Source organism: Drosophila subpulchrella, chromosome 3L (genome assembly GCF_014743375.2).
Source record: "Drosophila subpulchrella strain 33 F10 #4 breed RU33 chromosome 3L, RU_Dsub_v1.1 Primary Assembly, whole genome shotgun sequence".
Classification (NCBI taxonomy): domain Eukaryota; kingdom Metazoa; phylum Arthropoda; class Insecta; order Diptera; family Drosophilidae; genus Drosophila; species Drosophila subpulchrella.
The window spans coordinates 6,305,467-6,585,600 of record NC_050612.1 but is presented as its reverse complement, the minus strand read 5'-3'; the positions used below and the strand labels follow the sequence as shown (position 1 = coordinate 6,585,600).

Below are 280,134 nucleotides of genomic sequence, written 5' to 3'. Positions count from 1 at the left end.
ACTGCCCAGAGCAGAAACGCAGTGGAATCGGAACACGAACTAGATAAATAACTTCGGTTTGATGAAAAAATCTAAAATTACAATTCCCTCAATAATTAATTGAAAAATACATAATCATGATCCTTCAGAAAATCAGTAACCATCAATATAATGTTCGAAAGCGGCAGAGAAACGTACTTTGTTGGAGGAGGTACATTTTTAGTTTAGTAACTGAAGAATATGAATAAAAAATTTAAAATTTTTGTGCAACATTTATTTTAATTTAATTGTGTTTAAGTCTAAGCATTTGCAATAATATAATTGTTCATAGATCTACATTAATATATTCGCAAGCCGGCGTATTTTTGCATTCAAGATACGGTCGCACTATTAATTTTGTATTAAATTTTGTAAGACTTTAACAAGTCTCTGTTTTTGTTCTATATTTTAATTTTTACAAACTGAACAAAAGAGTATGCCACCCCCAAGACCGAAGGGGATAGGATTTAATACAGGAGCTACCCAACCTAGATCGAATTCAAATACGCCGATGTCTGAAAGGCAGCAGATACGCCTTATTCAAATGACAGCCACCACCTCTTCGACAGGTAAATATACAAAAAGTGAAGAGGAAAACAATGTTTTCCATGTTTGCTTCGTTGGGTGTACGGATTAGTTAGAATTATTTGCATGGAATAGTTTCTTTTGGTCCCCAAATCGCAATTCATGCCGTGGGAACTTAGCTTCCTACATATCTACATACAGAAATGGTACTACACCTTCTACATATGTACACAAATGTATCTGATTCTCTACGCACGTAAAACAGGAATAAAGTAAGGTACAAGTATCCGAAAAACTGGTTTTGACTTTTTGTCACTCAATTCCCTGCTAAGAAATACTTTTTTCAATATTTAAATTTGTAATACATTTCCAAAAACCAGAAAACATTTTTTTTATAAAATCAAACAAAAATACAAAGGATACAAGCAATAATTTTTTTTTGATCCCATCCTACCATCCCACATATTATTGCAAACTAAATCACACAGCCGTCAAATGTATTGTATAAGACTCTCGCTCTTGCAGATTCATCCCGCACCAATTTAAAGAAGAATGATTGCAAGAAAGGAGACACAGAGATTGAGGAGAGCTGCCTGAACGAGAAGCAAGAGGTCCTGGACACCAAAGACAAGTCTTCGGCGGAGGAGAGCAGCAACGATGGTAAAAACAGCGATTCGAATCATCAGGGTACTTCGGCGGCCAAGCGTTGTTACTCAGACATAGAGGAGGATTACGAGGAATCTGGCGAGGACGTGAAGAAAAAGAAGCGCAAGGACTCGGAGCATGGCAAGGACCTGAAGGGGGCCTCCCTTAAACTCTCCTCCAGGGTGGAAAAGGGCTCCAAGCTAGCGGCGACGAAGGGATCCCCATCAGGAAACAAAAGCAGTGCCTCTTGCAGTGCGGACAAGGAGCAGGCGGAGACTAGTAAGAATGTGGACATCGAGAACGAAACTGAGTGCAGCGATGATTACAAGAGTAACGACAGCCTGTACAACGGAGGACTCAAGGTGCCGCCACTGAAGATTGTGATTCCGCAACAGAACTGCTCCATTGACACCGAGGGCAATGTGCTGAGGACCGGCAAGGTGACAGCCTCCCGCAATGCGGCCCTGCCCTATGTGGTTAGCTCCAACAGCGATTCCATCGACACCGTTCTGACCAATCAATCTATTAGTCCGCACGAGAGTCCCCAGAAGAGCAACAGCATTTGCTCCACGGTCCTGGACGACAAGAACATAAAGCTCTTTAATGACGAAAAGAATCTAAGGGTCCTGCGCAGCTCTCATCGCACAGGAGTGACCAGTGTTGAGCGCAGTTCCAATAACTCCTCCCCGCAAATGCAGAGCAGCTCCCCATCGCCGGCGTCATCCAATCATGCCAACGATCCTGCGGATGTGAAGCTACCCTATGGCAACATGACTTCTAGTCCGATCCCGCAAGGCCACCAGTTTGACCAGGAGACAATCACCAATGTTCCAAGCCCCTCGACGTCATCAACTTCCTCGTCCAAGGAAATAAATCCCTCGAACGTGGACCTCCATCCGCGAAAGCGGAAGATACGGCCGAAGAACACCGACGATAGTTCGAAGAACTCGAATGCCGCAGATTCTGGAGTGAATTCCGAAGAGTCTCACCCGCATGACCATCCGTTCACCAATGGCTTCCAGATGTTCTTGAGCATCCGTCGTCAGATCGAGAAGAAGTGGAAGAGCTTGTATCCGGTGAAGCCAAGACCTCCGCAGGGATACAACGACTATCTTCTGACGAAGAAAACGTACTTATTAAGTCGCAATGCGGATACTTCGACTCCGGATATTCCTTGCACTGTGCCGCAGGCCATGGAAAGTATTTATCAGGACCAGGAGAAGGCTAGACAAAACTTGATCCAAGCGCACACCGTGGAACGGGAAAAACTGTGCATGAACGTTGAGCAGGAGATAATACGGGTCCACTCGAAGGCTGCTAGGAGCATATCTGGCCAACCGGCTCCCTATTCCGTTTGTACATACCTAAAGGACGACGAGGTCTACAACATGATCACTCCAGAGCAGGACGAAAAGGAAAAGAGTGCTCGCTGCCGATTCAATGGGCGTTTGCTACTCAGCTGGTTGCAAGATGTCGACGATAAGTGGGAGAAAATCAAGGTTTGTTTACCTTCTTAGTACATTTCCTTTGCGATTATTTATTCATATTGCTCTTTCAGGAATCCATGGTGTTGCGGCATAAAAACGAGGCCGAAAGTCTGCAAGCCGTTCAGATCATGGATTGGAAATTATTTGCGAAACGAAATAGGCTCTGCGACAATCCGATTGATGTTAATATGGAACACGTTCCGATCGTTTCAGTTGCAGAAGATTTTGACACATTGCCGACATAACTGACAAATTGAAAACAATAAATTGTTACAAAATTAAAAACACAGCAATGTGTTTTCCTAAAAGTTTTGTAAATTAGATATACTTTCGAAACTGTTTTATTTAGCTTACATTTTACGTGAAAAACTGAATTGATTTAGCCCTTAACGTGCATTTAAGTTGTCCACAATAATTCTCGCATATGTAACCATGTCCTGTAAATAAAGTAGGTATGAAATTTGATATACAGCAATAGATATATTAAAATCTTACTTCACAATTTTCGGACTGTTTGTTTTTGGAAATGATTTGTTGGAGAGTAGACAGTATTTCCTCGCGTTTGTCGGTAGAAAGTTTTAAGTCTGATTCCAGCGAAAGTGATGATAGTGCGAAAAGAGTGGTTTCTATTTTGATATCAAAGTCCTCAACGGGTTTAAGGTTGTCCACTAGCACCGGAAATACGTCTTCTTTAAGAAAATCATCTGTAAAATAAAGGTTAAGACTTCACGTAAATTGAAGAGTTTAAAAGCGATTCCCAAATACCTTTGACAGATTGGTCGGCTGAGCTTAAGGATGCAATAAGGAACGCAGCTTTTACGTAGACGTTTACATTTGCAATTTTTAAGCAGGTTATCAAAGCACTGATACCCTGTATTCGCTTAAACTCAAGGTATCCAGGCTCAAAGTTTCGTATCAGCGTTGATATCGCATACAAAGAACATCGTACTATGTTTTGATCGGCATCGCTCAAATTCTTTAGAAGAACAGGCAGGAATTTATCGTTTACGAGGGCGTTCTGGCAAAACACATTGTTTTGCGCCACCTCGGCAACCGTGTTCAGGGCCGCGGATCGTATTTCGTTATCCACACCAGTTGTTATATAGCGAAGTAAAGTTGCTGTTCCGCCCAGCTTCACCAGGGATATGGCATTATCGATGTCGTCGATGTGGCTCCTTATGACGTCTAGGCTTTCGATCTGGTCGTCTGTGCTGGCCTGAGGACTGTCCAATATGAACAAAGCTTCTTTCATAACCGCCACAGCATCCACTGTCATGGCACTTAGGGCATTGGCTAAAAATTGAGTTCTCTGAAAAAATATAAGTGTTTTATAGTCACAAGATAGAATAGAGCAAAAGCTAGGATAGACTCAAACTGATCTTTGCTTTATTATAGGGTAGAAACTGAAATTTTAAAAGGTTTGGCTGTAAGGATAAGAAATTTTGACAGATGCTATAATTGGGAAATGTATTTCCAACAACATATATTTATATAAATATGAAAATGTATAATATGACATGCTTATTTTTTCAATTATTTCGGTCCCCATTTAATCGAAGAATACCCAAAAATAAGAATAGAATTCCAGCTGAGAGGAGCACATGGCTATTGGCCAAAGATGTTCTAGATTATTCGACTGATTCAGTGCTTAAGTTCCGATTATTGATTTTTAAACAAATTGCTATTATTCAGGGTGTATTTAAAATAAAGTTGAACAACTATTTCTAATTCAAGTTAGAAATGTTTACAAACCTCAACATCTGCTGTTTCGTCCAACTTTGGAATCTCCGCATTTGGATTTGGATCGTGGTGTTGCACCGTATACTTCAGCACATTCTAGGGAAAGGAGTTATATAAATGGTTTTTCTCATGAAAATGTATCCAACTAAAATACCTGCAAACTTAAAGCTCCTCTGGGTACGTTGGGATCGGCCATTTCAAAAAATAAACAGATTGCCTCGGAAACGCAAAATAATTTTTGTTTTTGACATTAATTAGTGATGGTATTGTAGGCTTATCGCACATGACCGATAAAAAAATTGTCAATCAGAAAACAGAAACAAATATTTTTGAACTAACAAATTACACAAACCCAATTTGATATAAATTAGTATTAAATCCTTATTTTGAAATATCATATATTATATATTATATATCAAATTCTCAAAAATTTAACCACCTGTTTTCTCAGACCCTATCTATTTTCCCAACCTGTTCCAGTTCCACGTTCCGCTTGGTTTCGCCAATATTTGTGCGGTGCAGATAGTCCCCAATCATATGTTTATAGTTTTGGTCCCGAGGAAAGAAGTTAAAAACAAATATTTAATAGGATTAGCGTCCTCGGCAAATAAACAAGCATGTTACGGGACCTCATAACGTGGGTGTTGAATACGTATCTTGGAAAGTACCTGGAGAACTTGAATTCGGCGCAGTTGTCAGTGGCCCTGCTATCGGGTAATGTGATATAATTGTTTATCTTTATTCCGCATCGAATATACCATATCTTTTTCGATGCAGGCGAGGTTGAGCTCGAGAACATACCCATTCGCAAAGATGCCCTCCGTTCGTTCAATTTGCCGGTCGAAGTCACCGCAGGCAGCATACGCAAAATCAAACTGCAGGTCCCCGTCCGCCAGTTTAGGACCTCACCCTGGTGCATCTCCATCGAGGGCCTGTTCTGCATCATTTGTCCAAAGAACCTGGACAACTGGGACTACGAGAAGGAGAAGGTGCAAGATCTGGAGTACAAGCTGGCCGTCCTGGACGCCGCAGAAGCAGGATGGCGGTCCGAGAAGGGCAAGCAAATGGAGTCCTACTACTTCTCGTCCTACAACAATTGGCTCAAGTACGGCACCAACATGGCCACCAACATCATTGACAACATCGAGCTCAAGATATCCGATGTCCACTTTCGCTTCGAGGACATCGTGGACACCGGCAAGAGCAAGATATGCACGGGCATCAAGATCGGATCCCTGACCGCCCAGAGCTGCGACTGTGATTGGACCAATGGGTCGTACAAGATGACCAACAGCGAAATGAACTATAAGCTGGTAGAGCTCAAAGAGCTCTCGGTCTACTGGGATCTGCTGCACGAGGACATCAAATGTCAGTCGTACTCCAACCAGGAGATCCTCGAGAAATTGCACTCGACCTGCGAGTTGAGGCCCCACAACTTCATCATCAAGCCCATTTGCGCAACGGCCAGGTGGAAGCGCGACAAGTGCCTACAGGTGATACGTACCAAAGACAAGCCCAGGGTCTCCTGCGAACTCCTGGTTCCCGAGGTGGTCATAGACATATCGAAGGTGAGTTGCGGAGCCAATATTTTAAAAGGGAGGAAGGAGGGAAGTCTAAAGATCATGGCAAATATGTTTTCAGTTTAGACACTTAAAATGCCTTTCCCCTTTACCGAAAAAAAATGTCTACTTGGTAATAAAATAATATGGTAAACTTTCGTTATCGAGTTCTACAAAATGTGGTACTTCCCACCTAACCAAGCCTTAAAATGAACGTAAAAATATGTCAGTTAGATAAACATTTAAGTAACTTTCCCATCCCCATAAATTTATTGTATTATTTGCTTATATTTATAAACCATCCTTGGTTTTGTAATTTCCAGGTCCAGCGGCTTCAAATGCTAGATAAGCTCTCAGACATCCGACAAGTTAAAAAAGTTCGTCAATACAGGTTAAAGCGGCCCAATTGCAGCGTGGAAAGCAATCCAAGCTTATGGTGGAAATATGCTACCGTTTGTCATGGTTTTGACTTTAAAAAGAATGAAGAAAAGTGGTTGGTTCTTAAGGAAAACCTTCGTTACATGCTTCTCTATAAAACGATTATTCTGAATCCAAATGAAAATCTGTCCATCGAAGAAAAAGAGTTCAAAGCTTACATTGAAAGCGACAGAAATATCTCGGATTTAACCATTATGAGAAGGATATGTTTTGAAAAAGTGTTCACAAAAGGGTTTTCCTTTGAATCACACAGCGAACAAGGAAAGAATATGCTCTTTCATTGGTTTCCAAACTGGATGGGCTGGTACGCCAACAGTCCCAGTACCCCTAATAACGAACAAGATGAGTCGTTGAAACATTTGGAAGACGATATTCTAGTTGCCTTGGAAAACTCACTTCAGAACTCTTCGGACTTAAAAAGCGATGCTGTTTTTGGGCACTTTTCAATAAAGCTAATCAAAGGATTGGTAATCCTTCAGACCGAAGATAAATTAAATGATGGCCGAAGGAAATCAATGGAAATGCAATTAAATAACTTTTCTGCCTACCTCCAGTTAAGCCCACAGTTAACTTCTTACACTGTGGGCATATCATTACAAGAAGTATATTTAATAGATAAAACCAGTAGTGAAACAATGCACAATTATTTAATCAAGCCGCAAACAGGGAACATAGCCACACCAAACCAAGTAGTTAAGAATGCGCTTCAGGAGGATACCCTGTTCCAATTACAATACGAAAATTGTAATCACTTACGATTTCAGCTGAATATAAAATCAAAAGGATTAGATCTTATCTATAATGAGGATGCAATTCAGTGGCTCTTGGATTTCTTGGCTGATGCAAATTCCAATAAATACTCACCGCCCGATAGAGTCGAGAAGAAAACAGACTTTATGAAAAACTGGAATGAAATGTTTAGCGGCAATGAGGTGAGTAAATCTTTCTGAAGTAAAATTTCAATGTGCTGATATTCTTCTTTTAGGTAAACCGGAAGATTTGGATGTTCGAAATCGAAATTTTCGCCCCTCGTATAATTTTCTTGGAAAATTACAAAGTCAGTAATTCGCTAATGGTCTTGCTGGACTTCGGAAAACTGGAAATGCGAAAAATGGAGGTTAAGAGAGTCATACCTGTGATAGAATCGGCTGTAACGGAAAATACAAGCGATGATGATGAAACCTATTTGACACCATGCTCGACACCACCTGCATCAGAAAAAAGTGGTTCTGAATCTCCCACCCTTCTTGAAAATTCGAAAATGGAAAGTTTTCTAAACAAAAATGTTCAGTTGGAGTACGTTCTGCATAATAAGATTTACGATAAATACTTGATAAATTTCACCAACCTTCAAGTTCTGGTTTGCAAATACGAAGAAAGGTGGCAAGCTTGCTTAAAAACATCCTCGAACTTCCATTTGATTGATAAATTTAACATAAACCTTACTCTTGAGCAGAGAAATATATTCACTGTCGATCCTGAATATCCTTCGTTTATGCTCTTCGGCACCTGTCCAACAATATTAATCCATGGGAACGAAGAACTCATAAATAATTGTTGTAACATTATGAAACCCATCATAAAAGCATCGAAGGAAATGGAAGATATTTACAGAGGAGGCAACACGATTTACGCCAGCGAACGAATTAAAAACTTGGCGGAAGACGATAGAAGTCGAGTCGTCATTGAGTTTGTAATGGATCAACTGGTGATAGAAATGCAGTCGACAGAAAGAAGTATTGCCGAGCTGCAAATTATCGGGGCACGAGCTGGTTTAGTAAAAGAATCGAGCGAGACAAATATTTCGATGTCGGTTCACGGATTGCTCTTAGTAGATGCCATTCAGTCTTTCGGTCCTGATTTTGAACTATTAGTAGCTAGCCACCGACATGTCGGGTATGTACCTCCTTTATAGTCCTAAGCCAACGCTTTTTAGATTGCTTTTCATTTTGTTGCTTAGCTTAGTAATTTTTTTAATATCCGGTTGAATAATTTGTTCTCTGCGCATGATTGCCTGTGCATTGTATATTTTCATATTAAGTGTAAAATAGTCAAACCAATTTTCAAAAACATTTATGCGTTTTATAGAATGGATAGTTTATCTGGCAGCCTTAAACATAGCGCAATTGTTTCTCCGACTTCGCCTGGATCTCCAAATTTTTTCGATAGAGCTACTAGTCCGCACATGATTACAAAAGCAGTTCAAAATATTAAGATGGGTATGTACGAATTGAGAAAAGGATCCTTTCTTTATTTATAATGCGAGCTAACTGCATATTAACAATTTAAATTGTGCTGATAAACAATTTTCATAACTAATATCTATCTAACATTAAGCAAGTTATTATTAATTTATTTGTTAATCCATTTTTTAGGAGATAGATCAACAGAATTATGCGAGGATGAGGATTCACAGGCGCTAATATCGGTTGACATTAAAATTGTTCCGCCCAATGATAGCAATTCAAAGCAACTTCACACCACTAACATCACGTTTAACAGTTTGGATATAATTGGTATTTACATGTTTTGGTTTTTTCATCATCATAAAATTTATTTTTCAACCTTTTTAATCAGCTAATCAGGATACTATTCTTGAAATTCTTAACTTCGCAAAAAGGACTCTTTTGGCACAAAATATATTTCAAAATGAAAGCACAGAGCCAACAAAAGAATCGACTGAAATACCAATAGAATTGGATGACCAAGTCGATCGTAAAAACCATAACGAAATATTCTTTGATTTTTTCCGGTTGAATATTTTACTTTTATATACCATCAAAAGAGACAAATTTAATGTTGGTCGAAAAGTTGGAACTGTCACGTTGACGGAAGCGAAAATCAATGCATCTTTTCAATCGGATCTGTCTGTTTTCGGATCTCTTGGCGGAATACAAGTTATCGACATTACTTCTGAGGCCTTTTGCCATCCCAGGATTCTTTCAGTGGGCCGTGATCAAATTTTGAGAGCTTCCGACACAAATAAACAAACCGTTCTTAGTCAGCTTTCCAATGAAATATACTCAAATAATTACAATGAAGAAAAGAGCGACGAAAGTGATGCAATTAGCTTTCAAAGCCATTGGAGTGACAAAACAACTTGCACTTTCCAAATGCGCATGGCTTCCGCTTCATATACTCATTGTCCCAGGTTTTTGCGGGATGTGAACGCATGCATTACGTATTTCAAAAGGAGCTTGCGGTATGTTGGATATCATATCCTATCCCATATATTATACAACTTCCTGATATTTGTAGAGAATTTGCCACCTCCATTGGTAATAAAGCTACGGATATGGCTAAGGAGTTTGTGCAGCAGATTAGGGCTGTCGAGCAAATCGGTCCAGTTCATCCGCAGCGAAATCACCAGGACAATTGGTAAGCCTATACATTTTTGAAGTTTAAACAATTCAACAACTAACTTTTGTATTTTCAGGCTTGATATCATAATTAGTAGCCCAATAATTATTCTGCCTATTTCCAACGCGAGTACCAATGTACTGATCGCAAACTTGGGAAAAATAAGTTGCTCAAATGCAGTTAAATGTGATTCAGATGATTTCAACGAGTCGTATACAATTGAAATCAAAAATACATACGTTTACTCATTGAATATTGATGAACGGGAGTACAGTTTTAATGTTCATCCTGCTAAAAATAAGGATGCAATTCCCATACTGCACGACACAGCGATTACTTTACATCTTTATGCTGGATATGGTGAAGATAGTGGTCAAGAAAAACAACTAAACAGTCTATCAGTAAGTATGAAATATGCTAGGTATAACTATTTATTTTTAAACTCCTTGAAACTCGCAGGTGAAAGGAAGTATGGTTGAAGCCCTGAAAGTATCCCTAAACCGAAAACAGTACGAGTTACTTTTGGAGTGCATTCGGTACGCCACTAATTTCTCAAATGGAGCTTTTAATGACTCGGAAGATCTTGATCAACACAGAGATAGTGAACCAACTTTGAGTATTGATGATGAACCCATTATAAGCACTATTATTCAGTTTTCAGTGTCTGTATTTCAAATTAACCTGCAGAATGAATACCACAACGACTTGATTAATTTGACATTTAAAGACTTTAATGTAAAACATATTGCTAAGGGTTATGACAAAGATATGGAAGTCGTGTTAAAGTCTGTGCTAATGGAGGACTTAAAGTCGGACCTAACATCGCCGTTTAGAAATATGGTGACTTCGGTTGATCTTGAAAAAACTGTTAAGAAAAATGAAATGTCATCATCTTCGTGTCCCGACTTACCAAGCTACTGCAATTCCCTGAAAAGTAGATCCAATTCCGTCCCTTCGTGTTTCTTCAACTATATGCAGGTCAAAGTTTTCAGCGGAGACAAGAAGTTCACTTCTTGTAACAAAAGTGAACTGGGTAGAAAAAAAGAAAGTCAAACCTTAGTTACTTACAAATCACATACAGGAAGATCTGCTCAGAAGGGTAAACTTGAACAATCCAGTTCAATTCAATTTAATTGCTTGAACTTGGCCATTTGCGTGGAACGCTGGTATACCATTTTTGACTTTTTTGGCCTTGTTTCGGTTGACAGCTTCAATGAAAAGTACACAGAAGAGAAGAAACTTGTGGAAAAACGTAAGTAGCCATTTGTAAACTATCCTCATTAATGCTAATATTACTTGTTTCAGATATTGACCAATTTTGCAGTAAACTGAAGGTGTCAATAAGAAGTTTCAACTTTACTTTGATTCGGAATGAGTCTCTTTTATCTAGGGTAAATGTGTCGAATGCTGTTTTCGTGATTCTTCAGGACCCCTTTTCCAAAATTGTTGAAGGCTGCCTGGGATCCGTGTCTGTATATGATCTTACAAAGTATGGAAACATTTATAAGCAAAAGTTTCTTACAAGTGGGACAGAAGCCTTAAACTTTGTATATAAAAAGTAAGTTTAAAAGAACAATGTTAGCTATTTTTATTTAAATAATATATATTTTCAGAAAACTGGTCGATTTGGAGGCATTAAAGACCTTGGACACCGACTCAACGCTGCGAATAAACATGTCTGCAGTGCACTATATTCACACCAAGCGCTTTTCCACTGAGTTACATGTTTTTGTTAAAGATCTGCTCCAGTTGCAAACGGTAATATTCGAGAATCTTTGCGTGTTTCTTGTTTAATTTTATATTGTTTTATATTTTTACAGCCTGTTATAAGAAAGCTACAGAAACAAAGTCATGGAAATGAACAGAATATGCGTCCATCGAAAATGAAGCTAGTGATTCAAGCGGATTCTCCAGTTATTGTACTTCCGTCTTCCTATAACAGAAACGAAGTGATAATCGCTTACCTTGGCAAGTTTACCTTGAAAAATAGTTTCCACTTTGCCAGTGACGATAATATAATAAGCAAAATGAGTGCAGAGCCGAGTAAAAGCGAAATCCTGGATGTAATGCGAATTGACCTGGTAAATATAAACTTATTCTCCGGCGAAAGGAGCTCAATGAAAGCAAAACTTGATCAGGAAAAGGATCGAATTATAATCGCTGATATGAACTTCCTAAGATTAGGTCAGCCATTCTTTAACGAGTCGTGTTTCCTTCACCTGCAACTAGAGCGAAATCTTTCGGCAGATGTAAACCGTGTCTGTCCAGACATCAGTGTTCAAGGGACATTCTCCAAATTGAATGGAATGATTAATATTCAACAGTACAAGTTAATTCGAAGTTTTTTGAACAACAATATTGGGGAACAAACAGATGACATCTACATAAATTACCATAATAACAGCTGCACATCCATTGAGAGGCTATCGACAATTAACCTATTGCCAAAAAATGAAGTGTCAAAAACTGTATCGATTCTAATTTCGATTAGAATATTACTAGAAGACGTGTCGCTACTCCTTGCTTTAAACACTTCGCATAGCGCTGTGATAGAACCCTTGGCGTGCATCCACTTTGTAAAGTCCACTCTGGAAATCGACTTGTTCAGCGACGGTTCACAAGACATCGATTTGATATCAAGCAATATTCTCATCGTTGATGAAAGGAATGAAACCGATAAGAGCAATGAAAACGTGTTCAAGAACATATTGGAACCATCGAAAAAGGAAGTGCGTATCGAGAATTCCGTGCAGGTTGAAATCCATTGCAGGAAGAAAGCGAATCTAAGCAAATACACTATAATGCTCAATAACATGAGGGTGTTTGCCCTTCTCAGTTTTCTGGACCAATTAAAATCATACTTGCAAGAGGACTCACCGGCACCCGTTGTAAATACCGTGACAAGTCAGATTCCACAAAAGCCTCAGATTGACAACAGCATTTCCACGGAATACGTTGTAAATATCACAGATTCAGAGATCATATTTGCAGAGGAATGCAGTCGGCTAGACTCGAACGCAATAATTTTGAAGAGTACAACTGTCATTTGTTATAAGCCGAATAGTAATATTGTGCCCATATCCTTGGACATTAACCATTTGGAAATATTTTCCTGTACCCTAGACGCCGAAGAAGAAAGCGCTTTGTCCATAATCGATCCGTTCACTTTGATTATAGAACTGCGGAGTAACTGCTTGAACATTCTTATTCAGAAACACTTAAATATTCGGCTATCCTATGTGGACGTTAAGTTATTTTCCAGAATGGCTCGACTGTTGCCCGCACAAACATCGCGTTCGAAAAATGTTATATCAAAGGCTGACTCGGATCTGGAAAAGGTGGCTCCCCTCGTAGCAATGGGTTTCGAGCTTTCCGACTGTCTATATGCCATGCAAGTAAACAATTGGAAAATCAACGATGCAGCCCTTTGGCTATCTCATCAGAAACAGAACTCCTACCGAAATCCCGCACTGGAAATGAAAACCGCTGTGGTAGACGCTAGTCTCATATCCGTGTTTATAATTGACGATTGTATGGATGCCGATGTGCCGCTGCTGGAAGTTTCCCTCTCGAAGTTTCTGCTGAACTTCACTTTCAAAACCCAGGATCCCAATCCCAAGGAGACCAACATTCGTCACTATAGCCTGGGTAATATAGACACCGAAGCTTCCGTGAACTATTACAATCGTCGTCTCAGCGGCTGGGAACCGGTGGCGGAGACGTGGGAGTCCAACTTAAAGTGGAAGTACACCAAGGGTCACTTGGACAGTAAAAAAAGATTTGAGATTGGGGTATCTAGCAAGCAGATGCTCAAGTTAAATGTTACCTCCACATTCATAGAGCTTTTCAACATGGTTCTGAAGAACTGGACAAACGACTTCAATGACAATGGAGCCAAGAACTTTAGGCAGCGCTCTCCGTTTATTCCGTTTGCCCTGCAGAATCTCAGCGGAACACCTCTTCTTTTTAAACCGATTTATGCTCCCCTTGGGGATTTAACATGTTCCGATTTACACCAGTTTGAACTGATCAAGAACTGGTATTCTGTGCAGCCCAACGAAACCAAAACATTTGATTTCACCCAAAAGAGTAAACTGAGACACGTACACTCACACCAACTGAATTTACACCAGATTTTTGTGCAAATCCATGGATGGACACTAATTGGACCAATATCGGTGGACAAAGTTGGGGTGTTCTTCCGAACCACTAAGTTAGATTCGCAGTTCTTAACAAAAAGCAGGATAGTCTTCGATATCTCATTGATTGGATCTGCCCAGAAGCTGATAAAAGTGAAGTCCTCCCTGGGGGTGATTAACAAGATGGATCGGAACGTGTTCCTGAAGATGTCTTTAAAGAGCACTCATAGTGATGGACTCACCGCGATTAGTGTAATAAAACCCAACGACGAATTAACTTTACCACTGAAGTTCATCGAAGCATCGTTGCATGTGGCACATAATACAAGTGAAAGCGAGGCTTACGAGGACACTGGCTTTAGTAATGAGGAAATTTTGTGGAAAGAATGCGGCAAGGATGACACTCGACAGCTCCTCGTTGGCTATGACAATACCAAGAGTAAACTGTACACACTAGTAAACATAAGCAGGGAAATCTACCACTCTAAGGAACAAAATTTGCCGGGCCACAAGATAACTTTGTTGCCACCTTTGAAGATAAACAACATGCTCTGCTGCGACCTGATGTTCAAGATCCATGAGCAAGCCACCGGAAGAATAAATTCATCGGAGAGTGCAAATATTTACAACGTTAACATATGCCAGCCCCTGAACTTGAGCATCACTCTGGACAACTTTCAACTCTCCGGTCAACTTAAGATTCCCGTAAGCCACAAGGGTGTTATAGAGCCGAAATTGAAGTTGTTTGATATCAAGAAGAGGGAGTTGCACCTGCGCGTGTCTATACAATCGATCCAAGGCAAGGGCATGGAACTCTATATCAGTGCTCCTGTTTGGATAATCAACAAGACGGGCCTGCCCCTGATTTGTAAACAAGAAGGAACCAATAATACAGCGGCAGGACAGTTTGAGGAGCACGAGACTGCGCGGCAAGTGGCCCCCCTAATGTTTTCGTTTTCAGATCAGGAGGGATCACCAGCCCTAGTCCTACGATTGGGTAGTGCTTTTGGCTCTAACAATTTAGTAAGTTAACTAGATCTAGGAATTATTTATCACTTAACTTTTATTATCTATCTTTCAGTGGTGCAAAAGCTTTAGCACGCATAAGGATTTAGCTGACCGGGAACTGCGAGCCGAAAATACCAGGGGAAGCTATGCGATTGGCATTAGCGTTAGAAGGGGAAGAGGATTGTATGCTTGTACGACCTTCGTAACTCTGTCACCTAGATTCCATTTGCACAATCGGAGTGGCTACAAACTGGAGTTCATGCAACTGTGCGATATTGTTAACTATGTGAGTTGTAATGCTAACATTTAAATTAAATATCCGTTACATACAAGTTTTTATTGTTATTTCAGGACCGCCCCGATCCGCGTAAAATTATTTCAGCGCCTATAGATTGCAATTTCGCCTTCCATTGGCCCAACTGGGACCAAGAGCAGATTATTTGCGTGCGAATTCCGGAGATAGAGTGTTGCTGTTGGTCGAAGGGAATTCCCATAAATGATGTGCAGAGCTTGTATATCAATGTGCGAAACGAGTGGGGAGAAATGTTTTTCCTTCGACTGGAGATCATCTCAAAAGATGCCACTTTCATACTTTTATTTACGGACGCTCGCACCTTACCACCACCGATTCGAATTGACAATTGTTCGGAAGTCGTCATCAATTTCTCACAGCTGCGATCCAAGCCCGTTTGGATTACGCCAGTTAGACCACAGTCCTCCCTGTCTTACGTGATGGATGATCCCTTGGGAGCGCAGACTTTGCTGATGGAGGCGCCTGGCGGGAACATGATAGAGTTTCCAATCAACAACAAACACAATGTTAAGAAAACATTGACATACACCAACTTTATTTACATTGCATTTCATGGCACTTTCGAGCGATCAAATGAGGAGGAAAACGTACACAGACATTTGGTTTTGGGCGTACGTGGTAAGAAGGTTGTGATAGTGGAAAAGAACTCGGGAGATCGCTCCCAACTGTGGCTGATGAACTCAAATGGTCAGTTGGAACATGAAGGATCCACTCCACCCATTCAAACGAACGATGCGAATGCAGTGCGACTTGTTCTGGATTTGGAAAAAGCTCCGAATCCCATGGAGTTTACCAGTTTGGTAGTTCGAACACCCAATAAGCAAAGGGCTACCACGCAGACTTGGAGATTCGAAAATGGCCGACTAATGTGTCATGCCAATATGTGCGTTCAGGTAAGTGATCTTTTCACCATTTCTTTTTTAATTATTTATTAATAAATTCTACATTTAAGTCGCGTTTTGGAGAGAGTGGCTTGAAGCCCGACTATGAAGCAGTTGTGGGGCGAACTGAAAACAAGTCGCAGTCGAGTAAGAAATACATACCGATTGGACAGCATATTGTGGCACAGAAATTAAGGCCTGGATCGGGTCAACTGGAGCTTTCAACAAGAATGGATGGACCCATTTCCACGATCGAAATATGTGATATTAAAATTAAACAAAATTCAGTATTCCTTACACCCGATTTATTATGGATGCATGCTTCTCTGAACAATAGGCAAATTACGGATAACGGAAAAGTAGCATTCGTCCATGAGTATCTGGTAAGTAATACTAAGAAATAACTTGAATATAACAAAATTTAAATTTTTAACAACTTACTTTCAGATTAATATAGAGCTCGTTAAAGGAATCGGTATTTCATTCATAGCTCGAAAGCCTTGCGAGGAAATTATGTTTATAAGCCTTGACCACATCCATTGTGATATAGTGCAAAGTGGGTTGGAGAATTCTTTAGATCTGAACATCTCGTATATACAAATCGATAATCAGTTGTTGGATGCGGCGAGTCCGATAGCGTTACATACGCAAACTTCGAATGACCAGGACCCAACGAAAAATGCAGTCGTGCTAAAGTTTAAAATGCTACCTTGCCCCAACAAGAACGCGATCATATTTAAGTACTTAACGCTGGACCTGAAGCCCCTAACTGCGAATCTGGAGGAGAAGCTTATTCTAAAAGTGGCCTCATTTCTGGGATATGGCAAAATCAACCGACAGAACTTAAGTGTGCAATACCAATTTGAAAACTCTGAGGATAAGCCCATTCTGCAGGATATGAAGAGATTCTATTTTGAGAATTTAAGCATTGGCGCAACACAGGTATGTTTAATAAAAGGGTATCTTTTGATCTTATAATGATGAAATTTCTCAATAAAGGTTCGACTCTCAGCATTCACTTCATCCAAGCTGCCGGTGGAACTGCACGAAACGAAAAAGGCACTTGGACTCACTTTAATCAAATTCGAAGATGCCTGCATTGAGCTAGACAGGTACTCCGATAGATTGCACTTCGAGACGATGGATGTTTACCTGAAGGAAATGAAAAAGCACTACATAAACCAAGTGAAATGGCATGCGGCTGCCATTTTGGGCAGTGTCGATTTCCTTGGAAATCCACTGGGCTTTGCCAACGATCTTTCTGAAGGAGTTTCCGGTCTGATTTTTGAGGGCTCCGTCAAGAGTCTGGTGAAAAATGTTACGCATGGCATATCAAACTCGACGGCAAAGCTAACGGAAACGCTGTCCGACAGTCTGGGGAAAGTTGTGCTGGATGACCACGACAATGAGACGAGACAACGAATCTTGGAACTCCAAACCAATACATCCGGAGGGCACCTTGCAGCGGGTCTGAAAGGTCTCGGCTTCGGGTTGCTGGGCGGAGTAACGAGTATAGTTAGACATACTTACGATGGTGCCCAAGCGGATGGCGTGCCTGGCTTCCTAAGTGGACTGGGCAAGGGATTGGTGGGCACAGTGACAAAACCAATCATTGGAGTGTTGGACCTGGCTTCGGAAACTGCAAGTGCGGTCAGAGAAACCAGCCGGGATAGTCACAGAAACGCTCCAGACAGGAAAAGGCTTCCCAGATGTGTGACTGGTGCTCCGGGCGGTCTTCTACCTTTGTACTCCAATCGTCAAAGCAAAGGACAACAATATCTTTACCTTATCAATCAAAAAAACTTTTCGGAAAAGATCATTTCATACGAAGCGAATCTTTGGAACGATAAAGAGGCTAGATTGCGCCTGCTGGTTTCTACCGAATACGTACGAATATTTTCATTGAGCGACGGCATCCCAACTATTATGTTTGATTGTCATGTAAGTGAGATACTATCGTGCCATCCTGTGGTGACGAATGTGGGCACGACGCCATCGACGAGTAGTAGGGCGTCAGCGAGCCACTACATTGAGATATCCACAAATCGTCCGAAAGTTACCAGGCCGAGGATACGCTGTCGATCTGAGGAAGTTGCAGAGGCTGCATCAAGATGCGTAAGTGAAACTTCCCCAAGATACATATAAGCATATTACTTTATTTACTTTTACAAATTTTGAAATGATTATCACATATATTTCATACTTGTTTCTTTTAGATAAACTACGCTAAAAGTGTCTTTGATGAACGTGAACATGCCGTTTTATAAAATGCAATAAGCCGGTTCGTGATAATAAACCTAAACCTTTTGACAACAAGTTTTACATTTTATTTTCTTTGGCAATAGATGCTATTTTATTTTCCAATTAGTAAGCAAAATAAACACTTTAGAATTTGTAAACCCATATTTTATGAATGCTAGGTAAATGGGCATTTCGAAAAAACTGGTTAAATAAATACCGAAGATCCAAAAGTGATCAAAATGGAATCATTAACCGAATAATATTACGGATGCATTTTCGGATGAAATGACCGTAGTTTACATATATTATTTGTCATGTCGTGCACTAATAAAAAAATAATGTTTGTAAAGTTAGTAAGGTTTAAAAATATGTTAATTAATAATCCGCGTTTTTGTAATGCTCTTTCCTAAACGCCGAGAGTTTTAGTCGCTGCATTTGAAGAGCTTGTTCGGTTTCGAGTACTTTAACATGGATTTCCATTTCCATCGTTTTAATTTGTGATGGCGTTAGTTTGGAAAGTTCTATTTCACTTTGCTGTTCCAGTTGAGAGTTGCAATCCTTAACGGTGGCCACGAGAGTTCCTGTAGCCTGTGTTACACTTCGCGAGGCCTTCGTTAAGTCGGATAACTTTTGACTATTACGTTCCGCCTTGACTTTGCTCGCTATAACCATTTGGGTTGTGCAGGCCGCGATTTCTTGGGCGGCCACTATTAGTTCAAAGTTTTTACCAGACTCACTTTCAATGGCTTTGTTCGCAGCCTCCACCAGATAATTGGCTGCCTTCGCCACCATTTTCGAAGCGGATATCAAGCCATCCGACCACTGACTATTTCGCCTATAGAACTCATTGGCACTGGCATTACCTGAAATATTAAAAAACAGTTTGTAAACTTCTGCGGATACTAGTATATTATTTTGTAACTACCTTTTTGGGATGCCACAATTTCGTGTTGCAGAAGACGTGATTTTTGGATTAAAGCCTTGACACATTCCATCAGTGTTGTACATGCGTCCACAATTTTTCCGTTCACCTCCAGATTGGTTTTGTTGTCCTTCTCTCGAGCCTTAGCGAGTAAATGTGTTATCTTTGAGGCTGCATCATCAATGGCAGCATCCATTACGCGAAGCTCTATCTCGAGAAGCTTGTCCAAATCAATCTTTTGCTCAAAGGAGGCCTTTATTTTCTCAATTAACTTTCGAACATCCTTTAGCTTTGTTTCTATATCAGATATGATATGTAGCCTTTCCTGATCTTTTGTTTCATTGTTTAACCAATATTGAAACAATTGACAGACATCTGTACATATCAAGGATGTTTTCGTGAAAATCTCTAAGGATAAACAATAAACATTTTTTTAAACCGATAAATTTTTATGAGATGGTTTTTAAACTTACCCTGACCCGTCTCAATTGCTGTGGTTGTTTTGTAGATAACATCACACTGATCGTATAACTTTATAAATACGTAGCCCAAATACATAACATCCTTCATTCCTTCTGTTGAAGCTGTATAGCTTGCAGCGGATGAGGTATTAAACTTATTTAACAGAATATCCATTTCACTTATTATGCTTGGAACCGCATCCAATGGTTGTTGTTCCGAACCGCTTAACTTTGAGTTGCAGATCTCTTTCACAGTTTTGATTACCAATTTTCGGAGTTCGCTTAAATCGGTGCTACAGGATCGATACGAACTTGTAACGGATTCAATTTGTTGTGTTGCTTGGGATAGTTTGTCCTCAACAATGGTGAGTTTGCCTTGCAAATCATCATTACGTTGACTAACTAAAATGTTGTCCTGCCTTAGTTGATTTACAACTTCCTGGGATTGCTGTTGATCAAACAATGTTACTACCTTTTTATAAAAATTGTTTTTTATTTACTTACCTGCAGTGCAGACTCCTTTTGCTCCAAGTTAGTTATTTTTTCTTGCAATTGAGCATTTATTACATCGCTGTTGTTTTTGTGCTCCAGATTCAATTTCTCGATTTTAGTTAAAAGCAATGCCTTTTCCGCTTCAAAGGCTTTTAGATTGTTTTCAATTTCAGTGGTCTTCAAGCTAATTTGGTTTTCGGCGGTGGTGAGCTTAATCTTTGTTTCATTAAAATCTTTATCTCTCTGCTCTAAGTTACTTATCGTTTGTTGCAGTTGAGCGTTTTGAGCATCAATACTGCTTTTACTTTCGACATTTTGTAGCTCAATCTTGGTCAAAAGCGCTGCCTTTTCCGCTTCAAAAGCTTTTGAAATATTTTCTATTTCTAGGCTCTTTGCATTTATTTGGCTTTCGGCGTTGGATAGTTTTTCCTTGGTGTCATTAAGAGTGGCATTAAGTTCCTCGATTTTTAAACAATTTAGCCGCAAGTTTTCAGAGGTGGAATTAATATCTAGTTCTTGAATCTCCTTTTGTTTAACCACATCATCGAACTTCTCCCTTATTTCGTTTTTGGTCACTTCGAGTTGAAATAATTTCTCCTTGTGCTCTTCTATTTGTTTTTGCAGAGATAAGTTAACTTTCTCTTTTTCCTCAACGTTTCCTTTAATTTTGGAAATTTCGTTGGTAAGTTCTTTTGTTTCCAACAAAAGCTGTGAATTTACTTGTTTCTCTTTATTTAGGGATTTATTGCAATCACTTTGCTGAAAATAATGGCTTTGTAAAAAGTAAACTGAAAATATTGTCATTACTCATACCTCTCTTAATAACTGAATGTGCTCATCCCGAATTTTCGTGTAAAGTGCTTTGAGTTTATTGAATTTTTCCGAGGATAGCTTGTGCTTTTCCTCTTCCTCCATAGCTTTTTCTAAAAAAAAGGTATTTTTATTTGGCAACCTTCTATATTGAAAAGTAACTTACGTAGGAGGATTGGGTTCTGGTTAAGCTGCATCTCAAGATCATCGTTTTGCATCCGGAAGGTAGCACACATTTCTCTCGCCAAAACCAGATCATTTGATAGGACAGTATTGGTTTGTTGCAACTCCTGAACGTCGTGTCTGTAACTTTGTTGCAGTTCATCAAAGTTCTTTTGCAAAGCAACTAATTTAAACGAAAGTTCCTCAATGCCAGCCTCTTTTTCACTTATGATACCCTCCAGCATGCTTAACTGCTGTTGGGCTTGACTAAAAGCTTCCGATTCGTGATTGTTGGTATCCACAAGATCCTCGACAACCGGATCGGGCTCCTGCGGAACGTGGACAACGGGCGGTACATAGCTGGTGAAATCGTTTTGGGATTTAAAGTTGGGACTTGAGTCCGGCAATTCCGGGACTGTTATTAAGTCCTTAAAATACTGAAGCGGTCGTACGTTGTTGTAGAAACTCTTCAACTTTAGAAAGAGGCCATGAAAACGATCTCTGTGACCGGAGACAACATCGTATGGTACTCCATCGTGAAGTTTAAACATTAATCGAACGCTTAAATCGTACAGAGCATTTGAATCCTGGATAAGGCAAACTATAGGAGCTAATCTACATTGCCCTTGCGGTGTCATCGACGACATTCTGTATTTTTCCATGGAAGAAAATATTGTTAACTGCAGCGCAATGATATCCTCCAAGTAGTCGAAAATTTCCACGCATAGTTGAAAGCTGAAATCATACATTTTTAGTACAATATTGTCGAAATTGTATAATTTTAAAGCCTAGCTTACCAGTAATTTAAATCCCTATCGACTGCAATGAAAAGTTCCGTAAACGAAATGTTCAGGGTTCCGGGGAACATTCGATTTTTGTCGTGGAAATTTAACTTTGTGGCCAGCAGCTTGCTGTACGCCTGTATACAGCATCCAATGTCATCTTGGAGGAGCCCCCACATTTTCCCCACTTCCAGGATCATCTTCTTGTGGCTCTGCGAGTGCCTTATGGAACTTTCGTGGGCCTCTCTCAAGACTTTGTGCAGCAGATGCGAAAACTTCCAGGCGGTAAATCTGTTCTGCATCAAAGGCTGCCGGGATATAATCATCCAGAATGTTTTGGCCTCCTTGGCCTTGTGGATCATAATAATAATGGAGCGGGCATGTTTGGTTTTGAGTGGCGCTTCCAGGCCATTTAAAGCTTTAGATACGCTGATGTTCTGGAATGGAAAGTCGAAATATTAAAACAATATTTGCATTCAACAAAGTGTTATCACCATTTATTAAGACTTGTAGGAGTTATCTAGAGAAACATGTGTGGAACTTCATTCAATTCAATGAATTTCTGACTCAGATGATATGAAGGGTTTTGGCGGCCGATAGCTGAACTATTTTTTATTGGAATTTCAGCCGTCAGTAGTGATTCACTGATCGGCAGTATGATTCGGTCTTAGAGGGGCTATCAAACAACATTGGGAATTTGGTGGCAAACATTTTATAGCTTGAACGAACAATGAAACACTTGATTATACAGAACTCTTCTTGCTGATAAATATGAGAGCCATATGTTTTATACGAAAAAACTTCTTTAATCTTAGATATGCATTCTAAAGATTATAAAAACACCTTATCTTGCTGAAATTTAACTCGGTAATCACAAAGTTTGAGGCTCCTTTGTTTGCAGTTTGAAAGACCGACAAAAGTTGATGTAGTTCACACAGTATTCACATTCATTGCAGTTTCTAGTTTTCTGGGTCACCGCCATCCGCAGAGGAGAAACTTCGAATTAGCATGTATGGTCTCTATGATGTTGCAAATCGAGCGAAAACACAGTGATATTTGGAGCTCCTCTACACAATCTAGTTCAAGGCTGACTTCTGGCTTAGAGTGAAATGTTTATGCAAATTCAAAGGCGTCTGAAGGTGTGTCTAAACATTTGCAAGTATCCGCTCATTTACACTATGACAACACCCGCATTCCAAAGTATGCACTTGTACACATATAAACTTGTACAGATCTTCGTGGCGGTAGAAGTGGGGATCCTCGGGTTTACGTACCAATTGGTAGAACTCCTTCTCGGCGTGAGTTGCCATTGTTTACTGACGATTCTCGGCGGACTTGCTGAACAAATTCGAATCATTCGCACCGCGATATGTGTGCATTAGAGCAGCGAAGACATTGGGATCGGGAGTTATCTTATCTTATCAACAATGTTGCCCATTGTTTTCGTATTGGCCACATTCATATTCATTCGGAACTGCGTGTGCGTGTATTCACAAGTCCACAAGTGTAAGTTAAAATTAGTCATATAAACAAATGTTGTTTTCGTGATATATAGAGATGACAACGGGGAAACCGATATACGGGCTTTGCACTATCGATGTTTTTATCCCAACGTAGAACTTTCACATCACTACTCGGGCGCCAAATACAATATTGTTATAATATAAATAATAATAATACATATACTATAGTGTAATATTATTAATATTATTAATTCAAAATAATAAATATGAACCTTCTGTTGGTAATAGTTTGAAACTCTCGAAAATAAAATTGAACTTAGTAACCTACACAAAAAAAATGTATACAAGTACCCAGTCGGGAATGACTGCATTCCAGGACCCGTTCTTTAATTATGAAATGTTCTTCATTAGTGAATTGTGAAAATAAATAAAAAAAAAAATTTCAACTGTTGTTATTTTTATAAATAACAATCTTTATTAATATTTGTATAATAGTTTTATAATTTTCATAATATTGAAAAAGCATAATAATAATATTTTATAATAATATCAATTCAGAATAATATTAATAATAAGAATACAAATCTTCCTTCAGAATAATAATAACAATATAAATAATAATAATATTAGTAGTAATAATTATAACAAAAACAAGGAAGAACGCTATAGTCGAGTACCTCGACTATCAGATACCCGTTACTAAGCTAAAGCGAGATTGAAAGGCGCCACCTTCCCGCGATCTCAATATATGGTTATGTGGGCGGTAGACTGATTTAAGCGTTATGGGCGTTAGAGTGAGCGTGGCAAACTTTTGTTTGGGTCAACCGATAGGTATTGACGAGACTAATACATTTCAGTTCAAATTTATCTAGCATGAAAATTGTGGGCGCCACAGGTTTGGGCGGCTTGTGGGCGTTAGAGTGGGCGTGGCATATTCGCGTAACAAACTTGCGCTGCGTACTAGGATACGGAATCTAAATCTGAAATCCCCATTCTATATCTTTGATAGTTTCCGAGGTATCCGCATTCATATTTACGTTTTTTTGAAGTTTGTGGGCGGTTTGTGGGCGTTAAAGTGGGCGTGGCAAACTTTTTATTGGGTCAATCGATAGGTACTGATGAGAACAACACATTTCAGTTAACATTTTTATTCTGCTGAAACAAATCTGCATGCAGAATACCAATAGCCTAGCTCTTATAGTTTCCAAGATCTCAGCGTTCATCCGGACAGACGGACAGACGGACATGGCTAGATCGACTCGGCTAGTGATCCTGACCAAGAATATAAATACTTAATGGGGTCGGAAAAGCTTCCTCCTGCCTGTTACATACTTTCCGACGAATATAGTATACATTTTTACTCTACGAGTAACGGGTATAATAATAAATACAAAATAAAGCACAAAGCTTGTTTGATTTGTCTTCTGAAGATTATCTCCGTGCGCAGATACAATGTCGTTTGTAGAAGGGCGGATATATGTCTCGCGGAAAATTGTATAAGTTAAATTGACCAACACGGATAGTAACAAAACTGTAAGAAAATGGAACTATTTAACATTTTGAAGTGTATTTTATTTTGGCTTTGTTTACTACTTACTAAAACCACCTAAAAAGAATGGTTGAACACAAATATAAATGTACTACTACATATTCATTTTAAATTGATTGGAAAAACTATTCGTTTATTTTAATTTAGTAATCAAATTTGGTATTCCGATTGGTCGTAGTCATCCAGTTTTACACTTTGGTGCGGGCGGAACAACGAAGGGTGACTTTGAAGCTCAGATGGGTATTGGTTCTGCGCCGGAATAAAGGGACGATTGATGTCTGGAGCGGATCCCATAACCAGCTGCTGTTGAAATTGATTGCTATATGGGCAAGCTGTGTGTCTGAAAAAAGGCTGCTGTTGTGCCTGAAGAAATTCGGGTATCAAAGGCGGCGGCTGAAAGTTTGAATCCATTCGCGTTATATTATATTTATTAACGGTCTGATCATAGAATCCCTCCGGAAGGATTCGTATGTTTTCTTTCAAAGTTTGGGAATAGTAGCCAGAATTTTGAAGCCCATTGGAACTTACAGCAGGATTATGTACAGGCTCCTGAAAATGATGGTATATACTATTAGTTGGCTGATAGGGGTTCCTTGGATGGTGATGCTGCTGAAATGGAGAATTCATCACGGGGGCTGAGGCTGGAGATTTAATAATACTCCACTGATCCCGTGGATCTATTAGATAATTTTCATCAAAAGTAGTCCTATATTGTGGGGCACTCATAGATGTTTGTGGTTGTATAGAATGCTCTGTTGGCTTTGAAACTATAAATCCTTGGTGCAGATTCGGAGGAACCCCCGTATATTGCTGAGGACGGAAGTTGCAAGGAGGTCGTCCGCAGGCTTGCAATAAATTTTCCCTGTTGCAGGGCGTTCTTGTCTCGATAAGAACGGTGTTTTCAAAGCCCGTAACCTGGCTTCTGATCCTCGCACTTTGAGATTCTCGAAGTTTTCGTGGTTGCATTAGAGTCACCGTTTGCAGAGTTTCCACATCAGTCGATCTCACCGTACCATTTGAGCGATCAATGGATTTGTTTACACTAGGTGCATCCAAGGGAATTACTACATTCGGAGTTCGATCTGGCTCAGTCCAAGTTAAGCCGGGGGTACTTGATTGGGCAACGCCAGTACTACGTAAACTTTGGAGACTATCTTGGTTATTCCGGTCACTTCTATACCCATTTGGGCTATAAGACTGATTTTTTCTTAATTGTTTATTCTTATGTTCGAATAGTAATTGTTGGCTGTCTTCAAGATGCCGGCTATTCAAAGCACATCTAATCGATTTAGAGTGACAGGGAGAATCATTTGAGTCATTTTTCAGACCTGTAAGTCTAGTGTAAGATGGATTTCCTGGGGTCTTAGGTCTACCCCTACTTTCTACAGATGCATTAGATTGGGATGGAGGTGAATGGCGAGATGAAGAAGCAGAACTATCCCAAAAGGTCTTGCGCTGACACATGCGGGACTCTGGATAACTTAATTGTTTTATATTCTGAATATTATTATTTCGATGTGTCCCAGTGCTTGTGGGTTTTTGTCTACTATATTTTGTTTTAACAGAAGAAGAAGTTGTAGGATAATTATCTTCCGACCGGCTAAAAGAAGTATTCGAGTTTCTTTCCCTAGGAGTTTTAATTTTTTTCCCATATACTAAATTTTGAGGAGGAACGCGACTTGTTTTTGGTGCCACTTGAAATTGTTTGGGTTTAGGCTTAGTAAAGTTCCCCCCTTGATCTCTCCTGAAAAAAGAATTATTGATAAATGTACTCAAAATTAATAGGCCATATTTTACCATTCGTTCGGTCGGGAAAGATTAAAAAGCTCCCTCTCATTTATACGATAAGGAACGGGCACTAAGGGTGTGTTATCTCTAGAAATAAAGATATTTATATTATATGTCTTTATTTATTTATCGTTCCTACCTTTCTTGTTCTTGAGGTGAAATTTCAAAGTCAATTGGACACTGATTGTTTCTGGGAATAATGGTAATATCCTGAACTTGATTAAGAAGCCGTTCTTGCTCCCTGAGCTGCTTTAAAATGTCGGCATTGATACTATAATCCGGAGTTTTACACGGACAACACCCTGTATTTAAAGTTTCCTTGTCATCCATTACCAGAACACATTCATTCGATTCGCTTTCGCAAGTTTCATCCTGAAGCACAAGTACGTTTTCAGGATATGTGGTGTATTCTTTGCAATTTTCCTTTCTCGATATAAACGTTGCGTATTGTGGCGTCTGATTCCTGTGGGAGCATTGAAGTATCCAACATTCAGGAGCTGATTGTGAGCGCTGCTTGTAATACAATTCGCTATTTTCATTACGACATTGATAAGGAATATGGTTTAATTGATGTTTAAACTCGCTTTCTGAGGTCTCAGGCACAATCCCCTCAGAATACTCGTGCATCTCACAGTAAGATCTATACTCTCTGTTGTTTGAATAGTTTCCTAAGGTACTTATTTCATCCGAGTTCCTAGTGATATTACTCCAACCTTCCTTAATGTCATTCATTCCCTGGTCAACACTGAATGATTCTGTCAACTTTTCCTGCTCAGTCTCGAGTTTTTTTGAATTCTTGCTCATGTCTGCAAAGTTCGTTTTATTTCTTCGATATGGATTATCAACTCTCTGTTCTTCGTGTGTATGTTCTCTTTCCTGTCGGGAAGTTCCTGCCTCAGAAGATAATTGCTCTGAATTTGTACTGATATTACTTCCGCATTTATCACAGTTATCATAGTCTACTTCTATCTTACATATTGTATCATTTTTACAAGTTTGAGTAAAATAAGTCGAGTCTTCGGGAACAGTTTCGCCGCCGGAACTCATACGATTACTTCTTTGTTTATTTTTTTTATTTCTGCTTGGTTTTCTATGCGAAATTTGTTTCTTTGATTTAGCACCTTCTAAGGATTTATCTGATTTCGAACTATACTCATGAGCATTTGAATTTATAATTTTAGGAGTCCTATGAGATTCTTTTGATGATGAAATGGACTCGTTGCTGCTAATATTTGAGAGCCCTTTTTGAGAGGAGTTTTCTGAGACTTGAAGGTTGGTTAAAGATTCTGGATAATTCTCCCCATCACTGGGATTATTTGGTTGAGTCTTGGGTTGAGGCTTACTTTTTTCGCTGCTTAAAGGTCTATCATGGACGTGGTATTGAGGATATTCCTCTTTAGGCAAGCTGTTTTCTTTTAATTTATTATCTTGCAATATTTGTTTAGGCTGTTCCGGTACGCGTTTCAAACTAGTCATCTTACCATCTGTACCGACATGTAATATTGGGTGTTGAGGATGGCTTGAACTAGGATTGATATCCTGATTATTATTTTCTGGCAACTCATTTCCTTGGATAGTATTGATAGGTTTTGATTTGATATCAACGTCGTCCTCTTTAAATGTAGTTGTAGGATGTATATGGCTTTCATTTCCTTGTTGTTGCTGTTGAGGTTTCCTAGGATTTTGCCTCGACTTATGAGATCTGTTCAGGCAGTGACACTGGCACACTGAGCAGGGAATCACTATTCTTGTACATTTATGAAGAACATGTGAGAGCCTACAAACACAAATGGCTGACTTTGAAACTGGTTCGTGAGCATAATTTAAATCCTTTTCTTTCTCAGCAATCCTTGGCTCCTCTGAATCTGTAACCTCCCGACTTAAATTAGAAATTGTTTTCTTTTTCTTGTGTGATTTTTTTGGAGATTTTAAGGAAGCTGTTGAAGGTGCAGAGTCCGACTTTGTCTGAGTTGTAGGTAAATTTTTATGAATATCTTTTTTCGCAACCTCAGGTTTTGGTTGCGCCAATATGTTTAAGGAAGTCGTCGGTGAAATTTTCTGGATACTTTCGGGCTTAGACATTTGCAGATTCTCATTTTTATCAATTTGCTCTTGAGGAGTGCCTATTGAAGCAGAGTTATTTATCTTTTCCATATCAGTTTTATTTGTATGCTTCTCAATACTTTTAACACTTGTAGACTTCTCTGCAAAGCAGCGATAAATGCTTTTCTCTTGGTTTTCAGCAGATTTGTCAGCTAGTTGGTTTCTGATTTGTTCCAGGCAGCATAAAACAGGATCGGATTCTTCTCCAATAGTTTGAGTGGATATCTCACACGGACAGTGCTTTCTCCCTCGTCTACAGCATTTCTTCTTTGAGAATTTGATTGCCTTGGAGCACGATGTATCCGATTCTGGATCTGGTGAAGGTAGAGCAGGACACATTGTGAATTGAAACGGACATTCCGTTTTTCTATCTTTTTGAAACTTTCTGGTCGGGACAAGGGCTTTAAATATCTGAAAATTCCTATTGCCTGAATATGACTGGGGACCAAACAGATTTTTCATACTAATAGGAAACGGAATATTTACACGAAATGGTACATTGCATTCGAACCTATGGGATTCAAAGAGCTTCGTTAAAACAAAAGTTGAACCAGTTAAGCATACTCACCAAATACCATCATCATCAGGGCATTGCTCAACATTTCCAGCTGTTGACCTTGCAATACTCTTTTTAACTATTACTTTTTTACGTTTCGGCTTGGCCTTTACAAGAGCTCTCTGATCTGTCTCCAATTCTGGTATCAGCTTGGGACCTTTTTTGTTCTTTTTGTTTAGGTCTGAAGGTCTTCTAAAACTTTGAGATACCATTTTTGGATATAGCTTCATCGTTGAGCATGCAGAGGAATTTGAGTTAACGGCAGACATCAGTTCTTCTACCTTAGTTGTAAATTTATATGTTAAAAGAATCTTAAGAACTTGGGTTTACGGAAAAATACCTTTTTTCTTTGGCTTCCTTGGCTTGTCAAAGAGTTACTAAGAGAACAAATCCCTTTATACGCCTTTTTACCTTTAAGCCCTACATGATTATTTGATTTTGGTTTATTCCATTTTAACATTACCTGTTCGAGGAGTAACTTTTCCAGGTACAGGGTTTACTTTTGCTAAGGCTTGGCATTTTTGATCCTTCATTTCCATCGATGAATCCCCAAATCGCTCCATGGTTGTATCCCTCTTACAAAAGCACGAATTCAATTTGTGGTGACAGCATAAATAGTTATGTCTCTGAGAACCGCCGTACATTTGATTAAAATTACAAATTCCTTGATTAAAGCAAAGGCATGAGGAATGGCTTCTCCTCTGACTATATCTTTAATATAAAAATCTGTAATTTGAACTAAATGGGGCAAGTGAGTCTCAGCTTCCTGGTGCCTAAAAGTTGGAAAAACTTTGAATTTATATGTATAGGAAATTCCGAATCTCTACCAGCTGACAAAAAACTCAAGTTCTAACCTTTAAAATCGAAACTTTATTTGAGGCGAGTTTTTGCCTTCATCGATTGCCCTCAATTTTAAACGGAAGAATTGCACAATTATGTGTGTACATCTGGAGACCTCTATTCGTAAGGTATCTTAACTTGATGGGACATTCATATTGACTGATCAAGGTAAGTTGCGCTACAAATGTTGCAGTGTCCAAACGAAACCTTCAGCGTGGCCAACATCGCGGCATCATGAATCGCATTTGGGCATATCGTTGGCAACAACAACTGGGACAGAATTGTGGGGCACAGGAACACTTATTGGATTGGGACGGTTGACCAGATCTCATGGGTTGTTGCTGCTGCTGTTGCTGGCAGGATAATCGCTGCTGCTGCTGCTGCTTCTGCTGACAAGGAGGAGGTTTCTGTGGCGGGAAGGGCGGAGCTCTATATTGCTGTTGGATCTGCGGACAAGGAACCATTTGCTGTTGGATCTGCTGACAAGGAACCATTTGCTGGGGCATAAAAGACGCTGGCTGTTGCTGCTGACAGGGAAATTGCTGAGGATCTGGCTCGAAGTATGTATTTGGATTTGGCATCGGCATCGGCACTGGCACAGGATACAGGCCAAACTGCATGGGATCCGGTGAGTTTTGAGAAGCTGAATGCTCGGACCATATCGCATTTGACTTGGTGGATCCCGAGACTTGGCAGGGAAAGGATGGCTGCTGGTCTGCGGACTGCATGGAAAACTCCTGACAGCTAACGCGATCCTCTTCACCACCGTTCTGCCCCATTTCATCGGGGATAGCAACGCCTGCATCCTGATCCTCGGTAAAGGAACCTAGGAACTGGGTTTCTGGCGCCCAACCAGGAGCATCGGAGGCATTCTGGGTGAGCACATGCATCTGCCTCACTCTGGTGGCTCCACAGGCGCTATTCAGCTGGAGCTGCACTTGGGCAATCTGCGCCTGGGCCTCCAGCATCTGTTTCTTCAGCTCCTCGGCCAGCATTTCGGTGAGGCAATAGTTGTTCTCCTCTATGGGTTGCTGTTGTGCCACTGGTTGTTGCTGCATCTGTGGCTGCATCTGCATTGTTGGTTGCACTTGTTCTGAAGGATTGCTTTGCTGAGTTGGTTGTTGCAATTGCGGAAGAATTGCTTGCACTGACTGCTTCTGAGTGTAAACAAACGAATTGCTGGATTGATTTTGATCCGGGCACTTGAGACAACTTCTTTGTTTCGCCGGGGCATTGGGACAGAGTGAATTTCGGCCACAATTCCTTTGTTGTTGCTGAAAGCAGGGTTGCTGTTGTGGAAAGCTGGGTTGTTGCTGCTGCAAGCTAGGTTGTTGCTGCTGAATATTTGTTTGTTGCTGATGGAAATTTGGTTGTTGCTGCTGAAAGCAGGGCTGTTGCTGCTGAAAACATGGCTGTTGTTGCTGAAAACATGGTTGCTGCTGCTGAAAGCAAGGTTGCTGCTGCTGAAAGCAAGTTTGTTGCTGCTGAAAGCAAGGTTGTTGCTGCTGAAAGCAGGGTTGCTGCTGCTGAAAGCAAGGTTGCTGCTGCTGAAAGCAAGGTTGTTGCTGCTGGAAGCAATTTGGTTGCCGCCTTACCGAAGATCCAAAGCAATTTGCATGCCTGTTTTGTTGTGGACAACCATTGCACTTATTGCACCTCGGAATCGCCGGCATATTATCCTCCTCACAGTCGATGCTCAGAAAGTGAGCCTCGGTCACCTCGCAGGCGGTGACAATTTCCGCCTCGCCCATAACTTGCTGCTCCTCATCGCAGATAGTAACGATATTTCCGCAATTGGGGACTGCGGACTTGAACCACTGATACGAGCCAGGTCGATGACGCGTGGGATATTCCCCCCGAAAGCAGGGAATTATCTTTGAGTTGGCCGCACACTCTGGTTGCTGTTGATCCGGTTCCTTGGCGGCCTGATCCTCTTCTATTTTTGAGTTTGAGACTTCTTGACTACTCTTATTTAAGTTGTCCAGGCTATTCCGCTGTGAATTCTCCTGGGTTTCGGGTTTACTATTCACCTGGGTTTCCGGTTTGGAATCCTCCAGGGTTTCTGGCTTTGCATTCCCCCCGCTTTCATCCTCTGCTTCCTTGACATCTTGGTGCATACTAGATACCTTGGATGGTATCTTTTCGAACTCCTCTTCTCGGGATCTGGCGGTCGCTGCTCCCGTCACCAACTCTGGTATCCTGTCGAACTCCTCTTCTCTGGTCTTGGCCTTGAATGATGGCGACTCACTGCGGCGCTTAACAGCGGCCATTACTGACTGCTGTCCACTTCTTCCCAAGCCAACGACCCTTGGAAGGGGTCGGTCCCCTTCTAGCACTTGCTTAACCGGCATTCCCGCCTGCAATCTAAGCGGTGCCCTGGTCCTGATCGGTGGTTCTGACTCCGGAGTACCTAAAGATCTGCAGGCACTAACTTGCCGGCGACGACGTTGAGTGGGTGGGCAGGATGACCGTGATCGCGCGGGCTCCGCCCCAGAAGGTAAACTCTGAACCAGGGTTCGCAGCAGGTGCTGTCCGATTCGGTTAGTCGTTTGCTCCGGTGTTAAGTCGAATTTGGGTGTCGTAGTCCTCCTCGGGGGGCTGGCATGACGCCAATAGGGACTGGGCCTGGTGGGCCGAACCTCGCCGTTGGTCATTTTATCGCTCTCTTAAATCATGCGAGAATTTCAAGTCAATTATACAATACTTCCGTTTAAACTTGCTTTCTGGCGTGACATAGAATTTTGTAATGTCACTTTTTGAAAGTTTAAAACCAAAAACAGCGATATTGGAATAGATGTCCAAAGTTTTCCCACTAAAACCAAAGAAATTCTTAAGGAATGTTTTTTAAAGTTTTCTTTTTGGCTTGTTCCTACATTATAGCTTTTGGCACCTTCTTAAAAGCATTGCTTAACCAATTCTGATCTTGAAAAACGTGTAACAAAATAGTCTTATTGTAAGACATCAAAAATAAGTGAAGCTACTTTTTTATAATTTTGACTATAAATGTTGCTTTGTGAATTCCACGTAATTGGCCATGAGTGAATGTGGAATTTTGAACGGGAGGAGGAGATTAAGGCCACACTTGTACGTACAAAATGTGCGATCCATGTCGATGTTTAAGGAGGTGCATCAGCTGCCATGGCGGGTAACTGTAATATAATGGTTCCTATCTTTATCGACTAACTCTTTTATCTTCAGATGCTGTCCCATACCTAGTTGCTGTGCGCGACCTTGTCCTATTAATACGCGGAATTGTCGCGTGGTGTTTCCCGGGGAGTATCAAAAGTTCTCGGACATGGTGCCACCCAGTTTTCTTCAGAAACAGCCAAAGCCACCGAAAAGAAAGAAACGTTCAAAGAGTTGCACACCATGTGTAGAGCGATGTAAGGAGCCGTGTGCGGATATTTGTAAGGAAACGAGTGAAGATTGTGAAAAAGAAAAGGATGGAAATGAACAGCAAAATCCTGAAGAATTCGGGCAAGGTAATGATGCAGGATATGGATATGGAGCTCCTGCTGTAGGATTTCAGGGAGTTCCAGGGGCTGGCTTTGGTTTTCAGCCGGGACAACCCACTATTATACCGTGTTATGGAACCTACGGTCCGGCAGGAAATGCCATGATTTTTGGAATTCCGCCACCCACTCAATATGGAAACTTTGGAGTTCCCGGTCCCATGGTTTTACCAGTAGCTCAGTCATCTGCAGTGGGTCAGGGAGATGCTCGTCGTCCACGAGGTCCTCCGGCGGCAGGTCTACCCACACAATATTCATCAAAGTTTAATCCCTGTACGGGAGAAGTTTACCAATGTGGAAGTCAACAAATGTCAGCTGGAAGACCAACAGAAATGGTACAAGGTCCCTCCTATAACCAGTTCTGTGAGGGTATCGGCACGAATTTAGGACCAAACAATGGGTATAATTCATTTAATGGGCCGCTATCAATAGATCAAAGGCAAGCCATGCCAAACAATGTTTTTGCCGGAGTTCCGCCAGTTTATGGCCAGCAAAGTCAGGCCATTAATTTTGGACCCAACAATCAGAGCTATAATTATAATGTCGGACAGAGAAGTCTAGATTCCCGACAAGTACCCCAATCTCAGCCATCAACGGGACAGGTGCGTCAAGGTGGTGCCAGGTCAAAGTCCGTTGGTCCACCATCCGAATTTAGAGGAGCCCAAGCCCTTAATCAGCAGCATCCAGGAATTCACTTTGGACCTAACAACCTAAATAATGCTCATAGTCAGGGGAAGACGACAATTGATTTAAGATCAACCGGGCAAGCTAAGTCATCTGTGGTTCATAATGATAACAGGTCAAAGTCCCAAAGACAACGAAGCGAGTCTAGGGGTCGTACATCCGATAAACCATCCGAGTTCAGGGGAACTAAGGCTCCTAGTAATGGCGGAGGAAGATGTTTGGATCCTAGATCCGTTCCAAGATCTATGCCAAGTGGTGGTAAATTGCGTCAAGGTGATACTCGAACGCACGACTCAAGAAAAAGAAATAAATCGATGGAAGCCCCTTTCAATAGACAACCCCAATCGAATATTGTTTATACCCAAAATAGTGTGGGCATGGGTATCGACCCATCAAATCAGTATTATCCTTACAACGATTGTGCTCCATTAAATGCTACGTTTGTGCACCAGCTAAACTTATCCAACGAACAGCCACGCCAAGACAATGAAAGAGCAACTTTCGCGAAAACAAGAAATATGTCTAAAGAAAGACCGGAGAAAAGTAAAAATTCGACGAAATGTCAGTCAAGTAAGAAAGAATCCCAAGGACCGTCTACTGAGCAACCCATTAAATGTTACTGCACGCGGTTCGATTCCCACAATCAATATTATCCGTACTACATCTCCGAAGAATCAGAATGCCCACCTCCTGAGAACGCGAGGCCGGCAAAAGAGAAGGCCCAGAAGGACTGCTCGGAGCTTCTCAGCCGGTGAGTTTAATGTCAGAGTTCGTGAGCTGACATGCTCTAGAATTAGACTTACACACAGTCCACTATTCCTCAAACTTCTTTCTTGCTACACGAAATACTAAACAATGCTGTAATGTCTTCCTTTTACATTGCAGCATCACCGAGTCCTGTCCTCCGTGTGATCTTCAAAAGTGGTGTCAACTCCTGATGCCTAAGGCCAAGCGCAAAAATCAGGTGAAACCGGCTGCCAAAAAGAAGAAAAAATCGAATGGGGCGTCGAAGTCGAAGTCGAAGGTCATAGCCAACATGAGTAAGCAGGTCTCGAAAGAGATGATCGGCGGTGTGTCGTACGCTCAAACGCCAATCAACGCCGAGGAACCCGCAACTTCGGCAGGAGATGCAGCACCAGGATCTGAAGAGGCTAACTGCCCGGGCGGTTGCAAAAGTCCTTGTCCGACCGCTCCGCCGAAACCAGAAATGAAGAACTGCGGCTGCTCTGCCAACCTGCCTGTGTGAGTTACATGTTACAACTTATATAATCTATAAATCTAAACATCAAACTCAATTAAGGATTTTATTATCATTAATCTTTAATGTAACGATGTGATTCCATTCCAATGCCAAGAGTAAAAGTGGTTATGTTGAAAATACCGTCGTATCGTTTCGTATTACTAGTATCGTATCGTGTAAAATCGTATGACTAGTACGTTGCATTGCTATAAAAATTATATAAATCAAAATATAATTTAATCTCATAATCTTTACATTCTTTGGTAACAGTTCGCAGACTTATTTAATTCATGACTCAATCTGAAGCTAACTTTCAACTCTTAGTGTAGTAAACATTAGTTCCTCTTGCTCTGAAGAATACGCGGTTACTTTCTTAAAGAATTGCTTGATGGTAAAATCGCATATATTGATTCCACTTTCTTAAGAACTAGTCTCATTTTTAATGGTTGAAACCAACAAGGATGTTATTAAAGACAATAAACCAATATGATGGAACCTCTCTCAATCCCTACGATTTTACGATATCAGTTTTGACAGGCATTGTCATCTCCGAGTATATTTTTACATACCCGTGCTGGTCTCTAATATGTTCCCCATTTTTCTGCAGAGAAACCGAATCCCAGCCAGCTCCTTGTGACCCTTATCCCGTAACCCCCGGCTGCACCGGCCGCTGTAACCCGTGTCCTTGGTCCTGGTACTACAATCCCTGCAACGGCTGCTATTACTACTGTGCGAACTGCTGCAATGGCTGTTGTAATTGCTGCAATTGTTGCTGCAGTCCGTGTGGTCGCTGTGGCGGCAACGCCCCTCCTCCGCTGGAGAAGATCCCTCCAAAACCGAAGCCAAAGGAAAGGCCGGACAAAACGACCAGCAGCAGGAGAAACTCCGCCGGAGCTTGTGTGAATTTCGACAGTATATTGAGCGATCCGGGCTTCTGTGGCCTTCCCCCTCCACCTGGTGTCCCAATGCAGTCGGTTTCAACTCTGCCAGGATACCGTCCAACTGCTCCGCCCCATTTCAGCTCCCCCTACAGCGTACGGTGGGAGGCGGGCGCAGTGGACATAAATCGGTCCAATCAGCGGGATAACCGAAGTACTTCAAACATCACCTGCATGCGCCACGGATAAATACCATCATGTCTAAATTTTACGTTGAATATTTTACATTTTAATAATAATAAAAGAGGCGAGTGCCTCGACTAACACAGAGATCCCTCTTTTTATCGAATGACTAACGCTATACGATTTACGATTTTCCTTATTACTTTTTATTAGTTCAAGTTGGTATTTCTTTTTATACACTCTTTTATGTGTTTCCTTCTTTTGTATACCACATACATATATAGATTTTTTCGAAAGTTTTGTGGGCTTCGGTTGTAGAAAAACTTAAAAAGTTTCTTTAAAATATAAAGTTCTTGTCATAAAATTAAATACCTCTTTAAAGTTGTTTTAGAAAAGACCTAACTAAAAACTATGAACATAGCACATTGTAAACATGTTTGTGTAGTGCAGCCATAAATATTGTATGGTATGTTTGTAATATAATAATAGGGGAATATTAGATTGTTAAATAAGAAAGTAGGCTTTAAAACTACGGGGGAAATTCTAGCACATGATATATGGATCTGGGTTCTGCCGCTGCTTCCCTTAAACATAGAATTAAACTGAGTTTGGCTTGCATATTGCCCTTTACGTTATGTAATGTGGTTTGCTTGGTTAGCTTTCGTGTTGTACATATATATGTAAACATATATATATTTATAATATTATGGTTATCTTACGACTATATGGACTTTTATCTGCCCTTATTCATGTTGCATCTGCACTCGATATAAGCTTTAACAATTATGGTTGCCGCGCGGGCCGAAAATAATATAAAAAACAAAAACTACATATATCAGCATAGCTCAAACTATTTACATTGGACAGTTTTGGGGGACTGAGAACTCCAGAAATAATGTGTGGGTGGTCTTTAAATTATTTGTCGGTATGTCTATGTATGGATAGTGTAGTTTTTGTTTCAATCACATGTTTGCACTCCCAACGAAAACGGTGAATAACTTAAGGAAATGTTGTTGATGTTGTGAAGATTGCCGGTGCTAAATGGTTGGAATAAAGCTCTTTCTGCCCAAATAGTTAGGCATTCTCATCGGTCACGTAGATGTAGCCATGCTGCTGCAATATGCTCAAACGCTTCTCAACGGCATCGCGATCTGTTGGATTATAAAGGGATACATTAATAAGTTATATATTACTGCGTTTAGTTATTCGGACTTACATTTGTTCAGCAGCATTTTGTCCTGCGGATGATTGCACTTTTGCACCAACGAATGCAGCAGAATGTGTGCGGTGTTGTAACGCTCGAAGCAATTCTTGGTGTTCTTCAGAAGCTCATCCAAAGCAGCCGCCTGGCACTATTGGTATAGTTATATTAATTAATAAGATGAAGTTAGAAAAGAGTAATGAATTCCTTACCATATCAAGAGCGTAATCGTAGAGAATCTTGTCCGCCGTTATGTTAAATGCATTCGCCTTCTGCAACAGACCGCTGCCATTAAGGCGCTTCGACTCGAAGAGCATGCTCCTGTACTTGGCGTTCATGGTGAGCAAAGCTAGGGGAAGCAACAGACATTATAGACTTCCATGCTCTGGTTGAGGAGCTCTTCCACTCACCATTCTTCACATTGGACGACGGCTTCAGCTGGCCGTTGCGCAGCTGCTGCGAGGCCAGATTCATGCCGGACGAGAGGAGCTGCAGCCCTCGGACGAGCAGCACCAGGCGCTCCGCCCGTTTGCAATGTTCCGGGGCGTGCGGCGGTATCTGCTGGGCATCCGCCGCCGCCGCTGCTGCCGCCGACTGACTGCCGGCCACCATGAGCGTGGAGAGCGGTGCACACCGCGAGTCGGCCACCTCCTGAATGCAATCGGTGAGAGCCAGCACAAAGTTCAGCTTGGACAGGGTCTCGTTGTGCTCGCGATCCATCAGCGTTTCCTCCGAGAGCTCGGGGGCCTGGAATGCATGTGGTTCGCCACCACCGCCGGCTCCTGTGTCCAGCAGACTATGCAGCCCGCCAGTGGCCCCCAGTTCGGGCAGCGTGAAAGCTCGCGGTCCCAGCATATGATGCTGGTTATTGTTCTCCGATCCACTGCCCGCCGAGCCAATCGAACCCAGTGATCCCGGTGCCACAAGCATGGTAGGACTGCCCAATGTGGGCAGTTTGGTGAGCGCTGCGGACGGCAGAACTGGGGAGCTGTTGCCACTCCGGCGCAAAGGCGACTGCGAATGCCCCGGCGACACCTGCCAGGTGCTCGGAGCATGCGGCGGCGGTGTCTCCGACAGCGATCCTCCCGAGGCGGAGCGCATCCGCGTGGGCGGCGTTCCAATGGCAAACTGCACCGCCGGCGGCGAGATCGAGTTAATGTCACTGCTCACACTGCTCTTGCGCTGATCCGGTCGCGGTTGCTTCACGCTAATGGGCTGGGATCGGGGTATTTGCTGGCCGCCCAGAGTGGCCACCGTCAATGGCCCGGAGCCCTGTCTGGCCGGGGAGCTGGCCGGGTTGTTGGCCACCTGGCGACGGGCCGGAGCAGGCACTGGCTTAGGCTCTGAGATGGGCAGACTGCTGGGGCGTGGCGGACTGGATTGATTTTGTTGCGTCTGTGGACGCTGGCCACCGGAAGCGGGCTGGGCCTGAACTTGGGCCTGGGCCAGACCCTGGCGCTGGTCCTCCGGAAGGTTCTTGGGCACCAGCACAAAGTCATCGGAGTCCTCGTGGGAGCTGCACGATCCGGTGTTGTTCTCGCTGTCGCACAGCACGCCCACGTTAGTGATGGTGGCACATATGGCCGGATTTGCCACTACAGACACTAGAAAATAAAAGATAATTAGCATTGCTTTTTGAAACAAATTGTAAAACTATTAAATTGAGTTTTCTAGTTTTATATAAAATAATTAATTATTTTGTTCGCTTGAGGATATAAGATAAATTAGAGAAAACCATATTACATGTTAGTATTTGTATGTTAGATTTATATATTCACAAAGAATAACGTTTCAATGTCGAGGTATTCATACGTATATTCCAAATTATATCACTAACCTTTAAAATTCACACAATTTGGCACACTTTTACATAAAATTAAACCACTTTAACTTATTTTTAAATTAACACAAATATGTAAAATATAGCTCGAATGCTAATTCCTATATTTTTCCAAATAATTATCAGTCTTTCTCAGATTTATTGAGGTATTCTTGAACTGTGGCCGTTTATGATGTTAAAAAACACTGATTAATGATAAAAAATTTATTTAAAAATAAAAGTGCATTACAAATAAAAAAGATTTTGTGAAAACTTTCAATAAAAATAATCTTGATTTTGGATGAATTAAAAATCAATCTTATGACAATTGAAAAATAAATATATAAGATCTTGTGACCATACAAATTGTCTAACTTTCTTAATTATGAAAATAAAAACCGTGCCGATTTTGGGGCACTTTGCAGGACACCTACCCGTGTTCTCCTCCTCCTGGGCCTCCTGCTCCTCGCGCTCCTTCTGCTGCTGCTCGGCCAGCTTGACCAGCTGCAGTTCCTGCTCCAGCTGCTGCTGCAGGGGGCTCTTGGCCTTGGCAGGCGGGGTCCCGCCCAGCGGTGGCATGTCAACTGCAAGAACACCACTCTTAGAGACTCGCCGCCGCAGGTTGGCTGCTAGGCTTGGCTCACCTGGCGACGCGGCCGCCTTCTTGCCCAGAAGGAAGGGGTGCACAAAGAAGCTCTCGTACGAGATGCGGTCCTTGGCGTTGCGGCGCAACAGGCACAGCAGCAGATCCCTCAAGTCTGGCGACACGCCACTTGGAATTCTAAAAAAATGGTTTTAATATCCTCTATTGATGGTGGGGACTGTAAGGGATCTTACTTTGGTGCCAGGTTGGCATTCTGCTCGTAGTAGAACTTCAGTTCGTTGGGCGTTTGTGCATAGAATGGCGCCTTGCCAGTCAAACACTGGTAGACAATCGTTCCCAGCGACCAGAGATCCGCCTTCGAGTCGTACTGCAGCGACATGATCACCTCAGGAGCCTGTGGAAATTCAATGTATATATTATTATCTCTTCTGGTAGCATAGGGGTATTATATCTATACCATATACATGGGTGAGCCACACAAAGTGGCTGCCATGGCGCCCTCGTTCAGAAAACGCGCAAACCCAAAATCGGCTGTAACAAAGAAGAGTTTAAAGTAATTATTACTTGTTATTAGGTACTTCGAGTAAAGAAAGTTCATAGCCACAAATTAATTTAATTGGTAATAACAAGTTTCTTACAAAAACAAAAAAAGTGACAAGTAGTAAAAGCTTTTTATGAAGCAAAATCTGGTTTTGCACAAGGAAATTTTCAGTTAGCTTAAATCTTAATGGGTTTCTATGTACTTCGGATTAAAATTTCTACGGGTATTTTCTGTTGATATGTAACTCACCAATTTTCAGGGTTATTTTCGATGGAGCTGGCAATGTCTTGCCATAATTGTGCGATAGCAAAATGTTTTGTGGCTTGAGATCACGATGCACAATTCCTTTGGTATAAAGTGCCTTCATAGCACCAGCTGAAATTAGGAGGATATTAAAGTTAATTAGTTGGCAATTACATTATAGATGTTTTTATCAACATTAAATGGATTGATTTGGTTATAATTTACAAATGTTAGTTGGGGATAAGTTTATATCCGGAAAACACTTCAATCTCACCTAGTTGCACGAGGAAGAGTCTTACGGTATCCTCGCTCAGCGTCCCCTTAACACTCAGATAATCCGCTAAGTCGCCTCCATTGCAGTACTGTAAAGAGAAAGTGACATAGAGAAGAGTGAGTGGGGCTACAGAAGTGGAAAATCTAGTTAAGAGAGCTGCTTCCCCGAGCACGAGTCAAGAGATCAGCCCGCACATAAATCTTTTGGGACCCCAAGACCTCAAAGCAATGTGCGACCCATGCAAATGAATTAGGTCCAATCAGTGCGAAAATGCAAGAGCCCCGAGATTCAGTCAGTCGGTCTTCCATCTGTCTTCGCCATTCAGATGAGCTGCTTTTGTCACAGAAAACAACAAGGTCAAAGCGAATATGATTTATGACAATTTTCTGAATCAAGAACTGGAATTAGGGAAATGTTCATCAGCCAGATGCTTTTTCTTTTGTCGGTTATCTAACAAAAGTTCAGTTCCGGTTCGTTTCGGCAAAATATAAAAAAAATCGAGATAGGAAAAAAGTTCCGATGAATATTTAGAAATATACTCATATATTACAATTAATACATCGAAATATCCAATAAAAAGTGATTCATAGGCTTAGGTCTGCGCATTAAAAAAAGCCATTCGTAATCAAAGGGCAGAACATTATTGTAATTATACCCGTTACTCGTAGAGTAAAAGGGTATACTAGATTCGTCGGAAAGTATGTAACAGGCAGAAGGAAGCGTTTCCGACCCCATAAAGTATATATATTCTTGATCAGGATCACTAGCCGAGTCGATCTAGCCATGTCCGTCTGTCCGTCTGTCTGTCCGTCCGGATGAACGCTGAGATCTCGGAAACTATAAGAGCTAGGCTATTGAGATTTGGCGAAAAGATTCCTGAGCTTCTTACGCAGCGCAAGTTTGTTTCAGTAGAGTGCCACGCCCACTCTAACGCCCACAAACCGCCCAAAACTGTGGCTCCTACAGTTTTCATGCTAGAATAAAAATTTTAACTGAAATGTCTTGTTCTCATCAACACCTATCGATTGACCAAAAAAAAAGTTTGCCACGCCCACTTGAACGCCCACAAACCGCCCACAAACTTCAAAAAATCGTAAATATGAACGCGGATATCTTGGAAAATATCAAAGATTGAGAAATGGGATTTCAGATTTAGATTCCTTAGGCTTAGGCGCAGCGCAATTTTGTCACGCGAATATGCCACGCCCACTCTAACGCCCACAAACCGCCCAAGCCTGTGGCGCCCACAATATTCATGCTAGATAAAAAATTTTAACTGAAATGTATTGGTCTTGTCAATACCTATCGATTGATCCAAAAAAAACTTTGCCACGCCCACTCTAACGCCCACAACGCTTAAATCTGTCTACCGCCGGTAGGTGGCGCATTTCAACCTCGCTTTGCTGCATATCTCCATTTTTCTTTGGTCCTTTTAGCTGAGTAACGGGTATCTTGTAGTCGAGGTACTCGACTATAGCGTTCTTCATTGTTTTTATAATGCGAATCCAAAGAACTCAAAGCCCTCTTTTGGTTCCGATAAAGAAATCAGTCGAGTTTAAAGTTTGGATTTCTTTTCACTTTGGGCCATCATTTTCCAAAGAATTCGCGATACTACTTTCAGCGTATGTAAGATCCGAAATATTGATTCAATTATTTTCTAAAAATTTAAAATACCTTGAATACCGTGAGAACCCCAAATGATTCTAAAAACGTCGGATTTATTTCATAAGAAATTTTATAAATCTTATAAAAGGTTTTCAGTTAAAAAATGAATTCTACAAGCAACCCCCGTTAAAATGTAAATAAAGAGAGCCCCAGTCTCTCCGAAATGCCGTTGTTTTGGATTGAGCAAGTTGCCAAAAAGGATTTGCTATTTTTGACCTTGGAGGCGCCAATCAAAGACATGACTATAGAGCTCCATACAAAAGCACTTCTAAAACCCACCGAGCAGTGTGTGCAGCGAACATTTTATGGATTTTTTGTTTTCCATGAGAAACTATATGGACCACTTACAGTTTAATGAGCAAACAAAGCCAGCAATGGCAGCGACAACAACAAAATTAGGCAATTAAACAGCCAAATTGAAATGACAAAAGATTTCACTCCACTCGCTTTTTGAAAAGCGAAAAAATTCCGAGTAGAGGAGCGGAGAGAAAAGAACATTAAACAAGTCATTGACATGTAAAGTGACATCAGGCAATGGCAAACACACATAAATATAAAAGTAAAAGTCCAAAAGAAATGGGGAAACACTCGCTACAGGGAGGGTTTTTTGTGTTCTGGGGCTTTTAACATTTAAAATATATGCAGAGCCAGACTGAATTTTAAAATTAATTTTATTTCCCGGCAACAAGTGCGCATGAGTCAGCGAATTATTGGAAAATGCACTTGCGTTATTTAAAAACAATTGGGGTTCTCTGTTTTTAAGGCAGTGATTATGAAGAGAGCTTTGAAGAGAAGACTCTCTTCAGACCCCCGATTGTATCTCTCATTTGAATGAGCTCGCTGCTTCTGCGGTTCCATTCGTACCTCATTTTCAAATCGACGCTCGACCGAATCACATGTTACCGCGCAGCAAAAGTCCACAAAAAAAAAGTTAGCTAAAATACTGGGTGAAATATAACGCAAAGTTACAATCAAAACAGAACTGCCAAGTTTAAACCCCAAATTCTTCCACAATAAAAAAAAATAAAAAAGCGACGCGAGTCATTCCGAGTAAACGCAATGGACTAAAGGTCAACACAGTCTAGGCGATAAAAACAACGATCCTATACATTGTTCCCAGTAATCACAACACAAAGAGCCTAGAAACGGAATTAAAACAACAGTTTAACTTATTACCCAAGTGAATCAAGTGGTTCGCATTCAAAATTCAAACAAACTTATCACTCAAATCACGTATTTAACTCAATCGAAGTGATTCAGCCTCAGCGTTTCACTTTTCCAGCAAATTATGTAAATAAACTGCGGAGGAACACTATCTGTTATATCAAAAGACAGCCCCGACTTGCAAGTCAAAGCAAAGTTCATTATGATTGACATTAGGTTTAATCTGACAAGTGCGAAATGAATTTTATTATACAAAGCGGTTTGTGTTTAATGGGTTTCTTGTTCTGATTTTAATTAATATGTGTACATATAATATATTCCAAATAAAAGTGATGCGATCAACAATATGCATGGCCTGATTGAAAGGGCCTAGTTTCAACCATGCATAACTTTCTGTTCTAATCAATATTACTAATATACAATCTATGTTTGCCCTTAAAATTAAATTTTAAATTTTATATTTGTTTTACTAAAATGTATTAAGCTCTCACTGAAAGCTAAGATTTCGAATATACGAGTATACTTCTTTTTATTACAAAAAAACAAATGACTTATTTTAAAATAAAGAAATTATGTTATAATAACTGATTAAAGACAAACTCTTATTAGATCTTATTAGAACGCGAGAGATGAGAGAATCAAATATAAAATATTAATAACTGATAAGATAACCACAGCACATCAAAACATTAAACTAAACATGGTATGATTAAAAAAGAGAGATAGAGGGAAGAGAGATAATATTCTCTTTTCGAGCTCACACACACACCTGTTTAGTGGTGCCTTCGGATTTACTGGCGAGTTTTTTGCTCATTTGAGAATCGACAGCGAGTGGAAAAGTTGGTGCGAGCGGAGTGAAAAGCTTGCAAAAAGAATTATTTTATTCAGGAAAAAGTAGACCGGCAAATGCAAATCAAACAAATACTCACACAAATAATTTCGAAACCAAAACAGAACAACGTTAAAAGTGCAAAGTGAAAAGCAAGGCAAAAATAAGCGCCTGAAAAATTAATAAAATCTATTTTCAGCTTGCTAATTTCCCTAACAACTTTGGCAAATACACAGAAAATGTAATGAAATCCCATAGATAAACACAAATTTCAACAACAAGCCTTGAAAACGCAGTGAAAACAAAAGCTAAACAAGTAATATTAAACAAATAACAAATAATAATGCACGTGTATTACAAGTTTGGATTACTCCTGATATTTTTGCTGAGCGTAAGGTAAAATCCAACTGCAACTCTAACTCCAATAAATATTTAAAGATCTCGCGACGCATTAAACAAACAATTTGAAATTCTTATAGGACCGGAAACGTAATACATTTATTTATACTATATGTACCCATAAAAACCCTTGCTAAAAACGAAAGAAGAAAGACAGGGGCAAAGTTTCCGTTGAGCAACATTCGTAATGATTAATTCACTCGAATCGAAATAACGACAGGTGAACCTGAACAACGGGACTTTGACCCTCCTCAACTGAGATATCAATGCCGAATGGAATACTCACGCACGGGGTTATAAAAAAAATAGCAACTTTTATTGATAGACCACGGCAACAGCTCTTAATTGCCGCTGATTATATATTATGTGCGCGAATTTACACTCTACCTAATCATATCGCATAATCTGATAAAAATAATAACAATGCCCGGTTGCCCGATAATTTATACCGTTCTACCTTATCAAATTTGTTTGGTCAGCGGTTTGAATTTCTCAAGGAATATCGATCAATAGAAATAGCGATGCCATAGAAATTTACAACTGTCTAGGCTATCCTTATTTTCATGGTAAAATCAATTTATGACTCAGATTTTCTTTTGCCATTTATAACTGTGTTTGTCTTTGTATTCTTATAAAAACCTTTGAAGACCATTTTTGCAGTGCACTTAATACCATTTCCCTATTGATTTTTGGGCCTTTCCTAGCCTTTTCAGCCACTTCAAAACAAATGTCAAAGTAGAGTGCTTTTGAGTGCGTCGCTTCCGATTTTAGCCATTCGTTCAAGTAGTCAGGGGAATTATTTCGACTAGGTCGTCGTGCTTAGTTACAGTTTAGAGATCTTTCGCAACGCACATTAACTTGAGTGAGCTGAGGCTTGAAGGCTACGTTCGGTTACGTTCGATAAAAATATCTTTATTATCCGGTAGGAATATACCAATAAATGCAATTGTTATCAGCACTTCAAGGAACCGCACACTTGGAACACCAGTTTTGCTTCAAGCTAGTCGTTTACTCTATCAAATTAGGCACTTTTATGGGCTGTCGAGGGTCTTCAACAATCATTGAAACTTCACTCAAAAGTCACGCAATTGAAGAGAATGCTAAATGGCAGTTTTAAGACTCACTTGAGCTACTCTACCCACCAATTCCCACCTTTTCTCACACACCCACTAGAACTGAAGTCGCCTAAAGCAGGATAACGAACGATTTAGAATCAGGCGAGCCAAGTTAAGAGGGGTTAAAAATCACGGCAAAAAACAAAACAGAAAAAGTGAGAGTAAACGAAATCGCAAACGAAAACCAGTCAAGTTGTCTCTTTTGCCATGAAGTAAACTGGTTTTTTCTGTGTTTTTGTACTGAGGTATTTACAGTAAGTTTCGGGAAGGTAAGACCAGGAATAACCATGTTTATAAGAAGCAACAAGAAAGTTTAGAAGTAATATCTTTCAAATAATATTCTGTTATTTGATTTAAATTTTAATTAAATATTTAAAAAGTTATTTTTGATTTTATATTAAATACATAGCTATTTGATTTATTGCACTTCAATTAACTATATCCCTTAATAGTACACTATCTACGTATATCCCCTGATGAATTTATTAGTCACTCTTGTCTAAATTAAATTGTATAAATCTAAGGGCTATTATTTTGTCGGCAGCTGTATAGAGAAAAACGTATATGTCTGCTCTCAAACATGTAGGTATATTCATTCATGCTCTTCGGCGGAGCAAACATAAACAAAAGCGTATAATGATAGTGGGGAAAACGAACGTTTCTGTGTGGCTATGGCGTGTCTATAAGAAAATAGGTCAAGAGCGTTTTCAGGACAAATTAGCGAGGTGTGTTCGCCTTCAAGACGTGAATGATGTAAGCACCTTTTGCCTAGAACCAGCAGTCTAAAGCCAAATATTGACAATTTTGGCCTTTTGGTAAGACCACTTTACAAATTTGTCAAGTAATTGCTCTATCAAAAATGCGAATCAATTTGCAATGTAATTGCCCTGCGTTTTTCTTCTTAAGTAATGGGAATAGATTTGAAATTCAATGCTTTAAGTCTTTAAACGTCGAGAAATATTCCAGAATTGGATATTGTTTGTCTACTGCGGTTTTTAACAAGCATTCATTAAACTTAAATTAATTTTTCAGCATTAGCCACACAAATGCCGCTCCAGCGGGCAGTGAGGAGTCAAATCGGTCGCTCAGTGCCCCCGAGGACTTTGATTATAATGACGACGATGATTACAGTGATGTAACGACAGGCGAGGAAGCGCCCGAGACAGCAGAAAATAGACTGATGCCACTATCATCCTCCACATCGACCACCACCACATTTCGACCAATATTTAGTGAGTTAGATTAAACAGCATAAAGGGAGAAAAGCTAAGAGTTACTTCACAGATATACCAAGACGCAGCAACCATGTCCTGGAGCCCAGTTGCCCGCGCAACTGCCTCTGCCTGGAGGACTTCAAGTACGTCCAGTGTGCGAATGCGCATTTGACCCATGTGCCCCTGGACATGCCCAAAACGGCGGCCATCATCGATCTGAGCCACAATGTGATTGCCGAACTGAGGCCCGAGGATTTCGCGAATCTGTCCAGAGCGGTGGACATCAACCTGAATCACAACCTGATCAGCCACATAGACAAGGAGGTAGGTGATTCAAGAACACACAAAAACCTCTACAAAAATGGTTGCAATTATGGGTATTGAACAAATGTATTTACAACTCTTGGACCTGGTTTGTAGAGAGTTTTAAATGTTATAAGTGTAAATTCTTGTTAATATTTATTTTTAGTTTTATAAATAGTGCTTTCGATTCCTTTAAAGTCATATGGTTTATCTTTAAGACCACTAAAAATTTGTTTTCGTATTAAAACAAGTAAATTTCAGTTTTTTCTTAGTCTACTAACCAGAATAAGGTTCTCTGCAATTCACTTCAGCCACTATTTTCCCCAAAATTTAATGAGATTATTTGCAATTATAGGTCTTTCAAGGATCGGAGCGCTTGCAACGCCTTCGGCTGGCCAACAACCGTCTCACCAAAATCGATCCCGACACATTTTCGGCGGCCAGGGAGCTGACCCTTCTCGACCTGAGCAACAATTCCATAGTCCAGCGGCTGGATGGCTCCTTTCTGAATCAGCCCGACCTGGTGGAGTTCAACTGCGTCAACTGCAGTTGGACGGAGCTACCGGAGCAGACGTTCCAGAACATGAGCAGCCTGCAGGTGCTCCGCTTGAACAAGAACGACTTCAAACAGGTGAGATTCGGGCGCCAAAAAGTGCGATAACACTGCTATCGTTTTGGAGCAATCGCTCTATCGATAGTTGGCGCAGCCTCAAAAACAGCTGTGTTTGCCCCCACACAACCACATATATAGTTGTCCCGCTCTCGCTTTTTCATTCCGACAGCAAATCAATACGAAAGCTTTCTCGCCGCTAACAAAAATAATTAAACTGAAGCTGCCGGAGCTGGAGCAGCAGAACATCGAGGAGCTGTGCGGCCTGCTGTCCTCCATAGACACGATCAGCTTCCTCAACTTTGACATAAGCTGCTACGAGTTCGTACTGGGCACCCCCTTCAACGGCAGTCTCATCTATCCCACGGAACCGCCGACCAAGGGGATTCCGGGGCTTCCCATCGTAGCCACCAGCACTCCGAAGCCAGCTACTTCCACGCCCGCACCGCCCAGAAGTGGTGAGAAGTCTTTATGACAACAGATCCCATAATATAATACAATCTTGCTAACGTGGTGCCCCTTTTCCCTACATCTGTAGCCAATCGCAATCGGGGAAAGATGGAAAACAGCACGGAGTTGGTCAAAGCCGGGATCCTCACTGCCGCCACCAACACAAGTGGAGTGAGTGTGGAATCGCCTGCCGAGAGCAAGACCAACCAGGTGGAGATCTCCCCGGAGGCCATCAACACCCTGCTCATCTGTGAGTACTACTCCGCTTAGGATTCAAGTTATATGTGTACCTCAAACCGCCATTTGTCACTTTCAAAACAAGTTTAAGAGTCGGAAGAAGTATCCATGGTCTTGCTGTAATTTTAACTGGTTTGACTATGAGCTCCACTATAAATGAGTATCTTATAGAAACTCTAAAGTTAGAAAGATGTGTCTTTGTAAATCTACAAACTTAACTTTTAATTTTATAACTAGTTTTTCAAATGCAAAGCCATTTCCCACGATAAGAAATGGCTATAGAGAATATTATCTTAAACAAATGGTCGCTTGAGTTACAATTGCTTGACTCTGATATATACCCTACTAATTTGTCTAATATTTCCCATAGGCATCATGGCTTTGGCTGTGATTGGCATCGTCATCGGCCTCATTTGCCGCAAGGATATTGGCGGCATCAAAACCAAATGCTGCCGCACTAGCAAACCAGAACCAAAGGATCAGGTCCATCCCACTGAGGAGATACCATTGAATAAGCTAGCCTAAGGAAACCTTCCAAAAACCAAAACAAGCAGAGAAGAAAAGTGAATCCTATCCTCCAGTTTCGAGAACAAATTCCATTTGCCGGCATTTTTGATAGATTATAAATAGGTATACGTCGTGTATGTATATGGCTAATTAGTTAACTACTTTGACTCGGTTTCCAGCCGTCGTCACACCTAATTATAGTTTCTCCTACATTGCTTGCCCGCACAACTGCTACAACGAAACGAACTCCCCGATTCCATTGTTAGACTCTAATTGTTAGACGGGGTAGGATAAGTCGCCTAGTCGCTTAGCGTTCTTTTCATCAGGGGAACTCGGTAAATGGGATCCCATTCAAACTCCTGGCACTGCTCTAGTTTTAGATCCAAAATAAATTTCCATCGCACACTTAAATTAATGTAACCCCTAGATACTTTAGATACTCTAGCTATAGACTTTTGCCAAAATACAATAAAAGTAATTATTGTAAATAGTAAAGTAAAATGAAAATTATAATTATTAATAAAAATTAATGGTACGTATGTGAGTATTTGGGTAGGTAAGTAAATAAGCGTGGGCATGTTTATATTGCTTTTTGGAAGCAAACTCATAAAAAACTGCCTGAAACATAACACCAGGTAACCTTGGTTGTTATCCCACCCTCTTCCTATAGCATGCCTAAGCTCAGACAACAAAATTAAGCACCAAATAAACACATCGTAAAATATTGGCAAGATACATAAACAAATCGGACGAACCAGAAGCAGCCAGAACGGTGGGAAAGCGGGATGGCATAGCACGTGGCCACAGAACCAATAAATACTCATCAACAACACGAAAACGAACTGATTACAGACCGGGGAGCGGACTCCTCTCTGTCTCTCTGTGGCAAACACATTAGAATACAAAGCAAACAAGGCGAATGGGGCCAAAGTCAGCCGATCGAATGTGTACCAACTACTACAATAGACAGCAGATGAAACGAAACACTCCCTTCCTATCGCGTTTCTACCCCCATCAGCTATATTCTGCTCCACCTATGTATGTATGTTCTACGATGACATGCAATCGTGTGGCCACAACAATGGGGCGTTGGAAGGCAAATAAAAAACAAAACAAAAAGCGAGAGATTCGGGGTTTGATTAAAACTATTTTGGAAGCACCCTTCCCCCTGATTTTAACAGACAAAATATTAGATACATTATTAACAAAAAATGGAACTTAAAAGTGTACTACAAATATTTCTTTAGTTATAGAGTTAATTATAATATTACATTTAAAGTCTGTTTTGATACAAATATACAAAATTCAGAACATCTTTTAATTTTTTCATAAGTAAAGTCGCTAGAAACCTTATCACTATAGATATTATTATTTAGGAGTATCTTTCAAGTTATCATTCCCCTGCACGGAATATTCATTTAATAACCCACCTAATTCCCATTTGCAAGGGTATTCATAAGAAAACAACCCTATCCAATCTTATCAGTGAAAATGCCAGCCAAAAGGAAGCTAATTCTCGTGCCACGCGCATTTGACCTAATTTTAAGATAATAGACTGTATATAAACACTGAACGCTAAAAGCCTGCAAACACCTGTAACCCAAATTGAGTTGAACAAACTTGAAGTTAAAAAGCAATGTATATAGGTATCCAATGCTCTCTTGTATTGTAAATTAACCAAATGCGTATTACCGAAAAAGAGAAAAGGCAACAAAACAAAAAATATATAAGAATAGATAGGAACAAGAAAAAAAGGTATTGTATCTAATGTTAGGAATATAATCAAAAATAGATTGATTGTTAGCAGATTAGGCCTTGCTAACTATAGGTATAAAGTTACAAATTTCTATTATTTTATTTTTATTTTAGAAACTATAATTCTTCTTTTAGGAACTGTAAAATTTGTAGCACGTTCCCTGAGCTGTCAGTTAAAGTGTAAGCATTTCAGTGGAGGCATTAGTGAGTAGCAGCCATTCGGCGCAAATCGCTTTTACCATTCTATTCTTACTTTATTTTTGTTTACAAATTCATTTCGCAACTTCCGCAATTAATGGCGTAGCATTTTGGTCAAGAGAAGGAGGTCTAAAGTGGGTGGAGGCGGGAATTTATTGGGAGGGGGAATGACGTGGAACTGGCCGACGTGCACTTCGCTTTGCACCTCCCATACGATATCATCTGAATGAACTGACTCACACACGTTTTAGACATAAAAGCATTAAATATTTCTCGCTTCGCTATGTGGCTACTTTAATGTGGTTTAATGGCGAACTCACCTCCATGACCAGGCTGACGCAATCCTGGGACTCCTTGCAGTCCAGCAGAGCCACCACATTCTCATGGTGCAGCTCGGTGAGCTCCTTCAGGATCTTGATCTCCTTGCCGAGCAGATTCTGGGTCTTCAGCTGTCCCTTCTTCGTGATGCACTTGATGGCCACCGGCATGTGTTTCTGCAAAAGAGGAAGGAACCATTTCATTAATATTTAATCAGGGGTTACTCACTTCAAAGTCATCGAACGGCTAACCCAATTACAAACCAAAGTCAGCGGAATGACTCAATTTATTCGCATGGGAATTTAATTGACACAAAACTGGCAAAACAAAATACTGTATGTATTACCATTTCCCAATTTAAATTTGTTTTGAAATCGACCACAAAGGAATGTGGAAAAATGTGTGAATAATATAAACAAATTAATTACCAAAACATTAAAACGTTTTATCGGTCATTTGCTTTTGAGTCTCTTATATTGAACTGGATATACAATTTTGACTATTTGAATTTTTATAAGTTATTAATTCTTTACTGTTAAATCAATAACCTTTGGCAACAAAGGGTGGTAGAAAACTAAGTTTTCTATTACATCTCTTGTAAAATATTTAAAGGTTTTGAGAAAAGTCATTTATCTCTCCCTGGGTAAATAGAACTTAGCTAGCAATTATGAGAATCGCATAGAAAGGTGGTCTATATAATTATGAAAAATTATGTATTCAATTTTTTATATGTAATTAAATGACCAAATCAATAATCAACAAGACAAAAAGCTATTGTCGATGGCCTCAACTATTAGATACCCGTTACTCAGCCAAAGGGATTGCGAGAGGGATGGAGGTATTGCTAGACGCTAGGGGCGCTATAGGCTAGGTGGCGTTTTAGTGAAAAATGCCGATTTAATGCATGTGGTGTGCAATCTCGATTGAATTTGCTAATTATTGATTATTTTTTGGCTATAACTTTTTAATAAATGGTCCGATTTTAATAATTTTTGGCATGCAGATGATTTTTGATAATAAGAATAAAATCTTATTTAAATTTGTAAGTTATGGCCGTTAGATTGGGCGTGGCAATCTTATGAATCAAACTTACGGTGCGCAGGAAGCCCAAGAATCTGCCTGCTTAATCCCATAGTTATCTTATAGTTTCCGAGATCTTAGCGTTAATACGGACGGACAGACAGACGGACAGGTGGACATGGCTAGATCGACTAGGCTAGTGATCCTGATCAAGAATATATGTATGTGCTGTATAGAGTCAGAAACGTTTTATTCTACCTAATATATACTTTCCGACGAATCTAATATACCCTTTAACTCTACGAGTAACGAGTATATAAATAGTTTATAAAAACGATGTATTATATCGACCCCAATGAAAATGATAAATATTTTTCCTTTTGGGTTTTTGAACTCTGCCTTTGTGGGTAGCACTGATTCCCCATGGAGTGAGCCTCCTTTTATCTAAACCCGATAATCTTTGCATACAGCTGCTGCCACAATTTGCCTTCCAAATGTTTACATTCTCCTTGAGCAAATGTCTTTGGCTTGCTTCAATTAGCACGCAGCGAAACAGGGAAATGCGAAAAATGCAAATCCCCCGTTTGAGAAACGTGGGCCCCAGCACGTCGGAGGGTCTCGCTCGGTCAAATGTTATTATTAGATACGCAAAAACGCATTCAACCGGCGGGCAGACAAAAGGAGCAGGGGCAGGTCCATAATTGCGGTGAATAAGATTGTTTACTCGAGCGCTCGAGTGACGAACTTGGCCGGGACTTGCAGTTAACAGCTAACGGACGGGGCTGGGTTGAGTTAACCGGTTGAAACGCCCCACTGATAAGGCCGACATCGTTAACTGCGCCTCCTGATACCCCGGTTCCCGACACCCCCTGGATGTGGTCACCTTATTTGCCATTAACTTAGCAGGTGACAATGACTCTTTGTCTGTGTTTGCTCTTTCCGCCGTCTGCCCCTGGCTAAAACTCAAAACAAAAGACGAAAGTGTAAATTTAAACAAGTTTGCCTACTACAAGGGAGCACACCTCGGATAGTGGATGGTCTGGTAGGAAGATATCGACGTGGGTTTACCCTATCTACATCATTATTCTTACCCAGCTGCTTTTAATATATTATACATTATCTCTGCCCATTCTCTTCCGACACACCCAGTGTGTTTTTTTATATTAATGATCGATTTATTAACAAGTTTAACATACAATTTTAAACTCAGTTAGGTTTAGGATAACTTTGGTAAGAGCAGATGATCCTGTTGGATTCCAAACTATCTAAGTTTATTTATTGTGATGTTTAGTTAGTTGGTATACCCTCCCAACACACAACTACTGGGTGTAGATAAAACTAGGCATTCCATAGGTTTCCCCTTAGTATATCGAATCACCTCACCCGGCGTTCACGCGTTGTTTGAATGAAAATGATAATCGATATGCTGCCTCCACGCGCACATAATCTTCTGCTGTGCATTCGCAGATGTATTTTTATAACATTTGCATTTTTATTTATTCCTCTTGGGTAAACTGCAGTGAATCAAGCAATTCCTACAGCTTCTGACCGATAACAGAGCCCCTGCACTTTTGTTTGTTTGCGGCAATCTTGAAGAGAGTTCAACTGCATCTGTTGCCAAGCATCTGGCCATGTTTAATGGGGTTTGACCTGTGACTTTCGCAAGATTACAGAAGGCAATTGGACCAGGTCAGTGAGAAACGATTAAGTTATAAGCAAATTAAACAATAGGATGTTTGGTTAGTGTATGAAGATATTTATTGGAGAATTCTTAGCTTGAATTAAAGATCATATTGATCCCCAAAACACCCCCTTCCTTTCCTGACAAAGCATGACAATTTAAATATACCTTTTTTTTTTTGTAATTGTTTAAAATCCAATAAGCCTGAATGAAATCCAAATACATTCCAATTATATTTGGCTCATTACGTCACTGCATTTCATTCTGTTTACCTTCTAGCTTAAGATAATAGAAACTCCCGAGATTAGATTACCCATAAAAACAATTGCGGACATGGGGCTGAGGAAACCAAGCAGTTCTTGACCCAATCACCTCAATCATCCAAGTGCAGGCGAAAACTGTGTCAAAAGCGAATGGGAAAGTTGCCCCACACAGCTGGTCTGGGGAAAATGGGAAATTGGAGACGAGACCTCCGATCCCAGGGATCTCTGCAAGTCTTCGAAGTCTTCAAGCCACGGGGTGCAGTATTAGGCAGCAGCATTTCGTCAAAACCTCACCCAAAAAAGAAAAGGTTCAACGAACTGGGAGGCTCGATAAGGCAAGGCAAATTGGATGTTTTGCTGGGGGTTTTAGGTGCATTGGCCCCTCAACTAACTACAAGAAAACATTTCTTTTGGCCAAAAATAGCTAGCAAAAAAGATAATAATTGCGCAGAAAATGCGAGAAAGAGTGAAAAGAGCCAGCGATAAATGCGAGTGAAAAAAGTGCAGCACATCATCGTAGGCCAGGCCAAAGTATCTGATGGATACAAACAACTCCAACTGGTTTGGCGGGTGAAAATGTATCTGCTCACTGCCGCAAACTTTGCAAACAAATCGCGGAAATTCTCGAATGTTTCTGCGACGCAAAACTTTTATTTCATTAGCGCATAATTCATGCCCGATCGGATCACCAGTCAGCCGGCTAATTTATATAGAATACTACCGATCTGGAGCTGAACAAGACAAACTAGTTTGCGTGAGAAACGCCTGGGCTAATATCATATGCTGGAAGATGTTTGGCGGCGTTTACTAAATAATTTAAGCGTTAATTTCGATTTGTTTTGGTCTGCACGTGTTTAGCCTGTTGCTCCCACCATCACAAATTGGAAAGGTGATTTCGATTTAATAGAGTGAGTTTCTTTTCATCAAACTTCCGTATACTAAGTTGTGTATAATTCTGAGTTAGATTCATAAGCTATAAAGCTTGGAACAACATTTTTCAAACGAATGTTAACTGAATTTTATAATTCACTTCTTATCATGGCAAAAATGTACAAAAATGTACAAAAAATTTACATGTTTTTCCCTAGACATATATATAGCATTGATAATCATTTTTATAAGGGGCTTGTCGAGAAGCTGCATTATAAAATACTCAAAATCCCTATAACTATAGGGTTTTAAAATCTAAACGATTAGAGACACCCCTATCTGGCCTTATAGACTTTGTCAAGACGCATTTTCACAGACAAATGCAACAAAATCAAATGCAAATTGCCATTGCATTTTCACTATGGACAAACAAAACATATGAATATGCACATTGCGCAATGTTAGGAGGGTAAAGGGGTTCTGAAAATACAATAAACATTGCACGCTTAGAACGTAATTTTTGCATGATTCCGCCGCCGCCAGCTTATACAATTGGCGATAAAACGGAGCGTTCGTTCGGTGAATTATGAAAATGGAAACACGTGTCGTCTGGATTTCCACATGCCAGCGTATCCGCCAGATACAGATTGATGGGTTCATTCATGGCAAAGGGGAAAACTACCAGACGCTACTCAGTACCGCAGCTGTTTGTGGTTTATTTTTGGATTCAGATTGAGATTCAGATCCTGGGAGGAGGATTTCCTTTCTCATCTGCAAGTTCAAGTATCTTTCGGGTGTGTATCTTTCGTCGCTGCACATGCTCGACTATTTTTAGCCAGTGTTCTGAGCACGTGCAGGCGAAAGATACTCTTTTGGAGACACAAATGCCAGGCACTCCGCGCCGCCTTGTCCTTCGAGCTGCTTAAGTAACCCAAGTGATTACGGCGACGTTAAGTCATGGAAAGAAATCGAAAACTGCCGGACCACGAAACCAGTTACTTGAAATGGCCATAAAAGGAAAGACGCGGGAAGTCAACTGAGCTGAACTCACATTCCAACTGTCTGTGAAGTGCGCTCAAGTGGATGGAAACACTTAAAAGACATATCTAATGTTTTAAGGTTTTTTTAATGATTTTAATATGTATCGTAGACATAAACATTATGAAAAAACAGTGACTATAAAGATTTGTTACTTGACAAATTTATTGCTCTTATTTTGCAAAAATATTAAAGGTGTTAGCCATTTCAGCAAAAATAACACTAATTAAAATATCAGTCATATAGAAAAGGATACAATTGATATTTCAGATTTTAGCCAAGTTCCAAATATTTAAATTTTAAACGAAACTCATCAAAAATGAAAAATATGAACATCTAAAAAATTTCAAAAAGGCGATAAAAAGTATTTATTTTAAATAAACATAACAAGGAAAAAACAGAAGATACGCAGAAAAAACCCATGCAAGATACCATGAATAGATACATTTTTAAATATTTGTTTTTTAAGACGTCACAACAAATAAAGCAATTCATCGAATGACACATACCTAACATTTGTCGGAGAAAATACAATTATTTATAGATCACTTTGGTGTTTCAATTAAATGATTAACGATCAGTAACAAGAAAGAAGGGGAAAAAACAGAAATGAAATCCACAGATCTTTAGTAATAGGGCGAATGAGAGGCCATTAACGACAAATCCAAATTGACAGAAAGAGAGGGTCTTACATCATAAGAAAGAGACGAGACGAATGTCTGGTTTACGTGTGAACCTATTTTTCCATTGTCATTGCAACTGCTATTTGTAGTTGTTGTTGTCACACTGCAATTGCAATTAATAATGTGATTTCATTTACCGACGAGACGAACTTGAGCAATTTAGAAAAACAAAGCACAAAACTCAACTGCGTTGATAAGAGCGTTTTTCCCTGCCTGGTTGCAGCAACAAAAACAAGATCGGCTAACAATAAAAATAATAATAAAAAAGAAACCCACTGAATGATATGTATGAGATAAAATTGGTCGGCATAATCATATGGCCCCAAGGTATTATATATTGTGTTGGATCAGAGTGGATCACCCATATGGTTTGTAGGTGCGTGTTTTAAATGGATACAGAAATCAGCTGATGCAATAACTGGCAGCTGTTTCGAACAACTTTTCGCATCGAGCTTTTCACTCTGCGTGTTTTCTGTTGTTTTGATTTTTTTGCTTTGAGTACTGAAAGAAAATAAACAAAAAATCGTCATTCACATTAATGACCAACAGTTTAGGATGTTTTTTAGCTCTAACTATTCCTATTTATACCAGTTTGTAGTTTTTATTGATAAAAGTTGCTTGACCTGCAGCATTTATTTGCCTAACTGGTTAAGCTAGTGACAACTAAAAGGCCTATTATGGCGTTTAAATTTGCATGCTTTATGGGAAAATTAAATTTTGTATTTTCAAATGTTCGCAAATGTTTTACTGATTATTTGCATATAAAGAGTTAAAGGTTTCCAAGTTGCCATTAAAGCGTGCACTTACAAGTAACAGGCAATTAAAAAGCAGTGACGATTTAAAAATGGGAATGTATAGTTTTTGTAAAAACCTTTGGATTTGTTTACTTTGTAATCCCATTGGAATTTCTCTGCCCTTTTGCGGCCCAAAAACGCGCCATTATTTGTATTATTTCTACAATGACCCTGAAGTAGTTCAACACACTTCTAGTGCGCACTTTTGTGTATCTATCATACGCAGTGGTGTTCAAGTATTTCATTTGTATCCCCAGAAGAAATCGCACGTGCGTGTGGTTCCCAAATTTTGCTAGAAGCTACGAGGGGTTTCGGGAGGCAGCAATAGAGAAAATAAACAAAAGTAAAACGCAAATTTTTAAGACAACAAAAAGTGGAGCCACGCCTGAGCCCTCAACAAAAGGGCTGTGATTTCGCTTAGCAATTTGATTGGGTTCGGTACAGTGGGTCAATAATCGTATAATTTGCTGAATCATAAACTTATTAAATTTAAACAAGGAATTTCTTTCTACAATTTAAACTTAACAAGAAGAATAAATAATTATAAACAATAGTATACCTATTATTTTGTATTATTTCATTTCATTCTCGAAACACAAAGCGTTTGAAGAAATCAATGTTTTATAATAACTAGCTCAACATTTTTTGGATAGAGTTATAAAGTTCGGAGCTAAAATACTGATAAAATCTTATTATTTAGTTTCGATGTTTTTCAGATGATTTTTCTACCTGAATGATTTGTACATAGGTCATTCTAGCTCTAGATTGTTCTACAATGTAAAACAATATACAAAAATCTAATGAAAATTAGAAAAATATATGTTTAAGTGACATTTATACCTGTATGAATTGTTGGTCTGGTACAATATTTTTAAAACTGGGTTTTAGATGCATGCACTCTAGAATTTAAATGAGTATCTACATTAATTATTTTTTTCATAATAGTTTTTAATAAAGTAAGCGAGTTTTAAAAATTTTGCAATGGTCTTGCGCACTTTTTGAAAATATTTAACCCCTTTCTTGGGACTTTTTAAACCTTTTTTAGTTTTTTCATATAAGCACTATTTAGAATTTGTGGCTGCACTGTGATCAGCTGATTTTCGTTTTATTTGCGACAATTGCCGAGGGGCTTTTGGCTCTTGGCGATTTCTGCGTGTTTGCCTTTGACAATGGCGCATTGTTAATAACTTTGGGGCTTGTGATTGTATTATTTACAAATGCGGCCCCGCATTAAAACGAAAACAATAACAACGCGTCCGTTGGTGGGGAAAACAGGTTAATAACATGACGGAATCGCTGTTTAGGGTTGTAAATATGCGACTTGTGTGTGCCGAGGAGCACTCTGCTTCTTACCTTGCGGTGACGTCCTTTGTAGACGACGGCAAAGGCGCCGTGGCCCAGCATATCCTTGGAGCTATATTCATATTCCCCGACAATATTCATCGCATGCGAGAAAGGAGGAGGATGCGACGCCTGGAAGTGGTGCTCTCTCCTTCGCCCGCTCTCTCTCTTACACCCCCTCGCTCACGCACACACACACACTTGCTCTCTTCCTCCTCTCCACTCCTCTTCTTTTCTCTGCTTTGCTTTGCTTCCAATTGCAATTGTGGAAAATGGAAAATCAATTTCTTTCCCTTCAGCCAGCCAACAAAAGTGATTTTCTGGCCCTCGACGATCTCCGGGATTTTCACGTAACACCTCCGTTGGCTTCCCCGTCGACCTGGCCAGTTGACAATTATCGGGCACCACTCTAATTTCACTTGTAATTAAACTGTTCTTTTCCGTGTGTGATTGTGTCGGTTTTTTCAGTGTGGTATTGCTTTTAATTTGCGGCCCCACACTCGCATACACACACGCGACAGCAGGATGGATGGCACACACTCTCTCTCTCACACACACACACACGGACGATCCGCACAATTTCCTTTTGGTTTTTGGAAAATTTCTTGGTCCCAGCGAAAAACTTTGCAAAAGTAAATTTTCCAACTACTTCGATTTGCGACTGTTCAAGACGAATTTCCAATACGAATGAGTTTGAAAACAAAACCAACAAAACGTAAGTGTCAGCAAAACGTAAGTCAACGTAAGTGTCAGTAAAAAAGGGAGATAGCCTCAGCGTAAGTGTCAGTAAAAAAGCGAGATGCAAGATCTGGAAAAAGGCGAAATGCGAAACACAACTAAAAGTGGGGTTGCTGAGTGTGGCTGCAGGTGTATTGCGGAAAAATACTGTGGGGCCCATTAAATACTCAAAAAATACTATCACATAAATATAACAGTGTTTCAAATTTGTATAGTGTTGTTAGAAAACTTTTTCCTTTCTCAGAGAATATTCAATGTACAAAAAAATAAGAGGGGGAATTAACAAGTTTTTAGAAGCTATATTTCAAAACAAGGTCATATGGCTGAATTTGTGCACTTATGTATTGACGTGTATTATTTTATCATTTAAATACATATTATCAAAAATTAAAAAGTAAAAAAAAAAATTAACTAGCAAACATATCTAGAAATCTGACCGAACTACAAGATCCCTTTTTTTTTTTTTGTGCTAATATTTATTTAAGCGTTGATCAGCCAACCTAATGGCTATAAAACGCATGGAAATAACAAAGGAAAAATAACTTGAAACATAACAGAAATAAGCAGTGTTTGCAATTACTACTCCGTAGCAGCGATATGAATACAAATACTGCTATGCTATTGCTATCGCTCCCTTTTTGACGAGAGCCGTAGCAGAGCCATAGCAGGACAACGAGAAAGTATGTATGTGCTCTGCTCTGGTAGCAGTTTTGTCGCTTGAGAAACTGTAGCAATAGTAGTAGTAGAAAATAAAGTTCTGTGCTCTGTGTAGCAGTAATGGTAGCAAAAAATTGGTAGCGAGACGAGAGCAGAGCACATGCTTTTTTTTTCATGTTCTGAACCTTTCTTATGCAAGTAACAACAAGTAACAGAAAATCGGTGCATAAGAAAGGTGCAGAAAATAAAAAAAACAAACACAAGCGAGAATCGTAGCACATGAAAAAATAGCATGTGCTCTGCTCTCGTCTCGCTACCAATTTTTTGCTCGTGCCCAGAGATCGCCAGGGTGCCGACGCTTCAGTCTTCTTCTCGTTAGTTGGGTTTGCCAGGGTTGCTGCTAGATGGTTGATGTGGGCACGGTTTTGCACTCTTTGGACCCTCATGACATTTGTATGCGATAAGTGAATGAAGGAACCACTATCGACCTGTACAGCAACATCTTGTTGCTAAGGCTGAGCTCACTTGTACCATTAAGCATACAATTTAGTTTCCGCAGTTTAGCGCGACATGTTGCTGTAATCTTAGTTACATATGTGCTGCCTCCACGTAAGACGTTTGTCCAAAATCAAGCCCAAGTACTGAACCTGGGCTGATTGCGGTGTGACAGTGTCCTGGAATATCACTCTGGGGAGAATTTTACTTCTAAGAGAGAAGTTGCAGATATTCCATCGATTCGTCCATTCGCCATACAAATCCAAAAAGTTTTGTGTGATTTGAATTGCTTCAATTCGACACGTGGAGTTGGCAATAAAGGCTGTGTCATCAGCATATGTAGCCAAACAAGATACCTCTCATAAAAATACCAATTGGTTGACCAAAGATGAGAAATATTTGAACCGCGAATTTTTTGGAAGAGGACAGAGCATTACACTGAGAAATCATTACAATTGACTTTCCTGTTTTGACCAAAGGAGCAAAGGTTTCTCCTCTTTTAAGGAATTCGCTGACTATTTGTGCTTAATACTGGGGCAAAAATGCCTAGCCAATCTTCAGAAAGCTATCAATTAAAAAACAATGTCAAATACAATTTTGCTTAGTAACATTTTGGAATTCGATTTCTTACTAACATATATTTTCAGTAGCATTATTATCTAATGATATATTTTTCAGTATCACTACTTTTGTTCTTTGCCAATAAAATTTGTGTTTATTAACATTAACTTTTTCAATTAATTAGTTGCAACTCTGGTATAAATACACAAATAAGATAATTTTAAATTAAATTGGTTTTGTGGGACCCTGTTTCGTGATGTTTTTAACAGATCTGCTGTTTTTGCAGCAAAACGCTTAAAATTGCAACAGCTGGTGCAGTGGGTATTAGCAGACCAAAAATACTTTTAGTATTTTCTTCACCCAGCTAAATACTGAATATTTTTAAAACAACTATCGATAAGTCTTAAGCGATAGTCGGGAATATTTAACCACCAACTATTGGTACTACTACTTTGAGTGAAAAGAAGAGCAGAAAAACAAGGAAAATTCGTTCAAGCGCGTTGCAAATTTAATCCGTTATTCGGCGGGCTTAAAAGGGCTTCTAATCAGAACAAAAGGCAAGTTCCTCCCAAAAACAGCAAAAAGCCGCCTTTCTCTGCATGTTTTCGTGTGCGTGCGTGTGCAGCAAATCTGTGGATACATAGCCACAGTGATAAGAAGAGAAAGAGAGGGAGAGGAGGCAAAAGCATGTAAAACGTGGAAGTGGAATCTGATTCCAAAATTTTTGTGCCTTGCAGGAATCGCAGACCGAAGCTGGAACAATGAGTGCGTCGAGTGAAGGCGGCGCGGCGGGCGGGCCGGTGGGCGGTGGAGGTACAGCTACAGCGCCATCAGGTAAGTTCGCCAATATCCAAGTGGAATATCTTTATTTATATACCTACGTGTGTATATACGTATTAGCATTGTGCCCGTGTATGCGTGTGTATACATAACATTTGTGCACCTCTCTTTTGCTCTCCCGTACGTGCACTGTTTGTTTCCTATTCCTCTTTGTGCCTCACCTTCGCAGCAAAAGCTGTTCTCTCTCTGTGCCACTGTGTGTGTATGTGTTTGTTTTGTTGTGGCAGGGTTGCCAACAGCCCTGAAATTGTCCTTGTTTTGAAGCTCAAATTAGTTAGTTTCTTAAAAATTTGACAGAGAACAAAGATATATTTGTTTAATTTTGAGATAATCAATGGAACAATAAAATCAATAAATTTAATATTAAATAATTTTTTAAATCAAATTTGTTTTTTATATTTTCTACACTTACGTATATTTCTTGTCGGCATGTTCAACTAAAAGTATTTTTCTAACAGTGGCGGATCTAGGGGGGGGGCGAAAGGGGCAAGCGCCCCGGGCGCCAAATCTAAGAGGCGCTAAATCGAGTCCGACTGGACCTTTTTTTCTACCAGTCTTTGGCAAATCTTTTAGAGAGCATGTCTCCCCAAACTTGATTATAATATTTTTAACACTATTAACACTAACTTTGTAGCGTTTTGCCAAATTTCGGTACGAAACACCGTTTTCTGTACAGTAATTGTGCACAATTTTTTGGCGAACATGCTCTTCTTCAAACATATAAGCTTTTAATAATTAATAACCTATTTACACTTTAAATACTCCTAATGTTATTCGTACAGCAAATAGGGAGGGGGCGGAATTTTTCGCTTTGCCCCGGGCGCCAGCAACCCTAGATCCGCCACTGGTTTCTAACTCATATTTTCATTCGTTTCCTTTAAAACCTTTTCTTGTTAAAAATGCGGACGACAGAACTGTCCATAATTTTGAATTTGATTAAATTCCAAAATATTTTGTTTTAAGTAACGGACACAATTTTGTAAACTTTTTAAACAAATATTTCAATCTGTAAAAAATTTAAAAGAAATTAAATTAGATTAATATATTGATGATTAACAAGGTCTTGACAAGGTTGATAAATGTTTTTCCAAATTAAAAAGCTTTCATACAAAAAAAAAGAAAACAATAGTGTTGCTCCCTAACTTCACCTGTCCGTCCATTGTTCGTGTTCCATGTGGACCTTTTAACGAAATCTCACGAAGCCACACACTGCCACCCGCACAGCCCCCCTGAAAACCATTAAGATACGCACCCAACAACTGCATCCCCATGCACTGCCATCGTTGTCATTGCTGCCGTCTATATATCCACCATCATCATCATTGGCAGCCACTGGATCGTTAACCGCATCCGCATCCGGCTCCACATCTGCATCCGCATCCCTGGTATCGCACTCACATCCGCCCCTGCAGCTGCGCGGCGTCATAAACAAGTACTCATTGCCATCCCATTTGCCATCCTCTGCAGCGCACCCGGCGGTGGCCGCCAAGATCACCCACGTGAAATCCGACGGCGGCGGCGGGATATCGATTTCGGGCACCCCGATCCTCAGCGGAGGCACAATCAAAGTGGCAGCGGCCAATCCAGTTCAGCAAACCTCCCTGGGAGGCACGCCGATTGCTCTGAATGCAGGACAAGCGACCACGGCGGCCTCCATACGGGCCATTGGAGCCGGTGGCCAGTCCACGCAAGTCCGTGTGGTGATGCCCATGATTAAGCAGCTGGAGAATGTCACGGCCACGGGAAGAACTCAGATTACGGCCATACCAGCTGCTCCGGCCAGGAGTGTGGCAAATGCCTCTATCACGGTCACCAGGCCCGTGACCCAGGCTACTTACCTGCCGCGAGCCAGTGTGACGGCCACTCAGATGGGTGGCGTTGGAGTTGGAGTTGGCCAGCGGCTCGTGACGCCCCTGAGGGCCACATCCTCGGCCACTGTGACGCCCACTGCCCCCACGGTTCTCAGTTCAACCGGTGGATTTGTTCGCGGAGCAACTGCATCGGTGAGCAGGAGTGGAGTGGCGCTCTCGTCGCAACCACCTTCGGCGGTGATCTCGTCCAGCAATAGTGCTGCCTGGATGCAGAGTTCCACGGGACAGGTGCAACTGATACGTGCCATTCATCAGCCGCGCCAGAGGATTATAACGACATCCGCGGGGGTATCCAATGCCAGTGTGGTGACCACTACTCCAGTGCAGGCGCCAACAGGTGAGTCGTTATTTAGTAATCGCCTTGTATCAATCCTCTAATCGTGATCCTTTCTAGCCTTATCCGTTTCGGCTGGCCAGCCCTTGACGCCACAGCAGGCCGGTGGTCCAGGCGGAGGAGGTCCTCAGGCTTATGTGGCCACTGTCTTGCCCCAGAGGCAGCACCAGGCCACCCTAGTTTACTCCTCCAACGTATCTACGCCCAATGTGAGTCAGAATCCGGGCCAGCAATTTAATCCTCGCTTCGCTGTGGCCACGCCCACAGGTGGTGTGACAACCACGACTCCTGGAGGAACCACAGTAACACCTCGACATGTGCGATCCACCCCACTGGGAAAGATTTTCCCCGGAGCCAAGCTGAACACCACGAGCATAAGTATCCGGGCTCCAAGCATCCCGCAGCTGAATACCAGCGTTACAGCTTCACCAACGGCCGTCAGTGTTTCTGGGGGAGCGACAGTGGCGCCCGGGCGGGGTCCCGGGGCCGGAGGAACTGCCCTGACGGCCACTAATTTGCCCACCACTCGGATCATCCAGCTGCAGCAGCCTGCGACGGGAACCGCTCAGCAGATTATCGGATCCGGTGCCCGTTTGGCCGGGAATGTGATGCTGCAACCCTTCTTGATGAGCACCACCGCGGCGGCTAAGATGGGTAAGTTGTATCCAGTGTGGAGAAGGTGGAAATAAAGGGGCAAGCTCCAAAGGAAGTGAGGGAAATCTCAGGTTAAAAACGATAGAAAGCTGCATTCAAAAAGCATATTTTTATTTTCGGAAGAGAGCATTAGGCCCTTTTGTACATTGTACAATGTATCTACTTAAATGTACATATAACATAAACAAAGAAAAATGACAATAAACAAGTAACTTAGGGTATTCCCCAAACCTCGAGACTGTTGAATTGCTGAAAACCAGAGTTGTCACCTTATTTCTTTAAAAAGCCACGACAACTCTGTAACTTTTTAACATCTCCAGTAAATATGAATGATATAAGTTTTTACTTAAAAAAAAAATGGACAACTGGCTACAGCTGTTTGAAAATTCAACAGGAACAGTTTAGGGTTGTTGATCTTTCAACACTTGAGCAAATTAATAGTTTAGGGAATATCCAGACTGTTCTAGACAATTAGTTGTGTAACACTAAATAGTTTACAGCATGTACATTGTACATACTGTATACAGGGTTCTGCCATGTTAATTTGACATCTAGAAAGCTGTGAACTAAATGTCATTTTGAAGAAAGTAAATGACTTTCAATTTCCGTGCCCTATTGGCTAGTCAACTTCGTGCGCATCATACGATTCGTTAGATGCATTAAGGAGGATTAACAGACCCCAACGAGACGGTTTTCGGATGTAAAAAGGAAATGAGATCGAGTTCCAAAGAGCAGCATCGATCCAACATCCATAGTTTTCCCAAGAATCGAAAGAACGCGAGGATTCTCAACCGACCAAGTATCAGTGTGTGGATTAATTAACTTATTTTTTAAGAAACGAGCATCTTGAGGATTCGATAACCCCCGAAACAATGGCAAAGCGAGAATGCGGAAATCAACCAAATAGTCCTATGTGGCTAAACCAAGCGAATTACAGCTTGCTGGCCCTCGAGGGACAGTTCATCGAGCGTGAGCGTTACCTAAGTCTTATCCGTAATGAATGCGACATGCCAAATCCACATTCGCTGCAACCTACTCGACCTGAAGCCCGGGCAAATGGAAACCCTTCGACAAGTTCTTATCCACAGGAAAGAGTGAAGGACATTATTCTGGCTCTTGAGCGACTTCTCATTTTTAACCGATATCCATCTGGCAACAAGCCAGTAGCAAGGCCTATTGCAACAAAGAAGTCCCTGGATCGACCGAAAAGCAAATCACTACCTTATGTTGTCCAATGTGCCCGACAACGTCGCTTCAACAGCTGCGCATTTTTGAAGGATGGCTATGTCGAGCAGTTCAGAAAGCAAGCTTTGCAAAAGAGCAAGAAGTTTAAAATATTTGTGGCACAAGCACTTTCCGAAGCTAAAAGAACCGAGGATGAACGCCGTGCCTTCGAACAGGATATGCGCAAGAATAAGTTGAAGAACTGCGGACTAATCCCTGAGTCCAATATTACCATCGAGGATGAGTCGAAAAATAAAGAAAGGTTCGCTCTGCAGACCAATAAGACACTAAATCGCCCCGAGCCCATCATCATCAGTGAGGATTTCGCTCAGCCTACCAAACACATCGTCATCAGCGATGACGAATCAGAAGAAGAGGAGACCGCTATCGAGTCTTTCATTATCAGCGAGGACGAATCAGATGAAAACGAAAACGAGGACTTCGCCCAGCCGACCCAAGAACCCCTTAATCGTCCCGACCTCATCAGCGAGGATAAGTTTGAAGAAATTGAGGAGTTTCCGCAGCTGACCAAGGAGCATATGAATCGTTTAAAAGAATTAGAAGGAAGCCATCCCGAGGAATTCGTTGTTAGTAAGTTCAAACTGGATGTCAACATCAGCGACATTAAAATCCTAGTTGGAGGCAGATGGCTCAACGACGTAGTAATCAACTTCTACATGAACTTGTTGACCGATCGCTCGGAGAAGCGATCAGGCCAGCTGCCCAGTGTCTACTCCATGAACACTTTCTTTATGCCACGTCTGCTGCAGAGTGGATTCGAGGGCGTTAAACGCTGGACACGAAAGGTTGATATCCTCAGCAAGGACATCATTCTGATTCCTGTCCACTGCAAAGGCGTTCACTGGACCATGACAATAATCGATATGCGTAAAAAGTCGATCCTTTACTATGACTCGAAGGGGGGAGCCAACCAGAATTTGCTGGATACACTGGAAAAATACCTGCGAGAGGAATCGTTGGATAAGCGCAATCAGTCTTTCGACACCAGCAATTTTCGCATCGAAAAAGCGCGAAACGTACCGCAGCAGAAAAACAACTCCGACTGCGGCGTTTTCAGCTGTATGTTTGCTGAGTACATTACTCGAAATGCTCCAATCACCTTTTCGCAGGACAAAATGGTCTATTTTCGCAAAAAGATGGCCTTGGAGATCATGGACGGCGAGCTGTGGAAATAGGCGTTCTGCTTCGTTTTGTTAAGACGAAGACATCTTTAATGTAACAGAGAAACTTTATTTTTAGTACAGCCTTAGCCAGCATTATTAGTAGCTATAAGTCACATCTTCTTTGATGTTGTAAATGTATTCAAAATCGAAGGGTTTTCTATCGATTTTCCTAACGGGTATATAGCTTGCTCCTTTGTTTGGAAACTTGTATTACCTTATCAATAAAGATATACCTCTTATAAACTTTATATTTCCATAAAACCTTCTTCAGGCATTCGACCACCGGTTACCATGACCGCCAAAGTACAACCATCGTTAACTATAACGCAGCTCAATCCTATTGGCAAATTGTCAGCCGCCGGAGGAACCACAGGGCCCACGATGACGCCGCAGGGTGTGGCCAGCATTCAGGCGGTACCAGTGCCGAATGTCTCGGCCAGTGTGGTCAACCCGAGTTCGGTGGCAGGGGCCACTTCGGCGGCCGGAGGAGCCACTGTGCTGCCATTGACGATCAGCGGTAGGGGAGCTGGTGTGGGACCAGGGGGCAATATCCTCACGGGAACTCTGACGCCCATCAAAAATGCCAGCGGCATTACCCTGGGCAAGATGATGATGACTCCGGCCACGTCTGCGCCTGGAACAGATGGATCCGGCACTAGCGGGGCAACAGTGACTGGCTTCCAACGCGCCTGGAATCCAGTGGTTGCTTCGCCGAGCCAGTTGATGAAGGTTAGCTTTAACTACAATATATGAATTTGAGCTTATTAAATTGCATTTCCTTCATAGATCGATGATAAGGGAAGTGCTGCTACGATTTACTACGAATCCATGCCGGCCTCCGCCTCCACGGGCGTTCTATCATTGACCACGACCACGGTGACGCAGAGCACCCAAGCACAAGCACAATTGGTTAGCAGCGCCGGCGGTAGCAGCTTGTCAGTGTCTTCGCTGCCCTTCGCCAGCCATGCGCCCACGGGAGCAGGATCGGCCGGAGCCGGATCACAGGCTACTTTCACTGTTTTGCCATCAGGAGCTGGGGGAACGGCTACCAGGACTATTGGCCACCAGCAATTGATAATTCCAGCAGGACCAAACAGTGCACCGCCGCAGCACATGGTCATTCCGTTGCATACCTCCGTAAAGGTGACAACGGGGGCGGGCAATCCTCAACAGGCAGCAGGAAGTGGAACTCTGGTGCCCAATTTCATGCGGAAGCGGGATTCAGACGGTTCTCCTATCAGAGCGGCCAAGAATTTGGGCCCTACTCTACTCTCAATGGCGAGCAATACTAGTGGACCAAATATGCCGCCAGCTCCGGGCACGACTTTCAATATTCAGCCAGTGTCCGTGGCGGTGCCTCCATCAGTTAGCTCCGCGCTAACTGTGGAAGCGTTGGCCAAGAAGGAACGGGAGCGGGTCGCCCATGGAGTAGCAAGTAACGTGACTAGTGTGCCAAACACGGTGGGCACCGTATCCTCAACGAGAAATTCTAGAGCGGATTCGCCAGCTTCTTCGGATGGCTCAACGACAGTGTCGGCGAATTCCTCACCTGGTGTAGATCAGCAATTGCAGGACAGAATTGGGGATCCGCCAACAACTGGAGGCGCAAGTGGACGCGATAACTCCACGCACTTTAATCCTATCAATGAGGTGGGTACAAAAATAGTTGCCCTTAAGAGAAAGCCTAATAAATGTTTGATCTTTTAAAGTTGTACTCTTCGCACCAATCGATGCAGCAGAGCCTTGGCCACTCGTCCCTTGGATCTCGGAGTGGGAGCAGTGCCTTTGTGGACGTCCAAGCACCGACTCCGCAGCAACAGCAACCTCAGCAGCAGGCACCTCATTTGGTGGGCTCAACGCAAATGCAACAGCAGGCGGGAACGCGTATGAATGGAACTGGCAACAGCTCGAGCTCCAGCTACGACTGCTCCTCCAGGAAGAAGCCACGCCGATCAACGTGGGTTATTCAAACTAAATTAGTCTGAGCAATCAAATAACCGATTATTGTATCTATTCCCCAGAAATGACAGCCAGCACTCCACCCAGAGTCAGGCATCTTTGTCGCTGCCTCCCCCCAGTGCAGAACCAACGCCGCCGGCTGGCGCATCCTACATGCAGAAACACAACAATGGAGGTCTACTGGTGGCGGCGGCGGCACCGGGAGCTGTTCCTAATAGCACAGCAGGCGACGCCAACCATCGCAACAGTGCACCCGCTGTGACGGGCAACAAGGAGAACGCCAATCCGGTGGACTTCGTCATCCGTCGTCCACGCAATTGTGCGCTGCTTAATGTAAGCTAAATGGAAAATATATTGTTTATTACTTTACTGATATTTCCAACGATTCACAGACATATAAACCCACGCATAAGTTGGCCAACAACCACTTCCATCGGTATACGGATGTTAAGCCAAGGGAGGAGCGAAAGGCCACGGTTATTGATCTAGCTAATCAGCCAAATGTCCAGGGCAAAATTAATGGATGGAAAATCTACCACTTGCGCTCACAAATGGAGGACTTGGTAAGAAATTTGGATGTAAATATCGATAGCACTTTTAATGAACTATTCTGATGTAGAATGAATCCGAGGTTGTCAGCCTGGGAAGGCTTGAGACCATGCTGCAGGATCTGGAGAAGGACAAGGAGAAGCACAGCGAAATGGAGCGAGTCACCGAGTTGCTAAAGGTGCGTTTTTATTTGACATTAGCTCGAGTTATCATTTAACTATCACACCATTTTGCAGGGCAACATTCAGCGCAGCAAGATAATTACCGATGGCATCAACGAGGCGCAGAACCAGTTGATGAAGATCTTCGAGCACAAGCCTCACGTTTCGGACATAATCACCCGATGTGCCTCGAAGCGAAATTTTAAGAAGCGCGAAAAGATCTAAAATCGTTTGACAGAAGGAAGCCCAGCGAAGTGTATTATAAATTGCCTAATTTAAAGCAGCAGATTAGACTTAAGTTAATTACCTTAAACGCAATCGATTTGTAGGTCGTACAGTTACAAAGATAACCAGCAATATTTTTTCAATTTCTTAAGAAAGAAACGAAAATACAAGACACTCGAGTTGTATTAAGTATAAAATTGTTTATTATTTGAACGGATGTCCTGGATTCTGAGGATTGTGTGCTTAGAGATATTACTTTACTTTGGACAACAAATAATATGTGTTGCTCGATTACATGGGTGGCGGTGGTGGGACTCCATTAAACATGGGATGCATTGCCGGACGAGGAGGTCCCGGCATGGGGAATCCGCCGGGTGGGCCACCCAGTGCCCGATGAAGACTCGGCGGCGGCGGTGGCATGATCTTGGGCTCGAACTTGAAGGCGAACTGCAGGAAGAACTGCTTTGTGTCCCGGTTCCAGTGCGTCCAAAACTTGCCCTCGCTCTTCTCCACTTCTCGGGAGGGAACCTTGAATCCGATCGTCTCATATGGCTCGGAGGCGAAGAGCAGGTACTGCCACTTGCGGTCTGGCGGCTCGATCTTCTGCTCGTAGGCGGACATAAACCGGTGGCGCGGAACGATGTTCTCCGTGATTTCCGGATAGTCGATCTGGAAGAGCAGCGACTGCTGGCCATTGGTGGGTTCCCGCTGCTTGGTCACCCGGTAGCCGGGTCGTCCGATCTTGACGAACTTCTTGGGTTCCACGCGGGGCTTCTCGGGCGCAAGCAGCGATGAGGGTGCCTCCTTGGCCTCTTTGGCAGCTCTCCTGGCCAGATTCTCCTGGTGCTTCTTGCCCTGCGTGTGGGCCAAGTAGCTGCCCTCGTTGTTGTGCAGCGTCAGGCACAATTTGCACTCGTAGGAGCCCAGGTGGTTCTTCATGAAGTAAGGATCCTTGTTCAGATCGATCGTCTCCAGGGCCAGTTGACGCAGCCGCTCCTTGCGGTCGCGGTTCGTCTCCGACCAGGAGGCCACGCCTCCGCTGCCGGTCTTGCCGCCGGCGCGGTTCTGGAAATCCATTATTGGTGCTTTATTTTATATTCAATCAGTGAGAAACGAAAACTTTTTCGCGCTGGGAAAGTAAAACCTTCCGGAAATTTTTCGTTGGTGGTGGTGTTTTACAGAATAGGGTTGTCAACGTAACTTTACTAGTGGTGGGAGTTTCTTTGACCCAATCGATAGTTTGTGGGAGGATTTCGGAATATTACAACTTGAGAATCTTGAAATTTTTAATTTAATATAACACTTTTTTGCTATTGAGTATAACTATAAGCTGTGAAACTGTTTACTTGTTTTTGCGTCCCTGCATAATGTTAATAAATTATTGTGAATAAATCAAGTTTTAAAAAACATCGATGATTCCCTGCCAAGCAACGATGTAACCGATGTTTTGAGAACATCGATATAATCGTGGTTTTAAAAACCGATGTTTTGGAAACATCGATATAATCGTTGTTGATATCGATGTTTCTTCACCTCTATGCACATGCTTGATTCTTTTTATAATTTAAAAAAGTGAAAAATGTCCAGACAAGGGTCTGAAATAATGAAATAATAGTGTTGGTGAGGAGATTTACTCCAGGAAAACGAGATTTAATTGCTTTTAAAATCCTGGCTACTGCCGGATAACGGAAAAACGAGATCAACTAAAGGCGTGCAATCAAATCGAGTGTGAAAGAATTAGGGTTTCTGTCGTCATTTTCATGAAATAGGTGATTCTATCTTACGGGATAAGCAAATTGTAGCCGAAATGGATGATTCTAGGAGGCAGACCACCATGGGTCCACCGGCGCCAGTGGCCTCCAGTCCCAATCAACCAAATCCTAGTAATGCCACTATGGCCCCTGCTCCACAAGCCACCAGAAATGCAGCTCCTCCCAAGCGGATAATTAAGAAGATTCAGCTGGATTTCAACAAGCTAAAGGAAGCGGGACTTGACAGGCAGTTGGCCGAGGTCCTGAGGAAGCAGAAACTGGAAGCCAAGAAGGTGGACACCCCGTCATCCAGTAAACCTTCCCCCTCTGCCGCTGCGCAGTCGACGTCGACCGCGACAGAGAGCAAATTGCAGTCGCAACAGCAACAATTGCGTCAGCCTGGTAAAGTTCTTTTTTATTTGATTTTTTTTAACTGTGCATTTATGAAAAACCGTTAATTAGTCGGGGGTTTTGACAATTTTTTCAAAATCTTCTGAATTGGTTGTACGAGTTTGGGACACGCGAGTGAAAACCGACGCGATGGCGCAGTTGTTAGAGGCGACGGCAAATATTGCCATAGAGTTGTGGTTCGCGCTGATTCTCCCGAGTTCGTCTCACGGCGAATGCGTTCCATTTTTCCATCTTCCAAAATATTATATTTTTCTTTTATAGTTTAAGGTATATTAATCAACTACCCTCAAGAGGGTTAGTGAAAATAGGGGGGTTCATTCGATTGCACTTCCGTTCGTTCATCCTTTATAGTACAAACTGTTTATCTAATACATAACTCGAGTTTAAATTGTAAATAAAATATTAATTTTAATTTTTTAATATTTGTTTTAAAAACATATAAGGTTCGAACGCTTGTATATAATTTAACCTCAACTTACAATTTTATATACAGAGTATAAAATACCTTTAGAAAAGTTACTTGCCCGGATGAGAAGTTTGTCTCTTAGTTTTTAAAGCGTTATAAACAAAGTAAACCACCTGAGCATGGTGATTATAGTCTGAAAATGTTAGGGTTTTTGTAAATTTTTGGTCGGTATATTTATAACACATGTTTGAAATAATTATGTAACAAAATTTATTTAAACATTTAAAAATTATACCTAAAATTTTAAATATTTAAATTTAGTTTTTGTTAAATTTTAAATATTTAAATTTAGTGTTTGTAAAAACTTGGTCTAATCGATATTAAATGTTATGCTAATGAATAAATTAAGTTAGTTTAAAATTTTATATCGACAAAACCTTTGCCAACCAAGTTTTTAGTAAAAAATCCAAAATAAAATGTTTAAAAATATAAAGTGACATTATACCGACAAAAATAAACAAAACCCCTAGAATTCATAAACTATAATGCGCGTGCATAGGTGGAATATTTTTTTTTTGAATACCCATCCTCTAAACTAGCTTCAAGAGACACTTTCGCCACTCCCGTCTATATTCTTTCGATGGCCCAACCTGTAAGTGCGCGCTGCAAATGAGGTTAGGGACGAAGTGTCGATGTGAGGGAAACATAGTTCGCTTTTTGGCCCGGGTTCAAATCCCGGCATGGTCAACTGCCGTTTGTGTGTGCGATTGTTTTTCTTTTATGTATGTAAAAGCTTCATCCAGTTTAATTTACTGTTTGCATAATGATGATATTAATCTTTTACTATAGAAGTGTTTTATTTGCGTTTTCAAATTAGTTTTAGCTCTCTTTATAGGGGCAGTTTTCTGGACAGCCGTTTTAGTGGTTTTTATTTTATTTTAATACACTTTTTTATTGACTATAAGAAGTTATCATATCTACATTTGTTTTTTAAATTTAAGGACTCTTAAGGACTACAAGTAATTTGTTACAACAATTTTATAGTGGATTAATTGTAAACATAACTAAGATAACATAACATATACTAACATTTTATTGGATATTATTAACCAAACCATTCTTAATCTAAAGATTTAATTTCTTAATTTACAGCGCCGCAACCCTTGGTGAAACGTATTATGATCTCGGAATTTATCGAAAAAACGGTGCCGATCCAGCCGATTCCTAATCCAACGGATGGCGACCGTTCGAAGCAAGTCAAGGCGCTATTAAAGAACAGGATACTTAACAAGACCATGGCTATTGGCACGCAGCCCCAGCAGCAGCCGACAACCTCCAAGGCAGCTTCTAAGTTGCCATCATCTTCTGCCCAGGGATCAGCTCCTCGCAGTGTAGCAATCCCTACATCTCCTGCTGCCTTCTCTGTGCCTATTGCAAAGGCGGACTTGACTGTGCGCCAAAAGCAGCCACCACTGCTGCTCAATCTGGTGAATCAACTGCCCAAACATCGAGACTTGTGCGGATCGAGTAACAAGCAGTTGATGAATCAGAAATCTACACCTGAACAGCAGTCTGCACAGTTTTCAATCCAGCAAGTTTCGCAAAGTTCCCAAAGGATCCCGGTACAGCAACCGTCGCATTATTCCTCTCAACTTCCTACCCAACATCAGTCGCTGATACGACCTCCACCTCCACAAGTTTCGATAGCTCAAGCAGCTTCTGCGGTCCCCATAAGACTCCACAAGAGCCCTTCACCACCACTGATTGTGCTGGAGAACAAGGTGTTGGCACCCAACGAGAAGATTGATTTGAGTGGGCTGCGACTGCCAAACGCTCCAGTGACAACCACTGTGATACAGGTGAAACCTATGGAAACACCCGTTCAACCCACTATCCAATCCAAAAGGATCATGGGCAAGGTTATTATGAACGCCAATAAGTTAAAGGTATCGAAGGAGAAGCTGGCCGAGATGGCCAAAGAGATTCGCAATCAGGCGGAGCAGGTTAAACTCCCGCAAACACTGAAGCCACTTAATTCAAAGGACCTTACTCCACCAATTGAAACGCCTCTTGCCATTAACTCAATACTTCAAAGAAAACATACTCCACTGTTTGCTCCACAAACTGTTGAGGAAAGCACCGTTCCTGTACATAGTCCGGCTTTAAATAAAATCAACGAGTTGTCACCTTGTACTGGTTCAAATCTTCAATCAAAGCCATTACCTGCAGATATTTCTCCTCTTCAATCAAATCCAATACCTGCAGATATTTCACCTCTTCAATCATATGAAACTACAGTTGCAAAGGACCATCCTGAAGAGGAGTCAATGCCAGTGTATATCCCGTCAGTTCCTGAGCCTGAACAGTTGCCTGGATCTGTATCTGAGACATCAAGCACGCTTCATTTGTCTGAAGACGTTCTTGCTACATCTGAACCAAAAGAATATTGTGAAGAGATGGCAAATAAATCAAGCCCGATCAAACACGCAGGATGCATTTCATCAACTTTGGAAACGGAAGAAGTGAACACAGTTCCAAACCCTCTGGATTTCCCTGTATATATTCCCTCAACTCCGGAGCGAAAAGAGCCAGCCTCGGTCTCTTCTGAAGCAATACAATATCCTGAAAAAATTACTTCTGAATATATTTCTTTGACCCCGCAAGTAGGAGAATCAACAGATGGGACAAACGCTGTTGTCTTGCCCGAACCAGAAAACTTGCAGGGGCATGTGTCCATGGAACCCAGTTATCTTGACTTGCCAGTCTGTATTCCTTCGACTTATGAAACGAAGGAGCTAAACGAAAGAGAATCTTCAGAACTTAGCCATCCCGACTTGCCTCCTTACGTTCCTTCAGCTTCAAAACTAGATGAACTTCCTGTAAGGCCTACTACGCAGCCAAGCGCTTCGAATTGTTCAGCGCCCACTTCACCAGTGTGTAACATCAAGTCCAATTCTCAGGTGGCCCCATCACCAGTGCAAAAAGTCCAATCCGCAGTGGATTTTATAGCCCAACTGACTGCAGAGAAAGATCTAGACGAAAGCAGCTTCATGGAACTTTCGCCGGAGGAACAAAGATTAAACGCTCTTTTTGGAGGAGGTAGTTGTTCTTTTACTGGTGTCTCGCCCGTCAAGAAGTCTCCCCAGGCTGAGAACGATTTTACTGGTGTGTCGCCCGTTAAGGAGTCTCCCCAGCTTGAAGACGATTTGCCCATTGGAAAGATTGTCAAATTGGATGATATGAATATACTGCACGCTACTTTAGATGTAAACAGCGATAGTGCAAACATACTTCGCATCAGTCCAAATGCGATGATGATGCAAAGCAGTGTGGCCACGATGGATATGTCATCCCTGGATGTAGAAGGTGTTGCAGACTCAGTTCTGGAGGATGCAAATGTGCAAGTCAACTTACCAAATCCTCCCGATAAGATTGAAACTGAAACAAGAACTCTTGATGAAGCCAAAGAGGAAACAGCTAATCTAGACTTACCCTCAACTGTGGCAGGAGAACCTCAAAAGATAAAAGATTCTGAAAGGTCTTTGGAGGAAATAAAGTCAGTTTCCGATCCAGAGCCTGTGAAGGATACCAGACCCGTAAAAAGGGCACCTATCAGATCCAAAAAAGCTAAAATTAATTTAGTGCAACGTACAAAAAGACCGAGCATCCCAAAGCCCTTTGAAGCAAAGAAGACAAAGCTAGAATTTGAGGAGGACGATGAGCAGACGACGGCTATCGATCACAGCTTGCTGGAGGACCGATACGGAGTCGCAGCAATCGAGGTAATAGTCAATTCTGATAGCCTAAGCTCAGACAAAGTAAATCTTAATTTATCTAGTGCTAAAAACAATTCAAAGGTGCCAGCAGATGAAGAAGAAGTCAATAAGTCCCGAGAAGAAGTTGCTAGTCCACATGATGAAGATTCTGCAAATATCCCACCCGAAGAAGAGGAAGTCGAAATACCAAAACTGAATATCCAGGAAGAACAAGAAATTACAACCAAGTCATCCACTGAACGAGATCTAACCCAATTGTATCATCCTCCTAAAATGCCCAAAAGTAAAGCCAGTACACAGAGCAGTAGTCAGGAGGCCCAGGAGGATTCACAACCCGCAACATCAAAAAATATTGTCTCCCTAATAGAAGTCCTCTCACAGGTTCCGCCTATGCCCCAAGGCGAGGCCCAATTGCCATTTCGCAAGGAGTCCAGCGAGTTAAATTCCAGTGCCTATAGCTCTCCTAATGTCACAGGAATACAAAATTTACTTGGGCACTTGACCGCCGAGAAGGTGATTCCCCAAACCAAGAAGCTATCGCCAATACCTAAATTAGAAGAACCAACGAAACCAGTACCCCGCAAAAAACTTGTCAAAACGCGACCTGTTCTCAGCAAAAGATCCTCAAAAGTGGCGCAGAAAAATGCACCAGAAAAGCAAAATCATTTTGAATTTCTCCATCCAGTTAGTGCAAATGTGGGAGGTCGCATTCCCACTTCCAGCACAAGTGACGATGATGGTTCCATATTTCTGGGCTTCGATGACAAAGATGAAAAGCGTTCCAAAACTCCTGTAAGAAGCAAGCGACTTAAACAAATGAAGATCAACGAAACGGACATAAGCGATGACGCAACTCCCGATTACGACGAGACTGAGGAGGAGCAGCAGTCTGCAGAGACACGTGGACCAGTTAAAAATTCCGAGGTTGATACCCAGTACACTTTCAAGAAGCATACCATTGTAGAACCATTTTCCGATGATTCAAATAGCAGTTACGGCGCTCCTACGAGTCCAATAGATTTTGGGGATAACGTTTCGACGGATGGAAACCAAAGGTGTGACGAATATCCAATGGAGCGATCGACTACATGGGAAGCACTAGTAAATGAAAAATCTACTGAAGTTTGTAATGACGATGGGGTATGTGATGCCGCAGTCGGTTCAATTATACCTACCCTAAATGATTCGAGAATTGCAAATCCTCCCAAAACTGATTTGGAGACCAATTCACCTAGCAATATTCCTAAAGAGTCACTTTTGGAACCTTCCAATAAAGACACGGAACAAAAAACTAATACTGTTATAGAGGAAAAACAGCCGGATGCTTTGATTAAAGAAAATGATTTATCAATGACTGACAGTAAATTACGGAGGAGTAGGAGAAGGTCATTTAAATCAATTGTAATTGCTGGTATAGGAACTCCAAGAGAAGCTTCTACAAGTAAAGAAAGTTTAACGAATATTATAACCACGAAAAAACGACAGACGCGAAGTCGTTCAAAATCTCCAGCATCCTTAGAAAACACAGAGCTAAAAGGAGTCTTGGAAGAAGTTAATGCGTCTGAAAATGTAAATGTACCTCCACCGCCAGCTGCAATTTTGAAACATGTGGAAAATAGAGATTCAAAGGAAAAGCTGAAAGAAGAAGAAACCATTACAAATTCTGGAAATACTGTAAAGTCTAGGGGAAAACGGAAGTCTCGGAGTAGTTCTAAAGAATTTACTGCACCCGAAGCAATGAAATGTACGGAGCAACTTTCTGAAACAGGTGCTCAGAAAAAAGAGGAGGAGATTAAAGCACCCGAGGGAAGACTTGAAGGAGTGGAAGCTCCAGAGATACATCCTTCGCCTATAACGACAGCAAAGAATATGGAAAATAAAGATTCTATAGAAAATCAGGAGGAAGAAAAAACCATTGAAAAGTCAAAAATATCAAGAGGAAAACGAAAATCTCGGTGTATTGCGCCAAAAATAAAAGCTACTCAAACTGAATCGGTGGCAAATCCAGACCTCATTTCAGAAAATAAAGGGGCTTCTACTGGTGATACAGAAAAACTTAAAGCACAAGAGGATATTAAATCTCCTGAGAAAGATGTACCTCCAGCAACAGCAGAAAATACAAATTCAGCGGAAAAGTCGCTAGAGGAGCCACAAACATCTAAAAAATCAAAAGGAAAACGAAAATTCCGCTCCACTACACCAAAATCTGAAGTGCCACCCGTGGTTCAACCCGAACCAGTTGAAAATCCCGAACTTCTATCTGAGAATGCCAGTTCTAGGAAGGAAGGGGATACAAAGCGAAAAACTCGGAGTAAAACGCCAAAGCTACAAGTTCCATTAGTTACCGTACCTTCTGTTACCGAAAATGAACCAGTTAAAGGTTCAGAGGAAGCGATTAAAGAGGATAGTTCCCAAAGACCGAAGAGAAAAAGACATTCCCGTTTTAGTAAAGTTGATCCAACTTCAATAACTCCCACAGTTTCTGAGCCTGAAAATGTAACCGACATTGTTAATAAAGATTCAGGGAATATGATGGCCACAGTTATAGCTTCCGAGGAACCAAAAGTAAATGTCAATCCGAAAGGAAGCCGAAAATCTCGAAGTAAATCGCCAAAATTAGTTCCCCATGTTGTCCATACTGAAGACGTTGTAGCAACTGAGGGAAACACTTTGAATTCCGATTTACAAGAGAAACTGGACGATGTTGAAGCTACCGAAGAATTAAACCAGCCAACAAATGATGTAAAAACAAAGAAAAAACGTCAATCCCAAAGTAGGACATCGAAAGTAACAGTTTCGCCGGTTACTGAAGTCGAACCGCCTCCCAAACCTAACTTAAGTCCAGAAGAATCACTTACAGAGATTAAAAACGAAACAACTCAAGCCGCAGATGAACCTATCCAGCCAACTACATCTAAAAAGTCAAGGGGAAAAAGGTCCACTATCAGTTCAAAGGCATTACCTCCAGCAGAAACTCAGCCGGCAGTGGTGACTATACCACCAGAAGAACCTCGCCCAGTTGAAGCTGATTCTTTGGTGGCGCGGGTTAAACGGAAGAGTCCATCTCGTTATGGATCAGTCCCACCAGACACTCCCATCTCATCAGTTAGTGCCTCCGAAGAAATTGCAATTCCCGAGTCTGCTCCTAGGAAGGGCAGAAGAAGTAATGCAGCTACCACACCAGTGCTAGCATCAACTCCGAAGTCACGCAAATGCAGGACCTCAAATTTGAGCGAGATGTCTTCACCCATATGTGAAGAGCCAAAGGTTCCATCAAAAAGGGGAAGAAAGCGCGCTGCTCCTGCTGATATGGATTCAGAGTCAGCCAAGAAACAGAAGACTGAAGAGAGTTCGGAAACCGTAAGTGTAGTGGACTTTAATCTACGGCTGCTGCTCATAAGAAGGCGAGAACAGTTGGACACGGAAGAAATCTTAACAGAAGATGGCAAGGGTGAAGGTCCTCAGCAATGTGGTTTGTGTTTGGCTCGCAGCGACAAGAACAATTGGCTTCGTCATCTTGGAGAGCATTATGGAGTGGGTTGGCTTGTGGGAGAAACACCCAAGGTGCGTTAACCTACCAGTATCTTTAAAAATAAGCTTCTAACCATAATCCATTTGCAGAAAATCACGCGTACTTCTGTGATGAATATGATGAAGAATTATCTCCAGAATAGCGGCGAAAAGCTAAAATGTCGTCTGTGCAATCACCAATTGGGATCTTACCTGGGCATGATGCTTCACCTGGAGGGTTGTGGCAACAAGCAGCGCCTGCTGTGCGATTTCTGCCAACGCTCTTATACCAAACTCTCACTACCGAGTCATATACGTACCTGTCCAAAGCGCCAGGCGTCCCGGATTGAGGAAGATTCGGAGCCTGCGGAAGGAAATGTTGGTGAACCGGTATACAGCAATGCGGGCCGTGCCAAACGGAAGTCTACTATCAAGTAAGTTCATAAAGTCGTTGAAAATAGCGCTGTTAAAAGATTTTATTCCATTCGTTTATTTTTCAGGGCTGAAACAAAATTAAAGAAAATAGGAGAGCATCTGACTTTGCAAAAGCCGGGGGAAGAGAGTTCCGCCAAAAACGATTTCGATGGCGATTCCTCGGACTACGATATGACCAAGGACAAGGAGTCGTCTGAGGAATATGACTCGGAAGGAGTTGATTCCAATGAGGACTCCTTAAGCTCCGAGGATGAGGGCAGCCTGGCTGAAAACTCTTCCACAACCAAACGAAAGAAATCAAGCAGACGTGGAGACATTGACAGGAAGAGGACGCTTAAACGGGCAGTTAACCTGGGAGAATGTCTCCAGAAGCCTTGTGAGTAAAACCCCAATGATGAGTAGAATCTGAAATTAATTTATTCAACACACTACAGTACTCTCACGATATCACCACTTGGAGGCTAGGGCGACTCATAAATGGAACGAATTGTAAGTTAGCCAGGTAAAACTTATTGACAGTTAATAAAATTTGGATTGTATTTTCAAGTGTGCACCTCAATTATAACACTGATCTGTTGTTCGCCGAACTACTGCCAAACTTTGCGAAGGTTTCTCCACAGGAGGCTAATGCTTTGCTGCCCTCTAAGGACACGGCATCCATGCGGTATGCATATGGTAAAATAACCACCGAAGACGTGTGGAAGCAATTGGCACCGTTTGAGGGCTTCAATAAAGAAGGTACGTATAAGTAACGATACAGAATTGTAGACCTAATCAATATAACTTTATTTGCAGGTGAATATGTGGGCTACCTGGGGCAGTCTATTAAACAACTCGCCTGGGTGCCGCTACCGCCGAAAGTTATGAATCAGTATTTGCTGTGCTCCCTGCGTCCAAAGATGAAATCCTTTGCAAGACATACAAAATTAAAGGACGAAGATGCCCTCTTGATGCTGCTGAAATGCACGGTTTCTGCCGGCAAACAGACGAACAAATCATGGACCATTCGACCGGAGCTTCATTATGGAATTCGTGTGCCCCATGGGCCAGTCAACAGTTTCTGCTTTTTGCCCAGCGGTGGCTATGATACAACATCGAATCGTTTGGGTCTTTTGGCTGTGGCGAATTCCTTGAGTGATGTCTGCATTTATGCGCTGCCTTTGGAGCTGGAAAAAGATGTGAACGCAGAGGAGAATGTTGTAATTCAACTCCAATCCTTGATTATACTCAGTTTGGATGTGAACAATCCTGTTCAGGATCAGTGCACCAAAATTTGTTGGTCGCAGGTGAGTTTCTTGACTATACTTGTATTTTTCTTTGTGAAATTAAATACAAACTTTCCTTGCAGTCATTGGGACACAATTTCATAGCTACGGGCTATAGCAGTGGCTACATTGCGTTTTGGGACATTAGCGGGGAAGACAATATCAATTGTATTAACCGGAACAATCAGACCTATTTTGTGCCTGTGCATTTCTTTTACATAGGCGAGCGGAATATCCAATGTAAGTTCCATCACTACAGCTTACCTTAATTAAATTTTTCTAATTAATTTGATTTCCCCTTAGTTATGGATCTCCATTACGACAATAATGGACCGCGTTGGCTTGCAGTTGGCACTACAATACGTCAATTTAAAATCTATGATATTGCGAACTGGTCGAAACCTTTTATACTGACACAAGACCCTATCTGCAATCTGTACATGGCTACTTTAGCCTGGTCTCCTATTTGGGAAACACTAGTCGTCAGCAGCTCACGTAAGCTATATTTTTTGTGACTAATGCCTCTTTAAGACTTATGAGAAATTCGATTGCAGACTTTAGTCGTTCGATAGCAGTTAGTGTGTCGGGAATACAATTCGAGCACAGGACCCTTGATGGAACACTGACGACAATACGTGACATGCACTCGAATTGTCAGCAAAATCACATGGTGTTCGTAACGGACAACGGTGACCTAGTGTTCCTGGATGTGCGAGACCTCAACTGTGGTCCTGCACTGCTAAAGTCCACGGTCAACACACGGGCCGTATCCACCACCGAGCTGCATCATCTGGGCGAGACTACTCCCAAGCCCAAGGATCCCATCAGTGCAGAGGAGTTTATCCGGGACTATGGGGTGCAAATCAATCCGCTGGTGCCTGAGCCCCATAGTCGAAAATCCGCATACCTGAACGCCCAGCGTCGACCGCAAAACATACACTCCCTGGCCCTGACTAGATCCAATTGCGTTCGTTGCAATTGGAATTCGCCTGCCCACACTTGGGTGGCCATTGGCGCAGAACACGGCATGCTGCGAATCCTCAACTTCGAGCGGGACAAATTCTTCTAAAGGATTTCTCCCACACTTTTCTCTGGCAACTGAATGTCTTTTGAACAAGCATCATCTGAGATTATAAATTATTGTTTTACCATATAAGGTTACTAGTTATAGAACTCGTCTTAGGGCAGTTAAATTATGATCTAAAATTGTTTATATATAATTTATTTATAGTTGTTGTAAAAATATATATATTATATATTTTATATGGAGTTATTGTAGTTTATATCGAAATATACTTGCTTTGCAAACAGAGATTACAAATTGTAACATTTACTTCTTAATGGATGGTAAAAGTATAAATTCAAATGCTAACTAAAGATCATTATTTTAAAGGCTTCCCGAAAAATAAAACACGATCACTTACAACATATTAAATATATTGATATATTTGTTACTTTTATCGGTATTTTTAATTTTCCGTAAATACTATATGCAAGTTTAACAATGATAGAAGGGGATTTCTTTTTAGCTTTCAGCGTTTATAAAATCAAATTCAAATATCGGATGTAAAATTATTATATATAACGGTATATCTCGGTTTTATTAAATAAAATGTAAACATCTCCCTCTCTCTAACATTGCGTAAATAAATACATTGGCAAAAGGCGCGACTTACAACATAATCGGGCTATGCTAAGTGAATCGACTGAGTGCTTCATGAAATTTAGACACAAACAGCTACTGATATTTATCATTTACATAGACACACATATAGTACACATAGATTAGGAATTCTAGAACAAATGCTTGCAAACACTTTAAAAATCCGAACAAATGCAAATATGCCTTAAAATTTGGTAAAAAAGAATTCGTTGGTTGAGAGGATAACACTAAATACGCATACATACATTATATTGATATATATATATAAAGGTATATATGTTTTTTCTTAAATTGCTGTTGTCTTTTCTATGGCTGCAAAAAATTCTCGCGGCTTTTCTGCAGTTGACCTTCAGTCTTCGCTCTTAGTTATAGTTTGCTGCAATTTTCCTCATCTGTATCTTCACAATCTGAATCTCTCGCTATGCCTAAACGAAAATCTATGCGAATATTAAATTCTATAAACAAATTCATCCATCGAAAACGCAAAAGGACTTGCACTTAACGCGAACCTAAATCGAACGTAAATTAACAGCAAGTTAACAGTGATTTCCGGTCCGTCTTTCGGCTTCCGGTTTGCGATCTGCGATTAGGGCTCCCCCGGGATTTCCCCGCGCCCGATTACTTTTCCGCGGGAATAGCTTGAGGAGTCGGCCGGTTGCCAGCCAACTCCTGCTGGATCTCGGTGAGACTCTTGCCCTTTGTTTCCGGGACAGCGAAGAAAACGAATATCACGCCCAGAACCGTCAGGCCGGCGAAGAGCCAGAAGGTTCCGCCGATGCCCAGGCTGTTGTTCAGGTTCACGAACGTCTTGGTCACCACGAAGGCCAGCAGCCAGTTGGATGTTCCGGCCAGCGAACCAGCGAATCCCTTGATGTCGGTGGCGAAGAGCTCGCCCATCATCAGCCACGGCACCGGGCCGTAGCCCATCGAGAACATGATGATGAAGATGCACAAGCTGGCCACTGGGAGCCAGCCCAGGCTCTCCACTTGGGTCTTGTCCTGCTTTTGCAGATAGAAGTACACTCCGATGGCGGTGGTGGACAGGGCCATGGCGATTCCGGAGGCCAGCAGCAGGATGCGACGGCCCAGCTTGTCCACCACCAGGGTGGAGACGAAGGTGGCCACCACCTGCATGATGCCGATCAGGATCGATGCCCACTGGGCTCCGATGCCGGTATTGGCTTCCTGAAATGGAAGAAATCGGTGTTATTAGTTTTATTTATTTTTAATTAAGTCAATATCTAATCTTAGAAGTCTTAGGCTCACCATGAAGATCCTCGATGCGTAGAAAATAACAGCGTTGATGCCGCAAACCTGCTGGAAGAACATAAGACCCATGCTGATGGCCAAAGCCTTGCGGGTGACGGGGCGGTTCAGAGCAGCCCACACATTGACCTTGTTCGCCTTGGTTTCCCGATCGTTTTCACGCAGCTCCGCAAGTTCTGGCTCGTAGTCGTACTCCTTGCCACGCAGCCATTGAATGGACTTGATGGCGTTCTCCGACCGATCTTTGGCAACCTGTCGATGGGGATTTGGAAATAAGTCACGTTGTACCACACTCGAGGGGGAATTTCTGATATTGATGGCAAACTCGTGGTGCTTTTCATATCTTTTAGATATAATAGTCGGGACTCCCAAGATAAATGCTTGACTGACTGGCGGATTATATATGATCAAGAAATTATGTTGTTATTTTTTAAAGCGTCATCAAATATAACTATATCCCTTTTGAAACATTCTCGATTCACGCAAATGGTAAAGATAGGGATTTAAAAAGAAGTCACGCTAAATTACAGTCAAGTGGGAATTTCTAGTAATGAAGGCAAACTCGTAGTGCTTTTCATATCTTTTAGATATACAAACATGTTGAGTTTTTCAAGATATAATCTTGGTTGATTATATTCTTTGTCTTTAAAGTGTCAAACTACAGTTTACGCAGGGTATTTCCAGATATTGGAAACATTCTCGATTTACATGAAACTTAAATGTTTTTAGCAAATATGAAAAAAATATAGGTAAAAATTTTTTTTTAAAAACAAACATCTTCATTCTTCTGAATTTTGTTTTTAATGTAATCTGTTGAAAATGAAGTCGACTTAAAGTATAAGTTCTTTTAAAATAGAGCGAGGAAATATTGCACCAAATCAAAAATAAATTCCTTTAAAAATGTGTAAACTTACCAAGTAGGTGGGCGATTCCGGCATGAAGAAGAAGATGGCACCGAAGATGAGGGGCAGAAGGCCGCAGATGACGCTCACCCAGAAGATGTCCACGCCAGCCCCGACGGCGTAGACAAAGAGGATACCAATGGTTATCATCAGCTGGAAGTAGCTGCCCAGCGTACCGCGAATTTCCTTCTGGGCAATCTCACCCGTGTACATGGGAGCGGTCACACAGAAGGCACCGCCGGCAATACCCAGGATAAAACGGGAGGCGTAGAGCATACCCACATTGGCCGCCCAGATGAGCATGGCCCAGCCGAGGATGAAGGGCAGGACCAGGAACAACATGGTCCACTTGCGGCCAATTAGGTTGATGAGGAAACCAATGGGGATGCACACACAGGCGGCACCCAAGGTCATGGCCGATCCCACCCAAGAGAACTGGTCCTTATCGACGGGGAAACTGTATCCATTGCCGAGTTCCACTATCTCCGTTTCGGCCGGGGATGTCCAGCCCAAGACGGTACCGCAGGCCAGGGCGCCACCAGCTGCTGCCAATGCGGCCACATATTGCGTCACCTTCCGGGAATCGTTCGACGTCGACGTGTGCACCATGTTGCCGAGTAAATTCTCCTGATCCTGCAAAGGATACAAAGATTTGATTAGCCACTTTCCAATATTAATTATATTTTAAGCACTATAACTTTGGCCAATATATTTTCTAAAAAAGTACGATTCAGGTTGGAAGGCGAAGGATCACTTTTCTTTCTTATACAGCATTACCTAATATTAAGTTTGACTTATTTTGGAAAACCGTTCAGTTAAATCGTTCGTGGTACACTATTTTTTTTGTTAAAATACAAATTAAATTGTAACCTTATTACTTTAAAAATGTTACCTTTTCCAACTATTTAGAGATCGCCGTTAATTAGATCGTTCTGCTCTGACCAACTGACTTATACTGAGGGCCAGCTATTAGCTACCTACAATTATTATCATGCCTTGCTTAGTGATAAGGTCCAAACCCCCCGCCCAGTGATTAGGAATTTATTGGCCCCAAAACAAAAGTTCGGGGCTATGATCTGCTCTTTCCGATTGTGGTCAAGTGCTTCATTATTTCATTATACCTACCGGTCACATAAACACAAGTAGCCCCCCAATCGAACCAAGTTCACGTACACCCGCTAGCCGATATCATTCGTACGCCGGGTGGTTCGGATCTTAATGGTTCGGACAGGAAAATGCCTTAAGACCCCCGCATAACCGGTGGGAATATTTGAAGTAAAAACTAAACATAATACAGGGAGAAGCCCTTATATCGGGATTCTATAAGATTGAGACGCAAAGTACTATAACTATGTTCATGTGTCTCCACTTGAACGTTTTAAGGCCAGGACTTGATCAATGAAACTTCTTGTACTTAAGCATAAGCTGATAAAGCTGAAGAGATTTGGGAGAGATTAGTTTAAAGGAAATTGCCTATTTAAACGAATAAGTGCATATATAGAGTCCGATTTTTATCAAGAGGGGTGGAATTTAAAATGATTAAAAATATTTAAGTTGCATTGTAGCTGTATTACCAAATTTACCCATGGGTAATCGGCTCTCATTCGGAACCATTCTCTTTATAGATATTTCTTAGAAAAATAGCATTCCCTTTTTATTTTACCCAATTCAAGGCGTCAGGAATCACTCAAGCAGCACCAATTAACTATATCTGACCACCATGTTAGGCGTACTCATTGACTTCCGTTCGATGGGCAATAAATTACTGTAGAATCGGTATATGTAGGTATATAGCGGAGGTTATTAACGCCTACCTAATCAGTAAATTGCCAAAATTCCAGATATGAACGTGTAGAAAAATAAAGCAGCCGTAAATCAGCAGGCTATATCAGAGCTTTTATTTATCAAAAGCTTTTCATAGATATTTTTATGTTTATAAACAATTCCAAGCCCCTGACTATGATATGCGATATGTGCTTTATTGCGTGGGCATAAAAGAGGTGTGTCTCGTATTTTTTTTCATGAATGGCTGGCTTGTCTTTTGATAGAACTTGACCTTTGACAACAATTTCTAAATATGTCCACAGTGTTTAGTTTGTAGAAATATACATTTCCTTATGATAGCAATAGTCATTTACAACAATTATTATTGAATAAATTTACATATCAATTGGTTCTACACAACCATTGCATTAAACATTATATTATTATATTATATTATTATATTATATTTTGAGTTAAACATTTTTCAGTTGATATTGAATCCAAATAGCATTTTTATATTATTCTACTTATCGCACGTGTGGTACGTGATTTGTGCTTTTTGCTTAAACAAAAAGGGGGCTGTTCGGATTGTGATTAGTGAAAAGAAAAGTTGTGTCTATGTAGTACATTAAAAAGTATTTATAAAATAGATTTTAAAATACAAAATGCTACCTAGAATTTAGCCAATTTAATAACACAGAGAAATGTTTATTAAAGATCATAATTAAAAGTATGAGCATTTTAATGGGATTTGCAATTATTTATTTCATATAACAGGATACCCATGTTAAAGCCATTTCGCATGGCGCATATGAGTAATTTATGGCCATTTTCTCTTCGCCAATTTCTTGACATATCCCAAGTGTCGCCGCCCACTGAATGAGCCCACTCAAAGTGTCATTGCCAATCTCGGCCCACGCGAGAGTAAGGAGCAGAGAACAAATCACTTCCGTGAAAATGCAAGCCGAGGTTTGCAGCTGGAAAAAGGAGAAGGCCATGTGGAGTGGAGCTGGGCGTACGCCCACATATTAACTGTCATTTACTGGGGTCGACTGGGACACACCTCCAGATTGCCAGTGGAGAGTAAACGAAGCGTTCAAATCGCGTCTGAAACGACTGAAATCGATATCTGCCTCGATTCTGTGCCTCGGTTCGTTTGAGTTCCGTCTGCGGCTAATGTGGTCAATCCATTGGCTGCCCTGTCGTTCTGTATCTAAATTTAGCATTACTGCCAGTTAAAGGCAGCTCTAGGAATCCGAGTTCCCCACTTTCGGGGGCTACAACCCCCCACCCCCCACTACCGAACCCGAGGATGAGAGCTGCGCGAGCGGAGGTCCAAGTTCGTTTCAATGTCAGTGGCAGGCGCAACAGTGCGCGCCATAAGCATGGTAATTCCATGTGCATTCCACTAAACTGGTTCACTAAAAGCCAAGCATAAGCTGAAATACTTCATAATTATTGAGTTGCCTGGGTTAATTTATGTACGATAATCCCGGGCTATTAGTAATAACATTTGCATAAGAGGAATTCTAAAAATTCCTACCGCATTTTCTAAAGAACTTTTTTATACAATTTCAAATTACGAAAAATATTTCCATATAAAGGTTCGGAAAAACTCTTGAGGCATATTAAGGGGAACTGGTATTCTTAATGAAGAGAGTAAAATATGCATGGGTTTTTTTAATGTCTACTTTTTTGAGATGCACATATGTATTTTAAACGAGATTTTTTAAGAATTGTTGGTATGCTACCAAACCAAATGACTTGAATATTTATTAAAATATGGTATAATTTCATTTAAATAATACCTAAACCAAAGCCTTAAAAACGGGTCTACTAATACAATACTAAAAAAATATAGAGTAGTTTGACTCAATTTGGTAATTTTAAAGTTGGCCAATGAAAGTGTCAACAGCTTGATGGCTTAATAAACTGTTTTACCAACCATTTAGGGTATCTCATTGATATTCAAATAATGTGCTACTCTATGTTATCGAACTGGTCAAGTTTTCATAAGTTTTGTGGGTCGCATTTTAAAATGTATTCAAATGTGGCTCATTAAAACTTGCCGTTGTGCGGATTTCAGTAACCGTATGAGGTACGGCATTTTTAATGGTTTCGAGGGGGTGCGTGTGTTGTTTTTACTAAAATAAACACCCACAAAATTGTTGACTCATTTTGTGCACTCGGAGGAACGAGTTTCAATTGAATTTGTCTGGTTAAATTATCATTTATGTGTAGATTGTCGAAAGCAAATCCGTACCATGCTCATTGTTATAAAAAATTCCGCCCCTATTTTTGAAGTGGCCTCTTATCACTATTTTCTTTGAATTTACTTTCCTATGGATAATGATTTGTATTTTGTGGTCTTGTATCGCTTTTTGTGACCTTGTCCAACATAAAACCAAACAAAAATATAAAGTTTCCACATAGGTTTCGGAACTCATTAGGTTGATAAGCGGAGCGATCCATCAATGGAGGCTCAGCTCCATGCAAGTAGAAAAACGTACTGAATTTAAGATAAAGGCCATTAAAAACGAAAAACATATCGTGCTATAATTGTTTATCGTTCGAAATATGTGAAGCGGATATGATGCTTGAAAGGTATTTGAACTCGTGAAAGAAACAAAATAATGTGAAATTATACTCTCATTTCGCTGTTGAAGCTCGGTTGATAGAGATAGCTTTTGGAGTGAACAATACACATTTCTGCCAGATAATTGTCTGGTAAACTATTTATATCTCGTATCTTTTTTGCGGCAACATCTTTCCGCTTTCTAAATCAACAGTTCAGATTGTTTGCGATTTCTGTGTAAATATCTTTAAAAATGCAAGGTTTTTAAATGCTCTTACTCTAAAGAAGACCCTTGGTTTAATAATTATGTGAGTAGGGTATCTGTAATTTGTTGCTTACCAAATTTGATTTCCTGTATCTTTTTTCACACTGCGTTAATTGGACTTGGCCAAGGTCAACATTAAAAAAGATGTATTAACTTGGCTAGCCATCTGGATAAGGTAAATTGACTTAGCTTATGTAAACACAGGGCGAAATAAGAGAAGTAGTCGTCAATTTGGGACATATTAATTCTATCTAGAGTACTTTTTAAAATAAAATCTTTTGATCTCTCCTAATAAAATTAGTTTGATATATTTGGAAGTTACTTAAATGCAATTTCCTGACATTTCCCAGTGCTTATATCTATGAAAACATGCGAATCTTTGCCTACATGTGGGGTGGAGTTGGTGCGTCCATTGTCGCTGGCCTTGACGATTTTGACCGCTTGCCTGGAGCCATATTTGGCTCCATTCTCGGCGGATTCCAGCAGGTGGGAGCTCTCCTCATTGTTGGAGCCGGACTTCTTGTTGGGCTCCTCGCCGCTGGAGTTGCTCGATGATGCGGTGGACATGTCGAAGGGATTATGTAAACTTCGGTAGGGTTACAGAGTTACGATGGGGATATGTTTCAATATTCTTCGGTGATTTTCCGCTTAATTTCACCCGCTTTTCTTTCACTTTTCACTGCACTTTGGTTGGCAATAAAGTAATGTTGAGTAACATGTACGTCAACGTCTGATAAATGTCCTTTGACTGGCGTTTTTGTCCTTTAACACGTCGGCCACCCACGTAGCATAGAATACTTTAAGGCGCATGCGCATCAACAATCAAACATGTTGCTGGCCAAAAAATGTCTTCTTGGCGTTTCTTTGCACTTCCAATTAACCAAAAAACCAAGTGATATGGTTTGTTATTTTCAAAGATATATATTTTTGGATATGTATCGGTTGAATCCTCGATGTTTCCTCGAGTGGCACTCGCGAGTATCTTTGTGCGGAGGGTATCTTTGTATCTTAACCGCACGCAACGAATGCTGGCTAGCAAATGGCGCGCCAAACAATAAAAAGGCCTCCGCCGGGCTCTATGTGGACTCGCCGCTCTCCCAGTTCCCCGAATTCTCGGATTCTCCCAATTCGACGCTCTTTCTCTTGGGAGGTGGGCCTCGGAAAACTGGTCCCGCTCTCCAGCGACTATGGGCCCTGAATGGGCGAAGACGGGGTGAAGACCATACCCATACGAGGCTATTGACTCTTGGCGGCAAAATCCAAACTGGAATTGCAGGCGCCTTCGTTCGCCCAGATTTTATTTCGGATCGTCGGCCGTCGTTCTGCTTGAAATTGCATTCAACGCGGCGTGGATGTGGAAGTGGATGCAACTTCTGCTGCACACCACATGGAGGCCATCTCCTAAATTTCGATGCATTGCCCCTGCCTTTCCATTTAGTCAAGGCAATGCAAATTTATGCATCTGCAATTGATCTGCGAATTTACTGGATGCCCTTCGCAATGGAAAATTTTAGCTTTCCGAAGGACAATTTCATAGTTTGTACTTAATTTCTCAATAAGAGCCCATTGATAAACTTACGACTATAATCGATTGACAGAAAACCGAAAAAGTATGTAAATGTATGTTATTAAATAAAACAGTTTTATTAATTTGTAGAAACATTTTTTTTTATAAAAATTGTACACTTCTTTACAAATACAACTCTAAGTCAATAAAAAAATTGTAAACATATAAAATAAAATTAAGCTAGAAAATATTTTCCGAATTTTGCAAAGAATTTAATTCAAGTAAGCATTATTACATTTTTAATACATCGACTAATAGCCGCATTTTACGTATCTAATTAAAAAAGAATATTTAACGGATTAACCGATACATTTGTTCAGATTTCTTTATCAGATCGCGGAACTACAAAGAAAGGAAATTGTAATATAGCTATAACACGTGTCATTCTGTTTACTGTACTTCCGTATGCACAGAAAGATTATACAGAAATAAAGGCAGCCGAACAGAGTGCGCCTCTCCACCTTCAGAACGGGGGTATAAATGCTCCTATAGATACAAATTGTAGAATTTCCATTATCATTTCCAATTCCATTTGGCCAGCCGGGGAATACTATTTGTCTAGCTGCGAACACGTTCAATGGATCACGTTTGTTGTGCGGCTAGAAAATTCGACCGCCACTGAACATAATGGATTGCCTCTTATGGTGGCTTATAGCGGATGAAAAAAGGCATTTCCATGCCTGGGGACTTTTCAATAAACAAACATGACACCGCTTCCAGCCACAAATGGGTCAGATAATGGGAAAACACTTCTCATATCGAAATAAGTGAGAGCCTGAAACCATTTCTCGAAGAGAATGTATCTTCAATACATTGCTGCATACAAATGGTTTATAAATAAGCACGTGAAATTACTTTTATGATGCAGGAATTTATATTGAGACCTCACAGGTACTAAAATATATACGAGAAATTCTTTTCACATTTTATAATTAATTCATACACGTGGGTAATTCGAAAAAATCATCAAGATGCTTTGGAAGCTTAATGTACAGGGATATACATATTTTAAGGAAAAAGTTAAAATATTGAAGGTTTATAAATATATTCGGATTAATGATATTATATTTTAATATTTTATGTTTTAATTAAAGTTTTCTTTTATTTAGACTCTGCAAAAATATATTAATTGATATTTTATGGACCTAAGCCAGAGTAAATTATAATGTTTATTAAAAAAAGGAATATTTTTTTCCAATACTATGAAAAGAGTGCCCCAATTTTTATTTAACAAAAATCGAAATAAAGAAAGTGGTATCAAAAATGTTAATTTTTTGATATTGAACCATACAATTTTAAACTCAGAAATATATATAACAAACGTAGCTTAAGGCCACTACAGATGTAATTTACAATTGCGTTTTAACCTGAGAATAAATAAATAAATAAATATTTTAAACTCAGAACAGAAAATAAGTTTTTCCTTCGCACTTACAGTGTATCTAAAAGATGGTCATAATGACGTGTTCTGGCGCAGCCCTGATATCGTTTGTGTACACGCTTGGCAAACACCCTTAACCTTGTCCCCGCCACCATTAACCCCCCACTGGCCCCCGGGGCGTTAACGCAGCTCATGGCGGGACTTGAGATACAACCAAACATTTGGCACGCTCCACGCTTGGAACAGGCTCGCAGAGCGCCTAAAAGCAGGCTCACCTGCTGCGAAAGCGTTTGCATAGATACAGAAAGTATCTGCATCTACAGAAAGTATCTGTATCTACACCTAGAGCACGCAATGCTCTGTACTCACTATACATACTAATTACACGGGGAAAATGCCAAAAGGGCGAAACGAGTCGACGAAATGATAAAATACCGGCGTTATGCAACAGAAGCTCATTAGCACTGGGCCAAGTTGACAAAGGCCCTGCGATTTGTTGTTGGCTATATGAGTTCTACTACGTCAGCAGCTACGTCACGGCACGCAGACATGTATCTGATAGATAGATATATCGCTGTTCAGAGGGGCGTGCGCCCTGTGACGTCACAGAAGCCAAGCCCCAAAAATCTCGACCAATGAGAATGAGCTGTATCTATAGCGCAGAACGAGCCCCTCGCACGCAAAGAAAACTAAATGAATATGTATAACACTTTTACGTCTCTTTGCCTGCTTATAAATGTAAATATTTTATTTTCTCTGCCGTTGCTTTGCTTGCTGTTAGCCCGCGAAAATCACGCGATTCGGTTGTTTGGTTCAAGTGCAGCCACCAAATATTTCTGCTGACCCACCATAATCATCCAAAAGTCAAATCCATTGCATTGTTTTTTTTCAACTACGACCTACATTTGAACTTGTGACAGGGCCAACATGATGTAAATACCTCCGAATTTTATAAGTTCTAGTCTACCACCCGCAAGCAGAGCCCAAAATCAATAATTCGTCCTCGACGACGACCTCAAGGTGAATGTATCTATAGATACATTTTGGTGCCTTGTCCTTGCACAAAGACGGGCAATTTCCCGGGAAACTGGTGAAATTGTTTAAAAATCTCTGCTGTTTATGGGACTTTTATATTTATCGTAATTTACATATTTTTTTCTGTCAATTTAAATCTTAATTGTAGGTCAATGTCTAGCTTACGTAGTATAATTACAAATTTCATATATATTTTACTGTTAAATGAGTGTTCTTTGTTTACTCACAGTTAACGATCACAGATTGCGAGTAAAAAGTGTGGTTCCTGCAATAAAAAATGGTATATTCCAAATGAGAATGAGGTTAATAGTTCAATTTTTAATGTATAAAATCTTACAGTCAGATTCGTTTACTTAATAAGAAATTTTACAAATAGTTAAAACTTGTTCAGTATAGAAATTTAGAAATATTTGTATTAATATAAAATGTGTATTAAATAAAAATTGTATTTCTTTGTGTTTTTGTAAAATAATTATTGTAGTTATAAGTATTTTAATCTGGCCTACTTATACCTGTATAGAGGCATACATTAAGTTTACAAAATTGGAACTAAAATATTTTTATTCATTTTTAGTAAAAAATATAATTGACTAATTAAAAATATCTCATATATTATTATAATCATTAAATATTATTTTCAAGGTTTAAAAATATTGAAAATCGGACAAAAAGCTTGTATCAATCAAAAGCTTTCCACAACGAAAAGCTTTATTCCTATATTTTACCTTATGACAATAACTCTCAAACTGTGAATTCCTATTGGGGAAACCAAACTGTAGATAAAACAAACAGTAAGCAAAAATAAATAAAAATTTGGTCTTTATCGGGGAGAAAATTCTTGAAACACTTGTTGCTTTGTTTTCATAGGAATGATTCATAATATAAGCCCAGTGGATTGTTTATGTTTGTACTTTTTGTTTTCATACAATGTATGTGTCAGCATAAAATAACCCAATTATTAGGTCTTTAAATAATGTTTTTATAACATTACTTCCTAAGAATTATTTTCAATAAAATTGTCATGCCTTACCTTCCAATAAATGGCTTTAAATTGATCAAACAGTTTCTTGATAAGCTTTCAAATACCTTAACCCATAAACATTTGTCAAGTCAAATTTTATCTACGCGGTGTACAGGTGCCCCCAAATAGATTCCAAATATATGGCCAAAAAAGTATTGAATGGCTATAACCATCGATCAAATTGTTTATGTGGTCAGACAATCTAGCAGACAGAAGAAAGAAAGGTGATGTTTGGCATGTGGGGGGTGCTTTTATCGCATATCCTTATCACCGTGAAAGTTCGAGCAAACATAAAGCTGCAGCGTTGCGATATTGGATCCCACGGGGGTATTTTGGTATCGGCAATTAAGCTTATCGCACCACCTTATCGCAGTTATGTCACCCACGATGTATTTTGACTGCCAAATCGATTTACGAACCAATAGATTTTCATAACACACCATTCCTGATATGGTTCATGTTAAGGTCCGAAGTATTTATATACAGCCACAAATCGCAAGTCGAGTGCATTATAGATCGATCGATCGGAGCCTTGGCCTGGGTTCATGAGTACATGCTCGGGCCCCAAAATATATTTGATTGACAGCTCGTAGAGCTATAAATATGACCAGGGACACAATAAAAATAGTCCGATTCCAGTGAAGAACTGGCGCCGTACACACCCCCACATCATAATCGCCATAATAACCACACGCAGCGCAACCTTAACTAGAGATTTCCTTATTAAATTCAGTAAAAAGCGAAAATATTTCAAATATCTGGCCATCGCGGGTCTACCTAGCTGGGAATTTATTAGTGCCAATTGAGCGCACTTTACTTTGATTAAAAGAAATCTTTATGATCTGCTTGCACTGAGATAATGGAATAAAAACATTGCGAGGAAAGTCATTCCAAAGATATAGCTTAACACGATAAGATTTTACAGTAAATTGGATACCGCGACACTGGGGGTGAGTAATGGAAAAAATATCGAGTAATATTTATACTCCAACTTTTCCACTTTGATTATATTACGATAATATAAGACGGAGCCAAACTTGAAAACAGAACTATAAAATATCATTGTTTTGTAAGAACTTTTAGATCACTGATATAAGTTGTTTACTTAGTACTTTCAATTTCGATACACATATATCAGCACTCAAAAGCACCAGTGCAGGTTCAATATGAAAGTTAGAGCTTATCAACTTTAAATGCGTTTAATTCTCCAAGATCGTCGTTATCAATATTTGCGATTACCACTTCAAAATTCCCCGCGATCGATCTTTGAACTTTATTGAAAACAACAATACTTCGTCCTCCCTCCGTTCGGAGGAATTCTGAACAGCAATAGTCTATCTATAGAGCCCGACTTAAGTGCAATAACTGTGAGGCTAGTCTGTGGCTTACGAATTGGATTGCCCCATGGACGTACTATTAGGCTATGGCTATGCCCAGTCGATGGGCGTTGGTCAACCGTGAAGTTGCTAGGTCGATGAGCTATGTTCTTGGCCGGCACAAGTTCAAAGTCTTTGCAATTGATTTGCGTAATGAGGCACGGCAAAAAGTGCGATAATCCTCACAGAGTTCTTATTCCTTAGCTGCGGTTGACATAATCTGGTGCCCACTTGTTGATTTGATTGTTATTTATGGGCGGAATTTGTGGGCCCGTACTGACGTGGGCTGGATCTTGGGGACGAGCCCCAAAAGAGGGCGGGAAGGTCAATCATTTGTCGACGGAGGAAGAGGCGTGCGTTCGAGGCGAGTGCATTCGCCGGGAGATCACTGGGTTTATCAGTCCAAGTGGAACGACGTCTCGTACCGGGCTATTCCAATAAATGCACATTATTAATTTATAATATACACATTTTTTCTGCCGGGTGGGCACATTTTCCTCCCATCCGTTCGCCGACTATTTGTGCTGGGATCCTAGTGGCTGGAAAATGTTGAAAGCTCTACCGATTGCGAATCCCAGTCCCAAGGTCCCAGTAATCCCAAGTGCTACTGTTGACAAGGGGTTCTACGGTAGCTGCAGCTGATTAATACTCAACTCAAATAGATGATAAGACGCCCTGAGATACTCATTAGAACTAATGTGTCGCACAAGTATTTTATTAGATTTCCATGCATTATTAGCCCACTTTAGTCACGGACCCTTATCACCCTTTATTTTGCACTTGAGCTGTGTCATTTACAACGCACTCGAATGAAGTGGACTAATTTGTGTCATTATCGTATTGAATTTCCAAATCCAAAGCCTATTCCCCATATCAACGAGCTCTTATCACTCTTATTTCACTGCTGTTCAACTTATCGGTGAAGGATATGACAGATACCTTTGGCATATCTTGTGTTTACTTGATTAATTGTCAAATTGCACAATCCAACAAGCAACTATCATTTGTAACGATGGATAAACAAGATAGTAAATGTTTTCGATTAGGCCCGCAAATATTTGCCCCACTTGAACGGCTGTCCGTTCATTTAATCGCATGTCATTACATTCCTGGAACTGTAATTTCACTTTTCCCCATTTTAAGCTATGGCAAAGTGAAAGATTACTGAAAATGTCTTCGTAATTATAGTCGTTCTCTTTGATTTACTATCTGCTTCTTGGCGCGTGGGGACAGAATTTGCTCTGACACTTTGTCGTGTGTTTTCTTTGCCTGATAAGAGAAATATGAAATTAAACACATAATACATTTTGAGTCGAACGACAAATAATATTCTAAATTAAATGACACTTGGAAACATTGATAAGAAATAAAGACGGCACAGAGGCTCGCCGAAATATTCCACAGAAAATTTTAAATTTTATAAAATATATAACGCCTCCACCTACAAAAATCTCTAATCAAAATGAACTTGAGTCCAAGGTTAGAACTAATAGTTTTGTTTTTGAATTTGTGCGTCTCCAGGTTAATCTGCTGAAGTCCAAACTGAATTGATCCCTAAAATAACCGACTTAAAATATAATTATCGCTATCATCGATTTCCGCATTTCCTGACATTCAATTAATTAGAAGGCGAAATGAGAGGAACAAAGATTCTTTTGAAATGAACCGACACAAAAAACAAGTTTAGCTGCAACGATAATGAGCCAACCCCGTTACGAAATCCAAGAAAACAGATGTAAATTTATAAATACATCCGAAATTAATGCAATATCGTTACTCGAAGCGTTAAATATGCGACAAAGAGAGTTGAATTTATGTAAGTTGGTTTCTGTTATTTGTAAAGGAGAACAAAATCAGGTGAAATATAAATAAAGGGAGGCACATAACTGAAATAATAATATATTGATAGTAAAATAAAAATACTTTGAATTTTGAGTATTCTTAATAATTACAATTTGTATTATTTTAAACCCCTTTAATTTTAAGTTCATATAGATTGGGAAAAACTAAGTTAAACTGACATTTACAACGGGAAATTAAAATTTCACATTTGCACTTATTTTTGCACCCTCTAATCTCGCATTTAATGATCCATTTCCGTTCGTTTAATTGTGAGCCAAATACTATAGGTAATCTGATATATGTCAGTGCGTAACTTGGCAGACCCATAAAAAAAGTGAATTGAAAAGCATTCATCAACGTCAGTGCAGTTGATTGACTGATTGTTTTTGTTGGGAGAAGTTCCGGGGGAGGGGTGTGAAAATTATTTGTTGACGTTCCGAGTCTGGCTGAGATCTGATTAGTATTCTCACCGAATTTGCGGAAAAACCCAAAACTTCCGTAGATGGAAAGAGGAACTATATTTTTATAAAAGTTCAAAATGTGCAAAACGAATATTAAATATCAAAATAAACAATTATCCAGGTGAATAACTTAAATGCTCACACGTAATACAAAAAATATTGTTTACATGTTAAACACTTTAACAACCCAGAAATTCTTTAAGCGAAATGAGTTAAAAGTAATTAACCGTTAAATAAGATGAACTTCAAAATACTCTAAGCAAAATGATGCTGTAAATGCGTTTGGCTTTTTCATTCATATTAAAAGTTGACTTTAATTTCTGAGACGTGAACGGAATTTCAGTAATGCACTCAACAGAGATCATTGATCCAATCCGTACATAAACGTGTCAAAGTTGTAAAAATAACAACACGAGTAAGGTATTGAACTCTTTTCGAATGTGTTGAGAGTATACATTCCATAGAGATATATACATATATTAACAAAGGGGCTCGGTTTTTGATTAGTAAATATATTTTATGAATTGAAAATCATCCATATATATTGATACATATACCAGCTCGAAGTCTATAAATACTTCTAGCAATAAATTCCCCAACATTTCCTCTCTGCTGAGAATTTGCCTTCTTGTTTGGATGCAGGAAAATATCTAAAATTTTCCCAGCCAATGTGTGGGTGTCGCCAACTTTTTATGCGCCTTTGACTTTCCAACTTGACGTCACAGAAAATGCTTACTCACTATTTTTAGCTTCTCCCAGCCAGTGCGTTGATTTAAATAAGACAAACAAAATATAAGTAAAGGAATTAGGATACATGTTGGGGGAAATGCGAGATTAGCTGGCTGAACTTGACAGAGAAATGGTGTATTTCACTTTCGGTGTGCAAATAGTTGTCGACACCTTTCATTGATTAAAAGCCAATCACACAAATGAGTCAACATGGCCAAGGCCACCGGAATGTATCTGTATCTTGTAATCGTATCTATGTGTGGGTCACTGCAGTTTGTTTACATTTCGCAGGTGAAACGCCTCAGTTCCCTGACGTCACAGTGCTTCGATTAAATTACAACCCCCTCCCCAAATTACGCCCACTCCGCCCCCTTGTCAATTACCTGTCGCGACACGTGATGTTAATTTTCCCCGTTACTGGTTTGCATTCATTGTGGCTGGGGAAAATCTCGATTCCCCCGCCAATTTTCTATATGCAAATTGGGTCTGTCACTTTGGGATAGCATCTCCATTTCGCCGAAAAGGAATCCCCTGTTAAGTAAATTGTAAATACCTAATTTGACCTTGAACTAGGCCGAGTTAATTGGATTTGGTTTCGCCATGTGCAACTGCAAAAAGTGTGTTTTTGCGGATAAGCAACTAGCTCGTAAAATAATGCAAATGAAATTGACTTTAATGAACTAAATAAGTTTTGCTTCGAATAGCAGAAGAGGGAAAAGGGATTGAAGTGTATGTAAGGCTTGACTGAAAGTTTTTTTTTATTTTCTCTGATTCACTTATTATTCAAAGGGTTCGCATAATAATATTAAAGCATGTTTTCAGTTAGTTATAATCTAACAAATCTTTTTTTAATATTTTTCCTGATTCACTTTTAATTTAAAGCGCTCGCAAACTAACAAACAAGTTATAATAAATTGAATAAATTATAATATTGAAGCATGCTTTAAGTTATTTAAAAGGGTTCAAATTACTAAACGAACAAACAAATAATATATAGATTACTGAAAAGCAAAAATATTGTTTCATACAAAGTGATAAATTAAATTAATATGAAGCATGTTTAAAGTTAGTTTTAAATTAAAGTAATCTACACTCCACACATTACAACAATTTTGTTGCTTACTTATAAAATTAAATATAAACGTTTATTTCTCGAGTAATACGCCAAAAACTTAAGAACTTAGATAAAATACTTTGTTTCTTTTAATTTGTACCGCCCTACTTGAGAAATTACTAACTTTTTGGATCAGGGTCTACAAGTTAAAGTGCACATAAGGCCCATGCAATCGATCCCATCTAGTTATCAGTAATGAAGTTGTTGTCCAGGGCAATCGTTAGTGGCTCTATCGGTCTATCAACTGATCTAAAACATTTCAACTTAAATAGGAGGAGAACGCTTTTATTTTTGGGCAGAAAAAGTTGGGAATTTCTCACGAATCCCCAAAGTACGTGACTGTTTTTCATTTTCAAAATACCGCTTCCCATTTTAAAATCGAATTGTAATTACATACGTATAACTAAAGCAGAAAGGTTCGCCGGGGATTTTTTCAGATTGCTGGGTAGATACCTGGAAGTACTTTGCGGTTGGGAAACTTATGTTCGGGAATTCAACTCGAGCAGAGTGGGATCATGCCATAAATAAGTGTGTAGATCGTGTATTTTATCAATCGAATTTGTTTACAGCCCATGTTGACATTTGGCACGTTCCAGTGTCTCATCAAATTTACGCTTAGCTCAGCACAAAGTTTTTCCCCCATCGAAAACGGAATAACATGTTCTCCAGTGGGTTCTTCATACATAGTTCAGTTCCGAAACGCATGGTGCTGTCCCTAATTAATCATTGTTGACTGTCAAAACATTCAAATGGGAAGTGTTAAGACTAGGGGACTCCAACCCCTGACATCTACTCCTCAAATGTTGCCCTTTTGCAGTACGAGTGGAACGCACTGATTGACTGAGTGCACTACTTTCAGTTTAACCCTTTGACACAAAACCAAACTGAAAAGCGGCTTAAAAATAACTCACCTCCCCTTTTTTCTGTTATGAATTTGTGTCAGTTGTACACTGTTTGTCTTTCCATTTATGATACCTATTCAAAAAGTATTGAGTTTTTATACATTATACTCTTATTTTTTTGCAAACAAAAAATTTCTTTATGGCTGACGCTCGTTAGAACATTTTCGGTTTAAACTTTGACGTCAAAACAATATTACCAAATGTTCACCAAGTTTCCTGAATGTTTTTCTATTCGGCTGCTAATCTGTGTGATTTTTTGTTTTATTTCAATTTCTCATGACAAGCTTAAGAAGCATATTATGACGCCAGCGTTTCATAATTTATACAGATTTACTGTATTTCAGTAATTTATTGAAAGACTAATTTTTTAATAACAGTACTATTATAATGGTGATTTAATATTCGGTTTACTTCCAACCGTTTTTTATTTCAATCATTATTGTAAGCAAGAGGGATTCCTATACCAATTTGTGGATTGGAATAAATTTGAAATCAATTTTATTGTATTAAATTCGACAAAAAATGTCAATTTATATATTTAGCAAATATTCTAAAATTATATACTCATAACGGTCAAGTTGCACATTAGCGTCGCATAATATTAGAAAATTACTTTTCAAATATTTTCAAATTGGTGGAATATATAAAATTGTTTTTCTCACTCAATTTTCATATTCATTTGCTTATATTCCTACAAAAACAAAGTGTATTCAAGTTGGATTCGGGTTTCTCTGTTTATTTTCAAATATTTTTCTGTTCTTCACATTGCGAGTCATTTTGGAATACATTTTTGAGGTTTGTGTTTTATTTCGCTTTTTGAAAAATTCAGTGGTTCTCAAACTGTGCTTAAAAGACCGGGTGAAACTCAAACTTACCCGCCGAAAAAAACAAGCACGTGCTTTGTTGTTGCCTTCGCAGCTTCCTAAGTGAACTTGAGTTGTCCTTCGAAAGAGCTGGAAAGGAGAGTGCTCTCTTTTTCCAACTTTTCCCGTTTCTTATTTTGCACAAAGAAAGTGCACGTAATTATATTAAAATATACAGCGGCAGACAAAATTACAGTTCACATTCACGCACATAAAACACACGCTGAATGGCACCGTTACATGGACATGGACGAGAAAATCAGTGGCTTGTTCGGATGGAGTCCTCCTCCGTCTTTTTGGAACAGAACCGCGCGCCTCGGATTCGCAAAAACGACTGATAGCGTTGATATAGACGGGCCTCCCTCATCGACGTCGACGTTGGCAGTGGTAGTGGTAGTGGCAGAGCGGCAGAAAAGCACTCGGAACACACCGATACACAGAGAGAATAAGGTACTTGGTTCTAAGACTTTACACATGCATTTGTTTTGGCTAAAAATCTCAAACCTTTTTGTTAAAGCTAACTATTTGATATTGAAAAACTCAAAATAATATATTTTTTAAGTTAAAAACATATTAAAATATATATTTTCAAATGTTACATTCCGTTATAAATGGTATATTATAAATTATTGATTATAATCTAAACTAGAAAAATTAAATCGTAATTAATCTAGAACTTAGATCTGAATTTCTTCCAGTGCAGTGTAGTACTTTGTTCTTGCTTTGGGAAATTTACGCTCATGTTCTTGTTCTCTCTTTCATCTCCCCTCTGCTGCTGTTGTTGCTGTACTTTCATCTCTCAGCAAATTTGTTGTTGTGGTTACGGTTTATGCTTAATTCCCAAACGCGCTTTAATACGATAAATGCCACATTGACGTCACAAATATTAGGGAAATTCGAAGGCAGTGTATGGGATTTCATCACGTCACAGAAACACTGGTGCACTGTGCGTGGGAGGAGGGGTTAAGAAACCAAGGGATGCAGGATGCTGTTGGGCATTGTCCTTGGCAGAGGACGCGCAGCTTCTTTTCGCGCACTTAATAACGGCTTACGCAAGCAACGTAAGCTTTTCACGTAATATTTTGAAGTTTACTGCAGGATAAAAGCAGATTTCATCATGTTGTAAAGGATAATAGAAGATTTCATGAAAACCTTGAATTATTTCTGCGTAGATACTAAAAAGATTTTAAAACTTTATTTGTTGTTTTTTAGCAATCTAATTTTAAAATTCTTAAAAATTGTTTCCCAAAAATAAAATTTGGAAATTCACTTTAACGTAATTTTAAGCAACACCTTCGGCTTGAATTAACATACCATGTTAAGCTTCCGAGTCAGGAAGTCCAAAATTGATAACTGGAAGTTATAAAATAAATTAAGTTAAATTTAAATCCAGTTATATAACCAAAAATGAAACTCAGAATCAAAAATTAATATGGAAATCCAATTGAAATGCCTTAATATTTTCATTAATCGAATTGAAAGCTTTGTTTTTTTTAGTTTCAAGTAGAATTCTCGATTTACATAGATATATAACACATAATACAAATAGAGAAAGTAGAATATTTTCTGAAACACTTACTAAAACAGACCTAACTCAATACGATTCCAGATAAATTTTTTTTTAAAAATGCACTTTTTTTTCAAAGAAATTTGTTAAAAAAATCAGTTTAACATGTTTTGAAACATAATTCTAGTTCTATTTTTTTTGAAATGAAACTTAAATTCTTTAACTCAAAGTAAGAAAATAAGTTTCATGCCTCCCCATTTTTGGAATAAGAGAAAACCGCACGTAGTTTAGCATAAAATTTATTTGGTTCCATTCTTTTGCTTCTTGTTCAACATAAGCAACACGACTTTCGGCCTCTCAGCTTATTTAAAATATTGATGTATATATATTTGTATATATTGAATTCATTTAGCTTAAGTGTATACATATCCTTTAGGTTGAGTTATTTAAATAATTGAAACGGTAGTTAGTTTGTGGTGTCTTTCTTCCGATAGAGTTAACTACGAGTACTTGCCCTTAAAACTGGAACTGGTCTCATTATATTGTGATTGCATCGAAAAACTTGCGCCTTTCCATTGGTTAACATTTCACTTTTCTTCCCGCTTACTCGCTATGCATTATGATATAGTTGTAACATAATTAAAGCATTCAATTGTCATCTTATTCGAGTTAACATTCCGCACTCTCCACCTCACTTTGACTCTGACTGAGATTCCGTAGGTTCGCTGAAGCCACAGAACCTCCATTTGGCCTGATCCGACTTGAAGAGATTTGTGTACTTTCCGAGTATATTGGCAAGATCTTCATGGTTATTGGGGGCAGCACCGTTGCACAGCATTCCGCTTAAGTAACTAGCTATGTTGGCAATATCAACGCCATGGGGATGCAGCACCAGGTAGGCGGAGGCTAGAGCAATTATCTTGGCCTCTGTCAGGGTCAAGGACTTGAAGGCGACCTAAAATGTAGGGGAGATAGAATAATGATTATTACTTAAGGAGAGACCCATTTGGTCCATATGGAGTACCATTGGGACGAATTCCAAGTGATTTAAATACATATTTTATAAAAAAATTAATTATATCTGTTTGCCTAACAATTAAGCTTTCCCTCGACCAACCTCTTTCCCGGCCGATGTCGGTGTGTGCTCCGAGCTGATTTTATTTATATTCTCCTCACTATTTGACTTTGAAATACTTTCTATAATTGACTTCGTTGCTTTATTTCCCGCAGAATCTATTGCAGGTTCCAGCTTTTCGTCGTCCTCGATTTCGTGAATCTCCACCACACCGCTTTGGTGCTCTATGATGATGGTTACATCATCGTCCACCTTATCGATGTCAATTATTTCCGGTTCTGTCTGCTTTTGGTGTGGTATGATCTCCGTGTCTTCCTGACTGCACGAATCACCGCTGCTATAGTCAAGATTCGAGGCGTTGGATGCATTCGAGGCACCGGTACTGTTTGCCTCTTTGTCCTTCAACTTGTCTGCAGTTTCCTTGATTTTGGTCTTCAATAGAAGTTGCTTAACACCGGCATCCTTAAGATTCCGCTCCAGCTGCTCAATGACCTTGGTGTCCTTTTGTTCGCGCAGCTTCGTCTGCAGCAGCTGAGTTTGCATGTTGCGAATAGTTTCTTGGAGCACCTTTATTTGTTTCTCACGTTGGACATAATCACTGCGCTCCAGATTCATCTCATGCCTTATGGCCTCCAGCTGACAGCGAAGGGAATCGTTCTCGTCCTGAAAAGATTTACAAGTAAATGTAATTATTTCAAGGAACGTTACAGAAAATATGTATTATAAGTAAATATTTTCTTACCTTTAAACTCTCACTGTCGTAGCGAATTCGCTTGGCGCTGGGTCCGCGTCTGTCGTAGTCACGCTCATCGTCGGATATTTCCATTTCATCATCGTCGATGATCTGGACCGTTCGAAGTTCCTGCATGGCATGCGAAAAGAACTTTAATTATTTACCATTTCTATTAATTGAATGGGTTTCTTTTGTTTCGGTTCCATTGCTTACAAGATTATAAATCTATAACCTAGCTCTAAAATTTGTGTATTTAAAGAATGCATCAAATTTGTTTCCTGTCTTACGACACTGTTCTGGTCCGCTTACTTACCTCGCCACATTTTCAAAAAGTTTTAGAATTTGTTTTGATTAATTTCTCTTTGCTATTAATTATTAATTTGTATTTGTTGCACAAATTATGTTTCTCAGCAGCAATGTATTTTAGTTCTTCTTTTTGCTATTTACCACAACCAATCGATTTCACTAAGTGCCCATCAAACCTTCAAGATTTCTAACAATTTCAAATTTCTAAAAGAAATTTGAAAGTTTGTGGACACTTGGCTAAAGTTTAGTTTTAAGTTTTTAAAGCTTATCGAAAATGTTATGCAAATGCTTAGTTAAAATTAGATAATCCATTAAAAATGATATTTCAAAGCCAAGAAAAGATAGACTAAAGCATTACAGATCAAGAGCCAAAGCTATAGATGTGAAAAGACCCGATAGAAAGAGACGTATAAAGGATTATGAAGAGGAAATTGTTTAAAGTTAATTTACTAATTTTTAAACAGTTTCCGTTCCGATAATCTAATTTGTAATTCTTACTCTACATAAGTTAATTGATATCAATACTTTAAAGCTTGCAAATTACATCGATGTTAAACGGTTTCTTTCTTTTGTTAGGTGACATCACAGCAGATATGGGAATTTTGATAATCATACGTACAAGCTACTAAATAAAGTATTAATGCACAGGAGAAATATGGGAAATTAACAATTAATAAAGAGCAATTAGCAACCATAAGCGTCAGCGATGGAATCGTACGTTATGATTATATAGGACGGGTAAATGGGCGACATGCTGACTGAAACTGATAACACAAAAACGGGTTAGTAAAATGGTTAAACATCTACAGCAACTCGACAACAATAATAACAACACCAACAAGAACAGATACAACATGAAATCGAGAGATACAATAATGAATCAAAATTATTGGACAGTAAATGACATTTGGTTTTTATACACATTTTGCAACATCTTTGAAGTTGTTCGTATTTGATTATTTGAACATTTTAGTACGTACCGTGGCTAACTTCTTCCATTGATCGATGTTTTTTCTTTGGGCTTTGGTGAAATGGTCCCAAACCTTCTTGTGACTAGCGGCATTGAACACTTTTTCAATCTGAGTGACTGAACAATAATGCAATAATATATAATAATATTAAGGGAGGACAGAGGGTATTTTTTGTTTTTCTTGATTGGTTTTTAGTTTTGCTCTTCACCTTTGTCAAACTAGACTTTTTCTTTTGCGAATAAAATGAGTGAGAAATGAAAAATTTAATTAAACTACAGGAGAGACCCTCGCATAGCAATTATTTATGTAATATAGTTACGGTTATTTAAGGTTGATATATTATGTAGGTACAATCTAGAGAGAATACAACAGCGTGATTACCTATCTTTATGTTTGTCCGAGTCTGACAGTTTCGGGTCTACAAAGGAAGTTAATTCCTTTACTGTTCCAATGGATTGTTTAAATTTGCTCTCTGCCTTGCGGCTTACAAACCTTTGGGCCAAATAAGACTTGAGACTTTTGTGGTGGTGTCGAGACACAGTGGAAATGAGTGAGAATCAGCCGCACAGTGGAGCGATTCAGAGAATGAGGCAATCAACGTGGTGCAAACCAAATAGGGAGTTGACTTTTCAACGTCCACATTCTTTTTTTAATGTATTATGATAAGGGCTGATTGACAAAATGCACAATGTGCATTTTTACATTTTTAATTATAATCAGGGAATCAAACTGATATTTTATCCAGTATTTTAGTTTTGGCATTATTAAAGTAAAGGCATGTATGATTCTGCACAATGATTTACTGAATAATTTTAATAGCACGGTAAGCAGGTCTTAAATGTTTTCTGGTTAGAGGTGGTTTAGTAAGTCTGTTATAATTAAGTATTACCTTTTCTAGTAAAGGCTAACAATTAACTTTTCAACAGCTAACAGTTATGTTTGATTCCTTGAAAACTTTAGTACACATATGCTAACGATCAAAATCTGTATAAAATACTAAAAAACTTTGGAACAAATACATTTCGATGATCGCCTCTTCCAATGACCTTTGCACCGTGCGGCGATTTTGGGCTTTGTCCTCTTTGGCTGGTCTTTACCTGATCCTGCTTGGATTCTTTGGTCTTGCTTCTCCGACTTTTGGCGAGCAAATTTTAGACGGTAAGTTCTTATGTGGAGTTTTGGCATTTTATAATTCGATGACTAGAATTGCTAAAGAGTGTGTTGGGTGGAAATGGTGTGTTTGAGTGTAGGTGTTTGTGGTTGTGTAGTACGCTGGTAGATTGTTCAGATATACAGACGCTAAAAGGCTAACCCGGGCGCAACGAAACAGAAAAAAAGGATTTCAAAGTGGGAGCGGCACCTAAATTCCCGTCTAGACTAGAGCTAAGAAAGCTGATCCTCTGCCTTGAAGGCCGGAACACTTACATTGTGTGGACATGGTGCCCATTTGGTTGCGATAGCTGTCCCTGGCCTTTTTGAGATCCTCCTCCAGTTGCAGTTTGTCTGCATGGAGCCTTCGTACGTGGGCATGAGTGCTCTGGATCATCGAATAGAAAACATTGGCATTCCGCTTGGTGCAATCTCCACGCTCCAACCAGGCAGTGATCGTCTGGATGGCCTTTACGAAGGTCTCGTTGGTGCGCAGGTGCTCCGCCACGGCCGTGGCCTCGTGATCCGTATAGTGCGGTATTGGTGGCGGCGACTGCGATCGCATCCTGTCCATCGACATGCGCTCCCGATGCCGCTGCTCCCTCTGATGCTGCCTCTGCCGGCACTCGTAATCATACTGATCATCCCGTGCCTGTGCATAGTCCACATGCAGGCGTCCAAAGTTGGGTGGTTCATTTAGAGCCGATATACGCAATCTATAGCCGGATAGGTAGATGGCTCTGTCTATTGCCCCCTCCTGGCGGTAGCGAATGTGGCAGAAGTTCTTCTTTGACATGCGCAGCGTGGTGATCTCTCCGCACGACTCGAAAATCTCACGGATCACCTCCTCGGTTATGTTCTCTGGGAGTCCACCCACAAAAACGGTCCGGCAGCCTGGTGGTCGCTCCCTTATGGTGGGTGGTGGGGCGTTCGGATTGGGTGGAAACAGGATGCAGTTCTTGGTCTTGATCACCTCCTTGAGGCCAGCCGGTGAAACGCCATCTGAGGAAAGGTTTTATTAGAGAGGAGCTCTTAGCGGTTTCCTGTGATTGGACTCCTTACCCGCGCTGAGTGCTGCTTCTAGTCCTGCTCCAGTTTCTGTGGTCATTCCCGCTGCAGCAGCCGCAGCGTAGTGCATTTGTTGCATCTGCTGCATGGCCGCTGCCATCATGGCCGTGGGATCCATTAGCATCTGGGCATTGGCGGCACTACCTCCTGAAGCTGCTGCTGTGGATCCTCCTCCTGTCGCGGGTGCATTTCCGGGGGCAGGAGCCCCACCCGCCTGGGCAGCCGGAAAATACAGATAACCAGGAGGCGTGTGCATCAAGCCATTCAGGTATAGTTGCGCCGAGTCCGGAAGGGACAGCGATGAAGATGTGGCCTGCAATTTGGGATCCTTGTGGGCCGTCGTAGAGCTGACATCCGTGGAGTGTTCGTTCTCGTTTTCCAGATCCATGGGCGCACTTCCCTGCGGTTGCTGTTGAGGCTTGGCCATCTTATTCTGGTTTTGTTTGGGCGGCGACGAGGGATTTCCCACGACCGATGTCGTTGAGGCCGCCGTGGAAATGGCAGCCGCCAGTTGGTTGAGGAAATTCGGGTGATTTGGCAAACTTACGCCATTCGGCATGGTCCCAAAGAGCGGTACTGCAAAAGGTTGATTGATATGGTAAGTTAAGTCAACAAAGGGAAGCCCCAACGCGAAGCCGGTAGCAAAACAAAACAGCCAATCAGCTGAGACCCCAATTTTCGATAGACCCAGAAAACTGGGGGTGGCAGGGCTCCAAAATGGCGTAAGTCCCCTCGCTGATAAAAGTCAAAAGGAACACAAATGCTGCGAGTCTTGACTTTTCCATGGGATGTTCTGGCTTTGCATTGTTTTGCTACACGTTTTAAGAGCTTTTTTAACTCATTATCTTATCACTTACGCATATTAACGCCCCCAATAATTGTACGGCAGGTAGTGGTAAGGTAAAAAAATAATTCCTTCTAGAGAGGAGCGTTTCCGAGATCTGGTCACCCAAAGGTAAATATCGATTGCATCCAGTGAGTCACGCACGACTAATCCAGTGTTCCCCGTGGCGTTGCCACACTTTTCTCTATGAATCATCAGCTGTCAAAACAAAACGTAGTTGGGTTGGTGAAATTCGTGCAAATTTCTGTGAAAATAGTCGGCAAAACCACTTGATATGTCGGTTAATACGGCCCACGCCAACAATGGCGTGCTCATCCACGCTGGAGAGTAGTAAGTAGCCGGGAAGGTCCTTAAATTACCACCGAAAAGATAGGGGCATCCTGACGTCATGAATGTAAACACTGACGTGTGTGGCTGCTCATTTATTGGGAATATATTGGAAATTCGACCGGCGAAAAGATAAAAACCCGGCTAATGTCAGCCTTTCCCTCTGCTCACAGCATACTGCTCCACAGCGACAGCGTCTCCATGGAGTTTTCCGGTCAGGATAATCCCATTTTCAAGGGCTCCAAGGCGGGCAGGATTTACCTCACCTCCCACCGGATGATCTTCAATACCAAGAAGTCCTCGGACTCGATGCAGTCCTTCAGTGCTCCCTTTGTGGCCCTTTCGGATGTGGAGATCGAACAGCCCGTTTTCGGGGCCAACTACATCAAGGGAAAGGTGCGCGCCCAGCCAAATGGAAACTACGTGGGAGAGGTCAAGTTCAAGCTCCATTTCAAGGCAGGCGGCGCCATCGAGTAAGACTGTTTTTGGATTATGTACTTACTCAAACCCTAATACGATTGGATAATCTAATCTATTTTTAACATAACTTTTGGGGGCTAGTTACTGGAAAGCTAGTTACCAAATCCTATTAATTTTTCCAATATCCTTACAAATTTTGGGACATACAATACATATCCTAAAATGTTATATTTTCCCAGACTGTATATTCTTACATTATTTAATTTTTTTTTCGAATCTTTAAAATAATTTTTTTCTAATTAAGGTTTTTAGAATTCCAATGTCGTTGGCAAAACCCGTTAAGATATTAAGTTAAATACCAGAATTTGTAATAGCCATAATCATAAAAAGCTAACGATTGTATTACTTTGAAGTATGCAATACTATAATGTAAATTGAGTATTTGTAAATTGTTTTGATTAATCAATTTGAAAGATGCAAATTTGTATACATTCTAAAAACAAACTGAAACTTTTGTAAATTTTCAAGGGTATTTTTAGTTTCCCAATATAACGCTTACCCTTGCTAGCTCACTTTACTAACAATTCTATATGTTTATAGGTATGGCCAGGCTTTGCTAAGGTCCGCGAAGACGGCAATGAACAACTACCATCGCGGTGGACTGGCCGGTGATGATCCACCACCCTACCAACCGGCTGGAGCCTGGAATGAGGCCCCACCGCCGGCGTATCAGCCGCCACCCGGCTACTACGGCTGGCTGCCGCAGCACGATGCCTTTAGTGGCCCGGCGCCGAATACGGTCTTCATGAGCGACAATCCGCCGCCATACCCAGGGATCGGTAAGTGAACCAGGCGGGCATTCCACCCAATCAGCACTCGGCTTTTGTTCTGGCACTGCATCGCGAATTGGCAAGCTGGCTTACCCACGAAATTCACGCTTCGCACAGGCTACGTTTAACCCACTGGGCACTCCTCTCTTTCTCGTCTTAGCACCACCGGCTCAACAGCCACCACCACAACAGCCGCAGGCAGCGTCTTCGAATGAACCCAATTGGTATGGTTTTTCAGCACCGCCGCCGCAGCAGCAACAACAGCAGCCGGGTTACGGCCCGCAAGGATGGGCCGGAGGCTATGTCCAGCCCCCACCATACGCCTCCTGCGCCCCCAATTGTCCCCCTGGACCGCCGTATGCCGCCCCGGCTCAGACGTACAATGGACCACAACCCTATGGCGGATACGGCAATGTGCCCGGTGGATTTAACACCCCAGGACTACAGCAACCGAATGGATATCCAAATGGCTATCCGGCTGGACCACCGCCTCCGGGCCAACAGGCAGCGGGAGCAGCCGGAGGAGCAGCTGCATCTGGAGCCAGCTTTATGGGCTTCAGCTTGCCCCCAGGAAGTGAGTAAAACTCATCCTCCATGTAGTTGTTTTTTTTTATCATTTATTTATCATTCCCTTCCTATAATGCACTTCACTAAATTGGTTAATTCTTGCAGAAGAGAAAGAAACAAAAGAATAAGAAGATTGAAATGCAAAAAATTAGAAGCATGAAAACCTTTAAACTAATGAACACAACATCTTTAAAGCCGTTTAAAAAAAGCAGGAAATCCGGCTAACTAATCAGAAATCAGCTAAAGTTCCAAGCACAATGAAGAAGATTCAAGAGTAGCATCATCTGCAAACTAATAAACACATCTTTAGTTTTCCCTATTTTCTTTGTTTACAAAAGTGTTTGATTATTTTTGGTGCTTAGAAAAATGTACATAATAAATTTTGTGTAAAGCCGAGGTCTTTTTTAAAATAACAAATATTGAAAGTGTATACCTCACACACTTACACCAGATTATGATTTTATTACTTTTACGATTTAAAAACTAATTAGCAATTTCACCTAATATCCAATACTCGATTTAACCTATTACTAAACCAAACGAATTTATTTTCCAGTCCTAAAAGAAAACATTACTTTTGACCTATTTTACAGTGTAATTAAACGCAAACTACTGTACCTCAAGTAGCCATCCCGACAAGTAAGATTTATTGTTTCGATATTACTTATGCCCAAAGCAAATACTAACAAAAGCCGAGTCTTAAATTAGTTTAGTCTACCCCCTTTGGTTTAGTGACTTGTTTAATGGTTTCTTCTTTAACTTTTTCTTTACCACCCACAAAATGCGAACCCTTAGTAGCAAGATTTGGCAGCACTCATCATTATTTCTATCCAATCCAAAGACCCATGTGTGTTGTACTGATTCCAGCTATAATACCATAAACACAAGTTGTAAGAGGTGAATCGTAATGGTTTCAACTAATTATATTATGAATATATTTTCAATACAAATATCACTGAAGTGGATTGTGCTATATATGCTCCGTTTCCTTTTTCAACCAGATTCCAAAGAAGAAGAAGCTGCAGCAAGTGCTTATAACACACCCTACAACCAAGGCAGACCCAGTGGATCAGAAAACAGTGACTTACCACCAAATTATTTTGTATGTATATTACAAATACATATTGGACAATGTCTCACTGTGATATTTTTTGTTACTTTTAGAACTTGCCACCCAGCTATGATGATGCATCGAAAAAGAATCACTAATAATGACTGCATACTATATTCCCCTATTAAATAATACGATATAACAAAGTAATTAAAGCTCATTCCGTTGAGGTTATTCAATCACAAAATATTCTATAGCGAAAAGTTATCTATTGTTGTTTTCAAGCATTCTCAAATTGCTTGATATTTGGAGGTATTGTTTTTAAAATGCTTTTTCTTTATATGCTTTAATTTCTGGTCACAAAAATAATAATTGGCTTTTTGGCTTGATAAATTTTACATTTTAAATAAATATTATATGAATCAAATGATTGTTACATGAGAACTACAAACCTATTTTATCCGTTATTAAATATATGTCTATGTACTGTGAAAAATTAATCAATCATCAAAATCAGTCGTTTCTGAGCTATCGGACTCGGACTCTTCTGGCACTTTTTCCGGATTTCGTACGAAATGTTTCGGCTCATCGCTATCGGAAGTGTCTTCTGGCGGTTCAACGAAAATTTCGTCATTGAAATCATCAATGGGTGGACGCGTTTTAATTTTAATGGCCAAGATGGATTCATCAACGCTATATTGCTGCAAGAACACAAAAATTATGGCGAAATTTAAGGGACATAAATTCGTTATTACCTGTTCAAAAGAAAGGCAATACAAGCTGTCAAAGAACATCTGCAAAGCTGGCTGATCCCTGGGATTTCGAACAGTCTTTAAAGTATCCATGCACTGGCTTATAAACTCAGTGTTTATTTTTTCATTACGTTCTAGGAAATGGATTTCCCGCAGCTTTCGGCAGTTTCTTAGGATCTCTATAATATGCTTGACTCGAAAAGTTTTATTTTTAATTTCCAGCACTTCAAGCTCAGTTTGTTGGGAAAGCAGATCAAGGCTCTCGAGATCGCTAAATCCAATTTTCAGAACTCTTAAAGACTTTACTTGCAGAAGCAGTTTAGTGGGCTTCTCTGTCAAGAGCTTGTTAACTAGCTCAAAGGAGCAGAGCACATGCGGATCTTTGTCGCTCAAAGCCGCGAGGAGAGGTATGATATTAATTTCCTGCGGGCAGTTCAGTTTCAACTCGCTCAAATTCAGAAGGGCCAAGCACTCGACATCACTTGCATTGTGGATTATGATGTCGAGAGATTTCAGACTCGACATCAAGGCCAAGCTCTTAAAATCGTATGATCCCAAGGATCTGTTCTTGATGACGAGCTTCTTGAGAGTTTGTCGTTCCTTGTTGGCCAATATTGCCAACGGATTTCGATGAATTATGCCAATTGATTCGATGACTAGCTCTTCCAGCAATGGCAGACGTTCCAGGAATCCTATGTCCCTGGCATTATCTAGGCTACATTGAAGGGTCCTCAGCGTTCGTATACCCTTGATGGCTTTCACTTCCCTGGTGGTCAAACGGCAACCCCGAACGATCAGGCGATGGAAGTAACTCATGGGCTTGATGGCCCTGAATAACTCCACCAGGGAACCACTTTGATACGATTGAATGTACAACTCCTCCAGCAGAGAGTAGACGCTCAGCTCGGTTAGGGACCATTCATTATAGGGATCCACAAGGCCACACCTAAAGCGTCGCAGGGAGCGGATTCTAGACACTTCTGCCAGCTCTTCGGGCACTAGATAAACCTCCAGAATAGTCAGGGTTTCGAGCTTAGAGGTCGGCACCCGTTCGGCTAAGTCATAGAATAGGCATTCCAACGATCCCGGCAGATGTACAGTGATGCAAAGCCATTTCAAGTGGGGCAAACGTGCAAGGAGCTGTACTTTCGAGCGTTGGAGAAATCCAACTGTTATTTTCGTAAGGGAATCCATCTGGGCCACAACTGGAATCTCGTGGGGTTTGAGCTTGGATATCAGCAAAAGCTCCAATTTATTGTGGAGGAGCACGCCTTCAAGAATGGCTTTCAGATTACCAACGGCAGGACGGCCGCTTATCCGGAGCTGTTTAACATTACCCAACCATCCCAGCAGAGCGCACAAATCCGCGTCGGATTCCTTATTTTTAAAGACCACAATGACAAGGCCTTCGAGTTGATTATATGTCACACAGCAGCCGCGAAATTTTACCTGTCCTTCCTTTTGGCAGTGTACTAGAAACCGTAGAAGATTTTTCGACAGCTCGGGGGACTGGTAATTCCTCTGCCTCACAGTGATGTAGGCAAATTCCAAGTGGGGAAGCTCTCCAATCCGCTCGAGGTCCCCAACATCTTGAAATCTGCATACCAGATACTTAAGGGACTTTATGTTCACCAGCTCTTCGGTTTCCTCGCAATGCAGCATGCCATCGGTTAAAATAAAGTACTGCAGAGTGGGCTCCTTTTTGGAGGCCAGGGCTGCAAACAGGTCCTTCATAGAGGCCTTGGGCAAGTTTACAATGCAGAGTTCCAGCAGTGCGGTGGGATTCGAGAGCTGTTCAGTATTAAGTGGCTTTACAAATCCACATTCCAGCACTTTCAAGGGTTTAATGGTTGCAACGGCGGCGGTTTCTTTGCCAGTTAAGAATATATCACTGTATATCACAACCTCCTGCAATTTAGACGAACTAGATGCCCCGAAACCACGAAAAAGATCCGCCAGCGAGCCACTCTGATGGGGTCCTCGTATGGTGAGGTATCTTATTTCGTGGAGTTCCGAAAGCGGAGCCAGCACAGTCATATCGATAGGATCGTGGTGGGGTAGGTAAACAACGAATAGTTGGGCCTGCCGTTCCATACGGAACTGAAATCCCCTCTGTTTTAACTGTACCATCATATCACCTTTGGCATTCTTGAAGATTAGAGCCACTTGCTTCGCAATTTCGGTATTCAGCTCGGTGGTTATAATCACCGTATTCAGACTGGCCATTTTGGAAAGAAGTCCGACGGACTGGTGATCGCTGAAACCGCATTTCAGTGACTTCAAGGAGTTGATCGAGGTCAATGCAGCCACCTCATCCACATCAAGTTCCGCAGTGTCGAGGTGCAGGTGCGCAAGGAAGCCATTCCTAGCTGCGTTCTTTAAAAACGGCTCCAAGCTGCCCGGCTCATGCTGTCCTAGTAAGGTGAAAGTTTTTAGATTGGGCCAGTCGGTCACTGCTTCGTACTCTTCGATGTCATGATTCTCTTTAACTTGGACTGTCAGTTGCGAAAGATGTTTGCAATATGGTTCTATGGAGGCCAATGATCCCATAATTTCGGTCTCGGTAATGCTCAACGAACTTATATCCTTGAAACTTCGACATTCCTCGACTAATTTCTTAATGGACATGGGCACAAAAGAATCCGTCTCATTTTGCTTAAACATTTTGGTCAGGAATCACAATTATGGTTGTTAAATTTAATCCTGGGTCCAAAAGCAAAAAATATATCAATTTAAAAAACCTTTCAAAAATGTGCAAGTCGACTGTATTGATGTATTTGTCAAGGTAGCTTATGTTTCTGTATTATCAAGAGCTTAAAAAGAAAAGAGTTCAAGAAGATAAAAATGCAATTGGGTTTTATAACCAATTATTTTTATTAAAAGAAAAGAGTTCAAGATCATAAAAATGCAAATTGGATTTGTAACCATTGCGAATTTGGTCATGCTACAAGGTAAGAGGAAGAGTTTCATTCACTTAGCCGACAAAACAACAACAGGCTGGTAAGTTAGTTGAATAAAATCAATCATACGCCACATGCGCAGTGGCGGGCGTGGTGAGAAAAGTGCCAACACTTTGACAACCGAAGGATTGGCAAGCAGATGTGCCTCGAAAAGCGGTTATAATAAATTCAGTGAATTGTAAATGTGCTAGAGCTAAATGTAATTTAAAGGCGCAACCAAATCATACGATAGATGGTTCTATAAATATGCCCAGTGGCTAATTGCGAGGGCAGCCACTTGTGTCTGTTTTGTATCGATTTGTGAAAGGTTAAACCGTATAATTCGCACCCTGTATGCAAGTACGGCAGGAAAAACAACAGAGCCCTCACGCCCACTTAGTGGCCAATCTGGAAAATAATGCCAAGGTCCAAAAGCCATCGGGTCGTCTAACAACGGGCAGTAATTAAAACAGATTTGCCACCGGAAATACCGACGCAAGCAACAGCTCGAGGCCATGGATGTGGGTGGACAGGAAACCACCTATGAGCCACTGGATGGACGGAGCTCTGGGCGTTCGAGGAGCACCCATTCCGCAACTGGACCCGGTCTGAGGCATCCTGCCAGTATGGACAGTCCCGAGTTCGATACACGGGCCCCCAAGGATCAGCGGCACTCCGTCTACCTGGCTCTCCTGGCAGCGGGCATTGGTTTTGTTTTGCCCTACAATAGGTGAGCAGTACTGTTTAGGAGAAGGAAATTTTTAACGGATTTAATATTATAAATGTTGGTTTAAAATAGAAAAAATATATATTTAAGACCTGTAGACAAGTTTACTTTAAATGCTTATTTTGATTATTGTTACTATTTAGATAAAGTGTACTTTGGTTGTTAGAAAGTATGCAATAGATTGCATTGATTTTGAAGTATTTTGAGGTTATGAGATATATATATTCAGACTTTAAAGCTATTCTTAACTTGTATCATACTGAAAGGCATCGAGAGGTTTTATTCTTCAAATGCTTTATTTTTTTGTAATCTTTTAATCGTTGTGAAAATTGTATATAAGTTTGTTTTCAATGAACTAAAATGGAATATTTTCTACCTTGCAGTTTTATTATTGCGGCGGACTACTGGCAGGCTCGTTTTCCTGGTCGTCCGGTGGCCCTGGACATGTCGATGACGTACATCTTCGTGGCCTTCGCCACCGTGCTGATGAACAACATAGTGCTGTCGGTGGCTCCGTTCCAGTCGCGAGTGCTCTTCGGCTACATGATATCCTTCACCACGCTGATCTTCGTGGCCGTCTGCGAGGTGGCCTGGCACATGTTCGCCTCCAACACCGCCTACCTGGTGAACATGTCCGCCGTGGCCCTGACCGCCATCGGGTGCACCGTGCAGCAGTCGAGCTTCTACGGATTCGCCTCGATGCTGCCCAAACAGTACACCCAGGCGGTGATGGCCGGCGAGAGTATCGCCGGATTCCTGGTGTCTTCCAACCGAGTCGTTACCAAGCTGCTGATCAACAACGATCGCGTGTCCACGGTCATCTTCTTTCTGACCTCCACGCTCTACATACTCTTTAGCTACCTGTTGCACGTGGCCACCATCAACTCGCCGTTTGTGCGGTTCCATGTGGAGGCCTGCTCAAAGATAGTCCTCCGGCCGGATGAGGTGAGCTATAAACTCATAATTTAAGAGAACACGAAACCTTTTCTCTTGTTCCCAACCCATTTTCGATAGCTTGAATGGAATATAATTTTGAAGCTTGGAACTATTATTAAAACATTGTATAAATGAACAATATAACTAAAAAAACTAAAAAATGGATTACATCCAATATTCTGACAAATGTGTGTCCATGTCATGTAGTTCCAAATCAGCACCTCCTTGAAAACTTTATCGAGAGAGCTTTTTAATATCTAAGTATATGTATATATATATATAAATCACGGACGGCAAGTATCTTAACGTATAAAAAAAAGAATTTTATGTCTTAGAGTATTATTTATTAGAATTAACATCTCTCACCTAATTATTTTATCAAATTATTGCTTAATGCTTATAATATGTTTATTTTTCTTTTTCAAATACAGCAGGAGATTGATGGAGTTCCAAGTAGTACTCGATACGGGGTGCTCTCAATGGACGGCACCCACACCACGACCACATCGGTGGGACCACCAGGCACCGGAAATACCCTGAGTTTTAGTAACCCCGTCTACGAACTGTCCAATCCTACTGCTGGTGAGAGCAGCATCGAAGCCTTGGGACAACTTCCCGAGCTTCCGGCCACACCCCCCGCCCAGGAGCCCACAACGCCCACGACTGTAGCCTTTAAGGTAAAATTGATCTACCATCTCTTATAATTATTAATATTCTGTTAATAATATTGACTTCGCTTATTTATTAATAATTGTATTAGTCTTGACGTTACCGAAGTTCTACTTCACTTTTACCCTTGTCCGAGAAAGTGTTGAATAACACTAATTATCTCAGATCTTTAAAATAGGAGCTATTCACATCTCAAAACAGGATATTATGAAAGCATATAAAATATTTTTAATGTTATTAAATATTGTTACTTCTATAAAATCATATATTTTCAAGGTGGAGCACGTGATCACCCCACGCCGTTGCCGACCGAGTAAGCTGGGGGACATCCGCGAGGGTTTCGTGACCCGGTGGCGGGTGGCCCAGGTGATCTACCCGCACATGGTGTGCATCGCCCTCGCCTACTGCGTGACCCTCTCCCTGTATCCGGGCATCGAGGTGGAAGTGCAGTCCTGCGCCCTCCGCTCCTGGATGCCGGTGCTGCTGATGTTCTGCTTCAACACTTCGGATGTGGTGGGAAAGATCCTAGCCGCTAGTCCGTATCCCTGGTCGCGTCGCCAGCTGATCCTACTGTCGGGGCTGAGGATCGTCCTGGTACCGCTGCTCCTCCTCTGCTGTGCTCCTCGCCAGCGGCCCGTGATCTCCGGCGAAACGGCGCCCTTTGTCTTCACCATCGCTTTGGGTATCACCAATGGATTAGCCGGCAGCTTGCCCATGATGTTGGCCCCGGCAAAGGTGCCGGGAACTCTGAAGGAGGTCACTGGCAACATAATGACCTTGTCGTATAACGTGGGTCTGACGGTGGGCTCCCTGATTGGATACGTCTTCGAGAGCATGCTGGGGCCGCAGCTGGTGAATCCCTGTCCCTCGTATCCCTACGTGCCCGCCTCGATGCTGGAGCAGTTCCACGGCCACGGGCATGGACATGGCCACCTGCCGCATCCGCTGCCGCTGACGAGCACCAGCACGATGAGTCCACCAACCACGGGGGCCACCACGCTGGCGCCACTCCTGCTCAACACCACGATGCTCACCCTCGGCAGCTCCAGCTCCACCACCAGCACCGCCAGTCCGGCACTGGCCACCGTGATCACCACCACGGCCCTGGCGCTCTACAGCACGGTGGCCACCGGGAGTGCCGAGGTGATCAACGCCACCATAACCTCGATCCTGTCCACGGTGACCAGTTCGGTGGGCGATATCAGCGACGAGATGACCACAGATCCCCAAACGCAGGATGCGCTGCTGGATAGCATCTAAGGGGGATTCTCCTTTAAGATTCGGAAAAAAGTCAACATTCTACACAGCCATATCTACGTCAGAATGATAATTTATACTTTTATTGCAAAACTCGGTACTTAAAGATTGTATAGATTGCTCGTAGAGTTCTAGGTGTAATGGGGAAATTGTAAATCAATATCACAGACAGAGAAAGAACCTCACTAATGTTTTATGTAATAATAACCATATTACTTTTAACAGGTAATTGTAAAATACCTCAATTATTCACATTCTAAACCAGCGTTACAATGGCAGTAACCAGAGTTTAAAAGGTTTTTGATTCTTTGCTTAAAGAGTTGTTTAAGTATTTCAATTAGTTGAAATTGTTCCCAAACTGACGGTTGCCTATTAGTAAAACACCATTATAGTGAAATTTGGAACTGCTGGGCTGGTCGATGAATTGCTTAATTCAACGAGAAAATATACTTCAATATATCGAAAAAAGTAAGACAACGTTTATTTACGATTAAAGCAAATGAAGAGCAAACCAATTTGGTCGTCTGAATACTTTTTAATCTATTTTTTAGAGCTTTCATATGGCAAAAAAACTAGATAAAATTTCAAATTTTTCGAATACATTTATATTAAAAGCTCAACATATAACAAATGTGAACAAAGATTCCAGTTGAAAGCAAGCGCAAACTTCTAACTATAGGCAATACTACTCCTGTATGTACTAAATACTATATATCTATAACTATAGAGTGTCTAGGGTATTCTCGCTTTTAGTTTGTTTTCAGCCTCTAGCGTCTAAAGTCTAGGCCCCAAATATTTATCTCCGAATATACTCCAAGTGCTAGGGATTTCAAATTGCAAACCTGTTGACTTAGAATATATGCGTGTGAACGGGTGTCTGTTTATTTTTGTAAGAGTGAGAAATGGGCAATTGCAATTGAAAAATATGATATACCGACAAACAGAAAGTCCATCAGTGAAAAAAGTAATGAAAACCCTTTGGTTTGAGTTAGCAAGCAAACAAGAAGATTGTAAGATATCTGAGTGTCGGGTACCATAAGTGTTGTAAGCATTGTAAGCCATCAAGTGCAAAAGCTGGTCTTAAATTAATTTGTTGCTTTTATATTTTTGATTTGGCTAAATTTGTAAGCAAGAGGGCAATGGAAACATCTGTGTATCGATAGATAAAAATTAAGACAACAGAACCTGCAGAACATAAATAAATGTTAACATAGAAATATTTAAATACCAGTGGCTTTTTGATTTAATTTCCACTTAGATATTTTGGCAAAAGAATTGGGCTTGACAGAGTTGACCGTTTTTAAAATATTGCTGAATGGCAAATTATCTAAAAATTACAAATACATGTGCATTTTGTTTGCCCTTGTTTCTCAGACTTTTGTGTCCTTCCCTTTATAATCGTTACTCGTAGAGTACTAGATTCGTCGAAAACTATGTAACAGGTAGAGGGAAGCCTTTTCGACCCTATAAAGTATATATATCCTTTATCAGGATCACAACCCGAGTCGATCTGGTCCGATCCGTCCGTCCGTATGAACGCCGAGATCTCGGAAACTATAATGGCTAGAAAGTTGAGCGCAAGTTTGTTGCAGCAGGGTGCCACACCCACTCTAACGCCCATAACGCTAAAACCCCTATAACACCCACCTTTTTTTATATTTTCGAAATATTTAAATGAGATTTTGTTTTGATTCATTAAAAAGTTATAAGCAAAAACGTGTGCAATCTTGTGAACAGACGCTTTGCTACTTGTATATCTCTATATCTATCGCACCCCCTGAGTGCTTCCAGTACACTAAGCTGAGTAACGGGTATCTGATAGTCGATGGCATCGGCCATATCGTTTTTTCTTGTTAGTTATTACAACTCTAATAGATTTGATCAGATATCATATTATTTGATAAAGGGGTTTTACGATTGAACTTAAAAGTTAAGGTAATTAATGCCTATCTCGTAGCTCCTCTTTGCCGGTTGCCACGGGTTTTTCAGATATATACTTGGAATTTTTTATTAAAAAGATTTGTTTCGAGCAGCATGCGAAATGGATTTAAAGCAGTGGGCATTGGAAATTGCTCTGCTCGATCTCTGCCGCCACACAAATAGTGTAGAACAACGGTCGGAATACACACAGGATTAAGCTGCCCCGTGCAGATTGCTCTGGATGACCGCTATAACTTGTTAAGCCAAATTTAACAATTCTTATTTGGGAAAAACTCTCGTTGATCCTTTTAGGTCATAAAAATTGGCTTTGTTCTTTTGTATTTGCAGGTTTCTTATAGAGAGGCTTAGTCAACTGTCAACTTTCCAGAAAGCGATTTACCTGACAAAACGTTATCTACCTGTCTGTGTTTCAGATTGAATCAAGAGCACCTGGTTCATCTTACCTTTAAATTTGACCTATAAAGTACTATTTTATCTTCTACCTAAGCTACTTTTGGAATCTTAACTTCTTATAAAACCCACAGCGTTGAAACATCCAGTATCAGTAATTTTCTACTCATGGCCCGTCGAACACAATCGCGCTTTGTCTTCGAGATCGTGGAAAACTCGCGAGTTTTTCGCCATCAGTTTTTCGCCAACGGTTCAAGGAGAGCAGATTGTGCCACCTGTGAAAGTCGAGTTCCAGTCAGCGAACCGTACAATCATCACTGGCGAAATGATATCAAGAACAACAGAAGCTATTGCATTCAGTTGGGTTCCGAGGAAAGGCAGATCCTGAAAACGATCGACGATCAGGCTATCGAAGAATTTATCCTATGCGATGGAAGCATCACAGCCAGAACAAACGACTTTCTCTTGGATTCTGGGATGGATGCGGTTCCCCAGTTGCTCAGATTCCTAAGTTTTGGTACTGAAAAATTAGAGGCCTCTGTTGGATTCTATGTGGACGTGAAAAAAGAACGCATGTACTACGAAAGCAGCCCATTAAATATCGAAAACCACTTGGATATTGGAGAGGCGGTCGACATGATATTCTCCATGCTTTTGGAGAAGATAAGTAACTATGTCCTGCTTCATCACAAAGTTCCATTGGAGGCGTGTGTTATCAGAAGGATGAAGGTGACTGTAAAGAGATTTTGTCACTCCCCCAAGAGCAAATCCATACCTGTTTCCAAACTTCCTCTACAATATCAAGTGAAAAATGCAGCTGAATGCCTTGAAAGAGGAAGTAATAAATCGCCCTCTGATTTAATAAATCTTGTTGAAACTTATATTAATCAGGAAGAGCCTGGACGACCTATCCCTCCAAATCTGAAGGTAAACCTCTACAGCTTTCGGGTTTGTAGCACCTCCAAGGAATTATATGTTGTGCCCTATTTACTTCATGGCGATGATGTGGACAACACGCCCACCTTTATTATTCAAACGGACGTGGTTGGTGGATTTCAGGGTCTGCTTGAAGTCAGGAATATAAGGAAGTTCCTGAAAGTGGATAGCCAGGATAGGGTATTTGAATGCCGCCAATGCCAGTCCCACTTCGTCGACCGCGTCCATTTCGCTCTCCATAAACAGATCGCCTGTGGGCGAAACTTTATGGTGTGGCACATGGATAAGGACGCCATCGAGTTGCACGAGAACTGTTTGCCCTTGCCAAAGGAATACTTCAAGTACGAGTGGGTTGGATTGGCTAGCAAGAGAAATTAATTTTAGTTTTAAAAAGAAAATTCGTAGTGCACTAAAATAAATGTTTAAATGTGTGAATCTTTTTTCTTGTGGGACTTTTGTTCACTGGGTTAAATAATAATAATTTTCAATTTTTTTTGGAAAATAAATCGAAAGTATCAACTTGATACACACAGAGTAATTGTAATGCTATAGATTTCGAAATTTTTAACGTGATAGTGTACACTAAGAAAAAAAATCAAGTATTTCGTGCTTGAACCTAGTATTTTCGGTGTCAAAACTTCGCCAAGCATGGAAAATACAGAACGCGAGAACAAAATACTACTTTCGAGCACGAATTTTCAAGACCGAAAATACTAGATTTAAGAACCTTTCGGTCTTCAATCAAGTATGAATAATTCTTAAATTAAGTCATATTTGGACTAAAAACAAGATCGATTTAATAATAAAGTAAGAAAGTTGCAGGCATGATTTAAGGACGAATAATTCTTAAATCAATTTATAAATATTATGATTATTAAAATGAGTTTTTATTTTATGCTAGTAAGAGAAATAAGTATTGGAAACTGAAACGAAATAAACGAGATATATATAAATAATATTAATATTATAAGTTTACTCACGACTTGTCGCTCACGGGCATTAACACTGTCTAATTTATGTATTTATGTATTTATACCGAGTACTTTCAGAATAAACAGTTGGGAATTTTTAGAGTTGGCAGACATTAAAAATCCAAAAAGTGCTCAATATGAGAATTTTCTGAGCACGAACGTTCTTAAATGTTAAGCATGCAATTTTTCTTAAATCAAGGCTGTTTGTACTTGTTTTTAGCACGGTGTTTTTCCCTGAGTGTACGACTAAAAGCTGTAGCCCTGCAGAAAATCTTTGAGAAACTACAACTTTTGAGCGGGGCAATTTATTTATTTATGTATTGCCAATGAAAAAATCCATCTCTGGCTACAATTGTTTAACTTAAATTTATTTCTAAAAATTATTTTACAAATATTTCCTAAAGGTTTGTCTGAACATGTCTTTTTTGACCCCCATTTGTCGGGGATTCATCGATATTTTCGGTAACTACCGGGCGACTGGAACAAAAACCCTGCCCAAATGTTTTTTTTAATATTTTGAAAACTGTTGCTATCTCTCGTCATCGTGGAGTTTTTGGTCAAGGCTAAAGGTTCTGTTCCCGTTCGGTATTTCGGCGAGAGAAAGTGCACTGAAGGACTCTCGCGGAGAGAGTGAAAGGAGCGAGACAAAAAGAGCACACTTTGAGCGTGTTCCTCTGCATGAGTGTGAGTTAATGTGTCAAAAAGGCTGACCGGGATTTTCGGGAGCGTGTTCGGCTAATCTTTGACTTGGCACTCTGATAAGTGCGTTGCGTTCGAGAAGTTGTTCGGGGACAAAAATGACTGACCAGAATGACTGTGCAGATTAACCTGGAAACAGCTGGATTGGCGGATGCTACTTCAAGATATCGGGTCCTGGGCTGGAAGCAACACGATCCGACTCCAAGCTTCACTTTCCAGCTATTTCTTATATATTCGGAAACGCCAATCGAAACCGAATATCAATATTATTATTACTTTCCGGCTTTTATCTAGAAATAGATTATTTTCAATGGCCTCTTGAACTGGTCAGTCACTTCGACCCGGTAGAGTGCAATGAGATTTTTTCCAATGGCCTCCAGCTCCTCGCCATCGGGGCTGTCCTCTCTGCCAGCTTCAACCATCTCCTCGATCTGCTGGTCCAGGACAAGAATGTCGATTATTCGATTGATTTCGCGGCTCTTGTTCTCAAGCGACGGCACAATTATGTAAAGATAGAAAACAGCCTTAAGGACGGACCCGGCCAAGAGAATTATTATCTGAATCATAGCGAAATTTAAGAAAAAAGAGCGAAGACGAAGGAACTGATGCCTAAGTTTCAGCAAGAAGCTAAACGCAATTGCATACTATGTCAAACTCAGCTGTAAGAAAAAAGAGCCTACTATGCAATAAATATATTTAGATCACAGATCCCTAACTAAATCAGGCCACTCTTCAATGAAGATCTCGTCGGTTGATAATAAAAAATATACTTATATTACTACAACGTAACCAAATTCTTTTACACAAAAACCTACTTTCTTCCGGCATAAAGTTCATGAAGGGAGCGAAGTCCCTCCCGGCATGCTTCTTCCGACTGGGCTTCTCCTGTTGATCTCGTCCAACGCAATATGTATATATTTTATTAATTATACCTGTTACTCGTAGAGTAAGAGGGTATACTAGATTCGTCGGAAAGTATGTAAGAGGTAGAAGGATCGTTAATATGTGAAAAATTTGTAAACTCAATGCCACATTTACATCCGAGGGCAAAGAAAACCCCTTGCCAAAACAGTAAAAAAAAATGTCTCAAGCGAAAAAGTTAAAAACTAAATTTAAAAAACTGTTTGCAAGTCAATCCTCATATATTTTACAGGGACACTATGGAGGACATAAAATCGCATTTAAATATTCTATCAGATTTCGCTGAAATAAAGGGTTGAATGGACTTCCGAAAAACCCACTTACATTTTTGACTGGAGCGTATACGACAGTATTTTCAAGATATGTTAAGAACTAACAAGAGAGAACGCTAAGCTAACGGGAGTGCGATTATGCACAGCGACTGTTACCAAGATCACACACATTATTTGTTTATATCTTATTAATGAATGGTCAGATTTTAATAATTTTTAGGATGCGAATGGGTATTGATATTAGAAAAAAAGTCATATATAATTTTTTAGAAAATATTATAAAATTTGAGTGCTAGACAGGTTTAAGCGTTATGAGCGAAATAAATGCCGAAATAAACTTTCGCGGCGCAAGAAGCTCAAGAATCTAAATGCCAAATCCCAATTTTCTAGCTTGTATAGTATCCGAGATCTCAGCGTTCATACGGACGGACACAGACGGACATGGTTAGACCGACTCGGTTAGAGATCCTGATCAAGAATATATATACTTTATACACCCAGAAAAATTGAGAACGGAAAAAACCGAGATCGGTTCTTCTCGGTTTTAGTATTGTGTCTTCTCACATTTTTCTTCTCGGTTTCATGACGAAAGCGATGTCGATTTTAGTATTCCGAACTAAAATCAATCTCGGTTCTGTGGTTGTTGACGAGGGACGTGAGGGGAAGACGTAGAAAAAATGAAAGTGACAGAAGAGGAGAGGAGAGAGACCAAACTACTCTCTTGAAGTTACCGTTATCGAAGTTATCGAAATAAGCGGCGCCTATATGGCTGCAAATTCACTTCTTTGTATATGGTGAAACTGTGCGGCTATACAGTGTAATGAGTGACATCGAAGACAAGCAAAAATTGTAGGACCTGCTTCAGGAATTTAGGAATACTTAAGTTAACAATAATACCTTAAATAAAATATAAACAAAAAAGTAAGGATGCCATGTTGTTTATTTCAGATATTTTAACCATATTACAAATTAATATAACAACTTTTTCCCTTGGTTGACCTAGAAATTAGAAAAAACTTAAAAACTTAATACATTATGTTCCACAAAAGTGATGATACATTTAAGAATAATCGCGCTCGTATCTGTTCCGTTTTGACAATTTAGATATTTTAAGTTAATTTTTTCTCTTTAAAATAATCTTACAGCCTCAAGTGCCAAACGCAGTTCCAGTTAAGGAAGAAGTAGCGACTGAATTTGTATATGAAAGCACCAATAATGTGCTGAAACAGGTAATCTCATCTTATTCAAATTAACTTTTTCCGAAAACAAATTATGTAATATATTAAATATATTTCATAGAGCTTGCGTCCCTTACTATAATCATCAGAACTGGGCCGCGATTTACTCAACAATAAAGTGTTGACGGAAACGCAAAGGAATTTTGTAATAAATATAATCACAGAAGAGATTTTCCGCAACAACATTGTTGTTCAAACCGAAGATTTTTCGAAGTTGCTGGACGAGAATTTAAGCATTTTTCCTTGCGAAGCGCAAAGCCGGGTAATACTTAAACCACAATCAAAAAGCATTTTAATTTGATTTTTAAACATTCTGCTTTTATCTTAAGGACTATTATTTTATTCCTCGGGGTAAAAACATTGTAACCCCAGTGGAAAATTATATTCTAAGTATAAGAACAGACGTCGCAAAGTTTTATCTAGCAAAGAAGATGATGAAAATATTCCACACGATTTTGAAGACTACGACAAGGGACTATCACTGTCATTAAAATTGCATTTTAAGAGAGACTCATCGGGTTGGAGCGAAGTCTGTAGACTCTGGGAAAAAACATGTAAAATTCGCAAAGATGTAAAATCGCTATGCAATTCAGAATTCATGCAAGACTGGCCAAAATTAGGACATTCTAAAGTTTCTTCTTTGGTAATATTACATACAAAAGGATGAAGAAGAACAAACAAATTTATGTTTTGAAGCCCATAGCATACAATCAATCAAAAATCCATTAAGAAGCTACATTTTTAATTTGACAGACTTAGTAACGCCCCCCCTCCATGTATATACCCTTAATAATGACATTAAAGCCGTAAGGCTAAAATATATATAAATTTAAAAAATTTAGCATTTTTATTGAGAATGGGTTCTGGAATACATATTATTTATAGATATATTTACTTGATACACACAAGGACATTTTAATGCTATATTTTTCGTAATTTTTTACATAAAAGTGTACGTCAAAAAGCTGTAGCCCTGACGGAAATCTTTGACAAGGATAAATCCTTCTCTGGCTAGTTATTTAACTTTAATCTATTTCTAAAAATTATTTTCAAAATATTCCGTTTTTTTAAATTTTGAAAACTGTTGAAATGCAACTTTAAAAACATTTATTACTTTCTTCTTTCTTTCATCTTTCTTTCGTCATCGTAGAGTTTGTTGTCAAGGATTAAGGTTCTGTTTCTATCACCTATCTACTCTTTGTCAGGACATATTTCATATTCAATATGCGATCTAAGCAGCTGGATGGGCGGCTGCTACCTCAAGAGGCCGGGACTTGGGCTGGAAGCAACTCGATGTCCGAGATGCGATTTCAGGCATTCCTGATATATTCAGATCAATAGGAGTCACCAATGGAAACCGAATAGCGATAACGTACCTTTGTTCGGTATTACTTTTCGGCTTCTGTCTTGAGATAGATTTTTCCCAACGGCCTCTTGAACTGGTCAATCACTTCGACCCGGTAGTGTGCAATGAGATTTTTTCCAATGACCTCCAATTCCTCGTCATCGGGCTGTCCTCTCGGCCAGCTTCAACCATCTCCTCGATCTGCTGCTCCAGGACAAGGACGTCGGCTATTCGATTGAATTCGCGGCTCTTTTTCTCCAGCGACGGCAGTTTAATGTAAAGATAAAAAACGGGGCCGGTCATAAAAATAATGAGCTGGATATCTTAAATATCACTATGATTAAGAAAAAACTCGATTTTTTGACAAAAAAAGGGCGCGAAGACGGATGAGCTGATTCCTAAGTTGAAAAAAAACAAGGAAGAACTGTATAGTCGAGTACCTGGACTATCAGATACCCGTTACTCAGCTTAAGGGACCAAAGGAAAATGGAGATATGCAAGCAGCAAAGCGTGATTAAAATGCGCCACCTACCGGCGGTAGACAGATTTTGAGCGTTATGGGCGTTAGAGTGGGCGTGGCAAATTTTTGGATCAATCGATAGGTATTGACGAGACCAATACATTTCAGTTAAAATTTGTTATCTAGCATGAAAATTATGGGCGCCACAGGTTTGTGCGGTTTGTGGGAGTTAAAATATGCGTGACAAACTTTTTTTTGGGTCAATCGATAGGTATTGATGAGAACATTACATATCAGTTAAAACTTTTATTCTAGCATCAAAACTGTAGGAGCCACAGTTTTGGGCGGCTTGTGGGCGTTAGAGTGGGCGTGGCACTCTGCTGAAAGAAACTTGCGCTGCGCAGGAATCTCAGGAATCAGGAATCTTATAGTTTCCGAGATCTCAGCGTTCATCCGGACGGACGGCCAGACGGACAGACGGACATGGCTAGATCGACTCGGCTAGTGATCCTGATCAAGAATATATATACTTTATGGGGTCGGAAACGCTTCCTTCTGCCTGTTACATACTTTCCGACGAATCTAGTATACCCTTTTACGCTACGAGTAACGGGTATAAGAGTACCTATATTAGCACACCGTAGCCAAATTCTTTTAAGCAAAACCCTACTTTAACCTTAATATATAATGAAATGATATAACTTAAAACCTTTTTCCTGCACTTTACCTCCCAGATTTTCTTCATAAAGCATTAAAATTCATCTTGTGGGTCAAGTCTCATAATACTGGGCGACACTCCACAAGCTTGGATTAGGCGTCATTTTGCATTCCATTTTTAATTTTTCGTCTACACGCCGTTTACGCACGAATATGTACAGCCAAAGATCAAATTTCTTATTCTTAGCGCGAATTCGGAATTCACTCACGAAATACGATATTTTTTCTGGTATTTCCTTATCTCATCTAAGTACCGCGATAAAAAACGGACCCAACGATGTAAGTACTAGACTTAAAAACACAAAGCTAAATATAAAAGAATAGATTTATCAGGGATGGTAAATTCTATAAAGTTTGATGCCAGTGGCAATATTATGCAAGTCATGGTTAGGCAATGCCAATACAGATTGCAAAAAAATTAAGATGACGCCCATAGATAGAACTTCTGCCAGAATGCTAAAATTTTAAATTTTAATTGATTTTCTTGATCAATACCTTTATATCTACTTACCAATAATCATCCCAATCGCAATGTTAAAGAATCTTATTTTTCAATTTGTCAAAATATATCAGGGTGCTTGTTCCTAAAAACAAGTCTTTGAAAAACTCATGCTTTCCGGAACACATGAATAGTGTAAAAAGATTACTACTACTACAACTAAAACGACTACTTAGTTAAAAAAATGTATTTCAAGCCGTGTAATATAGAAAAATCACAGTAACAGCAGACTCTTCATTCAGAGCGAAATTTTAGTTTGTCGAGCTGTGGCCAACATTCATAAAGTTTGTATTAGACTTTCGTACTGTAAACACAACTTTTCGCAAAAATATCTATGCAATTAGTTTCATAAATGTCTGTTACTCTACGTTTTCTTTCTTTAAAATGTGTTTCTTTAATGTTACCTATATGTTTAAACTATATAACTTCGCAGAATAAGGAAAGAAAGTCGGAGACTAAAAGTCTGAGGATATAACTTCGCAGAATAGGGAAAGAAAGTCGGAGACTAAAAGTCTGAGGAGATGGGAACCTTTATAGAATTGGTCGGAGAAGCTAATCGCAGTTCACCGAAAGATTACGAATCCCTCAAATTTGGAGAAATACGACTGTAAAATAACTCCAAAAATATCGATGGTACTGTTGATAATATCGATGGTTGGGTCCCGGTAACCGCCTTCAATATTTTTAAGGCCTATTACCCCCTTCCCATACAGTCCATTCGTTAGAAACGGTTGGGATTTTTGACAAATGTGAAACTCCGATTCCCACAGGGCACATCCGCCATCTACCATCCGACAACAGCTGTCAGTTCAGCTGTGCCTAATAAAAACACAAGCAAAAATTATTAAAGTGGATTTTGCCAGACCAAAATGAACAATTTACCAATTATTTTGGCTGTTGTACAACAGCAAAATCTTAAGTTGAACCAGCTTTTATTGGCAGCCAATTCAGAGGAGTGGAATGACGACGAATTGGATCTGTACGAAAGCATTTTTTCTGCAAAAGAGCAAATGCCACGAAGTGTGTGGATGCTGGTACGTGCTCTTAAAATGTATTAAAAATACGATTAAAGAGTGCGAATTATATTAAACAGAAGCGATACGGGACATTTTGGGAGAAGGATATAACGGAAAACAACGACGAGTTCTTCAAAGAGAGCTTTCGTATGGAGAAGAGGACCTTTTCGTTTTGTCTGCAAATTTTTGCCAACCTGCAAAAATAAGAGCAGCTATTTCCCAATAATGTCTAAATGTAACAAATAAAGTTCATAAAATATAAATCTGTTTGATTTTTTGTTTAACTATAATATCACATTTCATTTTGTTCTATTTATTATAAATTATAAATCTATTAGGAATTCTTTGATTTTCTTAACAGCTCCAACAAATCAGATTGGAATTTTGCCTGGCTGTCTGCCATCCTCGACAATATTTCTGTCTGCGCTCTCTGCTCCTCCAGTCTTTCTCGAGCTATCTCCACAAGCTCCGACTTATGGTCCACCTTTGCGCGCTTAGCAGGGGGCGCAGTGCTGCCTGAGCGTTGACTGCCGCTGCAGGTAGAGGCTTCCCTGTCATCTGGGTCCAAGAGCTCCACAAAGTATTCCCTAGTATCTGCAATAAATAAATTTTTTTAGATAATTTTAAACCAAAAATATTAGTGTGGGGACATACTCTCGTTCTCCAAGGTGTTCTGCTCCATGTTGTCGATGCGGTATGCGCCTAAAAACGAGTGGACCAACTCATAATGCTGCCACGAGGAAGGAGCGCCACCGCTTGGCCCCATTTTATTTTTTTCCTGCCTGCAAGGAAAAGTATAGTTGAGTGGATTTCCAATATGTTGTTGGGCGCATATAAGTTACCTGTACTTTTTGGTCAGGTTCTCTATTTTCGTTCGGACGTCCTTGTAGGGCACATCAAACACCGCTTCCATTAGGGTCTGGGCCATCTCCATGTATATATGGACATTTTTTCTGGCTCCGCGCAACTCCTCGATGTTCTCCTGCCAAATGTCGATGAGCAGGACTTCCATCTGCTTAGTCCACCTCAGTTTGCCACCGGCAGTTCGCGTATTATTGACTGTAAATTTAAAATCAATGAATTATTACAAAAATAAAGAGCATATGTTCATACCTATTGCTTCGCCGCCTTCCATTTTCAAAAGTTTCCGTCACCATTGTTTACGTTTTCGTAATAAATGTTTCACTTTCCACTTTCAAGAAGAAGAGTTTAGGGTTTCCACCCAAAATTATCGCCTAACTATCGCATAAAGTAGTCCGTTAAATTTGGATGGGGAACTAACTGGGAAATTTTTGGAAAGGCAAAACCTTATGGACCATCCGTTCAACGGATGGTAGATGGTGGATGGATCTCTGTGGGAAGACCCTATAACACACCGATGGGGTTTTCGCTTCAACGACTTTTTCCTCCATAAGAAATACACGTGTAGGAAAGAGACGGGTAAAAGTCGCTACAATTCGCATTAGCGGAAAATGGGACCGAACACGCAAATCGATTCAGTATTTCAGAGTTCATATTTAGCATTTTTTACGAGTTGAGGTCATTTTTGTACTTGGCGTTTCGGGAACTTTTTGATAAGCAACCTGGTCATGCTGAGACAACAAATGATGAGGTTCTTTTAGTGCAGTGGTCGGCACACACATACCATCACAAGTTTGCCTTGCATTAGTGTGAGTGTAAAAAACACGAAGTTGGCGCGCAGCGCTCTGACGCCTGACGTTTCTCTGTTTTGCACTGAAATTCTCTGCCGCAGCAGCAAAAAAGTGCGCCGAAGCTGAGAAAAAAAAGACCCGAAGACCCATGCCGAAGTCATACGAACATCTACGTTATACGTGAGCGAGCAGAGGATGGGCAGAACAATTCCCTATGCTCACTAGATAGGCCGCTGCCGACCACTGTTTTAGTGCCAGACTCCAAAATAAAAGTTCACGTAGAGCAGAACGCGCATGATAATTTTGAAAAATGAAACAACAAAAGTAGTTTAATAACCTTGTTTAAATGTATATATGTATAAATAAATATAAATGTATAAATGAAAAGTTACACTTTTCATTACTTACTCCTTACATAGCAAACATGACGCTGTGTTTTTAGGTGGTATGCTTCAATATTTTTGATGTAGAAAGCTGCGCCACATGGGCTAAAGATTCTGTTGGACTTCCGGAGGTGGTATATTGTTTTTTTATTGTGGTTTATCTAATAAAAGCATACTCCACATTGCAAACCAATTTCAGTGCTAGAGATTAAGCCTATTCCTTTTCAAGATGGTAAATTGTTAGAATTAAAAAAAAAGAGAAATTATTGGATGAGAAGATGTTGGGGCTGCCTTCCGTCTATGTTTTCTCACAGGTTCCTCCATGTTTTTATTCTGGTCTCGGCGAGACCACTCGGACCAACGAGTTCTTCTCGTTACACTCATGCACGAGTGGGATGGACATTAGTCCCGTTCGCTGCGATATATTGCACCTACGTCTTGGCTTGAACGCTGCGCTCTTTATCGCCGACGGGGAATTTAATTATTTCTCTTTTAAAATTCCTTAAAATAAACAATTATTACCTTAAATCATTATTTGGTCGTTACTTATCATCCTGGGGCACCTCCAACCTGGCGTACTAATCGGGCCCTTCGTATTGAAAGACAATATTGCGGGCTTACTGCAGTTGGGACAGTCCTTGTTCTTTAGAACAACTCCATGTCGCTTTAGCGACCAAATTCCGCTTCAGCGACTTTTTCCTCCATAAGATTTACACATGTAGGAAAGAGATGGGTAAAAGTCGCTACAATTCGCATTAGCGGAAAATGGGACCGAACACGCAAATTGATTCAGTATTTCAGAGTTTATACTCAACACTTTTTACAAGTTGAGGTCATTTTTGTAATTGGCGTTTCGGGAACTTTTTGATAAGCAACCTGGTCATGCTGAGAGAACAAATAATGAGGTTCTTTTAGTGCCAGACTCCAAAATAAAATAAGTAGTTTGATAACCTTGTTTAAATGTACGTATGCAAACAAACAGACAAATCACTTCATTTTGATTCAGTCCGGACTTTATAAAGTTAATTAAATTAGTTCTAAAAATCGGTAGCCTTTGGCTAAGGAATAAAGAGAGCAATAGAATCCAACAGAGAGATTCAAAGCAATTAAGATTTTTAAGCAGTTAAGTAAAGGTTCCATTTTCAATACATATACAAAGACTATAACAACTTAATTTTAAAATGGTATATTTTTTTTTTAACGAAAAAAATTTGTTGTCCATGAGATTTCTTGTTTTATTTTCGTCCTGTTGAATGAAAAGTTACATTTTTTATTAGTTACCCTTACATAACGAACATGACGCTGTGTTTTTAGGTGGGATGCTTTAATATTTTTGGTATGAAACGCTGCGCAACATGGGCTAAAGATTCTGATGCTCAAAGGACCCACCAGCTGGCCCATTGCCCTTTAAAAAAACCTTCTTACACTGTTTGTAAATAGATATTGCTTGCCCTCGGTAAATACATACATGCTTAATAATAATAATCTACTACTTACAATTAACACATTCAATAGAAAAACAAAAAAGATGGATCGACGCATTCTCGCTCGCATAATACTTCCTGCAGCGTGTGAATCCGACACATATATTTTTAACCTTTTGATCATTCCAGCTTTCGGGAACAATGGTGAAAGGCCTCAAATATTTGATCTCAGCGATGTCGACGTATCTTTATTAAAAGCGGCTCGCATTTTAAACGAGCCGCTAGTCGCTAAATCCACAAACTATTCTTGCCCCTTTTGGTATTTTAATTTTTTTTCTAAAAATTGTAGGCCTTGGTTGCTATCCATTCGTGTTCCTTATATTCTGCTTTCATTAATTACTCCAATTCGGCATACCAATTTTTTTTAATAAGTCGACTGGAAATACTATCAGTGGAAGCAATAGATTTCGATCCATATTATTTTTTTCCAGTCTTTAACAATTATTTTTATATTTTCATTCTTCTTTTTTAGCATTGAATCCAACAATGTTTTAGTCATTCTGTTATTGCATGTTTCTTATTCTCTAAATCGCTCAATTTCAAAAACTCAAAAAGTTGAATTTTTCAATTTTTTTTCTTGGAATGTCCGAGTTCTTTTTTTTAATTCTAATCGCTTATTTGCTATTTGACGACTGTCGATTGGAAACACTAACTAGAAGTGGAAGGAATGGATTTGGATCCATATTATATTTTTTTTGCAGTCTTTAACAATGAAAAACAGATGAATTTTTTTAAATTTTTTTCTTGGAACGTCCACGTGTTTTTTGGATTCTAAGCGCTAATTTGCAAATTGACTTTCTGCACGAGTCGCAGATTTTTTATCCAGCCAATGCGGGAACCTCAGCGCTTAGTGCATTTGATACATTGCTAATGTCAAAGTTTTTATGATTTCTTTTATTGAATGGATTGATGCACCGGTTTTTAAACATTTTCAATTTTCTATTGATCAGAATTTTAAATCACAATTAAAAACGATGCCGTATATTTTACTTTTTAATGGTAGCCAACTTTCTCATTTTAATATTCTAGTCCATGATCCTATAAAAATTAGTTCTACCAGCGCAAGACAAACAATAAAGTTCTCCCAATCGGATATCTTGCATTTTCTTGGGTCACGGGCTGCTACGCAACATAAATTTGGTGGTACGAATCTTCAATATCTCAAAGCTAGTCGCGTCGTTTAAGAAGCGCGTAGAACGGTCGAAAACAGTTCTTTGATTCTGCTTTGATTTTTATTTAATATAAACTGTTTGAATTAATTCTGGAGAAATTTTGTCCCATGACAAAATTTTTAGGGTTCAACCAGGATTATGTATAGAACATTATACTAATTTTTTATAAAAAAGGTTGGCAAAAATAATAATTAAGGAATATTTTTTTTGTTACACCATGTAATTTAAAGTTTAAAGTTTAAAAAAGGCATCGCCATATCTTTGCTTCTGTCAAATGGATTAATTTTTTAATTTTTTTTTTAAATAATAATAATAAAAAAAAATAATTAATAAATCAGTCCAAAAAAAAAAATTATTTTTGTGATTTTATAAAGCACTTTATATTCCTAATTTGGTTAAACTGGACGTGGACAAACGGTGAAAAAACGATTTCCGGTTTTAAATTTCAATAATTTTATTTTACTCAACAGCCTCAGCCACCAATGGAAAAACCTATGCGTTACCTATCGAAAAATCCCAAAAATACCGAATATGTAGTTATAAGGCTCCGAACCATCGGTAGCATTTTGGCATCGATAGCTGTACCATCTCTAATTACTTTGTTTACATGCAAAACTGCGAAAGAAAATGAATCCGCTGGACAAAATACACGCTCTGGACGAGATCGAAAAGGAGATAATCTTGTGCATGCAGAGTGCGGGTGAGTGAGTAGGATAATTTCACCAAAGAAGGCTGACATAGGTGTTTTACAGGACAAGCCTTGCAGGAGTTGGGCAAGGAAAAGTCGTCGCAGAAAAATGCCGAGACTCAATCGCAGCAGTTCCTCAAGAGCCTGTCCAGCGTGGAATCGAAGCTATCCGAGCAAATCAACTACTTGACCCAGGTGTCCACCGGTCAGCCGCACGAGGGTTCCGGCTATGCGTCCGCCAAGGTGCTCCAAATGGCCTGGCACCGCATACAGCATGCCAGGTCCAGGGTTCGGGAATTGGAGGAAACGAAGGCCAAGCATTCACATGCTGCCCGGCAGCAGCTAAAGCGCCAGCAGGAACATGCCGCGGCCCAACAGCAGCAGCAACAACAACAGCAGCAGCAACAGATGCAACAGGCTGCACAGCAGCAACAACCTGCAGGCGGCGGCAACGCCGGTGGAGGCGATCATCCCATGGGCAGCGACTCCTCCATGTCCACCAACTAATCTAGGGATAAGGGTTTCCATTTTTTAATTTGAATATATAACATTTTACAGTCGATAACAGTTTGGGCTAAATCTCTAAACTTTATTCACTTATTTTAGTAACTAATAGTTATAATGCATCCGGTGATGTTTACACGGATTTATCACAAATGGGATCCAGCTTCTCTTCATCCTTATCGCAAGCTGCAACTAGGTTTTCTTTCCCTATAGTTTGTCCAATGCCAAAGAAATTCCTCTCGCACACGTGTCTCACGCACTGCAGTAGGACATTCCGTTCATGTCGTATTTCCGATTCCAGAAGTTTGGATAACATGGTGTTCTGCTGGGTTTGCTTGCGAGCCTTCTTGTAGTTTAAGCCATAAATTCGCTTTGGGGCAGCTCGTTTGGGTGCAGTTTTGGGCTTACATTCCTTTGGTTCAGCCTTAGGAGGAGTTGGTTCCCTTATGGTTTCCGTTGTTCGCTGGAAGGGCTCTTCATCTGGAGCTTCGTCGGAGGAGCCAGCATCTTCCCTGGTAACAGAAACTGATTCTAAGATGGAAGAAGATACTGGATTACAGCGCTCTTCTATGGAGGTGTCGTCCAGAGGGGACTTTCCCACATTTTGTACTGGGTCGTCACATGTTTGCATATCCGTACTTAAACCCTCTTGAGAAGCCTCAGTGCCCAAATCTTCTATGGCAATATTGGTTTCTAACTTTTGTATCAGACCATCATGGCCTGAACCCTCTTCTGTGCGCTCAGGAGGTTCAGTTTTGAGGATACCCAATTGTGCATCTGGTATATCCGTTTCTTCCTTGTGCTGATCCTGATCCTCACACTCTGCTTCACTTTCCTCTTCACTATCTGACCCATACATTCCAAGCAGGCCAAACAAAGCATTGTCCTTCTGTTGAACTTTTGGCTTCACGTGCTGGTAGTCTTTCATTGATCCTGTTCCTCGGAATTTGCCATTTTCTGTGAAGCTCAAGTTGGGCTGCTCTCCTTTTTGATCACATTGGATTTCTTCAGTTGCCTTATTTACTTCTTTAGTTTCCTTTGATTTATCAGTAATTTTTTTTGTACTTCCTTCAAGTTTCTTCTTTTCCTTAACTCCCCTTTTCCTTTTGTTTTTGGGATCGAAGCGCTCCTTGTGATCTCCTTTGGGTCGCGTCCTCTGGCGATCTTCCCGATTTCCAAAGCGCGACTTAGAGGCCTCCAGACGCTCTCCTCGCTTTAGTCTCTGCTCCTTTGCCAATCTGGCCAGCTCAACATTCGTCGCTGTGGGATATCTAAGATGTGTATGGGTGATTAAATGCTTAAAGAGAAATAAAGTACTAAGTCCGCGAACCTTTTCCTCCTTTCTGCCCTCCAAGCAGCCAATTCTTCCTCCGTCCACACCTTCTTCACCTTTTTGTAAGCCCCCGTGATGTGATTGGCTTCAATATGGCGTTCCAGGATGTTGTGCAGGGCCGCAAAGTCGCAGTCATCAGCGGGACAGGACTCGTGCTGCTCCAGATGGCGCCTCATGTCCTGGGCATTGGCCAACTCCATGCCACACGTGTGGCAGAACTCCGGGCGCGGAGGCGAGTGGTAGATCGGTGGGGTCTCCGGCACACTGACTGCACTGCTCTGCGCTATAAACTAAGGATTAAGGGGTAATATTGCCAGTAAAAGATAAGATAACTCACGTTTTCCTGGGCGAGATACTTGGCAGGCACTGTTGATCCTCGTGCGCCGTACATGGGCGGCGGTTGCTTGGCCCTCGTTAGCAGGGTCATCCCACTGGGGGTCAGGTACAGGTGGTTGACCTTGCTGGCTCCATTGGGCTTGTCGAATTTAGGGGACGGCAATACGAATTTCGGCTGGACCTTTTCCTCCATCTCGTCGCGTTAAAAACGTTAAAAACAATGTGCGCAAATCTGGACAGTGTGACCTGAGCTGCTGAATATACCAAATAAAAGATACTTAAAAAAGATTTCATTAGTTTAATCTTATTTATCCAGGGTCTTATACTTTTTTCGCAACTTTTATACATTTTTGAATAGCTTATTTTCTCTTTTTGCAAAAGTTAAAATTAAATATTTTTATTTATAACAAAATACCGCCTTGAAACCTATCGATAAGCCCACCCACATTGACCTAGTGTGACCGCACTGCACTGTTGTTGTCGCGACTCGCGAGACGAAAACAATTAGCTAGGAAGTGCAAGTCAATTGAGAGAGCAGCGTAATTGTGTTTACTAAGTTTAAGCGTTTAGATTAGTGCGAATACTCAGCGGGGCAACAAGATGCAAAGTGTCCTCAACACCGTCAAAGGCACGGCTCTCAATGTGGCCGAGTATCTAACGCCCGTTTTGAAGGTAAAAAGTGCCAAATAGACGAAAAACTGACAATCATAACGATCAAATATGTATAAAAATACGAATGAAATAAGGGTGCATATATGGAAAGCAGCTTCGTGACGAAGAAATCTAGAAAAGATAAGGGTTTTCTAGGCTCAACTATTGATTCCCCCATATTCCACGACCTCCCCTGGTGGCCATAAAACTCGATTAACCGCCAGACTGTCTCCAAACTAATTGCACAGGGGTGTCCCAAATTGTACCTACCATTTTCGTCTCATATATTTTAAGAAATTCTACGGTTTCAACGAATTTTAAGAGCTATTGTTATAAGGAGTAAATGCTTTCAGAACTTAAAATGTTATCCTAACTTAGAGGTTTCAGGAATACCAATATATGTATACCAATGATATGTATACCCCTCTAAAGGCTTAAAAAATCGTTGAAGGTTGAGAGATACTTCTGGGACATCCGCGTTAATAATTCTGTATACATCCCTCCATTGCAGGAATCCAAATTCCGCGAGACGGGCGTTCTTACTCCGGAGGAGTTCGTTGCCGCCGGAGATCACCTGGTCCACCACTGTCCCACCTGGCAGTGGGCCGCCGGCGATGAGACCAAAACAAAACCCTACCTTCCCAAGGGTAAGTACTGCGATTTGCCATTAATCACTGGCCAATTTACTCATTAAAATCATTTGGGTCCCACTTAGATAAGCAATTCCTGATAACGCGCAATGTGCCGTGCTATCGCCGCTGCAAGCAGATGGAGTACGTCGGCGAGGAGACGTTGGTGGAGGAGGAGTCCGGCGATGGAGGGTGGGTCGAGACCCACCAGCTGAACGACGACGGCACTACCCAGCTGGAGGACAAGATCTGCGAATTGACAATGGAGGAGTCAAAGGTGAGGGCAGGCTGAAGAGCTCTGAAAGTACCTAAAGGGTATTTTAGATATGATAATTACAACTACAATTGAATTCAGTCGAGGATCTCAAACGATTGGAGATATCTGGAGATATCTTACCGATTTGTGGAAACCTTAATCTTATCAAGAATTTCCTTCTCTTACAGGATGAAATGCACACTCCAGATAGCGACAAATCAGCCCCGGGCGCTGGAGCCGAGGCCGAAGACGAGGATGATGACGAGGCCATTGACATGGACGATTTCGAGGAGAGCGGCATGCTGGAGCTCGTCGACCCGGCGGTGGCGACCACCACTCGCAAACCGGAGACGGACGACAAGGCCAGCCCAGTGGCAGCCGCATCTGGGGCGGAGGCCAGCGGTGACTCAGTGCTCCACACGCGCACCTACGACCTGCACATCAGCTATGACAAGTACTATCAGACGCCGCGCCTTTGGGTGGTGGGATATGATGAGCAGCGCAAACCACTGACCGTGGAACAGATGTACGAGGATGTCTCCCAGGATCACGCCAAGAAAACGGTCACCATGGAGTCGCACCCGCACCTGCCAGGACCCAACATGGCCTCGGTGCACCCATGTCGGCATGCCGATATTATGAAGAAGATTATCCAGACGGTGGAGGAGGGCGGCGGTCAGCTGGGAGTGCATTTATACTTGATCATATTCCTGAAATTCGTTCAGACCGTCATACCAACCATCGAGTACGACTTTACGCAGAACTTCAACATGTCTTAAGACCCGCCATGCTTTTCAATATTGACGCAATACAATTTTACTCATTAAACGCAAGTTTGTGAACCAATAATCGAATAAAGATTTGGGCAAACAGCTAAAAACATGAACACCTCTGACTCGTTTTTATAATTACTTTTTATTTCACTTTGCTTTTGTTGTTGTTGGTTGCATGTTTGAAACATCTCTGAGATGAAATTGTATGTTAACATAATAATAAAGCATATTAAATCAATTGATCAAATATGCATTGTAGTTTTAGGTAGTTTTGTTTCTAGTTAAATGATTTTTTTTGCATTTTTAACAGTTTTTCAAACTTAAAATGTGTGTGTTGCTTGCATTTATATTAATCATTTAATGTATAACTGTTAGATCCTTTTTTAATTTTTATGGGTTTATAGTATATATATAGATTTTCTTAATAGTTAAAATCACTTTTCATTTGCAATAACAGGTTCACATCGTAATCAATTTTACAATAAACATACCTAACGCCATTCATACCTGAATAAACATTTATATATTTGTATGTGTATATCGATCCCTCCTTTCTTCCCCTCTTTTAACGTGTTTTCAACAACATGCCGCCAGCGTTACGTTAGACGTCAACATTTCTTGCCCTTTACTTATCTTTAAATATAACTGATCCACTATCTTGTCAACTTTTACATTAATTACCCATATTTTTGTTTTCTTTTTTACATTTTATAATACATACAGAAGTTATACATACCAACTAGAGACCTAAATATATAATATAAACCTATATAGATGTGTCGTCGTGCTTCGTTTCTGTATTTTTGCCCCTACCAATCTTGCATCTGCCAGAATTTTCTACCATTTTCATGCCATTTCTGCTACCTTCAATTTTTTACATCTTTTAACGACTTTTGTTTTATTTTATACACGCTGCCTTTAAATTTGAAATGTGTGGTGTAGTTAGTTTCTGTTTACTGAATCTGGAGTTTATATTTGTTTAATTTTATAAGGTACGTTTTGTTTAAGCGCAATGCCTAGGCAGGAATTAAGGCAATGATTAGGTTCACACGACATGAAGAACATATTTTGGGAACTCCGAAAATACTACAGGAATAAAATTACAGCTTAAAAAATTAAAGGTTGTATGCCAGGTAACTTAATATTCGAATTGAAAGTTAATCAATTTTCATTAAATATAGTTTATTTGGTTTGTTTATTTCGATTTTTGATTTTTACAATATTCTTTTTTTCTATAATTCGATTTCTTTTCCGTCTCATTGCCCAAATTCATGACTAAGCATCTTTTACTTTTAGTTTTAAAGGTTTATATAGCTTATTTGTTTATTTTTTATAATTGGTTTTTACCCTTTAGCTGAGTTATAATTTTCCTTGCACAAAATATATTTTGTATTTTAATTATAAGCTTTACACTTTCTGGTTGCTGACATTGAAACAATTACATCTTGGTTGAAATTTACAAATAGTTGAAACTGCTAAATTTAAATATATATGTAAGTATATATTTACTGTATAGTTTTTAACTCGATCTTTATTAATTTATATAATTTCTTGCTCTTCATTATCTTGTTGTAGGTAGTTGTTTGCATTGTTTTCTTACACTTAGATGAAATTACAATTATAATATACACATACATTCATACCATGAACACCTAAATTTGCTTTGTTTTCATTTTCTTTGTATGGATTTTCCGTTTTTTTTGTTGCCATTAGATTAGACGCAAATACTATGCAAGACACTTGGCGCAAAAAATAAAATAATCGATCTGCTAGTGGAACAGAAATAATTTGAAAACTATGGTAAAACCAAATTCTAATTAAAAAGTTGTAGGACGCTTAAACATACGCCAATTTACATAAAAATATATATATATAGATTTGTATCCATAAGTATCGTATTCATATAGGTATATAAAAATAAAATTTCTCATGCTTCTTTTGTTTTCTTCGTTTGTAATGCCTAAAGAAAGTGGGGTTCTGGTTCTCCTTGCCTTATTACAATTTATATCCATACATCTACATTTATACGTTTAGGTTGTGTTTTAAAAAATTGCTTTATCAGGGGACTACAAATAAAACACGAATTAATTTAAGACAAATTAATTAATTAGTTAAACGTAAACTAGGCCTAACCGTAAACGTAATAATAATTAACATTGAATCAACAAATGTGTGCATGTGTGTGTGTATAGGTGTGATAGTTGGTGGTGTTGGTGGTAGTAGTGATGATGCATTCCCATATTCATAATACGGAATTCTGTATCCTCCGCTCGTCGCCTTCCATATCCCGGCTGCCGTGGGGACTCGTGGCGGGACTCCGCCTTGTTATTTACATCTCATAAATGATTAAGTATTCCGTGTCACGCTCCCCCGGCCTCTACACCTTGCGCTTGGCGTGCAGCATCTCCATGAGCAGCGTCTGGGTGGGCGCACTGCCGGCGCAGTGCTTGGTGTACAGGTGCTCCTCGCCGCGGGCGGCCATGGCATGGATTTCCGGTAAAATGTTTACCAGCCTACTGAACTTGTCCTGCAAGAATCCAAAAAAAAGAGGTCTTAGTGTCTTATAAAGCAAGGATACAGAAGTCTTCCCATCCCAATTGTTACAAATCAACGCAACAAAATAAGAAAGCTTCAAACGATACCATAAACATTACAACTGCATCCCCTACTCACATTGACCGACGGATAGCAGGTGAGGGTGTAGTCCAGCAAGGCAGCTTGCACATTATCATGTCCCTCGGAGACGGTCTTCCGGTTGACAATACCCCGTACATCTATAAATATTAATTCACGGTTTAGGAAGGTTGCCAATCTGCACTGAGAGACTTGTACGGCCTTACTTGGATTCAACAGGATTAGGAATTTCATGCAGACATAGTCGCCCATATCGAATTTCAGATCCTGCAGCTTGTTCTGCAGCTCGTTGAAGTAGTCGCCCAGCTGGGGCACACCCAACAATCCCAGGCTCATCAGATTGAAGACCTGGCCATTGTTCAGTTGCGTCTCGTCGGGCAGGCCGTTGTGGATTCGATGGTGCAGGTGATCCAGAACCAGCATGTCCGACCAGGAATGCTGCAGCAGCTTCATTTGGTCGTCGACCTGGATTATAAGAAAAAATAATAAAATAAAAAATTGTGATCAATAAATAAGGAATACGAAACTGGGTGAGGATCAATAAGTACGGTTGCCACTAGAGCCAAAAATATTACAAGTATATGTTGGTGATATCATAGATTATGTTAGATAAAATATGCATTTTGAAAATGCAGTAATACCTAAAAACTTGTATCGCATTAAATTTAAAATAATACATATTTTTAATACATAATATAAACTTAAAACATTCTTTTTCAAGTTCCAGCAAACGAGTTTCACCATATTGTTAATAGGGTCTGAATATTTTAAATACTATATCTTTTTTCTAATTTGAATATAGAATTTATAAATGATATTTTTTATAGCTATTAAAAATACACTGATCCTATCTTTATCAGTTGGTTTTTAAGCGACAACCGCACGCATAGGGTTCAATAGATACATTTTGTATGATGATATGGTATGGAGATATGCTAGGGCCTAGTTTTGGATGGTCTGGTATTACAACACGCCCTTTCTTTCTCTCGGGGATGCTCTCGGTTTCTCGGTTTCTCCGATTCTCTCTGTCTCTTTCTCAGTCGCAGTCTCAGTCTCGGTTTCTCCGCTCCCGGTGGACTGGTATGGGTGAGCACATCAGTTGCGTCATTGAGCGAGAGACGCCGCTGCTTGGCTGACTGACTGGTTCAGCTTTGGTGGCTAAGTAGGTCAGACGCCAAATGAAATCGAAATTCAATGCAGATTCTGCCGGCGTCGCCGTCGACGTCGCTGTCAGTTGTCGGTGGTTTACATAACATGCCGCAGACTTGGCCCCTAGCTTGAAAACTGGTTTCTGGCTTTGAACCATGTTGCTGCTGCTGTCTGTGATTTCTGTTTTCTGATTTTTGGTTCAATGTGGGGATGTCGGGGTGTTGAGGCAACCCCAAAGCCCCAGAGTGGCCCATACCTTCAGATCCTTGAAGAAGACGGTGTTCCGTGCCCAGTCCACTTGCGAGAACAAATTCTGGTCGAGAACCTTGCACATCAGCTCGAAGAGATCCACCTCCACTTGGTTGTAGGTTTGCTTCTGCAGCAGGGCAAACAGTTGCGTCTGCCATTCCCGATCGTCGATCGATTGCACAAATTCACGAATCATGGGTGAGACTCTGCAGGAATAATAATTTGGTTTAAAAGATCTTAAGACTCTAGTCCTAAGTAACCCACCTTAATGGCTCGATTAGCGCGTCGGCCGTGCTCGATGGATGTGTGCCAGAATCGAAGCTTTTTTTTAGATAAAAGATATAAAAAGGTATAGGTTATTAATGTTTAGGAGGCTTCTAATTGGAGAGCTCATCAAGTGACAACTAAGCAAAACGTAAAAGGGCAGCTTGGAAACAGGATGTAAAATAAATTCTGTCTTTAAAAACTCAGATCAGCAATCTCCAAAATCTGTTTTTTACTTAGAAATCTTAACAAAATAGTATATTATAATTATTTTCATAGAAATATTGAAAAATTGTAACATCTTTTCGAGTTATTCATTAAATTTCTTTAAAAATATTTGACTACTAGCCAACAAAGATCTTACAAAACAAAGATCTACCAACAATTATTATAACTAAAAATCGCAAGACTGCCCTTTTCCACATTTGCTGCATGATCATGTTGAATCCTTGTCCACAAATGCGGTAAAATATCGAAAGTTTGTCGTTTGCTTTGGCATAAGTTTGGATATTCTTTGGGTTCTGTTCTGGCTTTTGGGCTAAATACCACAGTTTCGAGTCGGCCGTGTTTTGCAGAGATCCTATTCCAGCCTCGTGGCAACTGATGTTGCCGTTGCCGCCGTTGCGATGCAGGCCGTCGGCGGAATTGGTGCCTCCTCCCCCGCCGCCCGCGTTGTTGCCCCCTCCTCCGCCGCCGGACGCTCCGTTGCCCGTGCTGCTGGTGTTGTTGCCGCCGCTGCTGCCGTTGCTGCTATTGCCGTTGCCCACGGAACTGGGCCCGTTGAGACCTCCGCCCCCGCTGCCGCCATTGCCGGCGTTCATGGGCGTGGCTATCACACCGCCCGTGCTCGCATTCACCTGTCCCAGCGCAATGGCTATGGGGCTGGGCGACGAATCCGGGGATTGGGTGAGTGAGGATACCTGAAAAGAATGCGAAGAATTCGTTTGGAAATATTTAGAAATATTCAGTGTTATCAGTGATTCCTTTTATATTTAACTATATCTTCGATCTTCTAACATTACTGCATAGTTGAACTAAAGCTATTAAATATAGCCAATTATCTAGTGGGTATTTTTTCTGTTTATAATAAAAATTGTTAAGTTGTTTTATAACCTTAAACTATTTTAACTTTTTAGTTAGTACAGGTTTGTGGGAATAGACGGACGAGTTTTCATAAATATCTGTTTTTTAAAATTGATTTTCGAACAGCATATGGTTTTTCCAAATTATTTGTATTCAATTTTAATACCAAGTTATTAAGTTGGAATAAAAAGTAAGCCGTTGTTTCATAATTATTTGTATACAATTTTGATAAAAGGTTTTCAAATTGGAATACAAATTATACCGCATATATACACTGGTCGGCATATGTATTTTGACAAAATAAAAGTTAAGTATACTCATAACTTGAATTTACTTCTTGTAAACTATAGGCATCAATGGAAAGGTAATTTCAATGCCGTTTGAATGATACAATACATTTCTTTACCCATTCAGTACTTATTGAAAAGGACGAATTTGTGTAAATCAACTTTGAAATTTTTAAAAAAAACTTTTTTCCTCGTCTTGAAAACTTAAATTTTTTGATGCAAAAAGTTTCTTCAAACAAAAACAATAGTAACTGCAAAAAGAATTTTTCAAAAATCATTTTTCTTATATTTTTTATGATTTTTTGAAGGTGACAATGTCGGAAAAAATTTGTATGAAAAAGACAAAAATATGGCTCAAATGCCTGTTTTTAAGCATTTTCAAAAATTCATAAAAAATATAAGAAAAATGATTTTTGAAAAATTCTTTTTGCAGTTACTATTGTTTTTGTTTGAAGAAACTTTTTGCATCAAAAAATTTAAGTTTTCAAGACGAGGAAAAAAGTTTTTTTTAAAAATTTCAAAGTTGATTTACACAAATTCGTCCTTTTCAATAAGTACTGAATGGGTAAAGAAATGTATTGTATCATTCAAACGGCATTGAAATTACCTTTCCATTGATGCCTATAGTTTACAAGAAGTAAATTCAAGTTATGAGTATACTTAACTTTTATTTTGTCAAAATACATATGCCGACCACTGTATGTATGTAAGTATGTCAGTTTTTATCATAATGACACCACAGAAGGTGTCCGAAATTCCATTATTATACCACAACAATAACGAATACCAAAATATTTATATTCGAAAACAGTTAAGATCTCCCAAAGATGGTTTAGGAAATAAATCCTGAAAGCGGATCTCACCTGAGGTATTTGAATTTCCTGCTTAATGTTCATATTTGGATATGCTTGCTGGTAGCCCGGCGAGATCGGCGTTGGCTTTATGTCCGGACCCATCGAGTTGCGCAGTGCCTGCAGCGCCAACTGCCGCTGCCGCATCACCTGCAGCTTCCGCGCCCGATCCCGTTTGTACATGGGACCGAATTTGTTTCGTCCACCCCGCATCCGATCCGCTCGAACAGCTAAAAGAGAAATATTTGCATATTAATGTTTTGGCCTGCGATAACAGAACTTGTATTTTGTCTTTGGATGGTTTTGAATACTGTGAAAAAGGTTAGACTTAAGCAAAGTTAACTTCTTGTAACGACAGCTTTCTCTTCTATTAAGTAGGATTTATCGGTTTCAAGCCTTTATTTTACAATACATTTTTAAATGAGTTACTATTAAAAAATATTAAAATATTTAAATGATCTATTCTTTTAAGACATCTGGAAAATATAGGATTTTATAAGCTTACGGCATATCAGCTTTGTAATTGTACGAAAAAACAAAGAACACAGTCCCTTTTTGAAATAGCTAGAGCCACTCTGAATTTTTTGATCTCTTTCTTTTCAAAATACATTACGTTAGGATAGTTTGGTGGTCAATGAATGATTGAATGATTCTCAGCAATCCCAAAAAAAAAAAACTTATATATAAAAAAAATATCGTATTACCCACAGATGTACTTCCAAGCTTTAACATCTTATTTTTCCTGTTAAAAGGTAAGGTAGCTTTGTTAAAATACACCCATGCAAACTATATTATATTTATTAAAAAGTTCTTTTTGCAGTTACTAGTAGTTTTGTTTGGAGAAACTTTTTGTATCAAAACAATTTTCTTTTCAAAATTTCGTCATCCACAAAAGATTGTTATTTTCAATAAGTCCTTAATAGGTTAAGAAAAGTCTTGCTTCATTCAAACGGAATTTAAATAACCTTTCCATTGATGGCATAATGTAAAAGAAGTAAGTTAAAGTTATGAGTATATTTAACTTTTGTTTCGTCAAAATACTTATGCCGAATAGTGCATTTACTGCGTACTATGATATTTTTGCCAACACAAAACATTTTTTTTAATTCGCTTTTGCGAAAGGGGTGTCAAATTTTTTTTTATCCATGTTTGTTCACAATAAACTGCGTATCTCTTTTTTTAACGACAAACAATTCGACCCGCCCTAATGTAAATTTATGTGTAAGTTAAAGTCAGTTGATGAACGGAATTAACTATATTATACAAAGTTGGAATCGAACCAAGAATATTCATTATATTCCATAGTTACTGTCCTGTTTATAAAAGTTTTCCTACCTTAAGTCATGTATTAATTTGATTAATTCAAGTGTAGATTATACAGGTATGAATGTATGTTGGAAAATCAAAAGATAATGTTTTAATTGGAATACCCCGTCCTTTTCGACTATGTTCGCCTCAATTATCTCAATGGGTCTGTTGAATCCCTAAACGAACCTAATTATGTTTGACATCTCCCATTTAACTGACCCACAATTCGCTGTTGCAGAATGCAACAACGTGGGGAAAACATCGTATTCATTTCATATTTCTCATTAAAAGCCAACTCATAACGGTGCTTGACAAAAACAACGAGCGGGCAATACAACCACACCGCTCACATGCACACATGCATACATGCATACGCACATACAAGCACGCACATGGAAAATATAGTTACATACACATATTGCGCATACGCCGCATTGTACAGCGGCATCAAAACAAAAACTGTACAACGCGCATACATATCTGTATTTAGGTGCGTTTGTGTGTGAGAACACGCTAAATGAAACGCAATAAAAATGCGCTTCTTATGGCGCAGCACGAAAAAAGAGCGTAAGAAAAAAAGTTCGCACTTTTCCTTGGTAAATAATTTGCAAATCCTTTAATGAAAATTACATAGAAATGAAGTATTAAATGTTTTTTATAATATAAATAGATATATGAAAACAATGAGATACAAAATACAAGTATCTAAGAACTTTGATATACTTGTATTTTGAATCTATTAGTTTTCGAATATCTAAAAATATTATTAATAACACTTAATACTTCAGACAAAGCCCTTGTTTTCATCTTTTTCAAAAAAAGTTTTAGAGAAATGTAGTTACTAAGAACCTATAATATTTGTTGTTTATTAATTGTATTTATTTATCAGTCTTGCTTGGCAAAACAAAATAAAAATGTTCTCGTGGGACACAATCTTGTATAAATTGCTTAAAAATAATACAAACATTTTTTGATTTTTGGTAAGATTGTGTAACAAATAAATACCAACTCCTACTAATAAGGTCAAGTATTTTCTCTGCGTGCATTTGAGAATTGCGAGGGTGGCGGCTTAAGCCAAAAACAGATTGCGATTGCAGCTAGCGCCATGGTGATTACAAGATGCAATTGTCGGGGGTTGTTTTCACACACCCGAATGACAGCAACAACAACCGAATCTACAACAACGAAAAACGCGCGAGGGGGTGGCAATGGGCGGCAGGTGGCTTCCATAAAATATGCATTTCAAATCCAAAGGCAAGCGGGAAAAAATTAAAAAACAAACCGACACACTCACCCACACTCACACACAGAGAGAGCATTTTGATATATGCAGTTTTGGTGCGGCGAACAAGTAACTGTAATTTAGGTCAAGCGTATTGTTTACAAATAATCAACATACATATGCATTTGAATGGGCTTGTGTGCGTGCCAGAGGCCAACATCTCGCTCTCAAATGCCGCAGTTGCCGCGCTCTCTCTCTTTCTCTTTCGATTATGTTTTTGGCTTGGCAACGCGAAAGAGCTTTCTATTACGACATTTCTCTCCCCGCCCCGCACACCAACACACTCAATCTAACACACAGAGAAAGAGAGCGAGAAAGAGTCAAAGACTGAGAGGCTTTCCGCATTAGACAACTTTGTTGTTGCTGTCGAGTGGAGTAGGTCAAGGACAGTGTGTGTGAAAACTGGGACAACACGGCCATTGTTGTTGCCTGCCAACTCTCCCAAAAAGAAAAACTCACTCTCTCTCTGGCGCACACACTCTCACTCGCACTCTCTGGGGGGCTGGGAAAGTTGTTTGTATTTGTGGGTGACTTACATCCGCTTTTTTATGGCCTTTTCCTTTTTCCGGCTTTGTATCCAAGTCTATTTATGTTGGGCAAGGTGAAATAAATACAAGAAAAATTATTCAATCGATGGGGAATTGATGGAGTTCATAAAATCATTCCCTTCGCATTTTTGCCTTCTGCTAATTTGTTGATCCATTTACTATCTTTTTTTTTAGCTGGCTCTTACATAATTTCCCAGCGACATTTTTTCACTTTCAGTTTCGGCTTTTATTTGGATTTTCACCTCTTTGTTGGCTGTCTTTTCGTGTGGGGTTAAGTGGTTCAATTTGTATACGACAAAATTGTTTGTTGAAAGCCATTCCCACCCTGTGGCCCTTCCTCTTGTTTTCTTCGAATTTTCGGAGGTTTTCTCACATAGCCAGCTGGGAAATCAATACAAGGCCTGCCACTTGCCCTTTTTTTGTAGGCGTTTCGGCTTAGGGCATTTACTTTTAAATCTAATACATATGCCATTTGGCTGAAACTTTTTTGGGTCACTGGTGCGTATGAGTAACTTTATGATTTAGTTTTCAGCTTAGTAGGCATAGCGGATATTGTTGTGGAGTTTTATTTTATTTAATGGCTAACTATTTCTTCGTTAATTTATTGAATTTATTAATAGTTTATTGATTTTAAAGCCTTTTCGTACTTATATAGAGTATACGCAGTGAGGGTCTAAAACAGACAAGAAAGCTAATTGTATACTGTTGTTTATTATAATAAAATGTTCGAATTCAGTTTGGGTTACATGAATGCAATTCTAATAAGTTACAAGTAATTAATTTAGATTTTTTTTTAAACTTGAGTAAGTTGCCATTGGAAACAGGATAATATAATAAATAAATATCCAAATTTAAGATGTATCAATCATTCCAAAAACTCCTGAAAGAGGCAATGAAGTTAGCTTGCAGTTACGCAGAAAACTAGTCGTATACTTAATATTAAGTATACGCATGGTATACATTTTCTAGATTGGATAAAATGAAAAGAAGAACCCCGAAATAGCATATAATTAACATAAGTTCAAAACTATTAGTAAACATTCGTGGGATAATCACAACAGGTAGCCTAACTACCTAATGTGACAACCAAATGAAGCAAAACTCTCAATTAAACTGAACAAAGGTGGAGAAATCCCTATTGTCCCTACCTCCGTAGCAAAAACATATGGCATTCGAGCCATGTGAGTCATAATATCCAGCTAAGCCGAAAGTCTCGCTGGTTTTTATAGCCCCCCGAAATAAACAAAAAAAAAACTCGAGTCACAAAATCCAAAAGCGGCTAAAAATTGCCGCAATTATACAGACCAAAGCCAAAGCCCGACTGGGAGATATAGTATCTGAGTATCTGGGTATCTGGCGGATCGCCGGGCGGTGGCGATGGCGGAGGGGGCGGGGATCGCCGCTGACGAAAGAGATTTCAACAGAGGCGAACGGAAGGACGGAACGAGACGAAACGGAACGAAAAGAGGCAAACGGCGAGAAACGACGACAACGAAGCGAAAATGTTCGTAATAATTCAGTGAGTATTAAAAATAAAATACACTCACACACACAACCGGGCGCACTACATGTTGCATTGATTACACACTCACACTCGGAGAAAAAAGCACCGAGAGAGGCAAACATTTTGCCATATCACGTGCACGCACACAAACACACTTTGGAATCTAGGTCATGAGCGCAAGAGATGGCACTATGGGCCAAGTACACGAAGGCGGAACTGAGATGGCGATACATTGATATACGTATGAGTGAGTATATTGCACACACGTTGTTTTTGCGGCCTCTGCCGCTGCTGGCGTCGCCGCCGACTGCGCTGCCCCCGCTGACTCAAGTGCTTGCCTGTGTGGGAGAGCGGAGAGCCGCTTGAGGGAATGTTGTTGTGTGTGTGAGACAGCGCCACAAGACAGCAAAAAAAAAAAAAAAATGAAATGAAAAACGAATATTTTTCGAGTACTTGTAAATTTGATGGACAATATTTGTTGGTCATGTGTTTCCACCAAAGAGGAAAGAAAAAAGCGGAAGTAAAACAATCCAATCCGAAATTATCGGATTCAATGTGCAACATTTTCGTTCAGGGAAAGATAAAAACCTTTTAATTTGCAATTATTTAATTTATTTAAAAAACAGAAAACGAAAATGTAATAATTTAAAAAAATATACCATGTCCTTGGACCATTTTAAAAAATAAATAAAAAATTTTAAATCTCCATAACAATATCATCTAATTAAGAATAAAAACTGAGAAATAGATTATTGAAATATTTAAGACCGCAAATATCAAAAAAAATATATGTTTACAAATTGACATTTTATTTAATTCAGAAAAATATCTAAAAATATTCTCAATAATTTTAAACACAATTACTGAATTGTAATTTAAGCCAGTTGGTATGCTCTGAAAATTACATTTAAAAACCTATAACAATTTATCTTAGGCATTAAAACTCCACCCATAGGCAATTTCGGCGTCCGGCAATCACAATTTTCACACTTTTCACACTTTGCATAATAATTTCCAGAGTCTGTTAGACGCTGCCCCACAAACAACAAAACATGTGGCAAGCCAAGTGAGCGTTTCAAATGATAAGCAACAAACAAAAACAAAAACGCAAAACAAAAATTGCTTGCGCTAGTTTGAATCCAGTCCACAAAAGCAGTCAGTCAGGAAAAGCGAAAAAAAAAAACTATTACAAAATTCAAACAATTTTTGAAAAGAGAGCAATGCAATCAAGTACAACTGTAGTAAGCATTCGATAGGTCTTTACTTTAAAGATGCGTATTGAAAGATACTTTTATTTATTAGCTCAATGTTAGGCATTTTCATTTTGATTAAAATTAGGTCAATTTTACTGTTTAAATTTAACATATTTTATTTATAATATTTACTTGAGAAATATCAAAAATAGGACAATCACATAAAAGCTGTCATATTTTTGAAACCTTAATATTGAGAACTTTTAAAAAGATACAAGCATACAGAGCCTCCACTGTACATTACTACGCGAGAGAGAGTTCCAAGTCTCTCTTTTCAGTTTGCCGCTTTTTGTGTTTTGGTTTTGAGCTTTGTTTTTGCTTTCTGCCGCCCCTTCACCCGCTCTCCTCTCTCAGCTCTCTCACCTCTCTCGCGGCAGCGACGCCGGCAGAGCCTTGTTTTGTGGGCGAGGGCGTGGAATTCTTTTGGGACCGGTGCATGCTGCACTGCCTCTGAATGCACATACATACAGCCACATCCACTTAGTTCCCTATATGTGGGTCTCATATAAAGGCAGCTATATCCCAGTACATAGGGCACTACATGTCTGTGTGCTATATTCTATACGATATCCACTGCACATGCTTGTTAGTGGGGCGCCCTCTCAACTTGTGGGGCTGAAGTTTTTCCCTTAAATCCCACTTTGACTTACGCAAAAAAAATATAAATGTAAAACGGAGGGGTGGGGAATTGAGGTAAAAATGCCAGCGAGATGAAAAGTAATTATGCAAGTAATAAGGCAAAGCCAAAAATAATGGAGGGAGTGAGATTAAATTTCAATGCAAAAAATATGAAAGAGCTGGGGAACCTTTGGCCAAATAAAAATTTATAAACCTTTTCCAAAGGTCAGGCTAAAAAAGAACCAAATCTTAAATTTCCGAAAAGGGCTTAAAATTCATTTATTTTTAAAAATGGTATGGTACGTTAAATGAAGATTTAAAATTTATAAGGGAGTATTCCATTCCAAAAATGAAATTAATTATGTTCTTTCGACCAATAAGTCACTAAAAAGCATGAAAAACTGCAAAGTATCTGACAGTTTTGAACAGTATCTTTTATAATATTTAATTTTTTACAATTAAAAACAAATATTTTAAGTTTTATCATATCATATTATCTTATCATAATATAATATCATATCATATTATATTATATTATCATATCATATTATATTATATTATCATATAATATTATAATATTCATCGTATGTATAGAAAAAAGTTCTCCAACCTCAAAGCAAAAAAGAAAACAAATACAAAAAAACCATACCAAAGGTAAATGAGAACGAGGTAAATGAGAGACAGTACTTTAGTGTAATAAAAAAGCGAAATGTTGACGCAGTGACAACAATGACAAAAGCTGGCGTCATTAAGACGTGACAGAGCCAAGAACAACAACGCAACGAAAAAACGAACCGCAGACTGACCGACCTACTCAACAATAATAACAAAAATAACCAGCCAGGCGGCGAAATGAATAATTGGGATAGGTCTGGGATATGGCCACAGAATCGTACTTATTAATACATTTTTAACGCCGTTGTTTATGTGCCTCGAATCTGAAATGGGAGCACAGCCCCCCAGAGGCTATCGGTAATGCACTTTTGCATAATCTGCGCTGAATAATTCTTAAGTAAGCGAATTCTCCGTAGATTGTGGAAACTCCTTCGAGACCGAAACAATTAAAGTTAAAGTTCAGCAGAAACAATTCCCGAAAGAATTTCCATGCTGGCTGCCTCATTTGTAGGCTTTGTTCCTGCGCATTTATAAATAATAAGGAATATCGATTTAATTTCATTTCGACTGCAGAAGCGGCAAACCGAAAGCCAAAAACTGCAGGCAGGAGACGAGGCTGTTATAATGTGTATGCACATGCATTGCCACACAAACGGACGACCTGCATGGGAAAGGGGTCATGGTTGAGGCTGCCAATAGTCGGAATTCGCCGTTCGTCTTTACAAATGCCGTTTTCCACCGGAAGGGGAGTGGGCAACACCCCAGAAACAGCAGTCAAAGGAATGGAGAATAAAGGAAACTTCAAGAAAGGGCGTAAAGCCCTTTTCTGGATGAATATTAAAAGTACAATCATTGATTGTCAAAGTTTGTGAATATTGTTTCAGCTTTAGATTGCATATTTTAAACACACTTTTTGAAGAAGTTTATAAGAAAATAAATTGTATTATTTTATAAAAATGTAAAGAATAGAGATACAATTTGGAACGAGTATAATGAAATTATATTTTAGCACCGCTTTTATGAAAGTAGGATTTAATATCTTAATTTTCATATACTTTATTTATTTAAGCCTACTGTTAGCTTACTATGCAAATCGGTAAATGTGCCCTAATTAAATTTCTGTGCAAGCAAGATAATAAATCGACTAAATTATTCACAACCTACTCTTAATTAGAAACTCATTTCTTTGGTTGGTACTCAATGGCATCTAAGAAAACATTTTTGGATGTCCTAGTAAAATAAAAACATTTCTTTGCTTCTCCCATCAAAATGGTAACGTTTGCCCAAAATATAAGCAATTCTTCTATAACCAAGGTGCAAAAAATATTTATTAGCATAATGTAGCTCATTTGTGATAAAATAATCATATAATATCAGTTTTCTAAAAATTCCCAATGTCAAACACATATTAAATTGACTTTTTTATTGCTCTCTCAGGGACATCACTCATACGCAATGTTGTAAACAATTGTGGTCGAGGGTCAGGAAAATACGTGACTCTGGTTGAAGCTGACTCTTATGTATTCTAAAACGATCTAGAAGATATGGAAGATCTATCATGGGAATCGTATAATCACAGGAGTGTTTTCAACTGATAAGAAGTTCAAAGGAATTCGAAAGCCATCATTAGGAAATGTTTATATTGAGTGTAGTTTACTCTATATATGTTCTATTAATTATTCGAAAATGTATATTTGTTAAGCAATGACAAGTTTTAAAAAAAGGTAACAACATTTCTGCTTTTAAAGTTGATATGTTTTTATATTACAATTTATTTTAATTAAAAAAGATATTAAAAAAAATTAAAAAGAAATGAAACATTGTTAGAAAGTAATTATAGAAAATATTTAAAATTCAATATTTTAACAAACACTATACTTAAAATATTTCAATACTATTGTCAACAGTAGACAAACTTATATTGCAATCTTTATCCAATTTATAGCACATTTTAATACGTGACTTTTGAATGACATAAGAATAAAGTCTATTAAGGGTGTTCCTGTCCTAAAACTATTCATATTAAGTAGAGGAACTTTTCACTTTGGAGGTGAATCTTTTTTGAAATATTTATTCATTTTAATCGTATTATAAGGCAACTTTGTAAAATTGGGGAGAGTGAAATCCCCTTCGCCCTTTTCCTTTATTTAGTGTTGTTACTAGACAGTGTTTGAGGTACTCCCAAGACTAACACCTAGGCCCCAAATAAATATTTTTTGTAAGAGCTCTAATCAAATACATCTTTCTAATAAAAATCCCTACAACCATCAAAGACTTTCGAGACATTTGCTTAAATAGTTAATAGTATCAAGGATTTCCACACTCACCCTCTAGCTTCATGCCGACCTCGAGGCACTTCTGGAAGCGGCAGTAGGGACACCGCTTGCGCTGCGTCTTGTCGATGTGGCAGGAGCGCTCCGCCACGCAGGTGTAGACCTTCTTGTTCTGCACGGTGCGCTTGAAGAAGCCCTTGCAGGACTCGCAGGTGAGCAGGCCGTAGTGGTAGCCGCTCACCTTGTCGCCGCACACGGGGCACAGCTCCTCGAACAGGTGCTTGAAGTCGATCACCTCGCCGCCGTGACCCGGCGTGGCGCTCGTGCCGCCCATGGGATTGCCCGGGCCGCCTCCGCCGCCGCCCGAGCCCCCGTTGCCGCCGCCGCCGCCGTTGCCCACCGAACCGGAGGACATGTGGCCGCCATTCGGGTTGCCATTGTTGTTGCCGCCACTGGAACTGGCCGCCTGGGGGAGCAGCATGTAGCCACCGCCGACGGAGCTGCCGCCGGAGCTGCCGTTGAGCAGGTTGCCCCCGCCGCCGCCGGCCCCACCGCCCCCTCCGCTCTGCTGCGAGTGCGAGGAGGTGGTGTCCTGGTAGCCTGTCGGGAATATATACTGTGAATCGAAATTGTATATATACGAGTAGGATGAGGAGTTGAATTGATTGGCATTGTTGGCGATATTCTGTTGTTGCTGCTGGTAGTGCTCCTGCTGCTGCTGCTGCTGCTGGTGTTGCTGCTGCTGCTGTTGCTGCTGCTGGTGGTGGGTGGTGTGGTGCTGCTGGCTGCCACTGCCACTCCCACCGCCACCACCACCACTACCACCGCCCCCAGCCAATTGCAGCGTGTAGGCATTGTACTCATGCTCGAATTTGGTTAGAGCATGTGCATCATTGTCGTTGTTGTTGTTGTTGCTGCTGGTGGTGGTGTTGCCGCCGCTGGCGCTGTTGTTGTTGCTGCCGCTGGCACTGCCGTTGTTGTTGTTATTGTTATTGTTGCCACCGGCGGCCAGAGCGGGACTGGAGGGCTGCTGCTGCTGCTGCTCCAGCTGCATGCTGAACGGCGATATATTCAGCGACGAAATGAACTGTACGGTCGCCTGTTGCTGATCCATTTCTAATAACATCTCATGTACGTTTTTGGGGGAAGAATTCAAGGCGAGAAGAGTTGTCCCTTAAGCAGATGTGGAATTTCCTGGACGGAAGTCTGAATTGTTTTTCGCTTTCTAGCTTTCTTTATTTTCGCTTTTAGTTAGCAGCACTTTCGTTGCCGAGTTGGTTTAAATTTGGTAGTAAAATAGGTTGCGGTTAACATACGGTGGTCTGGTTTTTGCACTCAATTTTTGCAGATTTTTTATTTGCAACATCGTTAAGGCCAATTGTTAAACAGAATGTTCGGGTTCTGTGCTGTGTGATTTGCTCGATTCTAACAGTGTTGCTTAGAATGTATCATAATATCTTGACATATTTAATATACTCGTTTAACACAGTTAATTAATGTTGTTTTATTTGCCTTACAATTATCTAGGTTTTACTTTCTTTAAAAGAAATTTATTTTATAAATGTTTTGGAATTGTTTGGTTCTTTAGAAGAAATGTGTTTTCTTTACAAGAAAACTATTCACCAAGCCCCGGGGGTGATTTTAAACGCTTATTTTGCAATTGATATACTCGTAACCATTGTTTCTTTAGAAGAACTTTTGTTTTTTGTTTAACTTTTTGCTTTAATTGTTACTTGTTTTTTTGCAGGTACTTTGACGAGGTGAGTGAGATAGATTTATGTATGCTATGTATATTTATATGTAGAGTAGACAGCAAAAAGGATGATTTGTTTATAAACTTTTGGTTGGTTTGCCTGGATAGAGGTAGGACTTTCTATATATATATCCGAAGTGTGTATATATATGTATATAGCTTGATTGTGTGCGTTGAATTGAAACGAGATGTATAAACACTTTTGGCTTTCCTTAGTATATTTTCACTTTTGCATTTTGATTGAAAGTGGGTCACGAACTTATTGCACTATATGTGGGAATCGGATTTTGTTGTTTAAACAAATTGCATTGCACACACGCACACATGCACCGATGCACCGATGCACTGAACACACACACACACTCACGCAACGCAGCAAGAGAACATAATCCTTGGGCTGTTCTGCTGGTGTGGGTGAGGTGCAATTGGATTTGACTTCAATTTACTTGTATTTGTATTTGTATTCGCATTCGTATTTGGTGCATGCAATTCGATTGCCTTTTTATCTATTTCGCAATGGCTTTTTGTTTATTTTGATCGATATTTGGGTCACTCACACGCGCACATTTGTTGTTAACAATATTTCGTTAGGTGTAACGCCTTGTCATGTGTGTGTGTGTATATATATTTGTTATATTCTGTGGATAGCTATGCGAAAAGCACGACCAACATCAACCACGTATCTCGATTGACTAAACCCAAGTAAACGGCGAGGATACCGCAATACGCTGCTCGGCTGGCGTCGCCGTCGCTGTCGCGCTGCCTCTGCCGCAGCCGGCGGCGCTGCTCCGGTCGACGTCGTCACTCTCGCTCTCAGTCGGCCATTTCGGTTATTACGTATACGCTCGGTGGGTCGTTCGGTTTCACGCTCGTTTCACTTTCAACGAAGCTGCGCTCGCTCTCCCTCTCTCCCGCTCTCAGGCCAAATAGAGAGCGAGCAGCGCTGCTTGGCTTGACTTAGTGCCCCCCTTTTTTTGGGGCCTTTGTTTTTGCTGTTGAAACTCAAATTCAAACCAAAATGCAAACCCAAACGGAAAGCGAAAGTGAAACTTTTTGGCATAGCTTTGAGCCACTGTACACCGCTGTACAGTGCAACAACAGTACGTCATTCTTTCGGAAGCACAGTCACGAAGAAAATAATAGAGAAGACCCATAAATAAATTTCCTATTTATTATATTTTTTTTAATTTAAAAAAATTAAAATTGTTTACTTGATGATTAAATATTTTAGCAATTACTAACATTGCAAAAAATTAAATATTTTTGTTCATTTCCAAAAAAAAAAATAAAAAAAAACATTTGCTAGTGACAAAACTTTTTTTTAAAATTAATCTAACGAGCGCGCTATTATTTGATAAAAAGAAAACCTAACATTACAATAATCCAGATTAATTAGGGATCACATTTGAAATTGTATCTAAATTTGCCAATTCTAAAAATCTTTCTTACTCCCTTCTCTCTCTTCTCTTCCCACTGTGGGTATAGCTAATAACAATTTTGACTGACAATTTTTTTAATGGCAATATACATACATCAGTCGTTTCTATTTTTTCGCCCACCACTGTGGGCATAGCCAAATGAACGGCATTATGAAAGCCTTTAAGCCTTAACTTTTCAAGTGGCTATTTTGTAATTTCTTACTCACTCAAATAAACTGGGAATTTTTTTTGGGTCTCTTCTTCAGCAGTTTTTGTTCGTTTTTTTTTGGCTTGGATTTTTTGGGTTTTGTTGCCACTGCAGCTGCTTGGTTTAGTTTCTTCTTTTTTCTTTCCGTTTTGTGTCTGTCTTTTGGTCTCAATTAGTTTGTGGGTTTCTCATTGTTGTTGTTGCTGGTTTTGTTGCATTTGTTCATGACACGGTTTTCATGTGGCGCGTTTTCGTTTCCTATTTCTGTGTTTTTGTTATTGTTTCGCCTATTCATGCTTTTATTTAATAAGTGTTGCTTTGGGCTTTTTGCTGGTTTAATATAAAGTTATTATGGTTCGGGTTTCTAGGGGTATTCGTATTTGAAAACACAGTTAATAAGTTGCGATGGGGATTTTTTTAAAGCTTATTTGTCATTCTTTCAGCCAATTTGCATATTTTTTAATTTCTTAATCCGTTTAGTTTTGTTATAAATTACTACCAATAAATATGGCTGTAAATTTATTTCATTTTGAAATGAAAATTACTTTTTTTTTTAAATATTTTATTTTGTTACTTCGTTGAATTTTGTATGTATTATTATTTTATTATTATTATATTAATTTAGTTTTTATTGCTTGCTTTAGTTTTGTCTTTTTTATCTATTATTTTTAAAAATATTTGTGTATTGACTTAGGTGATAAAGCATTTTGAATTTTATGTCTTAAAGTTTTTTTTGACTATTAAAAAGAAATGGTAATTTTGCAGGTAACTTGAAGCTATTTAATTTTATTACACTCCAAAACTGATCTTCATGTTATCTCCCTTACAAATCTTCCTCGCTTCGCCTTCCCAGAAAACAATTAGCGCTGCGTATACGTAATATTTTACGGCTAATTAACGGACCCCCAAAAACTTCGACTAAATCACTCATTAAGAAAGGCAAAATTTTAACAACTCCGCGAACCCAAATAAGGACGCAAGCCCTGCGATCGAGAGACCATTAAAAAGCAGAAACCCCAGCGATTGCATAAGGTTCCGCCGAAAGGAGCTTGGAATACACACAGATATGCATATAATACCTACCATATAATAAGACGTGGTCGGCAAAATAAACTTTCACTCCCCAGAGTCCGAGGTCTGAACCCGGGCCCAAGTCCAAGTCCGATTCCTTAACTAACCCAAAACGGAACTAAAGGCGAAGACACGAAAAAAGGGCCCCATCACCCATTAAAATGCAACATTCATGAATCTCAAAAAAAATGCAGAAAACATAAAAAATCAAACAAGGAGGATCGAGAAAGGCAGGGGAAAACCCCAAATAAGAAAAGTGCATAAAATGCAGTTAAGAGGGAACTTTCAACGATGCCCGAGAAAACGTGTCTCCGTCGCTCCCTACTTTTCTGTTTGCGTAAAAAACTTAAACACGTTTGCCACCTTCATGTAGGCTGGGGGGATTACAACATTTCAACGCTCAATTACCAAAGATGAAAGAAGACGCAACTTTGAGACAGAGACTCGGCTCAGTCTTCTCCTTCTGCTTCTTCTTCATTGCTCCACAAACACAACGCCGATATGCTATATGCTATATGCCATGTGCTATATGTGTGTATAGTGATCTTACGAAATACCCAAACGCACTCAAAAGTTTACCCAAGAAAAAAGTACAGAAACAAAAAACAAAGACTAAGGCAACTTTTCATTTCCTTCCCCAAAAAAAAAAAAAATAAGAAAAAGAAAAAATGTTCGTGACCGTAGCCAACAAGACTTTGGATCTCTGATCATATGGACAGCAGGTAATGACAACATGCACACATACATGTAGCTCAAGGCACATGCTTAGGCACAGTTCAGGGTGACAAAATAGCAGTTCAGTTTTTATACCGATTTTTAAATATTTTTAATAAACCTTTTCAAATATAATGTAATGTAATGTCTATTAAGGTGCAAAAAGATGCTGGGATAAAAAATTAACACTATTTTACAAAGCCAATTTTTTATTGATTGAGAGGGTCAGTCCCCAAAAAGTAGGCCATGTTTTTTTACGAATCGGAGCTTGGTACTTTGTGGACTTAGAAGTCTTCTTAAAAATGTTGTTATGGAAATAAATTGCCTACAGTTTTCAATTAACATATTAAATTGGTATATTTGTAGCACTTAAAAACCAAATTAAAAAAAAAAATTTTTTTTTTGTATTTATACAAGTTTTTTGTGGAAGTGATTTTTTTTTTATGTATACAAATTTTTTGTGGATGTGATTTTTTTTTCTATAGCCTACTGTAACCATGCTCAGCAACTTATACTACAAAGCGATCTAAATTCTAGGCTGAACAGTTTCCAGTCAAGGAAAAGCAACTATTGCTTGTTTTATTATTCTAATTTTATTTTCAGATGCAAATTTATTTTATTATATTTTTCACAAGCACTATTCTTCGATCCCCCGCTGTGGCACTGTTTCACTCTCACTCTCGGTTTTGTTTGATTCATGCCAGCGCCAAACAGGTTTGGGTTTCGGATTGGGTTTTCGTCTGATAGCGAGCGGAGATACGAGTGCGAGAGGAGACGGAGACCTACTTCTGCATCAGCGGCACCACCAGCACCTCAGCTTCCACTTCGCTACTCCATTTAAATGGCTCCGTGTAACCGTTGCCCAAATATGTCCGTCCATACGTACGTACACTGTACGTGTGCCGTCTGTACGGATGTATGTCTGTATGCATGCAGTAAAAAAGATCTGTTAACTCTTTTGGGTCCGCTGGCTGGCGGCGGTTCTCGTTTTGTTTCGTTTGCGTTAACGTTTGCCTTTTTGACTTGTGCGCATGCGCAATGACTTTTTCGACAGTTGTTTGTCAATCGCTGGCTGACGGAGTCTCAGTCGTACCCCTGCGACAGTGACTGCACAAAATGCCTCACTGTACAGTGGCCACAGGTGGCTAAAGTTTCAAGAGCTGAGATAGGAGGGTTTTCAAGCCATAAACCATTATCAGTTCCAAAAACAATCTCATTTAAAAATATTTCAGGCTACTGTGTGTAATATTTTATTAAAAAAAAATTTGAGTTATTTAATTTTGTTTTTATAATAGATGTAAATAGTTAAGATTTTTAAAAACAAAACCATTTCCTTCAAATTTAAACAGAGTTTAATGTCTGTCTGCCTCTAATTTAATTTTCCATTCTTGGGATCTAATTACCAATATTATATTAATATTATTTTTTAGATACATAAAAAAGATTTAAAAAAATAATATATGTATTTATTTTTCAATATTTTCAAATATTTTCAATAAAATCTATGTCATCAAATAAATTGGAAGATTTTGGTCCTTGAAATAATTTAAAAATTCTCAAAAGTTTAAAATTCTAAAATAAAAAAAGGATATATTTAAATATTTTTAGTTTTAATTTAAGAGTTATATTAAAAGCAAATTAAGAAATATATTAAAAGCTAATTAAGAAATATATTAAAAAGGTCTTTTAAAAATGGTTTATTTTATAATTTCTCCACTTTATGATATTGATTTATGTAATCTTTGTCTGACATTTCCAAATCAAAATCGACAATTTGGTGAGATGTCTTTGCAGCACATTAAACTGCCCGAAAATGTGCGCAAGCTCGCGCTTGACTGCCAAAACACCAGAAAACAAAACATTAGGCCAGCCCCCCGAAATTCCCCCATCTGCGACGATTTGTCGCCTGCGCTGGTGGCACAAATGTTAATGTCGTGTGGTAGAAAAAAGCACAGCGAATTTTTCAACTGTCGGTTTCAACTGTATTCTGTTTTTTATTTCGGGTTTTTTGGGACTTTTATTTTTGTATTTTTTTTTGCGATGACTGGACAACCGACGTACGATTGACTGACGGAATGACTGAGGGATTGACCGACTGACGGCTGGCTGCCTTCGTTTAATTTCATAATAAAACATTAAACGTATAAAATTTACTTGGAACGTGCACCGCATACGAAAAGTCACCAAAATTCAGTCTTCAATTGTTGTTCCAACTGCATTTTATTTATCCGCCGCTTTTCTTGTTGTTTTTCATTTTGGCCACTGAATCAGATTTGGAATCGGATTCGCATTGGGGTTTGCTGGTCATTTTGTGAGCCGTCGAAGGTTTTGTTTATTGGTTTTTCGGCTGTTGTACGGGTTTTGTCTTTACGCAATCTACAGTTAATTTTCGTTGGCTTAATTCTGAACAGTTTTGAAAGAAACAAATGGACGGACTGGGGGGTGGTTGGACAATTTAATTTATGTGACGATTGCGAAATGTTTTACGTTTTTCGGCGACTTTAAGGTACAAAGCCTGGGTATTGTAACTCTGATTTGTTGGTAACATTTGATAGTTTTGTCATATCTTAGGTATATGGTAGTACTGTACTAACCATTATACTCGGGATAATGAGGCGAGTGTGGGCTTTGGAGCGATTTAAAAAGTTAAGTACTTAAGGGTACCTATTATTAGGAAAACTAAAGTAAGGTTGGAGAAATAAAAATATTTAAATGAATTTAAACTATTTTAAATGAATTTAAACTATTTTTATTCAATTTACTGCATATTTACAACTAGTCCTTTCTAGTCAAATGCGCAAAGTACTCAGTCTCCTGAAGCAAAGAACACTTACAATAAAAGGAAACCCAATTATATCCAATAATTAAATTTAGAACTTAGTGAAACAAGAAAAAATATTATAATATTACCTTCTTAAAATTATTTGGAACTTCAAAATATTTTTATAATATGCGATTAATATTATAAAAATATTTTTAGTATGGGAATAATACTTTTATAATATTTTAAAGGCCAATTAATTTTCAGAAGTACTTTTAGAATATTTTTCTTGTTAGTAAATGAAAATGAATAGGATCGCTTAATTGAAAGTAGATCGATAAAATTTTTAAAAGTCATCTGCATCATCTTTATGAAACATTTACCAAGTGTGACTGAAATGTTTTAGCTTTCAGCTTGAAAACCCCAATTGAACGCACATTCCCAGACATTTTTTCTATCGCCGATCGTTACTCCGAGCGCCCCCGCCCCCTTTTAACCCCATCGCAGGCGCAACCTACAACCTTTTCAATTGCATCGCAGCAAGACGCGAAAAAAAAGGAAAAACGCTGCCAGCCGCCCGCAAACAAATTTCAAATGAGGCAGGTCACTTATTTTATTTCGACGACGCACCGGGGGAAAAAAGAAAAACGAGTCGAAAAGCAACGTCCCTCCCCTCGACCCCACTTCCTCCCCCTTTCCGCCCACCTTACTTATGCCATCTTCCTCTTCTTTTCTTTGCATTGTCGTCATCGCAAGCAAAACAAAAACACCAATACACACGCAGAAGAGCTAAATTTAGAAAATACAAAATTTGTTCATACAAAAGTTAAAAAAAAAAGATATAAGAAAAACTGAAAAAAGAGAAACAAAAAACTCGTCTTAACCTGAAACGAAACCTTGTAACATTTTTCCCCCACTGCTTAATTGACAAGCCGGCAATGAAGAGGGGCGTTGGGGGGTTAAGTGGGGCTGGGAGAGGCTCTCTCTGACACGCTCTCCCTCGCGCTCTCTCTCTCTCTCTCTCACAGATCACTTTTGCTTTCAATATGAAATAATCGACTGAGGCAGCGGCAGCGCAGCGTCGTCGTCGACTGCGGCAGCACGAACAAGTTTCGCCCACAAGCGGGCGCTCTCTTTCGCTCTTTGGCTCCACCGCCGCTCTCGGCTTTTGGGGCCTGAATAATGTAATAAGTGAAAGTGTGTTGCTGTATGTGTGTCAGCGCGTGTGCCTGTGTTTGTGTGCGGCGACGTCGCTGCCGCAGTTGACCTACTTTTTTGTTGTACAGATTCAGGTCTATGTTAGAGAGATTAATTTCGATTTCGTTTTCGTTTCAGGCCTACATCTCCCCCTCCCCACTCCCTTCGGAGAGTGAGAGAGAGGACTGTGTGCCTGGGGGAAACTTGCACGCCCTCTCTTTCCCTCATTAACCCTCTGGTGCGCTGTAATGGAAAACTGTTACCATGTTGGTGTAGGTTGTTGTTGTTAAAACATAAAATAACAACAAATGCCTTAGGATAGGTTCAAACTCTATTTTTATTATGCACACACTTGAGTGTGTTGGTGTGTGGGTCTGTTTCTTGTGTGCTTCTGTTTCACTTTCTGTTTCTGGTTTCCATGTTAATGGGTCAATGGGAAATTTTGTGGGGCGTGTGTTGGGATCTCAAAGAGCGGAAATCGGGCCTATACGTAAGAACGTGCGTGAGTGTGGGCTGGGTACAGTGGGTCCTCGCAAATATATGGTAGTAGATTTCCTTAAACTTAAGCATACATATGTACCCTTATAATATTCCATTGGTTTTCATAGTACCTGAATAAAGACTTATATGTAAACGAGTAAGATTAAAACAAAAATAAACATTGTTGGATGTTAACTTCTTCAAAATCATTTTTAAAAAATAGTTTCCAACATTTTTTAATGCTAAAAATATTTTTTTAAGTTTGAAAATATTTTTTATGATTTTCTACTGTTATTTTAGTCTAGAAAAATTCATATTTTCGCTTCCAATGTTCTTTTAGAGCCTGTTTAAAATACTATCCGACTTATTATATACAACAAATATATTTAAACTATAGTTTTACGTAGTAAGCTGATACACGTTCAGTTTCTAAGTATGGATTTATTTTTATTCCCCAATAAACCTGGTATTAAAAGCATCCAACAATACCAAAATCAATCGACGTAATACTACAAACCTTTACCTAAGTTTGGGGCAGTTGCTAGGTGGTATAACCATGTAGCCATAAATAAGCGACTTAGGCGAACATCTGTTTGCGGTTGTGTTTCGGTTTGCCTTTTCCCCCCAAAAAAAAAGGACGCTAATTGGTCGAGGTGGGGAAAAAGGTTTGGCAACACTCCTATGTGGGTTATGTCAACTCCGGCAACTTTCCGCCGGATTAAACCTACCCCACGGAAAGCGAAAAGCCCAGGGAAAATAAATCACACCACCCACATTCCGATTACACCATTACAATCGTTTTCATTTTGCTTTCTTATCGGACGCTCCCCGAATAAAAGCCGAGAAAGAAACGAGAAAACGAGCTTGATTGACGAATAAACCCAATTAAAGGCGTGAATCTCAATTAAATTGAATATAAAGAAGTCACCATTAAAAAGTAAACAATAAATAATAGCACAAGTGAAGTACAGCCCACAAAGCACAATTAAGTAAAAATAAATCGCGAGAAGAAGAAACGATGACAGTGTGAAATGAGCAAACACAAAGGGGGGTGGGTGGTCGGTGGGCGGTGGGCGGCGAAAGGGGGAGGCACAATGAAAAGAGCAAACATGGCAACAACGGCGATTACAACAAAATGCCAGCGACAATAGCAACAACAATCGAGAGCAGCAACAATAAGGGAAAAAGGCAGCAACAACAGCAAAGTTTTCTCTGCTGACGTCGCGTTAACGCTGCACAAAATATTATTCAAAAAACCTTGACACACTTTTCATATGCCGCACACACACCAGCGCACTCGCACAGATACAAGGCACACACACACACACAGATTCAGATAGATTCGCCCAGGGACGGTTTCGACCGCAATTCGCCGCTGCCGCTGCCGCCGCCTCTGCCGACGTCGCCGTCGACGCTAGCCGCTCGAGGAGGAGGTCAGCTTAATGTAGATTTGTATAATTGTGTATTTCTATATATAAATGTGTTCATACACTCTAGAAAAATCCACTGAAATGCTTTGCCATAAGTTAAGAAACCCCAATACATGTTTAAAGCTAACAAAGATTAAAACCTCTATAAATAGCATCTCTACTTGTTTAAAGAAAATGTAATCTTTCTTTTTTTCCTTTTAAAACTAATACACTAAATAATGTTTGGTTTTCATATTCGTATTAATTTTTGGTATTTTTTAAATTTGTTAAATAATTCATTTTTTTTTATTTAAGAAAAAGTAAGAAGCTAGAAATCTATTTATTACACTAACTTGTCCTTATAAAGTTATAATTACGAAAGAGGATATCTTAAATTTTGAAATTAAGTTATCGATATCTAAGGTAACTATGTTCCATCTTTGAAAGAGAGAGAAATCGAAAATATTACCATCCTAACATTTAATTATATTTTTAAATGTTGTTTAAAATTTGTGGCCACCGCAAAAAAACGTCTGAACCAAATAAGACTCTCATTATTATATTTCTAGCAGTGCACTTTACAAAACTCGTAATACACATTTAGTCAAAGTGCACTTTTTCAATGCGCAATAAATTACGCATACCACCCGTTGACCCTCCCCTGCCCACCTCATCGCACTCTTGCTTCTCCCATTCAACCCTTTTGGCCAATTTAAATGATTAACGCATCTAAATTGTACAATTTTTAATATTTGATTTTCTCCTTTAATTCTGCTTTGTTAGTTTCATTAGCCAGCATTAAATACGTTATAGCACATTTGTAATGAGGTCAGCCGAGTGTTGTATCTTTTTTGTTATTTTTGTAGATCGCTGCCAGCGACGCCGGCGTCGCCGTCTGCTGCTCTGCTTCGTCTGTCTATCTTGTCAGTCATGTGGAATATCATCACAAATCGAAAAGTGCGGTGGAACAGGTGTGGCCCAATGTGGTTTTTGATTGCCATGCTTTACCCAGTTATTTATTTATTTTAATCAATCACTTTGGTGGGTTGATATGAAAAGAATTTTTGTTGGACCTTATGGGTTATAATTGGTGTAAAATGGACTGAATTTTTTATGATGTTTTCGAAGTTATATAGTTTTTTAGAATTCGCGTCATTATGAGATCATTCAGATCTGGTCATAAGATTGATTTGATAGGTTTAAGATACAAGTTTCGTAATTTCTCTATATAGTTTTTGGAATTATATCATACTGAGATCATTCGGTTCAGGTAACAAAATTAAAAAAAAGACCATGGGTTATTGTAAATTAAAAGTATTGCCAAGAAATTTTTGAACTTGGAAGGCCAAGTACCAAGTAAGCCAATATGTTTTATATTATATTAAGTTTTTAATAAAATCTGCCGTTAAAAATATGGGTTCCAAAGAAAAACTGACCCACTTGTAGTAAACTGTTTTTTTTTGACAAACTTATAAACACTATAATTTTGAAAAGAAAATCCTTTTAAAAAAATCCTTAATTACAAATGATTCACCATTTCTCTTATATTTGAGACTGCAATGCGGCGAGTTCTTCAGATCCTTTTCACTTTCTCACTGGCATTTACTTTCCCTTTTGAGGATGACTCCTCTTTACCTTTCCTTATTACATAAAATTCCGCGTATTTTATTTATATCTCAGAGCCCTGGTGACCACGTGCTAATAGCTGACTAATCCCCGCCTGGAATTTCAATTGCAATAAGCCTGCAAAAAATCGCTGTAAATATTGTATTTTATTTTCGCATCGTCTGTTGTTGATTTGCTCGATTTTCTGGTACCGATTTGGTGCTTCTTCTTCGTCTTGTTTGTGCAAAAAGGAAAAATATACAATATACAATATACAATAACAGAAAAAGAAAAAGAAACACACGCCGAGCACAGAGACTGCAATTCATTTAAAACGTAGCCGCCCCCTCGGCCGACGCCCCTGCCTCTCTGCAGTCGTTGCAGTTGACGAAGCTCGAAACTGGGTCACGAGGCCACAAAAACAATTGCAAGCGGCAAAAAGGGGGTTTTCGGCGAGGGGCTGCTTGGCGTCGGGTGTTTTTTCTGCTTAAAATGCAATGCGCGTTTTTTAAGGGGGGTGTTTGCGGCGGCGGGGGGGACTGTGGCCCCAAAGCGAGGGTGTGTAGACGCTTTTTTTTTACTGGGTGGGTGGGTTTGGGATCCTTCAAGCCTCCGCCCGATGCGTAGAAACAAATGAGTTGCATTTGCCTGCAACGGAAAAGGGGGGTTTTGTGTGTTCGGGGTGCAGCCCAAAGGGGGGTGATTCAAGAGAGGATGGGCGTAAGAAAGGGGGTGCGGCTGCCGAGGGACCGCTGTGGGACAGGACTCGTTTCTAGTTTGCAATTTGGGTCACCCAAAAGAAACTCGACTAATTGAAAAAATACCATTTTAGCCATGCATTTTTGTGGCAGAAACTTGGAAGACTTGGGCACTAATTAAGTTGAGTAGTTTTAAATTTAAGAAATACAATTTCTATTCAAAATATTTTAACATTTTAATAGGATTCATAATATTAAAAATACAATTTTAATACATTTAAAGGAAGAATGAAAAATAAATGGAGATCCCTAAATTTGATTGGAATGTTATATATTTAAATAAAAATTTAACCTTAATTTAAATTAATACTTAGGTGAATTGTTTTGATTTTGTTTTTAAAGATATTTAATTTAATGATTTAGTTTTAACTTAGGAACTGTTAAAAAAAATTAAATTACTTGCTAAATTGTTTCCAAGGTCAATTAATACATGGCATTTGTTATACTTCACAACTTCAAAAACAAGCATAAATTAGGAATTATCGAATTATTTACCTTTATGTAAATAACGTGGTTACATAGTAATTTATGGTCACTTTAGTCTGCCCGCTCATTCGATCACAAAAATCAATAAATAAAAAAGGCGAACAAATACAAAACTTGTTACAAAAAAACTAAACATGATGGTCAATGTATGTAAAGGCGTCGTCTTTTATCTTTTAATCCAACATTTGGGTTTCTTTACTTCGTCTTTTGCTTAACATTGTCCGCATATATTTAAAAGTTTTTTGTATTTATTAATAATGTTCATAAATGGCATGTACATTATTTTCGAATATGTTTAATGTTAATTGTTTGACAGCGGCAAAAAGGAAAATCTGCCCAATTAGGCAGACATGAGTTGTGTTTTTTCTCGTATTATTGTTGTTGAATTTGGACTGCGGCCACCTTGAGCCTTTAACAACAATAATTAAAGAAACCAACAATTTTAACAATTTTTAATTCACATTTGAATAGCGCGGCGTGTGTTGAATTGTGTGTCTCTGCCTCGCTATTTCTATATTGCTGCGGTTTTCATAAACTTTGTTGCTGTTTCTCTGCGGTTTTTGGGTTTTTGGCACACCAAAATCGTTGGGATTCCAATGCTGAGCAAGCCGAAAACAGATTTATGAATCGCAAAAATGCTAATATGCATACTTTATGTGAGCATTATTTGCGATTCATTATAATTGATGAGCGCTGCTTTACTTCCAAAATCACAATAAGTTTAATTTTTGTAGTTTGAAAAATATAATTAGCATGATGGCGAGTTACTCAATTTATATTGGTGAATTTATATTATTTAAGAAAAGTTAATTTTATGGAAATCCATAGATAATAAAATTTGTGTTTTTTATTGACAAATGTTTATATAAAAGCATACAAAAGATGGAGATTATTTTAACATTTAGTAAAAAGTCGAACACCATAGTGCACAGTATTTCAAAAATAAAATTTACAATGTGTTGTTTACAGTTTTAATTAGGGTTTTACAACACCACAAAAATCAAAGGCGGCTTTTGCATAAAATGCAGAATTTGAAAAACCATGTTCCGTAACATTTTTGGACTTTAAAACGGAAAATTCGTTTCATCTTGCCAATGCAAATAGTAAACAAATAAATATTTACTTAAAATTCCCAAAACCCAACCAGCAGCAACCAAATTGCGGTGATTAAAATGCCAAAACTATTTCTAATGGTGTTTGGAAAAAGAGCAGAGACACGTTTTTGGCCAAGCAAAATAAATCGGGGCAAAAACAAAAATTGAAAAAAAGAATCAGAAAAATATAAAACAAGAGAAAATCGGATGAAGAAGCTTGGAAGTATATAAAATAAAATTTGCCTCGTCTGGCGGCTGTCAAAAAAACGTCGACGGCGACGCTGACGTCGCAGCAGCGCTGCCTCGTTGTTAGATATGGTGACCCACTAACCTACTTTTTCTGAAAACGTTGAAGCTTTTTACGTATAAACACACACACACACATACACAGTTGCACGTATATTTTTTCTTTAGTGCTTCATTTTTTTTTTGATTAAAATTATATAAACAAAGTGGAAATATTCAACAACGCAATCGACACAGAAACAAAAAATAAAGAAGAAATAATGAAAATGAAAATGAACAGAGAGAAGCGTTTTACTTGAGAGTGTGTGCGTGAGGAAAGAGCACAGAGAGCTTTTTGTTAAACGCAAAAACAAAAACCCAAAAACCACAAACGAGAGATTCCCACACAAAAAAAAAAACGATTCACATAAAAAAAGCACACGCAATAACAATTCCCGCCCCACACGCACCGAAGCTCCCACCCACCCCCTCGCACGGCCCCTCCTCCCCTCCCCCATCATTCCCCAAAAAAAACAACAAAACTATTAAATATTGAACCTAACCCAACAAAAAACGCTGAATACGCCACAAAAACGGAACAAAAAAAAGCTCACGCACATTGTTATTATGCTCCCCGTTCCCCACTCACTACCTCTCTCTCTCACTCCCTCTATACCCGTCTCTCTCCCTGGCTTAGCTGATATTTTTGGCAGCTTTTTTCAATGCGTAAAGGGCAACCTACACAAAAATTCTTACAGATCGAATCTTTAGGTACCCTGATATTTATTTTACTTTCAAGAATAAACAAAAATTTGTAATCAAGTTCTAGAATTTATAAATATAGAAGAGATACTATTATTTGACAAATAATTCTTTATGATCGATGATCATTCTTAACTTAATATAAAACTTAAAGAAAATATTAGTATTATTGATAAGTATTTAAGTTCTAGTATTTTTTCTGACCATAAATACTGGAGCTCAACCAGTTTAAAAGGATTCTCAATAATAATCATTATGGAAATGCGTTTTTAAAAAAGAATAAAAAATTTTTTTTAGATAATATATACATATTTACTTAAACGAATTACCCACCGAAAGAGTATACCCAAAAAAAAAAATACTGAAACAATCAACAGTGTGAAGCGTTCACGATCGTTTGCGCAATTTTGCTCATTCATCGCACGCACTTTCGTTTTTTTTCGGGTTTTTTGGTTTGTTTTGTATTTTGAAATACATTTTGGTTATATTTCGTTGTTGTTGGCGACTGACTACGTTTTTCCAATCAATTTCATCAATTTACGTTAAGTTTTTACTTCGGTTCCGTTTTGTCAGGGAAAGTCCCATTGTTTCCAACGCCATATGGTTGGATTTGGCTTGGGCTGGATGTGAATACGGAATGGGTTGAGTATGTGACCCATTTCGAGAGGTCTTTAAGGGTTTCATACATCACCGGATAAGGATTTTGGTAAGTTGGGGGAGGATTAGTTTAATATATCATGGTTTTTTTTCCGGTGATACATATATAATCGATGTTATGTAACGATTTCGGTATAACTCAATCCCTTTAATGCTTATTTTCCTATCCTAAATAAGTATATAATAATCTTTAGTTTATATTCAATTACAATAGCGTGCATTTCAGTTTCACATTTAAAATCCTTCGTACTCTTATGTTTCTTATTCATATAATAGTATCACCTTGAGTTCTATTCTCTATCAATCGATTTAGGGGCTCCCATACCTTTATTGTGCAACTCACAGCCATTTGATTGGCACATTATCCTCCTAAACCGTTCTGGGCTTATTCAACCACATTGTTATCTTTTCCCGGCGATTCATCTCGCCGACTCAATTCCTTGTATTTTCTTTACGATTTCCCCTCCATTTCGACCCTTACCATCGATAGTGAGTTCACCCATTGCGAGGAGTATATTCAGGGATATGAAAACATATGTACCGATGTGTAAGCATGCACCACCCACTGAGAACCCATTTTACCACCCATCAGTCACACGCAGCTGTAGCCATGTACTAGATTTGTACATACTTCCATAATATACCATATATAAAAGCGTTCAGATAGAGAGAGAAAGATAGAAAGCGAGTGAGAGAGAGAGGGCACTCGGCTTGAACCGATGACTGCGACGACTCTTGGCTGGTTTGGTAATCAAATCTAGGTGACCCAAATTGCACTGACCTAGTTTCCACCGGGGGGCGGGTCGAAATCGCCACCCAACACCAAGTGGGAGGAGCAACTGCACCGAAATGTGTCCTTTGAGATCGTGTTTTGATGCAACACCGCCTTAAATTAAAGCCACGGTGACTCACATATTTCAGACCGGAATGTAAAGTTGTGGCTGGTTGGTTTTTCTTTTCCCTTTACGATCTTTTCGCATAAAACCCCTGCTTAAGCAAGTCATAAAACCAACAGCCGTTGAAATGTTTCTTTATTATTTTCGTGAGCTTGTGCATTGCAATGTTAATTCGAGTGAAGGACAAATAATATGCAAGTTGACAATGGAGCGGAATGACGAATGACAATGCGGTGGTGTCAACAGCTTTGGGTTAAAGTTAAACGGTGTCAAAACTAATTAATTTGTTTGCCAAGTGAAGGATTTTGCAACTGCTGGATTGGCTTGCAAACAAGCCAAGAATTTTAATCAACTTCTGCATGTTTTGCCTTCATAGCTCTGTCTTTTTATCTTGTCAGACCTCCTTTCAAATAAGTAAATATATATTTTTTGTAAAATATTCATTACTAAAATGTTTAACAGATAAAGAAATATTATTATAATATTATTCGCACTGAGTACCATGAATATTTTATTGAATAAATTGAATTTATGAATTCACTATTCGATTTGAAACGGTTTAAGTAAATACATTATTTTTGAATAATAATCCAATATTATATAATATTTATATTTATTTATGGTAACATAAAAAACTTTCAGTTTACTGAATAGTTAAAAGGGTAGGGTATCTTTAAACTCAAATTAAAACATTTATAAACCTATTTAAATACTTCCAACATGTTTAATACGATTTTAGAAAAATGACAAATACATTTTTTGGAGATTTGATTAATGTTTAATTATTTGAATTTAATGTTTTTAAAATACATAAGTACCAATTTACTTAATAATTAACAATATCAAAACTATCCAATTTTTTGTTTGTTAATACCTGTAACATTTTTAATAAGAATTTAAAAAATTACAAATAAATGAATGAGAGAGTATCCCTCCAAACTCAAGTTTGTCTCGCAATCAACTTTTATTACAATTTGTAGCCATTCAATTAATCCATTTGCACAAGACTCAAACTGAGTGCCAAAAACACATACAAAAATATTATTTTTACAAAATAGAAAAATGAAATTGATTTCGAAACCAAACGCACAAGAAGCAAAAAAAAAAACTTTACGCAATTTTTGAGCTGTTAGTGTGTGCGATGTCTGTACATCAAGACAATAAAAACACGCACACTCGCGCCGAGATAGGCCGACAAATTATGTAAGTTCACGTGAAAAGCAACAACACGAGATACAGAAAAAATAATACTCAAATATACAAAATATGGAGGAGGGGGTAGGGGCTGGAAAAACGGTTTCAATGTCTGTTTTATGTTATGTTTTTCACAGTTTTCTGTTTGCCTAGCTGCAATTATTATTACAATGTTATATGGCTGCCATGATCTAAATTTCCCAACTAATTATTGCGACAAAATACCAGACTGCGGGGAGGCGGTGTGCGATATGCAAAATGCGTATGAGTTATTTTAGTTTTTATTTAAATTGACAGCACTGGTCGAAATAATAGTGTTAAAGAAAGTAAGTATGTTTACTAACTTACATGGAACTTATACCTTTTTTTTTTAAAACCCAAGTTGGATCCGCATGATTTGTGACGAAAATTTAATGGATCGTTAGGCAGATTTTTTCATGGAAGTATTAAAAAAAATTTTTTAAATCAACCCGGATTTTAAGAATGTCTTAAAGTGTATTCTGCCTAGTTTTAAAAATCAAAAAAGCATCTTTGACCTTATATAGACAATCGCACAAAGAACGCATAAAATTCGGAATCAAAATTCATGTCATTTTTAAGTACACACAAACAAATATTAATGATGACCAATACGCTTAGTTAAGTTATTGTAAAAAAAAGAAGTTTAACAACTGTTAAAAATAGTGACGTTAATTTTATTGTTACTTTGGTAACTGTGTAATAGTAAAACTACCATAAAACAGTAAGTTCTTGTTGTTGGTAGAGTAACTATTTTTCGATGGTCGAATTGACAATTTTATGAGTTCGGACCATTCAACTATTATGGTGGTCAATTTTACCTAATAGTATTTGTGTTTAGTTCACTAGTTTTAATAGTCATGAAAATAAATTCTGCCCCTATCACTTTATATGAATACAGAATTATATGTATTTTAAAAGATTATGACAAAAGTCAAGCTGTTTTTTAGGGACCGTAACAGTTAAACCTTTTACTTTAAAAGTTCTCTGTTAATCGTTATTCAGCACCTATTATTTAAAAGTCTTGAAGTAACTGTTATTTTCCAACTTTTACATAAAATAAAAGTTTACTGAGAAATTAAAGTCTTACCGTATCTTTTATTCAATTATTTTTAGCAAGTCCTAAAATATCTAATATATTTGGACTGAAGAAATAAAAGTGTAAGTAACTGCTATTCAAAGACTTTTACTAAAGAAGTCAATAAATAATAGTTAGTTAATGATCAAAAACAAAATTGTTAAATATCTGTTGCCAACGGGAATGACACAGAAAGCTCGTCTGATGGAATTCGGTTGGATCCTCTTTTTCTAAAGAATTCGCGGATTCATATTTTTCGGAATTCATGGATGGCTTTAAAGTTTAAAGTTTAAACGGTCAGCACTAATAAATTTGATACAGTGGTGGATCCTCTTGCTCTAAAAATTTCGCGGATTCATTAAAAACTTTTTTAATTAGTTAAATATAACAATTAAACTACTAACTATTAATATACTATCCTTTTCTTATGCATTATATCTGGCTGATTGTAAATACCACTATTTATTTGACCAACGCTATACAAATAAGCTCGTATCAGTTTTTTTCCAATCTAAACACACACTCCATCTTGCTCTGGCAAACGGTCTCATTTTCGGTCATGTGTGCGCAGGAGCGAGACAAAAACTTGGCCAAGTGCAGTAGGCCATGCAAATAGTCAAAGTGGGTCAAAAAGTGGCTATCAAAAGCTATATCAACAGCAACTATGGCCGCCATTCGAACCGAAAGCTCCGTCTTGCTTCGTTCCTTCTTCGGATTTTTTCGTATCAGCAGATAAGCCGAACACGAATTGTAAGCAAAATTATAAAAATAAATAAAAACGAAACGCACTTCCCCCTCTCCACCGCCCAAAATACAATTTCTTGTTTATTTAAATATGAGAAGAGTGACAAAACATGCCGCAACAACAATGAGCATAAGAAATATGGTTACATCATAGCGACATATGGCTGAGGTGTAAATTATTTCATTATTTGCTGTAACAATTTTTATTTTTATATTGGTTTAAAGGTCTAAGGTTTGATTACGAAATTTTGGAGGTGCGATTAAATGTGTTTGATATTTACGACCTTGATAAGCTGTTTATATTTTTGTTGTCACGTGTTTATTTATTTCTATAAATACTTTAGGTTGGTAATTTGGGAAGCAAATATGAGATAATGCAAATTAAGAGTAAGATTTGAATGAATAGTGGGTTTTGTTTCGGAAGTAATACAAATAGGTATATAACTACAACATATGAGTGATGAAGATATGTATAACAAAACAATTTTGTTGCGATCGAATTCCTTGAAGGCATTTTTCGATTTTTATATTAATGTTAAAGTTGTTGCATAAATTTTTAATTTTAAATTATTTGAAAAATCATAGTTTTGTATAGTGTGTGTTTAACTTTTTCGATCTGTGTTATATTTTTTAAAGAATAAACAAACAAGATCATATTTTTTGGTAATATTAAGTTTTTTTTTTTAATTTTTTAAAATTATAGCCGATTAAATATAATTATTAATTATTATTAATTAATTGCATTTAAATTAACAAAAGCTCAATAATCCCATTGTCTTTTATGGTTGTGTATCCGCTTATCTGCTCAAAATTAAAACTGATCTGAAGTACCACTTCTCTTTAAGCCTGAAAATATAGGGAATTTCCAGCCCAACACAAACTCTTGAGTAATAAGCCTTCCTCAAAGCAATTTCAGCATTTGAGAGCATTTAAGTTTACAACTACAGACAAATCATAAATAATCATAATTGCTGCATAAATAACTTCATTGTCTCCTTCGTGCTTACCGAATTACCTCGGGGGTGAAAACAGAAAAAAAAAGGCCAGAAAGAAGGCAAAAATGAGTCAAGACCTGCCGCAACAATTTCAAAAAAGCAAAGTGAGCAAAAAGTACCTACATAAATAAAAATGCAAACAAAAGTACATGTAAGTGGGAAGAAGGGAAGTGTCAACAGAAAGTGCAACGGGCAAAAAAATTGTTTTTCGAGTTAAATAAGGGGAAAAAAAGCAATTGAAATGTGACAACTGCGATAAGGTGGAAGTGATAAGAGCAAATTGTTCGCTGCCTCTTTTTTTACTTCTGTCAAGCGAGCTTATCTGCAAAAGTGCGTTTTGTGTCCCATTTACCTAAACTGCAAACAGTTGTTCTCGTTTCACAGTTGCAGATTCTCTTTTCTTGTTTTTCTTTTTAATTTTTGCTGGTTTTATTTTTATTTTCTGAATGATGTATTTTTCCTCTTTTATTCATGTGAGCTTTGTAGCGAAAAGCTCACATGAGTTTTTTATTTGTTTTAGTTTGCATTGCATTGCTGTTTTTGAAAAGCTTGCCAGTTTTTTATGGCGCGTGGCTATTTTTTTTTTATTTGTTCTGTATCTGTATCTGTTTCAGATTCAAAATCTGTATCTTTTCATCTTTGTCTGCTATCTCTTGAGTTTTAAGATCGTTTAAAGTTCCCGTTTTATTTGCTCGCTTTTTGCAGTTGGCGCCACTCAACTATGCACACACACTCTCACAGCAGCCAGAATGCACGCACACTTGTGCAAACTGCAAAAGCTCGCGTCGGCCGGCAAAAGCTCTAGTATGCGGGTTCTTTATCTACGCCCCTCTCTGTGTGTGTGTGCGTGCGGAGGAGTGCGAGTGTGTTGGTGAGACAGCCGCCTGCAAAAGCAAATTTTACCATTTTTTTTTTCAAGAATAAACTATTTGCGCGTGTAGTTGTGACTGGAAGATTAAAAAAAAACTGTTCAACTTGGACGATTTGTGAATGCGCTGCGTGTGGTCGGCAAAAGGAAATGGATGAGGATGAGTGAGAAAGGAAGAGAAGAAAAGAAAAAACATACAGTCATGCACACAAAATAAAGTAGCTCTACTTCAGTCCACACTTCCATTATTCCAACATTTCTTTATAAAAGATACTTTATCTTCATTGCAATATAAAACTAATTGCATTAAAATAAAGCTAGTAGTTTGTTGTATTTTAACCAGCTGTTTATAATTCTTATTTTATATTCCTTTTTTGGGTGTTTTTATTTTTTACGAATAATCCTCTGCTCCCTAAACTATTTTATATTTAGAGTTCATTTACTTTATATTAGGTGATCCCCACGGTTCTGTTTTTAATATTTCAATGAATTGCGAAGAAAAGTATAGGATAAAAGCCTCTTGCAACGAAACACATTTCTTTGTATTATTTTTCCAATTGTTACTCACAATTACTTTTAAATACTCATCTCTTAAAAATGTTCCCAAAGCCTTATCAATTTGTTTGATCAATTAATCGCAGCGATAGTTCTACAAGCAATTCCATTTAGAATCAATCAAGGTTGAAAACAGTAAATCGCTAAAAATCAGGTTAAGTATTCTCTTTGCTTTTTCGCCGCATAATTATTTATTGATAACCAATCAGTGAAGCTGACACATGACGTATACGTAACGCTAAAATGCCGACATTACGTATACGCCGCGATAAGCGAAGATAAGAGCCGGGTTGTACAAGTATCTCAGCTATGCAATGCCCACTCCTGCCCGATTTCAATGCTCGTGGTAAATGTAACAGCGCAATTTCAAGGAGGGAGAACCGATAGTAAGGTGCAAACGGAATTTAACGAGTTACGGTGCCAGTAAATATGGCAATAAAAACGGTTTGATGACAATAAAACCAATCAACCTACACAAAATGCCCAGATAAATAAGGACTGTAAAAAAAATGGTCAAAAACATTAAATTTAAAATGAATTAAAGAAAGCGGGATAATATTGTCGATAATATATTAATTGAAATTATTAAAAAAAAATCAACCTATTCATTGTTGTTTTTTCTTAGAAAATTAAACAAAAAATGGATGGGAAACATTTATAAGATAACTGCTAGACATTAGAAGAGATTTTTATCAATGGGGTTGTCAAAAAAATCTTTTTGAATTCTTTCGCAAATGATCATTGAAATCACGAAAGTTATAATATATACATTGTACATTATAATACCTTTGTACGGAATTAAGATGTACACCCTTAAGAAGCTTCTAAAAAAAATTCGACACCCCTTGAAAATTATAACTATTATTTTTGCAAAGTAAATGTTATATTTAAATCTTCCAAGATATTTAATAAATTTGCAATTATACCTAGACACTACATTCTATGAATGTTTTTGGAAAATAATCTGCACTGAAAGGTAGGCAACATATTACATTTGTAAGTAGTTTGCAAGCCACATACAAATTAATTTAAAATAATATCATAAAATAAATTATAAGCAGACAACCCCGAAAAAATATCAATTAAATAAATAAACACAAAGAAAATAGAATGCAACTGGGTCAGGGTGCAAGTGCGAAAGAGATGCGCACGGCGGATGAGCAAGGGAGACAGCCAGAGAAAATAAGAATCAGCTTGTGCAGCGCGAAAAGGAAAATCAATGCGCATTCTCTGTTTGTTTTCGCTCGGCCTCTCTCTCTCTCTTGCATCTCTCGCTGCACAAATGCCCCCCATTCCCCACCCATTTGGCATTGCAAAATTAGTGCAAAGCAGCGCTGCCGGCGGCGGCAGAATGGCAAACATCGAATGTGGCACAGGGTCAACTGGCGACCCATTAGCACACTTTTCCGAGGGGGCGGGGGGCGGCGAGGGGCTGGGGGGGAGTGGCAGTTATAGGAGCCAGACGCCCCAGACATTACGAGAGTGAGAGATACCCACTCTCAATGGCATTCGCCTTTTTTCGAGCTAAGGTTAACAACAATAAAATGGTCAAAGCGACGCAGTAACAATAACAGCATTAGGCAACAAAAAGAAAAACACATTTTCCATTTGCATCATCAAACAAATGAAAAGGTTGCAGCAACAATATATGATAATTTTATGGGCGATTATTCAAGAGGGGGGAATGTATTTATATTATAAAAAAATTAAATCGCTTGGATATCATGAAGTTATAAAAAGTATTAAGACTTAAGTGTTAGTTTAAGTTATATACCATTTTTTAAGAGACTAAAAGTATTTATAACAAATATCCAATTAATAAAGTTAAGTTATTGGAGATTATAAATTTCAATTTCATGTTTATAATGTATGTATTTAAGCTTTTGATAAGTATTTATGGGGTTACGCTTAATAAAACCCTTAGGTTATAGCTTACTAGAAATCCTTACTTAAATCCATTAGACTTATAAGCATCCCAAAATTTCTTGATAAAGATATTTATTTAACGATTTTTTAACATTACTTGTTTTACTACAATTATAATTATTTCACCCCTTGAAAAAATCAAGTTTAAAAGTTAAGAACCCTGTGGTAATACGATTCCCAGTTTTCAATGCAGACCCTGGAGGGTTCAACGATTCTTTCATATACAAACATTAATTACTAATTCAGCAATTTATAAAAAAACAAGCCAGAGGTTTGATTGAAAGAAAACATTCCTCGGAAACCCGACTAATAAACCAATTACTATGCACTTAGTTAAACAATTTGCAAACAAAACTAAGTGCCCACCCCCCCGGGAGCCACCCTCTTCGATTACCTGTTCTAATTGCCTGCATTATCGTTATTAGTTTTGTTCAGTTGCCACAATTGAATGCTTCGGTTGGGGTTTTGTTTTATTTCTGTTCTTAAGGGCACACGCGGCTCTACTAAACTAAACTTGATATTTTTCAATGCTCTATCCTTGGTTGCATTTACAAGATTTCTGTTTTCTGATCGCTTGACTAAGCCTTATTGTTTCGGTATCGGTGTATTTAGTTTAGGTTCAATTACCAATTTGCGGTTGGGCTTGCCAATGGCGAATCGTGAGAAAGAATTAGAATTCAACGCAAGTGTGAATGACCAATGTGGAGGATAGAATGTGGGGGATTTTTAACTTGCTTCACTTAATTGCTTGCTAATTGCACTTAATATTATTTGAAAGACCAGACAATTGGCCATTAGGCCGTGTATAAATAAAAGAAATTACTCAATACAGTTTAAAATTCGATAAATCATTGGTACTCGACTCAATCATTGAGTAGGTTTAAATGCATTACAAAGACCTTCTCTAAGGAATTTCAAGAGTTTAACAGTTAAATATATGTGGAACTAGTGATCAGAGCATAAATTTTAGAATATATACATAACTTTAACTTGATTTTATTATAATATCATATTATATCATAACAAAAAAATCATAGTTTGTTTATTTACATTGGTACTAAAGTAACCATAAACAATCTAAATATTAATTCCTAGCTAATGAACTGAACTACAATTTTCTAGTTTCGATCAGATGTAACTTATTCAAATAAATTTAAACCCATTCCCAGCCCTTTGCTATTTTTCCTGACCTTTTACGAGCTTATAGAAATTTTCCAAACAACCTGCTATCAGGTCAACCCATATTTCGCACTGCCCCTTTTAAATATTTAAACTGCTCCCAATGCCAAACAACCAGCCATTTCCACCAAATCCTTTTTCAAAGTCAAGCCACCAAACGAACCGAAGGTCGGAGCTTAAATCAGACGTGGCAGACATAATTTGCATATAGAAGCACCTTGAACACCCGAGGACTCTCCGCGGGGGGTGGCAATGTCCTTGGGACACAACCCCTCGAACGGCGACAGCCTTCGCATCAATCCAAGGACCTTGAAATGCATTCGACGCCAGAACCAGCGCATGCAACCCATGTATATACAATCTATATGCTATGTGCCACAAGCTATATGCAGTCAATGTCGTGCCCCAATTTGACGCTGCTTTTTCGCTGTCTTTTTGCGCATTTTTCAAAATGCAACAAGCTGCTAGCTGACTTTGACCCATTTAAATCCTTTGAGGTGAGCATAGACGCACGACAAAGACGCCGGCAGAGGCAGAGGCAGCAGCAGCGACGCCGGTGCGGTACGGTGCAATCTGTGTCAATGTCAGCCGGCGTTGCGGGCGGCGGCGGCGGCGTCGGCAAATAAAACCAACTGAGGCAGAACCGCGCCAGCAACAACAGTAGCCGCCACAACAGATGCACTTGGAGAAAGTACTAGTGCAGTTTTGTATTTTTTTGAACAAAAAACATGCAATTTTTAGGGGATAAGGCTTAGAGGAAATGCTGCAACGTGTAGAGCAAGCTTGATTCATCGTGTTTAACCCAGCTTAAGATATAACTGAGCTTTTCTTTTAAACGAACGAAATTGTATTTTACGTAGTATTGAAAATAAAAGAAATAGTGTTTTACTTTTAAAAATAAAAAAAATTTCATCTAAATAAAACTATGAAATATTCATAAAAAATCTTCAACTTTTTCTATTGCAGTACCCAATCTAAACATAAAATAAAATGTATATAGAATAAAGATGCGTAGTGTTTTCAGAGCATCAAAGTCAATCATCAGTTAACTCAATCATAGTAGGATTTATACTTAAATAGTATACATTTGGAAATTTTTTTTAGGTGTTTAAATGCATCATTACATTTTAAAACAAATTTTCGCACATTAAACATAAGTTATGTTGTATTGGATTTCAATTTTCTTGTGTTTTTTTTCATTTAGGACCAGTGCTTAAATATATTTTAAAATATTTTTACTAAAAATATTCAAACCTACAAAATAGGTATTTCTTTTCAGACTTTTTAAAGTCGAAGATCTCTTTTAATAAATTCTTTATTAAATACCAGTAATTAAACATTTACTTAATAACAATCAGACCTACAAAACATGAATTTTTTCTAACAAATTATCGTCGGGTGTCTATTGAAAACTCTATTTCTCTCACTGTAGAGAGTGTACAATAGAGAGCGAAAGAGAGGGGCGAGAACACGCGACTCGCTGCGCCGACTGCGACTGCGACGTCGGCGGCGCTGCGGCCGATGCACACAATGACCTTCAAATTTCTATGCAATTTCGCTTTTTGTTTTTGTCTCGCATCCTTGGGCCCAATCTCCAATATTAGAAAACGCAAGCGAGCGCAACAACGATTCGTTTGCGCTTGACCCAAATTCTAATGCCCCGCGTGACCTTGCTCCATTTTGCCTCTCTTTCTAAGGATGAAACGAAAGCAGATGGGAATTTAAGCTGCACTTTGGGGGTTTCCCTCGAAGGCTGCCGAGTGGGCCAATTGAATTTCATTGGAATGGGGTGGAAGATGCGTCTGTCGTTCTGACATTGTCGAATGTCAATAAAGTTAATTTAAAAAGCCAGTATCATGTGTAATCCAAACATATTGCCAACCAAACAAACAAACAGCCTTACATATGTCTCTGGTGTTTGATCATTCATCATCGACTTTTGGCAGGGGTCTGTCTCAGTTTGCTCATTTAATTGCTATTCACGCATCGACAAACGAATCGAGCGAATTTTTTCTTATTTGCATTTTACATACTCTTTGGCGAGTTGAGGGAATATTTCTTCTATAGGTCAAGATCACCATTAAAACCTTAAAGACTTTGACATCATGTATTTCAGTTGTGCTTAATAAATTATTGATAATATCCTTAGAAAAATCTATCTATATTTATCTAAGTATCTTAAACCTTAAATGAAAATAAATATATTTCAAATCTAAAATAATAAACCATTTCGCTTTTGGTAAAGGGTCAAAAACTGAAGAGCTCCAGAAAAAATGTTTCAAATATATATAATTTATATGTTTTTTGATGAAAGTATTTTTGTCCCCATTAACATTTTTAAGACTTTGACATCTTGTATTTAGATTTTGTTTAATAAATTAGTGATTATATCTTTTTAAAAATTATATTTGAGCTGTTTTAATCAAGTATCTTAAAATAAATACTTTCCAAATCGGAAATGATATACCATTTTGATCTTGGTAAAGGTTTTAAAAATAACAAGCTTCTTCCAAATATATTTAATTTAAATATGTTTTGGGATAAAAGAGCATTTAAGCCTTGCCGTTCCCATTAATATTTTAAAGACTTTGACATCTTGTATTTAATTTTTCAATATATTTCTGATAATATCCTTAGAAAAATTACATTTATTCTGATTTAGATCTTTTCATAAGAACCTTAAACCTCAATATAAAATAAATACTTTACCAGTCGAATGTAATATACTAGATCGCTTTTAATAATGGGTTCAAAAATGACAAGCTTCCCAAAAAAAAAATGTTTAAAATACCATAAGCTATATAAACTTTTGGATAAAAGAGCATTTCAGTATTGTCGTCCCCAAAACAAAACCCGAAAGTAGGTTAGTTGCATTTTTATAGACATTTCAAATGGATTTTTATGGCTGCATCCGACGCCAGGCCGAACAACATGGAGCTAAGTGCGAGGCCAACTGAGCGGAAAAGGGGTTTTGGGGAGGTACGAGAGTGCCCGTGCATATTTAAACTTAGCATTGCACTTGGCACACTAAGATTTAAGACGACCGTCTGGCCGACTGACTGGAACACCGCAGGGGCGGGCTCGCCAGTAATGACAAGCTAGTGAAAATATCAAGGTCTGATTCAATTCAAATTGAAAATGTAAAATGTAATAAACGTCAGCTGCAATGCGTGATAAAATGATTGCGTTTTAGTTGGGCGGATTGCCAGCTTGTACTAAAAAGTTGCGTCGATAATATAACTTCTTGCAAGGCAATGGCTATTATTGAAAATATCCTTTATGGCATCAATAAGTATATTATTTATATAATGCGTTTATATTTAAATAATGCATTTATATTTATATACAATACATATTTGCAGTTTATATTTTATATTTATGCCGATAATATATGTACCTATGGCAAAGCAGTACCAACACATCACGTTATGTTTATGAAAATATCCCTTATAGGATCAGAAAGTATTACAAATCTCAAATTCAGTATAGGAAACTCCTAAACTAAGAGCATCTAAATGTATTGTTGATTAGATTTGGTTAATATTTCCATTTTCTTGGCCAGTTAATTAAATATATTTTTATATAATGCATTGAAGTTGTTATTTTCGTTGTGTTCGTAATATTTTACATACTTTCGATTTAGTAATATTATCTGTATTGTTCAAATTAATATGCAAATTTCATTTTCCTTGTTGATTATTTATTAATCCCGAACGTATTTGGTATTTATTTTTTCTTGATATTCCTCACATATTTAAATTTGTTTTATTTTCACTTTTTGCAGCAACAACAGAATATTGCCAAGCTATTTGCCTTGAGAATGGGAGGGGTTATGGAAAAACAACGATAAGATCCTCAACAAACTGTGGACTTACCTCCATTGTCGTCGATTTCCAGGCCGAACTCGTCCTCGGACATGGACTCGTCGTCGCTGCTGAGATTGGAGCCACTGTGGTTGCCGCTTTGCAGGTGGTGTTGCTGCTGCTGGTGGTGTTGCTGCGGTGTGGTACTGGCGCTGCTAGTGTGGTTGCTGTTGGGCGAAGTGGTTTTCGGGGCACAGGAGCTGGCGGCCAGCTCCTCGATGCTGTGCAATGAGCTCCTGGTTGGATTGGCAGTGTTGTTGTTAATGGATGTTGTCGTTGCTACTGGCGCTGCTGATGTTGCTACTATTGTAGTGGCACTCGATCCCGAACCGGATCCCGATCCCGATCCCTGCCCCGCTGTGGTGGTGCTGATGTGACTATCATCCTTGCCCACCTGCACCTCAAAGTCCAACAATTGAGCCGTGGTGGAGGACAGGAAATTGCTGGTGGAAACGGAAGTCGAGGAATTGACTTCAAGTGGTTTCAATTGATGATATTCCACGGGCGGCACAATAATGCTAGTAGTGCCGCTGCTGTTGCTGTTGTTTTGGGGATTCTTTTGCAGCAGGGCGGGATCAATGCACTCGTTGGCGCTGCGGTGGGTGGGAAATAGAATATTGGCAAACGATGGCATCGTCACAGATTCGATGATCACCGAATTGCCGTTCGATGGCCTCACTGCCTTAGCCTCCACATTGTTGTTGTTGTTATTATTATTGTTGTTGGTATTGTTGTTATTATTATTGTTAGTGGTAGTTGTTGCTGCTGTGCCCATGAGTGTCATATTGCTATTGCTGTGTGGATTTGGACTGGCCACAAAGAAACGGTCGCACAAGCCGCTCAAGGAAATGCCGCCATCCAATTGACTGGCATCGATCGTTTGCAATGCACTGAAGTTGTCGGCACTCGCCGATGTTGCAGCTGATGCAACTGTTGCTGCTGCAGGCCCTATGGTTGCAGTGGCATCCTTCTGTTGCAACTGCAAGTGGGAATAAAAGGGAAGCATTGGGGAACTGCCAGCGGCCAACATTTGATCCTTGTGATGATGTGCTATTAAAAGTTGTTGTTGCTGATGTTGCTGTTGCTGCTGCTGATGTTGCAGGTGGTGATGATTGCCCGTAGCTTCTGTTGCATAGTTGTTGCTGCTGCTCTCCGCCAGCAAAGGTACATTGAAGGTATCCATTTTGTTTTAATTTTAATTTAGTTCTTTTGTACGTTTCGTTGTGATGTGTGGGATTTTTTGATGATTCGTAGTGGCAGGTAACGATAGTAGTAGTTAGTTTAAAATAGCTTTAAAGACCTGAAAAGGATAAATTGTTTAATATCAGTTTAAGACTTACATTGTTTAAAATTGGTTAGAATTTAAAAATAATAAATGGAAGTAGAACAAGGATTTTAAAGGACTAGGTCATTAGAAGGTCAAGTTAAAGGTTAGGTCACTAGGTATGTGGGCCAAGGGAAAGCCTAACGGTTATCGAAAGCAGGCCAAGGTCAACTCTATACAGGGGAAAAAGCTTTAAGAGCTTTTTTTGGTAATCAAATGTTTGTACCTGTTTTTTACATTTTTAACAAAAAAAAAGTGAATGCATTATTAGTTTGACCGAAAAATCCATACCGATGATACATCTGGAAACTTGAAACTTTAAATGCGATTATCACAGAACAGTTCCGATTTCAGATACTGCATACTTTGCAGATACGACAAAGGCCCTACACTTTGGCGATTCTTAAACCCGTTACACGAGGACTAAAAGGGTATACTAAATTCGTCGGAAAGTATGCAAAAGGTAGAAGGAAGCGTTTCCGACCCTATAAAGTATATATACATTCTTTAACAGAATTACTAAACGAGTCAATCTAGCTACATATGTCCGTATGATCTTGAAAACTATCAAAGCTAGAACTTTGGGATTAAGTATACAGATTCTAGAGATTCAGCAATGTGTCACGCCCACTCTGTGGCGCATATAGTTTTAATGCTAGAATACAAATTGTAAGTGAAACATTTTGGTTTCATCAACATCTATTGATTAACCAAAAAAAAAAACTTTGCAATGCACGCCTTAAGGGCCACCCACAATAAAGGTTAAGGTTTTTAAAAAATTTGTTTGTTATTTTAATTTAGAATGGCTGCCTTGTATAGCAGAAGTTTGTAGATTATTTAACTGTGTGTATTTTGTTTTTATTATGATTACCGATTTATTATGATTTTACAAATTGTTCAATCGGACCATTCATGAAAAAAATGTAAAATATTGTAATCGCAGATAGGTGGCGCCTAGTCGCTTTGCTGCTTGCATATCTCCATCTCCCTTCCGTTCCCAGGCACTCGACAATAGCGTTCACCCTTGCTTCACTATGTGCTATGTATAATAAAAGAATTAATTATTAAATATAAAAATTCTAAAGGAGACAAAAATCTGTAGTTAACAATTTTTTTTACATTTTTAGAAAATTATCCTCATTGGATCGCGAATTTTTAAGAATTTACCTAAAGAAATACCGTTGTGTCAACAATAATTCCTATTGTAATCAAAATTTAAAATTTATGCCATTTGATAAAAAAAAAGTAGCCTTTAAAAATATATATAGGCTTTCCTTGCATAGTCAAAATAATTAACATTCTGAACACAATTTCTTATGAAAGTTTGTATAACTTTTTAAGGAGAATCTTCAGACCGTAAATACAGAAAAATATACGGTTATGGTTAAAAAATCAAGTAGGCTTTCCTATCATTTTCAATAAAAATAAATATTCACTTTTCCATCATTGTCAAAATATGCATATTCTATGATTCGAGAAAGTTCGGTTCTTTTTTCTATAATTGGGGGACTAATATCAGCTACTGTATAATCCTAATCTCAATTTAGTTACTGAATGAAAAGAACCGAACAAGAAAGGCAAAGCCAAAAATGTATATTACTTTTAATTACTTAAATGTTAATGACAAAAATCCATTAAAAAATGCAATTCCCTCATTTAACCAATTTTCCAGTTCGTGTAACAAAAAACTGAAACATTCCCCCATTCTTCAGACCCTGTTTATACACCCTTCTGGCGAGTCTTAAATTAACGACACTCGACTTCAAGCTCTTCACTTTTCGTTTTCCAATCTCAACCCCCGTGTCTTACACATTGAAAAGAAACGTTTACTAAGTAAGATCGCTTCGCATTGTTACATTTAAAATCTACCTGTTAATTTATTACTTTAAAAGAACTTTGAAACTAAAACTGAAAGCCATAACAAATTTTAGGAGTAAGTGTTTTTGTATTCCCCCTTTGAAGAAATTTTCCAGGTCGCGAAACAAAAACTATAAACGTTTCCGCACTCTCTAGACCCTGTTTATATACCCTCCTGTCGAGACTTTAATTTACACATTAAAAATAGGTGTTTCTTTATTAAGATCTCGTAGACATTTTTATTGTTAAAGAATACCTGATAAATTGCTTAAAATTGTTTGGATCCTTATTAATTTATTTTATATTAATATAAACTCAGTAAGAAAGTAAGTAGAGAAATTGTAGGAAAATGTTGGGCAGTTTTTAAAGTGGCTTTAGTTAAAAAAAATTCTAAGAGCTGGTCCCTAAATGTCTTGGTGTAGAAAATTACTAACTTACTAAAACTTTATATTATTATTTAAATATGAATTTCAGTTTACCAAGATGATCCCATAAGAACATGTATTTTTGCCTGTGTGCGATCGTTTCCATTTTGAGATGGTAAATACAATAAAATAAAGCTCTCCCAACTAGACAAAAGGTAAAAGGGGGTTTTTGGGGAAAGAGGGGGGAGACCGAAAGGAAGTTGAGAAGTGGGGAGAATTGAGAATTTACCTTTCATGCAGCTGACGTCGCTGTTTTTCCTTTTGGAGTTTTTTGTTTTGCGCATGCGCCCGGTTTCCATGAATTCCAAGACGAAGATCGCGGAAGAAGAAGAGCTGAAAGCTGCCCCTCTCGCTCTTTCGCCGTCTCCCTCCCACTCCCTGGTTTTGTGTATACAAAAACCAGTTGGAACCGAAAGCAAAAGTTCTATTATTATGTCTTGGTCTGGCTCTCCCTCTTTCTCTGTCTCGCTCTCAGTGTGGGAATTCGCATGTGTGGAGAACGCGAATTTATAATTCGCAAAACAAAGCTTGCGTGTGATTCATTTCGCCGATCGCTGTTGTTGTTGCTGATGTTTCTCCCGATCGCTCTCTCATTCTCCGAGAGCTTTTTCAGCATATTTCAGAGCACGCACACACACGCGACGCCGAACGCATTTGGCGATTTATTTATTTTTATTTTTATTTTTTTCCTCTATTTCTCTTGTATTTATTCCCATGTTACTCTCCTTCTATTCTCCGCTACTTCCTCTTCCCGATTTTCACACACACTAAACTTCTTGCACAATCGTCGCACGCGCGCAACAAGCGAAAGCTCTCGGAAACAGAAACAGAAACAACAACTATAAATTGCAATTCCTACTATACACACACACACTCACATACGTATATACACATATGTACTGGGGTTCCACTGGGCATTCTGTGTTGTTGTTGTTTTTCCGTTTGCCTCTGCTAATTTCGCCTTGTTTTTGCCTTTGCTCCAATTCTATGACACAACGCTATCTTCCCACTTTGTGTTAATTTTTATACAAAATTGCACACCGAAATTGGGGGCCTGGGGAGGGGCGAAAAGGGGGGCGCGCTGAGCAGACGAAAGGGGAAGCAAAAACACACTCCCGTTATGGACGCATCGGAAATATTAAATATATACACACACAATTAACGCTGCAGCCAGAGCCAGAGTTCTTCCCCTTTTACTTTTGTTTACTTTCACTCTCACTTTCCTGGCTATCGCTTTCTTTTGGCTATTGTTTATTCGCTGGCTTCACTTTTTCGGGAAAAACTATTCCGCGCACAACGCGAAAATTAGGTCTGTAGGTTTTCTGATGTAGGCCACACAAACACAATTCGAACGGGAGTAAAAAGTTGTTGGCGTAGAAGAAGAAGACTGAAAGCCCTCGCACACACACGCACACGGGCTCGGTCGGGATAGTGTGGGATCTCCGGAGAGCGGGGCCAAGGACAGAGAGGCAGCATTCTTGGCCTTTAAAAAACGTTTGAAGAACAAGGACGGCAATCATATGAAAATCGGAAAGCTTTCAGCTAAAGCACTCACATGTACGCGGCGACTTATGCAGCTTTCGCGAGCGACACCTGGCGGCTGGAATCGGAAAATGATCGATAACACGTAAATTCAAACATTTGGCGGGCTGTGAACCGAGGCGGAGTTGAGACCAAATGTCGATTTGTTAGAATCAACAAGGTATTTTTTTTATTTATTTATATATATTCTGGTTTTGGGACAATTGCAAATTGCCACCAACCACTTATTTTACTGGGCTACTGGGCCTTAAGCTAGGAGGATGTTATTTACATATTTTCTGCAAAAGTGTATTTATAGGTATATAGTTATTAACAAAATTTTTACAAGGGTGGTCAAAAGTATTTTCACAAAAATAAAGTTAAGTATACTCATTATTTGAACTTACATCTTGTTAACTTTGGCATCAATGGAAAGGTAATTTAAATGCCGTTTGAATGATACAATACATTTCTTAACCCATTCAGTACTTATTGAAAAGGACGAATTTGTGTGAAAATGTCCTTTTTGAACTTTTTTGCCTCGACCTGAAAACTTAAATTTTTTGATGCAAAAAGTTTCTTCTAACAAAAATAACAGCAACTGCAAAAAGAATTTTTCAAAAATCATTTTGCTTATATTTTTTATGATTTTTTGAAAATGCTTAGAAACATGCATTTTAGCCATATTTTTCTCGTTTTCATACAAATTTTTTCCGACATTGTCACCTTTACAAAATCATTAAAAATATAAGCAAAATGATTTTTGAAAAAATTTTTTTCGTTGAAATATTTGTAGTGGTTCAGATGCGTTTTGCCAGATCGATTCCATTTGTTTTTTAAAATTATTTTTAATGAATAACTGTGTGTCTGTGAAGTTATAGTTGCATTCCATAACCTGAGGGAATTTGTGAGCTTCTTTTGCTGCTAGGTCTGCTGTGTCGTTACCAGGAATATTGTTATGGCCTGGAATCCACAGTAACATAATCTTTGGTTGGTGGCGGTTGAGGATGTCTCGAATACGAACGGTATAGAAAGATTGGTTATTGGTGTTGGTAACTGAAGTTACAGCAGACAGGGAGTCAGAGCAGATAACCACTTTTTTATTTTGTTTGTCAGCATATTTACATGCAGCATAGATGGCTGCCACCTCTGCTGTATAAATTGAGCTGAGTGTCGGAAGAATGTCTGTTTTAATTACAGTTGTTTCTGTCGTGATGCTATAGGATACTCCTTGGGCGGATTTGGAACCGTCCGTGTAGATAAATCCGTAGTTATGAAAGTTTTCCTTGAGAGGTATACATTTTTGTTGGTAGTGATTGCCTTTGTTGTATGGTGCAGAGAAAGGTTAACCGTGTCTTTTGAGAAAAACCATGGTGGTGTCTTTTGTTTGTATGGTTTTATAGGTGCCGTAAATGTGCCATTATCTTTGGAAAATTGGAATGCTTGACGTAAGACTGATTGGAGTCTGGGTCTTCGTTTAGACTTATTTATTTTATGTAGGATGGTTTGGATTGGGGTGTTTGCTGCGAACAGTAATGCCTTGCACATCTTTGCTATGTTCATTTCAAACCTTAGCTCTATTGGCATCAATTGGGCTTCGAAAAGGAGATTGTTGACGGGGGTGGTGCGAAATGCTCCAACGGTAAATGCTCCAAAAGGTAAAACTCCTTTCAAGAAGATAAAATGTGAAAAACGCACCTCCGACTTATGTATACACTAGCTTTTGATATAAAATTTTGTGAACAGAAAGTATTATATTTTTTATCAAGTAATTACACTTTAAAATTTTAAGAAAAATATTAGGTTGTAGAAAAAGAGTAAAGTAATAATCTATAACACTATTGAGCCCCAAATTGGTCATTATTGATTGCAACATGTATTTTTGAAAATCATTGCTAAAAATTATTTATTATTTTTTTATTAGAGGCAATAGTTATTATTGATGATGTCGACAAAAATTTTTTTTTGGCCAAGAGTGATGGCCTTAAAATTTGAAACGATTTGACCTACAGATTACTACCTCAAACTTGGAAACCTTCCATCACGTCACAGTTTAAAGAAAATCGTTTTCAAAGTAACTAATTAATGACATGAGAACTTTTTGAGCCCAGACTAGAAATATAGCTAAAATGGTTCCTTGAACCTTTTATAAAACTCAAAACCAAAACATGATTAAGACTTAATCAAAAGCTTAGCATCGAACTGATTACGTTTTACTCGCGAGTTCTTTAGGTCAAATGGTTCGCGAATTTTTTAGCTCGAATTGTCACTAATTACTAAAGATTGTCTCATTTTAACCAAGAACTAACAAAATTCAATCCGTAAACTCATTTTAAACTGGGTGTTGCGAAAAGACTTCTAAGGTCTCGCAGCTTAATCGAATGTTATGACAAAAAAGTACCTACAAAAATGACAATTTTTAAAGAAGGTTAATGATTAAATACAAGTTTAAACCAACAAAAACCAATTTAAATCATGTACAATTTTCTAATTCAATGGCAGCAACCGCGTAATGAGTTTTATAAAATTAAACTCACAAGTAATCATTACAGATGACTTTCTTTTTGTACTCATCTATAACGATTCAAGCCTTAGTTTTCATGAGTCATCAAAAATAATAATTATAAAGATAGTTTTATAAAAAATGTTATGACCCTGGTGTAGATCGTTGGGGTTGTTTTCCAAAAACAAACAAAAATATTATTTGCTATAATTTGAAAACATATTAGTTTACCCCAACTAATGAATTTCAAAATACAACTGTGGGCATTAGTAATCTTGCATTTTTTGATTAATATGTATCTTAAAACAAACAGGGAACGCAATGTTCGAGTCTTGAGCAAGACTCGCTTTAATACCTTTGCGGAGAGTATTATAATTAAACGCAGTGAATTAGACGTTTCCGACCCTATAAAGTATATATATTCTTGATCAGCATAACTAGACGAGTCCGTCCGTCTGCTTCAACACCGTTTGTAAGCTCAGTTTGAAAGCTACCGATTGAAATCTATGTAATCACCACAAAATATGTGCACGTAGATGATGCCTGAAAACGGCTAGGATCCGACACCTATATCCTAAAGATTCCATTTAGTTAGTTAACAAGACAGGAAACTTTGCTAATCACATTGTTATTTGTATATACCAATATCAGGTCAAAAAATCTGTCCGACCGATAGCCGCTATGGGTTAAAAAGGTGAAATAGATAACTACATTTCGACTTTACATCAAATACTTTTTGTATAAAATATTTTAGTCACATTCTAGTTTAAAACCCGTTTTTAGTTTTAAATCAATCTAGAAAACGGGCTCAAATGCACATAGGAAATAGAAAAAGTGGTCAACAAAATAAAAAATGTTGTTGCTTTGGTTTTTATAAAGAGCCGAAAAATCTCGCCAGCAAGCACTAATTTCCTTTGATTGACGTTGGAGACTCGAATCCAAACCGTTGGCATCGGAGTAGTATTACAAAAGCGGGGAAGACGCGATAAAGCTCTGTTTGATGCTCGTCTACTTTGGGAACTACTTTTATACAGTAGTATTACCACGCAGATCAATTATGACTCTTACAACACTTTTCGAAATGTTACTAATTCCATCATGATGGAAAATGTGAATTCCTTCCTTGTGAAATCGGTCAACTAATTTTTAATTTAACAGCTAAAACTATATCAAAATATAAATCAGTTTATTTTTTGGAGTTAGGATAATATATGTAGGATAGGACAGAGATGAAAACAAAAAACACATATAAATTGCCAAAATTTCACTTTGCATTTATTTTGTTTCTCATTATCAGTTTTTTGTTAAATTTCTTTTGTTTTTTTTTTTGTTTTCTTTTATAGTTGCACAAAACTTACACACGTACATTACATAGAAAATTACAAACCTATCTGAAAATTGATTTACATTATAGTTGGATCATATTGTGTATACATATATTTCATATATTATGTTAATAATTTCATTTAAAAATACATAATACATAAATACGCCTTTGTTGCTGTTTTAATATTATTACAATAATTATTATTTACTTTATACTTTAGCTAATTTGTTTGCTTTTTTAAAAACCATAGATTACACTTTATCCCTAGATATATCTGTAAGCATATATCGATTTATTAGCTGCTTGGCTGGCATACATTTTCCTTTCGTTTCCCTACCTTTCACTTCTCGCTTTCGTTTGTTCTACATTTGAATTGCATAGTTGCAGCCAATCTCTAAAGATTCCAGATTTTCTCAATATTCTCTCTCTAAAATTTCCAATCATTTCCGTTATTCTTCGTTTTGAGTGTGTATAGCACCTTTGTATCACTTTGCATTAGCTCTAATTTAATTTCCTTTAAAAAAGACTTCATCTTCCAAAGACAAAGACGTGTGAGTAAAAACTAGCTACTAGCTAAAATATACATATGTATAGTATATAAATCTATAATTATATTCGTACTAATAGTGTTTCCATATTTGTTTGCACTTAACACTCTAAGTTCAGTTAGTACTAGGTTCATCTGTTCATCATTTTCTAAGTTATTCTGGATCATGCCTCGTCCTATCGCTATGTATATCTCGGTTAAAATTTCATTAAAATGGTCTTCACGCCCAACAAGTTCCGCACACTGTCGTTGTATTTGATGAGCACAACCTTCGAGGAGCTGAACATGTTCAACTTTTCACCGGCGCACAGCAGCTGCAGGCAGGTGGCCTTCTCCAGGAAATCATCGATCTTGAACTCCCGGAGCAGGTGCTTCTGACTACTGGCCAGCGCGTTGCTGTTGCTCGGACAGAGCTGTGAAAATAGGAGAAGAATATATTAAAATTTGAAGATGTAGTGCTTTGAAATAATAGTAAAATCGACTTTAATGCCTTTTTTTAATTCCAGTTATATTCAAAACTATTAAATGGAATTCAATTACTAACAATCTTTAAGTACATGATTTTAAAAGGTTTATTTCGCAATAAAACTTGGCGGTAATCTTAAAGAAAGTCTTGAACAATTTTGTATCCTTTAAATCCCACACCATTTTTCACTTTCACTTTAATCTCACCTTGTTGAGCAACGTATCCTTCGATTTAACTTTAAGTAAATTGCACAAATCGTTGAGTAGTACCCATTTATCACTGCCCTCGTCTTTGAGCAAGTACAGTGGTGGCAAGGGCACATCGGCCTCTTCAAATTCAAAAATATCACCATTCAATTCACTATCCATTGTCTCGATGTCCGTCTGATCGTCGTCTAGCCTACTCCTACTAATCCTATTCGCTTCCGGTACCCCTTCTGTCTCAGCATCCACTTCCTTCTTCACTTCATTCTTGACATTCACAACGCTTGTTACTAAATTATTTTCAACATTAGCATTTAGCTCGTCGTTGTTCTTATTGTTATTGCTATCCTCGTCGGTTCCTGGTTCCAGTTTAACCATCGTTGTTGTCGTAGTCGCTGATCCAGTCTTTGTTGCACTTGTCTCCCCATTCTGCTTGATCGTTTTCACCCGCTCCTGGTCCAAGTCCTCCGGCTCCTGCACCTCCTTTTTGGCGGGTAACAGGTCGTTGCCGTTGACATTCGAGTTCCTGGTGCTGTTGCTGTTGCTGTGGCTCATCCTCTGCTGCTTGGCCTCCTTCCTTTCTCTACGTAGAGCTCTGCTCATATCACAAGCTGTATTCGGTACACTATCGAATATATCATAACCATACTCCTTAGCATCTGCAAGATAATTATTTATGGATAAGTAAGTGGATTGATAAGAAATGCATCAAAAATCTGGGAAGAGCCATCAAATGTTGATTTAAATTTATAAGCTTTAAGTTTTTGATTGTACTATATTTATTGTGCTTGACTCTTTACCATAATAACTTAAAAGAAACAATATAGACGAATGTCTCGACTAAATAAATATACCATATATAGAGGCTAAGGACATAAATGTTCACATTTTATCTTCTTTACATTTTAAACTCTTTATTTTTATATAGTGGCTGTGAATTCCAAGAACATGTTTTTGCTAGATAACGGCATAGGGTCAAAACTTATTAACCAATGGTCCGATTGGGACAATACAAAACAATGGAACAAAATCTTAGAAAATGTGGGAGCCACAAACGTGCGCAGTAGAGAGGGCATCCTAAAACCACTTAGCGCTGCAAAAGAATCTCTAGAATCTGCATGCTTAATCCTAGCATTTATAGTGTTCAAGATCACAGCGTTCATACCGACAGCGGTCATAGTTATATAGACTACCTGTTACCTATAACCTCTTATAGGCTACATTTCATAATTTTTTTAATATATTTGTCTTTATCTTTTCGTATTCTATTTAATATTTTTAATTTTACTATTTTAACTAGTTTTAAGAAGTATTTTTCCAAAATACCGGGTTTGCCAATAAATAAATATCTTCCTTAGTGCATAGTACAACGCAACTGTTCTCTCAGCAACATGGCTTTCATTTTTCCACTCACCAAATATCTCCCAAGGCCCATGGAATCTCATCGGCTTTATGTCAGCGGCCGCACTTTGTGCATCGCTGAGGTGAGCGCGCAGAATGCCACGCATCAACTTGCTTGAAGCTAACATCAGCGGGGTTTGACCTAAATAAAAAAGGTGGGTAAGAACTAACTCCAAAATGTTAACCAACCGAAACCAACCTGAGTACGTTGCCAGCAACGGATCGGCGCCATAGGAGAGCAGCAGGCGCACCACCTCCTCGTGATCATTTTCGATGGCTCCATGCAGTGGCCTAATTCCAGATTGAGCCGCCTCCGAGTGATTGGCTCCAAACTGGAGCAGGATCCTGGCGATCTCCAGCCATCCCTGGGTGCACGCCTCGTGGAGGGGAGTGTAGCCGGCATTGTCCTTCTGATCCGGGTTCATGTTCAGATGATCCAGGCAGTAGACCACCACATCGATCAACCCCTGGCGGGCAGCCTTGTGCATGGTGCTCTGACCTACTCCCTTGTTGAGCACCCACTTCTGGATCTCCCGACAGACGTCCATCTCGGTTTTGACCTTCGGAGGCAGATGGGAACTGCCTGCAATGGTGCTATCCGTATCATCCAACCGCTCATCCGCCGCACTCTGATTGTGTTCCAGAAGATGTTGTGTCAACTGACTGGAAGACTGGCTATGGTTCTGGTTTTGGTTGTGATTCTGATTCTGATTCTGGGTCGGAGTGGGTCGCTTCTTCTTTCGTATGTAATCGAAACCCGAGCTGCCCTTCCTGCAACGATACTTTCGCTTGTGCGGACACTGGGGAGCCGTGGCAGACTTATCCTCCATCAGAGATCTCCTGGTCAACTTGTTGTCATTGGCACTGGCAATGCTGTTCATTTGCTGCAGAAACTCCTCGTATTTCTGGTAACTAATGGCATCGCCAGCATCCGCCTCTTGGGCACATTCTGGCGGAGCCGAGGCCGGACGTTCCGGACCGACGAAAATCTCACGGATGATTTCCCGGTGCTTCTGCAGCTTGGTTTCTGTGCGGGTTTTGCTCTGCAGCACTTTGGTGTCGAAGATGCTAAAGTGCCGCTTGCTGAGATCATCCAGCGACTGGTTATCCGTGGGTTCCTGCTGGGGCTGCTCATACAGTGAAGTGGAGGCCGAAGTTTGCGAGGTTTCACTGTGGATCTGGAGAATGGTGGAGGCGGGAGCCGAGACGGAGATCTTCCTCTGAGTACCAGCCGTACTGCCATTGGTCACTCTCAAGTGGAGCACATCAATTATGGATTTCGGTGTGGAATCCTGCTTACTAGCCGCCTTGGTCTTGGGTCTATTCCTCTTAAAACAGGCCAGTTCCTGGCCGAGATCACGACGTTCCAAGTCCGGCAGCGAGGCTGCCACTTTGTTCAGCTTATTAATCGAGATCAGGCGGTGGGGAATTTTTAAAGCCAACTTATAGCGATACTCTTCCAGGTACAATTGCTGCTGAGGCGAAGTCTTCGCTGGCTTTCCGGGACTGTTGCCCACCTTGGTGCCCTTCAGCTTGGCGTTCCTACCATTCAGTGGTCCCAAATCCGAGTTCAAACCACGCTTATTTCTCAAACGCGTGACCATCATCTCCTTTTTGCTGTCCACCACTTTGCGGACATACTTCCTCTTAATCTTGGTAGTGGAGTTCCTAATGATCTTGTCATTGCGAAGAACCTTACTGTTGGCCAACTGGAGCTCCAGTTCCTTGCGATGTTTGGAGCGGGTCATGGTGTTCAGATTGTGGGCAATGCGTTTTTTGAGGGTGGTGCCTGGTCGTCTGCCCACTCGCTTCTCCTTCTTCTTGTCCTGTTCTCCTTCGTCGTCCTCCTCGGGTTCTTCATCCTCTTCCTCCTCCTCCTGATCGTCCTCGTCTTCATCCTCATCTTCCTCGTGACTTTCCGAGGAGCTGCTCTCCTGACTTTCCTGCTTAGGATTCTCCTCACTTTTGGATTTGTTTTGGCTGGAAGCATCGAATTGTTTCTTGCTGGTTTTGGTCAGAGAGGTGTTATTGTTGGCCTTGTTATTGGGAGTCTTCGCCTCCTTTTTCACTTCCTTTTTTGTGGAGGTGGCTTTCGTTTTACTTTCCTCGCTGGAGGTTTGACTGCGGCTAAGCCTCTGGTTCACTTTCTCCTGCTCCTCGTCGCTGCTCTGCTGGATGCTGGCTGCTTCCGGAGATCTTTGCCTTGCCCTTCCCTTTCGCAGAAGGGGTTTCTTCTGCCGCGCGGAGTTACGCTTGTGAAGCTCCGTGGTGTCGCTCTCCGAAGAACTACTTTCACCCTCCTTGGGCGCCAAGCGGGCGGCAATCCTTTGCTCCTGCTGCAGACGCTTCTTCTCCCTCTCCACTTTGCTCAGCTTCTTTTGGCCACTGCCATTGCCCAAAGACGAAGAGATTCCGTTGGTGGTTGTGGTTAATTGCGTGGTGGCCGATTCGGCATCTCCTCCAGCGGGAGCTACTGCTGCCAGAGGTTGCCTCTTGAGAATGCGGGCCACTGGCAGGTCATCTTCACTGAGCTCCAGTTTGATGCCGGTGCTGACTGGTAACGCAGGTGGCACCACCACCTTGCTGAGTAATTGCTCGACGAGATTATTGCATGTACTGCCCCAGTCCATCAGGTTACCCAAACTGAGTTCCTCCTCTAGACCCAAATCTGCCGCCTTTGGTGGCGCGGGCTCTAGCTTAATTTGTATGTGATTAGTAACCTGGTTAGGTGGCGTCCTGGGTGGTGAGATTGTACTGGAAGCATTGGTGGTGGAGGTGACCAGCACAGGTGGCGTAAATGTGAAACCCTTGAGCTCGGCCTTGGTGCGAATCCGGGGTTCCACCTTGGGAACTGTACTGGCGGAAGTGGAGGACTCTGGCAGGCCCGCGGGTTGCATTTCCCTTTCCCGCTTGGCGGCCAGCGCCTGTTCATTGACAGCAATCACAGGCACTGGAGCTACTACAACCACGGATGTGGGAGCAGCAATAAGGGGTGCTCCCGGGACTAGAGATCCTGAAGATTCCGCATCCAATCTTGCCTGCTTGGCTGCGGCTTGGTTATACTCCTGCAGGTGCCGTTTCCTACCCAGGTAGTTGGGATTGCTGCTGTTGTGGGGACTCGGCGAAGGGGTGGGCATCAGTTCCACCGGAGGCTTGTTCACCTGGACAATGCTCGTTTCTGGCGGTAGCTGTTGCTGTCGCTTGGCAAACGGATTAGTTTCCACCACACTAGGACGCATCTGCTGAAGGGTTTTGATTACCAGGGCCGGTGCAGCCGCTACCGGAGGAACTGAAACCGTGGGTGGAAGGGGTGCTGCTGCCGGTAAAGCCGGAGCCTGTCGTATCACAGCTGTTGGCGCCGGACTCGTGGGTGCTCCGCTTCTGGTTGCCGCCGAGAAGTTGGGTGTGATGTCGAACCTGGGCAGGCCCAAACCTCCACCCAAACCCGCCTGTGGTAGCTTGTAATCCGTGCTGGGTCTCTGGTACTTGTACTCCGTGGAATCCGCAGTCTGCTTGACCGTACGCATGGATAAATCCAATGGTGAATGGATCGGTGGCGGTGGCGGATGAGGAGCAGACGAAACCGCTGGAGGAGCGGGTGCAGCAGCCTGTTGAATGACTCTACTTGGTGCGGGATGATTCCTCGCTGGCGGCTCCATATTGAGAGTCTTCTTGATGATCTGCAGATTGAGTTCCTGCTCGCTAGCTGTATTTCTTTTCAACATATCGTTGATCAAAGCACGATAGTTGGGTTTAGTTACGGTTGGTGGTTTTTTGGCGGGATTGGGATGACTCTGGCTTTGGCTTTGCGCCTGGGATTGACTTCCTGGTTGGTAGCATATATCCGGTCCGTGAGGATATACCTGCAGGGTGGAGTAGTTGGCATTGCTAGAGGATGAGGCGGGTTGCTGACTGTTGACGGGCGCAGGAGCAGGTTGGCTACTGTGCTGAGGGATACCGGCACCCACTGCCGTCCCGGGAACCATAATCGTTCCCGGTGCTCCCGCAGGCGGCGGTGCTGGTGCTGGCGTGGGCGAAGCCACTGCTCCCGCCGCTGGCGAGGGAGTTCCCTGATGGTAGTAACTTGAGTAGGGCGCAGAGCTAGTCGTTCCCACTCCGCCGGCATGTTGCTGCTGTATCAGCTTTCCATACTTGGTTGGATACCCATGTGGTGCCGGCACAGTGGCCATAGCCGGCGAGGAATCCCTTTCCCTGCTCTCCACGTTGTAGGGATTGTGATAAAGCGAGGATCTCGTGGGTTGCGGCAAACTGCCGGTAAGAGCGTGCTCTGGTTCCATCTTCACATAACTAGAGGTGGCAGTTTGTGGAGTAGGCGGAGCCGTTTTGGAGTTCTTCACCGGCTGCTGATTGTAGTAACCAGTCCGGCCATAGGCTGCTCCACCGGTAGCTCCCACACCAGCTGCTGCACCACCTCTGGGATATTCCAAACTGGGTCCGGGAGTTTCCCTCACGTACTTCTCGATCGCATTGTGTACGGTGGTTTGGAACTTTTCCGTACTAAACGTCGGCATCGGGATGTACAGGCTCTGGTGGTGCGATGTGGATGTGGGCGCGCCCGTCGAATTGGGCGTGGCCCCTGCACTCCTCTGCTCCGGCGGAGTTTCGTAGTGCGGCGGACACTTCCTGCCGTAGTTGGGACTCGGTTGCTGGTGCTCGTTACTAGGATTACTAGGATTAACCACATGTTCGAGTTCATAGTGGCGGACGGATGATGAGTTGGCTGACGAGCTGGAGGTGGGTGGCGGTGGCTGTGGCTGCGAGGAGCTGGCTGGTGGTGCGTAGGTGACCACCTTGGAGGCGGCAGGTACTGTGGAGTACTTGATGTCCTCGCTGTAGTATCGCTGACTGTTTGGCAGGGGTCCCGGCATGGGTCTCGATCCCGATATGGGGCCTCCTGGCTTCCCATAGGCATACCTGGACGGCTGCTGGTGATGCATCTGCTCATCCGGTGGCGGCCAGTAGGCAGTGCTACCTGTTTGATACAGGCCGGGATTCCCATGCTGCCGCAAACCGGGCGCCGAAGCCGGAGCCGGAACAGCTTGGCTTTTGTAGCTCCAACTGGGATGCGGATCGGGCATCTTCTTCAGGGCCAAATTTTGGTTTGAGGTGTAGTATTGCATATGGGGATCGCTGCCACTGGGACCAGATGGGCCTGATCCCTGTGCCGGCGGATGCGGAGGTGGTGGCAAGCCAGGCTGACTGCTTCTGCCCATGTACATCCCCGTCCGGGATCGCTGATCCTCGGCCAAGGCTGTGGTGTGATGCTGCGGATGGTGATTGCCATAGCTGGCGGAGGAGGAACTGCCCACCGCTGTGGAGCTCGTGGGGTGGTGATGCAGCTGCTGGTAGTGATGTGGATGCTGCTGTTGGTGGATCTGCTGCGGCGGTGGTGGTTGTTGCTGCTGCTGCTGCTGTGGAGGCGGTGGGTGATGCTGGTGGATCGGTTGCTGTGGGTGGTGCGGTGGTTGGTGATGCGCTGGCTGGTGATGTGGATGCGTTGGGTGGTGCTGCATCGACGGATGCGGCTGATGATGTGTCTGATATTCGTGATGTCGGTTGGGTTCCATGATGGTGGCCTGAAATAAAGTACAAACCACTAATTAATAATTGCGAAATGTGTTCATCACTTAATCTAGAGCATAATATAATTCAATCGCTTATAAGTGTGTAAGCAAAGTATTACTCTCATAATAATAACAATCCATTTGGAAATTTAAAGTATATAGTTCAAATGCAATGCATCAGAAACAACATGGAATAAATAAATATAGAAGGCACTATTCTTTGTTAATTTGCTTAAAATTAAATTAACTTTGGTCACTTGATTATGGCAATGAAATAAAATAGAGCAGAATCAGCTACTCCAAGCCAAAAATGTAGTAACCATCACACGAGCCTTGTAAAAATATGAAATTAATTGAATAACATCAATACAAAGCGAATTGAAAAATTTAAAATCTTGATATAATAAACCGAATATAACTATTAATATATCATTATAGTACACCCATTCTTTTTTCTATTCTTCAAGATAAATTCTTTCCTTAAGCTTTCAATCTCAAAGTCTCCCATTTATTGTTTGTTGAATGAATCAAGCATTTAGCTTAGCCCATTACGAGAACAATAAAAGAACATTCAAAGAAGTACGTATATTTTTCAGGAAATATTCCAAAGTCAAAGTTTAATCTTCTTGGGTTTTTGTTTGTCATTTTCACAGTATTTATTGTGGCTATAAAAGTTCAAGTCGACAAGATACTCATTCTAATTTCAACAAATTCCACATGATGATGAAATTGCTAAAAACAAATAAACTTAAAAGATCTGTTTGCCTTTTACAAAATAATTCGTGGGAGAAAGAGGGATATTACGAGGGGAAGGGAGAGTGGTGGCGAGAGGGAAGTGCAAACAGTTCAACGACTTTCTAAAGAACGTGCACGAAAATAAACTGACTTTCCAATGAACCGAGCACAGCACAAAATGCCCCAAAATGATTCATTTATGGCGAAACTAAGAGAAATTGGACACAAATTTGGATTTGGATTAACTCAGAAGTGTTCGACCTGAAAAAATGCTTTGTGTCTTGGCGTATAGATGTGTCAAAAACTAAAATGTATTTAGTACAAAGACAACTAAGTATATGAAATCCGAATTCTATTTTATTCTCAATAACAAAAATTACATAATTAGTTACAAGTTTAGTTTTTACTTTGCCTAATATTTCTCTTACCATGTTCATAATTTAAATCAATTTAATAAGGTACAACTCATAGATATGTTGTGTAATCTTTAGGTTCAACCCAATCAATTGTGATTTAAAGTTGTCTGCTCATAATTAAAAATTAAAATTGCTGCAAGCTATAAAAAAGTTACAGATAAGACGCCTTGAGTTCTCTTGCAGTTCGTCGGCTCGTGTTCAGAGCGGAATTTCGAATTTCAACCATATGCTATAGCGATAAGGCCGCCCGTGGATCTATCTACCCCTCCAAGTTCATTCGCGTTTTTCAATATTCGCGAAAACCGTTCCCAGAGCAACAGTGAAAATTAAAAGACTAATCAATCCAAAGTCCTTAATTCTTATGAGCACCTTCAACGCGTTATCAATTATGGGGGATTACCAACGGACTGACCGACCCCAAAACTAACACTATACTCACGTGTTGCCTGATTAACAAGTACATAAACAAATAGAGAGATAATGGCTAGAACAACCATTTATACGAAATTATGACAGAGATAAAAACATTAGCGTGAATAAGCGAAAACCCATAGCTCTGGGCGAAAGGCCCCCACAATCACATCTATTATAAACAACAACAAATACTGAAATAAAAATAGAAGAAAACAAATAGTTAGCAGAGACAAAACAAGAAATCTTTTTCGATTTGCGCACAAAAAGCTGACGGAGCCCGTCAAAAGTTATTTAACGAAATTGGTTTGTGTTGTTGTGTTGTGGGCGTGTTCGACATTGTTAATTGTCATTTTCTATACATACATATGTAGTGAATACCTAAAATGTATGTACATCTGTACCTTTTCAAGTTGGCCAGACCTGTTAATTTGTTTAAGGCAGCATAAACTACAGCTATAAATAATCGAATGGCATGTTTTAAACGATTTTAAAATGGTGCAAGTAAATTGATTGTTTTTTTTTCTAATTAACAGCTTTAATTGGTTTCCTAGCACATAAGCAAATATGAAAAATCAATATCAACTGAGGGTTAAATACATTTTTAAAAACCATTTAAAATAAAACCAATAAGATTGACATTCAATCATTCATAAGCGTCAAGCAATTGTCTGTTCTAATTTTGATGTATGGTTGATGCGATAAGCAAGTACGAAAAACGATATTAAGTGCAAGTTTGAAATATTCTTATTTAACATAAATTCTTTGTTTGGGAACTAAATATTTTGAAAGCTATTTAGATTATTTTTAAACTCAATCATTTATTAATGTTAAGCAATTATGTTCGGAATCAGCTGTACGATGATTGGAACATAAAACATGGTTTGCATCATTACCCCCAACCATCCCAACGAACTCAAGGCCCAAATAACCAAACGCTTCGAGGCCAAGCAAAACTTGGAGGCCAATAAGAAAAAAGGTAGGATTTGATCAGTCTATCCATATGTACATTGTACATACATATTAAAAGAAAGTTAATGAAATACCTTTTGAATCTCATTTACTATCAGAGTGACATGTCAAAAAAAAGAATTCCGAGCATTTATACCAAACTTTTAAACTTCTAAAGCTCTATGTATTAAAAATATTATACAAATTTGTACATGTTACAAAATATTAGCAATCAAGATTTCAGCATCAACTCAAAAATTGCGTGTTTCGACTTTTAAAAATCGACATAAAAGAATTGTTTCTCATAAAAAAAGTAAAATTATTAGAAACTAGTTTGGGTAGAAAATGATTTTAAATTTAAATGATTAACTATAAAAAATAAAAGTGATTAACAGCTTACCCAGACAAATAATATATTTAATTAGTTCCGCTACAAGACCTTTACGCAATTAATTTTTGAAGGTTAACCCATTTGATTAAAAGTTCCTTTCGATTTCCCCGAGTGAATGAACTTGGTGGCTCATTAAAAAGCCACAATCTATCCTAATCAACTATCAAGCTTTCCCCTTCGTGTTTAGGCAAACATTTCACTTCATTCGCGTTTTCCCTTATCTTTTCTCCCTCTGTTGTTTATTTTCTTTTAGCCTTTGTTTTGAGTACATATTTGCAATTCAAAATTTACATTTTTACAGGCGGGTTGTGTTTGGAAATAAAAAGATACAAATACCAAAAAAACAGAAGAGGCAGTGAAAAATTCCCTCGGCTTGGCCTTGGCTTAAAACAAACAAACTTGGGTTTGGAGTGTTGGAAAGAGACAGTGCCGAAAAACAAAAACAAGTCAACACCATAGCAAACATTGCGGCTTGTTTTGTTTTTAGCTCTTTTTTAGCATTTTAATTTGGCATTTGTTGAGCCTGTTGCCGTTGGAATTCGGTTTTGGTATTGGTTTTGCTGCAGCTGTGTGCATGTAGATGGTTTAATGCCTCTGTTTTTTATTATTGTTGCTGTTTCTGGTGTTGCCTACGCCGCGCGCTTTGTTTTATAATTTCACATTTCGCAAAAGTTCGTTGTGCTCTTACGTCGGCTTCTCTTTTTCACATTTCTCGTTCGCATTTAGCGTTTTTCATTTCGTTTGAGTGGGGCACACATGTATCTGTATCTGTATCTGTATCTGTGCTTTTGTCCAACTGTGTGCACTGCCGTTCGGTGTATTTATATCATTTGCAATAACAAAATAAAAATGCGTCACAATTTATTTGCACTTTTTCCGCCGCTCGTTCGTATCAGACCCTCACGAACGCCCCATACGTATAGAAAGCATTATAGCCTTGACCTCTACAATCTACAAACTGTGGCCACGGGCTAACGTTCTCCCGAATTCGTTTTTTTACTTTATTATGCATCTGTATGTATTTAAATCATTTGGTTGTGCCCGCCACCTCGACTGAAACTTTGTACTGTGGCGTAAATTTCGGGTGGAAAACATACAATTCCGTACAAAATGTCGTGAAAATTGCCTTCGATTTTGGATAAAAGTCTCGCTTTTTAGTTAATATACTTATATTACTTATGTACTTGACATACTTGTTTTTATAATTATTGGTACTTGTGGAGTAAGTATTTATTTTTCGTTTTTTTTCAGCTCGCGATAACGTTTTCGCAGAATTTAATCTACTTTTATGCATTGTACATGCACACAAAACAAAATGGATTCATGTCTTCCGTAAATTTTTTGGGCTAAACATATGTTTAAATAATACTTTTCAACACCAAAACTACATAATTTTAACTACTAAAATTCAATTTGTAGTTTCTTTAGAAAGAATTTAGAATATTTTAATTTACATTCACTGCACTTCTTGAAGTTGAAATGGATTGTTTTGCTGTAGATTATAAAAACTTCTTAGTTCGATTGATATAAGTTGATAAATAAGAATTTTCCACAGAATTAAAACGTATTAGCTAGAAAAATGAAATGATAAAGTAATCAAAAACGTGCCGATATGCTCTACAAGTAGCTAATAAAACATAGACACTTTCTGACCTCGAGTAAAGTTTACCGTTTATTTTTGAGTTGCAAAAGTTTATATTATATTGTTTTCTTGTATGATGTATGTACATAAAAATTGCAAGAAACATGTTCATTTTATTATTTTAAGTGAGTAACTATTTTTTGCTAGAACAAACAAAAGTTAGATAAGCTAAGAATTTTGCATGAGCTAATCGGCACAAAAAAATAAAAGCAAAACAAGGCCGTTTACGTTTATACCTTTAGTATAACCTACTTAAAATTTAATTTATTCCTGAACTGTATTTCTAATTAACTTTCACATATTCTTATCTATTTTTTGTTTATAATTTTAAACCCACAGCAATTATAAAATGGAAATTTGCGGAGCAACTTAAAATTTATTTTTCCAAAGCCCGACTTTACAAATAGTTCCCAGATCCACATATTTACATTGATTTCAAAAGAATTTATGGGAACCCCAGGTTCTTCGCAGATGAAATCAGAATTTATTACCTTTTAAGAACACATTGCTGTGCAAACATATTTCCAGGTAATTCAATTGGAATTTCTCCTGACTAAATAAACACTGTACTATAAAAACTGAGATGTATTATTAACTTTAATAACTAATATATGTGTGATGTGCATACTCAATTAAACATGTTATTTTTATGAAACCGGCTTTAGCCAGAAAATGCTTCTTTAATAAAATGAATTAAGCAAATATATATACAGGCATATAAGAATATTAAAAATATTCACATATATACAAAGCAACAAGTATTAAATGAAATATTAGAGAATTCTCGGTCTTAATCTTAAGTCCTGTCTATTAAATATAAATAAAAACTAAAATAAAACCGATCATTTCGATTGATTTATGAATAAAACAGCACACACTCGATGCAATAAACATACAAAATCGAATTGTTTTCGCCACATGGAATGTGTTCACTGTGACATTCAAAACTTCTTTAACACAGAGGGCTCACCGTGAATACCGAACAGCAGTTTTGTTTGAAATGTATTTGCATATAAAGATGAAAAGTTGAGGCGTTGAGATACTTTTGTGTGAGCTGAAGGAGAATGAAAACGAGTGCCAAAAATCGAGCAGATGATCGTCCAAATAATTATGATAATGATGGCAGAGAACCCATGATCATTGAGATCTTTTCTCCTCGCCATTGTTGTTGTTATTATTGTTGTTGTTGTACGCCTTTGGGGGCCAACAACGCACACATAAATTAGTGAGTGAATCGCTGTTGTATCTGTATCGGTTTGTGTACTCTTTTTTTGTATCTGTATCTCGAAGTACGCTTGTATCTGTATCTATAGAATTTATGTCGCCGCCGCAAAAAATGTTGTAATACACATAAAACGCGGGGCGAGACAAGGACGGAGCGACCCCGTCGACGTGGCACTATCTCCCTCGCACACTCGCTGTTTGCATTAAGATGATGACAAAATCAAATAAACAGAAGCTAAGGAAACAACAGCAAGAACAGCAATAACAACAACAAAACAGCAAGTAAGCGGGACAATTTAAGATAACAACAATGTCAACGACTGCCGCCCTCTCCCTCCCACTTCCCCCTCCCTTTCTAATGTGCACACGTTTTTTTTGCGCGCTCTCTCTTTCTAACTGAACAACAACAACAGACAGAAGAAGAAGGAGAAGAACAACAACAACCAGCAGTTGTCGTGCTTCCCTTGTTGTTTTTGTTAATTTCATTTCAATTTATTAGCATTTTATTTGCAATTGTTGTTGCGTTTTCATTGCCGCAAGTTTCGTTTTGTTGTAGTATGTCCAATGTACATGCATACATATGTATGTATGGTTTTTCATCGTTGCTGTAATTGTTTTATTGTTGCTGGCACTTTTTCATTGCTTTTTGAAGTCAATTTGTCATACAATGATTTAATTGCTTAAAATTATGAGTTTGTGCAATACCTTCAAGAGGAAGAGGAAAAGCGAAAAAGATAACAGAAAAGATATGGGAGTGGAAGAGTTAAAATTGGTAAGCGAAGTTTAGGAAAAGAAAGAAAATTAAACCTATAGAAACCAATATACTAATAATGAAAAGTAAAATATTTTCTATAGTTTTCCATAAGGATTTAAACGATTATACTGTATCAATTCCCTTAATGGTTTTTAAATCTGTAAGATTTTACACTATTTAAAAAAAAAAATAAGTTGAGGTCTAAAAATATTTTTAATAATATATTTAAACATAGAAGTAATGCTTCTTAGGCGTTTACATATACTAAGTGACTCAAAATAATGTTATAAATACACATAGATATGTATAAAAGTCATTCTCTGCTTACTTTTAGATGATTATCTAAGAATTAATACGTATAAACATTTATGACTAACAAATCACATTCAAATACAACTTAAAACATTTTTGAGTCATCAATATTAAAGTTAGCTGTTATAATTAGCATTTTTATTTAAATCACAAAGCATATTGCATAGAGTATTTAATAACAGAGTAGAATGTGCAATCTCCTATGACCAACCTACATATGATACAATTTGTACAATATTTTCGATCGTGTGACTCAGATAACGTCTCAAGTATTTTAAAAACAAAATATAGATCTTCACTGAACTTTACATGTCGGAAAATCCCTGTGAGAGACATAAGAAGTACCTATAATTTACCATAAAATTTTCGACAATTATTCAAATGAAACGTAATAAATTAACCCAAATTTCACACCTTGTACCGTTCCAATTTTCTCATTCCCATTCGATTCAATTTATAAGGTAACAAACGGCATTATATGAAATTAGATCACGCTAAACGAGTGACACAAATTCCATTTGCATTGCACCGCTCACTCGCATGTGTTCTGATTATTGTCATTAGTGTTACTTCAGTTCCGTTCTGCTTTCTACTTAACAAACTAATCAGGAAAATTATGAAATTGCATGGGAAAAGCCACAATCAGCGAAGAAAAATAAAATAATAACGGACACAACGAGATGTCTTTTGTTGAGTGGCAAAACGGCTGGGGAAATCATTTGACAATTTATAAATTTAATAGAAAAGCATATTATTGTTAAAATACTTGAGCGCATTAAGCGCCTAATACTATTTCATAAGGAACATTTGTAGAAAATCAAGTTTTAGTTACTTAAACTAATCGGTGTTTAGAAAGTGGTATAGTGAAATTTATTATTCTCATCTTAAAACAAAGCCTAAAAACATGGTGTATAATATGTCAAGTGTTTTCTGAAAGTTTTTGAGCGTGGAAAACAAGTTTTTGAAGAGGAACTTAAATATATAAATATAATCTTTAGAATGTTTGAAGAAAAATATTTTTGATGATTTCCACTTAATGAAAGTTGAACTAAGGTTTAAGGCAGATGGATTTTAATAATTTAAATAACATTTTTTATTCATGTTGTATTATAATTTTTCCATGCTAATCGAAAAAGTAATAATCGGAAATTTATTCACTTTATAAAGCATTCATAAACAATCAGTATTTAAGCGAGTTTTAATTAAATGTATTAAATAAACCCTGTTGATTCCACTTTAAATACTTCATTGAAAAGGTTCATTTACCTTAATTTGTTGTTTGCTTTCATATCTCATTCATTCAACTTTGTAAACGGAGTTTTGCAACTTCAAAATTCATTTCACACTCCAACAGGTGTCAAATTGCACAGAACACAATGTAATCCCAGCAAAATGAGAACAACAAGTTTGGCAGGCAATTCGAGACTCTAACAGAAAGTGGCCAACTTGGAGAGCCCAAAAACTGAATAAAAATATTTTCCCGTTGAGTCACACAATTGTTTGTGAAATGATATTGCATACAGTGAAAACGTAAATTTTCCTGGCTGAAATCTGAATATGACAGCGAAATGGGGGAAGTTTAAGTGATTTTAGTATTTATTTTGCAATTTTGTCTAGTCAGCAAATGAGTTGGTGAATTGTTAGATATGTGTGTGTATCTATGCGCTCACTAAAAATAAACCAAGTAAACAAAAGCTGGCAAAAAGGGCAGACAAAGTAAATTTATAGTTGCTTTTTAAAAAAAGTACACAAAAAAGCGAAGGGAAACTGTGTGGAAAACCATTTCGGAGGCGGAGGTGCAGCCATGTGATAGGTGAAATGAAGCAGCAAATAGAAGGGGTTTCAACTTGAATTTATGAGCACTTCTACGGCCCCCACAAAGTTTTCAGACCAAAGTTCAAAATGATGGGAGTTTAAAGGCGAAAAAGTTCTTATCTCAGTAAATTTTGGTAAGCCGGCGAAGCTAGCAATAAAACATTCAGAGTCTCGGTGAAATTTTATTGACAATGGCTGCGTGACTGAAGCAGATTTATATTCAAAACACGTTCTAAACTGTCTTGGCTTTCTTATACACAAAAAATTCATTCACTTTGGTTCTATTTATAGCAAATACATATAAGTATTCCAAATTTATTGATAAGTAATTGCAGTATAATCCCGGAAAGTCGATTTGGCTGAAATTTGATACCTTTATAAGTTCTTAATTTCATGCAACAATGAAATTACTTGATAGGCTATCAGAGAGATAAGGTTGAAAGTGCCAAGATAGTTGACTTTTATTCATTCTTATATGTGTATTTAAAGTATTTAAATGAGCAGATAGAACTGTTTATTTGTACATATAAGAAAAGGAAAGTTTAAAATGGGGTTTATTATGGCTATTAATATTAAACAAACATGTAGAGATGTGCAATTGTAAATTGTCTTGTTAAAAACTTAATAACAGACTCGTTTGATTAGGAACTACTGCAAGAGAATGTTGTTTGCTCAGTAACGAAGGTGTCAACATTTTTCCCGTGAGTGCCATCCGCTCATAGCCATTCCCATCCGATTTAGCCAGCTTCCACACGAGATACAAAATCCAACAGATATTTCTTCAAGTTAACGTTATTCATCAGAGCCAACTTACACACACACACCATAATCTTGGCTTGTTCTGTTTTCGGTTTTCTCTGTTTGTTTCGAAACAAACCGGTTAAACGCTTTTTGCTTTTAGCAAAAAGCAACAACGAGGGAAAAAGAACAGCACATAAAACAGAAACCGTTTAAGCGTACAATAGGCGTAGATAGGTAAAGTATAGGGGGATGGAGGGGCGGTTCGGATTGACTACAACTAATTATCAACCTTAACGAATCGCGCACAGCTGTACAGAGCAAACAGTTCAATCGCTCCATTCTCGATTTTTTACTTCCATTTGAAACCATTTATCAACAAATCGAATGATGGTCGGCCAAACATTGTAAGCGTTTTTATTGTTTTTGGTGCGTTATCAGTTTCTGTAAACGGTTCCGACCTATTTCGTGTTACAGATTAGCCAAAAAACGAGGAAACACAATATCACAACATCGTAACATCGATAAAATGGACTATGTACTATATCTACCCACAAACAAAAATCGACGTTAAAGGTTCTGAACTTGATATATTGATTTTCCTAGTAGCAGGTCAGTTGTTTACTTTTTAAATAGGCTTACTTAATCACTTGATAATGCTACAGGTTTGTCATTTTTAATATAAGTTAAATAATTCTATCGCAGTGTGCTGAATGAGGTAAGTTTCTTACACATATACATTAATATATATTTTATACGACTTAGCGCTTTAGTAGTTTATGTTGCTCCATTGATTGTTTAGTTTTTATAATTAAGTTTAATATTTTTGTAGCTACAGTTCGCATAGTTGCACATCTGGTTACATTTTAAAATTTTTAAGGCAGCTTTACTTGGAGTAAATCCATGTTCATGTTTACTAAACACTGTTTGGCTACTTCTCTACCCTATGTTCTGTTTGCTTTGGTTAATTAATGAATCCAATGGACTATTTTCAAGAGAGAAATAAATAAAACACATATATTTGCCCTAGTATCGGTTTACAAGCTGATAACAACTTGAACAGAGAAACGTGACTTGGAGCGGTCAGCGAATCCGCAGAACTGGGGCTATTCCAACTATTTGATCGAGCTATGCAAACATAGTCATTGGGAATGCACGATGCATCTGGGTTGCTTAAAATATAATTCCGTAGAATGTTAAGGTCATTAAACATCCCACGATAAAACGTATGTCGTGTATCCATGACAACCAGTTAGTCATGTAAATAGTTCAAGAAACAATTAACTGAAAATGTGTAATTATTTCGAATTTATGTAAACAAATTCGGACAGCTAATGACCAATTTGCCATCTTATTAAAAAGTACAAAATCCCAGTTTATTTAATAATTAAAAATGCTTTCTTCTATAACTTGGAGAAATATTTATGTAATAACTTGAAACCTTTCAAACCCGACTTCTTTATATGTATAAATATTTAATTGGCAATAAAGTTTATAGCTAACCCTCTGTATTTCAAAATACAATATGTTCTATAACTCAAATTCTGCAAAACCATCATTTTGGCCAACAAATTGTTGGATGAACTGCAGAACATCGACTTAACATTATACGGTAAAACAGCACAACTTTAGTATTTATTTAATTAATTAACTATTCGTAAACCAAAACCTTATACTTTTTTTATTTATCATTAAAATATTTTTGATTGACTATCTGTGACTATCTGAACAGTTTGAGTTTTATTAATAACTATTGATTTTGTATTCTTAAGAACACATAAAAATGAGTGACTGAATTTTTTGAGTTATATCTTCAAGTGAATGAAAAGGAAAAAATCGTCTAGCAATCTCAGATAATCGTTTTCATTGAGCACTGGCTTTTACCGTTAATTAGATGGCGATTAGACGTAAAACGCCGAAATTCTTTGACGAGCGTGAGAAGCTTTTAAGAAGAGCTTTGTGCAGGGAGAATGGAAAAAGAAAGATGAGAAGACCCAGCAGCTGTTATCAAGAAAGTAACTGTAAATAAGCCACCTGTAGACATTTCGCATGCTTCCAAAAATGTGAAACAGCATGCTATCCCTCTCCGTCCCTCAATTTAACGCCTTTGTTTTTTGGTTATGCCAGCACTTACAGCCAATAAGAAATAAGACATAGCAACAGCTTAATTAAAGCACGCACTTTTAGGAAAACGCATCCGAAAATGCGTTTGGCTTTTACTCACCTTGAGATGTTCCAGTAATTCGCTTTAGTTTCTCCTTTCTGTTGTGGCCCTTAATCCCGTTTACTGTTATATGTTTATTGTAAACCGACTGTTGTAATTCCTTGCAGCATTGCTTTTCACTTTACTTCACACACACACACACATGCAGAGATAGAAATGGGGAGACGATACACGTACAAAATTTCTCGTGCAGCAACTTTTTCTCTCTTTGCTTTCTTTCTTTTGCTTTATCTTTTTTTATTTTGTGTAAACCAGTATTTTGTGCCTTCTTTCACTTGTATGCTTTTGTTGTTGTTGCTGTTGTTGTTTTATTCAAGAAATTGTTGAATAACGGTTTCTGTTAGCCGCTACGCTTTTGTGTTTGTTGTTGTTGTCTTGAATTTCACTTTGCTTTCGCGTTTCACGCATTGCTGCTGCTTCTTCTTCTTCGTCGTCGTCGCTGTCGTGTTGCTCCTTATTTTTTGTTGTATTTTACATTTTTTTTTAGCCGTGGGAAACCTGTCCAGCAGCCTTAAAGCCGCTGTTTTTGTTGCTTTTCGTTTTTCGGCTAAACATTTTCATTGCTAAACAACCACTTGAGACTTTTATTTCATAACTCATTTACTTTTTTGCTGGGTATTTATAAAGATAAAAGCAAGCAAACAGAAACAGCGCAGCAAAAATTCCAAATAAATAAAATTATTGTTGTTGCTCAACGTTCATTGCCACACACACACACAAAGGCGTACAAACACAAGCAGACATCGAGTCAGACACTCACACAGCCGCATGTACATATATAATTTTTTTGGGGCAGCGTTTTTTGTTGTTTCAAGGCAACTTCATTTCTTGACTCTTTTTTTTCCTCCCCCGCAGGGAAACAAAGAAAATTTCACTTGTCTCGCACACACACACACACGGCCAATCACACACAGACACTGGCCTTTCCCAAAGGAAATATAATTTAAAACATTTATTGACACAATTACAAGGTTTTTGCTTCTTTCGCCCGCCGTTGTTGTTGCTGCTGCCGCTTGCTTGCTTTTTTCTTGCTAGTGTTGTTGGCCTACTTTGTGTGTTGTTGTTGTATTTTTTCTCTCTTCTTTTTTTGTTGCTCCAACTTCTCTCCTTGCTTGAAAAAATTTCACACGCGCCGTTTCTTTTTTGTCTCTTTTCTTTACGTAAATTAGATTGCCATTTGAAGTTATCTTTCGGGGGATTGCACTTGGTATTTAGCTATATTATACATATATGTGTTGCACTACATTATATTTATAAACATGTGTATATGTTTATATATATTTTTAAAACGAAAATCAGACGGAGACGAAATGAACATGACAAAAAATAACCTGGGTTTAATTGGTCTAACATTTTGCGCTTAACAGCACGGGCAGTGCTGTAAGGCAACAGCTGTTTCTGCAGGCATTGGTATTTTTCATACTTGTTGGTATATTTATTATACTTCCAGTATATTTTATACTCGTTTACCTAACTTGGTATAAAATTAATATAAAACTGTTTGAAAAAATTTGTAATATAAATCAGAATTAATATACACAAATTTATATAAACGTCAAGTAACAACCGACACTTTTGTCATTTGTATGTGTATTGTACAAAATATTATGAAAAATCAAGATTTTACATTTCTTATTAATGTTTATATTGTCTTAAAATGTATGTTATTAAAATTATACTGAAAATGGTACAAATATCACTTAAAACATTCCTCAAGTAATTGTCTTAAAAGTTTATTTATTTATATAATGCTAACAAGTAATTATAAATTAAATGCTAAAGCCTAGTACTCAGATCGGCTAAGAGTTTCACTAGTCGAAAAATCTTATTCTTTGTAGTGTGACCGAAGTTTTCAAAGTTCACCCGCAATGCATGTAGCATGGTCTTACTGACAAGCAGCTGGGTTTGTTGCCATACGGAAAACAAACCAATTGGAGAAACTTAAAAAGGAGGAGTCTGCTGGTACACAAAGAAGTTAAATTAAAAATAGATGGAATGTTCAACGAATGTTTTTATTTATGTAAATTAGTTGTTTAAAGCATCCTTTTCGTCCCACGGATGCTTCGACATCTTTCCCGCTCCACCGCAGTCCAGCTCCGAGTCCCAATAGGCATATTGGACCTTGAGGAAATGGGAGCCGGATTGGGAACAGGGTTGATCCGCTGATGCTGCAGGAAGTCGCCCAGCGGGCGCCCTATTTTGCTCCTCCCTGTAGAAGGCAGCGCGTCCTCCAGCTCCGCTTAAACTGCCAAGTAGCTGGTGGTTATGGTGTGCGGAGTCCTAATGGAGAGGTCTTCGGAGATCATGTTACTGGTGGTTTTGCTGAAAAGATACTTCTATTAGTAAAACGCAACCAAATTATTTTGGCTAGATCTTACTTTCTTTGCCAGGACACGCCCGGCAGGATGTCCATGTAGAGAGCGAAGTCCCACTCGGCATGTTCCTTCCCACTGGGATTCTCTAGTGGATCTCCTCCAGCACTTCAACTATTCTGCGGACTTGCCCCTGTTGTGGTATTGCTTCCTGTCGGTCAAATCCCACAATAATGGGCAACAGCTTGGATTAGGCGTCCTTTTTCATCTGCACTGACCTCCTTTAACCGTTTTTGGGGTTTTTGTTCCATTTAAAATTTTTTAATTCCCCACCGCTTCTGCACGAACACCGCCAAAGATTAAATTTCTTATTCTTTGGGCCGCGGCTAACGGCGTTCATCGAAAATTCACTCCCGAAATCTGGTATTTTTTCTGGTATTTCCTTAGCTCATCTGAGTACCACGCTGAAAAACAGACCCGACGAAAACCTTTAGCCGCCTGTTTGCCTCTCGCTCACTCCTATGGTTAGCTCGCGGTTTTCGTCGATGTGAGTACTAGGCTTAAGAATGGGCATGAGCTATAGCAGGCTATAGGCCTTCGCTCTTCTGGTTTAGTATAATTTCATTTTGTTTTCTTTGGTCTATTAATCTAGCTTATTTTCTACATGGTTAGATATTTTCAATGTTTTATTTTTATGCTTTTTTTAAAATAAATTTATTAATTTTTTATTTTGTTCTTTTAATAAACTTTTGATTTTATTTTTATTTAAATTAAATTATATTTTATTGATAATTTTTGATTTGATCAGGAAGTTTGAGATGATGTTGAAGTTGTCGATTCTGGGGTTAGCCATAGATAGGATGGGATCAAGGTTGTGGAAAAATTGAGAGCGTTGTGAGGAGAGGGTGGGGCCAGAACATATTATTTGTTGGACATTTATGCGTGCGTTAACGCACAATTAATTGTTACACAATGGGCACAAATTGTTTTTAGCCGTGTCCAGGTAGTGGGCATTGGTTAAGTTTGTGTGTCCTAGTCTGAGTCTGTTTATTATTATTTGTTGCCTCCTCCTCAAGGGAGAGTTTGATAATTTAGCAATTTGTTGATACCAGTAAGATGTTGAACTAAGAATGTTAGTTTGTTTATCTTGTAGTTCTTTTTTTAAGAAGTGGGTAATGTCGTTGGAGTTGTTGTGTCTTAAAAGTTATGTTTTTAAAAATATATTACCAACGAAAATTTTTCCAAGTGCCGCTTAAAACATTTCTCAAGTAATTGTCTTAAAAATTATGTTTTTCAAAATGGAATTACCCCTAAAAACTCCTATAGTATATAAAATAATAAAAAAGAAGTAAAAAAAACGTTGGTATATTTTCTGTACAGTGTGCTTGGTATATTTTACCAAACAAGCCGCGGTACTACTAATTGTAATAGTAACTGCAGTGGCGGGAAGATTTCTTGTTTTCTTTTTTGTTTTAAGTTTTTTCCGCGTTTGAAAACAAAAATAGCAAGGTAAATGGATGATTTAGGAGCAGGAAAGTTAAATACAGTCGTAATCCATTGCAGATGGCGCCCGACGCCGAGAAACCACAGCCAGAGACGAGGATCTGCGCACTTGGCAGCCATCGGCTGAGGTCCCCGTTTCGAACCATCAGCAATGAGACGCTGCGTAACTTCGCCAGGCTCCTGAATAATGACATCAACAGCGAATCCCTTATTTGCAAGAACTGCTACAGCACCCTCTTTAAACTCTATATGCGGAAGGTCAGCAATGCCAAAAAACATAAGCTCCAGAAGATGGCGGAAACTGTTTCGGATGTAAGCAGTCAGCAGGCTGATTCCTCATCAGATCCCAGCTCCATAATGCCGGAGCCGCTGGGGAAGGCTATGTTGCCCTCCAATCTAAGTTCTGTCATGGAGACCTCTGCCCGTACAAGTGCTGTTTGGCCTGGTGGAATCCATCATATCTCCAGCCAGTCATCCGACGACATGCCCACTACCAGTGCTGCGGCGGCCAAGAAGAGACAACGCTCGGAAAAGAACGATGATATGGCGCCACCTCCGCAAAGGCCACGTTCTGACCTGGCCACCCACGACGCATCCGAGGACGACTACGCGCCCAATTCGAATCTTAGCCTGAACGCCGTCAATGGCACGAGGCTTCCCCACATCCAGCCAATCCCACGAAGACGACCCACTCGGCACCTCAACAAGGAGGCAATGGACATTTACTTGCAGGGCACGACGGGCGGATAAGTCATTTCTTAGTTTATAGGTTTATGTAATGCATGTATGTAAGATTGAATCGACCTTATTGAAATTATAGAATAATTGTTCTTTGTCCTTTTTGTGAAGACTTTAATAAATATGTATAAATAAATAACATAAAACATGGTTACATTTCAATGACTGTTTGTATTCGAAAGAATTTTTGGCAATAGTTTTCAGATGTTCAGTGCTAGGAAATGTTTCGAAAAACAACTGCCAAGTTCAAAAAAGAATGGTAATTGAACTTGGCTGATGTATCGATACCTTTTAGCTCGAAAAGGAGCAGTGTTGCCAAATCAGCTTTTTTTTACTTGACTAGAACAGCGGGAAGCGGGAACTCTGGCTCTTTTTAATTTTAAATCACCTTTTTTAATATCGATATTATGTCACAGACATAATCCTAATCGTCTTCGAGTGTGTCATCTTTATTTTATGTCCAAAAAAATCCAACATTGTTACAACATTACATTGTTGTTAGGAAGAGTTTCCTGTTGAAGAATAAATACAGCGTCAATATACATCTATTAAAATGGGAGAGCACGATACAATAAAGTTTTGAGCGAGAGTAAAACTTTTTAATGACTCTGGGGGCATCGAACGATTTTCTGAATTATCTTCGTATTCAGATGTTGTCCTTGCCATGCCACGCTGAAGTAGAACGTGCGGTTAGCCAAGTAAACATTGTAAAATCAAAAATGAGAAATAGAATAGATGTTACCATTCTTAACTCAATATTGTGTATATGATTAGTCTGATTACAGGTTGCGAAGGAACCAAATATGTTGCGTAGACTACAAGACCCCTTAGAATTTATGAAGCTTATAGGCACAATAGAGGCCTATGACAAGGATAAAAAGAATGATACGGTTGATGTTGAAGATGACATATTAAATATATTATAATATATAATCCTTAATACTAAAAAAAACATTATTTTGTACTCATTTTAATAGAAAGCTAAAGGAAAAAACTGAAGCGCTTTTTTTCAGTTTTTTTTTTCGAAAAATACATATATTTGTATTTTCTATAATAGCAAAATTTGTTTGGGCTTTTTTTTAAGCTTTATTTGGCAAAAAAAAACTTTTTTACCAACCTTGCCCCGCCGAAAACAGCTTTTTTTCTCAGCAAATGTTGGCAACATTGAAAAGGAGTGCAGATTTGTACCACCCTGTATGATAAAAAATACCATTTTAACTTGTTAAAATATACCAAATTATAAAATCGACCAACGCCACATTTTCCCCCACTCTCGGCTGTGTCTCTCTTTCGGAGAGCAGAGCGCAGAATTTTGCATCTCCCTATTTACTGACACTTACGCTGAGGCTATCTCCCTTTTTTACTTGACACTTACGGTGGCTTACGTTTGCTGACACTTACGTTTTGTTTGTGTTAAGTTCACCGCGGATCCAGCTCGCTCTAATCTGGAGCCTTTAGTTCCAAAATACAAAATTCACTAACGCCACATTTTTCCCCCAGCGCATCAACAACAAGTTGGGGCTGGCTATAAAAACAAATGGAACTGCGCTGCAGCTGCTTTATTTGACAGAATTCTCGGCGCAGGTCACAGCAAATCAAAATCAACGTTTGTTCAGTTCGAGCATTTCAAAATTCTGGTTATCCTATCGAGCAAAGATATCAAAAATTCCAGGCACAATGGCTGAACGCGATGCGGCATCCAATCAGTTAATCGACTACAAAAACTCGCAAACGGTGAGTGTGTTGGTGTGCGAGAGCGGGCGGGCGTGTGTGCGTGCCGGCAGGAAAATAAAAAAAGAAGGAAAGAGAAGGGAGAAACATTGTTCAAAGTAAAATAAACAAAAAACAAGGCAAATTAAGCAACGATTGCTATGGGCCTGTACTTTTCAGTACAATTAAAATTGCGAAATGCAACAAAGGCCCGTAAATTTGAAAGCTGTTTCGCCACAGTTCAAAGTTCAAGGCGGTCGCTTTTTCTCGCCTACTCTCTCTTCTATTTATTTACACAAATCTTATCGGACCCAACTGATAAACCTTATCAGTGTGGCAATACTTCCAATTGGATTTGTATTTTCTGCACCTAATCCAAAGTTTGGTTTAGGCAGTTCTTTATTTCTTGGGTTTTCTTTTTCACAATCCAAAGTTTAGTTTAGTTTCCCTATTTTCTAACCTTGGCTAACCTTTGCCTTTCAGTTTATTTTCATTTTCCGCCTTCGTTTTCACTTAGCACTTCCATTTTCATTTGGCAAATGCACTGTGCATTCGATTTTACTCATTCAAAATTGCTCGTTTGCACTTTCGTGTTAATTATTCGCTTTCGCTTTTGGTTAAAAGCACAGGTTAAATGGGTTATTTCAATTGAAAAATCGTGCCTTCTCAAATTTTTAAACAAATATTGTTCGCTTTGTACTTGGCACACTCTGAAATTTAGTATTTTATTATAAGCAAAAATGTTTGAAACCCATTTGAGAACATTTTAAAACTTGTTACTTAATATTCTGAGTATCTTGTAGAATTATATTTCGGCTTATTTGTTATTGTGGAACTTTCTACATAAAAACAATAGTAAACATTAACAAAAATATTTAAAACCTATTTTTGTACATTTTTAAACGTGTTACTTTATATTCTGCAAATTTTGTAGAATGAAAATGTTTATATGTATATTGTCTTATACAATTTTGTCGAATTATATTGCTTTGGCATATTTGTTATTATGGAACTTTCTTCAGGTGTAACTATTTCAAAAATGTATTAACAAATGATACGAAATCATAAATTTAGGGCAATTATGAAAAAATCAATCACTTATTTGCTTTCGCTTTTGGTTGAACACACAGACTAAATGGGCAATTACAATTGAAAAATCGTGCCTTCTTAAATTTTTAAACAAATATTGTTCATGTTTGTATTTTTCACACTCTGAAACTAAGTATTCTGTTATACTCAAAAATGTATGAAACCTATTTTTGTACATTTTTAAACTTGTTAATTTATATTGTGCAAAAAATCGTGAAAATCAAAAGTAATTATTAACATAAAAGTTCATAATCAATTTTTTTACATTTTTAAAAGTGTTACTTTATATTCTTAAAAATTTTGTGGAATTAAAATGTGTTTATGCTGTCTTATAAATTTATGCCGAGTTATATTGATTTGTCACATTTATTATTATGGAACTTTCTACATTCAGGTGCAATAATTTCAAAAATATATCATGGATTACATGGAATGAAAAATATAGGGCAATCGTGAACAAATCAATAGTAAACACACCCTTTTTTAACGCCCTCCACTTATAGAAATTACTTTTAATTACAGCATTTATTACTCAGCAAATTTCCCAATGGTTTTCCCCTCATAAATCGATAAATGAAAAAAAATATTCAGCATACATAGCTGTTTGTCAACTGATAAGCATAAAAACAGCTAAGTAGTTGGCCCAAATAGATTAGATTTATTAGATGTGTAAACATTTTTGGGCGCGAACTTGGGAAGGTAACAAAAATACCATTCATTCTGTATTTCCGATAGTTTTAGATTTCCAAGAAGTAATATATATGGTACGTTTTTATACTAAGGTAAATTAATAATATTAACCGTGCCATTCATTTAGGAACTATTGAAAGATACGTCATTCAGGGTACAATTTACCTTTCGAAAACTAGTACATATATCTCGCATCCCTGATATTAAGTGCATTTTGTGCATTGAGTCATGAAGCCAATTACTTTATTATCGAATAAAACAAACAATTACCAATATTTGTTATATATATATTATATGAACTTTTCGAGGACCGCGAATAGTTGATTGCGCCGACTTGAGGTTGGAAAATTCGCTGGGAGTCAATGGACTTTGCGGCGACCGGCTCAATGTTGCATAAACTGGTTGCATTGGGCTTCGACGATCAAGTGACAACGAACCCGGCCTAAACCCGTTTTGGGTTCAGTTCGAAAAGGCTAGACCGCCTAGGAAAATGCGATCGCCAGCCATTAGTCAACGCAAATTTTCTTTCTCCGATTTGGTTATGCAACTGAGCTGAAACGCCCGGTCAGTACCGACTTGTATGTGAGAATATGTTTCGAAATGACCCAGAAAAGAGAGCTCCACAGTTGGTTGGTTCGTGTTGTTTTAGTCGATTTTGACCTTCTATGACGAAACTGTGAAAACTGCATTCTGTCAGGCAATTAAATGTTTGCCTTTGTTTCGGTGAATAATCATGGCAACTAGGTTCTTTGTTCTTTGAGAATCTTGCAATCAATTTTAATTATTATCCAAGAAATTCCGATTGCAGGGAAAATATTCCAAGGAACATTGCAACTTAAAGCATTGCGGAAGGTCATACATTTGGCGAGGTATAGGAAAATAATAGGAAATCCATTCCAATTAAATAATAAGTATATTAAATACCTTTTTAAGTTTACTAAATCTTTTCCTGTTTATCCATTTCTGTTTGTATTTATTTTTCATTTGTATATCATATTAATATTAATATTTAACAGTAATTAAACTTTTGCGTACTTAAAATTCGAACTTTCAAAATCCGAAAAAATGTAAATTCTTCAAAATATAGAGAATTATACACTTTTAGTACAGCTTTCCTATTCTCTGTTCCTTACCCCCCTTAAATGACTGTTTTTTGATAAATGATATCTAGAAGACAATGTCATCTGTACCACCCTTTATCAGATGCACTGATCTCATAATGCTACCTCATTAAGGTGCTGTCTGCCTTCTTTGTGTCATTGGCATCTCCGACAAGTTGCAATTAAAAACTTTCCTGTGGACTGTGTATTTTGCATTTATTTTCTAGATCGGGCGAGGTTCTCTTATCAGTGTGCTCTTCGCTTTGAGATATACAACCACAAAGGCAAGGAGGCTTTGATAGGAACCAGATTGACTTGTTGGTTTGCCATTCCCGGTTTGCTTCACTTTTCGTATCTGCCCCCTGAAGTGGCCCCATATTCTTGTCTCAAAGTGCAAACCGTTCTGATTGAAACGAGCAAAAAAGGAACCAACAAGAGCAGAAAGCTTTCGGAATGTATATAGAAGTCGCCTAAAATTAAAAATGTATAAGGGAAGCTCACAATCAGGTGACTTTAATATAAGCATCAAAATGATAATATAGACATTTTATTAATTTTTCAACTCCACGACTGTAGATAATTTAATACTATACTGAGTAAAGCTGCCCCCTTTTACTCATTCGACTTCTAAGAACTAAGATTTGATAAAGTTAAGAGCCAACTAATTCCAAAAACAATTAAAGACTTCGTTACTATTACCCCAAATCGTAATCGCACCTGAGTAATATCTAAACGACTTTGTGGTGAAATATAAACAGCAGCTTAATTTATATGTTTGACACGTCACCAGAGGCTTCACTTTGATAAACAACCTACATATATAAAAATTCTGTATGCACTGTTCTAGAAATGCTTTCAAATTAGAATTTCGCATGGCGTTGTCAGGTTTCAAATACATTAGCTAAACAGTGCGCATTAACCGGTGACAGTTTTGCAAATTGTTGGCTGAGTTAATTTTATAATGACTTGTTGGCTTGCATGCGAAATAAACGATAAGGTGATTAAGGAGCGGTGTCCGATTACTCCTGGGAAATTAATTGAAAGCCAGGAAGATGAGGATGGAGACACTTTGGGATAATCAGATTATATCGAGTGATAAATGACTGGCAGTTAGTGGGCTAATTGAAATTTCAGCTTGAACAATACAGTTTTATTAGCCTAATGGAATATACCTAATATTTTATTGATCTTGGTGTGGCAATTAAATGAATTTACCTTATTGAGTTATTGTTTTTGAATTTAATGTATTGTAGTATGGAACCATGGCTCCTTTTAAGCACTAAAAACACCTGTGCTCTCCCTTTTATTAACAAATGCAAAAATGCTTCTCAAAGTGCCCCCCCCTGAAGAGATAAGCTCTGCAATCTTTATGTTTATGTTTTTCGCGACTCCAAAGATTATAAATAAAAAACTAAAGTCCGCAGCCGAAAAAGAATTATCGCTAAAGCGCCGATAAGATTAGACGATACTTTGAACTGGTATTATATAAGAAAACGTTACAGAGCTGCACTTTAGAGGCATGGTTACTAATTTGTGACATATGCAAAATTTTGATTTAAGTTAGCAATACAAATAACCTTAATAAACCTATTTTCTTATATTTTTGCAGGTTTCACCGGGAGCTATTACCACTGGTGCTGGAGCACCCATTGGAATCAAGGATGCCACCCAGACGGTGGGTCCCCGCGGTCCCGTCCTGCTGCAGGACGTGAACTTCCTGGATGAGATGTCCCACTTCGACAGGGAGCGCATTCCGGAGCGTGTGGTGCACGCCAAGGGAGCTGGTGCGTTCGGTTACTTTGAGGTGACCCACGATATCACCCAGTATTGTGCCGCCAAGATTTTCGACAAGGTGAAGAAGCGCACTCCCCTGGCTGTGCGGTTCTCCACCGTGGGTGGTGAGAGCGGATCAGCTGATACGGCCCGCGATCCCCGAGGATTTGCCATCAAGTTCTACACCGAGGATGGCGTCTGGGATTTGGTTGGCAACAACACACCGATCTTCTTCATTCGCGACCCGATCCTGTTCCCCAGCTTTATTCACACGCAGAAGCGCAACCCTACAACACACCTTAAGGATCCGGACATGTTCTGGGACTTCCTCACCCTGCGCCCGGAGTCGGCTCACCAAGTCTGCATCTTGTTCAGCGATCGCGGCACCCCCGACGGCTATTGCCACATGAACGGCTATGGCTCCCACACCTTCAAGCTGATCAATGCCAAGGGTGAGCCTATCTACGCCAAGTTCCATTTCAAGACGGACCAGGGCATCAAGAACCTGGACGTGAAGACCGCCGACCAGTTGGCCAGCACCGATCCGGATTACAGCATTCGCGACCTGTACAACAGGATCAAGACCTGCAAGTTCCCCAGCTGGACGATGTACATCCAGGTCATGACCTTCGAGGAGGCCAAGAAGTTCAAGTACAACCCCTTCGACGTGACCAAGGTCTGGTCTCAGAAGGAGTATCCTCTGATTCCCGTGGGCAAGATGGTGCTGGATCGCAATCCCAAGAACTACTTTGCTGAGGTTTGTTAACTGAAGTAGTTATTTAGTTACAGTTAGTACAAAAAGAACAAAATTATTTTACATTTTGTGAATTTATTGAGTGAAAATATTGGAGTTATAATTAGTTAAGGGATTTTTCTGCAGCCTTAAATCAACTCAAGTCATGTTGTAATCCAAATAAGACTGTTCAACAACAACACGCTGAGCTTTCGGGTTATCGTATAATTATTTTGTTTTACCACTTAGATATTTCTTTGAATTCAAGCTGGAACATGTTACCTTTCTTATATTAAAATTTTAATTTATTAGGTGTTTCTTTTTGCTTATGGCAAAACCAATGAGGCATTAAGTAATGTTTATTATTTCATATTTTTCATTTACCTATGTACTAATTTTTGGGTATATCTTTTAACTCGTAGGTGGAGCAGATTGCCTTCAGCCCGGCTCACTTGGTGCCCGGCATTGAGCCCTCTCCCGATAAGATGCTCCAGGGTCGTCTGTTCTCGTACTCGGACACTCATCGTCATCGCCTGGGTGCGAATTACCTGCAGATTCCGGTGAACTGCCCCTACAAGGTGAAGATAGAGAACTTCCAGCGGGATGGACCCATGAATGTTACGGACAACCAGGATGGTGCCCCCAACTATTTCCCGAACTCCTTCAACGGTCCGCAGGAGTGCCCCAGAGCCAGGGCTTTGTCCTCTTGCTGTCCAGTCACTGGAGATGTCTACCGCTACAGCAGCGGCGATACGGAGGACAACTTCGGCCAAGTCACCGATTTCTGGGTGCACACGCTGGACAAATGCGCCAAGAAGCGACTGGTGCAGAACATTGCCGGTCATTTGAGCAACGCCAGCCAGTTTCTGCAGGAGCGAGCCGTCAAGAACTTCACATTGGTGCATGCTGATTTCGGTCGCATGTTGACCGAAGAACTCAACCTGGCCAAGTCCTCGAAGTTCTAAGCAGGAGGCATTCCCTCCCATCCGACTTGGATGTTGACCTTAATTATGATTAATCTACTGGAACTTAACACCACCCACCCCGAAATTGACTAACAAAAGCGAACGCTTTTCGGATCTTTGGTGGCGGGCTAAAATTGATTTAACCACATAATGTGTCTTGTCTTGTTTTGATATTCAAAATTGTCTTAGTTATACACGAAATACAAATATATGCAGTGGATATATAATAAATTCTTTATATTTTGATAACAGATTTGTACTTTTCACTTTGATTGTGTCCTTTTTTGCTTGCAAACGGAACGTTTTATACAGTCCAGTTTTCTGAGCATTTTCTTTTCCCTAAGTTTCGAAATCGTAAACTGATTTTCATTTCAGAATAAATACCTATGGTTACAGACACAACATTTGGTTTTCATTTAAATTACATATTTATAAGTACAAATCTGATGATGTATGATACAATTTCAAAAGTTTTCGGCATGTTGATTAGGGTGTGTCGATTTGGGAGTCTTTAAGTCGTTGCGGGGACCTAATATATGGACAATTCTGGGCAATATTGCCAAAGAAACTAGGTCTCAAAAATCTTGTTTGACTCTCCGCATTTGAAATAGAAAAATACTCATTTTTTGAATAAAAATATTTCAGTAGTCTTTAAATTTTTACATTGCTATGTTGCTTAAAATGTTATGATGCGTTCGGGGAAGCAAAATCTGTGTCGAAATTCTAAGCCACAATGGCTAAAGAACTACATATGTACATATGTATATGCGCAGTCACGTTTTAACCGCTGCACTTCCAAATAAAAATGTTGGTTTTCTTTTTCAGAAAAATATCAAAGATTTATTTTTAAAGTGTGAACAATTGTGTTAATGATATCGATATTTCGATGTACCAAATACTTTAACTTTCGTTATTGTTTTGGGTATGTTATGTATTATGTATTTTACAGAAGTATTTAATTTTATTAGGGAGGAAGCTTGGAATATGCGGATGTCGTATACCCTCTGCACACAGCAGCCGTGGCAATTTTAAACTGATTTTTGTTCACATAGGGAATCGCTGAAGCCGACAGCATCGGCAAAAGCAAGAAAATGGTTTTGTTTAGTGCCGTGGGTCTCGGCAGTATATTGCAATGGAACCATGTTTAGACCTGAAGATCTGTCCTGTTAACACTTCTATATCGTTATTCCATGACATTGTTTGGTTCATTCAATAGAACAAGTTTCTCTTAGACTATACGATTTTCAGTAAGTGCGAGCAAGCCAGACATTTGTCAGCACTAATGAGCATTTAATAATCAAAAACAAGAAAGGAAGTTAGCTTCGGCATGCCGAAGTTTTTATACTTTTGCAGTTATAATTATTAAATTTAAAAATACATAAGATGATATTTCCATTATTATTATATTATTTTCCCACCAATTTTCCGATCGTTCCGATTTTGATAAAATTAAATTCGAAATTCAGAACTAATTAAAATATGTTATTTCCAAGCGTAGGAGGTTATAAAAAACACCAAAGATATAATTTGTTAACTTTTTTCCCGATTATTCCTATGGGACCTATAAGATATAGTTGTCCGATCCGGCTGGTTCCGACTAACATACTACCTGCAAAAGAAAGAAGTCTTTTGGAAAAGCTTCAGTCCGATAGCTTCAAAGCTGAGAGACAAGTTTGCGTAGAAACGGAAGGACAGACGGACAGACGGACATGGCTGGATCGACTAGTCTAGTGATAAGATCAAGAATATATATACTTTATGGGGTCGGAAACGTCTCGTTCACTGCGTTGCAAACTTCTGACTGAAATCATTATACCCTCTGCAAGGGTATACAAATTATATTAAAAACATTCCCTAAAGGTTTGTCTAAGCATATCTTTCTTGACCCCCCTTTGTCGGGGATTCATCGATTTTACGGTAACTCCGGGGCGACTGGAACAAAAACACTGTCCAAATGTTTTTATTAAAGATTTTGATAACTGTTGAAATGAAATTTAAAAAACCATTTTTACAATCTTTGCATTTTCTCGTCATGGTGGAGTATGTTGCCAAGGCTAAAGGTTCTATTCCCGTTCGGTATTTCGGCGAGAGAAAGTGCGCTGAAGGACTCTCGCGGAGAGAGTGAAAGGAGCGAGACAAAAAGAGCACACTTTGAGCGTGTTCCTCTGCATGAGTGTTAGTTAATGTGTCAAAAAGGATGACAGGGATTTTCGGGAGCGTGTACGGCTAATCTTTGACTTGGCAGTCTGATAAGTGCGTTGCGTTCGAGAAGTTGTTCGGGGACAAAAACGACTGACCAGAATGACTGTGCAGATTAACCTGGAAACAGCTGGATTGGCGGATGCTACCTCAAGAGGTCGGGTCCTGGGCTGGAAGCAGCACGATGTCCGAGATGCGATTCCAGCCTTTCCCGATATGTTCAGATCAATAGGAGTCACCAATGGAAACCAAATAGCGATAACGTACCTTTGTTCGGTATTACTTTCCGGCTTCTATCTTGAGATAGATTATTCCCAATGGCCTTTTGAACTGGTCAATCACTTCGACCCGGTAGTTTGCGATGACATTTTATCCAATGACCACCAGCTCCTTGTCATCGGGGCTGTCCTCTCGGCCAGCTTCAACCATCTCAACCAAGGACGTCGATTATTCGATTGAATTCGCGGCTCTTTTTATCCAGCGACGGCAGATTAATGTAGAGATAAACAAGGAAGAACGCTATAGTCGAGTACCTCGACTATCAGATACCCGTTACTCAGCTAAAGGGACCAAGGGAAAATGGAGATATGCAAGCAGCAAAGCGAGATTGATATGCGCCACCTACCGGCGGTAGACAGATTTAAGCGTTGTGGGCGTTAGAGTGGACGTGGCAAAGTTTTTTTTGGATCAATCGATAGGTATTGACAAGACCAATACATCTCAGTTAAATTTTTTTATTTAGCATGAAAATAATGGGCGCCACAGGCTTGGGCGGTTTGTGGGCGTTAGAGTGGGCGTGGCATATTCGCGTGACAAACTTGCGCTGCGCTCAAGCGTACGGAATCTAAATCTGAAATCCCATTTCTCTATCCTTGATATTTTCCGAGATATCCGCGTTCATATTTACGATTTTTTGAAGTTTGTGGGCGGTTTGTGGGCGTTCAAGTGGGCGTGGCAAACTTTTTTTTGGGTCAACCGATAGGTATTGATGAGAAGAATACATTTCAGTTAAAATTTTTATTCTAGCGGTTTATGGGCGTTAGTGTGGGCGTGGCAGTCTATTGAAACAAACTTGCGCTGCGTAAGAAGCTCAGGAATCTGCACGCCTAATCTCAATAGCCTAGCTCTTATAGTTTCCAAGATCTCAGCGTTCATCCGGACGGACAGACAGACGGACAGACGGACATGGCTAGATCGACTCGGCTAGTGATCCTGATCAAGAATATATACACTTTATGGGGTCGGAAACGCTTCCTTCTGCCTGTTACATACTTTCCGACGAATCTAGTATACCCTTTTACTCTACGAGTAAAGGGTATAAAAACGGCCGCAAAAACGGAGCCGGTTACGAAAATTATGATCTGAATCATAGTGATATTTCAGAAAAAATTCGACATTAGACAAAAAAAGGCGCGAAGACGAATGAGCTGATGCCTAAGTTTTAACAAGATGCTAAACGCCATTGCATACTATGTCGAATTCAGTTGTAAGATACAGCAAGAGCCTACTATGGCAATAAATATATAAAGATATAAGATAATATAAAGATCACACCAAATTCGGCGACTCTTCAATGGATATCTCGTCGGATGATGGAAAAAAACAATTATATTACCACAACGTAACCAAATGCTTTTAGGCAAAAACCTACTTTTACCTAAATATATAATGGAATAATATAACTTAAGACTACTACAACTACACTACTTAGATCAAAAAATGTATTTAAAGCCGCGTAATATAGAAAAAAAATCACAGTAACAGCGCACTCTTCACTCAGAGCGAAATTTCAGTTTGTCGAGCTGAGGCCAACATTCCCTAAATTTGTATTCGACTTTCGTACTGTAAACACAACTTTTCGCAAAAATAATAAATACATTTTTTGTTTTAACACAATACATAGGAATTTTTCCAACTAATCCTTTTTGACAAAATATATAAAACTATATGCAATTAGTTTCAGAAATGTCTGTTATTCTACGTTTTCTTTCTTTAAAATGTGTTTCTTTGATGTTACTTATATGTTTATACTATAACTATAATTAACATAATGGACACTTCGCAGAATAAGGAAAGAAAGTCAATGGATTCTGAACCATATTTTTTTTGCAGTCTTAAACAATTCGGAATCCCAATTTTCTTTTATATTTTCCTTCTTTTTTTTTAGCATTGATTCCATCATGTTTTAGCCATTCAGTCATTCTGGTGATACATATCTACCCTATTCTCTAAATCGCTCTATTTTAAAAATTCAAAAAGTTGAATTTTCCAAATTTTGGTAATACTCTAGAAGCGGGGCATGTGCTACAAAAATCGCGAAAAAATTACCCTCGGTGGACCGCAATTTCTTACGATTTTACGTGCAGAAGATTATCGGCGGAAATGAATGGTTCTCTTGTAATTGCATTTTAAAGTTGCGTGTCTTGCTATAAAAACCAATAACCATTTTCTAGGATTTTAAGGGCTGTGCATAAAAAACAAGTAGGTTTTTGATACTTAAATCAAAAATTCCACTTTTGGTTCTTGTTTATTATAGATACTTGCAAAGGGTGCTTTTTAATGTATAAACCCTTTCTTGCCATGGGCGAAGAAGAAGTGTTTGCTTTTCTGCAGCAGTGTAACGAAAACAACTCTATCGAAGTGGTCTCGCAGAGAAAAGGTAGATAGAGGTGGGCTCCAGTGAAAATGATAATAATGTGGGATTGGTTTTTCTGATTTAAATGAAAAGTCCCACTAATTGTAATTTTATTATAATATGTTTATGGTTTTATTTAAAAGGAATAGTGATAAGTAGTTCTGAATATAGTTTTAGGTATTTAATAGGGATTTTAACAGCGTTTTGGATTATTACTCGCGTCGTTCTTTAACTTCGTATATATTTCACGCCTTTCTTCTTCGTCTCTCTCGTTCTAAGTGCTCGCCCAAGACTTTCTTTTTCACCTCGCCAATAATTAGTAGTGCTGTTCATTTGTGGTCGGTTTGGCTGACAAGAATGCCAGACCTATTTGCACACTAACGATAAGTAACGATCAAATAATGATTTAAGGTAATAATTGTTTATTTTAAGGAATTTGTAAAGAGAAATAATTAAATTCCCCGTCGGCGATAAAGAGCGCAGCGTTCAAGCCAAGGCGTAGGTGCAATATATCGCAGCGGAAGGGACTTCTGTCCATCCCACTCGTGCATGAGTGTAACGAGGAGAACTCGTTGGTCCGAGTGGTCTCGCCGAGAAAAGTGAGAAAGAGGGCTCCGGTAAAAATGGCAGAGGAAGAACCGGCCAGAAAAACTAGGAGGCCGGGCCCGCTTCTACACAAATTCCACCGATCCAGAAGTGTAACGAAAACAAACTTCGATAGAAGTGGTCTCGCCGAGAAAAGGTAGATAGAGGAGGGCTCCAGTGAAAATTACAGATGAAGAACCGGCCAAAAGAACTAGAAGGAAGGTCGGACCCCATTCTCCACCAAGTCTCACGGAGGACTCCACACCGTTCCAGGAGTGTAACGAAGACAACTCGATCGAAGTGGTCTCGCCGAGAAAAGGGAGTAAGAATATAAGAATAAAAACATGGAAGAACCTGTGAGAAAACCTAGAAGGAAGGCAGCCCCAACATCTCATCCAATCATTTATCTTTTTTTTAAATACTTACAATTTACTATCTCGAGTTTCAGGAATCCACCGACACGGACAACTAAAAGGAATAGGCATTGAATAGCACTGAAATTGGTTTGCAATGTGGAGTATGCTTTTATTAGATAAACCACAATAAAAAAACAATATACCACCACCGGAAGTCCACCAGAACCTTTAGCACATGTGGCGCAGCTTTCTGCACCAAAAATATTGAAGCATACCACCTAAAAACACAGCGTCATGTTCACTATGTAAGGGGTAAGTAATGAAAAATGAAACTTTTCATTTTTTAAGTCCCTGGAAGATCAACAGGACGAAAATAAAACAAGAAATATAATGGACAATAACAACGAATTTTTTTTCATTAAAAAAAAAAAATGTTAAATTAAGGTTTTTTTAGTCTTCGTATATGTGTTGAAAATTTGACCTTTCCTTAATTTCTTAAAAATCTTATTTGCTTTGCATCTTTCTGTTGGATTCTATTGTTTACTTTATTCCTTAGCCAAAGACTTCCTCCCGAATTCTAGAACTTCAATTTTATGAACTTTCAAGTCCGGACATACATATATACATTTAAACAAGGTTATTAAACTTCTTTTGTTATCTCATTTTTCAAAACTTTTCTGCTCTACGTGTACTTTTATTTTGGAGTCTGGCACTAAAAGAACCTAATTATTAGTTGTCTCAGCATGACCAGGTTGCTTATCAAAAACTTCTCGAAACGCAAAGTACAAAAAAGACCTCAACTCGTAAATATGCTCAATATAAACTCTGAAATACTGAATCGATTTGCGTGTTCGGTCCCATTTTCCGCTAATGCGACTTATACCCGTCTCTTTCCTACACGTGTATTTCTTATGGAGTAAAAAGTCGCTAAAGCGAAAACCCCCTCTGTGTGATAGGCCTTAAAACTATCGTGATATTCTGAAAAATATCGATGGCGGTTACCGGGACCCAACCATCGATATTATCAACAGTACCATCTTCTGAATAAATACTGAATCGGTTTTCTGCTTCAGCGAGTTCTAGCAACTTTTCCCCGTCTCTTTTTAGCAGGTGTATCTCTTTCGGAAGAAAATATCGCTGAAGCGGATTTTGGTCGCTGAGGCGGAACCCCGCCATCTGAATAGGCTATTTCTTTGAAACCCAAGTGATATAAATGAATTGCAAAACTATCGTTAAATTCTGAAAAAAATCGATGGCGGTTTCCGGGGACCAACCATCGATATTATCAATAGTACCATCGATTTTTTTGCGGCTCTATTTAACAAGGGATTCGTCATCTTTGGGTGAAGTGCCATTAGCCATCGCCGATCGCTTGTAGTCCCCTACTTTCTTTCCTTATTCTGCCAAGTGCTTGTTATGTTAACTATTTATTACCAATACATTAAAGAAACATTTTATAAAATGAGTAAAATGAGACATTTGTGAATCTAATTATTGTAAAGAAATGTATCAACTTCGTTAAAAAGAATTACTTGTGACTTGTATAAAAATGTAACTGAAAACTGCTTACGTATTGTTTTAAAACCAAAATGTACTTATTACTTATGCGTTTACTGTACGAAAGTGTAGTACAAACTGATATTTCGCTTTGAATGAGGGGTATGCTGTTACTGCGATTTTTGTTCTGTTTTGAACGGCTTGAAATACAAATAGTCGTAGTCATCATCGGAGTTGTATTAGTAGTAATCTTTTTAATCCAATACAAATAAAAGCACAAAATATTCATGTTAAGGGACACATGCATACGAGTTTTTCACAGACTTGTTTTCAGGACCAAAGATAGCGCTATACTCGATTGCCTTAACTGTTCCCCAGATTGCACACCATTCCCTATATCTTTTTAATATCCGGCTTAACAAATTGTTGGCATGTAGATGTATATTGATATTGTTGTTTTTGAGATCACAGCTTTCATATGGACGAACAGACAGTCGGGCAGACGGACATGGTTAGATCGATTCGGCTAGTAATCCTGATCGAGATTATATATACTTTATGGAGGTCGGAAATGCTTTCTTCTTCCTGCTTCATATTTTCCGACAAATTTTTTTAACCCTTCAACTCTACGAGTAACGGGTACAATAACAATGACAAAATTAAGAAGGATATTGTGTGGGGCACATCTCATTGAGTTCAATTTTATTGTGTGTGTGTATACATATGATACATTGAGTTGCTTATTAATTAATTATTAATACATTGAAAACAAATCTGTATTTTATGATTTTAAGAAAGCGCGTTCAGTTACATGCTGGTCTTTCATAAGACAAAGAACACACTTTAGACCTGAGCCCAACCTTTCTGACAAAACGAAAAAAACTACCAGGCGTAATCAGACAACTTAACGCCTACGTCGCTAGATGGGACAGAGTTCACATTTGTGAGTACCAGAACTTATATCCTCTGCACACAACCGCCTAAAATCGCTGTTGCATTTTTACATATATCAATTATTTTGTTCTGAATAGTTTGGCTTAAATATGTAACATTTTTTTTCCATTGACAATATATAGTCGTAAAATAGCACGAATACTGCCTTTATTTCCATTATTACCAGTTTCATATTCCCTTTCACCCAAAAGAATAAGATCTGTCGTTTGTTATTGTTATGTTGTTTGGGGGATAGGATCAATTCACATCAAAACACCGCTGCCATCCCGGCTCCGTAGAACGTCTTTTTATCTACGCCGGGATGGTAAACGGCACAAAAAGGCGACGGTCACTTTGAAAAATTAGTGATTATAAAAGCCAACAACGTATTGTGATAAATATAATTTAAAATGTAATATTGTGAAAAATAAACAACTATTTGTTAATAATGGAACATTATATATGTAGGTGGATACCAATTGATTTTTAAAAGTTTATGACTGCTACAAGGGTTTATGTTATTTGAAATGCTGATCCAAAGTTTTATGGGGCACTTTTGTGGTGGATAACGAAAAATCGCGAATTCTTAAGATGGCCAAGGTGCCTTATGTGCATAGAATTCATATAATTCGAAAGTAATGAATTGTTTTTCCATTGGCATTATTATACCCGTTACTCGTAGAGTAAAAGGGTATACTAGATTCGTCGGAAAGTGTGTAACAGGCAGATGGAAGCGTTTCTGACCCCATAAAGTATATATATTCTTGATAAGGCCGATCACTAGCCGAGTCGATCTAGCATGTCCGTATGAACGCTGAGATCTCGGAAATTATAAGAGCTAGGCTATTGGGATTTGGCATGCAGATTTCTGAGCTTCTTGCGCAGCGCAAGTTTGTTTCAGCAGGGTGCCACGCCCACTCGCCCAAAACTGTGGCTCCTACAGTTTTGATGCTAGAATACAAATTTTAACAGAAATGTACTGTTCTTATCAGTACCTATTGATTGACCCAAAAAGTTTGCCACGCCCACTTTAGATTTAGATTCCGTAGCCTTGTACGCAGCGCAAGTTTGTTACGCGAATATGCCACGCCCACTCTAACGCCCACAAGCCGCCCAAATCTAGGGCGCCCACAATTTTCATGCTAGATAACAATAAATAAAATGTATAAGTCTCGTCAATACCTATTGATTGGCCCCAAAAAAAGTTTGCGCGCCCACAAGTAATGAATTGATTTTACATCGGCATTATATTTTTAAAAGTAATTCATTGTTTAGCATTACCTAATGAAACCAGATTTCATAAGCACTTCTTTTTTAATTGTAATGCCAGCCCCACTTCGTCTCCATTAACAGATCGCCTGTGGGCGAAACTTTATGGTGCGACACATTGATAAGGACGCCATTGAGTTGCACGAGAACTGTTTGCCCTTGCCAAAGGAACACTTCAAGTACGAGTAGTTTGGATTGGCTAGCAAGAGAAATTAATTTTAGTTTTAGAAACAAAATTCATAGTGTACTAAAAAAATTGTTTAAATGTGTGAACCTTTTTGGTTCTGGGACTTCTAATCACTGGGACTGGGACTTGAGAGTTAAAAAGGAAAAGTACATTTTTGGACTTGTTAAATTTTTAATTCTTATATTTAGTCGAAAGTATCAACTTGTTACACACAGATTCATTTTAATGCCTATATTCCTTGTAATTTTTTACATTTACGTCAAAATGCTGTAGGCGTGACGAAAATCTTTGACAAACTACAACTTTTGAGCGGGACTTTTTATTTGTTAATCGCCAATGGATAAATCCTTCTCTCTCTATAATTATATAACTTAAATCTGTTTCTAAAACGCATTTTAAAAATATTTCCTAAGGGTTTGCCTGAGCATATCTTTCTTTCATTACTAAAGAACATGACGTAGGACTTGAAAAGGATCGGATTTATTCGGCACGACTCACTATGGGGCGACTAGAACAAAATCCCTGTCCAAATGTTTTTTTAAGATATTGAAAACTGTTGAAATGCAACTTAAAAAACAATTACTTCTTTCTTCTTTGCTTTCTCTTGTCATCGTGGATTTTGTTGTCGAGGCTAAAGGTTCTGTTCCTATCGCCTGTCTACTCTTTTTCGGTATTTCGACCAGAGAAAGTGTGCTGAAGGACAATCGCGGAGAGAGTGAAAGGAGCGAGACAAAAAGAGCACACGTTGAGGGTGTTCCTCTGCATGAGTGTGAGTTAATGTGTCAAAAAGGATGACGGGGATTTTCGGGAGCGTGTACGGCTAATCTTTGACTTGGCAGTCTGATAAGTGCGTTGCGTTCGAGAAGTTGTTCGGGGACAAAAACGACTGACCAGAATGACTGTGCAGATTAACCTGGAAACAGCTGGATTGGCGGATGCTACCTCAAGAGGTCGGGTCCTAGGCTGGAAGCAGCACGATGTCCGAGATGCGATTTCAGCCTTTCCCGATATGTTCAGATCAATAGGAGTCACCAATGGAAACCAAATAGCGATAACGTACCTTTGTTCGGTATTACTTTCCGGCCTCTATCTTGAGATAGATATTCCCAATGGCCTCTTGAACTGGTCAATCACTTCGATCCGGTAGTTTGCGATGACATTTTATCCAATGACCACCAGCTCCTTGTCATCGGGGCTGTCCTCTCGGCCAGCTTCAACCATCTCAACCAAGGACGTCGGTTATTCGATTGAATTCGAAGCTCTTTTTATCCAACGGCGGCAGATTAATGTAAAGATAAAAAACGGCCGTAAAAACGGGGCCGGTTACAAAAATTATGATCTGAATCATAGTGATATTTCAGAAAAAATTCGACATTAGACAAAAAAGGGCGCGAAGACGAATGAACTGATGCCTAAGTTTTAACAAGATGCTAAACGCCATTGCATACTATGTCGAATTCAGTTGTAATATACAGCAAGAGCCTACTATGGCAATAAATATATTTAGATCACACCAAATTCGGCGACTCTTCAATGGATATCTCGTCGGATGATGGAAAAAAACAATTATATTACCACAACGTAACCAAATGCTTTTAGGCAAAAACCTACTTTTACCTAAACATATAATGGAATAATATAACTTAAGACTACTACAACTACACTACTTAGAAAAAAAATCACAGTAACAGCGGACTCTTCACTCAGAGCGAAATTTCAGTTTGTCGAGCTGAGGCCAACATTTCCTAAATTTGTATTCGACTTTCGTACTGTAAACACAACTTTTCGCAAAAATAAAAAATACATTTTTTGTTTTAACACAATACATAGGAATTTTTCCAACTAATCCTTTTTGACAAAATATATAAAACTCCACTGTTACTCTACGTTTTCTTCCTTTCTTTAAGATGTGTTTCTTTAATGTTACCGACATATATGTTTATAACTATAGTTAAGAAAAAGAAAAGAAAGTCGGGGGCTAAAAGTCTGAGGACGATGGGAACCTTTATAGAATTGATCGGAGAAGCTAATGGCACTTTACCCAAAGATGACGAATTCCTCGAATTTGGAGGAATACGACTGTAAAATAACTGTTGGTACTGTTGATAATATCGATGGTTGGGTCCCGGTAACCGCCATCGATATTTTTTAGAATAGCACAATAGTTTTATGGCATATCACACAGAGGGTGTTTTCGCTTCAGCGACCAAATCCCGCTTCAGCGACTTCTTCAAAAAAACAAGGAAGAACGCTATTGTCGAGTACCTCGACTATCAGATACCCGTTACTCAGCTAAAGGGACCAAAGGGAAATGGAAAGGGAAATGCAAGCAGCAAAGCGAGATTGAAATGCGCCACCTACCGGCGGTAAACAGATTTAAGCGTTATGGGCGTTAGAGTGGGCGTAGCAATTTTTTTTGGATCAATCGATAGGTATTGGCGAGACCAATAAATTTTTTATATAGCATGAAAATTAGGGGCTCCACAGGTTTGGGCGGTTTGTGGCCATTGGAGTGGGCGTGTCATATTCTCGTAACAAACTTGCGCTGCGTACAAGGCTACGGAATCTAAATCTGTGAATTCAATTCTCTATCTTTGATAGTTTCCGAGATATCCACGTTCAAATTTAAGATTGCTTGAAGTTTGTGGGCGGCTTGTGGGCGTTAAAGTGGGCGTGGGTCAATCGATAGGTACTGACGAGAGCAATACATTTCAGTTAAAATTTGTATTATAGCATAATATCTGTAGGAGCCACAGTTTTGGGCGTTAGAGTGGGCGTGGCACTCTGCTGAAACAAACTTGCGCTGCGTAAGAATCTCAGGAATCTGCACACCAAATCTCAATAGCCAAGCTCTTATAGTTTCCGAGATCTCAGCGTTTATCCGGACGGACGGACAGACGGACATGACTAGATCGATTCGGCTAGTCATTTGTCGACCTCCATAAAGTATATATAATCTTGATCAGGATTACTAGCCGAATCGATCTAACCATGTCCGTCTGTTCGTCCATATGATAGCTGTGATCTCAAAAACAATAAAAGCTTTAAAGTTGGGATTAGTCACGTTGATTTTAGAGATTCTTGAAATAAATGGGATTTTGTTACGATTATCAATATACATCTACATGCCAAGAATTTGTTAAGCCGGATATTAAAAAGATATAGGGAATGGTGTGCAATCTGGGGAACAGTTAAGGCAATCGAGTATAGCGCTATTTTTGGTCCTGAAAACCAGTCTCTGAAAAACTCGTATGCATGTGTCCCTTAACATGAATATTTTGTGCTTTTATTTGTATTGGATTAAAAAGATTACTACTAATACAACTCCGATGATGACTACGACTATTTGTATTTCAAGCCGTTCAAAACAGAACAAAAATCGCAGTAACAGCATACCCCTCATTCAAAGCGAAATATCAGTTTGTACTACACTTTCGTACAGTAAACGCATAAGTAATAAGTACATTTTGGTTTTAAAACAATACGTAAGCAGTTTTCAGTTACATTTTTATACAAGTCACAAGTAATTCTTTTTAACGAAGTTGATACATTTCTTTACAATAATTAGATTCACAAATGTCTCATTTTACTCATTTTATAAAATGTTTCTTTAATGTATTGGTAATAAATAGTTAACATAACAAGCACTTGGCAGAATAAGGAAAGAAAGTAGGGGACTACAAGCGATCGGCGATGGCTAATGGCACTTCACCCAAAGATGACGAATCCCTTGTTAAATAGAGCCGCAAAAAAATCGATGGTACTATTGATAATATCGATGGTTGGTCCCCGGAAACCGCCATCGATTTTTTTCAGAATTTAACGATAGTTTTGCAATTCATTTATATCACTTGGGTTTCAAAGAAATAGCCTATTCAGATGGCGGGGTTCCGCCTCAGCGACCAAAATCCGCTTCAGCGATATTTTCTTCCAAAAGAGATACACCTGCTAAAAAGAGACGGGGAAAAGTTGCTAGAACTCGCTGAAGCAGAAAACCGATTCAGTATTTATTCAGAAGATGGTACTGTTGATAATATCGATGGTTGGGTCCCGGTAACCGCCATCGATATTTTTCAGAATATCACGATAGTTTTAAGGCCTATCACACAGAGGGGGTTTTCGCTTTAGCGACTTTTTACTCCATAAGAAATACACGTGTAGGAAAGAGACGGGTATAAGTCGCATTAGCGGAAAATGGGACCGAACACGCAAATCGATTCAGTATTTCAGAGTTTATATTGAGCATATTTACGAGTTGAGGTCTTTTTTGTACTTTGCGTTTCGAGAAGTTTTTGATAAGCAACCTGGTCATGCTGAGACAACTAATAATTAGGTTCTTTTAGTGCCAGACTCCAAAATAAAAGTACACGTAGAGCAGAAAAGTTTTGAAAAATGAGATAACAAAAGAAGTTTAATAACCTTGTTTAAATGTATATATGTATGTCCGGACTTGAAAGTTCATAAAATTGAAGTTCTAGAATTCGGGAGGAAGTCTTTGGCTAAGGAATAAAGTAAACAATAGAATCCAACAGAAAGATGCAAAGCAAATAAGATTTTTAAGAAATTAAGGAAAGGTCAAATTTTCAACACATATACGAAGACTAAAAAAACCTTAATTTAACATTTTTTTTTTTTAATGAAAAAAAATTCGTTGTTATTGTCCATTATATTTCTTGTTTTATTTTCGTCCTGTTGATCTTCCAGGGACTTAAAAAATGAAAAGTTTCATTTTTCATTACTTACCCCTTACATAGTGAACATGACGCTGTGTTTTTAGGTGGTATGCTTCAATATTTTTGGTGCAGAAAGCTGCGCCACATGGGCTAAAGGTTCTGGTGGACTTCCGGTGGTGGTATATTGTTTTTTTATTGTGGTTTATCTAATAAAAGCATACTCCACATTGCAAACCAATTTCAGTGCTATTCAATGCCTATTCCTTTTAGTTGTCCGTGTCGGTGGATTCCTGAAACTCGAGATAGTAAATTGTAAGTATTTAAAAAAAAGATAAATGATTGGATGAGATGTTGGGGCTGCCTTCCTTCTAGGTTTTCTCACAGGTTCTTCCATGTTTTTATTCTTATATTCTTACTCCCTTTTCTCGGCGAGACCACTTCGATCGAGTTGTCTTCGTTACACTCCTGGAACGGTGTGGAGTCCTCCGTGAGACTTGGTGGAGAATGGGGTCCGACCTTCCTTCTAGTTCTTTTGGCCGGTTCTTCATCTGTAATTTTCACCGGAGCCCTCCTCTATCTACCTTTTCTCGGCGAGACCACTTCTATCGAAGTTTGTTTTCGTTACACTTCTGGATCGGTGGAATTTGTGTAGAAGCGGGCCCGGCCTCCTAGTTTTTCTGGCCGGTTCTTCCTCTGCCATTTTTACCGGAGCCCTCTTTCTCACTTTTCTCGGCGAGACCACTCGGACCAACGAGTTCTCCTCGTTACACTCATGCACGAGTGGGATGGACAGAAGTCCCTTCCGCTGCGATATATTGCACCTACGCCTTGGCTTGAACGCTGCGCTCTTTATCGCCGACGGGGAATTTAATTATTTCTCTTTACAAATTCCTTAAAATAAACAATTATTACCTTAAATCATTATTTGATCGTTACTTATCGTTAGTGTGCAAATAGGTCTGGCATTCTTGTCAGCCAAACCGACCACAGATGAACAGCACTACTAATTATTGGCGAGGTGAAAAAGAAAGTCTTGGGCGAGCACTTAGAACGAGAGAGACGAAGAAGAAAGGCGTGAAATATATACGAAGTTAAAGAACGACGCGAGTAATAATCCAAAACGCTGTTAAAATCCCTATTAAATACCTAAAACTATATTCAGAACTACTTATCACTATTCCTTTTAAATAAAACCATAAACATATTATAATAAAATTACAATTAGTGGGACTTTTCATTTAAATCAGAAAAACCAATCCCACATTATTATCATTTTCACTGGAGCCCACCTCTATCTACCTTTTCTCTGCGAGACCACTTCGATAGAGTTGTTTTCGTTACACTGCTGCAGAAAAGCAAACACTTCTTCTTCGCTCATGGCAAGAAAGGGTTTATACATTAAAAAGCACCCGTTGCAAATATCCATAATAAACAAGAACCAAAAGTGGAATTTTTGATTTAAGTATCAAAAACCTACTTGTTTTTTTGCACAGCCCTTAAAATCCTAGAAAATGGTTATTGGTTTTTATAGCAAGACACGCAACTTTAAAATGCAATTACAAGAGAACCATTCATTTCCGCCGATAATCTTCTGCACGTAAATTCCTAAGAAATTGCGGTCCATCGATGGTAATTTTTTCCCGATTTTTGGCCCCTCTTGTAGATTAATACCAAAATTTGAAAAATTCAACTTTTGAATTTTTAAAAATTAGCGATTTTTGAGAATAAGGAACATATGTATCACCAGAATGACTGAATGGCTAAAACATTGGTGGAATCAATGCTAAAAAAAGGAAGAAGGAAAATATAAAAGAAAATTGGGATTCCGAATTGTTAAAGACTGCAAAAAAAAAACAAGGAAGAACGCTATAGTCGAGTACCTCGACTATCAGATACCCGTTACTCAGCTAAAGGGACCAAAGGGAAATGGAGATATGCAAGCAGCAAAGCGAGGCGTTAGACAGACTTAAGCGTTATGGGCGTTAGAGTGGGCGTGGCAACATTTTTTTGGATCAATCGATAGGTATTGACGAGACCAATACATTTTAGTTAAAATTTTTTATCTAGCATGAAAATTGTGGGCGCCACAGGCTTGGGCGGTTTGTGGACGTTAGAGTGGGCGTGGCATATTGTGGCATACGTGGAATAACAAACTTGCGCTGCGTACAAGGCTACGGAATCTAAATCTGAATACAAAGGGGAGTGTGGAGTAAGGATACTTAAGAGGCAAGAATATTTTGTGGCTTTAGCGACTAAGCGGTCCTTTAAAAATGCGAGACGTTTTTAATAAAGACACGTCGAGATCGCTGAAATCGAAGATCCAGTTGAACGCCTTAGCTCTCCATATCTGCCCGGTTAGCGGTAAAAATCATGAAAGGAAATATATGTGTTCACGAATTTTTAGTTTTCTTTTTTTAAACATACATCAAATAATTTAATCTTTGGATTGTATAAATTGGTCATCGCTGTGAAGATGCCGTGAACTAATGTTGTGTGGGATTGGTGTTTCTTCAGGAAGGAGAAACGCGCCAGGTAGCCTTCATAATGCTCCTTTTTCCTTCCATAATGCGGAATAGTAGCTTTCAGATCCCGCCACAAACGCTCGATTTTTTTTACTATTGGCCTTAGAGAAAGGATCGACAAAATTAAGGGAGTGGTTAACCGTCATGTGATGAAACCCTTTGTCATCCAAGCAATTAAGTGCCCTCCAACAATCGGAGACAATGGTGGTCCCGCTGGCGATGTTCTCCTGGATTAGAGGGATGAGTGTCTCCTTGGAGCGGTCTTCGACTGCAGCCAAGAAAAATTGTCCGGACTTACGGTCGATACCTCCAAACACCCATTGGCCCTCTATGACTCGTCCACAGTTATATTTTCTCCTACCAATCTTAGTTTTATCAACTTCAACGGTTGCTCCATTGCCTCCGATAATGCATTTGTTGCTTTTATTTTACCCCAATCTATATAAATTTCACGTAGGAAGCTTGAGTAGTCCGCAACAGTTTGGCTGTCCTTGGGGGCGACTTTATTTCCTTCTCCTCCTTACCTACATATAGAAGTCGGCGCGTTCTCCATCTTAGCCTTAGCTGCCAAGTAGCTGATGGAGGTGGAGATCGAGCGAAGTCCCAAGTTCCTTCCCACTGGGATTCTCTAGTGGATCTCCTCCAGAACTTCAACTATTCTGCGGATTTGCCCCGATGTGGTATTGCTTCCTGTCGGTCAAGTCCAACAACTATGGGCAACAGCTTGTATTTGGCGTCCTTTTTCATCTGCACCATCATCTTTTTATACCCGTTACTCGAAGAGTAAAAGGGTATACTAGATTCGTCGGAAAGTATGTAACAGGAAGAAGGAAGCGTTTCCGACCCCATAAAGTATATATATTCTTGATCAGGATCACTAGCCGAGTAGATCTGGCTATGTCCGTCTGTCCGTATGAACGCTGAGATCGCGGAAACTATAAGAGCTACAATACTGGGATTAGGCATCCAGATTTCTGAGATTCCTGCGCAGAGCAAGTTTGTTTCAGCAAGGTGCCACGCCCACATACCGCACAAAACTGTGGCTCCTACAGTTTTAATTTGCCACACCCACTCTAAATCTGTCTACCGCCCACATAACCATAACCATATAACCATAGGTGGCGCATTTCAATCTCGCTTTGTTGCTTGCATATCTCCATATCCCATTAGCTGAGTAACGGGTATCTGATAGTCAAGGTACTCGACTATAGCGTTCTTCCATGGCAAATACGCGGCTAAAGCTTTTCGTCGGGTCTGTTTTTCAGCGCGGTACTAAGATGAGCTAAGGAAATACCAGAAAAAATACCAGATTTCGCGAATGAATTTTCGATGAACGCCGTTAGCCGCGGCCCAAAGAATAAGAAATTTGATCTTTGGCGGTGTTCGTGCAGAGGCGGTGGGGAATTTAAAAATAAAAAATGGAAGAAAAACACCCAAAACGACTAAAGGGGGTCAGTGCAGATGAAAAAAGACGCCTAATACAAGCTGTTGTCCATTATTGTGGGACTTGACCGACAGGAAGCAATACCACAACGGGGTAAATCCTTAGAATAGTTAAAGCGTTGGAGGAGATCCACTAGAAAATCCCAGTAGGAAGGAACATGGGTCGTCGCTCGATCTCCGACGAGCTCTCCATTGAGGACTCCTCCTTCACCAGCTACTTGGCAGCTGGTGATGGAGCGGAGATAGAGGATGCGCCGGCTTCTATAGGAAGGAGGAAAAAAGGTCGCCCGCGAAGGGACAGCTGGAGGAGCCATTACCAGCCATTATTGGCCAGCTCGGAGCTGGACTACAGATGGCGCGGGAAAGATAGCGAAGCATCCGTGGGATGAGAAGGAAGCCTTAAGCTTATAATTTACATAAATAAAAACATTCGTAGAACATTTTATTTAATTTTATTTTAATTTCCTTGTGCACCAGCAGACTGTTCTTTTTTAAATTTAAATTTAAATTCCAATTGATTTGTTTTGCGTTTGACAACAAGCCCAGCTGCTTGACAGTAAGACCATGCTACATGCATGGCGGGTGAACTTTGAAAACTTCGGTCACACTACAAAGAATAAGATTTTTCGACCAGTGAAACTCTTAGCCGATCTGAGTACTAGGCTTTATTTTCAAATTCCCCACCGCTTTTGCACGATCACCGCCAAAGATTAAATTTCTTATTCTTTGGGCCGCGGCTAACGGCGTTCATCGAAATTCACTCGCTAAATCTGGTATATTTTCTGGTATTTCCTCAACTCATCTGAGTACCGCGCTGAAAAACAGACCCGACGAAAAGCGTTAGCCGCGTATTTGCCTCTCGCTCACTCCTATGGTCAGCTCGCGGTTTTCGTCGATGTGAGTACTAGGCTATAGAGCTGGCATATGTATGTCTCTTGCTCGCACTTGCTGAAAATCGTATAGGTGACTTTTGTACTTTGCGTTTCGGGAATTTTTGAGAAGAAAATTCATTTGGACCGCAATGGCGCCGTTATAAGGTAATTGTAGTTGGTGTAGGGCCATGGAGCCTTCCAACGAGTCGGAACTCATCAACTCATCATATAGTGAAAAGTAATATTGTAATGCTTTTTTTAAGGAAATGACCAACCTTCAGCGTACGTCCTTCTTGGAAAGACCTGGCACCTGTTGTACCACAACCTACATTATTGGTCTAAACAGGTGTTGCTTAAAAAATGTATTTAGGCAAAGAACAGTATGCGAGAAAGGCGTTATAAACATTTAAAACCAAACGGTTGTTACTTGTGAAAATTCTCGTGGCTACACTATTGGCCCACGATTGTCACTATTCAAATTCACTGCGATTGACTAGAGTGAAATATCATACTTGATTAATTTGCTAATAGCAATAATATAATCATTTGGTGCTAAAAACATTCCTAATTCCTAAATTTTCCTTGACTGTACAAATTTGAGCTTTCAACAGGTTTCCAGTTACTTTAAAACTCGACCAGTGAGTGTAAAACTGTATCAGCAAAAATAACATTAAGTGTCATATCTAGCAGGGCGGTAACTATCGATTAATAAGTTCTAACGCGAAAATTAATCGGCTCGCCTTTTAAATTCGCATGCAATCATATTTGAAATTTAATAAACTGTATACTTATTGTCGTTTGAGCTTTTATTATTTGATATTTTTTATAAACTATATAAAACATAAATCATTTGCAAATTTACACAGTATTATTTAAGCTTAGACTAAGGCTATTTGTGTGCTCATTTCGGTTCGCAATCATGTATGGAGTAAGTTGTTGATATTAAATTTTTACAAATTGCAAAACGTGTGTATATTCTCTCAGTCTAGTTATAAAAGTATTGGCAAGCCAGTGCTCCCAAAAAACATAATTTATCCACATTTTTGAAATCTTTATGTGCTAAATGCAACAATTAAGTAACATTAATTTGTATTTAAATATTTAGCTGAGTTTGGGAAACAGGTGCTTGGGTCCTGATCAATAGTATATTGTGATAAATCTTTTCAACACGTTTTGCTAAACAAGAGTTAATGTTTTTGTATCAAAACTTTTCGCAATTCAGAAATGCAAGTACAGTTACATATTTTTTCACATTTTTCGCAGTCGGCAAAGGCACTTTTCTTTTACAATTCCCTAAAGTTTCATCGCTGTGGTGGTCTGTGTGTTACTTTACACTAAAGACTTATTATCTAGTGCGTCTTGTTTCCGAGCGCCTGCGCGGCAATAACCTGCGCCCATTCGGGGAACGTGTTGAGGTTTGGATAGACGACCAGGCCCCAGGTTTGGCAGAATACAAACAGGGTGACGACAGTGATGATGGTCGGGCCAATTCCAGCGATGGCCATGTCCTTTGTCCTAATGTTGGCATAGCCGGCAACTAGAGCGTTGGGCGGAGTGCTCACCGGCAAGTGGAAAGCCATACTGCATGCCAAGCCCGCGGGCAGGATCAGGTACAGTGGGTGAATCTCAATGGCCAGGGACTGAAAGAGATAGGTAATAAAGTGTTAATTAAACCTAATGTTGGATTCTTGTTTTTGGACTCACCATCTCAGCCAGGACGGGAATAATGATGTTGGCAATGGCCACATTGGAGCTGAATGCGGTTAGGAACACGGCCACCAGGATGACCACCAGCAGGAGCACAGCGTTTGGCAGAACCTTCAAACCAATCAAGGCGGTACCAATCATCTTGGCCATGCCGCTCTGCTTGCTGCCTTCGGCCAATGCAAATCCACCGCCCAACAGGAACACCAGACCCCATGGAACCTTGCTCTGGATGAACTTCCAGGTGATCAGCGAGGGGGTGGGACCAGTGGGCACTGGACCACCGCGTTTTGTGCAGTAACGCAGGAAAGCATAATTGGCCGGTAGGATAAAGCACATGATCACGACAAAAATGGTAGGCATTGAGTTGCGGACGTCCCTGGAAAAGTAGAAGACGAAAGACGCAGTTAAAATATTTTTCATTTTATTTAAAAAATTGTATTACTTACTACTACATAAAATAAAAAAAAGTTTGCAAAAACTAATAACGCCAAAATTATAACACATTAGCATTAGAACCAAGGTAGTTGTTTGGGGGTCGGAATGTATATTATTTTTTTAACCTAATGAAATGCAAATCCTGTACTTTAAGTGAAGCACTAAGTACTTCATAAACTTTAAGTAGATTTTAAGCCATTGGGGCCTTATCACACTTGTTTTGTATTTGACTAATTGGATTTTTTTAAAGACATGGCAACCTACACCATATTTAATATATAAGCTGTTGTCGAGCTGTATACCCTTATATCTGTAGGTTGCCCCATGAATTTTTAAAATAAATCCAGTCAGACAAAACTCCAGCGGGTGTCATTAAGCCGTTAGAGTTGTCATTCACAAATGGTTCATAACTAAATATGAATAAGTGGACGATATTTAACGTTTTGTAAGGAAGCAATAAACAACTATTGTGAAGGTAATAAAAAAAAAAAAGGTTTTAACTAGAGGAAAGGAAATTCTAAAACCTATATAAAATAAAAAAATTCTTAAATGCACTTACGTGGGTGCCAACAAATCGGCCCAACCGTTAAAGATGTTCGGCCTGCGGGTGAAGTACATTATAACCATGAAGATGAACAGGATCATCACTTGGATCTCGTGAATGGACATGGGACCCAGATCCTTGTAGCGCTGATCAATCACTTTTTTGGCCACTGCGGCGCCCTCCCTACCCCGCTGGACTTCCTGAGCCTCCTTGCTCTTGGGACGCCACAGGCCCATAAAGTGCCACTGCAGGAACACGTATGTCAGCCCGGTGTACACCAGCATAGATGGCACCGAGTAGAACATGAATGTGGGGAAGTCCATTTTCTCGGTGGACGTCGGGAATTGCCCTTCGTAGATGCCCTTAAAGGTCAGATTGGTGGCGGTTCCAATAATGGTTCCGCAGCCGCCCAACGAGGAGGCGTAGGCAATGCCCAGATAGTAGCAGAGAGTGATCTTGGTGGGATAAGGCGGCCTAAAAAATAAGTATAAATTTGAGTATTTGTACAGACAATCTTAAAAATACATGATACGAAATGATAATATAAATTATAAAAGATAGTATATTCAAGGAAGAGTCAGTTACTAGGATAAAAGGAAAAGTAGTGACTTAGATTAAGACTATTCTTACACCAATAAAGCTACAATATTTAAAAAACCTCACAAAGGTATTTTTACTCCCTATCCAAAAAAATACTTACTCATCTTCGTTGTTCTTCTTGTTGCCTCCGACGATTTGGTATTGAGGTTCGTGGTTGATCTTGCAGACGCCCTGGGCCTGAAGCTCCTCCAGTACAGCCTGGATAATAGGACACATCATGGCAGTACAGGCTGCATTCGAGATCCACATACTCAAGAACATTGTAACCGTAATAAGGCCAAAGTGTAATCTTAAAGGATGAAGAAAGGCAATTAAGTAAGAGTTAAACCGCCCATATTTAACGAGTATGTATCAAATACCTTCGGGGACTGCAGCCCACGATCTGGATTACCCTCAAGGCGAGACGTTTGTGCAGATTACTGTATTCCACAGCCAGAGCGACCATAATGCCGCCCATGAACATTACCAGTGTATCTTTGAAGTACAAACGGCAAGTCATATCGGAGCCCTAGTTTGTGGTAAAAAAAAATGAAATAGTTAAAAAATATAGGAATTTGTTTCTATAATAGAAACTCACCATTATACCCATTACAGGGAACGCGACAATGGGAATCATGGAGGTCACATATAGTGGCAAGGCTTCTGTCACCCAAAAAACGGACATTACCATAAGCAGGTACATGCAACGAAACGCCTGGAAAATAATATTCAAATTATTATAATCTAAGATATACATCTTTGTGAAGTTTAAACTTACGGGGCCCTCGTTCAGAAGCATAACGGGCAGGCATAGCAGGGGCACCAGAAAGACCACCAATCCTTTCCAATGATTGGAGAAGAAGTTGGAAAACTTCACAGGCGGTTGGGATGGTTCTCCAATTTCACTGTGGATAAAATGAGATTCAAAAATTAGTTAGAAATAATTATTAACTGTAATTTTTCTGAATAATTGCAATACAATCGCAAGTCTTTTGGGATAAATATTACTATTCTGTTATTAATTGTGAACTTTAATTTCTTTTATCTTCTTTTTTTCAATTGAATTGAATAATATTCAATATAAATGATTTAATTAGCCATAAATAGTATATGAATACTGAAATCCAATATAATGCAAAAAGATCAAAGAAAAATGCATACCACTTAGCTAAAATTGGTTAAGACATCTAATTTATATTTATAATCTATGTGTTTCATAAATAAAATAAAATTCACTATTATGCCAGCCATCAGTCATGTTTCACAATACTTACATTTCCATTTTGATGTCTAGCGGCGGTGGTGTGTAGATCTGTAAGCAAATAGAGCAGAAAAAATTGATCAATTAAAAGTTCCCAACAACGAAGAACGAGCCCCCTTATAAGAAGCGAACCACTTGTCGCCATGTAGTTCCCGAAGTAAAGTGAACCCCGAACCGAACCCAACCGCCGATTGTCATCGTTTCACGCTTCATTAAAATGCCATCCATCAATATATATGCTACCCCAACGTATCCAATTGAAAATCATTTGAAACGAGCACACCATCGCACCCAAAACAAAATAAATAAATAAAGAAGCATATGGAAATCAGGCGCGTGATATAATTTCTTTTTGCGAAAAAGAAAAAAAGAGCCTACTGTAAAATGGAAGTGAAATAGAATGGAACGGAACGAATACGCCCAAGTTGTGGCAGAAAAATTGTCAACGTCTGGTGCTCGGATGGTGTGGAATATTTTATATACCTAGTAGATGTTTTATAGGCGCATATTCATGACGACAGTTGGCCTGTATTTTATATGACTAGCGTCATACCTTTAGCTCCTAGTTTTCCTGTCGTTAGGTAATCCATGCAAAAGTTTTACAAACAAAAATAAAACACATGTGAGTGGAGTAGCCCTCACGTTCTGGTTTAGGAGGCACGTCCTACTCATTGGTTCCTGTGGTTTCTCTTATCGGCATAAAACTAACAATCAATCAAGCCATTAAGCCCCAGACAAATATAATAACAGAGCCGCACACCCCATTCCATTCTTTTTCACCCTTTTTGACGAAGCCCACACAATGTTGTTTTGTAGATACATCTAAACGAAAGCACCCACTAATTATAGATCGGTGTGGGTCTCTTCCACAACAGCAATGTCAATGTCAATGATATGAGCATAAAATTTGTAAACTTTCCCGGGGTAAGCCTTCAGGGACAGATAGGTAGCCCCATCCAAGAGACGGATCGGTTAGAGTGGATCTGTGGCGTGTCGCACGCAACCTCTAAAGAGGCCATTGACTGACAACACAAAGTGAAATGTCGTCAAGAATTATACTTTATTGCCTGCAAGATATGGTGCCTCACGTGCCATAGATATATCACATAAGTAATGGCCAGTTGAACCCTTCTTAAAGCAAACAGCTTACGGCATAAAACCCGTGTAAACTTTGAAGTATAACTGTCAACAAATATTGATTTATGGAAGTGATACAAAGTTGGTAATTTACATTTTTGGCATATTTATTTACATTCGTTCGTAAGGAACATTCATAATTTTTTAATTTTATAGTAACCTAACTCAATAGGTTGACTATCAACAATAACTATAAAAAAAGATCTTATCTGGTTTTTCCTGGTTTGCAACATTTTATAATATTTATTTAAAGCATTAACGGCTCAGATATGTGAAATAAATAAAATTAATTAGCTTAATTAACAAGTTGCCGCCTTTTGTGAAGCATTTTACTGGGCTTATCTTCGCTTGTTATTTATTTTTTCGCCGATGTTGTTATTTCGTTTGTTGTTATTTTGTTTATATATTGTCTACACTGCTTTTGTTGTTGATGGACTGTTCGTGTGCTTCAGTCAGACGTAATTGGAGACCTGCTTTTGTTTATAGGCGACGAACGAAGGCATTCAATTTCACACTGCGCGGCACGAGATCGAGAGGTATCGGAATAGACAACCCGCCCCTAACATCTATATGGCCCATCATCAAAGTCTATTAGTGCTGTTTTATTCTCCATTGTTCCGATTGTTAGTTATTAGTTCTTTGGGATTAACTAAGTCCGTTTTGTATCATTCGAAATTTGTAAAGTTTGTATCTGCCTTGAGAAATATACAAAAAAAATTGAGTGACAGTGCTAATAGGAATATTTTCAGTAAGCTAGCAAGTCAAAAGCCAGTCATTAATTGAAATATATTTCCACACGGCAATTAACAGAATTTTTATTTAAATTCTATCACGAGCATTGTCGGGTTCTCAGAACTCTGAATAGAGAAACCTCTCCGACGGCTCCACGCCCCCTTTTATAGGACTCTATAACCTACAGAACCTGTTGGTCTGCCCTGATAGCGGGACCGAGATGAAAAATCGCTAGAGAAAGAGGCAGAAACTGATAAAGTGGAACCAATATTGAAGCACATTCCTATATACATATCTATCTATGAGCCTACACATATAGTGCTTACAATGAGCAAACAATCTGATTGAGAATTGCCCATCTACGTCAGCGGGTGCCCTGAATATCAATCAAAAATTGAGTATATATACACGCGTGTTCTTAGGTATATAAATACTATAAATTATTACATCTTTATACGGCAATCTATATATATGTATGCCCGCCATTTCGGAGTGGAATTTTTCAGCTCGTTCTGAAGTGATTGACGGGAGTGACAATGATATACAGATACGATGAGCAATGAAAAGTTTGAGTAGGCTTCAGAACTATTATGTACAACATTTTTAATAGAGATAAACGCCATCGTAACAGCGGGCAAATAGGACATATGCTAAACAGAATAAATATATTGAGATCACAGGGAATCACAAATCTACCAGCAGAATTACGTATAAAGCACACCACCTCAATTCAGAACAAGTTCTAAATTCTAAATATAGTTTATGCCTGATTGAATCCAGAATGGGTATCATCTGTCGATCTAATTGAAACTCAATAAACCGCAATTATATAAGCACAACTTCTGACAGCTTACAACAATAATAAGGGGAATCAACTAATAATAGTTGGGCACTTCCCACACGGAACCCCAAAAGATCTCGCCTATTTTCACTTGATGGGGAAAAGAATTCTCTTAAGATAATTGAACCGCCTGACAGGCCAGACAATCAAAACTAAAATCGAGTGGCATTGCCATGGGACCACCATCGTCGGACCAAAGAAATATTTGCCGGCGATTGTCATTGTTGTTTCGCGGTAAATAAATTAATGGCCCGTTTACAAACCATTTTCCAAATGCCTTTTGTTTGGCGCTCGGGGCGCACTCGACAGATTCAAAGATAGAAAACTGCACTGTGACAGAGAACAGATATAGTAGATGTTTTTGTCTCTGGGCGCTTTCGATAAGTGGAGTAAAGTGTTTACAAGTTAATTGAAATAATGGGTCATGGAGAGAGGCATATTCCGAGTGGACAAGTGTACCCAGCTGGGGGAGAGACGTTATTTATTAACCCTCAAATGCTCACGTATTTGCGTAAATTAGCGTATCAATAAACAGGCTATATGTAGGAGCCTTATATATCCAATACCCACAAGCACAGTTTTTGCTTGAGTGCACTTCAAAAATGCTTTAATGCGGAAGTTAAGTGGCGAATTTATGTTACGAAATTACCATTTTCGGATGAGTAACAGGTTGCATTTCCAGTTAAAAGCGAACAAGAGGTTAATAAGATCAATCACCCGCAAAAAAATTAATGATGGAATTGTTCTTAAATTATTTCGCCGATATCCCAGTCGAGCAATTATATTAATTAGCAATTATTCAGGCAATTAGGGGTATAATCGATTTAACAAGCCAAATTAAAAAGAAAAATGTTTGTATAAGCAAATGAAAGCAAAATCAGGAAACTACTACAACAACAGAAAACATATTTTGTTTATCTAAAATGTGACTAATTTACCCAGACCACTTTGCAAATTATTCATGCAGTGGCCGCAAATATTCAAATAATTTCCGTCTGCTGCTCCTTCGTTAGTCAAAACATTCGCATTAATTTTTCATTTTTACAGTTTTGCCATACATTTGCCTGAAGATAACAAAAAACCAGTCCAGTAAAAAAAGAAATCCAGTTCACTACTACTCAGTCGCCATAAAGATATAAACAAAGCTATGAAGAAAACAAAGTGAATTGTACTAGAAGATATTGGGGTATTAAATTCGAACTATAGTGCTGTGAAATGGGGCTTCTGGTCTTAACTTACTGATCTTAATAGAAAAATATTTTTCTGAATGCGCATTAGTTCGTTTGGCTTGTTCATTACGCAATTCCAGAATTATTAATAGAAAAACTAAAACCCATGCCAAACCAATGATAAGGCATTTCAGTTTCTAGTTCAAGTGCTTGCTACTCGCCACTGGGGAATACATATATAGTAATAGATGGGTACTTTAGACTCTAATCAGAGGAGTGTCGCTAAGCAAGTCGATTAAGTTGATTCAAAGTACAAATACAAAGCTAAAATTAAACCTTTTTTAGTTGAAATATCTTCAAATGTGGGTTACCAAAGATTGTTAGCACTTGCTAGGGCTGGTTAAATCCAGGTTGATGCAGGACTGTACTCATGCTTTTGCTGAAGACAGCCCGATGTTTACCCATTAAAATTATTCAAGGGAACAGACAAATCACCTTACGACATTCGCATACATTTGGTATGGAAATTGCAGTCTTTTATTCCACTTTTTCTTTTAGTTCATTCACACATGAATGCCACATGGCAACAAGTAATCGTGTTCTCGAATTTCGGATGAGGTTAAACGGCGGGGTTATCGCTAGAGAACTTCAGAAGTGGTCAGAGAAATATGTTGACAAATGCCTTGTTAATTGTATGCACATTTCATGTTATTTTTATCGCATTTTCAGAATCAATTTGTGGTCGGCTTCAAAGCAAGCGGAAACTGTCAAATCATTTTGTAATTATCAATAGGAAAGGGCAGTCGGACGGATCTTGACTCACTAGCACTGTTCTCGAGTTTAATGCACTGTAGCACAACATAATTGAAATTCAGTAAATGAATCTCTGGAAATTCATTCAACTTTTTTACCTTCAAGCCATTTTACTTCCCCAACAAATGTTCAGCATATCAATTGTAAACAACCCTGGTCATTTTCTGATTTTCTATTCTATTAACTAACACGGATTCACAGTAAGTAAACCAAATATGGATTGACAAGTCGACCGAGCTGTTATTAAAATAATTGTTTTAACAATTAGTATGTCAGCGCACGGCTCTAGAACTTTGAACTTGACATTGACATTGTCAACAAAAGTGAAACCAAAACAAAAGGTAGAGAAATTAGCATACTTAACTGTCTATTAGTTTTTGAAGCAGAGACATGGGAAGTATTAGCTAACGGGGAATATCATTCATTCAGTTCTTTAAGAGGTACAAACAAAGAGATACATCTGGCATTCCAAGAAACAGATGTGAAGTGTAAATAACTAACAGAAATGAAGAGAAATCCAAAACGACTTTTAGTAAATATTTGACAAATAACACGTCACAATTATTAAAGGTTTCACAGCCGAGATAAGGCGTCAAACAATTAAAATCAATGAGTTATTAATTTATCACGTTATGCTAATAAAATAACTAGACTCCTTAATTGTTAATAACAAAATCAAACTAATTTTTCCCTTTTGTTCAATGACCACATATAACACCTCTTTACTGATATCGTTTTATCTTCATATAAGAACCCCATCCACCCTCCACTTCTACGGTACATTGTAGTATTAGTTGGCTATTTGATTACGCTGCTTATTAGGTGTGAATTAATATAGATGGATAGAAAAATCACAGTGTGGTGTGAACTTCGCCTTAGTTGACGTTTATATCCCATTTATAGAATGATTAGATAATAACAATAAATATTTGTAGCTGGAAAACAAAAGGAGTGCTTAAGAAATTTTATTAAGCTTACAAAGGTTTCAGTAAATGTGTTATTGGCTTTACATGTGTTTTGCTTAGTATTTTATACTCAAAAATAATAACAAATAATACGCCTATTTATAACGACTGTGTTGGGAAGTGCTGCATGTAAAAAATGCAATGATTTGTTCATGTTCACCTTATGACTGAATTCTATAAACGTGCCTAACTGGTTTCTAACTTTACGACTTATTTACTATACTTTTATTAGTTGTTTTTACACCCAAATTGTTGGTTGATTTTCACTTCCTTATCAAGTGTTCTAGGCAGATAAGAAAGCCTTGATTTTTATAATTTTCAATATTAAAAAGACTTGAGAGATATAAAAATTAATTATTATGTAATGACAGCTGCTATGATTGGGTAGACAATTGATATAAAGCCCACAGTTGTTGGAATTTCACAGAGAACAGCTGCCATGGCTTTGAATTTTCATCATTCATTAAATTCAATGGTTTAGCGATGAATTCAAATAAAAACGGAACATTTTTAAAAAGTAAATAAATCGAATTACGTAACGCTGTTATTGGACATGCTGTTATGTTTATAGTGTCACCTGATAAGTTTAAATTTGAATGCTAGCCAGACCAAATGTCCAAAATTTAATTGATTAGTGGGATGCGCGTAACTTTGTTGATAAGAAATGATCTGATCGCAAACCGTGATACATTATACAACAGCATGATCACTACAGAAACATATGAAATACAGCCAAAAATAAAAAACCCGAAATATGTGATTGTTAATGAACTGCAATTAAAAACTCGTATTCAGTGAGTGTATTTAAACGATTGGGCTGTCTGGTGATGTTCTGAAATTGAGTTATATAGTAATAAATACATTTTGTGTGCCAAAAGTTACGTATTTTTATAGGCAATCTTGTAAGATTCCCTTGTATTCTTAGATAAATGAGACTGTTATAAAATAATTTTTATTAAATTGAGCCACAATGCATTCCTTTCAGTCTGCAAAGGCTCTTGAAAACAATTACTTTTATTAAGAGAATATGGAATATTACTCTCTCGAAAGTGTGAAGAGAAAATACGGCGAATTCGTCCACACAACAGTAAAAATTTGCACGTTTTAAGGCAAATAAACACAAAAAGAATTGTAAACAAAAATTTGGAAAACTTCTAATAGAAAAAGCCTAGTCAGATCTACGAAAATAGAACAGGAAACGCGTCAATGCGCCTAGATCGGCCCTATATATTGCAAAAACTTGGCGGAACTTTCATTAGTGAAAACATCTGTCACTTGAATGATTCCAATACTAAATATATTTATGGTATTGGAAAATTTTTATTTTTCCAAAAGCCTTTTTTCAGATTCTTTCAAGTAAAAGCATTTTTCTATGGTTTGTGTTACGAAGACCTTTAGAAAAGGAATAAATTAAAGAAAATTGAAATACGGACTTGAAATACCCATCGAAGTGTAAGTTATGGAAGTGGAACTGTACAAGTCGACACTCTGCTTCTTCCTCAGGTGCATTTGGATAGGGGAAGAGGACCGATTGGAACGATATAAAGGCGAGCAAGAATTCCGTTGGAACAAAGGAACCGATGTTGACGCGGAGCGGAGAAGTAAATATTGGGAAGAAATGCATTTCTAGAGAGACCACCTTTGAGGGCTGTGCTGGCGTTGTTGATATTATAAGTGGCCTCCCACTCCCAAGAGATTCTTGTTCACGGTTCTTTGTGCCTAGACCTTCACACTGGCACTCGGTCAACGGTTCCTCGGGGGGTTTTCTTTTCGTTTGGTCGAGAAAATGCAAACGTCACGAGTTCGAGTTCACTTCCTAACCAAAATTTTAAAATAAACACAAAAAGCAACGCGGTATTTTTATCGCTTAGAGAAAGAGAGAGGACGACGCACATGGCGAGTGTTCTGAAGTGTCCGTTTTGAAATGGGCTCCACAGGAATTATGGTTTGGTTCGGTTCCAAGTTATTAAAAAATACTCTATTTACTTTTCGAAACTGGCGTATGTCCGTGTACTGGGTGTATGTACTTGGTTTAGTCCTTATCGGGACTCGGATCTCGAGAGCAGCAGGAGAGCAAACACGCCCGGTTCGGTTCGTCCGATTCGGAAACGGTGAAATGCGCGAATGAATTTACTTGGCGATAGCTCTGCCGCTTCAACCGCCCGCTGTCTACGTGTTGGTGAGCCGCGATGTAGGTGTAGGGTCTTTCGCACCAGTGTGTGTGGGAGCGCGCGAGAGCGTGAGCAGAGAAGAAGAGACTCGGACGTTTTTGGGCGGCTAGTGATGACAGAGTGAGTCTAACGGTCATCATAAGATAGGCTTTAATACACTCAGAGAAAAATATGCAATACATTCATGCGGAACTCGCTGGCTTCGCAGCAGTGAGACAGGTTTGAAACCATTTCGATTCCAAAACGCACCCCATATCATCCTGGTTTTATTACGTGTTAAAACAAGAAATCTTATTTATTTATATACCCTTGCAGAAGGTATTATAATTTTTGGGATGAATTTTGTAACACATTGAATGTCACGTTTCCGACCCTATAAAATATATGTATATATATATATGTATTCTAGATCTGCATCAATAGAATAGTGGATTGAGGCCATTTCCGTTTGCCCGTCTGTTTTAATATCGTTTGTAAGCTTAGTTTAAAAGCTAGCGATTTGAAACTTGCAAAAACTTACATAGGAACGATTGGTTAAAATATGTATGACAATGTTCCCCGTTTATGAAAAAAATGTGATCTGCTTAGAAGCTAGCGACATGATCCGGAACCAAATCTGGCTGATCGGGCGACTATACCATAAGCTACCAAGGGATCCTTAGGGTTATATAAGTACAAAATTGACTTTTTTCAAGATATATGCATAATTTACTTTGGTAAATTTATAACATAATCTATTAATCTAATTTCGGCTACATTTTAATTTATAAAATCGGTGTTATAACTTCGCCTAACTTGTTTTAGCTTGTTTGTAACTTGTTTTAGACCTCTTCAGATATCAAAGATTGCGAATTTCCCAGTAATCAATTCTTTTCATTTTGTCATATCTAACATCCCTGTACAGGTCCCCGCCAGGTACTACTCACGAGTCCACTCCTAACCAAAGAATGCAGACACGCGAAGAAGATCTCAAAACAAAAACTGCAATAGACAAGAAGCAACAGGAATAACCAAAAGGGAACTTGAATAAATAGAAATACCATAAGAAGACACACAAACAGAGCGAAGAGAGTGGAGAGATAATAGTCGTGGGAGGGGGAGGAGGAGGAGGACAAGCACGTTGCCATGTGCAACCCAAGAAAAACAAATGCGAGCAAGTTACCAGAAAGAAAAACAAAAACAGAAACAGAAACAACGAGCATTAGACCGTTCGAACGGGAACTGCTGTAAAATCGGGACCAGACTGAACAACCTGCCTTGCAGCGCGCTAATTAGCCTGGCGACACCTGAAGATAATAACGGTGCACACCTGTTGTGGGCCAGGAAGTATCCAGAAATTTAAAATCATCTAAAATTAAAAGAGCATTAACCAACAAGTGTTAATGAAAAAAGCATTCGAATATGTATGTATTTTAATCATGCAGTACCATAGGAAACTCAAGCAAACTCATTCATAATGAATTCCTACTTTTATATTCCAGTATTAACATGGAAAATAAAATAATCCGTTTTTATATTTTTAAAATACATTACATATACCTAGTCATTATTCTTAGGAATGTTTCTGCAAATAAAACTGTAATGCTATAATTATAAACTGTTTCAATTTTGTATGGCGCAAGTCCAGTCACAATATTATTATGTTTAATTTAAAGTATACCCCAATATCTGGGATACTTCTATACAAATCATTGCTTATTTACGGCCTATGTAATCTGGTTGATTGAAGTGCAACTTTCTCGTTGGGGAGGGACATCCACTCACTGGGTGAAAGTCGGCAACAGGTCCAGAATCCACTGGAAAGACTCAACAAGTCAACTCAATACCAACGTGGAACTCGTTTGCCCGTTAAAACTTTAGTTCGCTTACATCAAGTACAAAAGATATGAATGTGACAAGTGGTTGCCAACTGTCATCGATTGCCAAATGGACTTGAGGCTTTCCCTGTGTTCATGCCGTGTGTAAATGTTCTATCATCTGCATTTGGCATGCTCCACCTTTTGGGTTTTCCTACAAACTGATAAAAAACAGTTGTGACCGGTTAGATAGTGGGGCACACTTGTTAAGTAAGATACTTAAAGATTCCTGAATCACTGTAGGTGGTAAAATTTTTTTCTATTTTTAGGACCCTAACTTTAATTTGAATAGGTGTTGCCAAGACGTTCCTTTATAATGTGATATACTGAAAGAACTGAAGAGCGTTCCTGAAATATCAGTGTAGAAACAGCTGGTGTAGCAATTTAAAATCCCTATAATAGTTCTATAAAAGTATGACGTATATATTCTTCTAGGATGTAATTGTAAACATTTTTTTTAGGTTTATATTCATATCGTATGTATAAAATGTATAAGTAAGTTAGTAATTTAAATAGAACTCTGTTAACCCTGATTAACCGAAGCGGATCTTAAAACAAGACTTACAATAATACGTTGGATACCTTTCTTTACTGCCTCCAGTGTAAAACGAATAAAACCACTCTTCGTAAAAATCAATAAGCGAACACATTTTAAAGTCGAATAGAAAATGACCATAAATTTTTGATTGGATCGACCCGATTGAGAGCAAGGACGACTCACTTGGGAAACATACATATGTACAATGTACAGCATTAAGCATTCAGAGAATCAATAGCAAAACGTTAACTTTAAAGAACCTGCAAGATTTCCTACTTATTGAATTTCGCCAAGAGGGAGATAATTGTGTCAAAGCCAAGCGCCAAAGATGACAACAGATCATTTATGTAGATTTTGCTGCATAAGCAAGAAAATGCCCATATACAACACATATGAATCATAAATGATATATGTGTGGGGAGTTTTTTTTAGCAAAGGCCTCAAGTGAGATCATTTTATTGCATTGAGTAAAATGAAATGTAATTAAATTGAACCCAGACGGAAGGCGATATTGGCATGCAACGAATTAATTTATCGTTGCGAAGTTGAGTAAAAAAGGCGTATGTATTTCTTGTTAGGAATAATAACCTACCTACTAAAACTTGTGCTGATAAATTCTTTTGAAACTACTAAAAATTTATTGCAAATTAGTTTAGTTTCCCTTTATACAAAACGTTTAATACTCTTAGCCACATAATATGAAAACAGTTGTTCATTATTTTTATTTGCTGGCAATTAACTTACAAAGGGCTAAGTTGATTACCTGCTTTGCCATTAAAATTCCCTACCATTTGCTTGCTATAATTAAAGAACATCGTAATATATTCAGGAATTAAAGCTGTTTCCAATCCAGTTTCTTTTTTTTTTTAAGGCTGGAAACACTTCTCCATATTGGGTCATTTGCTTGGCCATTTAAACATGAAACGTGCAAGTTTAAGTTGAAGTTTAAACAGATCTCTAGACGGGCTCTCACTTAGAAAACCCCCTGCGCTCAAAGCGAAACCAGTTTAACTTCGGTCAATAAATTTTGCATCAAGATTTTTGCAACTTGTTTTTGTTGCCAAAACAAAACAAAACAAAGCGAAAATCAAGGCTCAGATTGCGTTGACCCACATTTAATCACTTTGTAGCATAATCAAATAAATGAAGACGAATAAAATTCATATTTATTTGTCACATTAATTATCGCCACGAATTTATTCCAATGCAAAGTTCAGCCAAATTCTTGCGGGCGTTGAACGCATATATTATTTTAGGATATATCGAAATAAACTTTTCAGAACTACGTCCGCTGTTGTTTTTTCTTTTGCGTCATTCCATGTCACGTTTGGAGGCGGGCCCACAAAAAAGTCTTTTTTCAAGGTAGCATGGATATATGGATATATATTTGGATATAAGCCAAATTGTGGGTAAACAAATGCTACAGAACGAAAGTGTTTGAAGTTTCTAAAAATACCTACAATGTACTGAAATTTAATGCAGACATTTGTCTTGTTTTGGATTTTGAACTCCTAATATATAGTAATCAGTGGATCTTTGGACCCGCTAAGTAGAAGAAATATGCTGACATGTAGTACACATTTTTTTCTCCCACATATAATATATTTATCGGTATTATCTATTCCATGTTCATTCATTACCGAAAAGGGGTTCATTAATTTGATTTACGCTAGATCAATAAAACTTTGTTTACATACGATATCAGATACGAGATAGAGTAAATGAAAGCGCAATCAAGTTAGTTAGCTAAGAGGAAGGTCACAAAATATATTATAATAACTATCCAAAACGTCTTTACAGTCTTTACAGACTTAAGTTCTTGGTGCATCAAATGTATATTAGAAAAAAATCCCCGGTCTCAACACTTCAACCTGCTTCTGTCTAAATATTTAACTGAAATTTCCAGGTTCCATAAAGTCTGTTTACAATCCTCGCGCTTCTGGAAATCCCAGACTTAACGTTATCGCACGTGTTTAAATTTGCTCTTCAATAAAAAGGTTTTTGGGCGGGTTCGCAATAAAAGTTAAGCTTTTTAAGCCTTTCCATTAATTGCCTTGAGAAACCTGGGGTACGGTAATTATTTTGCTGAATCTGAATAATTTCGTACATAATGTTATCTTTCGGTGTCGTCATTTCATTTTTCGGTCAGGTGGTTGCCCAGAAACTAGAGAGGTAATGCCAGGAAAAAGGGAGGACGTCATTCCCAAAGATTTTGCACAAAAATGCGCTTCTTCGGTTAGATAACAGAAAAGGGGAATAGAGATATCAAACCAGTACAATAATGAAAACTGGTCATGGGTTGTTAAGTGGGTGTGTAAACAGTATGACGACACTTGATAGATTAAGCACTCAACCGGGCTGCTGAACAAGAGAGCAAAATGATTGGAAGTACATATATGTAGGAAATATCTTGGGAGTGGAAATATTTTTAAATTTACAAACCAGAAGTGACTAATTTTAAAAAACATTTTGAAAACTGATCGCATAAGCATTTTAAAATCTATAAAAAAGGTGTATCACTTGATTAGCATTTTGTTTACATAACACTCTGTTACCTAACTCAAGTGGCACGCGCAAATTGAAGTCAAACCGGGTTTCTATCGGATCTCAATAGTACGTTACGAAAGGGCATTAAAAGTCCTAGGGGCTTGCAGGGCATTACACCAGGTTCAAGGTCAACGAAGAACAGTTAACCGAAAATGTGAAAATCTTGCCACGTTCGCAAAGTTCCAGCAGGGAATTCTAATCACCTCCCTAATCACGGGTAATTAGCATGATCAAGAAATCAAACTTACCATTTTCGTAGTTTCGGTGGCCATGGTTGATCTATATTATATAGACTGGGTATATCTGAAGAGTTGGTCACGCTGTTTCTTTTTTAGCACACCCGCAGAGCGATTATTTCATAGTTTCCACCACCGCGACGAAAAACATATACTTATTGGTTGGCTAGACAACTTTTTATGAATATGTTGCTTAGCGTTCGACGAATAATTTGCGAATGCTAGCTACCAAAACCAAACGATTTTCTTTCGCGTTCTCCTCGCGCTCTCTACTAAGCCCTGGACAAAAGAAAATATCTGATAAGTTGTCTGTGGGCCGAGCGAGAGAGATAGAGCGCCGCGCCGACGAGCGGGCAAATACTAGCGGTTACTCATCGAGAGAGAATGGAGTGCATACAGTGGGCTCTCGATTTGTCACTCGAATGCCAGTTGAAGAAATTTGGTCCAATTTGTTGGAATAAGTTGAGTGGTTATGCTTTTTTTACTCCGGAAGATTTGGGTTCTGATAGACAGTCCATACTTTTAGATACCTTTCTTGGATCTTCATAAATGTTTTTCATTTTATTTCGATCTATGGTACGTTTTCAGTAGCATTACTTTTACTCCAATATGTATGTTAAATTTAAGGGAAATGGTGTGTTTATTATAATTTGTTCATTGCTAGAACCTTTGTACGATCCAAACCAGTGTCTTACAGTCTTACAGTGATCTTCTCACTTCTCACTTCTTACTTTTGTAAAGCTTTTAGAACAATGTTTTTTAGTAATAAAGCCTTAGAGTCAGAATAGTCTTTAGTATTTTACAAATGTATTTCAATTTTACACAAGAATTCGGTGTAAGAATAGACTTTGTGGAACCAAACTTTGAAGCACAAGGGTGGTTTACCTATAGTTACAATAATTGATCACACAAGATTTGTTGAATGCAAAATTTTAAGATATAACGTGGTCATCTTGTATTTTCTTTAAAGATCTTGATCTGTTCAAAACTTGAGGTAGAAAAATGTGTCAAGCCGAAGGTTCACTGTACATTCGGTGGGAATGTGGTCATTCGTGTTGTTGGGGTTGCCTGCAACTAGTCATGACCTTACCTCTTACAACTCTCCCATTGACCTTAAACCACTGGTATGGCGTGCAGTAAAATAGTTTTCACCATTTCCCCTTGCTGATGAAAGTCCATTCATGGAAAACGAAATGTGACGTCACCTGCGGCGTTAGTTGTTCGCGGGGGGAACGACATTAAGATTGTTTTGTTTTACGATTTGTTTGCACTTGCTGCGGCCAGATGATGAAAATCTGGGGGGAGAATAATCTGGAAAAACACTTTATCTCATGTTTTGGACTTGGGTATAATATAATCTAAGGGTAAACACCTTTTGTGAAATGATTTTCGCAGAACTTCTGGTTTCCTAAGCTTTATGATTTTTTACCGAAAATAAATTAATTTGTAGGCCTGGTAAACGACACCGACTTCCCCTCAGATGGAGAAGGAGAAATAATAGTAGGTACTATCAATAGAAATTTCGCAAGATGGTCTTTATACTATCACTCTGTAGACGAAACCTGGAAGGATCTTAAATCCCCAGTCCATCTTGCCGCTTGCTAACACAATGTAAGTACAAGTTCTAGGATTTATTGGTAATAGAATATCATGAACAAAATTTTGAGGATACTTCTATTTGGTGGCGGAAATTTTTTTAATTATCAAATAAATGTAATGATGTTGTATGGAAACTATGTTAATTTGCCCACCCCCGAATCAAATAAATTTACATTTACGTATTTCTATGTGAACATTTCCCAGCTTGATATTTGCTAGGAAGATTCATTCCATCCATGACTGATTTTGAAGTGAAGTGGGGGAATGGAAGATGGCAAGGAGCTAGAACTAGATGAACTAGATGATGAACTTAATTGCGTATCGATTAATTAGGTGTCCACTTTTTCAAATTGCCTATGATTGATTTTCCATTTATCTTTTTAAAAATGTTGCGACATTGTCCCCCTTTTTTCTTCTATTTTTTATATTATCCATTCTCGTTCTTCTCTGTTCCTACACTTTTTATCAAGCTCAAAAATGCAATATTTTTGAATCAAGGCGCCATGTGTTCTTCCTCTTCATGAACATGAGTCATAATTTTCCTGAGCTGGTAACACCATCGTCTTTCTCTTTTACCCCCATTCTGCATAGCAACAACCCCTCACCACTTTCTTCACAACTCCTTTCCCCTTAAGATGGCGTCTGGCAACGCTTGATTCTTTTAATTCTGAGAAATTTTAAAATATTCTTTTAAAACATTGCATACTTTCGTAAACCAAAATTTCTACGCATGGAAAATGTACCTAAAATCCATTTACATGCGATTTGACATGAGCGCGGGGCTTGGTTTGTGTCTTGGGTTGTCAAATAAAGAAGTAGGCAAGGTACAACCAATTTTACATAGATGGCGTTATATACACAGGTATTGCTGGCCGATGGTGCTGATCGCTTTTTAATTTAAAATGCATTTGAAAAACAATAATTAAATAATAATAAATAAATAACTATATGGGTTAGATATCCATAAAAGTGGTTATTTAACTACAATCTTTGGGTTGGGTCCATTCTACCCTTTCTTAAATAACTTTTTTTATAGTAACCCTTACGTTTTCGTATTACTGTAGAGTAACTATTTGATGGGTCAAATTGACAATTCAATGGTTGGGGACCGTTTTACAATTATTTTGGTCAATTTTACCAATCGATTTTTTTGTGTGTACCTTTAGAAAAATTATATATGTAGGTATTGGGATTTAAATTGACAAAATATGGGAACACGTATTCTTGAGCATTAATCTTTGAAAAATAGAATAGGGCTTTTTCTTACATTCTTTGTGGGCAGCTACAGATATACACTCGTATTTCACATAAAAAACTATAATTTTTATGTCAGGTAGCAAATCTTTTTATTAATATAGAGGGATAAACAGCACAGAAGGCAAAACGGAAGTCAGTCGTGTTTTTAATTGTTTCTCAAGATCAGACTTAACTACTTGACTACATGAAAAAGCACCCTTGAATTGGTAATCAACGGCAACTCCCCCACCAATAATTACCATCGGAAACGGATCTACAAATTGTGAAAATTTCATTAACAGGCCGTATTAAATTTCACGGAAGGGAGAACAAAGCGGAAGTAAATTTCATTATTTTGATTTGAACGAGATCCATCTTCTGCCAAGTCATCGCCTTCATTACGACCGTGATCATGATGAGCAAGCTGGCATCGGATCAGCGCAGCCGCAGCGACCGTTAACACCCATTGCAGTTTTCAGAGGAGGTTTTAGGGGGAACTTCCCGTAACCCCAAATCGCAACCCTATAACTAGCACATAGTATATGCCATACCATACCATTCTGAGGCTGCAGTTGCGCGCCGAGCTGTCAGACGATGATTGCGACGATGCTGCATTGTGTGTGTTTTTTGTGCCCCTTCGACGATTTCGGGCCAGGATAACGAACTCCAGAGTCCGGATCGAAAACCAAAACCCTCTCTCCGTCTACCCTTTTCACGGCATTGAATTTCCCCCTTTTATTTTTTAGGCCGTCTCGCATTTGTTTTTGTTTTGTCCTCAGCGAGATTTTTTTAGCAGCGGGTTGAACGATTTTTTGCGCAGCTGCTCGGGGTTTTACGGTTTCGTGAATCGCTGTAAGTTGATCGCCACTTGATGAGAAACCACTCGAGTTTCGACTCCGATCGAAGTGTAGGTGTTGGAGATCAATAAAGGAAAACTTAACTGCGGGTTTACTCCGAAATTAGCTTTCTGGCGTTACAGAGCGGTTAAGAAAATATGGCACCCAAAAGGGGTTTCAGTGCTATCCAACTTTTTTCTCCTCATCCCCCTTTTTTAGGGAAAAGAAATAAAGAACCAGGGGAAGTGTTCAAAAAACCGTAAGTAATTGCTGGGATATGCGTGCAAATATTTTCTATTTTTGCCCAAAAAAACCCTAACCATTTTTTTACAGTTTTCGCTAACCCTCCCCTCGTTTGCAATTAAAAAAGCAAAAAATCCATAGAAAGCCGAGGACTATTTGGGTTCGGGTTCACTGTGCAAAAAGGCTAGATGAGGAGCGTGATTGTGCAATGATCGGGAAAAAGAAATCTGAACTTAATGCACTCTGGCCGAGAGATAGAAAAATTGCTTGATTGAGTGACGGTCTATGTGGAGCAGATGATATATGTTTCGCCTAGGATCTTGAGGATTCCATGCAAATTAGGGGTTGCTCTGCTCCCAATTCATTTGTCCCTCCTTCAGAGTCTCAAATTAGTTGCGCGTCTTGTGTACATTTGTCAGGGTCGCATACCTTTTCTTTTTACCTTTTTTAAGGTTGACAAAGAAGGGACAAAATCCTGTAAAAAATCTACGTTTTTTCCTCTTATCAAGGCGTCTTGCCGAGGGGAGGAAGATCTGTTTGTTACCTGGCCTCTGACATTTTCCCATATTCCTTACAGTTCATTCACCTCGCAGGGCAGGGATCTTAATGGGATGAGTTGCATCAGTTGCAGCATCAACTTTGAAGATTATTTTCAGTCTGACTGGACCCCAAAGAAATGCTTTAGAATATCATAAAAAGGGTTAGTTCCTAGCTGTCAAAAAGAATTGTGCAGGGAACAGTTACTGAATTAATCCGTTTTGAAATAATGAGAGTCATCTGTGAGACAAATGTGCATCTGAACGATATTATCTTCCGTGGTTTTTTTGATCCTTGTTTTAAAGTCGTTTTTTAGAAATACATCCTAACATCTATAGCACAAAACTTAACAAATCTTAGGAGTAAGGAAATGACTTTTCGGGATACTTTGAGGGAATTTTTTCGGTATTATATTTACAGCCTTGAGACAACACTTTTTTGTTCAAACCTACGCCATTTCGGATGTTATCAAAATGTTAAAAAAATATTTAACGGCTAATGAATTGTTAAATGAGCTTTACTTAGATTTAAGTTTCCTGTTTTGTTTTTTTAAACTTAAAACAAATCTAAAAAACGCTTTTCATTCATATAAAAATATCGAGAACAAGGCCATTAAAATTGAATGAACTCGCAGAACGTATATATTTTTAATCAAGTTTTGAGTCTTAATATAATACTCCTTTGATATCATGGTTTTTGAATTTAACTTTTGTAATGAACTTACTTCTTAATGTTGTTTCTCAACAAAAATGTACTTCAAACTTGTTTTTATTTTAAAATAATTTAATGTGAATATAGTTATTATTCAAAAGCAATTAAAATATACATGTATCACACTTCAAAATTGTTTTCGAAATCTTTCATCGCGGAATTACTTTAAATTTATTCCAAGTACACAAGAGCCTCGTCCGTGGCTGCCAAACAGTTTCATTCAAGCTATTTTAAACAACAAAATGCAAATTATTATAAAATTTTGAAAACAGAATTTGACGGACAGGCAGAGGACTAAACAAAAAGAGAAGGAAGACCGAAAAGCGACCAAATGTCCTTTGAAAAGGAAGCGGGAAGAGCAAGGAAGCAGCCAGAAATCTGGGCAGCCGAAAAGCGCGCCAAACGAAGGATTCTAAAAAACGTTCGAAACAAAGAGAGGATCGGAAATCGGAGTTTCTGTCTGGGATTATTGGGCAAGGCCAACTTCATGATGACGCAAACGGAGATCATGACCATTGGGATGATGATAATGCGAGACTGTTTGCACAATTTGCAGGCTCGCACACACCGGCACACACAATCGCAATCGCAATCAAACAATAGGGAGAGGCGAGGGCAACCCGTTTTTTAAGGGTTTCCAAAACAGCCGCCAAGGGGATGAACCTCATCCTCCTGCCGCCCTTACCCTCCCCTCCCTTTCCCAGCCAAATTACGTTTCACCCCTTTGTGAAACTCTAAAAAAGAGGCGAGAGCGATCGCTTCAAACTTTTTCGCAGCCGCTGCGGAAATTTTAAAAAATTCTTTTCGGCGCAGACGGACGGGGAATTAGTCGTGAAAAGTGCGTGGCCGGATAAGCAGCATCGCTGCGAAGAGTAAAAACCAATTTTCTTTAAAATTCTGTCATTTCATTTTATTTGTTTAACCAAAAAACTGTAACCCACATCGTTCCAAGAGCATAAAAAAACATTTTTAAATTTTCTTAAGTTTTTTGAAAGTTTATTACATAATTAAAATTAAACTACTCCGAACAATTTGTGTTAGCAATGTGTTTGAAAATCTTCTCATTTTTATTTAAATAATAAAATTCTATAAAATTTACTAAAGCTTTTTAAATTTTTCCAAATTTTTTTTACCCTAAACATGCACATTATGTATGTTTGGAATTACTGTCAAATTTCTTGATTTTTGCTGGCTATTGACAAAATAAGTCTTAACTTTCTTTAAATTTTTAAGAAATTAAAAAAAAAAACTATCATAAACTCCCATTAATTTTATAAAATTCAAAATCAAAGGATTTTATTATATGAAAAAAAAAATTTTTTTTAAGGATCCAAACAAAAACTAATAAATTCAAAAAAGTGCGCGTCAAAACTAAACACTACATATGTATATGTATATAAAATTTATAAAAAGCACGTGGTCCTTGCGGAATATTTTTTGGATTTTGCGCATTTGAAACTTTAAAGTGTAAAAAGAGAGAGAGCGAAAGCGAACCTGAAACCAAAGCAGATGCCGCGTGGAGAGCAAAAAGTGAAAAACGCCGACAAAATAATAGCAAAGAAAATTCATGAAGTCGAACTCGCATCTTATTCGTCCCATTTTATTTGTTTCAAACAAACGTTCAAAAGTTGCACAAAATTAACCAACATGAAAGAGATAAAAGTTTACCAAGAATCAAAATTTATTCAAAGCAAAATTGGTGATTATTTTTGGTAAGCTTTTTCGGACACACAATTTGGCAAACCCCGAAGAAATTGGACTAAAAGTACTTTGTGAAGTTGTTTAAACAAATCAATGCATCAAATTATTTAAAATTTGTTTCTTTTGTTCGAACCTAAAGCATTTTTTAGCATGTGTGCGTATAGAGACTGCAGACAATTTTTTAAAGATGGCCGCCGGGAGTGAGAAGGACTCGGGGCAGGGGGTGGTTGGGCTGATAGGGCGGGGACGGGCGGAGGCGGCTGTTGCTCCTTTTTTTACCAATCCTAACAAAACTTAATGGTATAAATGTATCATAAATGGTTTATAAATTTAACCTATATTTACCATTTAAAATATAGGTGGCAAACCAAAAAATCGAAACCCTTGTTTGACTACTTCATTAAATATTATGGTCCACTTCCCTACACGCTACATTACTAACAACTAAAAATAGAAAAAAAACAAGGGAGAACGCTATAGTCGAGTACCTCGACTATCAGATACCCGTTACTCAGCTAAAGGGACCAAAGGGAAATGGAGATATGCAAGCAGCAAAGCGAGATTACAATGCGCCACCTACCGGCGGCTTACAGATTCAAGCGTGATGGGCGTTAGAGTGGGCGTGGCAACATTTTTTTTGGATCAATCGATAGGTATTGACGAGACCAATACATTTCAGTTAAAATTTTTTATCTAGCATAAAAATTGTGGGTGCCACAGGCTTGGGCGGTTTGTGGGCGTTAGAGTGGGCGTGGCATATTCGCATAACAAACTTGCGCTGCGTACAAGGCTACGGAATCTAAATAAGAAATCCCAGTACTCTATCTTTGATAGTTTCCGAGATATCCGCGTTCATACTAACGATTTTTTGAAGTTTGTGGGCGGTTTGTGGGCGTTTAAGTGGGCGTGGCAAATTTTTTTTGGGTCAATCGATAGGTATTGATGAGAACAATTCATTTCAGTTTAAATTTTTACTCTAGCATCAAAACTGTAGGAGCCACAGTTTTGGGCGGTTTGTGGGCGTTAGAGTGGGCGTGGCACTCTACTGAAACAAACTTGCGCTGCGTAAGAAGCTCAGGAATCTGCACGCCAAATCTCAATAGCCTAGCTCTCATAGTTTCCAAGATCTCAGCGTTCATCCGGACGGACAGACAGACGGACAGACGGACAGACGGACAGACGGACAGACGGACAGACGGACAGACGGACAGACGGACATGGCTAGATCGACTCGGCTAGTGATCCTGATCAAGAATATATATACTTTATGGGGTCGGAAACGCTTCCTTTTGCCTGTTACATACTTTTCGACGAATCTAGTATACCCTTTTACTCTACGAGTAACGGGTATAAAAATAAAATAATCATAAAAAATAATTATAAAGCTGAGAACGATGTTGCTGCCCTTAAAAGTAGACAACATTTTTCACTAATTAGAGGATAATGGCATAACGAATCAATAAAGTTGTGCTCTAGACCAAAAAAATATACCAATAGCTATAAAAACAATACTACACATTTTTGATTATGGCAAATTGAAATCTCGCAGTTTTACGATACTAATAACTAAATCCTTAACCTATTTTCCTTATGAATATCATACGGTTTTCAAAACAATCCATACTAAAATGAAGCTTTTCTTAAAATCATATAAAAAGGTACTGGCAGCTTTACTACTACACTTCAAACAATTAAATATTGACAAAAAATTCTAAAAAAAATTATGAAGAGAACAATATTGCTCTACAACTTAAAATCTTAAACAGTTTTTTGGAAAAAAATGGAAAAATATTTAGTGCAAATTAGACTACCTTATTTCTGATAAATAAATTAATAAATAATTGATATTCGGTTATTTGGAATAATTTTCTTCTAAAAAGATTATTTTGAATGCGCTTTAGAACTTACATATTGTTAATATTACATCTGTAAAAATGTATAAAAAATCCTGCTTCACTATTAAGAAGTATTGATTTTTCGGAACCTTCTTTTTAGACATTTATATTTATTTTGGTCTTGACAGCCCCTTCTAATTAGTTAACCCAAGAAAAAAGATTTAGAGTGTTTCTAAACATTTTGCTAATTTAATAGCCATATAAAATTATCTAAAAAAAAGATTTCCCAAATAATTCCAGTTTTGCAGACGCCATTTTATGCCTCCAAAAATGACAACAAAGAACAAAATAAAACTAGAACCACCCCTCCTGCGGCAAGTAGATCGCTATAAAGGCCGGACAGCCTGACTGACTCACTGACTGACCATGCTAAGCAGCAGAACAGGAGTCTCTATAACACGACCAACCCCTAAGAGTTATAGATACCACCACCATCATCACTAAAACGCAGCAATCGTGGAATGGTCAAGCGGCATGAGCTATACAAAAAGTAACAATAACAATTTAGTGGTAGGTAGGGAGGGTGAATATTCCTGTTTGAGTGCATGTGTGGAAAGACCTTGTGCTGGTCAGTAAAGGTAGAAAACCGGCCAATGGCCACTGGGAATGGGAACAAAATGGCAAAGTTGAAACTGAACGTCACACGTCAAACACCAGCTGAAAGTGCAGATTGATGTTTGGGAAAACTAGTCAAATATGTTAATTAGTGAAGGTAAAAATAATTTCTATAGAATCACAATGGTTCAGCATTTCCTTGACATTTTTACCTTTATGACAAACAAGCACATGCGATCCCTTCCCAATAAAAATACATTTTAACCACATGCTGGAATCATACGAACTTTTCCAAAACCCATAGGCTCATAAATCTTATTAAACGGAATTACAATTTTAATTTTAATAACATTTCAATTCTAGCGACATGGTTTTTGAATCTTGTAATTGTAACTTTACGACTGCACCGAAAAAAATAATCATAGAAAAACAACTATTATTACATTTACTTTACACTATTGAGTATTGATTTGGCGTCGATAAGATCAGTATTAAATAAATACTTTCACAATAATTAAATAGAAATTTATGGGTTTAAAAATAATACCACAAGATCAATTTCCCCTGAGGTTCTCTCGAGTTTTGGGAATTATTGCAAAAATAATTTGCATTATCGTCATGCAAAAACCAAGAGTTTTTGTTGCCCAAAATAATGGCCTTTTTGACGAATTATTCACGGAAACGAAGCATAACGCTTAAATAACACTTCTTATTAACAGTTTGGACGGGTGAAAGGAATTCAAAGTGCACAGCATCACGAAAATCGAAAACAAATCAAATTCTCCTTAGTTTTTGTATTAAAACAGAACTTTCTGTTTTTATTTTGGATGTGTACCATTGAAAAAGTTACAAGATTTTAATATAAATTAAGGAAGATAAAACTTTTTATAAATGCATAAAAACACCAAATCGTATTGTACACGATCAGCATCACCACCCATCTTATAGCCATGGACATGTCTATTACTTTTACAATAACCATATTTGCCTTATGATTTTCGGGTTTTGCTAAAAATCCCCAAAGACTTTTTTAATTGATTTTTAGTCAATCGGACCGTTCTTTAAACACCCATCAAAATTTTTAATTTTTGATAAAAGAAAATAATGACCTAGTCTGGGACTCAACTATCTGATACCCGATATTGCATTATTGACTAGACTAGTGATTCTAATCAATAATATTTAATAGGGTCGTAAGCGCTTCCTTCCACCTGGTGTCAAAATATACAACCCTTTTATCTTTTACTCCACGAGTAACGGGTATTAAAATATTAATTTTTGTTCAACTGAATTAGTAGTTGTACCTATTAATTTAATTTTTAAATGAGGTCGGAAATTTCTAATTGACAACAAAATTTATTTTAAAACAAAGAGTTTACTGTTTTCAATGTTTATATAAAGGTGTAAATAAACTTGATAAGCAATTTTCAACCCATTACTCGTAGAGTAAAAAGCTATACTAGATTTGTAGGAAAGTATGTAACAGGTAGAAGGAATCGTTTCCGACCCTATGCAGTACATATATTCTTGATCGGGATCACTAGCCGAGTCGAACTAGCCCTGCCCGTCTGTCCTTCCGTCCGTATGAACGCAGATTCTTGAGGTGCTTTCGCAGCGGAAGATTATTTCAACAGGGTGCCACGCCCACTCTAAAGCCCACACCTGTCTAGCGTCCAGACTTTTTGATATTTTGTATATGTTTTCGGAAACAGCCGATTTGCTACATGCATATCTCCATCTCTCTCGCGTAGTAACGGGTACCTAAAAGTCGAGGCCGTCGACTAAAGCGTTCTTTCTTTTTTTCTTGTGTAAAATAATTGTTACCAAATTTTCAAAACGCAATGAACTTTTTGCATAAAATGGAGGAAGTTTTTTTAACGTAAATTACGTCTAACAGGATAAAGCTCGCGTCTGATAATATAAGTTACCCCAGTTAATGAAGTTAGGAAAACTGTTTTGCTTTAGTATAGCAGGTTTCCATTTTAGTATAAAACAGACAATTCACGGAAAATATAACTGACCTTTGCACTTCAAAATCTAAAAGTACTTATCCAAACGAGCCGAACCCTATTTGAAGTTGATAAACATGTACTAACATTTATTACTTTAATATATGGAAACTTTCTTGGCATTGTAAACCATATTGGCTGAACATTTTAAGGGACACTGAATATATTGAACCGTTTTGGCCTCCTTTCTAAGCTCAATCATTTTTTCCTTTCACCCTTGATGCAATGAGGTCCTCCACCCACTAAAATAAATTTTGTTCCATAGTTATAGTGTATTATCGTTCAATTTATAATAATGGTCTTGATTAAAACCAATTTTCACCAAATTAAAAACATTTTCGGGACTTTTACTGGAAGAAAATCAAAAATTGCTATTTCAGTGAACATCCCAAATGTTGTGCCCTTGTGCAAAAATATGAAAACAACCCAAAAACAGACCAAATCTAATGGGGCTTTTGCTTGTTTTGTATTCCTATGATCCATTCTACAAAAAAAATGTACTAGCGATCAACTAACAAAAAGGACTTTGCTAATAAACCGTTTAATAGTTTCGCTTCTGTCGCACTGCTATTTCAATGAACACAGCTGTATGTTTTATAATCAGATGGCCAGTTTTTTTTCGTGTCTATATGTTGACAGTTCGATAGTAATTGCATTTAATAGGCATTTTTGTACTTAGAAATCCACCCTCAAAAAAAATTGATACACAAATTAAAAACAAGACGCCCTTGGTTCTGACACTTGATTAAAATATCTTTAATCACAACATAGTAAATTAAAGATTTATAAAACGAAAAAAAAACAAAATGAACAAAATTTACATTTAGTTCGAGTAATTCGAACTAGAAAACTTTTGACATTGCGGATTAAAGCGAAAATTTAAGCAGTGCCTGAACTGTTTTGGCCGTATTTGCTATAACTTTATAACACATAAAGAAAACTTCAGAAATAATATTTTTCGTACCAACATAAAAAATTTCCGTCTTTTCGAAAATTTCGAAAAAAAACCCTAGAGTGTATTAACCTTGTACCTTCCATATTATCCCTTACTCGATCGGTAACTTGAGAAACTAGCTTCTTCAAACTGACTATGTGGAAAATTCCAAACAACTCCAACAATTCCCACTGCACCAACCCAGCTACTGTTTTATATAAATTCTCATTCTGATCAAACCTATCTCGACATATGTTTAATTTTAACTTTTGGTGTTACATGCCTTAAATAAACTTTCTAACTACAACGTTTTACCCAAACTGTTTCGTCAGCTTTTTAAATAAACAAAAAGATAAAGCAATCCCCTGCTAATTCTACCTTTGCTGTGACACTGAATCAATCTATAAATGGAGGGAATATTTCACGGCACTTTCCGGCAATTAGCACCGAATAACTCAGTGCACGTGCGTACACCTGAACTCTTGACACGAAGTGCTGTCCCCACATTTCCCCGACCATTCGACTCTTTGACTCCGGCCCTTTTTCTCGCCACTGCCGATCAAATGAAAAGCACGAAAATGCATTTTCCATGTTAGCTGCTAGTCAAACTGCTTAATTGCGTATTAAATATTCAGAAAAGTAGGCAAAGCGAGCGGAAAATATGCAGGCTGTGGGGGGAAGTCAAGGGGCGGGGTACGGGAAACGGGGAATCCCACGCTGACCAAATTGCTGTGGCAAGTGTGGAAATATTCCGTATCAACAGACATTATTGCGCTTGACAGTTTTTACTGTCAGCCCCCCGGAACTGCGCTCCTCCGCCCATCAAAGTGACAACCGACTTGCCGCACACACTCAGCACATCTCCATATCCGTTTTACGTAACAATCCCGAAAAGGTTGAAAGTCGAAGTCAGCCAGC

At 38.9% G+C, this 280,134-nt stretch overlaps 27 protein-coding genes and 1 long non-coding RNA gene across 48 annotated transcripts; 14 read left to right on the top strand and 14 right to left on the bottom strand.

The window, feature by feature from the left end:
- The first annotated feature begins 36 nt into the window (after positions 1-36).
- Positions 37-3,004, top strand: LOC119553884 (ankyrin repeat domain-containing protein 11). The gene is made up of 4 exons (XM_037864543.1): positions 37-190; positions 452-587; positions 1,069-2,687; positions 2,747-3,004. The coding sequence occupies exons 2-4, from the start codon at positions 455-457 to the stop codon at positions 2,918-2,920; spliced, it is 1,926 nt and encodes a 641-aa protein (XP_037720471.1). The 5' UTR covers positions 37-190; positions 452-454; the 3' UTR covers positions 2,921-3,004.
- LOC119553885 (hsp70 nucleotide exchange factor FES1) lies at positions 2,693-4,692 on the bottom strand. Of its 2 annotated transcripts, none has more exons than XM_037864544.1 (6): positions 4,570-4,692; positions 4,428-4,511; positions 3,441-3,984; positions 3,171-3,379; positions 3,030-3,112; positions 2,693-2,977 (listed from the first exon to the last, which is right to left on the bottom strand). In XM_037864544.1, exons 1-5 carry the CDS (start codon positions 4,609-4,611, stop codon positions 3,062-3,064), a joined length of 930 nt encoding a protein of 309 aa, XP_037720472.1. In that variant the 5' UTR covers positions 4,612-4,692; the 3' UTR covers positions 2,693-2,977; positions 3,030-3,061. The 2 variants fall into 2 exon arrangements, with proteins under 2 accessions (XP_037720472.1, XP_037720473.1); XM_037864545.1 differs by having other exon boundaries at positions 2,693-2,920.
- Positions 4,693-4,965: 273 nt separating this feature from the next.
- On the top strand, positions 4,966-18,429 carry LOC119555335 (vacuolar protein sorting-associated protein 13D). Its single transcript, XM_037866670.1, has 19 exons — positions 4,966-5,129; positions 5,193-5,983; positions 6,298-7,344; positions 7,398-8,308; positions 8,501-8,631; positions 8,788-8,928; positions 8,990-9,614; positions 9,671-9,790; positions 9,849-10,173; positions 10,232-11,024; positions 11,078-11,330; positions 11,386-11,530; positions 11,593-14,934; positions 14,993-15,205; positions 15,271-16,125; positions 16,185-16,496; positions 16,561-17,055; positions 17,113-18,228; positions 18,330-18,429. The coding sequence occupies exons 1-19, from the start codon at positions 5,033-5,035 to the stop codon at positions 18,378-18,380; spliced, it is 11,763 nt and encodes a 3,920-aa protein (XP_037722598.1). The 5' UTR covers positions 4,966-5,032; the 3' UTR covers positions 18,381-18,429.
- Positions 18,250-23,527, bottom strand: LOC119555336 (huntingtin-interacting protein 1-related protein). Its single transcript, XM_037866671.1, has 8 exons — positions 23,258-23,527; positions 21,999-22,420; positions 21,206-21,936; positions 21,043-21,152; positions 20,242-20,988; positions 19,750-20,185; positions 19,280-19,684; positions 18,250-19,217 (listed from the first exon to the last, which is right to left on the bottom strand). Exons 1-8 carry the CDS (start codon positions 23,291-23,293, stop codon positions 18,730-18,732), a joined length of 3,375 nt encoding a protein of 1,124 aa, XP_037722599.1. The 5' UTR covers positions 23,294-23,527; the 3' UTR covers positions 18,250-18,729.
- A 1,580-nt stretch (positions 23,528-25,107) lies between these two features.
- On the bottom strand, positions 25,108-30,256 carry LOC119553678. 3 transcript variants are annotated; one of them, XM_037864222.1, is made up of 6 exons: positions 29,906-30,256; positions 29,783-29,853; positions 29,455-29,723; positions 26,923-29,397; positions 26,793-26,870; positions 25,108-26,739 (listed from the first exon to the last, which is right to left on the bottom strand). In XM_037864222.1, exons 1-6 carry the CDS (start codon positions 30,084-30,086, stop codon positions 25,146-25,148), a joined length of 4,668 nt encoding a protein of 1,555 aa, XP_037720150.1. In that variant the 5' UTR covers positions 30,087-30,256; the 3' UTR covers positions 25,108-25,145. The 3 variants fall into 3 exon arrangements, with proteins under 3 accessions (XP_037720150.1, XP_037720151.1, XP_037720152.1); XM_037864223.1 differs by having other exon boundaries at positions 29,455-29,719; XM_037864224.1 differs by lacking the exon at positions 29,783-29,853.
- A 36-nt stretch (positions 30,257-30,292) lies between these two features.
- LOC119553682 (putative uncharacterized protein DDB_G0271606) lies at positions 30,293-33,090 on the bottom strand. Its single transcript, XM_037864232.1, has one exon. It carries the CDS (start codon positions 32,934-32,936, stop codon positions 30,492-30,494), a length of 2,445 nt encoding a protein of 814 aa, XP_037720160.1. The 5' UTR covers positions 32,937-33,090; the 3' UTR covers positions 30,293-30,491.
- Positions 33,091-33,219: 129 nt separating this feature from the next.
- Positions 33,220-36,924, top strand: LOC119553680. Its single transcript, XM_037864229.1, has 4 exons — positions 33,220-33,427; positions 33,481-35,229; positions 35,364-35,720; positions 36,326-36,924. Exons 1-4 carry the CDS (start codon positions 33,378-33,380, stop codon positions 36,843-36,845), a joined length of 2,676 nt encoding a protein of 891 aa, XP_037720157.1. The 5' UTR covers positions 33,220-33,377; the 3' UTR covers positions 36,846-36,924.
- A 38-nt stretch (positions 36,925-36,962) lies between these two features.
- On the bottom strand, positions 36,963-60,689 carry LOC119553681 (serine/threonine-protein kinase unc-51). 2 transcript variants are annotated; one of them, XM_037864231.1, is made up of 12 exons: positions 59,928-60,686; positions 52,228-52,401; positions 41,462-41,549; positions 41,194-41,319; positions 40,861-40,934; positions 40,637-40,797; positions 40,444-40,580; positions 40,234-40,383; positions 38,391-39,584; positions 38,193-38,329; positions 37,996-38,131; positions 36,963-37,930 (listed from the first exon to the last, which is right to left on the bottom strand). In XM_037864231.1, exons 1-12 carry the CDS (start codon positions 60,015-60,017, stop codon positions 37,854-37,856), a joined length of 2,544 nt encoding a protein of 847 aa, XP_037720159.1. In that variant the 5' UTR covers positions 60,018-60,686; the 3' UTR covers positions 36,963-37,853. The 2 variants fall into 2 exon arrangements, with proteins under 2 accessions (XP_037720159.1, XP_037720158.1); XM_037864230.1 differs by having other exon boundaries at positions 40,234-40,580; positions 59,928-60,689.
- On the top strand, positions 44,001-50,464 carry LOC119553684 (leucine-rich repeat and transmembrane domain-containing protein 2). Of its 3 annotated transcripts, none has more exons than XM_037864234.1 (8): positions 44,001-44,056; positions 45,319-45,515; positions 47,666-47,865; positions 47,918-48,171; positions 48,506-48,781; positions 48,933-49,218; positions 49,299-49,460; positions 49,818-50,464. In XM_037864234.1, exons 2-8 carry the CDS (start codon positions 45,463-45,465, stop codon positions 49,970-49,972), a joined length of 1,386 nt encoding a protein of 461 aa, XP_037720162.1. In that variant the 5' UTR covers positions 44,001-44,056; positions 45,319-45,462; the 3' UTR covers positions 49,973-50,464. The 3 variants fall into 3 exon arrangements, with proteins under 3 accessions (XP_037720162.1, XP_037720164.1, XP_037720163.1); XM_037864236.1 differs by lacking the exon at positions 44,001-44,056 and adding an exon at positions 44,084-44,196; XM_037864235.1 differs by lacking the exon at positions 44,001-44,056 and having other exon boundaries at positions 45,180-45,515.
- Positions 60,690-62,794: 2,105 nt separating the features above from the next.
- On the top strand, positions 62,795-71,564 carry LOC119553679 (pneumococcal serine-rich repeat protein). 3 transcript variants are annotated; one of them, XM_037864227.1, is made up of 11 exons: positions 62,795-62,923; positions 63,104-63,200; positions 64,674-65,414; positions 65,472-66,065; positions 68,745-69,202; positions 69,260-70,123; positions 70,183-70,430; positions 70,495-70,765; positions 70,825-70,995; positions 71,052-71,159; positions 71,218-71,564. In XM_037864227.1, exons 2-11 carry the CDS (start codon positions 63,128-63,130, stop codon positions 71,365-71,367), a joined length of 3,678 nt encoding a protein of 1,225 aa, XP_037720155.1. In that variant the 5' UTR covers positions 62,795-62,923; positions 63,104-63,127; the 3' UTR covers positions 71,368-71,564. The 3 variants fall into 3 exon arrangements, with proteins under 3 accessions (XP_037720155.1, XP_037720154.1, XP_037720153.1); XM_037864226.1 differs by having other exon boundaries at positions 64,536-65,414; XM_037864225.1 differs by having other exon boundaries at positions 64,431-65,414.
- Positions 66,659-68,703, top strand: LOC119553683 (ubiquitin-like-specific protease 1). Its single transcript, XM_037864233.1, has one exon. The coding sequence runs from the start codon at positions 66,938-66,940 to the stop codon at positions 68,483-68,485; it is 1,548 nt and encodes a 515-aa protein (XP_037720161.1). The 5' UTR covers positions 66,659-66,937; the 3' UTR covers positions 68,486-68,703.
- Positions 71,551-72,541, bottom strand: LOC119553685 (splicing factor 3A subunit 2). The gene has a single exon (XM_037864238.1). It carries the CDS (start codon positions 72,442-72,444, stop codon positions 71,659-71,661), a length of 786 nt encoding a protein of 261 aa, XP_037720166.1. The 5' UTR covers positions 72,445-72,541; the 3' UTR covers positions 71,551-71,658.
- Positions 72,542-72,912: 371 nt separating this feature from the next.
- Positions 72,913-84,184, top strand: LOC119555308 (titin). 2 transcript variants are annotated; one of them, XM_037866626.1, is made up of 11 exons: positions 72,913-73,520; positions 75,088-77,717; positions 77,793-81,275; positions 81,333-81,655; positions 81,722-82,032; positions 82,091-82,145; positions 82,204-82,394; positions 82,452-82,942; positions 83,005-83,161; positions 83,225-83,416; positions 83,476-84,184. In XM_037866626.1, the coding sequence occupies exons 1-11, from the start codon at positions 73,175-73,177 to the stop codon at positions 83,988-83,990; spliced, it is 8,694 nt and encodes a 2,897-aa protein (XP_037722554.1). In that variant the 5' UTR covers positions 72,913-73,174; the 3' UTR covers positions 83,991-84,184. The 2 variants fall into 2 exon arrangements, with proteins under 2 accessions (XP_037722554.1, XP_037722555.1); XM_037866627.1 differs by lacking the exon at positions 72,913-73,520 and having other exon boundaries at positions 77,508-77,717; positions 77,774-81,275.
- Positions 84,185-84,341: 157 nt separating this feature from the next.
- LOC119555309 (facilitated trehalose transporter Tret1) lies at positions 84,342-103,987 on the bottom strand. Of its 3 annotated transcripts, XM_037866629.1 has the most exons (5): positions 103,660-103,987; positions 95,567-95,604; positions 86,765-87,385; positions 85,851-86,102; positions 84,342-85,769 (listed from the first exon to the last, which is right to left on the bottom strand). In XM_037866629.1, the coding sequence occupies exons 3-5, from the start codon at positions 87,359-87,361 to the stop codon at positions 85,203-85,205; spliced, it is 1,416 nt and encodes a 471-aa protein (XP_037722557.1). In that variant the 5' UTR covers positions 87,362-87,385; positions 95,567-95,604; positions 103,660-103,987; the 3' UTR covers positions 84,342-85,202. The 3 variants fall into 3 exon arrangements, with proteins under 3 accessions (XP_037722557.1, XP_037722558.1, XP_037722556.1); XM_037866630.1 differs by lacking the exon at positions 95,567-95,604; XM_037866628.1 differs by lacking the exons at positions 95,567-95,604; positions 103,660-103,987 and adding an exon at positions 91,744-92,357.
- A 1,450-nt stretch (positions 103,988-105,437) lies between these two features.
- LOC119552757 (ecto-NOX disulfide-thiol exchanger 2) lies at positions 105,438-111,469 on the bottom strand. 2 transcript variants are annotated; one of them, XM_037862549.1, is made up of 7 exons: positions 111,314-111,468; positions 110,451-111,032; positions 109,665-110,390; positions 108,249-108,355; positions 106,972-107,091; positions 106,272-106,892; positions 105,438-106,109 (listed from the first exon to the last, which is right to left on the bottom strand). In XM_037862549.1, the coding sequence occupies exons 1-7, from the start codon at positions 111,315-111,317 to the stop codon at positions 105,846-105,848; spliced, it is 2,424 nt and encodes an 807-aa protein (XP_037718477.1). In that variant the 5' UTR covers positions 111,318-111,468; the 3' UTR covers positions 105,438-105,845. The 2 variants fall into 2 exon arrangements, with proteins under 2 accessions (XP_037718477.1, XP_037718479.1); XM_037862551.1 differs by lacking the exons at positions 105,438-106,109; positions 106,272-106,892; positions 108,249-108,355 and having other exon boundaries at positions 111,314-111,469.
- Positions 111,470-111,473: 4 nt separating this feature from the next.
- LOC119552759 (WW domain-binding protein 2) lies at positions 111,474-114,936 on the top strand. Of its 6 annotated transcripts, XR_005219730.1 has the most exons (7): positions 111,474-111,630; positions 111,801-112,100; positions 112,648-112,886; positions 113,038-113,451; positions 114,038-114,083; positions 114,446-114,546; positions 114,609-114,638. XR_005219730.1 is itself a non-coding variant. In XM_037862553.1 (6 exons), exons 1-6 carry the CDS (start codon positions 111,575-111,577, stop codon positions 114,651-114,653), a joined length of 1,077 nt encoding a protein of 358 aa, XP_037718481.1. In that variant the 5' UTR covers positions 111,474-111,574; the 3' UTR covers positions 114,654-114,936. The 6 variants fall into 6 exon arrangements, 4 of the variants coding, with proteins under 4 accessions (XP_037718481.1, XP_037718480.1, XP_037718482.1 ...); XR_005219731.1 differs by lacking the exons at positions 113,038-113,451; positions 114,038-114,083 and adding an exon at positions 114,240-114,341; XM_037862553.1 differs by lacking the exon at positions 114,038-114,083 and having other exon boundaries at positions 113,116-113,451; positions 114,609-114,936.
- Positions 114,937-114,975: 39 nt separating this feature from the next.
- Positions 114,976-118,017, bottom strand: LOC119552756. The gene is made up of 2 exons (XM_037862548.1): positions 115,251-118,017; positions 114,976-115,196 (listed from the first exon to the last, which is right to left on the bottom strand). The coding sequence occupies exons 1-2, from the start codon at positions 117,909-117,911 to the stop codon at positions 114,996-114,998; spliced, it is 2,862 nt and encodes a 953-aa protein (XP_037718476.1). The 5' UTR covers positions 117,912-118,017; the 3' UTR covers positions 114,976-114,995.
- A 260-nt stretch (positions 118,018-118,277) lies between these two features.
- Positions 118,278-123,000, top strand: LOC119554696 (equilibrative nucleoside transporter 4). 2 transcript variants are annotated; one of them, XM_037865700.1, is made up of 4 exons: positions 118,278-118,916; positions 119,297-119,858; positions 120,284-120,526; positions 120,795-123,000. In XM_037865700.1, the coding sequence occupies exons 1-4, from the start codon at positions 118,702-118,704 to the stop codon at positions 121,776-121,778; spliced, it is 2,004 nt and encodes a 667-aa protein (XP_037721628.1). In that variant the 5' UTR covers positions 118,278-118,701; the 3' UTR covers positions 121,779-123,000. The 2 variants fall into 2 exon arrangements, with proteins under 2 accessions (XP_037721628.1, XP_037721627.1); XM_037865699.1 differs by having other exon boundaries at positions 118,281-118,916; positions 120,281-120,526.
- Positions 123,001-124,274: 1,274 nt separating this feature from the next.
- Positions 124,275-125,420, top strand: LOC119555178 (protein terminus). The gene has a single exon (XM_037866427.1). It carries the CDS (start codon positions 124,275-124,277, stop codon positions 125,418-125,420), a length of 1,146 nt encoding a protein of 381 aa, XP_037722355.1.
- Positions 125,421-138,432: 13,012 nt separating this feature from the next.
- Positions 138,433-139,124, top strand: LOC119554878 (mediator of RNA polymerase II transcription subunit 11). Its single transcript, XM_037865964.1, has 2 exons — positions 138,433-138,571; positions 138,624-139,124. Exons 1-2 carry the CDS (start codon positions 138,499-138,501, stop codon positions 139,064-139,066), a joined length of 516 nt encoding a protein of 171 aa, XP_037721892.1. The 5' UTR covers positions 138,433-138,498; the 3' UTR covers positions 139,067-139,124.
- Positions 139,105-140,955, bottom strand: LOC119554877 (nuclear fragile X mental retardation-interacting protein 1). Its single transcript, XM_037865963.1, has 3 exons — positions 140,734-140,955; positions 140,394-140,686; positions 139,105-140,334 (listed from the first exon to the last, which is right to left on the bottom strand). The coding sequence occupies exons 1-3, from the start codon at positions 140,923-140,925 to the stop codon at positions 139,197-139,199; spliced, it is 1,623 nt and encodes a 540-aa protein (XP_037721891.1). The 5' UTR covers positions 140,926-140,955; the 3' UTR covers positions 139,105-139,196.
- A 259-nt stretch (positions 140,956-141,214) lies between these two features.
- Positions 141,215-143,154, top strand: LOC119555506 (ubiquitin-like-conjugating enzyme ATG3). Its single transcript, XM_037866925.1, has 4 exons — positions 141,215-141,404; positions 141,895-142,030; positions 142,099-142,289; positions 142,457-143,154. Exons 1-4 carry the CDS (start codon positions 141,333-141,335, stop codon positions 143,045-143,047), a joined length of 990 nt encoding a protein of 329 aa, XP_037722853.1. The 5' UTR covers positions 141,215-141,332; the 3' UTR covers positions 143,048-143,154.
- Positions 143,155-144,252: 1,098 nt separating this feature from the next.
- On the bottom strand, positions 144,253-193,840 carry LOC119555505 (nuclear hormone receptor FTZ-F1). Of its 2 annotated transcripts, XM_037866924.1 has the most exons (10): positions 192,709-193,838; positions 188,886-190,173; positions 159,014-159,559; positions 149,571-149,788; positions 147,884-148,257; positions 147,338-147,394; positions 147,081-147,279; positions 145,882-146,140; positions 145,715-145,815; positions 144,253-145,568 (listed from the first exon to the last, which is right to left on the bottom strand). In XM_037866924.1, the coding sequence occupies exons 2-10, from the start codon at positions 190,054-190,056 to the stop codon at positions 145,419-145,421; spliced, it is 3,075 nt and encodes a 1,024-aa protein (XP_037722852.1). In that variant the 5' UTR covers positions 190,057-190,173; positions 192,709-193,838; the 3' UTR covers positions 144,253-145,418. The 2 variants fall into 2 exon arrangements, with proteins under 2 accessions (XP_037722852.1, XP_037722851.1); XM_037866923.1 differs by having other exon boundaries at positions 145,715-146,140; positions 192,709-193,840.
- Positions 193,841-198,421: 4,581 nt separating this feature from the next.
- LOC119552639 (protein piccolo) lies at positions 198,422-217,954 on the bottom strand. Its single transcript, XM_037862330.1, has 5 exons — positions 217,646-217,954; positions 200,647-206,044; positions 200,461-200,589; positions 199,050-199,705; positions 198,422-198,790 (listed from the first exon to the last, which is right to left on the bottom strand). The coding sequence occupies exons 2-5, from the start codon at positions 206,033-206,035 to the stop codon at positions 198,575-198,577; spliced, it is 6,390 nt and encodes a 2,129-aa protein (XP_037718258.1). The 5' UTR covers positions 206,036-206,044; positions 217,646-217,954; the 3' UTR covers positions 198,422-198,574.
- Positions 217,955-218,109: 155 nt separating this feature from the next.
- On the bottom strand, positions 218,110-218,975 carry LOC119552641. Of its 2 annotated transcripts, none has more exons than XR_005219724.1 (2): positions 218,695-218,975; positions 218,110-218,226 (listed from the first exon to the last, which is right to left on the bottom strand). It is a non-coding gene; the product is annotated as an uncharacterized LOC119552641 (long non-coding RNA). The 2 variants fall into 2 exon arrangements; XR_005219725.1 differs by having other exon boundaries at positions 218,110-218,208.
- Positions 218,976-221,367: 2,392 nt separating this feature from the next.
- LOC119553624 lies at positions 221,368-222,325 on the top strand. Its single transcript, XM_037864094.1, has 2 exons — positions 221,368-221,466; positions 221,521-222,325. Exon 2 carries the CDS (start codon positions 221,521-221,523, stop codon positions 222,208-222,210), a length of 690 nt encoding a protein of 229 aa, XP_037720022.1. The 5' UTR covers positions 221,368-221,466; the 3' UTR covers positions 222,211-222,325.
- Positions 222,326-223,745: 1,420 nt separating this feature from the next.
- Positions 223,746-230,489, top strand: LOC119553581 (catalase). The gene is made up of 3 exons (XM_037864030.1): positions 223,746-223,932; positions 228,397-229,317; positions 229,716-230,489. Exons 1-3 carry the CDS (start codon positions 223,876-223,878, stop codon positions 230,256-230,258), a joined length of 1,521 nt encoding a protein of 506 aa, XP_037719958.1. The 5' UTR covers positions 223,746-223,875; the 3' UTR covers positions 230,259-230,489.
- Positions 230,490-250,217: 19,728 nt separating this feature from the next.
- LOC119554074 (protein I'm not dead yet) lies at positions 250,218-267,169 on the bottom strand. Its single transcript, XM_037864817.1, has 9 exons — positions 266,973-267,169; positions 253,969-254,006; positions 253,473-253,599; positions 253,293-253,409; positions 253,075-253,223; positions 252,816-253,004; positions 252,131-252,589; positions 251,134-251,512; positions 250,218-251,069 (listed from the first exon to the last, which is right to left on the bottom strand). Exons 1-9 carry the CDS (start codon positions 266,994-266,996, stop codon positions 250,779-250,781), a joined length of 1,773 nt encoding a protein of 590 aa, XP_037720745.1. The 5' UTR covers positions 266,997-267,169; the 3' UTR covers positions 250,218-250,778.
- Between the last annotated feature and the right edge of the window lie 12,965 nt (positions 267,170-280,134).

Excerpts from the sequence above, each read along its gene's own strand:
- LOC119553884 (XM_037864543.1), top strand. The coding sequence starts at position 455 with ATGCCACCCCCAAGACCGAAGGGGATAGGATTTAATACAGGAGCTACC. Across the intron at positions 588-1,068 it reads AGCCACCACCTCTTCGACAG|ATTCATCCCGCACCAATTTA; the intron begins GTAAATATACAA and ends TCGCTCTTGCAG. Across the intron at positions 2,688-2,746 it reads ATAAGTGGGAGAAAATCAAG|GAATCCATGGTGTTGCGGCA; the intron begins GTTTGTTTACCT and ends TTGCTCTTTCAG.
- LOC119553885 (XM_037864544.1), bottom strand. The coding sequence starts at position 4,611 with ATGGCCGATCCCAACGTACCCAGAGGAGCTTTAAGTTTGCAG. Across the intron at positions 3,985-4,427 it reads ACGAAACAGCAGATGTTGAG|AGAACTCAATTTTTAGCCAA; the intron begins GTTTGTAAACAT and ends ATATTTTTTCAG. Across the intron at positions 3,380-3,440 it reads AGCCGACCAATCTGTCAAAG|ATGATTTTCTTAAAGAAGAC; the intron begins GTATTTGGGAAT and ends TTTATTTTACAG.
- LOC119555335 (XM_037866670.1), top strand. The coding sequence starts at position 5,033 with ATGTTACGGGACCTCATAACGTGGGTGTTGAATACGTATCTTGGAAAG. Across the intron at positions 16,497-16,560 it reads CATTCGTCCATGAGTATCTG|ATTAATATAGAGCTCGTTAA; the intron begins GTAAGTAATACT and ends ACTTACTTTCAG. Across the intron at positions 17,056-17,112 it reads TAAGCATTGGCGCAACACAG|GTTCGACTCTCAGCATTCAC; the intron begins GTATGTTTAATA and ends TTCTCAATAAAG.
- LOC119555336 (XM_037866671.1), bottom strand. The coding sequence starts at position 23,293 with ATGGCAACTCACGCCGAGAAGGAGTTCTACCAATTG. Across the intron at positions 20,989-21,042 it reads ACATTCAGTTATTAAGAGAG|CAAAGTGATTGCAATAAATC; the intron begins GTATGAGTAATG and ends CATTATTTTCAG. Across the intron at positions 20,186-20,241 it reads AAAAGGAGTCTGCACTGCAG|CAATCCCAGGAAGTTGTAAA; the intron begins GTAAGTAAATAA and ends TTTGATCAACAG.
- LOC119553678 (XM_037864222.1), bottom strand. The coding sequence starts at position 30,086 with ATGTACGGCGGTTCTCAGAGACATAACTATTTATGCTGTCACCACAAA. Across the intron at positions 29,724-29,782 it reads AAGGAAGCCAAAGAAAAAAG|GTAGAAGAACTGATGTCTGC; the intron begins GTATTTTTCCGT and ends TTTACAACTAAG. Across the intron at positions 29,398-29,454 it reads CCTGATGATGATGGTATTTG|GTTCGAATGCAATGTACCAT; the intron begins GTGAGTATGCTT and ends TGAATCCCATAG.
- LOC119553682 (XM_037864232.1), bottom strand. The coding sequence starts at position 32,936 with ATGACCAACGGCGAGGTTCGGCCCACCAGGCCCAGTCCCTATTGGCGT.
- LOC119553680 (XM_037864229.1), top strand. The coding sequence starts at position 33,378 with ATGTGCGATCCATGTCGATGTTTAAGGAGGTGCATCAGCTGCCATGGC. Across the intron at positions 35,230-35,363 it reads TGCTCGGAGCTTCTCAGCCG|CATCACCGAGTCCTGTCCTC; the intron begins GTGAGTTTAATG and ends TTTACATTGCAG. Across the intron at positions 35,721-36,325 it reads TGCTCTGCCAACCTGCCTGT|AGAAACCGAATCCCAGCCAG; the intron begins GTGAGTTACATG and ends ATTTTTCTGCAG.
- LOC119553684 (XM_037864234.1), top strand. The coding sequence starts at position 45,463 with ATGCACGTGTATTACAAGTTTGGATTACTCCTGATATTTTTGCTGAGC. Across the intron at positions 45,516-47,665 it reads ATATTTTTGCTGAGCGTAAG|CATTAGCCACACAAATGCCG; the intron begins GTAAAATCCAAC and ends TTAATTTTTCAG. Across the intron at positions 48,782-48,932 it reads ACAAGAACGACTTCAAACAG|CAAATCAATACGAAAGCTTT; the intron begins GTGAGATTCGGG and ends TCATTCCGACAG.
- LOC119553681 (XM_037864230.1), bottom strand. The coding sequence starts at position 60,017 with ATGAATATTGTCGGGGAATATGAATATAGCTCCAAGGATATGCTGGGC. Across the intron at positions 41,550-52,227 it reads GCGTCAGCCTGGTCATGGAG|TACTGCAATGGAGGCGACTT; the intron begins GTGAGTTCGCCA and ends TTCTCTTTACAG. Across the intron at positions 39,585-40,233 it reads CCAGGAGGAGGAGAACACGG|TGTCTGTAGTGGCAAATCCG; the intron begins GTAGGTGTCCTG and ends TTTATTTTCTAG.
- LOC119553679 (XM_037864225.1), top strand. The coding sequence starts at position 63,128 with ATGAGTGCGTCGAGTGAAGGCGGCGCGGCGGGCGGGCCGGTGGGCGGT. Across the intron at positions 70,124-70,182 it reads ACTTTAATCCTATCAATGAG|TTGTACTCTTCGCACCAATC; the intron begins GTGGGTACAAAA and ends GATCTTTTAAAG. Across the intron at positions 71,160-71,217 it reads GAGTCACCGAGTTGCTAAAG|GGCAACATTCAGCGCAGCAA; the intron begins GTGCGTTTTTAT and ends ACCATTTTGCAG.
- LOC119553683 (XM_037864233.1), top strand. The coding sequence starts at position 66,938 with ATGGCAAAGCGAGAATGCGGAAATCAACCAAATAGTCCTATGTGGCTA.
- LOC119553685 (XM_037864238.1), bottom strand. The coding sequence starts at position 72,444 with ATGGATTTCCAGAACCGCGCCGGCGGCAAGACCGGCAGCGGAGGCGTG.
- LOC119555308 (XM_037866626.1), top strand. The coding sequence starts at position 73,175 with ATGGATGATTCTAGGAGGCAGACCACCATGGGTCCACCGGCGCCAGTG. Across the intron at positions 81,276-81,332 it reads TTGTGGGAGAAACACCCAAG|AAAATCACGCGTACTTCTGT; the intron begins GTGCGTTAACCT and ends ATCCATTTGCAG. Across the intron at positions 82,033-82,090 it reads AGAATGTCTCCAGAAGCCTT|TACTCTCACGATATCACCAC; the intron begins GTGAGTAAAACC and ends AACACACTACAG.
- LOC119555309 (XM_037866628.1), bottom strand. The coding sequence starts at position 91,923 with ATGTCCACCGCATCATCGAGCAACTCCAGCGGCGAGGAGCCCAACAAG. Across the intron at positions 87,386-91,743 it reads GCACCAACTCCACCCCACAT|GATCAGGAGAATTTACTCGG; the intron begins GTAGGCAAAGAT and ends TATCCTTTGCAG. Across the intron at positions 86,103-86,764 it reads CGGAATCGCCCACCTACTTG|GTTGCCAAAGATCGGTCGGA; the intron begins GTAAGTTTACAC and ends CCCCATCGACAG.
- LOC119552757 (XM_037862549.1), bottom strand. Across the intron at positions 108,356-109,664 it reads GGGCACCATGTCCACACAAT|TCACTCAGATTGAAAAAGTG; the intron begins GTAAGTGTTCCG and ends ATTATTGTTCAG. Across the intron at positions 106,110-106,271 it reads CGACATCGGCCGGGAAAGAG|GTCGCCTTCAAGTCCTTGAC; the intron begins GTTGGTCGAGGG and ends CCTACATTTTAG.
- LOC119552759 (XM_037862552.1), top strand. The coding sequence starts at position 111,575 with ATGTCGGTTAATACGGCCCACGCCAACAATGGCGTGCTCATCCACGCT. Across the intron at positions 112,887-113,037 it reads GCCGCCATACCCAGGGATCG|CACCACCGGCTCAACAGCCA; the intron begins GTAAGTGAACCA and ends TTCTCGTCTTAG. Across the intron at positions 114,547-114,608 it reads ACTTACCACCAAATTATTTT|AACTTGCCACCCAGCTATGA; the intron begins GTATGTATATTA and ends TGTTACTTTTAG.
- LOC119552756 (XM_037862548.1), bottom strand. The coding sequence starts at position 117,911 with ATGTTTAAGCAAAATGAGACGGATTCTTTTGTGCCCATGTCCATTAAG. Across the intron at positions 115,197-115,250 it reads ATTGCCTTTCTTTTGAACAG|CAATATAGCGTTGATGAATC; the intron begins GTAATAACGAAT and ends GTGTTCTTGCAG.
- LOC119554696 (XM_037865699.1), top strand. The coding sequence starts at position 118,702 with ATGGATGTGGGTGGACAGGAAACCACCTATGAGCCACTGGATGGACGG. Across the intron at positions 118,917-119,296 it reads TTTGTTTTGCCCTACAATAG|TTTTATTATTGCGGCGGACT; the intron begins GTGAGCAGTACT and ends TCTACCTTGCAG. Across the intron at positions 119,859-120,280 it reads TAGTCCTCCGGCCGGATGAG|CAGGAGATTGATGGAGTTCC; the intron begins GTGAGCTATAAA and ends TTTCAAATACAG.
- LOC119555178 (XM_037866427.1), top strand. The coding sequence starts at position 124,275 with ATGGCCCGTCGAACACAATCGCGCTTTGTCTTCGAGATCGTGGAAAAC.
- LOC119554878 (XM_037865964.1), top strand. The coding sequence starts at position 138,499 with ATGAATCCGCTGGACAAAATACACGCTCTGGACGAGATCGAAAAGGAG. Across the intron at positions 138,572-138,623 it reads CTTGTGCATGCAGAGTGCGG|GACAAGCCTTGCAGGAGTTG; the intron begins GTGAGTGAGTAG and ends GGTGTTTTACAG.
- LOC119554877 (XM_037865963.1), bottom strand. The coding sequence starts at position 140,925 with ATGGAGGAAAAGGTCCAGCCGAAATTCGTATTGCCGTCCCCTAAATTC. Across the intron at positions 140,687-140,733 it reads AGTATCTCGCCCAGGAAAAC|TTTATAGCGCAGAGCAGTGC; the intron begins GTGAGTTATCTT and ends CTTAATCCTTAG. Across the intron at positions 140,335-140,393 it reads AGGGCAGAAAGGAGGAAAAG|ATATCCCACAGCGACGAATG; the intron begins GTTCGCGGACTT and ends TACACATCTTAG.
- LOC119555506 (XM_037866925.1), top strand. The coding sequence starts at position 141,333 with ATGCAAAGTGTCCTCAACACCGTCAAAGGCACGGCTCTCAATGTGGCC. Across the intron at positions 141,405-141,894 it reads ATCTAACGCCCGTTTTGAAG|GAATCCAAATTCCGCGAGAC; the intron begins GTAAAAAGTGCC and ends CCTCCATTGCAG. Across the intron at positions 142,031-142,098 it reads AAAACCCTACCTTCCCAAGG|ATAAGCAATTCCTGATAACG; the intron begins GTAAGTACTGCG and ends GGTCCCACTTAG.
- LOC119555505 (XM_037866923.1), bottom strand. The coding sequence starts at position 190,056 with ATGGATACCTTCAATGTACCTTTGCTGGCGGAGAGCAGCAGCAACAAC. Across the intron at positions 159,560-188,885 it reads GGAAATCGACGACAATGGAG|GCTACCAGGACACCACCTCC; the intron begins GTAAGTCCACAG and ends TATTCCCGACAG. Across the intron at positions 147,395-147,883 it reads ACGGCCGACTCGAAACTGTG|CTTCGATTCTGGCACACATC; the intron begins GTATTTAGCCCA and ends TCTAAAAAAAAG.
- LOC119552639 (XM_037862330.1), bottom strand. The coding sequence starts at position 206,035 with ATGGAACCCAACCGACATCACGAATATCAGACACATCATCAGCCGCAT. Across the intron at positions 200,590-200,646 it reads GTTGCTGGCAACGTACTCAG|GTCAAACCCCGCTGATGTTA; the intron begins GTTGGTTTCGGT and ends TTTTTTATTTAG. Across the intron at positions 198,791-199,049 it reads AGGATACGTTGCTCAACAAG|CTCTGTCCGAGCAACAGCAA; the intron begins GTGAGATTAAAG and ends CTATTTTCACAG.
- LOC119553624 (XM_037864094.1), top strand. The coding sequence starts at position 221,521 with ATGGCGCCCGACGCCGAGAAACCACAGCCAGAGACGAGGATCTGCGCA.
- LOC119553581 (XM_037864030.1), top strand. The coding sequence starts at position 223,876 with ATGGCTGAACGCGATGCGGCATCCAATCAGTTAATCGACTACAAAAAC. Across the intron at positions 223,933-228,396 it reads ACTACAAAAACTCGCAAACG|GTTTCACCGGGAGCTATTAC; the intron begins GTGAGTGTGTTG and ends ATATTTTTGCAG. Across the intron at positions 229,318-229,715 it reads CCAAGAACTACTTTGCTGAG|GTGGAGCAGATTGCCTTCAG; the intron begins GTTTGTTAACTG and ends TTTAACTCGTAG.
- LOC119554074 (XM_037864817.1), bottom strand. The coding sequence starts at position 266,996 with ATGGCCACCGAAACTACGAAAATG. Across the intron at positions 253,600-253,968 it reads CTAGACATCAAAATGGAAAT|TGAAATTGGAGAACCATCCC; the intron begins GTAAGTATTGTG and ends TTTTATCCACAG. Across the intron at positions 253,224-253,292 it reads TCCCTGTAATGGGTATAATG|GGCTCCGATATGACTTGCCG; the intron begins GTGAGTTTCTAT and ends ACCACAAACTAG.